Raw genomic sequence first — 288,358 nt, 5'->3', positions numbered from 1 at the left:
TAATGAGGTTTGTAGAAGAATTATGCTGGGACCACACAAGGATGCTCTTTTAGATGAGATCATAAGACACTGTGCCACAGTGGGACCAAATGCTTTTTATATCCAGGTTATGATGCAGAACATGGGAAGGCAGGTTCCTTCGTGGCAAGGGACTTCCAGAGAGACTCCCAATGCTTTCAATGTGGAAAAGTAGGGCATCTGAAAGCTCAATGCTGGCATAGAGATAGAGTGAGAGGACAGGGTGGGAGAACGAGACCCAAAACTCTATGTCCAAAATGCAATAAAGGCTTCCATTGGACCTCAGAATGTAGATTAACCCAAGGAAGTGAGAGTTGGGGCCCAGCTCCAGGGTCCCAGGCAAAAAACAAGTGGGACATGATAGCAGCTGAGGTTACACCCAGAGAATCTTTAGAAGTTCAGGACTCTGATATGATCAATCAGCCAAAAAGCAATCTGATGCGAGAAAGGGATTACAATTAGAGAGAATACAAGCTTTTTTTTTTTTTTTTAATAACTTTTTATTGACAGAACCCATGCCAGAGTAATTTTTTACAGCATTATCCCTTGCATTCACTTCTGTTCCAATTTTTCCCCTCCCTCCCTCCATCTCCTCCCCCAGATGGTAAGCAGTCCTTTACATGTTAAATAGGTTACAGTATATCCTAGATACAATATATGTGTGCAGAACCGAACAGTTCTCTCGTTGCACAGGGAGAATTGTATTCAGAAGCTATAAATAACCTGGGAAGAAAAACAAAAATGCAAGCAGTTTATATTCATTTCTCTGTGTTCTTTCTTTAGGTGTAGCTGCTTCTGTCCATCCTTGATCAATTGAAACTGAATTAGCTCTCTTTATCGAAGAGATCCACTTCCATCAGAATACATCCTCAAACAGTATCGTTGTTGAGGTATATAATGATCTCCTGGTTCTGTTCATTTCACATAGCATCAGTTCATGTAAGTCTCGCCAGTCCTCTCTGGAATACAAGCTTTTAACAAGCCAACAGAATAGCAGTGTCCAATACAAGTAGCTCCAATGTAATTGCCAAGTGATGAGGAGAGATACAAAAAGTGGTGAATGGAAGGGACCAGATAGGTTAACTGCTTGGGGGAGAGGGTTTGTTGTATCTGTACAGATGGACAAGGAATCAGATGCATGTCAATGAGCCATATTTGCTTTGTCCATTGGAGAGAGACAGAAAAAGAAAAAAAAAACCCTCAAAATAAAGGAGAAGACCTAAGAAACATCTGACACTGAAGGAGCATGACTGATAATTAGACTGTTATAAAACTTCAAAATACACAAGAATCATTCGATTCCTTAAGATGAAAAGTTGTTGATAAGACTGTTGCAGAACTTCAAAACCAGCAGTAATCATATAATTGTTGCAGGACTTGAAAAGCATGAGGAATCATTGGATTCCCTAATAAATGATAAGATTGTTGCCAGACTTGGATTCCCTGACACATGATGAGACTATTACAGGACTTCAAAACTTTTAGGACTCATTGGATCCCCTGACACATGAAGTAATGGACAATGGATTGTTTTTGGACTATTTCTAGGACTTAAGGGCATGTATAATTCCTTGTGTTGATTCATGTTGTTTGTTACATCAGTACTAGCCTGTGCTATATTACTATGTGCTTGTGTAATACCTCCCATGTTGATGGATTTATGTATACCTGTTTTAAGTGAGACCCTTCAGAAACCCACTAATCTGGTTTGATTCCCCATTTCCCTTTGCCATTTTCATCTCCTTTCCTGAGACATCAGGGAAGGTGTGATCACCTCATTTTATGGTGTTTTCACCTCCCTTTTCTGAGAAGTCAGGGAGGATGTGATCACCTCCTTTTTGGGGATCTCACCTCCCTGAGAAATCAGGGAGGACTTGACCACCTATATTCTAAAAGAAAAGAAAGTGGGACATGTAGAGGGCTGAAACTCTGTATGATTGATTTAAACAAGGTGTTAACTCAATGAAATTGATAAGACAATGGTTATCTAGTTTAGCATGGTGATTAATAGTTCTCTAGTTCAGTATGATTGAATTAATCTTACAACACATGATGGTTTTCTAGTGATATAATGATTGGCTTATACTCAGTATGATGAATGGATTTAATTGTAATTAGTATTTAAGGGGCCAGGAGTCAGACCTAGAGAGAGACTGGAACAGATAGAGCAGATAGAGGACTGGAGGCTGGATCACAAGCTCTCGGACTATCATGGTGGTCCTCCTATCTCCCCCACAGAAACCAAGATACATTCCGGAGGACCTCCGAAAGCTAGCTCAGGCCACAGACAAGGAGACAAGACTGTGAAGGAGATAATGAAGATTTTTGGACTTTATTTCTGGCTATTCTCATGGTGATTACTGTACTGAAATGAAGGCTAGTTCAAAGACCTCCAGAAAATTAACCAGAACATTACATATCTTCAAACAACATTTTTGGATATTGATAAGCATATCTTTATACAGGTCTGGGAAGTGGTATGCTAGGTGCATTCAGTCCAGCTCCTGACCCCTCTCTTTTGAGCCCCTGCTTTAATTGCTCTGGTGTCCCTGAGAAATCTCATTTCCCCTATAAATTATCTGCTTATGATGAAGATTTTTGCAAAAATCCCTTTAGGACTAAGCCACTATGAAGTACTCTTGTTCCCTCCCTCATAGTGTTTACCCTTTAATGATTCCTTTTTCCTTATTCTGCTAAATTCATCTATGAATCTAACCTTTCAGTCAATGACATGCTTAGATCTCATAGCATAATCTTTAATGCATTCTTCCAGATTCCTTTCCCTTCTACCTCTGTGCCTCTCCTAACTTTACTTCATATTTACCACTAGTATATCCATTCTTTTTGTCTGTAACCTATCCCCCTAAATAAATCTTACCTTTTGTCAAAAAGAATGGTCATTGTGAATTTGTAATGTGTTTATTTTGAACTAGGTATTGCTATCTCAATCACATCAACTTCCATTTCTCATATATGCTTTTTTTTCCTTTTTTTATATATCTCTTGAATCTTGCCATTAACTATCAAATATTCTATCCAGCTCTGTTTTTTTAAATCAAAAATATTTTTTAAAATCAGAAGTTCTCTATTTTATTAAATATATTTTCCTGTTATTTCATTGTAATATTATCCTGAGTGTTGCTTGGCGAATTATACTTTGTTGTAGTCCTACTTCCTTTGCTTTCCAGAATATCGTATTCCAGGCTCTCTGCTCCTTTAACAAGGAAGCTGCTAAATGCATGATTTTGACTGTGGCTTCATAAGTAATTGAATTATTTCTTTCTGGCTGCTTTTACTATTTTCTCATTGACCTGGAGCTCTAGGTTTTTATTATAATATTCTTGGAAATTTTCATTTGGTGATTTCTTTAAAGGAAATGACCATTGGATCATTTCAATTTATACTTTGATTCAAGTATGGTGATTCAAGGATATCAGGGCAGTTAGAGGGTTTTTTTTTTTTTTTAATATAGTGCTTAAGCTTTTTTTTTTTTTTTCAATCATAGCTTCTAGGTACTCTGACAATTCTTAAATTATATCTCATCAATCTATTTTTCATGAGATAACATTGTCATATTTTTAAGTCATAACTTCCTTCATAGATGCTGATAATATCAATCTTTCTGTCTAAATCATGAACCCATTTTGACCTTATTATGGTATAGGGTATTAGGTATTGACCAATACATACTTTCCATCATGTCTAATTTTTATGGAGCCATTTTCTTCAGATTTTTTGTGGCTTTTACCAAGTTGTTAATTTTTTTCACAATATTCTTGCATAACTCTCATTTATTTTTCCTCTACTGTCCTTACTATTGAAATCATATTTTTTGCATTTTAAAAAAATCTCTTAATTTTTCTAGGACTTCTTGTTGGACTTGTGTGCAATCTGCATTTTTCTTTTAGGTTTTTCTGGCATCTTTTCAAATTCTTATGTTCTTCTCACTTTGTGTCTTATCTCTCCTGTCATCTTAGTATCTTTTAAAGGTGAAGTTCTTTTATTGTCATTTTTTACTTTAAATTTTATGTTAGAGCTGTACTCTGTTCACCTAGCAGGGTGGAGGTAGAAATTCACTGATGTGAAATTTTCTGTCTATTATATTCTTCTATTGCATTCACAAGTCAGTGAAAGTCTGTAAATTTTTAGTGTTGCCAAAGTCATTTGATTCGGGGAAAGGTCAGACCACTGCCCTTCTGGTCTGCACTTTGGTTCTTTCCTTGGTAGGACCTTTAGTTCCTCAAAACTACTTTTATTCTAAATGACAACTGGGTGATGGTAACAGTTTACTAAGAATATCTGTTTCTTCTCCTATTTCTATTAGAATGGTTTTCTGGAATATCTTTCTGATGACATGCTCAATCCCTTTATGATCCTTGGACTCTGGAAGTCTTCTAGCCATTGCTGCTTCCTCACCTTGGTGCTATTTTCATTGCTGCACTCTTAGCCAGCCAGCCACCCCAGTGTTTGCAGACCTCTCACTCCATCTTCTTAAGCTAAGCTGGGCTGAAAAAAAAATGGCTTTATATTACTTTTTCATGACATTTCCACTCAAAATTTGTTTAAATCCTTTACAATATAGTTGGTCTAAAGGGGCTGTGTTGAGCAAGTTTGGCAAAAATGCTGGCTTGATTTCACCATTTTGGCTCTGCTGATTCCATTTATATTCAATTCTGTTTTAAACATGATGGGATATAGATTGAAAGGAACCACAGATCATCAAGTTCAACATTTTTTTCAAATATGTAAGGAATTAGAATTTCAAGGAAGTGAAATAATTTCTCAAGATAACACAGATACTATAAAGAAGAGATAGAATTCAAGTGAAGTCAAGAAGCATTTATTAGTTACTTTTGAGGTGCAAGCATTAAAGAAGAGAAAGTAGTCTGAACTTTAAAGAACATTATCTCATTGAAACAAAAAGTGTATGATGTTGTACAAACAACATGTATATAAGGAAAAAATGAAGATAAGAAAGAGCAGGAAGACGCTGGAGTTTAAGGGAATTTAGAAAATCTTCTCTCAGAATTTTTAAGTGATAGTGAAATAGTGAGATATACCTTACTTTGGATCTCTGAGTACATTTGTGATCATAGACCAGAAAGGCAGCAAATTTTAAAAGTGCAATTATTTTTAGTAATTATTTTGAATTTGAATTTGAATTTGGTCAAGTTTTTTTTTCTTCTTTTCCCCTCACCTCAAACCTCACCACAATTTCAAATCCTTCTTTCTTTCCATATATGCACACTGTATGATTCTTTCTATCTTTTAGAACTTAGATTTGATTTTTATTATGATTAATCACTAGCTATATTTTTCCTTCTTACTTAACCTTTTCCATCCTCTCTGTTTCTGTTTTTCTATCTAGTTGAATGTATTTCTACACTAAATTATAAATTGTGCTCAAAATTATGTAAGATAGCTCTCTTAATCCTAATCTTTTCTTCCCTATGAAATATTTTCCCCTTTCCTTCCTTTTCTCTTCCTTCCTCTTCAAGATTCAAGATATTATCACCTATTTGACCATTCTCTCTGACTGTTTACATTATGTTTATCTTTTGATCCCCCCCTCCCCCAGATCATTTTTAAAATAAAAGTATCCAATATTTTCTTATTTCTTCAATCTTTTGATTTTATTTTAATATATCTTTCTATCACATGGAGTCACTTACTTCTACTTAATCCATTATAATCAGAGGGATTAAAATTATCCTATCTACAATAAAAGAGACTGAGGCAGTGCACTAAGCCAATCACACTTTAATAAAGGGTCCATGGTCCCCACTAATAAAATGGACCTCAGATCTTGCTAATGACCTGAAATGTCTCTATCTTTCAGTGTCCTATTTTTGTAGGGCTGGATATTAAGTCATTCAAGAACAGCTATACCAAATACAGAATAATTCCATTGATATCTATCCATTGATGTCTATCAATGGAAAATCATGTGACACATAAGCTAAAATAATCTTCTTTTTTTTTTTTTAATTTTTATTTAATAATTACTTTATATTGACACTCGTTTCTGTTCTGATTTTTTTTTCCCTCCCTCCCTCCACCCCCTCCCCTAGATGGCAAGCAGTCCTTTATATGTTGGATATGTTGCAGTATATCCTAGATACAATATATGTTTGCAGAACTGAACAGTTCTCTTGTTGCATAGGGAGAATTGGATTCAGAAGGTATAAATAGCCCGGGAAGAAAAACAAAAATGCAGATAGTTCACATTCGTTTCCCAGTGTTCTTTCTTTGGGTGTAGCTGCTTTTGTCCGTCATTTATCAATTGAAATTCAGGTCTCTTTGTCAAAGAAATCCACTTCCATCAAAATATGTCCTCATACAATATCGTTGTCGAAATGTATAATGATCTCCTGTTTCTTCTCCAAACAAAGTATACATATGAAGAGCAGTCACTTTTAGCAATCCTTTCTGATATGAGAAACAAATCTGTGACATTTAGATTTTAACTCCTTATTACTATTGTCTTTTCTTTTACTTTGATTATATACAAATTCAGCAGTCAAAAGGAAGCAGGGCTGTTTGTAGTGTTATATTCTGGTGTTTTATCCATGTTTCATTAAATCATGCTGTTAAAGAACATAACTGAGATAAAAGAAAAACCTAGTTGAGGTGAGAAAGTCTTGTTTCTGTCATTCATAATCTTCATGGCCTTGGTCAAGTCACTTACCACTCTAAGTCCCTGATTCTACATCTATAATTTAATTAATGACCAAAAACCTCCAAGGACTCTATATGTAATAAACTGAGTTTAATCCTTGGGACTTCATAGTAATTGATTTCTCTACCTTCAGTTGCACCTATCTTGATTAATCTAAAAGTACCCAAAATGAAACTGAATTATAAATTATGTCCAGAGTGTCCCAAATGTTCATATTTTGTCCTCAAATATGTCACTGTTGCTTAAAGTACAGGATAACTATTGAATATGGGACAGCCTTTATTTCACACAACAGAAAATGTATAAGACACTAAACATCAGGGACTCATTAGTGCCCAGTAACAGACATAGAAACATCAAGTGCTAAAATATTACATCAGTTCTCTTACTCCCTTCTCCAAAGGAACTCAACTTGGACTCGGAGTTGCTGTAGGGGTGAGAGTATTATTTTACTGAGCCCCTCTTTCCCATAAAGTCTTTCTTATATAGTTTCCTTAAGATTTGTAGTGTCAGCTTGTAGATTAAACTCAAGCAAAAAGTAAACACATTTTGGAACTTGCTGAACAATCAGAACAAGGAAACATACTCCAAACTTTTATGATCAGACTCATAATGTTATGAAAAACTCACTGCCTTTATTCTACAAGTAGAAAATTCCATAGGTACCACATCAAGTCTTCCTTTCTTTCTCTAAGGAACATCCTGTGTCAGGAAGTTGGTTTTTTTTTTTTTCTCCTTTATTTGATATTCAACACTTGATATCAAGAATTCCTAAATTCATGAACTTGGCGTTATTTCCGAAGCACCTGTCAAAGCTAGTAGGAAATTTCTCTTCTCTGTTAAAAAGGTTTTATTATAGGTCTTTCCTACCAAAGCAATTAAAAATAGATTTATGATCTAGTGTCCTTGACCTTCTCTCTCTCATGTTCTGTACAAATACATTCCTTTGATGGTTAGAAGTTTCTTTGCCAAGCCATTTTATTGTCTCTGGTAGGGAATGGAGAGAGTCATTCTTCTCACTTTTAGTACCCACTGAAAATTGGAAGAAGGAATAAAGGAAAGGGTAAAGAAGAAATATCAGGGAACCAATGACTCTAAAGGCTTGGCATTCTATCCCCTGGATCACTGACCTACACACAACCCCTTCAGTATTTATCATTTTTTTCTTCCCCCCTTCAGTTTACCAATCTGATGTATTTAAAGTAATTCCTCTGATGAATTTTTTTAAAGCCTAATAAATAATAAAATATATAGATAAATAAATAAACATGTATATGAATTGAATAAACAAATGAATGAATAATTGAATGTATAAATGAATAAATTTGATAAAGTTTCAGCACAATAGTGCTGTAGGTATCTCAGAGCAAACCATTTTATGTGACAACTGACCTGTGCTCCCAGCAAAGTTAGGTTTTCTGAGAATCTTTCAGTAAAAGGGAAAGAAACCTGGACATTGAGAATCACCTGTGAAAGGGGCATGGAACCAGGAAATGAAATTTCCTATAAAGAGAATGCTAGCAGGAGAATTTAATTGATCTGGAGAGTACAAACAAAAATTGAAATAAGAGTGGAATTGTATTATAGAGCCATATTGTGAAAAATTGTATTTGCCAAGTTGGAATTTGTGTGTTTTATCCTTGAGACAATAAGGAAACAATCAATAAACATGAGGTACCTTTTATGTGCCAAGCAATGTGCTAAGCACTAAGGATGTTGTTCATTCTTTATTATCAAAGAGAGCCAATAAAAGGGGATTTAAGTGAGGCACAGTTGCAAAGCTTTTAGTTTCATTCTTTCAGAGTCATCAAGGTCCAATAGCAAAACAAAAATCAAGACAACTGGAGACAGCCTGAGATGCAGTGGATGACCTTGGCAGCTTAAATATCTCCTAATTCAGCCATCTCCATATGCATTTGAGTAAATTATTTTCATCAGCGCATTCTACCAGGGTAAGTTTGCACATGCCTGGGTTAGAAATTCCCCTAACTCACCAATTGATATGAGACCTGCTGCTTATCTTCATCCTGGTTTAGTTCATCTACTGAAACAGTTTTATTGGGGTGTGACCACTGCACATGTGACAACATTTTGGAGTCACAGGTGAAAGCTGACTGATAGGAAGACACTAAAAGTGTATGAGTACCCCAAAAAAGGCTTGACAAACCCATACACTAGATATTCTAATCCTTCTTGAATACCCCATTTACTCCAGAGTGTGGGATGCAAAAAGAGACAAAAGATAGTTACTGCACTTAAAGAGTTTGCAATCTACATCTGATAATGGAATGTTTTACTTTTACAATTTGTACAACAGGTGTTGAGACATTAAACAATTATACTCATGTGACTTTTTACATATATGTTTATCATAAATACTCCAATACTATATGAACAACTGTTTCATGAAATGATATTTCATTTTTGCCTTTAGACATAAAATCAACTTTGCCAATGCTTTTATTTGTCCTTCTGAGGAGAACATTTGTAGCTTTTTTTCCATTAAATCATAACTTAACTTTTGTCCTCTAATTTCATTTTATACCAAGGATGTGAAGATTTACACATCTCAGTTCCCATAGTTATGCTATTCATTGACTATTGACAAAGACTTAATAAGTAGAATACCAAAAGCCAAAAAATGTGTATAAAAAGTTATTCTAACAGCCATGGAATTACAACATACAAAATAATAACTACAATTTATTAAGTACTTTAAAATTTGCAAATTGTTTTACAAGTATTATCTTATTTTATACTTACTTCAACCCTAAGAGGTAGTAATTAATGTGATCCCCATTTTATAAATGAGGAAACTGAAGCAGATAGAGATTAAATGATTTGCTAAGTTTCACGTAGTCAGTAACCGAGGTTGTATTTGAACTCAAGTCCATCAAATAAACATCTACAACAACTAACTACCACAAACTTACCTTCCTTAAACTCTCCAACCTACCCTTCTTTCCTTGATTCTTTGATATTAAAAATAAGAAAAAGAAAAATATAGAGCTGTCCAGGACTTAGAAGACATTTTTCTTTGTTTTTTAGGCTGAGTTGCTTAAGAATTCATCAAGTAATTTGCCTCCTAGTGATAAGGTTCTCTAAATTTAGCTAAGCTGAACCTCATAAAACTGATATGAGGGTGTGCACTGGACTAAGAAATGGGAAGCTCTGGGTTAAAGTCTGGGGGAGTCTGGGAAATGCTTAACAATTGGATATCTGGGAGGAGGGCAATATATGCATGATCCAATTTGAAGTTTAATCAGCAATAATCTGCAAAAATTTTTTAACATTTAAAACAAATTACAATCAAGAAAATAATAAATCATGCCTGATTTGTAACCTTGCTAAAATTTAACTTGTAAAATTTCACATTAAAAAGTAATTATCATCTCTTAGCTAGTTCAGCTGGCTTGTCATTAGAAACTGCCTGATTCAGATTTGCCTGTTACTTAGTTCTAAAGGCAAATCACTTCACCTCCCTCGGTTTCCTCATCTATAATTTGAGATAATTATGCCTGATGCCTTTTTATGTCCTATGGCCTATGACATAATATGCTTCCATAACTATCCTTAATGCTTTTTCATTTTGGCAGAATTGGAAAAATTTGTACTATAGTAGAATAGCATTCAAGAACTTGGGATCATCTGCTAGACGAGAAAAGATATCAGTTTATGACTCCAAATGAATTTGGATAGATGGCAGTAGAAAACAATTTTACAAGAAATTATATTAGTAAATCTATAAAGATCTGAAACTACGATTCATCTCAGATTATTTTTTAAGTGACAAGCAAAAAGGAGCATTTTTAGTATGAACATTATAATGAATGTAAAAAAATGAAAAAAATGGAATAAGCTTCCATGGTCACCTGACTTTTTTAGCACATAAATTGTTCTTAAACTCTGAAAACAAAATGAAAATATTGGTAATACCAATGAATATGTAAGAGTTCTCTAATCTTTACACTGCTCAGCAGGTAGTATATTTTGCATATATCACCAATTTATATTGCTAGAATAATGTTGCTCTGAAGAGATCCCTTACTTGGAGACTATTATCTTGTCAAAACAAAATTCTTTAATGTCTCCTGTGAATAATTCAGGTAGAAATTCTTTTGTTGGCATTAAATAAAATATTCCTGTTGAAGTTTTTTTGACCAAGGAATTGCTTTTTGTTTTCTTTTTTTTCCTTCCCCCACTATACTTCCTCTTATTCCTCTATCTCATCTACTTATTCTTTTTCTGCTTCTTCCATCATGATCCTCTTTATGGAGATAGCCCCAAATTAATTGTTTGCCTTAGGTGACAGCCTATTCCTAAGTCCAATCCATTTATTCTTACCAACGTCTCCTGAATCCTTCCACTTTTTTCTTTTTAAAAATATTTTATTTTTTCCTCAATTACATGCAAAACATTTTTTACATTTATTTTTAAAAATTTGATTTCCAGATCCTCTACTTATCTTCTCACCCCACATCCCCATCAAAAAGACATGTGTAAAGTTATGTAAATCATTTCTATAAAAAATCATATTTCAAAAGAAAACACAAATCTCCCCCCACCAAGGCATAAACCCTCAAGAAAAATAAATTTTAAAAAGAATATGCTTGTCTATAATCACACATAATCAATACTTTCTCTGCATATGAATAGCTTTTTTTTCCCCCATCATAAGTCATTCAAAGAATAGCAAAGACATTCACAGTTGCACATTTCACTTTGGATAAACTCATGGAGGGCTTTCCAGATTTTTTTTAGAGCTTCCTACTCATAATTTCTTATGGAACAATAGAATTCCATCATAATCGCACAGATCAATTTATTCAGCTATTCCTCAATTGATGGACATCCCTTCAATTTTCAAGTTTTTGCCATGAGAAAAGATATATTATAAATATTGTTTTACTTAGAGATCTTTTCTTATTTTAATATCTTTTCTTATTCATGCCTAATAATAATATTGTTAGGTCAAAGGTGATACATGATTTCAAGCCTTTGGGCATGGTTCCAAATTGCTCTACAGAATGGGTGTATTAGTTCACAATTCTACTAACAATACATTAATGTCTCATTTTCTCACATTCTCTCCAACATTAGCCATTTTATTTTTTTCAGGCCCATTAGCCAATCTAGCAGGTAAGAGGTAATATCTCAGCATTATTTAAATTTGCACTTATTCAATCAGTAGTAAATTAAAATATTTTTTTTCATGTGGCTACAGCTTGATTAGTTCATTGGAAACTGTTCATATCTTTTGATTATTTATCAAGTAAGAAATGTCTCTCTTTTTTTTTTCTTCTAAATCAGACCCAGTTCCCTATACATTTAAGAAATGAAGGCTTCAGAAAAACTTAATTCAAAATTCTTTTCATAATCACTGTTGCTAAGTATATTCCCAATTGTTTATTCTAGTTTCTTTCCTTTCACCCTGTCCCTTCTCAAAATCTTTTGTTTCAATGAGGATTCAAATCAGTTTCAATTTATCAGTAATGAACAGAATCAGCTACACCCAGAGAAAGAACACTGGGAAGGAACACTGAGAAATGACATTCTTTCTGTTACTGTTGACTTGCATTTTTGTTTTTCTTCCCAGGTTATTTTTTTACATTCTTTTGAAATCCGGTTTTTCTTGTGTAGCAAGCAAACTGTATAAAAATGTGTACATATATTCTATTTAACATATACTTTAACATATTTAACATGTATGGGACTACCTACCATCTAGGGGAGGGGGGGAGGAGGGGAAAAGTTGGAACAGAAGTTTTTTGCAAGGATCAATGTTGAAAAATTACTCATGCATATATTTTGTCAATAAAAAGCTATAATAAAATATATTTATTTCTAATCACCTTCTCCTACAATATTCCCTCCCTTTTATGACCTCCCTCCCTTCTTGTAGACAATTTTCCTATTTTCCTGCATGGTGAGCTAAATTTCTATAGCCATATTAAGTGTGTATGTTATTTCCTATTTGAACAAATTCTGATGAGAATATAATTCACTCACTTCACCTTTCTTCTCATGTTCCACTACAGTATAAAAGTTTTTTCTTTGCTCTTTATGCCAGATAATTTATGCCATTCCACTTCTCCCTTTCCCTTTCTCCCTTCTCTCTCACTCTTGAATTTTATATTTCTAGATATCCATTTATATTCAATTCACATCTGTGTACTCTGTCTATACTGCCCTATTAAAGAGAAAGTTCTTATGAGTTTCAAATATGATTCTCCCATGTATAATTACTTTATGCTGTAAATTGTAAACAGATTAAACTTATTATATCCCTTATAATATCTCTTTCCTGATTGCCCTCCTATGCTTCTCCTGAGTCCTGGATTTGAAAGTCAAATTTTCTTATCACCTCTGGTCTTTTCATCACAAATTCTTGAAAGTCCTTTATTTCACTGAAAATTAACTCCCCCTACCCCCAACTGATTACAATTAGTTTTAATGGGTTGGTAATTTTTCCTATAATACTTCTTTATTCTCTAAAATATCATATTCCAAGCCCTCTGATCTTTTAATGAAGAAGCTGTTAAATCTTGTGTCATCCTGACTGTGGCTCCACTATACTTGGACTATTTCTTTCTCCATGATAGCAATATTTTCCAGAACAATGGGAGTTCTGGAATTTGACTATAATATTTCTGGGGGTTTCATCTTGAGATCTCTTTCAGAGAAGCTGGCTGGTGGATTATTTCAATTTCAATTTTACCTATAGTTCTAGAATATCAGAATAGTTTTCCTTGATAATTTCTTGAAAGATGATATCTAACCTTCTTTTTGATCATCCTTTCAGATTGACCAATAATTTTAAATTATTATTTATTTCAATTATCCTGGACCCATTTTTAAATTTTTTTTTCTGGTGAGGTATTTCACATCGCATTCTGTTTATTCTTTTGGTTTTGTTTTATTTTTCTTGATTTTTCCTAAAATCATTAATTTCATTTGCTCAACTCTAATTTTTAAGGAATCATTTTCCTCAATGAATTTTTGTGCCTTCTTTCTCATTTGGTCAATTTTGCTTTTTAAAACATTCTTTTCCTCATTAGCTTTTTGTACTTCTTTGCATTGCTCATTTCTATTCCCATTTTTCCTTTTACTTCTCTTGCTTAATTTGCAAAATCCCTTTTGAACTCTTTCTGGCCTGAGATCAATTGTTATTTTTCTTGGAGGTTTGTATGCAGGAACTTTGACTTTGTTAACTTCTGAGTGTGTGTGTGTTTTGCTCATTCTTGTCACCATAGCAACTTTATGTACTCAGAATCTTTTTCTTTCTTTTCTTTTTCTTTTTTTTTAACCAGCCCATTATTTATTTTTTAATTCTTTGTTAGAGTAGGGCTTTGTATCCAGGGTGGAAGGTACAAGGCCAAGGTTAAGGGGTTTTGTGCAGCTGTTTTCAGAGATATTTTTAGGGACTTGAAAATTTTCAGTATTTCCAAAGGGTATGATCAACAGAGAAGAGTATTCACTGTTCTCCCAGCCTATGATCTCGTCTGTGAATGACCAAAAGCTCTCTTCTGCCATGGAACTGTGAGGAAGGTTTCTGATCCATCCCAACTATAATTTTAGTATTTTTGTTCTCCCCTTTGCTTTGGGGCAGTAAACCAGCACAAAAAAGAAGCAAGGAAAGAAAAAGAGAGAGAGAGAGAGAAAGAGAGAGAGAGAGAAGAAGAAGAAGAAGAAGAAGAAGAAGAAGAAGAAGAAGAAGAAGAAGAAGGAGAAGGAGAAGGAGAAGGAGAAGGAGAAGGAGAAGGAGAAGGAGAAGGAGAAGGAGAAGGAGAAGGAGAAGGAGAAGGAGAAGGAGAAGGAGAAGGAGAAGGAGAAGGAGAAGGAGAAGGAGAAGAAGAAGAAGAAAGAGAAGAAGGAGAAGAAAGAGAAGAAGGAGAAGAAGGAGAAGAAGGAGAAGAAGAAGAAGGAGGAACAGAAGAAGGAGGAGAAGGAGGAGGAGGAGGAGGAGGAGGAGGAGGAGGAGGAGGAAGAGGAGGAGGAGGAGGAAGAGGAGGAGAAAAAAAGAAGGAGGAGGAGGAGAAGGAAGGAAGGACGGAAGAAGGAAAGTAGTAAAGAAAGAAATAAAGAGAGAGAGAAAGAGAGAAAGAAAAAAGAAAGAAAGAGTAAGAAAAAAGAAAGAAAGAAAGAGAAAGGAAAGAAAGAGAGAGAAAGGAAAGAAAGAAAGGAAGGGAGGGAGGGAAGAAGGAAGGAAGGAAGGAAAGAAGGGAGGGAGGGAGGAAGAGAGGAAGGAAGGAAGAGGAATGGAGGGAAAGAAGGAGGAAGTGAGAGAGGATGAATTCTAAAAGCAAATTTGTGGCATAGCTAGCATCCTGTTGGGTGTTGCATTGGTATTAATCAACCTATCATTTTAAAACGTTCCCAGTGCATTTGTTGAATATTTTCATTATTTGTCATTATATCTCAAGTGTTGTGTTTCACAATTATGTCCTCAAAGTGTAGTGCAAATCCTTTGGGATTTAAGTTCAAAGTCAGTGACATGACTTAGTGAGAAAAATGAAAGTATTTGGTAAACTTTGTGACAAAATATGTACAGCCCCTCTCTGCCATGAGTTTGGTAAATGAATCAACAATTCACTGTATTCATAAAAAGGAGATGAGTATTTATAGTACTGTAGATTTCATGTGAATTATGTTATGATCCACATTTAGTCTCTTTCTGGATACAGATGGCTTGCTCTCTCTGTCACAAGTCTATTGGAAATGGCCTGAATCACCTCATTGTTGAAAAGAGCCATTTACATCCAGAGACAGAACTATGGAGAATTAATGTGGATAGTATTTCCAAATCCAAAGGTTCTGTCCTTCAGCCTCTGCCTCTGCTCTGCCTCCAACCAAGACAGAGATGGAAGGTCTCTCTTATCTCCTTCTGGGGAGCCCAGCCACCAACTTGCCGCGCAGAGAGGGCTTCTGGCGTAGCTCCACTGAAGTCCGTCAAAAGTGTTCTCTGCAGCAGAGTCGTTCCTTTCGAGTCCAGCGCTATCAGCCAGCCAAGAGGAAAAAATGTATTCTGGAATGGCTGTCTCGCCTTATATGTGAACCTTCTGAAAGAATGGGATTATGGGTTTTCTCCCATAGTGCTCTCTGGCCCAAAGAGCTTTAAGGTGTGGACTCTCTTGAAGTTAGAAAGTGTACTTTGTGAAGCTAGCATACTTATGGACTCCAATGAGTAAAGGTGGTGTGGTGAGCTTTTTCTTCTCAAAACGCAGCCAGGTGATAAAAGTTCAGATCTTTTATTATTTCCAATATAGCCCGGTTAGCTTAGAGGCCTATCTCTCTGCTTGGTTCCAAGAGCTCTTGCCACTTTGTCCTTTGCTTCTGCCTCTGCTTTCTTCAGCCTCCAGCCAGCTCCAAATCTTCATGTCATTCCGGTGAAATCTCGACTTGTAGCGTCTTCACTCTCCCGAGCACTCTCCGACTGGCCCATTGGCCTATTTATGCTCCTTCCAGAGAGAGGGATTATGGGTAGTTCTACTTAGTACCTTGTTTCTGGTTCTGCCCAAAACATCTTCTTGTAAGATTAGATCAACTCTAATTACTTAGCAGTTAGTAAGGATTCCAAAATCTCCCCCTTTCTTTTGCTTTAAAACATAGGGGGTTTCTGAGGGGGTACACATAAATCCATCAATATGGGCCAGAACTTTGTAACAGATATACATCGTATACATAAATCCATCAATATGGGAGGCATTATACATAATTTACATAAGTACATAGCAATATAACACAGGCTAGTAGTAATGTAACAACATGAATCAACCTAAAAATTTACACATGTCCATAAGTCCTAGAAACAGTCCAATAGGATTCCATTGTCCATTAGTTCATGTGCCAGGAATCCAATAGTTCCTGTAAGCCCTGAAGTACTGCAAAAGTCTCATCAACAATTTTTCATCTCAGGGAACCCAATGATTCTTGCTGGTTTTTCAAGAAGTAAAACAGTTTCATCTTGTGTTAGGAAATCCAATGATTCCTGAAGCTTTTAAAAGTCTTTTTAACAGTTTCATAGTCGGCCATCTGATTCTTTCTCCATCTGTGGAAATATAAGCAGATCCTCTTCCCCAAGCAGTTAATCTAATTCCCTTCTATTTGCCAAATTTGGGATTTCTCCTCATCATCTGGTAATTACATTGGAGTCGTTTGCATTGGATATTGTCTTGTTGTCTTAAAAGGCCTGTATTCTTCCCAACTGTAATCCTGATTGCTTTTCTGTTGGTTGATGACATCAGAGTTCTGAATTTCTAAAGTCTCTCTGGGTGTAACCTCAGCTGCTATCATGCCCCACCTGTCCTTTGATTGATACTTTAGAGCTGGGCCCTGCCTCTCATTCCTCTGGGTCAATATACATTTAGAGGCCCAATGAAAGCCTCGGTTACATTTTGGACATGGGGTTTTGGGTTTTCTCTCACCCTGTCTTCTCACTCTATCTCCATATCTACAATGAGCTCTCAAATGTCCAATTTTTCCGCATTGAAAACATCGACAAGTTTCTCTATAATTCCTTTGCCAAGAAGGACCTTGTCTTTCCATGTTCATCATAGTCTGGGCATAATAAGCATTTGTGCCCACTGTGGCACAGCGTCTAATGATCTCCTCCAAAGGAGCATCTTTGTCTAGCCCCCATATAATTCTTTTGCAAACCTCATTGGCATTTTCCTTAGCCAAATGTTTAGTCATTATTTCTGTGGCACCATTATCTCCAATGGTTCTTATTACAGCTGTTTGTACACGTCCCACAAAATCTGCAAAAGGTTCATTGGGACCTTGCTCTATTTTTGTGAAAACATTATTTCCATCTTTCTGTCCAGGGAGAGAATTCCAAGCTTTTATTGCAGCCTTAGAAATTTGCTCATACACTGTTATGGGATAATAAATCTGTTCTGAACTCTCTGCATACTGACCTTCTCCAGTTAGTTGGTCAAAAGCAACTTGTACAATAGCTCCTGTTTGCCTATTGTGTTGGGCTTGAATCCTACATAATTCATGAAACTCTGAAAGCCACAATAAATTTTGTCCTGGTTCAAGACATGTTTTAGTGATGGATTTCCAGTCATTCGGGGTTAAGATTTCATAAGACAAATTATCCAGTAACATCTTCACATAAGATGATGTAGCCCCATAAAGAGTGCAACCCTTTTTCAAATCTTTAATTTTTCCCAAATTAAAAGGAGTGTATTTTCTCTCTTTTTGACCTGAGGAGTTGAGCTCTTCAATCACAGGATATGCATTTATAAAATCAGATATATCTTCTCCTTCATTTTTTGCTTTCTGCTTTACAGGAGAAGCTGACTGTGTTTCTGTCTCTCTCCCTCCCCCTTGTTCCACCCATGAAGGGTTCATTGTGGGGGGAGGGTCATGAGATGTGGAATCACCTAATTCCTCCTGCTGTGAAGTATCATACTCAGAATTGTAATTAACTCCATTCTCTTCTGATTCGTCCTCCTTTTCACCTAGTAAAGTTGGCACTTCCTCCTGTACTTTCCTTTTCATCATTCTATCACTTAAATAACTTCTTATAGCCAATTGTATTACATTATATGTATTAATTATTGAGTTAGGCCCATTTTTATCATAGAATTGACAAAGATCCTCTCCAACCAATTTCCATTCATTTAGATCTAATTCCTTATCAAGAGAGAAACAAGGGCATATGTCCTTTACAGTTTGTAAAAGTTCAGTGATTTGCTGTAAACTTATAATTAAACCTTGGCTTTCCATAATTTTGACAATGCTCTCTAAACATTTTCCTTGAACAGAAACAGGCTGTTTTCTAAATATCTGTCCCATCTTAGATGAAATTCTACTTTAACTCTTCTAATAAAATTTCTTTGTTGCACTCACCCTAATTTCTGGGTTGAAGTTTTTTCCACTGGATCAGGATCAGAGGCTTTTCCACTTGAATCAGGATCGGAGCTTTTCCACTGAAATCCACTGAGGGGTCTGTTTGTCCCACGTTCAGGGCGCCAAAATGTGGTGAGCTTTTTCTTCTCAAAACGCAGCCAGGTGATAAAAGTTCAGATCTTTTATTATTTCCAATATAGCCCGGTTAGCTTAGAGGCCTATCTCTCTGCTTGGTTCCAAGAGCTCTTGCCGCTTTGTCCTTTGCTTCTGCCTCTGCTTTCTTCAGCCTCCAGCCAGCTCCAAATCTTCATGTCATTCCGGTGAAATCTCGACTTGTAGCGTCTTCACTCTCCCGAGCACTCTCCGACTGGCCCATTGGCCTATTTATGCTCCTTCCAGAGAGAGGGATTATGGGTAGTTCTACTTAGTACCTTGTTTCTGGTTCTGCCCAAAACATCTTCTTGTAAGATTAGATCAACTCTAATTACTTAGCAGTTAGTAAGGATTCCAACACATGTGTTGCGAAATATGAATATTATCCAAAATCATTCACAGGTTTTGGTAGTTTTCCTCTATTTTCCATAGGTTCCATTCATCATCATTCAAGTTTTTGACTTTCACAGCATTTTCCAGGAATGCTACTTTCATTATAATTGATGATTGACTATATTCTATTAGGAAATTTATGGAAGAAAAGAAAAAAATATTATCAGGAAAACATGTTAACTATGGGAAGAAGGAAAAAGATAGAAGAACAAGTGAATATGGCTGATTTTTCTTTTCCCTCAGCATAACAAGAAAGCAGAAAGAAAGGAACTCATTAGGAACTATGATTATCTTCTTAAATGGAAAACTCATGTTTTCCTTTTATTGTATTTTGTGTTTTGGTTTTGCTCAGTTTATTCCAAAATTCCATTGCCCTCTCACTTTTTAACTTTGGAAAACTCTTTTTTAATATTAAGTGGGATGAACTTATCAAACTCTTCAAAATGTCATTCAAAAATAGTGTAACTTTGTATTTGAGGATGAATGTAATCTTTAAGCTCACTAGCTATGATAGGTCTCTGTGTTCAAAAAAGTGGATTTAGTCGGACTATATTTGTTGTTGTTGCTATTGTCCAGTTGTTTTTGACACATGTGATACTTTCTGACTTCATTTGAGATTTTCATGCCAAAGATGCTGAAATACTTTGCCATTCCTTCTTTACTGAATCCATTGCATCAATTTTGTCAGGCATCACAGGTTAAGTGACTTGCCCAGTATCAAACAGTTAGGTAGTGTCTGAAGATTTATTTAAACTCAGCTCTTTCTAATCCAGGCCTAGTGCTCTATAAACACTATCAGCTATCACTAGGAACAATCCAAATATTTAGAATTTGGAATTTTGAGATTTCTACCTTTTTATTATCTTCATTAAGATTTTGGTATTGTTCAGCTATTTTCAGTCCTGCCCAACTCATTGTGAACCCCTTTGGGATTTTCTTGGCAAAAATAATAGTTTATTTCCTTCTCTAGAGCATTTTACCAATGAGGAAACTGAGGCTGATAAGATTAAGTTACTTGGCCTGGATCACAGAGATGGTGACTATCTGAGGTCAGGTTTGAAGTTAGAAAGATGAATCTTCCTAACTCTAGTTTAGCACTCTATATACCAGACTACCTAGCTGCTGTTCCTATGGGCTATATTAAATAAACTAAATAAATGTACTAAATAAACTGCTTGGGACTTGCTATTAGACATTTTCTTGTCCAATGCAGTTCTACATGTATTTTGTTGAGACTTTTTTAGAACAAAATTATAGGGACATCACTTGAAATGATGATTCTGGAATCTTCCAAATTACCCAGAGAATTTTTTTTTCTTGAAATGAAGAGATGGACACTAGTTGCCTCCTTTGCTCTGTTTTTCTTTTGTAGTAGATTATATAGGCATCCCTTTAAAAGGATGGGAGTTTCCAGCATTAGATCATTATATAGAATTTGAGAGGTGAGGATTTCCGGTAGCTCTTAATTAGTGCCAGATGCACTATGGAAGTTAATCCCCTTAAAGTGCTTCAGAATTTCTAGGAGGAAAAGATGATCTCCCCAAAGAAAAGGAGTCCATTTCCTTCTTCAGCGTGCCTATAGATATGAAGAGTAAGAGACAGTGGAAGTACGAGGTTAACATGAAATGTTTATTCAGCAGTCCAACAAAATGCTTCATGTTTTGAGGTTTACATCAAAATCTCTGATGTAGAAGTTGTTGCTGATTCATATTTGAGGCTGCTCAATATTCACTTGTGATTCATGTTTGAAGAATGATTTTCTGTTCATAATTGAGAAAATAAATAATAGTAATACATTTGATATATGTTTCATGTTAAATACTATTCTATTTCTTGTTTTGGAGCTTAAAACATACTAATTGACTGATAAACTGGATGAAGCTCTAGATATAAGCCAATCAATGGGAATACTTATAATACATACCTTATATGTTTGTGGTGAGGATCTAATGAATTAACATTTGTAAAGTGCTTAGCACAGGGCCTGGCACACAGTGGGCGCTATATAGATGCTTACATACTTATCCTCTTCCCCTTTCTTCAGATGACTTGTTAGTGAGGAGGGAGAAGGTAAGGGTTCCTTACAAATAGTAGTTACATGTCATTACTACCTGATGATAATCTTTGTAAAAAGGAGAGAGAAACATGAACCAAATTGAGTTATAGACCATCCTCTTCCTATTTGTAGATATTTTAGTACATGTATCTCTAGATTTGATTCTAGACTTGATCACTACATTTTAAATATTTTGAAAATCTTCCAAAAAAATCCATGAGGATGCTGTTGGATTCATGATTGTATTTAACATAAGAAAGTATATAATCTTATAGAAGATAATGTAACATAACAGAGCAAAATTTATTTTAACATAACACATGCTACATGACAAGAGCATGGCATGCTATGGTCTGACATGACAATTTGACATGGCATAACATGACATGATATAACCTTAGCAGAGGAGAATATGCCTTGAGTCAGCTTTTGAAGCCCATTGCTCAATATTATCTCAATTATCTAATACCGATAAGGAAAGAAGCAAAATATATATGACATAGAATTTACATATAATAAATACATAGTAGTTCATAGCCATATTACAGTTCCTAGGATATATTTGGGTCGATCATCTCTTTTAAAGCACTGCTAATGAATCTCAATTCCCTTAAATCTTCTCTGACTAGTTAGAAATTAATCATGTGACATTATTGTAATACAAAGAACCAATTACAAAAATGTAATGGGATGCAAGGAATTAAAATAAGCAACAAACACTTTATCTTCTATTTCTACATTTTTCTTCTTCCTGACATACTATCTTTTTAAAACCAATATTTTTTGTTTTAATTCATTATTATTTAATTTTTTTTATTGAAGCTTTTTAAAATTTTCTAAACATATGCAAGGATGATTTTTCAACATTGACCTTCGAAAAACCTTGTGTGCCAATCTTCCCCCCACCTCTTCCCCTAGATGGCATATAATCCAATATATGTTAAACATGGTAAAAAATATATGTTAAATCCAATATCTATACAATTATCTTGCTGTACAAGAAAAAATCAGATCAAAAAGTAAAAAAAAAAAAAAAAAAAAAAAAAAAGAGAGAAAGAAAATGAAATTCAAGCAGACCACAACAAAAAGAGAGAAAGTGCTGTGTTGTGATCCACACTCAGTTCCCATAGTCCTCTCTCTGGGTGTGAATGGTTCTCTTCATCACAAGATTATTGAAACTTGTCTGAATCAACTCATTGTTGAAGAGAGACACATCCATCAGAATTGATCATCATGTAATCCTGTTGCCGGGTATAATGATCTCCTGGTTCTGCTCATTTCACTTAGCATCAGTTCATGTAAGTCTCTCTAGGCCTTTCTGAAATCATCCTGCTGATCATTTCTTATAGAACAATAATATTCTATAACATCAATATATCATAACTTACTCAACCATTCTCTAACTGATGGGCATCCACTCAGTAAAACTACTATTTAAAAACCACAAAAACCATTGTTTATAATTTTAGTTCTTTTGAGATAATTTTGCTTAATGATTCTTTTTTTCAATATGTAAAACTTAAATCAGTTATTTATTATATTCGTTGGACAAGAAAAAATAGTCTAGTTGCAAACAAGATTAAGTAAAATTCAATTAAATTTGATTAATATTGATTAATTATTTATATGTGTATAGGGCACTCAATTAAAATCTTAGGAAGCATTTAGAAAATTTAAGCATTTCTTGTCATGAAGATACTTATACATTTTTAGGAGGGAGGACTCTGATATAAATAAATGTATGGATAAACTCATATAAATATAAGTAATATGAGTAAACAAAGAAATAAATTGTTATAGTGAATGAGAATATTTTCTTGGTAGAGGTAAGAGATGGCTAATGATTGAAAAGTGATATCACTATCCTTTATGTATAGGAGACTTTGTATAGGAGGTAGGATTTAATTTAATCCAAAAAAAGGCATAAACATGCTAAAGACACAGATGTAAGAAAAGAACATTCTAGATATGAGTGATAAACTATGAAAAGTCAGAGAACTTTTAGAGAAAATAAATATTTTTTATTGGGAATGTATGGGTCCATTTTGATTGGAATATGGAGTAACAGCTGGAATATAAAAGACAATATTGTGAAATCAGTTTGAAAAGATAAGTCCCAATTGTAAGGGACTTTAAATTTAGGAATTCTAACATATCTTTCAACTTCACTTTTTCCACAGTGATGCCTTATTTTAGTAGTGGCTCTCGTTGCTAAATGCTCATCATAGTTTTCTGACCTTGCCATTGGAGTGACAAATAAGGTAAAAGAAAACACTTTTACCCTGAACTCATTCCTTGTTTGTTTTCTGTCAAATAGGAACCAGCAGAAAAAGAAATAGAAACTGACAATTAAGTTTCCCAAATCACTATGTTGACATGCCAGCCAGAGTATGTAAGAAATTATTTAAGCTAAAGAGAAATAGATTTTCTATACAGATGAATAGTGAGAAATTTATTTGATAAACAGGATAATAGCAATAGTATCCCTTGTTTTTATGGGTTACTGTTCTATTGGCTCATAAATCTGCTTGTTAAAAATATTAAGAGAAATTACTAAAACTCAAGTATACCACAAAAAAAATAATAACCCCCCACCTTTTTTTATGTCCTTACCTTTGAAACTTTCTGACCCTAGCCTCAGTCTCCACCATCCATCTCTTGGGAAACAATTCTATGCTACAGGAAGAAGAAAGGAGCATGAATTTATTAAGCACATACTATGAATCAGGTACTGCAATAACTATTTCACAAATAATATCTCATTAGATACATATAACAACCATAGAAGATTAGTTATTTTCATTTTGCAATTGAAGAAAAGTGAGGAAGACACACAGTTAGTAAGTCTCTGAGGTCAGAAGTACTCCATAAAGGGTAAAACAGTTATTTTCATTTTGCAATTGAAAAAAAGTGAGGAAGACACACAGTTAGTAAGTCTCTGAGGTCAGAAGTACTCCATAAAGGGAAGACAGTGTTTTCTTGAGGTTTTTGAAATATTTAATCAGATATATAACATAATAAAAAGAGTCCTGAATTTGGAATCTGATCAGCTTTGGTGAAATCTCAGCTCTGCAACTTTCTACTTGTATGACAATGCACATGTAACCACATTTCTGACTCTGTTTCCTGATCTCTGATGACTATCTCTCTAATTTCTTTTATCTAGAAATCCATGATGGTATGTATGAATAGATCATTCCGATTTACCAAGATTTTGGTTCTGTGAAGATATTTGAAGTAACTTACCTAAATTCTCAAACTTAATAATGGACTTTGAGACATAATCATTTCGATGTCATTTCCTTTGGCTGTTGCTATTTCTTTGAATTAATACTTTCAGAAACACCAGTCAAATTCAATATATTTTACTTAAATTTATTAAATGTTTTTTGAATAGCACCTTAGATACAACACTTATATGTGCATAAACAGTTGTTCCCACCAGCACACAATGATCATTAAAAAAAAATACAATGTATCTGCAATATTCTTGCCTTTCCTTTTTTTCTGTCCAAATTTTGCCTCAAAAGAAAAGAAAATTCTTTTGACCACTTCAGCCCTCACTGATTTTCCTTTTTTTCCGACTAGATTTAAGATTCATGACAATATATATTATAGTTTGAACTTCAGGGATCAAACATATTCAAAGAGCATTTAATAGACATATGTCTACCTCATGGGAGACACTGTTAAAAAAAAAAAGACAAAAAAGAGCAGCTGTTGCCACAAGATTTTATTCAGGGTGTGTGTGTGTGTGTGTGTGTGTGAATTACAACATATGCAGAAATAATAAATGCAAGTTATAGGAAATCATCCAAAGTAAATAAAAAGTAATTTCAAGAGGGAGAAAAAGAAAATTAAGACAAGTCTCTTCTGTGGCATTATTGGTCCTAATATGTGGCATTCTTTAGGGTTTGTTTGTTTGTTTTCATGTAATGAAGTAAGCTTTAAGTTATTTCCATATTAGAACCCATTTGGAAAGGATGTGAGGAAAAGAATCTATGTTGTAAGTCTTAGTGACTTATTATTATATGTATTTCTTTTGTTCCACTTTCTGAATATCTGTGATTCCCTTCCCCACTCCCCCCCCAGGATATATGAGAAATGTTGCAGTTTGTGGGATCAGCTATATTAGAATTATTTTGGAATCTATAAAAGCAAACTCTTTGTCATAATTCTCAGTTCTCATGATAAACAAAATACTGGAATAATTGATTTTGTTCAGAAAGACCATGAAAAGTTATTTCTTCTGCATTCTTATTTTATACATATAGATTTTTAAATAGAGATAGAGATAGATTAAGAGGCTGAGGAATAAAGAGGCTACATGGCTTTCCCAAGATAGCATGGATAAGTGGCAAATAGTTGAGCTAACAAAGTCAAATAGAAGAATATAAAATTTTTCTTTATCACTCACAAATATTTATCGAAAAGTCCATATTTCACTTTTCTTTTCTTTTTCTTTTTTTTGAAAAGGCTGGCCTTTATTATATTATATGGCTATTTAGAAATAGTTGAGAGTATGAATACTATACAATTAGAAATACAACAAACATTTAGAAATAAGAAAATTCTTTAATCAAGTATATGCTTAGGTATATTATTAGATATTATCAATATTCTTTCAATAGCTATTTGCAAAATATATTTCAATTATAGCTAATAAGTGATATAATTAATTCCATTTTAAATATTAAAAAGCAAGCAAACAAACAAATCAAAAATTGGATGCCCATAGAATGAAAGGACTTTCATGGCATCACATAGGAAGTAAACTTCTGAGGTGAGATTTGAACTCATCTAGAACTCTATGATTTGCACCACCTAGTTTCTAAGTAAAATTTAAAAAAAAAATCAATTTAAATATTGAATTTCTCACTAGATGTTTTATAAATACTTAGCTATTAACGGATTCTCATAGTAGAATATAAACTTTTTGAGATTGCAGATTTTTTTCCTTTTTACTACTTTTAAATTTTGTGACTCTTTCATCTACAGTTATTTCTTCAAACATAGTAAACATTTATTGCTTAAAGTAAAAATTGAGTTGAATACTATGAACTTTTAAGGTACATTGATGCTATTTCATAATAGCTACCTACATTTTGTTAATAAATGAAACAAACCAACCTGGTAAAAGATGATGAAATGGCAGTAAAATATTTTATCACTGATAGAAGAAATTGAATTGATATATTAATTTCAAAAAACACCCAAATGCAATCTGTTTATAACTGTACAATTGATGATATTTTTAACCTAGCAATTCAATGGTGAATTATAGGAAAGCAATTTCATGGATGTCAAAGATATTAATGAGCACTATTAATACCTGTGAGACATAGTTTATTGTATAGATTAATACAATGGTTGTAGAAAAACAGAAACCAATGAAAATGTCATTTTAGTCACTAAATTGTGTTACTATATTTGCTATACTATTCAATGATATTCAGCATAATTATTGTGCCTTAGATGATTAGAATTTGTTATTTCATTTATGTGGTAGTCATAGAAGTTGGTAGAGTTGGTAATCATTTCATTATGAGCTGATTGGGTTTGAGATTTTTAGAGTGAAAATATGCATATATATCATAAAATTATATACTAAGCTCAAACCACCTTGGGGATCAATTAGATCCCCAATTCATTTTGCAGATAAAGAAACTGAGGCCTCTTCTCTGATTGGTACATGGTCAGAGGATATGAACAGACAATTTTCAGATGATACAATAAAAGCCATCTGTAGTTATATGAAAAATGCTCTAAATCACTGTTGATTAAAGAAATGCAAATTAAAGCAACTTTGAGGTACCACCTCACACTTCTCACATTGGCTAAGATAATAGCAAAAAATACTGATAATTGTTGGAGGGATGTGAAAAACCTGGGACATTAATGCATTGTTAGTGAAGTTGTGAAATCGTCCAAACATTCTGTAGATAACTATGCCCAAAGGACCATAAAATTGTACATGACCTTTGACTCAATACTGGGTGTGTATCCCAAGTGTTGGAATCCTTACTAACTGCTAAGTAATTAGAGTTGATCTAATCTTACAAGAAGTTGTTTTGGCCAGAACCTGAAACAAGGTACTAAGTAGAACTAATCAAGACAAGGCTTGTGTTCCCACCTTTACTCATTGGACTCCACAAGTATGCTAGCTTCACAAAGTACACTTTCTAACTTCAAGAGAGTTCACACCTCCCTTAAAGTCATTGGCCAGAGAGCACTATGGGAGAAAACCCATAATCCCATTCTCTCAGAAGAGGCAGATAAAAAGCCAGCGATGAAGGATCTATGGCAGAATACATTTTTTCCTCTTGGCTGGCTGATCGCGCTAGACTCGAGAGAAACGACTCTGCTGCAGAGAACACTTTTGACGGACTTCAGTGGAGCTACGCCAGAAGCCCTTTCTCCGCGGCAAATTGGTGCCTGGGCCCCCCAGAAGGAGATAAGAGAGATCTTCCATCTCTGTTGGAGGCAGAAGAAGGCAGAGGCAGAGGCTGAAGGACAGAACCTTTGGATTTGGAGACATCCGAAGGGTTCTAAGCCTCTAAACCGGCTGTCCTCTGAGAACAAACTCCAACATTTGAACTCTAACATTTGGCGCCCAACGTGGGGCCCAAGGACCCTACTTTCACAAGAAGTCTCCAGTGACCAGGAACTGAGTGAGTACAACCTTTTTTGGCTGAAATGGGACAGATCCTAGGTAAAGATTCTCCTCTCCCCCAGGTGCCCCACGAACATGCGCTGCGCTCCGGGTGAGAGGCGGCCCCCCTTCGCGGCCGCTCTCCGGCCCCCGGCGCGAACGGCCCTCCGCACCGGGCCCCGACCCCCGAGACCCCCCCGCCGGAGCGAGGGGAGGGGGCGCGGAGGCCCACCTCCCCCCCAGTATCCAGCACCTCCTCCCCAGCATCCAGCACCTCCCCCCCGGCATCCAGCACCTCCCCCCCAGCATCCAGCTGCTCCTTGACTAGATTGCAAAAGGGACTAATTAAGGCCAGAGAAGAAGGGAAAAATGTAGCAGAATTTCAACACCACATTTTTCCTGTAATTCAACAGTTTAATTCTTCAGGTCAAGAAAGTAGAAGATACTCACCTTTTGATATAGAAATCCTCAAAGACCTGAAAAAAGCTTGCACTCTTTATGGGGCTACATCAGCTTATGTTAAGATGCTATTGCAAAATTTGTCTTTTGAAATCTTGACCCCTAATGACTGGAAATCGATAGCAAAAATATGCCTAGAACCTGGACAGAACTACTTGTGGCTTTCTGAATATAGTGAACTCTGTAGGATACAAGCCCAACAAAATATTCAAAGTGGAGTTCATACTGCAATCACCTGTGACCTACTAACAGGTACAGGTCCTTATGCAGATGTCACAGCACAAATTAGTTATTCTGTAGCAGCATATCAGCAAATTGCTGATAATGCTATCAAAGCGTGGGCTTCCTCCACAATAAAGACGACAAAGGGGGGGCCTTCACAAAAATAACACCAGGGCCAAATGAACCCTTCGCTGACTTTGTGGGACGCTTACAGACAGCTATCATAAGAACAAATGGAGAAAATGCAATAACAGACATTTTGATAAGGCAACTTGCTAAGGAAAATGCTAATGAGGTTTGCAGAAGAATTATACTAGGACTGCGCAAGGATGCTCCTTTAGAGGAACTCATAAGACGCTGTGCCACAGTGGGCACAGGTGCCTTTTATAGCCAGGCTATGATGCAGACTTCCCAAAATCCAAACATGAGAAGACAGAGTCCCTCTTGGCAAGGACTTCCAGAGAGACTCGTAGATGCTTTCAGTGTGGAAAAGTAGGACATCTGAAAGCTCAATGTTGGTATAGAGATAGAATGGGAAGACAAGGTGGGAGAACAAGACCCCAAACCCCATGTCCAAAATGCAACAGAGGCTTCCATTGGGCCTCAGAATGCAGACAGATTCAGGGAAACGGGATGAGGGGCCCAGCCCCAGGGCCCAAGGCAAAAAACACTTGGGGCATGATGGCAGCCAATGGTGCACCCAGAGAGTGCCTAGAAGTCCAGTACCCAGACATGACCAGAAAGCCATATGATGGGAGAAGGGGATTACACAGTCAACCAGCCAGGAAGCAACCTGATGGCAGAAGGGAATTACAATTGGGGAGAATAGAGCTGTATGCAGCTGGGACAACTGAGATACCCCCTGGAGAGGTGAAATCTGTTCCTCTCCAGCCTATGGATCCCTTACCTCCAGGCACAGTAGGCTTGACCATTTCACCTTCTTGTATGTACAAAACAGTGTCCATCCACACACTGATGTGGGAAACTGGGGAATGTGTAGATAATATCCCAGTCACTAATACAGGTAGTCAATGTGTGACTTATCACCCAGGAGACGTAGTAGCATCAGGGTTACTCATACAGAATCCTAATAAGCAGCCTCGTGATAGTCACCCAGGTTCTGACTCCAGACCACAAAAAACCAGAAATATACTGGACAGCAGCAGTAACGGCTGACCGACCTATGCTCACTATCTATATAAATGGCCTACCATTGGAAGGATTGGTAGACACAGGTGCGGATCGTACAGTTATTAGAGGTGCCAGTTGGCCCAGTCACTGGCCAAAGATTAAAGCAGATACCTATATGTCTGGAGTAGGAGGATCAATAGCAGCTGAAGTTAGTGCTGCCCCTATGAGATGGACTTTTGAAGGCAAAACAGGAGTTTTTACTCCTTTTATAGTTGAAAAAATCCCCATCAATCTGTGGGGAAGAGACGTTTTACAACAATTGGGGTTAAAAATGAGTACCTCGGTTTTTTAAGCAGGGCTGCTGTTGAAGGCCTGCCAACACTTTCCCCTATTCCTATCCAATGGAAAACTGATACACCAGTGTGGATAGAACAGTGGCCCTTAAGTAGCGATAAAATTCAGGCCTTATTAGATATAGTACAGGAGCAGCTTGAACAAGGGCATTTACAACCTTCTCTAAGTCCTTGGAATTCCCCAGTGTTCGTTGTAAAAAAGAAATCGGGAAAATGGAGGATGCTCACTGATTTAAGAAAAGTGAACGAACAGATGGAAACTATGGGAACTCTTCAGCCTGGACTTCCATCTCCTACTCAGCTTCCTAGAGAATGGCCTCTTTGGGTTATAGACATCAAGGATTGTTTCTATTCCATTCCTCTGGATAAGGAGGATATGAAGAGATTTGCCTTTTCGGTGCCCAGTGTCAATTTAGCTGAGCCTTATAAAAGATATGAATGGACGGTTTTGCCACAGGGTATGAAGAACAGCCCCACTATGTGTCAAATGTATGTTGCTGCTGCTCTTGCTCCAATAAGAAAAGCATTTCCAAAAGTTATGCTATTACATTATATGGATGATATATTGGGTTGTGCACCTGAGGAACAAATTCTAGAAGCATGTCTACAAAAAACCATAGAAACACTAAGATACTACAAACTTCATATCGCTACAGAAAAAATTCAAAGGCATGCTCCTTTTCAATATTTAGGATATGAAATATATCCTAAGGCACTTACACTACAAAAACTGTCTTTAAGAACAGAGAGGTTGAACACCTTAAATGATTTCCAAAAATTAATAGGAGATATCCAATGGATGCGTCCAGTATTAGGTTTAACTACCAATCAATTGCAACCCCTATATGACATTTTAAGGGGAGACACTGCTTTAAATTCACCACGCCGGCTTACAAAAGAAGCTCAAGAGACCTTGAGAGAAGTTGAACTGGCTTTATCCAATGTAGTTGAGAGAGTAACTCAAAAACCCTTGGAAATATCAGTTTTTGCTACGAAAGAAGCACCCACAGCAGTCCTTCATCAAGGAGACAGTGTGATAGAGTGGGTGAACCTCCCAGCACAACCAGAACAAAGCCTTACGCCTTACCCAGTGCTTGTGGCTAGAATTCTATTAAAGGCCATTAAGCGAGCAGTACAATTATCTGGGACAAGACCTGACAAGATATATACCTTCTATACAAATGCACAAATTAATGTATGCTGTGAAACCATCCCAGAGTGGCAGATTTTATTGGCCATGGCTCCAAATTTTGCACATGGATCTCCATTAAAGATAACCAGACTACTGCATAATTGGCAATGGATTTTTGAGGAGAAGGTTTCTAAGGTTCCTCTTGAAGGACCAACCATTTTTACAGACGCAGCCAAACAAAATATTTGTGCTGTATACTCTCATGATCTAACTGTAAAAAGAGTAGTCAGAACTCCTTTTCAGTCCACTCAGCAGAACGAATTATATGCGATCATGCTAGCTCTCACTTATTACCCAGGCGACATAAATATAATATCTGATTCAGCCTATTCAGTAGGTGTGGTACAAAGAATTGCTACAGCCCAAATAAAATTTGCAGCTTCTAATATATATCAGCTCTTTAAGGAACTTCAAGAGCAAGTGAGAAAGCATCCAGAAAGATTTATATCCTGCATGTCCATTCACATAGTGGACTTCCAGGTCCTATTTTTGATGGAAATTCAAAGGCAGATAGCCTTTTAACTATGTTGGCCAGTACGCCTTTATTTCAGGAGGCCCAGGAATCCCATTCTAAATACCATCAGGCTGCTCGAGCTTTGCGTTTACAGTTTGGGATTACAAAAGAAGAAGCTAGGAGCATAGTGAAAAGCTGTACAGCTTGCCTTCCCTTCCAAGCTCCTACACTGCCTCCAGGGAAGAATCCTCGTGGTTTGAGACCCAATGAAATCTGGCAAATGGATGTGACTCATTATAAATCTTTTGGTCGTCTGTCTTTTATCCACGTTGTGGTAGACACCTTTTCAGGATTCACTTTTGCCATACCAGCAGCAAAAGAGACAGCCCGAGTGGTCACTGAATTCCTCATTCAAGCATTCGCAATTATGGGTGTGCCACAAGAAATAAAAACAGATAATGGACCGGCATATACCTCCAAACATTTTGAACACTTTTGTGCACAATATAAGATTCTACACACTACTGGCATACCCTTCAATCCTCAAGGTCAAGCAATAGTAGAAAGAAGAAACAGAGACATTAAGACACTCCTCCAAAAACAAAAGAAAGGAGGAGCCACGGGTAACCCTAGAGAACTTCTAAATTTAGTTCTCTATACCATTAATTTTTTAATCTTTGATAAAGATGCACTGGCTCCAGCAGACAGGTTTTATAACCCACCAGAAGAGCAGTGTCCAGTGCGAGCAGCTCCACTATCTTTAGATAATCGCCAGGTGATGTGGAGAGACCCAGAAAGTGGTGAATGGAAGGGACCAGATAGACTAACTGCTTGGGGGAGAGGATTTGCTTGCATCTCTACAGGTGGAGAAGGAATCAGATGGGTGCCTACGAGCCGCATTCGCCTTGTCCATCGCAGAAAGATGGAGCAGACCCTTGAAACAAAGGAGAAGACCCAAGAAATATCGGGTGGTTCTGTTGCTGATTGTGCTCATAAGAATTATTAGATTCCTGGCACATGAACTAATGGACAATGGAATCCTATTGGACTGTTTCTAGGACTTATGGACATGTGTAAATTTTCAGATTGATTCTTGTTATTTGTTACATTACTACTAGCCTGTGTTATATTGCTATGTGCTCATGTAAATTATGTATAATGCCTCCCATATTGATGGATTTATGTATACCATGTATATCTGTTACAAAGTTCTGGCCCATATTGATGGATTTATGTGTACCCCCTCAGAAACCCCCTATGTTTTAAAACAAAAGAAAGGGGGAGATGTTGGAATCCTTACTAACTGCTAAGTAATTAGAGTTGATCTAATCTTACAAGAAGTTGTTTTGGCCAGAACCTGAAACAAGGTACTAAGTAGAACTAATCAAGACAAGGCTTGTGTTCCCACCTTTACTCATTGGACTCCACAAGTATGCTAGCTTCACAAAGTACACTTTCTAACTTCAAGAGAGTTCACACCTCCCTTAAAGTCATTGGGCCAGAGAGCACTATGGGAGAAAACCCATAATCCCATTCTCTCAGAAGAGGCAGATAAAAAGCCAGCGATGAAGGATCTATGGCAGAATACATTTTTTCCTCTTGGCTGGCTGATCGCGCTAGACTCGAGAGAAACGACTCTGCTGCAGAGAACACTTTTGACGGACTTCAGTGGAGCTACGCCAGAAGCCCTTTCTCCGCGGCAAATTGGTGCCTGGGCCCCCCAGAAGGAGATAAGAGAGATCTTCCATCTCTGTTGGAGGCAGAAGAAGGCAGAGGCAGAGGCTGAAGGACAGAACCTTTGGATTTGGAGACATCCGAAGGGTTCTAAGCCTCTAAACCGGCTGTCCTCTGAGAACAAACTCCAACATTTGAACTCTAACACCCAAGGAAATTTTAATGGAGGGAAAAGGACCCACATGTGCAAACATGTCTGGAGTAGTTCTTTTTGTAGTATCAAAGAATTGGAAAATGAGTAGATGCCCATCAATTAGGAAATGGCTGAATAATTGAATAAGCTGCTGCATATGATGATAATGGAATTCTATTGTTCTATAAAAATGATAAACAAGCTAATTTTGGAAAAACTTGGAAAAATTTATAAAAACAGATACTGAGTGAAACAAGCAGAAACAGAAATACAGGGTACACATTAAAAGCAAGATTGTGTAATGATCAACTATTTCATAGTTGGTTCTTGATTCTTAGTGATTCAGTAATTGAAGGAAATTCCAATAAACTTTGGATAGAAAATGCCATCTGGACTTCTGGGAGTGAAGCTAAAATAGGAAAATAAAGCTAGGAAACTGCTCAAGCTCTCCCAGTTTTCCTCAAAAACCACATGAAATCAAGCTTCTGACTAAAGTCTAATGGAATGAAACTATTCTCTAACTCAAGTTGAGTGGAAAAACTTTAAGAAAGATCAGGCTTACTGGGGTGAAAAGAATGTTCAGCCCAGCTCAGACAGACTCTTGAAAAACTGATGAGCAAGTCTTAATCACAGCAAATCAACAACTGAGACCCTAACTACTGGCTCAATAGAAGAGCAAATCAATGGGGCAGTCAGCTCAGAAAGCAAACTGTGGGAAACAAGGGTATTTTCTGAAAAAAAGAGGCAAAGCAAAACCCTATAAATACAAGGAGGTCCTGTGCTTAAAAGCAAGGCTCAAAGCTGTACAGGAAGCTTGGGGCAGCACTTCCTTTAGTGAAAGAGCAGAGCTTAATCATTAATAAATAAATAAATAAATAGAAGAGAAGAATACTGAAAGAAAAGGAAAGAAAATTAACAAGATGACAGAGAAGACCAATATACCAACTCAGACAAAACCAAAATATACACAGAAGAAATCACAGAGTGATATGAATTGCTATCAAGCCAAAGAGGGCTTCTTAGAAGTTCTCATACAAGACTTTACCAGGCAAACAATAGAGGAAGAAGAAAAAAAAATGAGAAAGGAAAAGAGATATATAAAGAGATATATGAAAGAGTTAACAGCTTGGGAAAGAAAGAAAAAAAATTACTGAAGAAAACAACTCCTTAAACAGTAGAATTAATCAAATTGGGAAAAAAAAGAGGGAAAAAAGCTAATTTAAAAAATCACAAATTAAAAACTAAAATGGATCAAATGGAAACTAATGAGTCTGTGAGATAGCAAGAATCACTCAAGCAAACTAAAAAGAATGAAAAAATGAAAGGAAATTTGACGTACCTCATTGGAAAAACAGCCATCTCGGAAAATAGATCCAGAAGAGACAATTTAAAAATTATTGGATTACCTGAAGACCATGACCAAAAAAGAGCCTGGATAGCATTTTTCAAGAGATCATGTTCTAGAAACAGAGGCAAAAATATTCATTAAAAGAATCTATCACCTTTGGAAAGAGATCCCATAAGGAAAACCTAAGGAACACTGTTATGAAACACCAGTGCTACAATATCAATACAATATTAAAGAAAAAGTACTGCAAGCTGCTAGACAAAAACAATTGACATATTAACAGTAAGGATTATTCAAGATCTAGCAGCTTCTACAATAAAAGATTGTAAAACCTATAATACCATATTTGAAAGGCAAAGGACCTAGGATTGCAACCAAGAATTAACTATCCATTAAGACGCAGCACCATCTTTTAGAGGAGGCAATTGATCTTCAGTGAAGAATCTTTCAATCATTTCTATTAGAAAAAAAAAACCAACTAAAAAGAAAATGTAATATACAACTAAGGACTCAAGAAAAGCATAAAAAAGTAAACAGGAGAAATATTATATATATAAATTGAATTGTTTACATCCCTAGATGGGAAAACAATAACTGTAACTCTTGAAAACTGTATTTGTCCCTGGTGCTGAGCCAGAAACAATCACATGGACTGAGGTTGTGGTTGTGAATGGACTGTAATATGATGATATCAAAGAAAAACACATTAAGGGGTGGGAAAAGGTATGTACTTTAATAAGAATAAAGGAGAGGTATAAAGGGACAATTAGATCACTTGAAGAGATGCAAAATAACTATTATAATCTAAGGAAAGAAGGGCAGAAGATGAGCATTGTCTGTAGCTTGATCTCATCAGATTTAGCTCTAAGAGGACATAACTTAAACATTCAGTTGGATGTATAAATTTTTCTAACCTTATAATCTAGGAGACGAAAGAAGAAAGAAAAGAGAGGGGCAAGATAGAAGGGAAGGCAAAAACACTAGGAAAAAAAGGTAACAGAAGGGGGGAAGGATTGTTAGAAGATAAGGCAATGGGTTGGGTGAGTTAAAAAATATTACTAAGAAAAGGAGGAGTGATGATAGGATATAAGAATATTAATTGATATCAAGTCAAAAGGAGCTTCTTAGAAGTTCTCATAAAAGAATTTAAAAGGCAAATAATAGAGGAAGAAGAAAAAAAAATGAGAAAAGAAAAAAGATGTAGGATGGGGCTGATAATAAACACACCATTAAGAACAGGGGAGGAGGGGGAGGCAGAACAAAAGTATATACAGGCAAGAAAATAGGATAGAGGGAAATACAAAGCTGGCAATCATAACTGTGAATGTGAATGGAATGAAGGCTCTCATAAAAGAAAATAAATAGCAGAGTAGATTAAAAAGCAGAATCCCATAAAATGTTGTTTACAAGAAACACAGTTGACACAGAGAGACATATACAGAGTAAAGGTAAAAGGCTGGAACAGAATTTATTATGCTTCAGCTGAAATAAAGGAAGCAGGAGTAGCAATCCTGATCTCAGATAAAGGAAAAGTAAAAATAGATTTTATTAAAAGAGATAAGAACGGAAAGTATATCTTGATAAAGGTACTGTGAACAATGAAGTAGTAACAATAGTAAATGTCTATCAACCAAATGGTAGAGCAGTCAAATTTTTAGAGAAAGCTTTAACTCCATTATAGGAAGAAATTATCAGCAAGACTGTATTAATGGGAGACCTCAACCTTGCCTTCTCAGAATCAGAGGAATCTAACCAGAAAATAAATGAGCAAAAAATTAGGGAGGTTAATAGAATCCTAGGAAAATTAGATATTATAGATTTTTGGAGAAAAATTGAATAGGGACAAAAAGGAGTTTACCTTTTTTTTTTTTCCCCAACAATCCATGGCACTACACAAAAATTCACTATTTTAAAAGGGCATGGAAAACATCACAATCAAATGTTGAAAGGTATAAATAAATGTTTCCTTTTCAACCACAATCCAATAAAATTATATTTAATAAATGTGGCGGGAAAGGTAGATTAAAAACCAATAGGAAATTAAACAATTTAATACTAAAAAAAGAGTGGATCTCACAACAAATCACAGAAACTATCCATAATTTCATGCAAAAGAATTATAATAGGACAATATACCAGATCTATAGGATACAGCTAAAGCAGTTCTTAGGGGAAATTTTATAATCCTAAATAGCTACATGAAAAAAAAATAGAGAAAAGTAGATCAAGAATCAAGCATGCATCTAAAAATGGTATGAAAAGAACAAAATTTAAAAACTCAATTAAATACCCAACTTCAAATTCTGAACCTCAAAGGAGAGATTAATAAAATTGAAACTAAGGAAATTCTTGAAATTAATAAATCGAACTAAGAGTTGCTTTTTAATAGAAAAACCCACAAAATAGTTAATTTGTTTAGAAAAAGGAAAGAAAAAAAAATCACCATCAGAAATGAAAAAGGTATACTTACCACCAATGAAAAAGAAATGAAAGCAATAATTAGGAGCTATTTTACCCATTTGTATGGCAGCAAGTCTGATAATGTAACAGAAATGGATAACTATTTACAAAAAATATAAATTGCCCAGATTAACAGAAGAGGACATATGTTATAAATAGCACAGTTTTAGAAAAAGAAATTGATCAAGTCATTGATGAACTCCCTAAGGAAAAAATATCTAGGGTCAGATGGATTTACAAGGGAATTCTACTATATTTTTAAAGAAGAATTAATTCTATATGTAAACTATTAGAAAAATAGGTAAGTAATGAGTATTGCAAATTTCCTTCGAAGATGCAAATATGGTGTTAATACCTAAACTGGGAAGAGCCAAAACAGAGAAAGAAAATTACAGACCAATTTCCCTAAATAAATATTGATATAAAAATTTTTAAATACTAGCAAAGAAATTATAGCAAATTATCAGCAAGATAATACACTATGACCAAGTGCAATTTATACTAGGAATACAGGGCTGGTTCAATATCAAGAAAACTATTATTATAATCAACCATTTTGAAAACAAAGCAACAGGAATCATGTATTAATCTCAATTGATACAGAAAAAGCTTTTAACAAAATACAGAACTGATTCCTATTGAAAACCCTAGAGATCATCAGCATTAAAGGAGCTTTCTTTAAAATAATAAACAGTATCTATCCAAAACCAATAGCAAGCATTTTTTTTTAATAATGGAGAGGAGTTGGAAACATTCTCAGACAAGGATGCCCATTATCACCACTATTATTCAACATTGTACTAGATATGTTGGTTTTAGCAATAAGAAGAGAAAAAATAAAGGAATTGCAACAGGCAATGAGGAAATAAAATTATTACTCTTTGCAGATGATATTCTATATTTAGTGTATCCTACAAAATAATCTAAAAACCTACTCTACACAATTAACAACTTTAGCAGAGTTGCATGATATAAAATAAAAACACACAAATTGTCAGTATTTCTATATATTATTGACAAAGCCCATCAGCAAGAGATAGAAAGAAAAATTCCATTTAAAATTTCAGTGGGCAAAATAAAATATTTGAGGATCTACATGCAAAGATAAATCCAGGGATTATATGAACACAGTTGCAAAATATTTCTCACACAAGGTTAGATTCAAAGAATTGGAAAAAATATCAAGTGCTCATGAGTTTAACTAATAAAAAATGATAATTCTGCCTAAATTGGTCTACTTGTTCAGTGCTATACCAATGAAATTACCAAAAAATATGTTATAGAACTAGGAAAAAATAAGAAGGAAATTCATCTGGAAGAACAAAAGATCAAGAATATCAAGGAAATTGAAAAAAATACAAAGAACTTAGCAGTACTAAACCTCAAACTATATCATAAAGCAGCCTTCATTAAAACTATTTGATATTGGCTAAGAAATAGAGTGGAGAATCAGTGGAATAGAATAGATGTACATGACACAATTCTCAAGACTTATAATAATCTAGTATTTGATAAACTCTCAGACTCTGGTTTCAGGAAATAGAACTCAGAATTAAAAAAAATCCTTGGAAAACTTAAAAATAATAAGTTTGAAACTTAGCATAGACTTACATCTCACACCTCATACTAAAATAAATTCAAAATGCTTACATGATTTGGGTATGAAGAGGGATATCATAAACAAATTAAGAAAGTAAAGGATTGGATCTTTGGAGTATGGAGAAATTCATGACCAAAGAAGAACTATAGAACATTCATTATAAAAGGACAAATGGATAACTTTGGCTATATTAAATTAAAAAGCTTTTTGCACAAACAAAACCAACATAAAGAAGATTAAAATTAAAATACAAAGCTGGGGGAAAATTATACAACCGGTAGTATTTCTGATAAAAGTTTCATTTCTAAAATATATAAATAACTGTTTCAAATTTATAATAATACAAGTAATTCACCAGTTGATAAATGATCAAAGGATATGAATAGATAATATTCAGATGATGAAAATATTCATATGAAAAAATGCTCTAAATTAGCATTGATTAGAGAAATGAAAATCCAAATATCTCTAAGAAACCATCTTACATCTCTCAGAGTGTCTAAGATGACAGAAAATGTAATGATAAAGATTGGAGTGGGTGTGGGAAAAGTGGTACACTGATGGACTGTTGGTGTAGTTGTGAAAAGATTCAATCATTCTGGAAAGCAGTTAGGAACTATGCCCAAAGGGCTATAAAACCGGGCATGCCCTTTGACTCAGCAGTGACATTATTGGGTCTGTATGCCAAGGAAATCATAAAGCAGGGAAGAGGACCCAAAAGTCCAAAAGTGTTATAGCAGCTCTTTTTTGTAGTAAAAAAGAATGGGGAAATGAGTAGATGCACATCAATTGAAGAATGGCTGAACAAGATGTGGTATATGAAGGTAATGATGAGCTAATTGATTTTTTTAAAAATCCTGAAAAGATGTACGTAAACTGATGCTAAGAAAAACAATCAGAACTATGAATACATTGTAAAAAATGCATGATGATTATCTATGATAGACTTAGTGTTTCAGTGATCCAAAGAAATCACAAAAGACTTTGAACAGAAAATGCTTCCTGAATCCAGAAAAAGAATTAAGGAGATGGAATGTAAATTAGCACATAGTAGTTTCACTTCTTTTTTTCTTTTTTTCATTTTTTTATCTCTTCCATTGTTTTTACTTTTTGCTCTGATTTTTCCCTCCCAACATAATTCAGAAAGCAGTGTATATTAAAATTTTTGTTAAAAAAGGAAAAAAAAATCACCATTTGCATCCAGAAAGAAAATGAGGGACACTAAATACAAATTAACACATTCTATGTTCACTTTTTTCTATTTTTTTCCTCTCCTATTTTTCCTTTTTATTCTGTTTTTGCTCTCTCAACATGATTCATAAAAATGTGTATTAAAACATTTATATACAGTATAACCAGAAAAAAATAAATAAGAAAAAAAAAACTGAGGTCTAGAAAAAAGTAACTTGCCCATGACTTTTTTTCCACTGCATCATAATGCCTCCCATAAAATACATGCTTATATTTGGTGAACATGTCTCATATTTAACTCAAAAGTTGGAAGAAACTTCAGAAGCCATATCATTCTACCCATTCCTGAAAAAGAATCATTACCATTACTCAATAAGTAGTTATAAAGTCTTTCCTTGAAGATTTCCAATGAGAGAAAACTTACTTTTTTACAAAGTGGCTCATTTTTTTTCTCCTCACTTTTGAGGAGATATAATTGATTAAAAAAAAATTAACATTAACCTATTTTGCAAATTTTAACCATGACAGCTTGTTCTATGCTCTGATAAAAGCAGAAAAGCAACAATTCCTCTTGTATATATAGTCTTTCAAGTATTTTAATAGTTATTTATTTAATATCTATTATAATATTTCCTTTATCTTTGTTTTTCTTCTTCTGTGTAAACATTTACCTTTCCTTTAATTGTTTCTCATACAGCATAAACTCAAAGTCCTTCACTACACTTGTCTCTCCTTTAGACTATCAATATCCTAAATGTAGTCCCCAGAACTCAATATAATACTATCAAAGTTGTTTAACAAGGACTGGATATAGTGAAATTATCACCTTTCAAAAATAGTTCTAGAATTTTTGGCTTTATTAATGTAGCCTAAAGATTGCATTTGTAAAATGAAAATATATTAATATTATTACTTTTGATATTGTTTACTGAAGGAAAATATATTAGCATTAATAATCTGTGGTCAAGGAGAATTATAATCCCATTTTCAAACATTTTCTGCTCTCTAGTAACGAGTTCTGTTAAGAAGTAACCATATACAGAAATCAATGAATATGAAATTATAAAGCAAATAAAACATAACTACAAAGTAATTTCAAGAACAACAATATTTATTTGTGATAGAGATGAAGTTTCACACACTTTGCAAGCACCTGAAATACACTATTTCTGAAAAAGAAAATCTAAATTGCAATAATTACTTAAACACTAACCTCACACCATAAACGTAACAAACTGTTCATTCAACTGAAAGGTCCACTTAAGTCTATACAATCTTAAAACAGCAAATTGATGTCAGCAACATTCAATATTTGATTGATGAATCTTCCCATTGTTTTTCTGGAGCTAGTAAACATTCAGAAAAATCTTCATAAATAATTAAATATATTATCAGTAAATCAGATGTTATAAATGTACTTAGTCACTGAATACAATTTAAGCTCAGCTTTGCCTGTCATTTTTCTTCCCAATGATCAATATTATCATCATGGCTGAATCCATTGTGAAGAATTTACATCAATTTTTGTAATATAAAAAAAAGGTCTGAATCTTCGGGAGCATAATATGGTCATTTAATATTCATAGCAATGACCTTTAAAATCAATATTATTAATTCCTTACAAATGTACTATATAACCATCCATAAATAAATCCATCTTAAAATCTGAACTATGCCTTAGTATCTCTTTTCTTTTGTAGACTAATAAGAAAAATAACTCATTTTAATTAAAATCTCCCTCTCTCGGTCTTCCTTTTTATTTAAAATGTTAAATATGAACGAATATAATGAATTTCTTTTTGTTTCTCTGATGTGTCACAATGTCATATCCTAAGTTTACTTTAAATGAATCTGAATTATTGAAATCCAGTTGCAAATCTTCCTTCCTCTTTTCCTTCCTTCCTTCTTTCCTTCCTTCCTTTCTTCCATTCTCTTATCTTCCTTTCTCTTCTTTTCTCCTCCCTTTGTTGCTGTAAAAATGTAATCATTCTTTTGGGTAGAGACTGACTGGTAATATGTACAACATTTAGCTTTGTAATTAGTAATTTGAAAAGGTTGTTACTATTGTTCTCCAAGAAGCTCTCCAAATCATGACTAAGATGTAAGGCAAGTCATTTTTGTAACCTGGATGATAGATCAACTTATTTTCTATAATCTGCATAAGCATGAATTTGGTAAAATGCTACCCTTCCAAAAAGAACTACAATCAATAAATAATGTGTGAATTAAATAATGATGTCACCTTAAAATTTAGTAATGTGCACATAAATTTTATTTAGCTTTCTTAGTTTCTTAGTTATAAGGTCACAATGTTCTGATATGTAAAGAATACCAGATTTTCAATCATAGGATAAAGATTTAAATCTGAATCCTTTCAGATATCACATGTGTGATCATGGATAAGTCTCTGTACCCATTTAAAGTCAGTTTCCTTATTCTTAAACTAAAGGTTGGAAAAGAAGTTTCTTATAGCTCTATCTATGATTCCTATTATTTTGAGTCAGGGTTTCATTTGCCAAATCCTCTACAAAAGCTATATCAAAACAATAAATACAAGATTCTTAAATTATAGAAAATGCTGTTATTTTATTTGAATTTGACCATTACCTTTATTGTTAGCAAGCTTTTTTTCTGCAAGGAACCATTAAAAAGGAAGGTGAGAATATCAGACAGTACATAGAAAGAAAAGTTTTTGTTTTGTTTTTTTTTTTTTTTTGGTAATAGTATCAAGAAACAAATATTCTAGAAGTTTAGACTTCTTCCTACTTATAATAAAAGTTTTTAGATATGAAATAAAACATGGTTAAGGGACAAAATGTTTTATAACAAAATATTCAAGTTTTAAAGACCAGTAAAAAAAAAATCAGAGGCTTTAAATGACTTGCAAATTTAATGCAAGAACTGCTATCCACAGGCCAGTTCTGAACAGAGGTAAATAAGGATTGAAAAAAAGATTTTTTCTATATTTAAAAAAAATCTGTCTAGGTTCTCTCCATTAAAAAAAAAATTCCCTACTGTGTTGTAAATTTATATTCTCTTAAAAAGATATATATATATATTATTATTATTAGTAGTAGTAGTAGTAGTAGTATACAGTACAGCTTTTCACGTTACTAGATTGTTCCAAAGTACTTAAAAGTGTTTTCCAAATTTTCTTTTACAGCTGATGGTAATTCTCTGCTATATTTCACATAGTAAATTTTCAAAGTGAACACCCCCAATAAATCCTTGGTAGTTTAGACACAGGGAAAACACACTTGGAGGGCCAGAAGACAAAGTATTAGTCAGAAAAGGCCAAGAGGCTAACTCTGTTCATAATAGAAATAGTGCTACTGGCCAATCATCATACCATAATTAAAGAAAATAAAGCATGTCACCATGCCAGGAAGTAGAAAGAGCTGGAAACCAATCATAGTTGGCATTAATAGCTCCAATGTTCCTTTGTGATATAAATCTTGAAAACTGGAAATAAAAGCTGTAGTTAAAGTAACTAAACATTCAGGTATTATCATGGGGTTGTTCTTTGCCCTTGTTCAAGTACTTATTTTCACAAACTAAGCAGAATTTCCAAAGTCTTAATGGGAATACCAGTATTTTATGTTTTAAAATAATATTAATAATTTTAAATTACAGAAAAATAATTTCATTATGATGAAATTTAAATATGTTTAGAACTTCCCAACATGCCCCCTAACCTTTTTACATGTTGGATGTCCTGTTCAGTTGGTCATCAAAGAGAAAATCTTAGAAAAAAGAATTCTCATATCTAGATATATCATTCTGGTATATACCCTACCACAGTGTCTAAGTATCGATCCTGAAAGTTGGGAGCAATATAGGTTGTTGAATAGTCATTGGTCTTTAATATTAAGGTTTGATACATCTAATAACTTCATGAGAAAGGACTTAGAAAATAAGCTTTAGAGACAAGAAACATTGAATTCATATCCTACATCTTGACACATACTGATTGTGTAAGGCTAGCCAAGACATTTAAACTCCCAGTTACTGATTTAAAACTAATAGTGGCAACATATGCAATTATTTGCACCAGGAGAGGAAGATCATTTTCTTCCTAAGATTTCCCTAAAGCAACAAAATCAAAAGTTTAATCTAAATTTGTATGTTTTATTCATGTGTTAGTCTCATTATTGGGAACGAAATTCTACCTTTTTAAGTTGAAAAATTGATATTTGTATTTTTTCTAATTGAAATAATGTATGAAGACATAATTTATATTTCCAGGATATGAGAGAAAAATATAATTTTATTGCTTTACTTATGAAACAATTCTTAAATTATTCTGTCTCCACATAATGCATGTCTATATATTTATATGTATGTATGTGTGTATATATATATATATATATATACACACATACATAAACACAAATGCATACAAATCCATCCATATGTATATGTATATGTGTGTCCATTGATGTGTGTATATGATTCACATTCACATACACATATGCATTCATATATATTTGTACATATGTGTGCATATGTATAATCACATACACAAGGACATATATATGCCTATACATAGTAGTTTTTAGACTATGGGCTCCTTGAGAGTAGTATCTTTCTAAAAATGTAGTTTAATTTAAAAATACTTATTGACTCAATTTGAGTCAGAATGTATTAAGCCCATAGTATTTACCAGATACAAAGTTAGACTCTGCACAAATAAAGATGAAAATAAAATAGTTCCTGCTTTCTTGCAAATTTGTGTGTAGTGACAACAGGTACACATTTGAATCCTTGAATAAGCTTTATAAGTCTAATTCTAGTCATTGTAGAGATTTGAAAGCAAATTGCTATGAACAAGCCAGCATTTCTTTACAAATATAATATAATCCAAACATGACAGTCATTCAGATTAGCCTTCCCCTCATTTAGTCTTTCCAATTAGTGAGATTTTCCTGGAATTAAAATTTGATTAGTAATCTTGAATTTATAACTTTGCTCCATAATTAGCTATACTACCAGACATTTTATTTTCCATGAATGAAAATTAACTTTGTATTTGAAAATGTTCCTTTTCAAATGGGTGATGATGTTAATATTCATGGTCGTAATAGGTTCATTTAGTAATTGGGGCAGAACAACTCATGAAGATAAGAAAATAGTATAAATATGTACTTTGCTAAGTCCTAAGCTGGTTTTGTTAAAACTGACAATTATTTTAAATTATTTTTTCTCCAATAATTAGTCACATATGCTTCACAGTAATCAGTAAGTATAAATTTGGCCTTGGAGCAGGGAAGTTATAGTTTTAAATCTTGAATTTAACTCTGAGAAGCTGGAAACCTATAACTGGGATAAATAGAATGAAAAACCAGTTTCGTAAAATGTAGTCAAGTGATTCTCTTGACTTGACACTAAGTTATTATCAATAGTAAGCTTTCAACCATATGTACTCAATTCTTAGTCTATAAATATGGGTAATCTATTGTGTTGCCTCTCATTCTAAAGGAAGAAATGAGGAACAATGTAAAATAAAGATAGAGTAATTTCAGTAGATTTGAAAAGAATAAATATTGCTTTAATAAAGTGGAAACCAGGACAAGGAATATCTCCTAACATCAGCAAGAGAAAAGCCTTTAGCTCAAAGACAAAACCTAAATTATAGACAATGTCATAAATAAACTTCTGTTATTATTTCCCTCTTAAATATTCTTTTCTGTTTACATTACAATAAGTTAAAGTCTGCAAAACAGAATTATGAAAATTATTACTAGAAATTAAGGTCTACTAGTAATTGATTATTTTACCTTTATTAGTAAAGAATATTATATTATAATTTTAATATCCTAAAAATCTTTAATGACTATAACCACAGTTTGTTAGCAATGGCAATTTAGATTACCTTCAAAGAAATTATATAAAACTATGTTTTTTCACTTATTAGTCTTTCTTTTTTATTAAAATTTTAAATGAAAAAAGTTTGAGTTTAGTGACTTGGTATTCTTAAAATTGTAAAAAAGCCACTATATGTACAAAATATATATTTATGTTAGGTAATCAAATTTATTGAAATTGATCTCAAATGGCAATTTAGTTTGTGCCACAGAAATGGCATTTCCCCCCAAACTCAATCATGTTAAAAGCGTACTACATTGAAGGAAAACTGTTTTCATTAATGCAGAGACATACCCTTTCAGATCCTGAATTCTAGAGAAAGTCCTGTAATAACAAAATTAATTAGTAAAGTATTATTCAATGGAAAGAGTTTTGAATCTTAAGTTAAAAATCCTAAGTCCAAACTCTGAGTCCTCCACATAGCAGCAGTTTCAACTTGGAAAAGTTACATTATATCTTTGAATTAAATGATTTTTAAACCTTTCCTCAAGCATTACATCTATGAAACTATTATATACTTCCATATATACTAAGAGTCAAGTTTGCTTTGTCATGCCAAGCCAATAATGGGGATTGGCTCTTTTCCCCAATATCCTCAATGCCTCAATTATTTTTAAAAGCTTATATTGTATGCATCTAATTTTAAATTTGCTATGCCATATTACAGGAATCATTGCTAGTGAATTTCATTTTTAAAATATTCATAGGAACATATGATCATAGATGAAGGATAGAAAGGGTCTTCAAATATCATATAAACTATTTCCTTCATTTTCAAAAGAAACTGAGATCTAGTGAGATTAAGCAAGTTGTCCAAGATCACAGCATTATTAAGTGGCAGATCCAGAGCTTTATTTCAGGTCTTATGATTTCAAAGGCAAGGTTAGTTTCATGGAGAAAAGTATATAGCTGTTCCATATACAGTTGTCTGTCTATTAAAAATGTGCATGAATTTGCCTTTTATAATAATTGATATCTTTTACCATTATCCTTTTTCATGATTTGAGTGGTAGGATTTTCACAACTGAGCATAAAATAGATTTAAAAGAAGAGATATTGTAATTAGCAAATAGCTCTAATTCTAGTGAACTGTGTTATACAAAATGCTTAGAATTCCAGTGTTCTGATAAAGAAGAGTTAGAGTCTAAAACATGGTATATAATAAATATTTTTGGTTGGTTTACAAATATTAACAAGAAAAATCATGTCAAATCAAATCTTTATTGATTCATCATAATATGGAAACACAACATAACAAGCACTCCATGCCAGAGAAATGTAAAGTCTGCAAGTCTTACCAAGTTTGAAAGGCTTTAAGCATTGGCTCATAATTTACTATATATCTGACATCCATGACTGTGACCAACTAACACATGTTCCTAGAAGATCATCAGCAAGTTTGATGTTAGGTGATTAATTTATTAGTCATTACAGTCAAGGATCATCTATTTAGGTGGTAAGTTATTCAGCTTATCCCCAATGATGATATAATAGATCCTGAAAGGATTGAAGAAGTCAGAATGGCTAAAGTCAGTCAGTCAATAAACATTAATTAAACCTGGTAGGTGCCAGACACTGTGATAAATGTTGAAAATACAAAGAGTCAAAAGTTAGTCTCTATCCTCAAGGGGCTCACAATTTAATAGAGACAGAATGCAAGCAAATATATATATATATATATATATATATATATATATATATATATATATATATATATATATATATATATATATATATATATATATAAAGATGTTTATGAAATACATAAGAAATGGAGAGCAGTTACTAAAATTAAGAAACTTTGGAAAGACCAGATAAAAATGAGGTTTTAATAAGGACTTAAAAGAAGTCAGAAAAGGCAGTAGGAAAAAATGAGGAAACATGGCATTACAGACATAGAAGGAAGCCAAACAAAATGTCCAGGACAGAGAAATGGTTTCTTTTATTGGTGGAACTGCACGGAAGTCAGTGTCAGTGTATTGATGAATACGGGATGAGAGTCAAGTGTAAAAATAGTGTGCAAATAGGAGTGTACTAGATTATGAAGGACTTTGAATTCCAAACAAGATTTTTTTATTTGATTATCATGAATATAAAGAGCTATTGGATTTTATTTAACAAGGATTGGCAGGGTTGGAACTACACTTTAGTGGGGGAAATGTTTGGATGCTGAATAGAGGAAGGATTTGAGTAGAGTGAGATTTGGGACAGGCAACTCAAAAGTTCACGCTTGAGATTATGATGGCATATATCAGACTGGTGACTGTGTCATAAGACAGAAAGGGGCATATTTGGAAGTTATTGATGAGGTATATTTGACAGATCTTGGCAACTGATTGAATAAGGTAAGAAAGAGATCATGTTGAGTAAATGATGATTCCTGGATTATGAGGGATTGGAAAGGTATTGTTAATTCCCTAAAATAATAGATAAGATATAAGGTGCAAAATGTTTAGGGGAAGAGATAAGGAATTCGGGTTCTAAATGTTTAATTCAAGATAGACAAAAACGTGTAGAGTATCTGAAAGACAGTTGGAAATTTAAGATTGGAAGTCAGCAGAGAAATTAAGGCAGGATAAGTAGAATTCAGAAATATAAGAATAGAGTTAGTAATTATCAGTTCCACTTTATTTTTTTCATATCATTCTGAAGTGTTGTGTTCATCTGAAGTCAATCTTTTTTAGGAAATATATTGCTAATTTGATTTTTGTATAGATGAGAGAAATGGTCATAGGGAGGGAAATGGAAATCATGTATGTGAACACTGAAGGAAAGGAATAGGGATATTTTATCTGGATAAGAGATTACTTGGGGGAAAGAGAAGAGAGAAAAAGATGAAATATTTATAAAGTAACTATCACATTATGTTAAACTCATTTGAGTTTAGGGATAGACTCAAATTTGAGTCTCAAAACAACCCAGTGAGAAATGTGCTGCTATTAATGCAATTTTATACCTGAGGAAACCAAAGCAAACAAAGGATAAGTGACTTGATCAGGATCACACAGTTAGCATGTATGTGAGACTAGATTTGAATTCAGGTCTTTATGACTCTTTATCCTGCACCCTAAGCCTGGGCCACTTAGTAGGAAGTAAGAGTAGAATAAGAGGATCATAGATTTAGAGCTGAAAGGGATAGGAGGTTAGCTGTTAAATTTATATTCACTTACTTAAATAAATAAAGCAAGTAAATGAATGAATAGATGAATGAGCAAATAAATAAATAGAATGATGAGTGAATGGATAAATGAAGAGGTTATCTAGTAAAATTTTGATTTAGATAATTCAGTTAATTTAACAAATATAATCTGACTAGATAATCTCATTTCATAACTGAGGAAATTGAGACTCAAGAAAATTAAATGACTTGCCTCTAGTAAGCATAGAATGTGTGATTTTAACCTAGGTCTTCTGACACAAGAATCAGCATTCTTTTCATTAAACTATGACTATTCTCAGGTATTAGTTGTAGTGGCTTGTGGGAAAAATATCATATTTATTCTCTTTAGTTCAAGATAGAACTAAGAAAGAAGGGCAAGAATTTCTGAGAAAGCAATTTTGATTCTGATATATTAAAAAAAAAAAAAAAACATTACCAGATTAGTTCTGCCCTAATAAAATTAACCTGCCTTTTGAAGTAGTGAGTTGCTTGTCAATGAAGATCATCAAATAGAACATGAGAAAACATTTGTTGGGATATTAAGACAGTGTGGCACCATGAAAGTGAATTGATTGTAGTTTCAGGGACGGTAGGTTACAATTCTGCTTCTGATGCTGAATAGATGGGTAACTCCAGGCAAGCTCTTTCTCTTGGAAGAACTTTAGTGTTCTCAAATATAAAATAAAGTGGTTGGGTTATATGAATGCTAGATGTCCCCTCTAGCTCTTGATAATAATAATAATTTCCAGCATTAATGCAATGCTTTAAGGTCTACATAGTGTTTCACAAATACTGATCCTCATGACAAGTTTATAAGATAGACAATATTATTTCTATTTTTTTCAGATAAGAGAACTGAGATAGAGACAAGCCATGTGGCTTTCCCAGAATTATTAACACATCAAGCTTCTATGAGAGAATTGGATTTAATATCAAATAAAAATTAGACATTTTTTGCTTTCAAAAGCATTCTGGATTCTTTGGCAGAGTGGATAGAGCATCAGAACCAGGAAACCCTGAGTTCAAATCTTACCTCTAACATTTATTAGCTATATATTTATGTAAACAAGTCACAACCTCTCTCACCCTCAGATTCCACATTTGCATAATGGGAAAAAGAATACCTTACTTCATTGAGCAGGCTTCAAATGAGATTGGTTAGCACATAAACATTTATTAACTTCTTACTAGCCTCTGCTCTGGGAATACAAGTGCAAGCAAAAGATAGCCTCACTCTCAAGAAGCTTAAATGTTAGTGAGGGAAAACAGATTTTAAAAGTGGATTTAAAAGGAAGGATTAAAAATGGGAAGGGGAAAGGCCTAGTGTGAATTTCATTGTAAGAATTCCATCATTCTATCATGAGCTTCCATAATAAATGGATTTCTAGGGGCATGGATCACAAAGGTCAGAATACATCCTGGAGAAGAATGAAGATACTAGGAGAAAAAAGCATTGCAAAGTCTAAGTTCACCATATAAATATCAATAGCTGTTGTTATAGCTAGTACTTGGATTAATCATTATGAACCCTCTTAATCACTATTTAATGAAAGTATGTATTTGACAAATTAACTAGTAACTCTAGTAGATAGAATCCCTGATGTCAAAGAATTCATTAAATTTGTTAACATGAGAGTATGAGAGTTTACAAAGAAGTGTCATTTCATTCGATGGACTTGTATAGTGGCAGTTTTCTTGAACCTCAGCATTGAAGATATTAAGTCTTGCTAATGTCACCTATCTTTATTCAGACATTTCCATTTCACAAAAAAAAAAAAAAAAAATCAAGTCAATGAGGATCTCACTACCTCTTCTGCTATGATACATTGTACTCTTAAACATTATGACTGACTGATTTTTCTCAACAGAAAACTGTTGCAAAATTATCTCATCTGCTGCACAATACAGAAAGTATTTACTGCTATTTCTTTGCTGAGTCTAATTTAACGTTTACCATCATTTAGGGAAAGGCAGTTTCTTGAGAGACAGCATAATTGCATGCTAAGGAAATTTGTTTCATAAGAACTAGAAGAAATGTCTTCCACTCCAATAAGAAGAATGCAAATGTTAATTGTCATAACACTTGTCAAGAAAATGGATACTGACTCAAAAGTGTCATTGGGGAAGACCAAGGTTGTCTCTATATTGCTACTGAATTGACCATTTTTCATTCAAATAATTTCCCTCCAGATATCTTAATGACCCATTTCAGCATTATCAATTCAATTGCCTGTGTAATTGATCTGATTTAATCATTAAGTCAGCTGAAAATACTAGATGTTGTTGCTTTTGATGCAATTTTTTATGTCATTCAGTCATAGCACCCATGGTCAAATGATGCTCAAGTTCCTGATGGGGATTTAAATCCTAAACCATGGGATGCCTGATTCTCTTAAGCCTCACTATCCTGCCTACCACAATATTCCTTCTCATATATACTTTATATATATACACACACATATATATATACAGATTTCATGGAGTCAATACTTTTTTTTTGTTTGTTTTGTTATGCTTTAAGAAATTTCTCTAATTTGATTTAAAAAAAAAAAAAAAAAAAAAAAAAAAAACTATGTACAAAGCCGCAAAGCTCTATATAATGTCAGACATTATTATGCTTTCATGTTTTTCTTATACTTCAGCACTTTGCATAGAGAAGATGGGCATTAGTTTAATGCATTTTGATCATAGAAATGTTTATTTTTTAACCTACTATATGCAAATTATGGTGATTACCCGAAAAACAAAGATAACAATGCAATGCAATAGTTCCAACTTCTAGGCAACTTAGATTGTTTTGGTTGTGAATGATAAAGCAAAACACAAGCACAAAAATAAAAACAAGATAAAAAAAAAGTACATATGTGACCCATGATATAACATCCCAGGTTTTGGGCTTGTATAGCCAAATTCAAATGCAAGGACAACTGCACAAAACGGTCTCTTTAATTGATTTGACCGCTACTTAGATGTCTTCTTTCTTCTTCTTCTTCTCCTTTCTTCTTTTTCTTTTCCTTTCTTCTTCTTCTTGTTCTTCCTTTTCTTTCTTCTTCTTTTTCCTCCTTCTCCTTCTTCTCCCTCCTTTTCCCTTATAGAAACTAAAAAAAAAAAAAAACTTGAATATTTCTATATTTTAACAAGGGATGATTACATATAAATAGTTCAGGATATGCACTCTGCTCTTCTCATTCAGTTCTTCAGTCATGTCCCACTCTTTGTAATCCTATTTGGATTATTTTTGTCAAGGGTATTGCAGTGGTTAACCAGTTCCCTTTCCAGGTCATTTTATAGATGAAGAAACTCACACAAACAGGAGTAAATGACTTGCTTAGGATCAAACAGCTGGTAAATGTCTGAGATTGGATTGGATATTAAGTCTTCCTGATTTTAGGCTTGGGACTCTATTCCCTATATCACCTAACTATCATTGGTGTATTCAAAGATATGTAAAATGGATATAAAGAAAGTTTAGGGATTAGGAACTTGTATCTGGGGGAAAGGAAAGATCAAGAAAATTTTCATGTGGAAGATTGAGTTTGAGAAATGTCTTGAAAGAAGACAAGAATTTAAAAGGCAGAACTCAGGAGTGAAAGAATTCCAGAAATCAGGGATAATGTGGACTAAATCATGGAGAACGGAAGTTCATATATAAGAAATTTTAGAAAAATCAATTTAACTATGTTATAATTAAAGGATAGTAACATAGGCCAAGAATATTAAAAAAGTAATCAGAATAAAGTGGTAGTTTGGATATAGGTTGTAAAGAAATTTAAATGAGACAGGATTTCTGGTTTGATTTTTTAAATAATAGGAATCCATTGCCTTTCAGAAGTATGTGGGCTACTTATTTGTGGACTACACAAACCCATCATAGTGTTTCAGATTATAGCCATATTTCCACTGACTGGGAAGATGAATGCTAAATATGACAAAATCTCCTTTTTAGACCATTCCAGCTACTGAACACATATTCAGTGAGCATCTTCTTTATTGGAAATAAGAGACTAAGCATTCTAGTGAATACAAAATGTATGATAAACTACCTGCCCCAAAGAGGCTTGTAGTTAAGACAGTTAATAGTTTTAAGTCATACATAATAATAATAAGAAAAAAGAAGTTAATAAATTTAATACTATCAATTTTGATCAGGGCAACTTCCCACCTCTTTAAGTGGTAACAAAGTATAATATATTCTTTACATTAACAGCCTACTTCTATTGCATCCCCTTTAACTTTAATGATTTTGTCAAGCAAGCTAGGGAAAAATCAATTGATGAGAGCCTCCTGGATAGTTCCCCTCCTCTATACAATGACACCACTAAACATTCTAATTATTAGTCCTGAAAGTATTTCACTAACTCAATTTTAGATAGATTATACCATTTAAGAGTGACATCGATTAATTTACTCAATCCCACCATTTTAAGCTAGTGGTAAGATGTACAAGAAATAAATATTACTCTTTGATCTCAGATCATGTATGAAAAAAGTCTTTGTTACACATTTAGTGAAATGAAATAAAGCATAGTTAGCCAGGAACTCTGTTCCCATTGACTGAGGAACTTTATGATGCCATTAAAATCCTGTATAAAAGCATTAAGTTAGCAGAATTCCAGGAGATTTAGAAAAGAGTTATTCATTCTAGAAATTACAGAAGTATTACTATATTCCCTTGATGAGGAATTGGATAATCAGTAATGTTAAAAAGGAAGAACATACAGAAAGATTTTTTTTTTAATCTAGTAAAGTCTTCTTTTTCCCCTTCCCCAGCTTTGGTCAATGAAGTATCTTATGATCTTCCAAGGTCTAGAGGATTTCAGACTATTCATTTTCTCATTAGAATACCCCAGGTCAGCAGGTTGTGGACACATGAACTAAGCAAGTTTCAACAGGCATAAGGAGATTTCTTGATCCTCCTTTCCCCTAGAATTTATATTTGTATCAAAGATTTTTTGGAGTTATGTTTTGGTAGTATCAACTGTTTTCATTCTATCACCTTAAGGAAGTATCCTTTTTAAAACTAGCTGACTAAATAATTCCCAACTAGGTTTTATGAAAAAACAGCAACAACAACAACAACAACAACAAAACAGATAAACCTTTATTTAATTTGATTAGAAAAAGGAAAGAAGAAAATAAAATTCTTAGTCTTAAAGAGGAAAAGGGAGAACTTTCCACCAATGAAGAAGAAATTAGAGCCATAATTAGAAGTTATTTTTCTCAACTATATGCAAATAAGTTTAATAATCTAAGTGAAATGGAGTAATACCTACAAAAATATAGATTGCTCAGGTTAATAAAAGAGGAAATAAATTACTTAAATAGTCTCATTTTAGAAAAAGAAAAAGAACAAGCTATTAATCAACTCTGTAAGAAAAAATCTCCAGGGCCAGATGGATTTACATGTGAATTCTACCAAACATTTAAAGAAGAATTAATTACAATACTATGCAAACTATTTGAAAAAATAGGGAAAGAAGGAGTTCTACCAAATTCCTTTTATGAAATGGATAAGGTGCTGATACTTAAATCAGGTAAGGTGAAAACAGAAAAAGAAAAATATAGATCAATTTCCTTAATGAACTTTGAAGAAAAATGTTCAATACAATATTAGCAAAGAAATTATAGACATTCATCCCCAGAATAATACACAATGACAAAGTAAGATATATACCAGGAATGCAGGGCTGGTTAAATATTAGTAAAACTGTTAGCACAATTGACTATATCAATAACCAAACTAAAAAAAATCATATGGTTATCTCAATAGGTACAGAAAAAGCATTTTATAAAATCCAAGACACATTCCTATTAAAAACACTAGAGAGTATAGGAATGAATGGACTTCTTTAAAATGATCAGCAGCATCTGTTTAAAATCACCAGCAATTGTGACCAAAGATGAACTAGAGACCATTACTGATCACAAAATAGAAAATTTTGACTACATCAAATTAAAAAGCCTTTGTACAAACAAAACTAATGCAAACAAGATTAGAAGGGAAGCAACAAACTGGGAAAACATCTTCACAGTTAAAGGTTCTGATAAAGGCCTCATTTCCAAAACATATAGAGAACTGACTCAAATTTATAAGAAATCAAGCCATTCTCCAATTGATAAATGGTCAAAGGATATGAACACACAATTTTCAGAGGATGAAATTGAAACTATTACCACTCATATGAAAGTGTTCCAAATCATTATTGATCAGAGAAATGCAAATTAAGACAACTCTGAGATACCACTACACACCTGTCAGATTGGCTAAGATGACAGGAAAAAATAATGATGAATGTTGGAGGGGATGTGGGAAAACCGGGACACTAATGCATTGTTGGTGGAGTTGTGAACGAATCCAACCATTCTGGAGAGCAATCTGGAATTATGCCCAAAAAATTATCAAATTGTGCATACCCTTTGATCCAGCAGTGTTTCTATTGGGCTTATATCCCAAAGAAATACTAAAGAAGGGAAAGGGACCTGTATGTGCCAAAATGTTTGTAGCAGTCCTATTTGTAGTGGCTAGAAACTGGAAAATGAATGGATGCCCATCAATTGGAGAATGGCTGAGTAAATTGTGGTATATGAATGTTATGGAATATTATTGTTCTGTAAGAAATGACCAGCAGGATGAATACAAAGAGGACTGGCGAGACTTACATGAACTGATGCTAAGTGAAATGAGCAGAACCAGGAGATCATTATACACTTCGACAACGATATTGTATGAGGACATATTTTGATGGAAGTGGATTTCTTTGACAAAGAGACCTAACTGAGTTTCAATTGATAAATGATGGACAAAAGCAGCTACACCCAAAGAAAGAACACTGGGAAACGAATGTGAACTATCTGCATTTTTGTTTTTCTTCCGGGTTATTTATACCTTCTGAATCCAATTCTCCCTATGCAATGAGAGAACTGTTCGGTTCTGCAAACATATATTGTATCTAGGATATACTGCAACATATCCAACATATAAAGGACTGCTTGCCATCTAGGGGAGGGGGTGGAGGGAGGGAGGGGAAAAAAATTGGAACAGAAACGAGTGCAAAGGATAATGTTGTAAAAAAAAAAAATTACCCTGGCATGGATTCTGTCAATATAAATTAATTATTAAATAAAAATAAAAAAAAAATAAAAAAATATAATCACCAGCAAGCATTATATGTAATGGGGACAAACTAGAACCATTCCCATTAAGATCAGGAGTGAAACAAGTTTGCCCACTATCACCATTACTATTCAATATTGTATTAGAAATGTTAGCTTTGGCTATAAGATAAGAAAAAGGGATTAAAGGAATTAGAGTAGGCAATGAAGAAACCAAATTATCATTCTTTACAGATGATATCATGCTATTGTTAGAGAACCCTTGAGAATCAAATAAAAAAGGACTAGAAACAATTCAAACTTTAGCAAAGTTGCAGGATACAAAATAAATCCACCTAAATCATCATATTTATATATTACCAACAAAGTCCAGCAGCAAGTAATACAAAGAGAAATTCCATTCAAAATAACTGTCAATAATACAAACTGTTTAGGAATCTGTCTGTCAAGGGACACCCAGGAACTATAATAACACAACTACAAAACACTTTCCACACAAATAAAGTCAGATCTAATAAGTTGGAAAAAATATCAAGTGCTCATGAGTAAGCCAAGCAAATATAATACAAACTACAATACTGTTTAAATTAATCTACTTATTTGGTGCTATGCCAAACAAATTCCCAATAAATTATTTCATAGATATAGAAAAAAATAATAACAAAGTTCATCTGGAAGAACAAAGGGACAAGGATTTGAAGGGAATTAATGAATAAAAAATGCCAATGAAAGTGGCCTTGCTGTGCCAGATCAAAAACTATATTATAAAGCAGTAGTCATCAAAACCATTTAGTACTGGCTAAGAAATAGTTAATCAGAAGAACAGGTTAGATTCACAGCATAAAATAATCAATAAATACAGCAATCTAGTGTCTGACAAACCCAAAGACCCCAGGTTTGGGGATAAGAACTCACTATTTGATAAAAACTGCTGGGAAAATTGGAAACTAGTATGGCAGAAACTAGACATTAACCCACACCTAACACCGTATACCAAGATAAGGTCAAAATGGGTTCATGATTTAGACATAAAGAGTGACATTATAAGCAGATTAGAAGAACATAGGATAATTTACCTCTCAGATCTGTGGCGAAGGAAGGAATTTGTGACCAAAGAAAAATTGGAACTTATAACTGAACACCAAATAGATAACTTTGATCATATTAAGCTAAAAAGTTTTTGTACAAGCAAAACTAATGCAGACAAGATAAAAGGGAAGCAATAAATTGGGAAAACATTTTTATGTTTATGGGTTCTTATAAAGGCCTCATTTCTTAAATATATAAATAATTGACTCAAATTTATGAGAATTCAAGACATTCTCCAAATAATAACTGGTCAAAGGACATGAACAGACAATTTTCAGATGAAGAAATTAAATCCATTTCTAGTCATATGAAAAAGTGACATAAATCACTATTGAACAGAGAAATCCAAATTAAGACAACTTTGAGATACCACTTCACACTCTCAGATTGGCTAAGATGACAAGAGAAGATGATGAATGTTGGAGGAGATGTGGGAAAATTGGGACAGTAATACATTGCTGGTGGAGTTGTGAAATGATCCAGCCATTCTGGAGAGCAATTTGGAACGGCTCAAAAAATTATCAAATTGTGTATACCATTTGATACAACAGTGTTACTACTGGGCTTATTTCCCAGAGAGATCTTAAAGGAGGGAAAGGGACCCACATGTGCAAAAAAGCCCTTTTTGTAGTGACAAGAAACTGGAAACTGAGTGAATGCCCATCCATTGGAGAATGACTGAATAAGTTATGGTATATGAATTTTTTTAAATTTAATTTTATTTAATAATAACTTTGTATTGACAGAATCCATGCCAGGATAATTTTTACACAGCATTATCCCTTGCAATCACTTATGTTTCGTTTTTTCCCCTCCCTCCCTCCTCCCCCCCCCCCAAGATGGCAAGCAGTCCTATATATGTTAAATATGTTGCAGTATATCCTAGATACAATACATATTTGCAGAACCGAACAGTTCTCCCGCTGCACAGGGAGAATTGGATTCAGAAGGTAAAAATAACTCGGGAAGAAAATCAAAAATCAAATAGTTCACATTCATTTCCCAGTATTCCTTCTTTGGGTGTAGCTGTTTCTATCCATCATTTATCCAATGAAACTCAGTTAAGTCTCTTTGTCAGAGAAATCCACTTCCATCAGAATACATCCTCATACAATATCGTTGTCGAAGTGTATAATGATCTCCTGGTTCTGCTCATCTCACTTAGCATCAGTCCATGTAGGTCTCTCCAAGCCTCTCTGTATTCATCCTGCTGGTCATTCCTTACAGAGCAATAATATTCCATAACATTCATAATGGTATATGAATGTTACAAAATATTATTGTTCTATAAGAATCTATCAGCAGGATGATTTCAGAGAGTCCTGGAGACTTACATGAACTGATGTTAAGTGAAATAAGCAGAACCAGGAGATGATTGTATAGAAAAAACAATATTATATAACGATCAATTCTGATAGACATGACTCTTTCCAATAATGAGATGATTGAGGCCAGTTTCAAAGATCTCATGATGAGGAGAGCCTTCTACACCCAGAAAGAAGACTGCAGAAACTAAGTGTGGATCATAATATAACATTTTCACTCTTTTTGTTGTTGCACCCTTGCATTTTGTTTTCTTTTTAATTTTCTTTCCTTTTTGATCTGATCGTTCTTGGGTTACAAAATAATTGTACAAATATGTTTACATATATTGAATTTAACATATATTTTTAACATGTATAACATATTGGATTATTTGCCATCTAGAAGAGGGGGAAGGGGAAGGAGGGGAAAATTTGGAACACAAGGCTATGCAAGGATCAATGATGAAAAATTTCCCATGCATATGTCTTGAAAATGAAAACTTTAATAAGAATAAAAAGAGTATTAAAATAATAATTCTCAAGTAATAAATTTGAGGGAAACATATTTGTTAGTGGTTGAGTCAATAACACTAGAAAAACACTCCTAACCTCTCAGAGAATCTACAACCCTTAGGAAAATATGCAATCAAGTTATGATTACCTAGTTCATTATTGAGGGATTTTGAAATAAGGACTGTCTGTGCTTACATAGGTTATATTTTTATATTATACAAATTTTTTGCTCAATTAAAATCAAAAGACATGATCTCTGAGTCAGGATGTTCTGGATTCAATGCTGGACTTGGACATATATTAGCTTTGTTATCTTAGTGAATCACTTCTAATCACATTGATTCAAGCACCATTCTAAGAGTATAAAAGAGGAAGGCAGCATTTATATTGGTAGAAAGAGTTTATCAGTGTTATTTATATTAAATTGTCAAACTTGTTTCTACTTGCAAGATTTTCAAATGTGGTTAAAATCAGATTAAAAAAATAATTAGGAAATATTTTTTAAAAATAAATGAAAAATACAGTTCACCATAGATAATGATTATTTGTGGTTTCCTAGGTCAATATGTGGTTTTGAGGGATCCATTTCTTTTTGAATTTGACACAACTGTGGTATACCAATAAAATCACAATTATCTTCAAAATGAAAACAAATTTAACCTTGATATAATATCCTCATTTGTAACTAACAGTGCTATGACTTCACTTCATCTCATTTCTATGATATATATAGCACAGTATTGCAAGTCACTTTAAAGAACTAATCAATAATATTTCTAAAAAAGCAACATATTTTCATTATTTCTGGGGTTTTTTGGTCTTCTAGTAGGCCATTTTCACAAAATAATAGTCTTGAAGAACATTGTTTCTTTTCAATAAAAATAAAATAAATCACTGAACATTGTTCATTTCTATTTCTTTTTTCTTTTTTTTTTTTTGTCTTATCTGAACAACTACTGCAGCACCTTCAAAGTCATTAAGAATCGAGAATCCTATCTATACTTGAATATCCTTCATGTTAAGCACACTCTAGAGGAAGAAATTAATGGTTATATTACCAAACCTGATGTTCTCAACATCTCAGGAAAACTAGTTTGAAGGTCGCTCTACAAGGAATCACTATCATCAGAGATTCTGATTTCTGCATAAGTATTTGATTAGCCTCTTATTAGGATAATCAGAAGGAAGGATCTGATTGTTATGCTTATGTTTTCACAGACATGTTTCTCTATCATTTTATTCTGAATTTAGTACAAATTAAAATTTCTAAATTGAGAATATAGTATGCCAAATGGATAAAGCAATGAATCAGGGAACTGGGTTTCTAATCTCAGCTAAACCACAGAGTTAGTTTTTTTAAATGCTAGCATACTAACAACTCAGTTTATACATTAATAAAATAGACCTTGTGGCAACAACATAAGCATTATAAGCCTCTGAATTTTTATCTAAGAAAGGTATCAGAATAGAATGAATAGAGTATTGCCTTGGAGTCAAAAAATCTAGGTTTATATGGTGGCTCAATAACTGACATAAATAGTAAATCCTTTCATATTTGTGGCATTTTTATTTTTTAAACTCATACTATCACAAAGATTGTGCAGGTCTTCATCTCCTATGCATGCATTATTGCAATAAATAATTTTGTGCAGGGTATCTCTGGCTCAAGTCTCATCTCCTTCTAAGCTCATTCTTTATTCAGTATCAACAGTGATCTTTCCAATGCTGAAGTCACATAACAATGTCACTTCCCTACTCAGTAAATATCACTGGATCTGTTATCTTTTGGAAAAAATATACAAACCTTTTTTATGGCTTGTCTGGCCCCTCACAACCCCTTCCTTTCCTCTGCATTTCTGTGAAATGTGTTGCTTCTCCTCTAGCATGATACTCCAACTCTTGAATCCATGCTCTTCCATTAGCTATTTCCCATATCTGGAATAAAATCTCTTTTCATCTCAGCCTCCTGGTTTTTTTGGTCTTCCTAAAGACTCAGCTCAAATATTGTTTTTTTCCCCCTATCTCATCACTTGCTAATAGTGCCTTTCTTTGTTTACACTGTTCATAATTTAAATAGGTATATTTATCTGAATCCCCGATTTAAATGAAAACTTCTTGAGACCAGAAATTACATTTGTTTTCTTATTTTTCTAGTGATTGGCCTATATATTGTAAATACTTAATAAATGCTATTTGTTGAGAATGTATATTAGTGTATTTATATGTGTATACTCAACACACATATTTGTATACCCTTATAAATAAATATATTTATAGCTACATAACCATATAACTATACACACACACACATGCACACACACACTCACACATAGAGTGTTTGTATGTAGTATAGGTAAAATAAGTTTCCCTAAAGCATAGAAACATATATATGTGTAGGTTGTAAAATATGGCAGAAAATAGCCTGTAGAAGAGCAATAACAGCAGAAAGTCTCAGCTATAATTTAAATAGTTTATTATATTCATCTATTTATAAAGTTAGATCTTGAAACATTCTTAGAAATTGACTTTTATTTTATAATATTATTATCTCATATTTATAACTATATATTATACATGCACATATATATATATATATATATATATATATATATATATATATCTCCATGTCCATGTGTGCATATGTACTCATGGATATGTAAATTAATGTGCACACATGCATGAACATATAAGAACATACCTGTGTAGCTTTCATATGCAAGGTGTGTCTAGGAGTTCACTTGGAGTAATATACATGTCAATGCAGATGATCATTATGGAAGTCATTTGTGACATCTAATTGGAAAGAATTGACAAGTTATTGTAAATGAGGCAGAAGAAAGAGTTGCTACAACTTTCTGATTGTTTTTTATAATGAAGCTTTCTAGGTCTTATCAGAAATTTATTAGTTCTCATGACTTAGCCTATTCATGCCCTTAAGTATCTAACTGTTCAAGTCATGATTAATTCAACTCATGAGTTTCTTAAGACCATATGAGATGAAAAGTAAGGGAACAAAGATTAAACACAAGAGGTTTGCTAGATATATTTTACCAATATCTCATTTCATAATAAGCTTATTCATGTTTGTATTAATGAGAGAAAAGTTCTACTGGAGCAGAAATCAGGAAAAATGAATGTTAGTTTCAGCTCTACTTTAACTAAATCATACTGGGTAAGTCCCTTAACGTATTTGGGATGTAGTTCCTTAATTATTAAGTTAGACTACTGACTATTTTCTACTAGAAATTTGAGTATCCCTACACAATAAATATTGAACATGCTTATGTCAAGTTATTAGGAGATACTGTTTTCTAGAGCTAAAGTTCAGCAAGCAGATTAGGCCCTGAGCTCTACATAGCAATACTTCTTTGCACTAAACCTCTGGATGATCTCAACCACACAAAATCCCATAATGGTTTCACACCATCAATAGACAAGCACCTGTAGTATTTGTGTTCCCATCATTATGCCTTAATGTAAGTCAAACCTGTCTCATTGCTGCTGTTACTCTTCATTGTCAGAGCCACAGTTCACCGAGTTGTCATAGCTATAAGTATTGATATCTTCCCATACAGCTTTGGGTTCCTCCCATTTAGGATTATGTTCTGGCTCATGTATCCTTGCCTGCAAGCCATTTTCCTCACTTTGAAATTAAACTTCAGTTTATGGCCTGATCCTCCAGTTCCTAGTCTGTTAAGTTCCAGCCACCTAAAGGTTAGAAACTAATTTCAGTCTGGTTGACACTTGTATACAATAGCCTCTGGACACATGTGAATCTGTTTTCTGCTTTACCCTCAGGTCATCTATGGAGATTTCTTTCACTACTTAAATTCCAGCCCTAAAAATTTTAGTAAAACACTCAGAATTGTTCATAATAAAGTATATAAATGTTGAATCAGGTGAGTTAGGGAGGTAATACTGTTTTCTTCTCACTTAATCAGAGATGATTGCACTATGATCCTGTTTCAAAGGGGAAAGACTAAGGTCAGTATCTGTAATACATTACCAAAGAGACCACTACTCATTTGATTCTTTCTCCTACTCTTCCTATTTTTTTGTACAGTTGTGAAAAAGATGAATCAATCATGGACTGATCGATTTAGCCAAGTCAATAGACAGTAAGAAAGCCCTCTGAGGTTCTTTCTGAATCCATATTTCTGCTCTCAAAACTGGGATAGCATTTCCTTCTGGGGAAAAGAAAACAAACAAACAAAAAAAAAAAAGACGCGTTAAATCCTAATTGCACTTTGGGGTTCTGGAAAAACCTTAACAAAAATTAGAGATATTAATGAAGAATTATCAATCTGATTTTGAATTTAAAATATATATACTTGTTAATGTTATAAAATCATGAAACTATTCTCCTTGTCTCTTTTTTGATACTTACATGCAGGAAAGGGTTTATTTTTCAGTACAAACCCTAAGACAATGATATTAGTTTTCTCTAGAGGCCAGTTCATCAAAAGGATTTTTTTTTTCTTTTTTAGGTGAACTGTCTGGCATTCACAGCATGCAGAAGGAATGATTGTTTTGGAAGAAAGTCAGTAATGCAATATAGATCTTTTTATAACCTCATAAAAAATCTTGTGGAAAATAACTTTGAGAAGAAAAACTCTCTAAATAATTGAAATGTACAATAGAGCAGGGAGGGTTTTTTGACCATCTTCCCCTTGACAGAGTTGCTTTTATTCTGTTCATGAAGTGACCTTCAAGAGCCAGCATCATCTTGCTGTGATTAATTGACTTGTACTAGACCAGGTAAGAGAGGGAGCTTCATTCATAACCAGAGGGGCTCTCTATATGATGATCTGCTGTGTTCATGACAATCAACTATATGAACTTGCCAGTTCTCCTGCAAACTACCTTTTAGTATACAGAGTTAAGATTCAAACTAGGTTCTGTTTCACTATCAGAGCAAACTTGAGGAAAGATTTTAGGCTTTGAGATCAGAGGTCATTGGTTCAAATCTTTATTAAACTATTTATGAGAGGGAAGGGGAGAAAGACAGAAGGAAGGAAAGGGGAAGGGAATGAAGGTAGATACTACTAGTATCTCCTTTTTTTTTTTTTTTTTTTTTTTTTTTTTACAATGGAGGAAAGGTCAAAAATTAGGTTTGAGCTAAATATTTAAGGGAACCAGGATAGGAAAATTATAAGAGAGTACATGGAAGACCTAATAAGGACTCACTGATGTTTACTGAACAGAGGAATTACATGATCTGACTCGCAGATTAAGGAAGGCATTTTGGCAGATGGGTAGAGAATGGATTGGAGTGGGGGGTACTTCAGGCAAGGAAATTCATCAGTTCCAATTTGTAAATTATCTAGTTGTAAGGTGATGCAGACCTTGTGCTTACAGGGTCAGAGGAGAGAAATAAATATAGATAAGAAATGTTTTGAAGGTAGAACTCAGGTGAAATAAGAGAATTAAACTATATAATCTCTAATATTTCCTTAAATTCTGAAATTATAATCCTATGCATTGATCATCAGAACTAATTTACTTCATAATCCAAACTGGGGATTACAGAAAATAAGAGCTCAGCACCCTTACGTCACATTGTATCTTCAGAAATTCAAAGTTTTCAGGCAGCATTCTAGCAGAAAATGAAAGTCTTAGCACAAGTATTATCAAAAATCCTTCCCCTTCTTTCTTGGAAAATCTGAGAAGAAGAATTAAATCAACACTATTTCATCCCTCTATTTCTACTATGACATTTAATTGTCCTTTGTGTCCATTCACCATATCTCTAATTTTCTACCCCATATTTATACCTTTCTTGCTTGACTACCACCCCCCTTTTTATGTTGTCATATGCCCTTCCTTATAATGAAAACTATTTAACTAAAAGAAGTATTTATTTATTTATGTGTTTGTTTATTTTGGCATTTCTGGTGCCTAAAACATGGTAGATACTTAATAATCCCTGTTTCACACCCAAGAGAAGAAAAAAGCCTAATTCCTAGAGAAGAATATTGTATGAACATACCCCAGTAATATTTCATTCTTTTTCTAGTTTTCCTTCTTCCATTTACTTACTATTTCTTAGTGATTACCAAAAAATATTAAGGAAGTCAGTCATACTTATCTTCTTCTCTGTGGCCTTGGGCACTTGTCAAAAGTCTTCAAAGTATTTCAGGATATTTCTTTCATCTTGGTAGAATATTATATTACATCTGTGGGTTAAGCCTAATGTGTATCAAAGACAAAAGAAATATTAAAATTAAAAAAAAATCTTAACATCTCTAAAGCATTCATTGGACAAACATTCCTTGGTACAGGGAATTTTTAGTCAGATAAAGGTTGCACTAGAGGACCTCTGAAACCTTTTTAATCTCTGAGAACATGTGATTCAAAATTCCTCTCAGGAGATCACAAAAAAACTCTTAGAGGTCAATATCTAGTTGCAATGACTTGGAATAACAAACAGCTTTTGAGATTGTTTCCATTTGTGCTTTTTTTCACTTTCCTAAGAGGAAAGCTAGGTTCAAGGACTAATGGAGAGAGTGTGTGTGTGTGTGTGTGTGTGCATGTGTTGGAGTGGGGAATTGCAGTATTCTTTTTTTGGTTTGTGTTAAATCAGAAGTTTTTACTCTCAAACCTACTTTGGTAGTACCCAAGAAGCTAACCCTGAAGTCCTACTGAAGACTAATACCTTCTGATTAAACAAAACAATGTATAACAACACATTTATTGAGCATTTGTTATGAGCCAATAACTTTGCTAAATGTTGGGGATGCAGATATGCAAGAAAAGCTCTGCAGGGAACTTATATTTAATACAGGAAGACAACAAACTTGGGTTTTGGTAGCCAGGGGAAAGACAGTTACTCTGGAAAGTGATAGAGACACTGTTTGCATTATTGAGAGAGTAGAGCCCTTTCAAGGACAATGGCAGAATTGGTATGATTATATTTCAAGAAAGAGGAGAGGATGGTCATTATGGAAGAAATGGCCAGATGTTGTTGTCATTGTTGCTTAACTAGAAAGTTCAATTAGTAAGTGATGAGTTCTACTTTCAAGTTGAACAGGGTATTATAATAATAGGACAAAAATGTAAATTATTAAGTTCAAAGATTGAAATACAAATAGCTAGTCACTATTTGCTACTTTTTTTTCATAAAGCCATGATTCATAGTGATTTTTATAACTCTTTTTTTCTCACACTTTTGACAAGATAAATCTTTAACAATTATTATTTTCATTGATATGAAAAGATTCTACGGCCTTGACTTTCTCATTCCTTGCTCCAGAATGATTATATTCATTATTATCTCTCTCTTTCTCTCTCTGTCTCTATCTATCTGTCTCTCTTTCTCTCTCTTTCTCTCTCTCTCTCTCTGTATGTGGGTGTATCTGTCTCTCTCTTTCTCTCTATCTGTCTCTTTCTCTGTCTCTGACTCTCTGTCTCTGTCTCTCTGTCTTTCTCTCTTTGTCTTTGTGTCTCTCTTTCTTCCCTCTCCCTTCTCTTTTTTCTTCAGATATCTATCTCTCTATTTTCCATCATAAACTTATTATTTTCTCTTATAAATTAGCAGGTTCCCAAATTTTTATTCCACTGATTTATTACCTTCTTCTTAATTTCCATCTATATTATTCTCCCTTTCTTCTCTTAAATGCTTGTCCTAGGTAATCCCATTGACTACCAGGGTTTAACTTGCCTTATCAGTCTGTTTGTCCCTCTGAGTATGACGAAGAAAACCAACAACATCATGGGAGTGATGCCTTGATTTATTTGTGAGTTGTATTTAAATGAATCAGAGCTGCACAAAGTCATGAAGCTCTCTGTTTTATAAAGTCATTGAAGTCAAGTAAAATGACAAAAGTCAAGATGAGTGGTGACACTTTGGGATGCAATGAATAATTTTAGAGGTCTGGCCTGTAGTGCTTGCTTCAGTGGCTTTCATGGCAATTGCAACAAATTGCTCTTAGATGGTTTTACCAGGGTGTGGTCGTTGGGGTTACAAGTTGATGGAATCACGGATGAGAATTTAGTCACAAATGTACACCAGAAGTATGCGAGCATCTCAGAAAAGGGCTCTCTGCAAGCCCTCTCACCTCCCTAAACAACCCATGTACATCCACATCAGTGTAGTTGCTTTTGAAATCATCATCTCTAATTCTAACACTTTTTTTTCCCTCAATAGTTACTAGCTATATTCAAGGTATCTCCATTTGGATATCTCACTGGGCTTTATAACTCAGTATTCAGCAAGCTCATTTTCTTCATCATCCAATATGTTCCTCCTTTAGCACTGAATCTTTTTTGTTTGTTTGTTTTCTTGGCACTGACATATATTCAATTTTTCTTTTCATATAATTTTATTTTTATTATTTTGTCATTGTTATTGATTCTTTCCCTTCTTATTTATATTTTTAGTTTCCTTTATTATTATCAATATTATATTTATTGATTCTTTATTTTTGATTCGTTTCTTTATCTCTCATCTCTATTTTCAAAATTCAAATATTATTGGTTTCACTTCTATAACGTACTTCACTTTACTTTTTGGATTGCTAATGCCCTACTGGGGTCTGACAATACTACCTACATAAACTATTTTTCCTCCATGAATCCCTCTCTCTTCCAATCCATTCTTCATTCATTACCAGAATAAAGTCTAATATACAGAACAAGCAAACACACACACACATACCTTAGTGAGATTCCTTTGCACAAAAATGTTCAGAAGTTTTCTATTGCTTTTAGAACAAGGTTTAAAGCTTTTATCACACCTTCAAATTCCTTCACAAGCTAGTATCATCTTACTTTTCTAAATTTCTCTAGTAACTCCACTCAGTGAATTCTTCACTGATTGACTTGCAATCTTCTGAACATATGCATTTTGTCATCCCCATATCTTCTTTTCTTATTGTTCCTCATGTCTGGAATGTTCTCCTTGCTTTTTGTCTACTGCATTTTTATCAGTTTTCTAAGTTTCAATTCAAACATTGCTTCCATCACTAAAACTTCTCTGCCTTTCTTAATAGATAACAGCTTTTATCCTCTCTGACATAAAACTTTGTCATGTAACACTTAATTAATTCATAATAAAATGTTTACTTATTTCATCTATCTATAACACTTTTCAACTTTAGACCATTATGAGAGTAAAAAATATTTTCTCCCTAAACTTTATCTATCCCCTTGAACCTAGTACAGTGTTCCACATAGCTAATATTTATAAATAATTGTTTCTTTGATTTTTTACAAATAAACAATTAAGTTTTCTTTCTAATTTTAGTTGTTTGTCATCTCATCCTTAAATCTGACTGATTACTAAGTAATTTGTGAGAAATTGTTCACTCCTATCTCTTAACTCCTATCTTTTTATCAGTCATGAATCTTGGAAAAATGATAAAAAGAAAGATACCCTCTAATTGTCATTATTTTTTCCAAATCAGATAAGAATAATTTTCCTCTCTCAATGGATAGAACTTCCTTCTTCTCCCCAGGCATTCCCTCCACACCACAGTTTATATTCTATCCTCATTTTTTGTCCATTAAATATTGAACTAGAGCAACCTTTCAACTTTAATGATCTGTTGCTGACTATTTCCCTTTAAGGGAATTACCTTTTTCTTTTTTATTACTACAAAAGCCAGACTTTCTAAAATATAATTTTTTAAAATAATATATCTGCACATAGCAAAAAAAATGTTAAGTCAGATTTATATAATGGTTTCTTCACAGTGTTCAGAAAGTCTAGAGTGTAAAATAATAAAATATTTGATTATATCAGTACAATTTGAATAGAAACATGTCTAAAAATATCTAGATTCTTCTGATTTAAGTATCCCTAAGTACTAAAGTATATAGAGTTCTGAACCTGAATTCAGGAAGGCTCATTTTTCTGAATTCACATCTGACCTTAGATACTGATTAGCTATGTCATTTAATTTTATTGTGTCAGTTTCCTCATCTGTAAAATGAGCTGGAGAAGGAAATGACATGTTGTTCCAGCTCTTTGCCAAGAAAACTCCAAGTGGAATCACAAAGAGTTTAACATTCTTAAAAGAAAAACAAAACCTAAAATGCTTTGAGGCAATGTTGCATAGTGAATAGAAGACCTCAGTTCAAATCTTTCTTCTTATAAATACTGATTTTCTGATTCTAAGCAAGACAATTAACAAGCTATAGGTAACTCTAAGAATAAAAGACAAAGAATTTGCCAAACCAAATTGATAGTTTTCTCTCTTAGAGATTTCCAATATCAATGAATTTATATGTCTAATTTCAGTTCCTACTTTGGGGATATAACTTGTCAGTTTCTTAGGCAAAAAAAAAAAAAAAAAATTACAGATTTTGGATTGGGAGAGATCTCATAGGTAATCTAATCCAGAACCTCTTATTTTTTTTTCCACTCATGACTCCTTTTCTTTGAGAATTTTTTACACAAGCAATTTTTTATACAATAAATAAATAAAGTCAAACATTTATAGATAATAAATCAAATTTCACAAGCCCATAACAAAATTCTTATAAGGGATTGATTAAAGATTCTTATCCAGTCCTACACAAACAAATTTGATAAGGTTCTCAATAAATTTAATGGTATTCCAGGGCACTTACCTTTGTTTAGAGGCATCTGAGAACCTACATGGAGAGTCTGGACATGTCTCCACTGAGAAGGCAGATAGAACTCCTGAATAATTTTCAATGGCTAGCTTTATATTCCAGATAGTTTACTAGTTGGGATTCAATGGATTTTTATCAATAGAGTCACCCCCATTTCTGTCTTGACCCCTTTTTTATTTACTTAACTTTGTGTTTTGATTTATTTATTTATATTACGTATTTTCTGAGGAAAGAGAGATCTGGGTCTGCTCATAGTATCTCTTCCCAGGAACTGGCAATGCTTCAAAGAGGGAATGACATAAATACTCAATTGGTTAGAAAACTCTATCTTACCCTGCAGGAAATTAGAAGGGCAAAGGGATGCAAGAAGAAGGAGAATGATAGCAATGATAGCAGGGAAGACATATCAAAAGAGGGAATACTCAAAAGCAAAATAATTTTGAGGAGATCCAAGGAGATAGAGAATAGAATAAATGGGGGGTACATTTAGCAATAGTACTTGTGAAAACATTTTTGAAGCAAGTCTCTATAATAATGGTCTCATTTCTAAAACATATAGGGAAGTAAGTCAAATTTATAAAAAATAGAAAGATAGCGCAGTGGATAGAGCACCAGCCCTGAAGTCAGGAGGACCTGAGTTCAAATCTGGTCTCAGACACTGTCTAGCTGTGTGACCCTGGGCAAGTCACTTAACCCCAATTGCCTTAAAAAAAAATAGAAAGATATTCTTCAATTGACAAATGACTAAATATATGAATTTTTTCAATGAAATAAGCTAATTATAATCATGTTGGAGAAATAAAGATTAAAACAATTTTTAGGTCTTATGCCTATTAGATTGGATAATAAGGTAGATTAGGAAAATTGGAGGACATGTGGGGAAAATGAGACATTAATGCATTATTGATATAATTGTAAACTGATTCACTCTGTAGAGTAATTTCAAAGTATGTTCAAAGAGCTATGAACAATACTATTACGAGGTATATATCCCTAAATAGATAATTTTTTAATGAAAAGGCCATATATGTATAAAATATTTATAGCAGCTCTTTTGTAAAGGCAAAGAATTGGAAACTGAGGAGATGCTCATCAATTTGAGAATAGCTGAACAAATTATGATATGTTTTTATGTTTCCATTTATAATTAATTTCTATTGTGTTATAAGAAATGAGAGCAGTGCCTTTTGGTTTGATTTTTCTTGTACAAAATTACAAATATGGAAATATGTTTAAAAAGATTGCATATATCTAACTTATATCAGATCACTTGCTAACTTGGTGAAGGGAGAGGTAAGGAAGGAAGGGAGAAAATTTTAGAATAAAAATTTTACAAATTGTATGTTAAAAACTATCTTTACATGTATTTGAAATACTAGTAAGTACTATGAAACACAATATTAAAATAACAACCAAAAAAAAGATGAGTAATATACTTTCAGAAAAACCTGGAAAGACTTTAGTGAACCGATGCAAAGTAAAATGTACTGTGTACAAAGTAACAGCAGTGATTTAAGATGATCAGCTTTAAATGATTGGTATTCTCAGCAATACAATAATCCAAGACAGCTTTGAAGGACTTGTGATAAACAATGCTATCCATACCTAGAGAACAAACTGATTATTTTCGAATACAGATTGAAGCATGTTTTTGTTTTGTTTTATTTTTCTTGAGGTTTTATTTTTTAGGGGGTGAAATCTATGCTTTCTTTCACAACATGACTTTTATGAAAATCTTTTTCAAGACCTCACAAATACCTTTTCAATTGGGGATAGAGGGAAGATATGAAGAGGGAAGAAGGGAGAGAATGTGGATCTCAAACTTTAAAAAACAAATGTTAAAAAAAATTACATGTAACTGCAAAAAATATTAAATTAAATTAACTGTGGAGGCATGGAGTGAGTGTTTAATAAACTTTTGCTTACTTATAGACTGGTAAGTAGAAAGTCACACTATCAGAGGCTTTTAGCTAGGAGTGGAAGGAAAAGAAGTTTCTTTTACCAGAATAGAGAACTTGCAATTGCAATACTGTAGGATTCAGGGGGTAAAAAAAAAGAAACAGAAAGAGTTGTACTAGTTTGTTGGAATCCTTACAAACTGCTAACTAATTAGAGTTGATCTAATCTTACAAGAAGATGTTTTGGGCAGAACCTGAAACAAGGTACTAAGTAGAACTAATTAATACAAGGCTTGTATTCACACCTCCCTTAAAGCTCTTAGGGCCAGAGAGCACTATGGGAGAAAACCCATAATCCCTCTCTCTCGTATCCCACAATTCCTCCCTCTTGTATAAAAGAAACAGACACAGAGCACTTTGAGAGATTTCACTGGAATGACATGAAGAGTGGAGCTGGCTGGAGGCTGAAGAAAGCAGAGGCAGAGGCTGAAGGACAAAACCTTTGGATTTGGCGACATTCGGAGAGAGCTCTTGGAACCAAGCAGAGAGATAGGCCTCTAAGCTAACTGGTCTATATTGGAGATAATAAAAGATCTGAACTTTTATCACCTGGCTGCATTTGGGAAGAAGATCACCACATTTTGGCGCCCGAACAGGGACCGATTCAGATCCATCTGAACTAGATCACAACACTAGTTGACAGTAAAAATGAATCAAATTTTTTTTTTCAAAGAAGAAATATAATAAGTGGTACTATTTGATTGTTTGTGAAGGGTGAAGAGTGAAAGACCGAACAATTATTTTAATGATAAGGTAATAGATTTAGAGCTAGAAAAGACTTGAGTGTCTTTCACCTTAAATTCTTATTTTACAAATTAATAAATTGAGACCCACAAGATCAAGTAACCTGATGCAGATGGCACAACTAGAAAAACAAGATTTTAACACAGATCTTTTGATTTCAAGTCTGTTACTCTTTTTACTCTGCCATGCCACATAAAATAATTTCATGTTATATGATGATAATATTAGGACCAACTACAAAAATGAAATGCAATGTAGTGCAATATTTTTTTTTGGAATCATAGGATTTAAGCTATAATCCTCCTATCTTCTTAGGTGTATGATTTTATATTAATCTCTTTTCTTTACCTGTATTCCAAAACAAAGGGGCAAGATTACTTACTTGATCTCTTTCCTAGCTATTTTTTTTAAACTTCAGAGATAAACTGAAACCTCTTCATAATGCAGTCCACAGGGATCATGCTGCATACAGAATTGAAGAGTAAGTAAAATTATTATTTCCACTCCCTTCCCTTTTTGATTCATCTTTTATGATGTTACCAAAATAAATTTCCTAATGCATTGGATGGATCACAAAACTACTTTGTTCCAAAATCTCCAGTAGTTCCTTATTGCCAAAAAGATAAAATATATACTCCTTAGATTGACATTGAAAAAACTCTATGTCTCTTTTCAAACTACATCACCATAATTTTAACTTAAAAATAAATAAACTAACCTGATATATATATATATATATATATATATATATATATCAATGTTTATTTTCAAACAATGAAAATTCTTCTTTTCCTTTTCCTTCCATCTTCTTCCTCAGTTCCATCTCTACCCTATCCATGAAAAAAAGAATAAAAAACAATATCTTTCTACCCTCCATAACAAACATATTTAATCAAAAAAAATTTTTTTTTCTCTTATTGGTCATGTCACAAACAAGAAAATATTTCTCAGTCTATACTCTGAGTCTTTAACTTCCTTTTCAGATAAGTAATATATTTCATCATGAGTCTTCTAGAATAATGGGTAATTATTCTATTGATCAAATGTCATTTGAAGGAGTTTGTGAAATAATGGTATTCTTGTATACCTTACTTTCCTGATTCTACACACTTTAGTTTGTATCAGTTCATGCACATCTTTCCAGCTTTTTCTGAAACCTTTGGTTTTGTATTTTCTTGCAGCAAAATCACATTCCCTTGTATTTATTCAGCCATTACTTAATTGATGGATTATCTCTGAGTTTCCAATTCTTTGCTATCACAAAAAGAGCTGTTATAAATATTTTGTGCATAAGTACATTTTGTCATTGCTTAAACATTTTTAGACCTAGATCTAGTATTGCATCTTTGAACCAAAGGATATGAACACTTCAATAATTTTTGAGCATTATTCTAAATTGCTTTTTAAAATGGCTGAATTAGTTCATATTTCTTTACCAGTACATTAATATAGCTTTTTTCTCCTCCAGCATTTGTCATTTCTTAAAATTGTCAAACTGAAGGTAATGAGATGAAATTTCCATACGGTGGAATTTATGGAGTTTTTGTTTGTTTCACTAATGATACTTTTTACCAAGTCTTATTTCACTCCTCTCTTTCCTGTCCTCTATTTTCTAATAAAAGTATTTTCAGAACACATACCCTCTAGTATCTCTGTGCATTTTGGGAGATCATTCCCATGCTTACTATGTCCTTCCAACTAAAACTATTATCTATTTGTATGAAAGTATATTTTCCCTAACAATTCGCAATTGAAGCAGTTCAATATTATCTGTGTTTTTGTTATCCTCATCTAAATTTCATTATGACAGGGATTATGTACTATCAATTTTTAATTCTTCTCCAGAACCTGGTATAGAATTCTGTAAATAAAAAACGTTTAATAAATATTTGTCAAATCACTCAATTATATTGGGCACTCTTATCTTGTAAGGTTCTGGCACTTTTCACAGAATCTCAAAATTCATAAGATCATCAATTTAAAGTTAGAAGAGAACTTCTAAGTATGAGACAAGATCCAAAAGCATGCAATGGTGTGGGATGCTTCAGTAGGAAAATGAAGTTTATTGATGAAAAAAGATAGGGGAGGAATAAAAGGAGCTTCAAAGAATTTTTATGGCATAATGAATGTCTACTTGAGATTGAATAGCATAAATTTGTAATAGGCAAAACCAGCATAATTTTCAGTTCCAGTTAAGAACAGAACAAAATAAAGGTACCAGATGATGGGACTAATTTATCCATTTTTCTGCTTATGGTTGGAATTAGCTTTCGAGAACTTTTAGAAAATTACATTGCTCTACCAACAATGCATTAGTATGCTCATCTTCCTTCTGCCCCTAAAACATTTTTTTTCATTTTTCTCTTGTCATCTTTGTCGATTTAATTGGTATAAGATCTAAATTGAGTTATTTAATTTTGAATTTATATCATTATTAATGATTTAAAACTTTTATATAATTGCTAATAATTTAGAATTCCAGTAATAACTTCTTGTTTTTTGTTCTTTGAGCATTTCTATATTAAGCAATATTGTTATTAAGCAATCATAAAATTGACCCATTTCCTTATATATCTTGAATATGAAATCTGTATTATCAAGATTAATTGAAATTATTCCATGTTATTTGTGTCTTTTTAAATTTTAATTATATTAGATTTGCCCATAGTAACACTTCAATTCTATATAATTTTCTTCATTTTTATCTTTCTGTATTTTATCACTTTATTTAGTCATTAGTCTATTAGTACCAGATCTCAAAGTTTATACATCTATTGGGAATTTATGTTGCTAAACATTTTGAGATGTTAGACTATACCCAGTTTATGTCAAGATGTTCTCAAGTTTTTTCCAGAAGTTTTGTTAAATAATGCTTTCCATCCCCAATTGGGTTCTTGATTTCTTGATTTCTTAAATACTGTTACTATGTTTGCTTGCTTCTATAAATGGTGTACCAAGTTTCATTGATTGATTTAATTATTTTTAACCATGATTAAAGACAGCTAAGTGGTATGATGGATAGAGTACTAGCCCTGGAATCAGAAAGACTAAGTCCAAATTGAACTTCAGGTATTTACTAGCTAAATGACCTGGGGGAAGTAATTTAATCATATTTGCTTCAGTTTCCTCATCTACAAAAATACAAAAATATGGCAAATCTTTTCAGTACATTTCCAAGAAAATTTTAAATGGAGTTATAGAATTGGACACAAATAAAATGACTTAACAACAACTGGGATCAAATTTCATTCTTTGGCTTTAAATAATTAAATCAATTTTGGTAGTAATATCATTTGCTGATCATTTACTGATTCTATGTACTCATGAGCAATTGATACTTTCCCAGTATTTCCAGTAAATGTTGATAGATCCCTTCATTAATATTTTTATCCACCCTAGCTATTTTGAATGAAATTGATCTTTCAAAGTATTTTTGCTTTACAGTATTAGTAATATTATTGCTAATACAGTATTGGTAATATAATTGGTAATATATAAGGATGATGATAATAGTGATATGTTAATTTATTTTATATTTTTCAAAGATGCTAAAAGCATGCTGTTGTTATTTTTAATAACACAATAGTATTCTAAGTTTTCACAACAGTTTTTTCAAATAATGACTTCTTACTCAAAGCCTTAGAATTTTACACTTTGACAAATACTAGATTACTGTTACCATTTATTACTGTAGAGTGTGTGATTAACCAATTCAATTGATCCATCACTCTTTTTGTGGGCCAGTAGCAGATTAATGATTACTACTTTGTAATATAGGTTACGATTTGGTTCTTTTAGGTCATTTTTTTGAACTGTTCCACTCAATTTTTTTTCATTAATTTTCTTGATATTCTTGATTTTTTTTGTTTTTAATGAATTTTGTTATTATTTTTCCTTGTTATATTGACTATTATTTTGCAGTTTAATTGATATGTTACTGAATAAGTAATTTAGATAGAATTGTCATTTTTATTATATATCATAATGTTACATATAATAATATATATTATAATATACATTACTATTAATCTATAATGTAATATATTATCATATACCTACTCATCAGCAATTAATATTTTCCTATTATTTAGAGCTATCTTTTTGTATGAAAAGGTATTTTATAATTGTATTAATATAGTTCCTGAGTTTGTCTTGGCAATTAGACTCCAAAATATTTTATACTGTTTATTGTTATTTGAAATGGAATTTTTTTTCTATCTCCTGGTAATATATCAAGATGCTGATGATTTATTTATGTCAATTGATTTTATATCCTGTAACTTTGCTGAAGTTATTAATTAATTTAACTAGTTTTTAAGTCAATTATGTAGGATTCTCCAAGTTTGCCATCATGTCATCTACAAAGAATCATAATTTTGTTTCCTCACTGCTTGCTTTAACTCATCCAATTTTTTTCTTCTTTAATTGCTATAGGTAGAATCTCTAGTATAACAATGAATCATAGCAGTGATAGTAGGAATCCTTACTTCACCCTAGTTTTCTTGGAAAGCCTTTTAATTTATTCCCATAACACATAATGCATGCTGGTGTATCTGAATAGATATTACTTATCACTTTAAAGAAAAAAATCTAACAATTCCTGTACTTTTTAGTGGTTTTAGTAGGAATGAATGTTGAATTTTGTCAGAAATCCCCATCCACATCTTTTGATATAATCAGATGATTTTTGATACTTTATTATTGATAATTGTTTTCTTAATATTGAACCAACACTGCATTTCTGGTATAAGCCTAACCTAATCATGGTATATGATATTTTTGATATATTGCTGTCATCTTCTGTATAATATTTTATTTTAAAAAATGTATTTGCATTAGGGAAGATGGTCCATAGTTTCCTTTTTCTGTTTTTATCCTTGCTGGCTTAGGTATTAGCAACATATTCCTGTCATTAAAAATAAAAATAAAAAATAAAAAAGGGACAATCTTTCCTATACCCTAGGAGCTGAGTTCAATCTACAAAAATTATCCAAATAGCAAAAAAATCCCTGTCCACGAAACACTACTATGGTGACAGGGCAGATCAGAATACAAACCCAGAACTGTAATTGCAAAATGCCTACATGTAAAGTCTCAAAGAAGGATATGAACTGGTCTTAAGCTCAAAAGATTCTCTTGGAAGAACTCAAAAAGGACCTTAAATGAGATAGAGAAGAAAATGGTGAAAAGAATTGAGAGTTATGCTGGAAAATTATGGAAATTTATTTGGAATTATGGAAAATTATTTGAAAAAAGAATGAAGTAGGGGTAATACTTAAATATGTAGGTAGAGACCCTCACTGCTTTATCTGGTTACCTTTATACCTTTATGTTCCCTTTGTATTTATCTTATTAAGAAGAGATGAGTCAGTCATAGTTGATTATCATGTAGTATTGCTAATATTTTATACATTTTCCCCCTTTTTCTACTTATTCATCTTATATTAGTTTATATAAAGTTTTTCAGTTTTTTTTCCCTGAAATTTGCCTGTGTAGCATTTCTGATTGCACAATATTATTTCATTGGATTCATATATCACTGCTTGTTCACCCTTTCACCAACTGATGTGCCTCCCTTCAGTTTCCAGTATTTTGGCATTTTGAAAAGAGGACACTTTTGAAGTCACTAACTAGTATAAATTCTTTGCCTATTTCTATCAGTAACTTACTTAACTTCTAATTTAAGAATATGGATAGTCTACCACTTGGGATATACATATTTAGTATTCATATTGCTTCATTGTCTATGGTACCTTTTAACAAGATTCTGTTTCCTTCCTTATCTCTTTTAATTAGGTTAATTATTTTTTTTAAAATTTTACTGACATCAGGATTGTTACACTTTCATTTTTTTTAGCTTCAGCTAAAGCATAATAAATTCAGCTCCAGCCTATCACATTTACTCTGTGGGTATTTTTCTGCTTTAAGTTTGTTTCTTGTAAACAACATATTGTAGGAGTCTGTTTTTGATTCACTTTGCTATCTTCTTCCCTTTTGTAGGATATTTTATCCCATACACATTCATAATTATGAATATTACCTGTGTATTTCTTTCCATCCTATTCTTCCTCCTTTTTATTCTCTCTTTCCTTTCACCCTTTTTCTCAAGAGTTTTCCTTCTATCTATCACCTCCCCATAGCTACCCTGCTTTCTGTCAATTCCTCCCCACCTCCAATTAATTAATCTCTTTCCCTTCTACTTCCCCATAGATAAGATTGATTGTGTATCTTAATCCCTCTTTAATTCAATATTGATGAGAGAAAGGTTCAAGCTAAGCTTATCACCTACCTTTCCATCTTCCCTTACATTCTTCACCCAGTGTACTCATCTTTTTCATCCTAGTGCTGCTCTGATTTTGTCCTGAAGGCCACAGGGAACTCGTGTGTTTGGTGTTTTACTGAGGGGTTGGTTGAGGTATGACTGCAGAGGTCTGGCAACTTAACTAGTGGTAACCTGGTATCCTTGTTGTTACTAATGAGAACTGAGGCCTGTTGGGAGCTTTCTCTGTTTCCTCAGTGATACATCAAAATACATGATAGCTTCTAGAGTTGAAACCTATGTTGCCATTTGAGTTCCCATTATTAAGTTGTTCTTGGTGGTTTGGCCGTCTCTTTACATGCTGTCCTCTGTCTTTCCTTCAGAATATTTTGTTGTTTTGAGCAGAGTAGTTTGTCTTTCATAAGTTCTAAAATGTCACCACCCCTTGTCATTTTCCTCCCTTGCCAATTCATCTTGTTTACTTCATTTCATTTCTTCCAAGAAACTTGTGGCTAGAATTTTTTGAAGTTTAATTGAAAATGTGACATCATTCTCTTACTCAGGGTTTGCCCTCCTGGATATCTGAAAGTTCAAGCTAATTATTGGTAATATATATTGTTTTCCTTGTTCTTATCAATCTTGGTCTCTAGATTTGGGGCAGGCTTTGCTCCCACATTCCTAAATGTAGTAATTGCATCTATTCTCAACCTGTGTGTGGTAGCCTGGACTAAAATCATCTTTCAAAGGATTACTGGGCTGCTCTAGGGCTGAATTCAGCGTTCCCTCTTTTCACAGAGCTACTGAAATGCTCCCTGAAATATGTTTCACTTTAGGTATTTTCCTCCTTGTTTCTGGTGTCTGGACTGTTGTCACAGTTTCACTCTGGGATCTCAAGGGCTTCATGATGTCTCTACCATGGTGCTTTATAGAGCTTTTCTCTTGACGTAGACTGGTGTTATTCCTTCTTGTTCTGGGCTCATTATATATGGTTTTTACTAGGTTTGAAAAGTTTCCCTGGAGTGGCTTGTCACTTTGAGATTTCTGTCGGAATCTGGAAGACCATCTATGTATCCCTAGGCTGAATGGAGGAGTCCATGTGTGCTTTTGCTTGCTTTCTTTCTTTCTTTCTTTCTTTCTTTCTTTCTTTCTTTCTTTCTTTCTTTCTTTCTTTCTTTCTTTCTTTTTTCATTAGTTATGTATTTCTAGATTTTGTTGGGATGTTTTGGGGGGAATTTTACTGCATCACTCCCTATTCTACAATTTTTCTTTCACTAAAATTAATATAGCAGTAGAATATAACCATTTGGAAGGTAGGAGTTATTTCATTTTTGTTTTTAATCCCAATCTCTAACACTGTTTTGTTAGATGGGGATTTAATAAATGTTGAATTGGATGAAATAGACTGAAATGTGTTAGTTATTCCTAAATATACCTCATATATTTGTTCAATCCAGGTAGATAGATAGTTAGATAGATGGATAGGTATATAGGTAGGTATATAGATAGAATAATATCTACTAAATACTGTTTTTCAATTCATTTGATCATAGCCTTTATCCCTCATATGTGAAAGAATGCACCTTTTATCCATAGTAATAGGATGGTCTCCAATCATGCATACAGATTCTCAACCTACACAATCTAGTAAATTCATATCATGAACAGGTTTTAAAATTTCTTTACCTCTGAGGATGCTAGTGACACAAATTTATGCTGATTTTGTTCTTAAAATAGATATAGTTCAGAATTCCTTGTCTTGTCCTGTCACTATGATAAGTGGCAACACTCAGGTCATTTCAGTAGAAGAAAATAATAACCTAACAGTAACTGTCAATCTTGTTATTGCAGGTGTCTTAGCTGAATGGGATCACTGCACAGTCATGACAGCTAATGACCATGTAACAGATTTTGAAAAAAAAATACTGTGACCAATTTATTCATATCATCTAGATATGACCTAAGTAGTCAGTGGTGTGTCTAATTAATATAGAATATCCACAAACATCTATTTAAACACAGTCATTCCATCCCAAATTTAACAACTCTTATCCCAGGCTTATACTAAAATATCAAGACACTACCCCTCTGCTCCTTTCTATTTCTTGAGTTTTTCAGCTAGACAGTAGGACAGTGGTTATAAGAAATGTCTCAGTTACCAAAGAAATCATAAAAAATGGAAAAGGACTGACACATGCAAAAATATTTATAGCAGATCTTTAGTGGAGGCAAAAAAGTGAAAATTGAGGAAATGCCCATCAATCAAGGAATAACTGAATAAGTTGTGGTATATAAATGTAATAAAATGCTACTGTTCTATAAGAAATGATGAGCAAGCATATTTCAGAAAAATCTGGAAAGAGTTGCATGAACTGATGCTGAGTGAAAGGAGCAGAAGCATAAGAATACACAGTAATAAAAACATAAAGAGATAAACAATTTCAATATACTTAGCTTTTCTCAATAATACAATGGCATAAGACAATTCCAAAAGATTCATGATGGAAAATGCTATCCATAACCAAAGAAAGAACTATGGACTCTCAATGCAGATAAAAGCAAAAAAAAAAAATCACTTTATTTTTTCTTTCTAATGGTTTTGCCCTTTTGTTCTGAGTCTTCTTTTCTCAACATAACTAATACTTTGATATGTTTAATATGATTGTACATGTATAAGCTAGATTAGATACTCGCTCTCTTGGATAGGGTGTAGGGAAGGAAGGAAAGTAGGAAAAAAACGGAACTAAAAGTCTAATAAAAGTGAATGTTAAAACTACATTTACACGTAATTGGAAAAATATTAAGAAAAAAAGAAATGTCTCATCTATAAAAGTTAGGTCAACTTGAGTATATGGAACTACTTGATGATTAAAGCCAAAAAAACTTCTTAAAATCTTACTTCACTTATGTTTATATAAGCATTAATTAATTCAGGAAATTAATTTTGCTTTCCCATGAAAAACAGTCTACTCCTGAAAGACATCAACTCTGAGAATTATCATTATTATTAATAAACATTTTTTCTTACCAGTTTATATGAAATAAATTATGAAAATAATGTCTCATTCCTGTTTTATTTTGATTTTAGACACAAAAGCTATTCATTCTCCAACTGAAACATAAGAAACTCAAGAAAATATAAGAAGAAAAGCCACTGACTTCTGTTAATAATGAAGAAATAGATTCATTAGATTTTAGTATAATAGAGCTGCCTTCTCTTCAGATTTTGTTATATGATATTGGAATATTACTATATTGCAACTAAAATGAAAAAGCAAAAGTGTAAGCATTTTTTACCTGAAGGATTCATGGCACAAAATCCATTTGTTACTTATGCTGACAAGAATAATTTAAGCTTTCAAAAAGTAGGACATTGTCCATTTATTATTGAAGCAGGCTATAATTTAGGCTTTAAAATTTGGCTATCTTAAAACAAATGGTGATAGATTTAAATAATTGATTATTCTGGTTTAAATATTCTCTTTCAATGTAAAATCATGTTTTACAGTAGATGAAATCTAGCTAAATCATCCTTTCTAAGACTACCCATCCTGTGCTTATTCTTTGTCCCCTTCTCTTGTTTGTGTCACCTTCAAAAAGCCAATCTAAAATGGTTTCATTAATAATATATGCATATTAATCTACCCTTTCTAAGAAAATAATTGAGCCATATACAGATTTTATAGTACTCCTTATGTAGGTGTTAGGGCAGTTTCTTAATATTATATATTTAGAACTAAAAGAGGTTCCAAAGGATATCTTTCCCAAACTCCTCATAGTAAAGTTGAAAAAAACTGAGTCCCAGAATATTTAAGTATATTGTGCAAGATGACACAGCTGGTAAAAAATAGAGTTAATTTTTAAAATCAGGTCCTGTGACTCCAAATCCAATCAGTTTTTAAAATAATATCTGCATAAGTTTTCTTAGACATTTAATATGCTTAGCAAATTGTTGAGTTCATTCTCAGTTCTTTGACTTAATCCAGAAAGCTTTATTAAGTTTTTCTTACTTAAATAGTGATTATATGAGGCCTATTAGGGCTAAGAGGAGAAATTATAAAGAATGAGAAAAGAAAAAATATAGAATTATGTTTCTCTCCGAGAATGAAAAGTACAAGGAGAAACTTCACAACTATCACATTGGTAGCTGCCTAAATGAAATTGTCAATGTGAAGGGACTGATGTTTATATAGTATAAAAAAATTTAGGAAGATAAAAGGAAGTAGATCATAGTTATAACTTTGAACTTCTTTATAAAAATCAGACTGAATATGCTCCTCTGTCTCTCTCTGTCTCTCATCTCTCTCAGCAATTTTATTCTTTATAAAAAATTATTATTATTATTGTTAGATTTCTTCCTTTTATATTATTATTATTTTTTTTTTTTACTTTTGCCAGCGGTATCTTCATTAATCATCATTATTATTTTTGGTAACAAAGCAATTGGGTCAATAAAAGTTTTACACTATTTTACATAGGCAGACTTGGTCAGTGCTGGAGAGACTAGATAAATCAAGTAGACTAATTGAAGAAGATTGTAGGCATCAGCCATTAGGGCAAATCTGGAGACTGTTATGCATATATGCATAAGACTTTCCATTCATCAGTGGAAAGATCAAGAGTGTTGAAATACTTAGAAACAAAGACTCTCAAAAAAAGAATATTATATTTGCATTAATAAATGAAAGGGCACATGTATTTTCTTCATCTTTGATCAAATAAATGAACATTTCTTTTTTATTATATTTTAATATTTTTATTTTCTTCAGTTCTTCACTTTTGCATTTGTTTTTAAACCTTTGAATTTCAGATTTTTTTTCCTTCCTCACTACCCTACATGAGAATGCACATGTAAAGTTATCTAAAACAATTCCACAAAAGCTATGTTATGATAAAAAAAACTCAAGAAAAAAGTTTCAAAATGATATTTTAGTCTTTATTCAGACAAAATCAGTATTTTCTCTGAGTATGGGTAGCATTTTTCATCATAAGTCCTCCAGAGTATTTTAGAACATTATATTGCTGATAATAGCAAAGTCATTCACATCTGATCATTCCACAACATTGTTTTTACTTGAAATACAGTACATTTCACTTTGTTAAGCTTGTGAAAGACTTTCCAGATTTTTCTGATGGCATCCTTCTTATCATTTCTTATAGAACAATAATATTCCATTATAATCACACCACAATTTATTTAGTCAATCCTCAATTACCCTGAGAAAAGACCTGCTATAAATATTTTGTTAACTATATGTTCTTTTCCTAAAAAAAGATAATACCATTAAAAGTTCCTATGTTTACCTTATAAAGTTCTTGTACAGATTAAACTCAATGTAATCATGGATACAAAGCTATTTGAGAAATTTTTTACCACTTAAATATAATTAATGTTATACCTTTTCTCAAAACCAGAATTGTTTACAATGACAAAATTTCATATAAATTTTAAAAATAAAAAAAAAAGATTCTGTGATGATAGCTATGACAGATTTCTCTCTTCTTAATAATACAGTGATCCAAGAGAATTCCAATAATCTTGGGATAGAAAATTCCATTCAAATCCAGAAAAAGAATTATGGAGAATGAATGTGGGCTAAGCATATTTTCACCTTTTTTTTGGTAGGGAGGGACAGTTGCTTTTTCTTTCTCATTACTTTTCCCTTTTTGATCTGTCTTTCTTTCATAACATGGCTAATATGGAAATATGTTTAAAATGGTACATATAATCTGTATCAGATTGCTTGCTGTCTTGTAGAGCAAAGGAAGGGAGGAAGAAAAAAAAACCCTCAAAATCTTCCAAAAGTAAATGTTGAAAATGACTTTACATGTAATTGGGAAAAAATAAAATATTATTAAATTTAAAATAATTTGAAATAGACATTATATGAAAGCCTCTTGTGGTGTCTCATCTTTTTATGAAGGTAACTCAGTCTTGAAAGCTATGCCAATGACATGTGAGCTTTCATTTTTGGAAAGGCTTCTATTGATAATCTCAGAAACTTTTTTTTTTTTTTTGTGGCAGTTAGGTACCGCAGTAGATAGTGCACCACCCTGAAGTCAAGAGGACCTGAGTTTAAATCTGGTCTCAGACATTTAATACTTCCTAGCTGTGTGACCCTGGGCAAGTCAAAAAGAAAAAAGAAAAAAAAAAAAACAAAAAGGAAAGAAAGAGGAAAAGAGGGAAGAAGAAAAAGGAGGGAAATGGGGAGTTTATTTTATTGATTCTCTTAACTTTGTTTTTTAAACATATCTCTTACTGCTCTTGAATGCAAAAAGCTATCCCCCAACAATATAAACAAAACAGAAAAGAAATGCTATTATGACAGCACTATGACTTACATTAACTGCATTTTCTACTTCATGTACTGTTTGACTGTCTTATCCCCCATCTTTTCAAAAAAAGATGTATATTTTAATTCATCATATAAGAAAATTTTGATATTATAAGAAGATAGAATTTTGTTTCCTTGTTCTTTTTTTTGTTTACATTATTATAGCAGTAATTATATGCCTCTATTTTTCTATCTATATTTATAGTGATATAGAACCTTATTCTGCTAAATTCTTACTTTTTCAGTTCAGATAAGATTTTCCATGCATTGGTAAATTTAAAAAGATTTGTCTTGTCTTATTTTACATTTATCCCCACTTCCATTTTTAAAGTCTCTTTTTATAATCTTTGACTTACTGGAACAATGATGCCAAGCAAATATCTATAGTAATTGATATCCTATATAGCTTGGTATAGAGGAATAAAAATATTAAATCAAAGATTTCATTTTACACTGTATTGGGCCCACTTAAGCATGTAATAGTGCCCTTTCCTTACATTTGTCTTGTAATATTTCAAAGATTTGTGAACACACTTTTCTAAGTGTAATCTATGTATAGTGCAATCTATGTCAAGGAGAATGTTTACTTTAATATATCATATAATCACAGAAAAAAAAAAAAAAGTAGATGCATGTTTAGCTTTACCTATTTAAGCAATATTACTGATTTGCCAAACCAGAAAAATACAACAATCTATGTAGTTTAGATGTGTGATATGTCATGTGTATAAAGATATTAAGAAAGAATGGTATATTTGGAGTCATGATAAATTTTGTAATAAATCTTTTCTTCTTTGTTACCATGGACAAGCCACTTAACTTCCCTAGGTCACAGTTTCTTCATCTGTAAAATTAAGAGGTTTTGTTTGTTTGTTTTATTGGATGACCCCTAAAACCATTTATCCCTTTACAGATGGAGGGGAAGGTTCTAATAATATAAATGGTCTTCTTTAGCATGTGGTCCTGTTTCTTCAACTTGCCAGATCTTAAAACACATTTATTTCTTTTCATGGTTACCTAAAGTAGAAAGAGTATTTGAAGAATTAAAATGCAACTGCATATTCCCCCAAACACACATATACTCACATTTCTATATTTTCACATACCAAGATTTGCATTCATCATGAAAGTTACTTCCTCAAACATATTAGTATGCTTCATAATTCCTCATTATGCTTTCTATATAACCTTCTCCTTCTGTGCCTATTTAATCAGAAAATTTGCTCCAACTGGACAAAACAATAATTTGAAAACTGTTATCAGAAAGACTACTTTCAGGGTCTGGTGCCATAAATTGTATATATCTATACATAGCTATTAATGGACAAGATTGAATATACCCCAACATTTGCCTGCACCTTACTTTTTTAATCAATCTCCTTATCTATATTAACATGGCTACCACCATTCCTCATGCCCTCATTATCCCTTTCCTGGACTTTTTGCAGTGGTTTCCTAATTGTCTCCTTGCCTCCATGTTGTAAAAATAACCAAAAGCTTACATGTCATCTTTCTGTTAAAAAAAAAAAAAATTAAAAAGTCAATGTCTCGCTATTGTCTGAAAGTTCAAATATAAGTTCTTCTATTTAATTTTAATGCTCTTTGATATGTGGATACAACTCTAGCCTTATAACTTACTCACTTTCTTGCATTTTTTAATCTATGCACACTCTAGAATCTTGTAGTTTCTCATATAGGACATTACATTTGTGCCCCTTACTTTGAATTCAATCCCACTTTATCTCTGCCTCTCCATTGCTTTCTTCAAAATTCTCTTCCAAACCCACTTTCATGATAAAGCTCTTCCTCATGTCCTTCATCTCCTTCTAAATTTGTTTACTTTGTGTTTATTTTACAAACTCATATTTGTCTAATTGTTGTCTCCCTTGACAGAATGTAAAATGTTTGAGCGGCAAGGCCTCTTCTATTTTTGTATCTGTATCTCCAAGGCCTGATACACTGCCTAAAAACTTATTGTTGAATTATTTGCTCATTATTCCCTCCAAAATATCTTTCAATTAGAACTTCAAAGACCATTACAAAAAGGAAACCACTTTCTCAAAGATAAAAATGGCGTATTGGTAATTAAATATAAAGATCATTTTCTCCTATATATCCTCTTTAATTTCTGAAGAACTGTATTTTGCCAATTACAGTGTGATATTGTAGGTAACATTATGAGTTTGAAATCCATAAAGCCTGGTTGAAAGCTTTACTTTAAAATCTGCCTTTATGAATCCTGGTACAAGTCAGCTAACTCTCTGAGTCTCAATATACTCATCTACAAAACGGGAATGCTAAAAGTTTCTTCTGAGGCATATATTTGTATTTACATAATGTGTGGATATGGATGTACACATACACACACACACACATACACACACACACATATATTTGCACACATATTTGTTAAATACTTTGAAAACTTTAAAATGTTGTGTAGAAGCCACATGGGCAACAAGGTGTCATAATGAATAAAACGCTGGTCTTGGAATCAGGAAGACTCATACTTATGAGTTCAAATTTGGCTTCAGACACTTACGTGATCTTGGATAAGTCATTTAATCCTGTTTGCCCCAATTCCTCATCTGCAAAATAAGCTGGAGAAGAAAATGGGAAACAATTCCACTACCTTTTCCAAAAGAACCTTATAAAAAGGTCATGAAGAACTGCCATAACTGAAATGACTGAACAACAAAAAGCCACGTACTATTATTTGTTACCAACTCTGATTGAATATTGTCAATAAACACTTCTTAAATTCCTACTTTTGCTAATCACTGCAAATGAGAAGCAGTACATAGGAAGAGATTAAAGATAAATTGTGCAGATGTAAGAAGACTAAAAGACATCACTCCTTTCAAAGAGCTCTCAATCTGGTCTAGGAGTCAACACAGAAACAACTATGTACAATTTTTTTTTTTAAAGTTATAGTTGAAAAAAAATCAGCATAATAAAGTCACTAGACCTAATATGGATAAAACAGCTTCCTGAAGAAGGAAAAAAAAAAAAAAGATAAGGCTTGAAGGAAGTTGGGGAAAAAAATTTCAGGCATAAAGGACAACCAATGAAAATTCCCAGAGTTAGGGATTTTCCCTGGACTTTCCAGGGTCAGGACCATCAAGAAGACAAGTATCTCTGGATTCCAGAATATAAGGGGAAATGTAAGATAAAAGAAGACTATAAAAGTTGCTGTAGGGGATAACTTATTAATGTATTTAAACAGCAAGCAGATAATGTTATATTTTATCCATAAGGTGATAAAGATACACTGGGATTTACTGTGTAGGGAGATAGCACAGTCAGACCTATGTTTAAGGAAGATTGCTTCAACATCTCAGTAGATGACTCAGAGTGAAGCGCAAATTACAGCAGTCATATCAAATAGCAGATTAGTAAAATAGTTCAGTCATGAGATCATGAATTTATTCTTGCCTTAAGCATTAGAGAAAAGACTGGGGCATATACAAAAGATGTTGGGAAAGTAAAATCACTAAAATTTGGCAACAAATTAGACATGGAAGATAAGAGAATGGGGGTTAAATATAAAGCCTATATTCTTGGCCTGGAGGATGATGTTATCTTCAATAGTGATAGAGTATTTTTGAAGGGAAGAAGCTTTGCTAGGAAATAAAATGTGTTCAGTTTGGGGCATGTTGATTAGCAGAATTTTATGAAATGTCTACTTTGACAGGTTCAATAAAAAAGTTGGAGATGAAAGACTAGCAGTCAATAGAGAGAACAAGGCTTTATTAGGAGATTTGAGAAACATAAGCATGGATAATTAAATCTCTGGGAGCTGGTGTGATCATAAAGTGAAGTGAAAGTTAAGAATGAGGGCACAAAATAGAATCCCATTACACTCACATGTAACTGGGATGAAAATCTAGCAAAAAAGATTGAGGAGTTGTCAAAATAGGTAGGAAGATATTCAGGAAAGAGTCCTGTGCTGAAAAATTAAGAAAAAGAGAATGTCAAAGAGGAGAGAATTCAAGAAGAATGAAAATTGGAAAAAAGGCCATTAAATTTGGCAATAAAGTGATTATAAATTTGGAGAGAGTAATTTCAGATAAGTGATTAAATCACAAACTAGAGTGCAAAAAGATGAGAAGACAGTAAGAGGAAAGGAAGTATAGGCATTGATTCTAGGTTCCTTATGACATTTAGCTATAAAATAGAGAAGAAATATGGGACAATACATAATGAATTTGGATAGATTAAATGAGGACCTTTTTGAGAATAAGACATGGTTATATTTATGTGCTACAGAGAAGCAGTAAATGGAGAGACTGAAGATAAGTAATAGTGGGAATGATAGAGTCAATAAAACTCTCTTGGGTTTTCTATCTTTCTCTTTATAGTCTTTTTCATTAACTAGTTCATTATCATCTTCCTGAGCCTTCCTTATATAAGGTCTGTCATTAACATAATTAGAACAAGAAAACAAAAACTGTCATTTGCCCTCTCCTTTTCTATAGTTATACTGTCCTTTGACATTCTCACTGGCATTCATTGCTTCCATTTCTACCTTTCTGTAGATGATATGTAAATGGTTATTTTTAGTCTTAACCTTTTTATGAACTCCAAATACACATTTACAACTTTTTTAAGGAATATTTATATAGATGTTCAATAATATCATAGTTAAAGCAACATAAAATGATCCCATTGTCTTTTTACCCAAATATACTCCTGTTTAGGACAGAACCATGCACATCATCTACCATGTTTGAAATATTAGGTATTGTCCCTATGATCTCCACTCTTCCTTATATAAATGTAGACATATCTTTCAATACCAATATCTATATCCACATATAAATTCTGTCTGTCTCATATGTCTTCTATATTTCTAAAATACATAGATTTTTTAGAAAGAATATGTGATCTTGAAAATTTTTGTGACTAAAGGGAAGAGCAAAGATAATTCAATTGGAGGTAATAGAAAGTAGTAATAATTAAAATACATAATTTTTGAAGGTATGAAAAACATTTTGTAAGCATTTTTATTTTAAATGAGCCTTAGAAAAATCATCTGAGATTAGTATTCCATAATTTTTTAGATGATGAGATCTCTTTTTGTAGATGAGGAGATGGATTTTCAGAGATATTAACTGATTTTACTGTGGGATTATGTAATTAAATTTAAGAAGCAAAATTGAGATTAGATCTTCTTGAATTTCTAAGTATGGCATGTATGCATTAAGCATGCTTTCTTTATTTTTTCCCCTTAATGGCATTTTATTTTTCTAATTATATGTAAAGATACTTTTTAACATTCATTTTTATAAGACTTTCTGAGTTCCAAATGTTTCTCTCTCCCTCTCTTCCTTTCTCCCTCTCAAAGACAGTGTGCACTTCAATATAGGTTAGTACAATAATGCTAAACATATTTCCACATTAGTCATGTTGTAAAAAAAGAATCAAAACAAAAAGGAAAATCACAAGATAGAAAAAAAAAAAAGTGAAAATAGTATCCTTTGACCTGCATTCAAATTCCGTAGTTCTTTCCTTGTATGTGGGCAACATTTTCTATCTTGAGTCTTTTGGAGTAGTCTTGTACCATTATATTGCTGAGCAGAGCTAAGTATTTCATAGTTGATCATTGCATAATATTGCTGTTACTGCGTACAATGTTCTCTTAATTCTGCATTCTTCAGATGGCATTAATTCATGTAAGACTTTTGAGGTTGTTCTGAAGTTTGCTCATCATTTCATATAGAGCAATAGTGTTCCAGTACATACATTCATATGCCACAATTTAAGTCAATCCCCATTGATAGACATCAGCTTGATTAAGAATTCTTTGTCACCATAAAAAGAGCTGCTACAAATATTGTATATGTGGATCCTCTAATCTTTTTTGTGATCTCTTTGAGATGCAGACATAGTAGGATATTACTGGAAAGAAAAGTGAATGCACAGTTTTATAACTTTTAGGCATAAGTGCTCTCCAGAATGAGATCCGTTCACAACTCCACTGACTTTTGCCTTAATCTTTTTATTTTTCAATCTTCCACATCACTTATTATTTTTCTGTTCTTTCTTTTTTCACAATTTTTTTCATTTATTTAACATTTTCCTTTTCTGTTACATATAAAATCAATTTTAACATTAATTTTTAAAACTTTGATTTCTAAATTCTCTTTTTCACTTTCCCTATCCCCTTATTAAGAAGGCAAGCAATTTTATAGAGATTTTAAGTGTATATCCAAACAAAAGATTTTATGTCATATTGTTAAAAAAAAAATCTCTTCCCAAACAAAAGACTTCAATAAATATAAAGGAGAAAGAGAGAGAGAGAGAGAGAGAGAGAGAGAGAGAGAGAGAGAGAGAGAGAGAGAGATGCTTCAATCTATATTTGGAAATCATCAGTTCTTTCTCTGAGGATGTATAACATTTTTCATTCAGGAGAGTTGGGGAGGAGGGGGGGAAGGAGAATCCAAGATGACAGAGTAAAGTCAGCAAGCTGTTCCAGCTCTCCCATTTTCCTCGAATACCATATGAACCCAAGCTTCTGAACAGTCTGATGGGATGAAAACACTCTCCAGCTCAAGAAAGATTAAAAAAAACTTCAAGAAAGGTCAATCTCACTGGAATGAAAAAAGGGTTCAGCCCTGCTCAGATGGACTCTGGAAAAGCCAGTGAAAGGGTCTTAATCACAGCAAATCAGTAACTAAGACCCTTAGTGCTGGCTCAGTAGAGACAAAAAATCCAGAAAAAAGAACTAAGGAGACAATGTAAATCAGCACATGCTATGCTCACTTCTTTTTTCTGTTTTTTTAATCCCTCTCATGGATTTTCCCTTTTGCTCTGATTTTTCTCTCCCAACATGATTCATAAAGCAATGTGTTTTAAAAATAAATAAACTTACTACCAAAAACAAACAAACAAACAAACAAAACTCAGAGCTGTCCTGAATCATTGTGTTGCTGAGAATGGCAATGCCATCCACAGCTAATTATCTTAAATATTTTTGTAAATATTGGTCCTTTTCCTTTTTCCCATGTCTTTCAGGATACAGATTGTAATGCCGGAGAAACTGAGCAACACAGAGATTAGTGACCAATTCAATAGTTAGTTAAATAGAGAGAGATCTTGGTCCCAGGGCTGGATGAGACTATCATCTCAAAGAATCCAGAAATTAAGTATCAGAGGGCAAGTTTTTATAGGATAACAAGAACAATGACATAATGGGGGAGGTACCTCGATGGGGATAACCTAATGGAGGGAGGCCCGTAGAATGACACAATGAGCTAGGTTACTGATATTCTAATTACATCTAAAATGGATAAACCTTTATTCTGTCAAACATTAAGAAGGAATGTCTATAACATAAAGATATAAAAGCTTTATCTCATCAGCCATTTAAGAGGGAATGATTATAGCCCCAGGGTTTTGGGGCAGAGCAACTGAGGTGGATCTTTATATAATCAAACATTAAGAGGGAAAGGTTATGACCTGAAGCAGAATAACTATATTGGACAATTGGAGAAACTGAGTCATGACATTAAAAGGGAACTTTGGCACAACAAGATCTAATAGTGATATTGCTAGGTCAAAAGGTATACCTGTTTTTATTGCCCTTTGAGCAATGTCTCAAATTGCTCTATAGAATGGTTGAATCAGTTCATAACTTCATCCAGAGTACATTATCCTCTCATTTCCCCCACCTTCCTTCTAACATTAAAAACAATTTAATCAGTATAAGGTAATACTTCAGAATTGTTTTAATTTGCATTTCTCCAATCAGTAGTGAATTGGAACATTTTTTTTTTCCCATACAGTTATAAAGAAATTTGATTTCTTCATCTGAAAATAGATTACAATTTTTGATCATTTATCAATTGGGAATGGCCCTTATTTTTATACATTTGACTCAGTTCTCTCTATATTTGAGAAATGAGGCCTTTATCAGAGAAACTTGCTTTATCCCCTCCCACAGTTACTACTGATAATTTTATTTATCCATATTTATTCTATTCACTTTCTTCTTTCACTCTATCTCTCTTTAAAAGTGTTTTGCTTCTGATTATCCTCACCTCAATCTGTCTTCCCTTCTATAATCCACTCCTTCACTTAGCTCCTTCCCCTTCTATTATTCTGTAGAGTAAGATTGATTTCTATATCCAATTACTATGTGTTACTTTCTCATAGAGCCAATTCTGATGACAGTAAGGTTCACTGACTCCCCTTATTTCTCTCTTCCCTCCCATTGTAAAAGACTTTATCCTCTGTCTTTTATGTGAGATAATGTATCCCATTCTAACCTTTATTCTAGCCCATTCCTCTTTTACACTTTAATTTTATTTTTATATATCATCCCTTAACATTCAAATTACACCTGTGCTCTCTATAAATAAACTCTCCAACTTCTTTGATAATGAGAAAGTTATTATGAGTTACAATTATCATCTTCCCATGCAGAATTGTAAACATGTCAACCTTATTAAGTCCCTTAAGATTGCCCTTTCCTGTTTACTTTTCCTTACTTTTCTTGAGTCGTGCATTTGGAAAGTCAAATTTTCTATTCAGCTGTGATCTTTTTCATCAAGTATGCCTGAAAGTCCTTTATTTAATTGGATATCCATTTCCCCTCCCCCCAACCCCTTACACCCTCAAGGACTATACTCAGTCTCTGAGTAAGTGATTCTTCATTACAATCCCAGCTCCCCTGATCTTTGAAGCATCCTATCCTTCAATATAGAAGCAGTTAAATGCTGTGATACCCTGACTGTGGATCTATCATAATTAAATTGCCTCTTTCTGGCTTCCTGCAATAGTCTCTTGCTGACCTGGTAGGCCTGGAATTTGGCTACAATATTCCTGGGGGCTGCAATTTTGAGATATCTTTTAGGATAATTCGTCAACTGCTTCAATTTCAATCTTACCCTCTTTATCAGGGTAACTTTCCCTGATAACTTTTTGAAAGAGGAGGTCCAGACTCTTTCTTGATCATGGCTTTCAGGAAATTCAGCAATTTTTAAATTATTTCTCCTGGATCTACCCTTCAAGTCAGTTGTTTTTCCTATGCGATATTTCATATTGTCTTCTATTTCTCATTCTTTTGGTTTTGTTTTATTGGTTTTTTTTTTTTTTTTCCAATTCTCATTAAAGTCAATAGCTTCCATGTGCTCAACTCTAATTTTTAAGGAACTGTTTTCTTCAGGAACTTCCATACTTCTCTTGTGACTTGTCCAGTTCTTCTTTTTAAGTAATTCTCCCCTTCACTGAATTGCTGTTCCTCTCTTTTCATTTGGTTATTTCTACTTTTCATGGCATTCTTCCTATCATTGGCTTTTTCTACTTCCTTTACCATTTGTCCTAGTCTGTTTTTTCGGTGTTATTTTCTTCAGTAATTTTTGTCCTTTCCCAAGCTATTGACTAGTTTTTCAAGATTTTCTTACATAACTCTCATTTTTCTTCTCAATTTATCAAAGGATATGAATAGACAATTTTCAGATGAAGAAATTAAAACCATTTCTAGTCATATGTAAAGGTGCTCTAAATCACTACTGATCAGTGAAATGCAAATTAAAACAACTGAGATATCACCTTACACCTTTCCAATTGGCTAAAATGACAGGAACAGATCATGATAAATTTTGGAGGGGATGTGGGAAAACTGGGACACAAATGCATTGATGGTGGAGTTGTAAAATGATCCAACCATTCTGGAGAACCACCTAGAATTTTTCCCAAAGGGCTATAAAACTGTGCATACTCTTTGAACCAGCAGTGCCATTGTTGGGTCTATATCCCAAGGAAATCATAGAGGGAAAACGACCTACATGTGCAAAAGTGTTTGTAGCATCTCTTTTTGTGGTAGCAAAGAACTGGAAAATGAAAAGATGACTATCAATTGATGAATAGGTGAACAACTTGTGGTATGTGAAGATAATGGAATATTATTGTTCTATTAAAAAAAATGATGAAGAAGCTGATTTTAGAAAGGCCTGGAAAGATTTACATGAACTGATGCTGAGCAAAAACTAGCAGAACAAGGAATACATTGTATAAAATAACAGCAAGAATGTGTGATTATCAAGTATGAAAGACTTGATTCTTATAAGTGGTTTAATGATTCAAGGCAATCCCAATGAACTTTGGAAGAAAATGCCATCAGCATCCAGAAAAATAGCTAAAGAGATGTAAATTAACACATGCTTTGTTCACTTCTTTTTTCTGTTTTTAATTTTTTATCTCTTCCATGGTTTTTCCCTTTTGCTTTGATTTTTCTTTCCCAACATGATTCAGAAAGCAATATGTGCTAAAAACAAATTAATCAATTAATTGCGGTATTTAAAAAAAACATAATTTATCCTGTTGATTCCTTCAAATTCATCTTTAAAATTAGTTCTTAGATATTAATTTTCAATTATGTTAGGGTTTGGTTAATAGAAAATACTGAAAACTGTAACTTCATTGAAGATCTGTTTTTTCTCATTCAAAATCAAAGAGAATTTTTCTGGTTATGGTATTTTGGCTGCAGACCTAGTTCTTCTGATTATTGGAAGATATGATTCCAGGTCTTTTATTTAGCTGCTGCTAAGTTACCTACAATTCTAATTGTAGCTCTAGGACATTTGAATTGCTTTTTTTGTTTTGTTTTGTTCTGTTTCTTGCAAAATTTTCTCTTTGATCTGGAGGTGTCAAAATTTGGTAATAATATTCATGTGTGTTTTTCACAAAGGGTCTCTTTGAAGTGGTAATCAATGGATTTTTTTTTCTATTTCTACTTTCCCTTCCTTTTATATCACTCCAGGATAATTTTATTGGATTATTTCCTGCATTATTGAGTCAAGGTTTTCTTTTTTGGTCAGAATTTTCTGGCATTTAAATTATTCTCATATTTTCTCTTCTTGATCTGTTCCTCAGATCTGTCATTTTTCTTAAAAGATGTTTCATATTCTGTTCTATTTTTTCATTTGTATAATATTTTGTTATTTTTTTGATCTCTCATAGCTTCACTGGCTTTTCCTTGCCCAATTCTAATTTTCAGAGAATTATTTTCATCTTTGGTTCTCTGCACCTCCATTTCCAGTTGGTTAACTTTTTTTTTTCAATAATCTTGTTTTTCTTGAATTTTATTTATTTATTTATTTAGTTTTTAGTTTTTCCTCATTGTCTCTCATTTGATTTTTAAATTCCTTTTTTGAGTTCTTCTATAAATTGTCTCCGGGCAGAGATCCATTTCCCACTACTCTTGGGGGTGAAAGTTTTTTGCTGTTGTCATTGTTTTCTATTAAAGTGTCCTCTGAAGATCAGCTTCAATCTTACCTGTTCCTGTAATTTTAATGGTGGGGATCTTTTTTCTTTGCTGGTTCATCTTTTTTAATAAGAGGTATTACTGTAAGCATCATTAATCTTAGTGTGGGAGATGGGGCCTCAAGGTTACCTTCAGCTCTGCACTCTGACCCAGAACCCCAAACCAAGAGGTCCACCTTTCTACAAGTGCCCACAGTCAGCAGTGACTCTGCCCTTTACTTCTGTAGTCACCTGATGTTGGCTTTTTCTTACTCTTGGCAGTAACTCAGCAGCATAGCTAGGCCTGGTGTTCTCAGTCAGCTTAAGTTCACTTTACTTTCCCAGACTCAAACCCCTATTTGACAAACAGTCCAGCAAGTGAAATTCTCTATGGTTCCAGCTGAGATTCCAGTGACACCCAGCTAGTCCAAGGGGTCTCCACTTTGATGTTTTTACAGAGCTAGTGCAGAGGTGTTTGCACTTCAGACAGGTTAATCCCCAGCTTCAGATATTCTTCCTGTTGTATCAGAAGGAACCCTGTTCTGACATTCACCAAATGTGTTCTATTTTGTGGGGTTAATTGGAAGAAGTTGAAATTTATCAACCTACTCTGAGTTATTGTCCCAGAATTTCCCTCCTTCCCCAGAAAATTCTATTTTAAAAAAGTCAAGTGGAAACTAATGATTCTATGAGACATGAAGAAATAATAAAATTAACAAAGGAAAAAAAAAAGGAAAAAAATGCAAACGATTTCATTGGCTTAAAAAAAGACTGATTTCAGGCAGCTAAGTGGTACAGTGGATAGAGCACTACCCCTGAGGTCAGGAAGACCCAAATTCAAATCTGGTCTCAGAAACTTAACACTTCCTAATTGCGTGACCCTGAGCAAGTCACTTAACCCCAATTGCCTCAGCAAATAAATAAATGAAAGACTGATCTAGTCAGATAGATAAAGAAGACATAATTTTAGAGTTACTAGTTTATCTGAAAGTTAGGATAAAAAAAAAATCCTGCACATTATCTTTCAAGAAATTATGAAGGAAAACTGATCTAATATTCTAGACTCAAAGGGTAAAATTAAAAATTCTAACCTTCTACTCATTACCTCTTAAAAGATATCCCCAAATGAAAACTCCTAGGAATATTATAGCCAGATTACAGAATTTTCAGGTCAAGAAACAATATTGCAAACAATCAAAAAGAAACAATTAAAAAATATGAGCTATAGTCAGAACAACACAAGCAGCTTCTACATAAAAGTATAATAAGGTTTGGAATGTAATATTCTGAAGATCAAGGGAGCTAGATTTACAATCTAGAATCATCCACCCAGCTAAACTGATTATAATTTTTCAGAGGAAAAGATGGAAGCTTGATTAGGGGACTTTCACACATTCCTAATGAAAATTCCAAAGCTGAATAGAAAATTTGACTTTCAGATATAAGATTCAGAAGAAAAACTAAAAAGAAGTAAATAGGAAAGAGAAACAATAAAAGATTCAAAATAATTAAACTGAATAGAGTCTGAAGTCTTTATTGTCTCTTACACAGTCTGCGTCTGTCATAGTCTGACCCAGTCTCCTTCAGCAGTCTGACAGTCAGTCAGTCTTCCTTCGGTCTGACTTTGTCCCCAGTTTAAATACCCTATTATAATTACCTCATTACAGTATACTGAATATGTGTGAACTGGAGAAACATCATCTCATCAATTCCATTGAGATAACAACGGGTTTCAAGTATACTTCTCCAGAGTTCCTGCCCTTTACACATATGCATGGGTAATTTTTCAACACTGACCCTTGCAAAACCTTCCCTTCCAAATTCTCCCCTCCTTCCCCCCACCCCGTCTCCTAAATGGCAGGTATTCTAATACATCATAAAATCTATATTAAATTCAATATATGTATCCATATTTATACAGTTATCTTGCTGCACACACACAAAAAAAATCATATCAAGGAGGAAGAAAAAAATACAAGCAAACAACAATAGAGAGAGTGAGAATGCTATGTCATGATCCACACTCAGTTCACAAGATCCATTCTCTGGGTGTAGATGGCTCTCTTCATCACTGAACAAGTGGAACTGGTTTGAATCATCTATGACATTATTTTCACAAGGATTTAATTAGCATGATAAAGTAGGAACAAAATTAAATAACTGTTGATGTCTCAAACATTTTCTATAATGTCATTTATGATTTTCCATATTCTTCCCTTAGCTTTCATATTTTGAAATTTTAAAGTTGAACTTCATTACTTTTGAAATTCTGTCACTTCCAATACAGATATTTGTAATGTATTCTCTTTTATTTATCTGCTCTTCTTGTTTTAATTTTCTTCTGTGTTCCTGAAACTCCTCATATTTAATTTGGTACTAAGTGCTTAGAGACTAAATATTGATTTAGAGTGGATATTTATATAAAATTCAACACAACATTCCCACACTTTTGTAGTTCAGTCACATTATTTCCAAATGACAGATTTTAATGACCATGTTAAATTAGGGATATGAATCAAAACAACAAATTATTTTTCAAAATGGAAAAAAAGGAACAATTATAATGGAAGTTTAGTTTTTGTTCATGGTATATACACACACACAGAACACATATATAGGCATCATTAAGACAGATACTGGAAAACCTGTCCGGGCAAAGAAATCAATCTTTATTAAGAAAAACAAAAATGAGATCTTGAGACTGCTCAGAACTGTTGGAGAACCTGAGATACAAAATTCACAGTTATTTACAGGTGAATTGATTTATATATGATGCAACAAAGTCCTTTAAAAGCTGATTCACAAAAAAAAAATGCATTTTGCAAATCATTATATCCTCACTTTATGTCCTATAGAAACTGTAGATTCCATTATGTTTCCATTAGCCCTTTGATGCCTCAGTCAATCCTTATATTATGACTTTCTTATTTTATAATTTTAATATAAAAATCTCAATCTAGTTATTATTTCTGTGGTTACATACCGAAAATAAACAGTTTATAATGATTTACCTATCCTTCTAAGGTTAGCTTACACGGGAATTTCCATTATATTTACATCATAATTTGGTTACACACAGATTTTTGTTTGTTTCTTTGTTTTACCCAGGATAATGATTTTAATCCAGTAGTTATTTGTTATTCTAATGAATACAGCTAAAAACAAATTAGTAATACAATACAGAATAAAGCATTTGAGGCATTGATTATTGATCTTTTTTCCTCTCAATTCCTGCCTTTTTTCAGTTTTTTTTTTCAATTTATTAAGAAGAAGATGGATAACAAGTGGAGTATAAAATATAACTCTATAGAGGGCAGTTCTCTAAAGGTTATGTAAAACCAGAGGAGGCAATCCTCTACAGAGGCAGACAACTACAAAGCATTTTCTTTTTCTTTACCAATGCATAGGTGGTTTATACCTCAGGGTGTTCTGCATAAGTTGAGGGATGAAAAGGTAGAAGGTACTGGAACATGAAGATTAGTAGGAGAAAAGGGCTGTTACCAGAATATACATAAGATTATTTGAAAACTAAAAGGAATCAATTTTGACCCTTGGGGTCATTCAATTAAAAGATTAAAAATAATCTCAGGTGAGACAATAGTAAAATTAAATTGTTTAAGAGAAAAAAATAAAGAAACTTATTGTTATGCTCAAGTGTGCAACAAATAATAGAAGACTATCAAGATTAAATGTAGATGTTTCACATGGCAAATTATTGTAGTCATTAAAGGAAAAGCTAACTGGAAAAAAAACACAAAAAACCTAATTATTTTAAAAATAATTGTCAATAACTTCAATTTATTTTTGAGACAAATCTAGGAAACATGATACAAAGTAATGAATGGAGTGGAGCAACAGAAATACTTGAAAGCTAAGAATTAAATAAAAATAATAAGAAGAAAATAGATGAACATTTGTAGTATGAAACCAACCCAACAAAACAAAATTTTTTTCTGTTAATACATACATATGCACAACCATATCCACCCACGTATATGAAAAAGAAGATGATGTCATGTAGCTAAACATAATTTAATAATCTCAAAATAAGTACAAAAGTAGAATATTTAAAGTCATAAAAAGAAAAGTTGGAAAGCAAAGTAAAAATGCAATAATGAAACAAAGAACAGTTTTGAATGATACATCTTGGTTGTGTTACACTGGCAATTTATTTAACTTTTTCTAGTATTAAGAAAAGCAACATTTAGTTGTTGCCAGCAGTCGATGAAAAATTGATTGGATTGAGAATTTTGAAGCTCCTTTGCAATTGCTTGGGGTTTTGAGACTAAAAAAACATATCAAAGATAATAATATGAATTCTTTAAAATAAAACTTAAAAATATGCTACTATGTGAAATCTTTCTTTTCTTTATTATTATTATATCTTTTTATTTACAAAACATATTCATGGGTAATTTTTCAACACTGACCCTTCCAAAACTTTCTGTTCCAAATTTTCCCCTCTTTCCCCCTCCCCCTCCCTTAGATGGCAGGTATTCCAATACATGTTAAAATATGTTAAATCCAATATATGTATAAATTTCCAAACAGTTATCTTGCTGTGCAAGAAAAATCAGATCTATAAAGAAAAAATTAAAAAAAAAATAAATGCCTGAGAAGAAAAACAAAATGCAAGCAAACAACTACAGAAAGTATGAAGATGCTATGCTGTGATCACACACTCAGTTCCCACAATCCTCAATCTGGATGTGAATGGCTCTCTTCATTACTGAACAGTTGGAACTGATCTGAATCAATTCATTGTTGAAGAAAGCCACATCCATCAGAACTGATCATAGTATAGTCTTCTTGTTGCCATATACAATGATCTCCTGGTTCTGCTTGTTTCACTTAGCATCAGTTCATGTAAGTCTCCAGGTCTCTCTGATATCATCCTGTTGATACTTTCTTACAGAATAATAATATTCCATATCATAATATACCATAATTTATCCAGCTATTCTTCAATTGATGGACATCCACTTGGTTTCCAATTTCTTGCCACTATGAAAAGGGCTGCTATAAACATTTTTGAACATGTGGGTCTCTTTTCCTTCTTTAATATCTCTTTGGGATATAAGCCCAGTAATTACACTTCTGGGTGAAAGAGTATGCACAATGTGATAACTTTTTGAGCATAGTTCCAAATTGCTCTCCAGAATGGTTGGATTTGTTCACAGTTCCACCAACAGTATCCCAGTTTTCCCACATCCATGCCATAATTAGTCATTATCTTTTCCTGTCATCCTAGCCAATCTGAGAGATATGTAGTGGTATCTCAGAGTTGTCTTAATTTGCATTTCTCTGATCAAAAGTGATTTCAAATACTTTTTGATATGACTAGAAATAGTTTCAATTTCTTCATTTGAAAATTGTCTGTCCATATCCTTTGACCATTTACCAATTGAAGAGTAGCTTGAACTATTATAAAGTTGAGTCAGTTCTCTATATATTTTAGAAATGAGTACTTTATCAGAATCTTTGAATGTAAAAATGTTTCCCCAGTTTATTGCCTTCCTTCTAATCTTGTCTGCATTAGTTTTGTTTGTACAAACACTTTTTAACTTAATATATTCAGAATCATCCATTTTGTGATCAATAATGATCTCTAGTTCTTCTTTGGTCAAAAATTCCTTCCCCTTCCACAAATCTGAGAAGTAAACTATATTATGTTCTTCTAATTTATTTATAATATCATTCTTTATGCCTAGATCATGAACCTTATCTTGGTATATGATGTTAAGTGTAGGACAATGCCTAGTTTCTGCCATCCTAGTTTCCAATTTTCCCAGCAGTTTTTGTCAGGAACCTAGCCTGTTCCACTGATCAACAAGTTTATTTCTTAGCCAATAGTAAATAATTTTGAAAACTGCTGCTCTATAATATAGTTTTAGATCTGGTACAGGTAGGCCATCTTCATTTGATTTTTTTCCCCCAATAATTCCCTTGAAATTCTTGACCTTTTGTTCTTCCAAATGAATTTTGTTGTTATTTTTTCTAGGTCAGTAAAATAGTTTATTGAGAGTTTGATTGGTATAGCATTAAATAAATGGCTAAGGTAGTATTGTCATCTTTATTATATTCGTTCAACCTATTCAAGAATATTTGATATTTTTCCAATTGTTTAAATCTGACTTTATTTTTGTCAGAAGTATTTTTTTGGTTTGCTCATATAATTTCTGGCTTTCCCTTTGCAGCTAGATTCCCAAATATTTTATACTATTGATGGTTATTTTAAATGGAATTTCTTTTTATATTTCTTGCTGTTAGATTTTATTAATGATGTATAAAAATACTGATGATTTATGTGAATTTATTTTGTATCCTGCAACTTTGCTAAAGTTGTACATTATTTCTAATAGCTTTTTAGTTGATTCTCTGGGGTTCTCTAAGTATACCATCATATCATTTGCAAAGAGTGATATTTTGGTTTCCTCATTACATACTTTAATTCCTTTAATCTCTTTTTCATCTTCTATTGCCAAAGCTAGCATTTCTAATACAATATTGAATAGTAATGGTGATAGTGGATAACCTTGTTTCAGCCCTGATCTTATTGGGAAAGGTTCCAGTTTATTCCCATTACATATGATGCTTACTGATGGTTTTAAATAGATGCTGCTGATCATTTTAAGGAAAAGTCCATTTATTCCTATACTCTCTATTGTTTTTAATATGAAATGGGTGTTGGATTTTATCAAATGCTTTTTCTGCATGTATTGAGATAACCAATTTTTTTGGTAAATTTTATTATTGATATAATCAATTATGCCAATAGTTTTCCTAATATCAAACCACCCCCTGGGGATGACTTTCTTTAATCTCTTTGCTAATATTTTATTTAAGATTTTTGCATCAATATTCATTAGGGAAATTTGTCTATAACTTTCTTTCTCTGTTTTCACCCTATGGGGTTTAGCTACCAGCACCATATCTGTGTCATTAAAGGAATTTGGTAGGAGTCTTTTTTTCCTATTTTTTTTTCAAATAGTTTACATAATATTATAATTAATTTTTCTTTAAAATTCACATGTAAATCCCTCTGGCCCTGGAGATTTTTTCTTAGGGATTTAATTAATAGCTATTCTTTTTCTTTTTTCTAAAATGGGACTATTTAAGTAATTTGCATTTTCTTCTGTTTATCTGGGCAATCTATATTTTTGTAGGCATTCCTCCATTTCACTTAGGTTATCAGTTTATTGACATATAGTCGCACAAAATAACTCCTAATTATTGCTCTAATTTCTTCTTCATTCATGGAAAGTTCTCCTTTTTCATTTTTGAGACTAACAATTTAATTTTATTCTTTCTCTTTTCTAATCAAAATAACAAAGTTTATTCTTTTTTTTTCATCAAACCAGTCTTAGTTTTATTTATTCAATAGTTTTCTTACTTTTAATTTTTTTAATCTCCCCTTTTTATTTTCAGAATTTCAAATTTGGTATTTAATTGGGAGTTTTTAATTGGTTCTTTTTCTAGCTTTTTAGTTGCAAGCCCAATTCATTGATCTTCTCTTTTTCTATTTTATGAAAATAATCATATGAGATATAAAATTTCCCCTAATAATCACTTCTGCTGCATCCCACAAATTTTGCTATGTTTTCTCATTCTTGTCATTCTCTTGGATGAAATTATTGATTGTGTCTATGACTTGTTGTTTCATCCCCTCATTATCTAGTTTCCAATTAATGTTTGGTCAATTTTCCCCTGGCCTTTTGTTACTTTTAATTTTTATTGCATCATAATCTGAGAAAATTGCATTTACTATTTCTGCCTTTCTATGTTTGATTTTGAGGGTTTTATGCCCTGATACTTGCTCATTTTTGTATAGGTTTCATGTACTGCTGACAAAAAGGTGCATGCCTTTCTGTCTCCATTCAATTATCTCCAAAGTCTTCCGAATTTTTCTATAATTCTAGTTATAGATAACTTAGCTTCTTTCTTATTCATTTTGTGGTTTAAATTTATCTAATTCTGATAGGGAGCAATGTTGAGATTGCTCTCAGGTATAGTTCTGCTGTGTAATTCTTCTTGCAGCTGTCTTAACTTCTCTCAGAATTCAGATGCTCTATCACTTGTATATATATTTAGCATTGATACTATTTTGATACGTATGGATCCTTTAAATAGGATATAGTTTCTTTCCTTATCTCTTTTATTTAGGCCTATTTTTGCTTTTGCTTTATCTGAGATCAGGATTAATAAGCCTGCTTTTTTGTTTGTTTGTTTGTTTTTGTTTTTTATCTTAGCTGAAGCATCGGCTCCAGTCTTTCACCTTTACTCTGAATGTATCACTCTGCTTTAAATGAGTTTCTTGTAAAGAGCAAATTGTAGAATTCTGGCTTTAAATTCAGTCTGCTCTAAGCTTCTGTTTTATGGGAGAGTTCATCCCATTCACATTCACAGATAAAATTAGTAACTCTTTATTGCCTGCCATCTTGTTGACCCTAGTTATAGTTTTCTCTTCCTTTTCCTCCTTTTCCTTCTCACCAGTATTTTGTCACTGATCACCCCCTTCCTCATACAGTTTTCTCCTTTTATGTCCTTTCCCCTTTTCTTATACTTTTCCCCTTTTACATCTGTTCTACCTTCTATTAAGCCTTCTCCATTTGTTTCCCTTCCAGCCTACTTCCCTATAGAGTGAAACATCCTTCTCTGTGAAGCTAAATGTGTCTGATATTCTCTCTTTGTGCCAAATCTGATGAGAGTAAGATTTGCTCAGTGCTCTTCCCCTACCTTCTTCCCTCTGACTTCTTCCCCTCATTTGCAATAGGTCTTTTTTGCCTCCTCATGAAATGTAATTTACCCATTTTAACTCCATTTTCCTTTTTCCAGTAGAAACACCATTCCTCCCCTAATTTCTTATCAATAAAATCAAATTATACCTGCACCTTCTAAGTATACCAATAACAGAGATACCGATCTCAAAAGTTAAACATATGATCCCCCCACATAGAGATATGTTTTCTAAGTTTTAAAAGAAAGTTATTTTTTCTTCTTATCTTTTTATGCTTCTCTTGAGTTCTGTATTTGAAGTTTTAAAATTTTCTATTCAGCTATGACCTTTTATCAGAAATAGATGAAATTCCCCTGTTTCATTGAATGCCCATCTTTCCCCCTGAAAGATGATGCTCAATTTTTCTCGATAATTGATTCATGGCTGCAATCTAAGTTCCTTTGCAGTTCTGATATCAGATTCCATGTTCTTCAATTGTTTAAAGTGGAAACTGCTAGGTCTGCAGTAATCATGATTGTGACTACTTTAAATTTGAATTGTTTCCTGCTAGCTGCTTATAATATTGTTTCCTTGATTTGATTTCTGAAGTTTAATTATGATGTTCCTTGGAGTTTTCATTTGGGGTCTCTTTTAGGGGTGATTGATGGATTCTTTCAATGCCTATTTCTAGGACATCAGAGCAGATTTCCTTAACAATTTCCTGAAAGAAGATGTCTAGTCTCTGTCATCATGGTTTTCAGGAAGTTCAATAATTCTTAGATTTTCTTTCCTAGATCTCTTTTCCAGATCAGTTGTTCTTCCATGAGGTATTTTATATTTTCTCCTATTTTTCATTATTTTTTGGTTTTGTTTGACTGATTTTTGAAGTCTCATTGAGTCATTCACTTCTATTTGTTCAGTTCTAATTTTTAGTGAATTATTTTCTTCAGGTTGATTTTTTAATCTCTTTTGCATTTGGCCAATTGAACTTTTATATGAAATGGTTTGTTTATTGATATTTTTTCCTATTTCACAGATTTTGCTTTTCATTGAATTAGTTTCTTTTTATATCTATTTTGTAAGAAGTTATATGCTTTTTCCATTTCATCAAGACTTTAAAAAAAATTAATAGCTATTTATTTACAAGTTATATGCATGAATTAAAAAAATTAATAGCTATATATTTGCAAGTTTTACAGCATTGACAATTACCAAACCTTTTGTTCCAATTTTTCCCCTCCTTCCGCCCACCCCCTTTCCTAGATGGCAGGATGACCAATACATGTTAAATATGTTAAAGTATAAATTAAATACAAAATAAGTATACATGACCAAACCATTATTTTGCTGTACAAAAAGAATCAGACTCTGAAATATTGTACAATTAGCCTGTGAAGGAAATAAAAAATACAGGTGGGCAAAAGTATAGGGATTGGGAATTCTATGTAATGGTTCTTAGTCATCTCCCAGAGTTCTTTTTCTGAGTGTAGCTGGTTCAGTTCATTACTGCTCCATTGGAACTGATTTGGTCCACCTCATTGCTGAAGATGGCCAGGTCAATCAGAATTAATCATCATATAGTATTGTTGTTGAAGTAGATAATGATCTCCTGGTCCTGCTCATTTCACTCAGCATCAGTTCATGTAAGTCTCTCCAGGCCTTTCTGAAATAATCCGTTTGTCATTTCTTACTGAAAAATAATATTCCATAATATTCATATACCACAATTTATTTAGCCATTCTCCAATTGATGAGCATCTATTCATTTTCCAGTTTCTGGCCACTCATCAAGACTATTTTTTAAGGAGTTTTCTTCAGATAATTTCTGGTTTTCCTTTTCCATACACTCTTGTAAAAATCTTATTTCCTTTCCCAATTTTTCTTCTAACTCTCTTTTAAGATCCTTTTTGAATTCTTCCAAGAGAGCCTTGTGAAATGGGGACCAACTCATAACTCCCATTGGAGCTTCATTTGAAGTTGATCTGCCTTTAGGATCCTCAGGGTTTTGACATCTGTTCTTCTCTTTCTCCATAAAATCTGTCTATGGTCAGAGTTCTTTTTGATATTTTTTGCTCATTTTTTTAAGGTTTGAGGTCTGCTCTTAAGGCAAAGGGGTGACAGCTGTTTTAGTTTGCCCTGAGGTGGTTCTGTTGACTTTTCATGCTGGGTAAGCACAGATGGGTTCCATGTTCTTCTGGGTCTCAGTGGCTCACATTTTGCCTTTTGTATTTGCTTTTGAGTGTCTTACAGCAAATCTGCTGAAGCACTGTCTTGAAACCAGGATGGAATAGCCTAAAAGCCTTGCAGTAGATTCCTCCATGCATGGAGTCTGTAACACATTGGCTCCCACCCTTTAGCTCCCTGCTTTGAGCTCCCTGGGCTGCAGTCTGGGCTTGGCAGCCTGTCCCTCTGCCTGATTGAAACAGTCTTTTTCTGAAGTTCTTTCAAATCTTCTTTGGGCAATCTGTTGTACTCCAATATTTGTGGGTTCTGTCATTCTCAAACCACTTCAGAGACATAATCTGCTGTTGATTTGAAAAAAAAAAAAAACTTGGAGGAGGTCACATAGACATGTATCTGCTGTCCACCATCTTGGCTTTGCCCCCAGGAAAAACTCAAGCTCTCTAATGAGTTAATCTACAATCCTGACTTGAGCATGTTAATATAAGTCAATTTGGAGAAGTTCACATATGATACAGGCCAGATGATACCCTCCAAAAGCAACTTACAAACTTATCCAAAAGCATATAGCTTATAAAACTGACATTTGTGACAAGAAACAGATACTGATTTGCCATGGAGATATGTGCGTCACCCATCTTCAGTTGGTTGAGTCCATCATTCCCAAAAGGATTCAGAGACCCTTCTGTTCAAAGGAAAGAGGAAATAATAGTTTATTATTATCTGGAAGGTTCAGAACTGGTGACAAGAAGAGAGAATTTTTAAGCTGTTACAGGATGTTCAGACAGCAGAGGCAAAAGTTCTTGGATGGAGTCTTTAGTCAGAGCAGTTAATCATTTGATAGTCTCATCAAAGGACAGAATATGTGCTTTGTCCCTAAGTATAAACAAAGGCCTTTCTGGGGCCCATTATACTTGCAGAGTTCACCAAAGAGTCCTGGGAGCCAGAGTTCAATTCACCATTTTTTTTTTTGTTTGTTTTTTTGTTTTTTTGTTTTGTCTTGTTCTGTTTTTTTATCCTATCTAAAAGTGACAATCAAGTGAAAAAGAAACTGGGAAACTTCTCTACACAAAGAAACCAAACTTTATTAAGAAAAGTAAAGGTAGGATCTACAGTCAACCCAGAATGATCTGAGATTCCCAAGATATACAATACACAGTTTTAGAAGCTGATTCATGCAAGATTGCATTTTGCAGGTCACCATGTCCTCCCTTTTTATTTTCTATGGTGTCTCAATTAGCCCTTAGATATCTTACCCAGGTCTTTGCAATACTTTCTTACTTTGTCATTTTAATATAGAGATTAATTATAGGTATGATTTATATGTTCACATATTTAAATATATATACTTTGTAATGATTTAACTGTACTTCTAAAGTTAGCTAACATAGGAATTTCCCTACGATAGCATCATAGTTTGGTTACACACAGGTGTTTTGTTGTTGTTACTGTTTTGTTTTTTAACCTGGATCTATGTCTTTATTATAAATTACACAGTTATTTCTTTTCTTAATAATTATAATTGATTAAAAGATTAACAAGACAATATAAAGTAAAGAATTCAAGACATTATTGATCTTTTTTCAACATATATATAATACTATGTTAATTAGCAAATAAACATATCTTTATTGAGCTAAATATTTACATGTATACATTGTACTAATGTAGCATAATATATAAAGAAATTTATTGGAGTAGCTAGATGGTACAGTAGATAGAGCAGAGACCATGAAGTCAGGAAGACCTGAGTTTAAATCAGATTCATATACTTTACAAATATTAGCTCCATGATGTTACCTCAGCCTAATTGCCTTACCCTATTCCCCCCAAAAAAGGGAGAAGAAGAAAAAAACAAAAGAACTTTGTGGCAGAATGACTTTAAGAAGTCCCCTATGTAGTTTGTAAGGTACACACATAAGAAAAGTAAGTTGAATAATGAATTAATTCATCTATTGCCATAATAATGTTGGCCCTCAAAGGTTCTACTATACTGGACTGATTCTGAATTTATTTCCGGTGACAAATTTAATACTTCATTAACTTACAAAGTGGGTCTACCAAAGACATTTATATTTGTAATTACAGAACATTGAAAAAATGTAGTTCACAAATCCCTACCAATCTGTTAAGCTCATAACTAGAGAATACAATTAGATTAAAACCAAAGATTTAATGAAATAGCATAGTAAGAAAATTAAAAATTAAACATTTCCCACATAAACAAGGTCCTATTCCTGAACAAATAAAATAATGTACAAGAATTTACATATGTAAATATATAAGGAACATTTATGTCCAGATCATGCAATTACTGTTGCTGGCAACTACCAAGTGTGCCTCTAATATATTTCTGAAGCATCTTTCTTTTTGAAACTTCTGTAATCAACTACATTTGTTATTTCTCTATTTTGGTATTTCTATTCCTTATGGGAATAATTAGCTTTTTCATATTCTTTTCATTTAACCCTATGGGAATGTATTTTTCTATTATTGCTTTGAGAATCAGAATTCATTAACAAATCATAAATTTTTAGAGTAGAAATGGTCCTTCTAATGGAAGAGATAAACCATCTTCTTTGTCTTTTAAAGCTTTAACTAATTTAGGCTTTCCAGATTCAGGGAAAAAAATGCCTTAGGTGCCAAGGTGTACAGAATTCTAGAAAAGAACCTATCTGATATTTAGAAGTCTATCTAATACAAGTGAGTTACTATCTAAAATCTACTCATAACTTTCATTTTTTTTTCTATTATATCACATAAACCTTCTCACTCTAGAAGTTCACTCAATCCCTGGACTTCTTACACTGGAGATACACTTTGTCCTTGTGATGTCTTCCTTTGACAGACTGATCCTTCCAGAACGTCCACTATAAGTCAACTCTCCTAGATATACATGACTTTGTTGTTTTATATTCTGGAATTTCCCTGTCATCTCATATATACATGCATCTTCCTTTTCAGCCTTCTTTTTTTCTCTTTTTTTTCTTATTTTTTGTTTTTTAATATAGTCTATCTAATTAGAATACAAACTTCTTAAGGGCTGTCTTTTTCTGCTTTTATTTGTATTACTATGATATTATGACTCTGATTGATTCTGACTACAAATGCAAAGCTTTTTCTCTCCTTTGAACAGCTCACTATAACCCAGAGAAGACATTTCTTATGTCGACATGATTAATTTCTGATGGTTAGGGTATTCTTAATCTGCATCCCTTTCAGAAGTCACTCATTTATTGATAGTCCTTCAGTTTCTCAATTCACAATTCTTCTTATTCTTCCTTTCAGATCAGTAGCTTAAGAAAAGGTACAGAAACAAAGTTATAAGTGGGATAAAGGTCATTTATCTTCCTGTCTAAACACATAAACATATGTACCAGAAAAGTCTTTGGGAGCTTTGAGCTTATTTTAAGCCTATTTAAACTAATGTTTTACTACCACTATAAATGAATTTTACATAGATTCTAATTATCTAATTTGGCAGTAGCTTTTCCTTCTTTATAAACATTTGTTTTTTTTTTTTTTTTTTATGCCAGTCATAATATATAAGAAATACATTCATTATTTTGGGAAAAGTATGCCTCATTTCTGGACTTTGGAGTGGCATGAAATAGTTTTGATTTTGAGAACTGACAAAAAATGGTATTTTTTTTTTTTTTACTTTGATTCATTGGTTCATTCCATGTATTTTTATGGATTTTCTATAAGAACATCTCCTAGAATAGAAACTAAGAAAGCAGAAAGAAACCAGGAACTAAGTTCTTCCCAATTCCCATCAGAAATAATGTTAAATAAAGCCTATAAATGGATTCTGGAGTAACAGAACCTACAAAAAGAAGAGTGAGACAACTTTCCAATTTAAGATAGTTTGGAAAGACTTCAGAAAAGATTTGTCTCACTTGGATAAAAGGAAAGAGAAACAAAGCCCTCAGGGTGATGGGGTAAGCCACTGGGAGACTCTTAGTCACAGAACACATCAGCAAAAAAGGTCTTGAATCCTGACTCAGCAGATAAGTAGAATAGCAGACCATCTGTGAGGCCTACAATGCCATCACAAAACACAAATTAAGAGCACCAGAACCCCAGTATAACAAGGTTGGATAGACTGTCTCACCCCAGTACAGTAAGATACAAACACTTGAAGCCCTAACATAGAAAACCAGGAATCAGGCCTCTGATCCCAGCATAAGAAGCTTCGGGTAATGTCCCCTATGTCCCAAGAAATGAACCCAAGAAATGTCATTAAATATGCTAAAAATTATGAAGAAACAGAAAACAAGAACAACAAACTAAAACCTTGATCATAAAAAGCTGCTTTGGCAATAGGAAAGATTAAAATAAAAACTCAGAAGAGAGCAGCATTGTTCAAATGCCTACATATGAAGCTTCAAAGAGGAATATGACTTAATCTGAAGTTCAAAGTCTTGGAAGAGCTCAAAAACAATTTTAAGAGAAAGATAAGTGGAAGAAACATTAGAAAAAAGAAATTAGAGATATTCGGAAGAATTATTAAAAAAAAAAAGTCAACAATTTGGAACAGGAAACAAAAAATTGACCAGAGAAAACGATTTCTTAAAAAATAAAATTCTTTAAATTAAAAAATAAAACAAAACAAAATAAAATGGGGGGAGGGGGAAACTATGGTAGTTCATGCATGCTTTTTCTTCTAAAAGTGGATCCCACAGACTTATATTAAGGCATTAATAGGCAAATTATTTCATTGAACAAAAATTGTCAAAGAAACAAATGACTCAGACAATGAATGAAGACATTTTATGGTGGATTGAGAGTTGGACTTGGAATCAAGAAGACCTGAGTCCAAATCTCATCTCAAATGTAAGCTTGGAGTTACCTCTTTGCCATATAAGCTCAAAAACTTGTTTGAACTTCCCCCTGAACTTTGTACATACTTGTCTCATAATGATTTTAACATTTAGAAGAATAATTTGTGCCAAATTGTCTTTCTGTATTATCTTAGTAAAATTTCTTTCTAAAAGCTATGAAGTGAGAACTTTGTAGATAATAACTTTGGAGAAAAATGCAACTATGGGGCCTGAAAGCAATTATATTACAGAATTTTACAAAATCCCTCAGGTATGCCACAAGAAATCAGAGATGTTCATGTAGCTAAACTCTTGAGTATTTATTTAGTTAGTGGGAAGGGGAGTTTGGATAAGTATCCTCAGAGTTTAAATAGGCAAGACATTAATGAAAATTCTGTTCCATTCTAAAGAATAGAAACTAGGAAATACTGGATTATTACAAGAAAACTATAGGGAAATCAATGCCCCATCCCCCCACAAAAACCCTCTATCTAAAACATAGAAAACATCCTTCTGATAAATATTTTCAACCACTACTCACTACTAATTTTAAACTTCCTCAAAATACTTTATAATTTTCATTCATAACTGTGAATCATTATATATCAATAAGAAGTAATAATGTTAAAGTTAAGTCCAGAGTTATTATTATAGTGTCTTGATATTTCAAGCAACATTTTTACTAAATGATAATCCTATTATTTTATTAATGGACTATCTTTTTAGTGAACTATTTAAACTTAGTCTGCATTTGTATTAAAACAAAATGAAAGAAAGTAAAATAAATTAAAGCAAAACACATGTGAGCAGATTTTTTTTTCTTCAAAACCTACCACTAACTTTTTTTGAGTAAATTCCTTTTTGGCTTTAAATAAAACAATTTTTATTTAACTACACTTTATCTTATTGAAATCACAAATACACTTCCTCATGCCCAACTTAAAGTCATTTAAAAAAAATTTAATCACCCTAACAAGTCACAATACTGTAATGTATAGTCTATATACAAATTAAACTTTCTATAAGATATTTAATAATCCAAAAGCATTCAAATTTTTAAAATTAATGGGTAGAGAAAATGTCATCTAAACTTCATGGTCAATATAAATGATCAATATGACATGGATTCCCCCCAAAAATGAATTTTAAGCTGCATTCAGACGCAAGAAAAAAAAAGCAATAATAAATGTTGGAGAAGATGTGGGAAAATTTTTGAAAACTTACACAGAGTTGATAGAGTTGTGAACTGAATTCAGCCATTCTTGAGAGTAATTTGGAATTATTCCTCAAATGTTATAAAATGTTATCAAACTTTATACCCTTTGGTCCAGTAATAGCACTGCTAGATAAATATGTTCCTAAATACCACTATATATATATATAATGTGTGTGTGTGTGTGTAATATTTATGACAGCTATTTTTGTCATGGAAATAAATTGGAAATTGAGGGCATGCCCATTAATTGGGGAATGGTTGAACAAGTTGTGGTGAATGAATATAATGCAATGCTATTTTTCTATAAGAAATGATGGGCAGGTAAAATTAAGAAAAATCTGAAAAAAAAATTGAAAACAACTAAAGTGAAAGAACAACAAATGAAAGAAGAATAAAACATTCTTACACCTTTAATGTTAAGGATTGTCTTTTTCTGTCAACTCAAACAAGGACAAAGTGTCAAATCTCAGAATGATATGAATTGGTCTCAAGCCCCAAAAGACTTCTTGGAAGTGCTCATAAAAGACTTTTAAAAGAACATAAAAAAAGTAAAAAATAAAAATGAAAAAAAAAAAAAAAGAAATGTGAGGTATAAAAGAGAGAGTCAACAGCTTGGAAAAGGAAGGCAGTTCCTTAAAAAGTATAATTCTCCAAATGCAAAAAAAAAAAAAAAAAAAAGAAAAGAAAAAAAAAATCCTTTGAAGAAAACTGCACCTTTAGGACAGCTAGGTGTCTCAATGGATATAGCACCAGCCCTGAAGGCTGGAGGACCTGAATTCAAATCTGACCTGAGATACTTAACACTTCCTAGCTATGTGACTCTAGGCAAGTCACTTATCCCCAGTTGTTTCAGAAAAGAAGAAGAAGAAGAAGAAGAAGAAGAAGCAGAAGGAGGAGGAGGAGGAAGAGGAGAAGGAGGAGAAGAAGGAGGAGGAGGAGGAGGAGGAGAAGGAGGAGGAGGAGGAGGAGGAGGAGAAGGAGGAGGAGGAGAAGGAGGAGGAAAAAGAGGAAGAGGAGGAGGAGGAGGAGAGGAGGAGGAGAAGAACAAGAAGAAGAAAACAACACCTTCAAAAGTAGAATTGACCAAATGGAAAAAGGATTGTCCCCTTCTCTTGATACCAGAAGAGGTATTTATGCAAGGATTGATAGTCAAGTATGCTGTAAACAGGTCCTCTCTTTTAAGTAGGAATTTCATCTCATGAAAATTAATAATGATAATTAAAGTAACTAACATTTATATAGTGCTGACTATATTCCAGGCACTGTGCAAAGAAATTCACAATAATGTAATTTTACCCCTACAAAAACCCTGTTGTGGGGGAGGGGGGCGCTAAGGGCTATTTTTTCAACTTTACAGATGAAAAAAGTGACAGAGGTTTAATGACTTACCTAGAGTCACACAATGAACATATATTTGAAGATGCATTTAAATTCAGGTTTTCATGACTCTAGACCCAGTATTTATCCACTGTGTCACTTATATAAAGAAATGAGTGAGGGAACAACAAAGTTAAGAAAGTCCTTCATGTGCAGAGTGAGAAATTAACATTGCAGTCCAACATATGGAATAGAAAATTCTCTTATTTCTGGTCTTAATTTTTTCTCTGTAAAACAGAGATAGTGCAAAATTATACTATCTTAAAGCAACCAGGAGTTACTGCAAGCAGCTAGTGAATACTGTCCTAGAATCACTAAAACCTGAGTTTAAATTGTGCCCTAGGCATTAACTAACTAAATTATCTTGTACAAGTCAATTAACTTTTGTTTTAGCTTCCTCAACTGGTACATGAAGATAATAATGATATCTACCTCCCAAGGTTGTGGTGAGGATCAAGTGAATAATATTTCTAAAACATCATTAGCATGATGTCTGGCAAACAATAGATATTATATACATGTAAGCTATTATTATTTTTTTGCTATTGTTACTATTATTATTATTACTTAGTATTGACTTATTGGAAAGATCATTAAAAGTAATACATGCAAAATCATCCATTGCTGTGAAGCACTATTTATACGAGCACATCTGCTATTAATGAATTGTGTATTGTATTGAAATTAGGAATCACCGTTGCAAATGTAGAGAATACATGCTACAACTGTACTAGCTTTTATGTTGGTTAATATCTGTGAATTTCTGAATGACATCTTTTAAAACTATATCATACTGTTTTGGACTCATTGAAGGTTAATCTTAACAGGTAGCCTACACTTTTGCAAATACTAAAGAATCATGTGCATGAAACTCAAACTATTATTTATGTGGGTATTTGGATATTTAATTTTTATTTAGTTCAGTATATTCTGACAGAATAAAGTCTTTTATTTTTTTTTATTATTATATTCAGTGGTGTGCTGATAAATATAATTATATTTATCATGCATATTATATTTCCTTGGTTTCTCTACTTTGTCCCTAGTAAACTAATCACTGGGAAACCTTATCATTTTGTAGGATCCAGTCAGGCTTATTATTTACACCTCATCAGCATACTTTATTCCTCTGATGAGAAGGTGGAGTTGTAAATTCAACCATTTAAAAAGAAAGGCCAAAACAGACAACTCATTTCCCATTTAAATGTTCTCTTTTTGGACTTTATAAGCTTCTCCAGATATACTCATTTTCTCACTATAAATCCATCAAGTCCATTCTGCCCTGTCTACTTTTCTCTCACTTTCTGACTTCCATTTCCATGTTCTTTTTCATGAGATAGTATGCGTCTTGAGAACATAAGTTGTGTTTCTTTTTAATATTTTTATTCCCAGCACTTATCATAATGCACAGAGCAGTTGCTTAATGAACATTTATTGGGTATTAACTAAAAGCTTAACTACTGACTCTCTTCAATACTTTTCAGGTCTTATTGTATGATTCTCTCCTTCACACAAATATGTCTGTTACCTAGTTAGTAAATGTCTAACTAACCTTTGATTTTAAAATCATTAATAACTCCAAAATTGGCAAATGTTACAAATCAGGGTTGGAATTTTTCTTTTGTTGATTGTCTGGTGCTAGAAACATGTTGAATAAAATGTTAATAATGAAAATTATACTTAAAAATATTTCATCTATTCATTTTTTTTCTGGAGAGCTGGTTATTAAACATTTACCAGAACACTCTTGTCCTCAATACATATTTTATGAATGAATGAATGCATGGATGAATAGAGACAAAAATTAAAAAGTAAAGTGTGACCTGAATGAAAGCTCTATCTGCTGGAGGAAAAAGAGTCCAATCTGAGTTTCTATATAGATCACAAGAATAATATTTTTAATTATTAAACTTCCTGCAATAGTATCAAGTTTCAATAGTATCAATATTGAAAGATTTCTGTTTTTATTATCCATCATTGTAGAAATCACTTGTATCAAGACAGTTTGCAAGCTATCACTAAATAAGCATATTCAATCCTAAGGAGTTGCACAAAGTACATAAAGATTATGATTTAATAGGATTCTCCACCTTGTACCAACGGAGGAAGAGACTGGATTCAAATCTTATTGATTCCAAATCTAGAATTCTACATATAGTGAACTTCATCTCCTTTTTAACCATATGGCTATTAAAAGTACGTAATGTAAAGTTCAAGTGGAGTGCAAATTCAGAAATAAATTCAGAAATAAATTGGGGTTAATTTTAAAACCATTCTCACTATTTTTCTGCCCTGATATCTTAGAAATATCTAATTACATTTTAATGAAAATGGATCACACTCCAAAATGCAATTTGGGATTTCAAAGACATATTGCATATAACAATTACCAAGGACAGAATTTAGCAAATGGATAATGTATGTGCTGGACTCCGTGTGTGTGTGTGTGTGTGTGTGTGTGTGTGTGTGTGTGTGTGTATTCCACTAATCAAGATGTAGAATTATAAGAATGAGTGAGCTCATGTTCTTTTATGTTTCATTTATTTGAATTTTATTCATTCTGATCAACAAGGAATGACCATTAGAAATAGGAATTGTCTTCTGTTTTTTGAAGAGACAATTTAAATTATCAAAAAATTTTGTGGTAGGAATGTGTTCATTATCCTCTTAAGTAGTCAAATAGGGTAACTTCAAAAATATGTGTAGGTTTAAAACATTCTCTCATTTAAAACATTATATAGGGCTTTAAACAAAACATGCATCAAGAGAAATGTACCAGTAATTGTAGCACAACTTCATCATTTCATCAAAAAGTGAAGACATTCAAACAAAACAATAACAACAAGCACTGATGGCTAATTACATGATATGGAAAGACCTAATTATTTATCCAAGTTTTCTCTTTGATTCTAGCTTATACCTAATTGTTAAATGATTCTTATCAATTGATAATATGGGTGGTTATGTAATTCAGTGATATGTGTCCTTTTATTTCAGTTATCTTTATCACATAATCAAAAAGCAAAAGTGTATTGATCATACTGTCATCATGGAAACTGCCTATCATAGTACTGTATGAGAAATGAGAAAAAAGGCTGCTTTTGAACAGACAATATGCAGAAAAGTGTTTTTATGCAAATTATATTAATTGTGTTATCCATATGATAAAAGGAAAATCATCATTTAAGGTTATTATCTGACAAACTTAGTCAGCCAATAGGAAACAAGATAATACATACAGATATAAGATATAATTGGTTAGAAACTGACCTTGACAGAACTTACATGGATCATTGTTTCTATTATCTGCTTTACACATAGAAACTTGTATTTTGTGAGACCTTGTGAGTAAAAAACACAGCAAAACGCACAATTATTTAATAAGTGCCACTGACAAAAAATAAATCAGGAGCTATACACAAAGAAGAAAAAATAAAATTTAGCATAAGAAAGGAAGGGTGGTGTCATGCAAAATGCACTGGAATATAGGCAAGGGACCTGGATATCTAAATCTGCTATAATGCTTACTACTTATGTGATTATACACAAAGCATTCAACTTTCTAGAGTCTCAGTTATCCCATCTGTAAAATGATAATAGCAATATTCTAAAAAGCTGTTCACTAGTGCAAAATCAGAAATAGTATTTTAAAAAGAACGAGGTCCATTATCCACTTGACTTCCCATGCATTCACTCCTGTCTTAAAAGGACATATGCATTTTACTATTAATAAACACAATGACTCTTGTAAAATGTGATATATGTATACCTTTGTTATATGTGTTTTATTGGATAGATAATTATATATAATGGCAGAAAAACTGTATCCTAATCCTACCTCTGCTATAAAATGTATGACAATAGGCAATTCATTAAATATCTCTGGGTTCTTGTTTTCTCATCTATAATTATTATAAGAGTTTTTCTATTTTATTACAGAGTTTTCTTCCACTTATAGCTATAATCTAACTCTGTCAATTACATTTTTATTCCTACTTTTTTTGAGAAGAGTAATAAAGATTAAACTTGGAAAATTCAAGAAAAGTAGCATAAACTTTAATTGATACCATAAATAAAGCTAAGTTATTATGGTCATCTAAGCAAGGCAACAAGATTTGAAAGGCATGATAAAAACAATAAGGAAAGGGAAAAGAAAGAAAAAAAAATGATTAGGAAAGCATTGAATTCATGCAGTTAGTAAAATGCCATTACTACATAGATACATAAAATAGGTGAAAATCTGAAGTAAAAGTCCAATACAAATTGTCCCAAAAGGACTGAAAAAGCAACCATGGACTTTGTTATGGAAATTCTAATAAAAATTTGAAAGTTAGCCAAGAAAGCCCTACCAATATAAAGGTTCCTCCCAGCCCTAAAATGCCAACATTTTCCTGTGAAATTCTTGTTCTTAACTAAGCCATGCATAATTTTTTAAATCAAATAATGAAATATGGAAAATTTTAGGTGAATTAATATTATTCAAAAAACCATTTTATATATGTGTGTGTGTGCATGTGTGTGTGTGATGTGTATAAATATGGAGGCACATGCATGTATGCATATATACACCCATTTATATATAATACACATACATGTATGTGTGTACATACACAACTATTCAACTAGTACTCTGTTCATATATTTAGAAGGAAGAAGAAGAGGAAGAAGAAGAGGAAGAGGAAGAAGAAGAAGAGGAAGAGGAAGAAGAAGAAGAGGAAGAGGAAGAAGAAGAGGAAGAGGAAGAGGAAGAAGAAGAGGAAGAGGAAGAAGAGAAAGAAGAAGAAGAAGAAGAGGAGGAGGAGGAGGAGAAGAAGAAGGTTAAATGGATTTCTCTACAGCTGGAAGATCCACTTGCCCCCTTGGGAAATTGGGTTGGGAGAGTTACACTGCAGACTGGAGATGTATTCCTAAAATAAAAATTTATTTGGAGATTTTACCACTTCTTGTGCCTTTTGGAATTAATTAATGATCTCATTTGTACCTTATAACAGCCCAGTTATAAGAGTATAAATCTTATACCCCAATATCTAATAGATATAAATCTAATAAATCAATGCCCATGTGATTATCAAATATTGTTATGTACTGGTTGAATAATGTTATGTTATTTTCCTGTAGGAGAATTTTTTTTTTTAAATAAGGAGGATTGGAAGTAACAAAAACTAAATTTATGAAAACCTCTTAGGATGGCAGCAAATTTTTTAAATAAAAATTTCTTTAGTTTTTGAAAAAAATAACAAAATATAGCTAGAGTTTTAAAATAATAATCTTGGTGACCAAAGTGACTATACCCTAAAGCTTTTGGAAAATAAAAGAGAAAATATGAGGCCTATTATGATTATACTGAAAATTTTTTAAATTTCATAGATCATATATATGCATTTATATGCTTACACTTGTCCTGAATGGATTTTAGAATTATAAAAATCAAACAGGGAAAAAAATAATTTTCTTGTTCATAATAATCTATTTCTTAATTTCTTAAACTGTGTATTGTGACCTATATGGGTCATACTAAATGTGGGATCATGAAATATTTACTTATTAATAAATTTTTGATTTGTATACCTATTTTATAAATTTACATACTTGGGATCATGTATAAATTTCTCAGGCAAAAAGGGGCCATAAGTGGAAAGAATTTTTTTAAAAAGCCCAGATCTACAAGACATCAGGGCTATCTAATCCAAACATAATTGGGAAAATGCACATGATTTCATTCAGAGCATCAAGTCATCCATCTTTTGTTAAGGACTTCTAATAGTAAGGATACACTATTTTCTAAAATGGCTCTGTTTTCTGACAACTCTAATTATTAAGACTTTTTTCCCCCTAAAATAAGATCTGAGTTTGTTTCTTGGAAACTTCTACCATTATTCTGAGGTCCATCATCTTAAACCATGTAGAGCAAATCAGTTTTCAAAGTATCAGCTTTATAAAGATTTGAAAATAATTATCATGCTCCCTACAATCTTTCACAATCCTTTTCTTCTCCAGGTTAAACATCCCTAGCTCTCACAACCATTTGTTCAATAATAAATAGTTATTTAAGCACTTATTTTTTGTTATGTACTGTGTTGGATACTGGGGATAAATTGTTTTTTAAAAATTAATTAATTCTTATTCTCTTAGAGGTTATATTTTATTAGACAAAATTTTGTATAAATACATATAGTTAGAGAGTATATATATATATATATATATATATACATATATATATATATATATATACACTTACACATGCACATACAAATTATATGCACACACATATACATATGTGGATGTGTATGTATATATATATATATATATATATATACACATATATATATACACTTACACATGCACATACAAATTATATGCACACACACATATACATATGTGTATGTGTATGTATATATATATATATATATATATATATATATATATATATATATACATACATACATATATATATCACACATATAACTACATAACAAACAAGCCAGATAAAATGCAATCCCGAATGATTAGGGATGGATTGCATATAGGGTATGAAGTTGAGGCTTTTCTCCATTAGTTTCATCCTTTGTTTTTTTCTTAATTAACTCAAGTATATCAGTTGTTTCTCTTAAAAAAATGTGGTGTTCAGAAATAAACAAATCTGTTCTAATGTGTTCTGTTCAGAGAAAATACAGTTGGACTGTGCTCCTCACTGTGATGCAAGAGTAATTGAACTTGAATTCCTGAAGGCCATGCTAAAAGACAATAATTTCTGTCATGTCCTAAGTTGGAAAGGCTTCATTACATAGTCCTGATTGAACAGGATGCCTATGGTCAGAGGAACAGGTTCACTATGTTTGAAGTATGTCATCACTAGCTGACCTCACCAAGATGCTTTTTTTTTAATTTCAGGGATAGCAAATCTCAAAAATGGTTCCAATTGGAATTGATAAAGTAATAAGATTGCAATCAGAAATAGCTCAAGCATTAATGTACTGAAGTAACATTGATATATTTCCCCTTAATTTATTTTAGAGGGCTGGTTCAAAACAAGATTATGTTTGTATTTTTGTGTATGTGAGTATGTGTGTTTTCAGTTTTAAATGATCAACATTTCAAATGGAGGCACACAGTACACAGTATAAAAATAATAGAATTGAGAAAGAATTTAATTGGAACATTAAGTGAAATGATTAACTATTTTATTTCTATATAATTTGGAAATTGGGACTACCCAAATTGAGAGGCAATTACATTTAGGAACATTAAAATGAAATGCCAAGTGATGCAACATTTACCCAACCACTGAAATTCAGTTCTGCAAACCATAATATAGACAAATACATGGCTGGATCCAAGATGCTTTGCTAATAGCATGATGAGAGAAACCAAATTTTGGATTTATGTAAATTAGATGTTGTCTTCACCTTTCTAATTAAAAAAATAATGTAAGCTCACTGTTACTGAGTTCATGATAAAAGGTCATACTACTCATGTGCTAGGCTACTTAATGTTTATTAGACCACAGCAATCTCTATATTCATTTATTTTAATTTGCCTTGCAGAGCAATAAACTTTGGACAAATGACCAATTATTCTGAACAGATGCAGCTATTTTATTTTGCAGGTGCTTCAAAACAGCCTTTAGAAATGTACTGGCTGCTACTCAATGTCTTTATTATGCTGAGCCAGATTTGAACTCCTGACCTATATTTAAGGAGCACTTTGGATCTGCTATAAATCCCTTTAGCTTTACAGGGATCTAAGAAAACAATTTCTTTTTACAGTGTTAACCAAAAAAAAAAAAAAAAAAAAGTCTCTTGAATGTGTGTTCAACAGAATGAATTGGAGGAGGGATTGGGAAGGAGGATGACAGTGGATATAATTGAAACATACACAATTGAAGCTTGAGAAAATCACCAGTAAAAGCTTTTTATCACTTCAATGAAGTGGGAGATAACTTTGATTTCTTCCTATAATTTTTGTACAGGAACTATTGCTATTCCCCTTTTTTGTAAGGAATATTTGTGATGTCAGAATTACAACCCAGGGTCACAATGTACTGACATAGTGGAACTCTTCAAGGTCCGCAAGGTGCAGTAGTGACATTTATCAGAAGCTGTTCCTTTCCTGAGCTTCTATGCCTTAATCATAAACACCATAGGAATCTGCAAAGTGTGACATCCTGGAATAAAAACAGTTTATCTTAAGTGCTAGCTTCAGGGATTCAAAGATGTGTCTAAGTTCCTCAATGTAAAGTGATTCTAACAGATGATTTTCTGGTCAAACAAGCAACAGAGTAACTGATAAAGGGGACTTTTCACATATATGTCTAGAGCTCAGAAAATCAATTTGCAGGTTGCAATCACTTTACTGTATTTTTGTGGAATGCTGCAATCTTTCAATAGATCATTTTGAAAAAAAATTTTTTTTTTTTGTTTGTTTGTTTGTTTTCTGTAGCTGAACTTCACTGGGGAACTGCAAAGCACAGAATTGCATTGCTTTTTATTGTAATTTGTTAACTGTCTCAACCAGGATTATTGACTGAGAAATATTCTTAGGACAGAATTTCTGAAGTTTTGATTTACTTCTTAATGACAAGGGAAAACCTCAATATATTTTTAAATTATTAAGGTTTGTTACAGAGCTCTCAAAAGAATTAGGATGTCAATGTATTGGGAATATACCAATATAAAGGTAATCCAACTTGAGAGAGAATGTTCATTAAAAATCAAGGGACTTAAGGAAAATTATAGCACAAAAAGCATTAGAATGACCCTTTAATGATTCTGTAATCCTTCTAAAATCTAACAGAATTATCTGTTAAAACATTAATTTAATAATGTAAAATTATATACTATTATATTATCATCTAAGGAGGTACAGGACTTTTATACATATCATTAAATTGGCTTAATTTTTTTAAAAAAAGTAAATCAAAAGGGGTTAAGATTTCCTCTGGATGCCATGCTTTCAAAGTAGTAAAGTAGTATTATCAATGTGACTTACAGCATAACTATCATCCCCTTAATCTTGAATTCTATGCCTCTTTTAATAATGGTCCACAATCACAATTACTTTTTTGGTGACTATAATATACTGTCAACATATATTCACTTTGCAATCTAATAAACACTGTAAACCTTTTTTTTTTAATTTTTTTTTATTTTTTTTTTATTTAATAATTACATTATATTGACACTCGTTTCTGTTCCGATTTTTTCCCCCTCCCTCCCTCCACCCCCTCCCCTAGATGGCAAGCAGTCCTTTATATGTTGGATATGTTGCAGTATATCCTAGATACAATATATGTTTGCAGAACCGAACAGTTCTCTTGTTGCGTAGGGAGAATTGGATTCAGAAGGTATAAATAATCCGGGAAGAAAAACAAAAATGCAGATAGTTTACATTCGTTTCCCAGTGTTCTTTCTTTGGGTGTAGCTGCTTTTGTCCGTCATTTATCAATTGAAACTCAGGTCTCTTTGTCAAAGAAATCCACTTCCATCAAAATATGTCCTCATACAATATCGTTGTCGAAGTGTATAATGATCTCCTGGTTCTGCTCATTTCACTTAGCATCAGTTCATGTAAGTCTCGCCAGTCCTCTCTGTATTCATCCTGCTGGTCATTTCTTACAGAACAATAATATTCCATAACATTCATATACCACAATTTACCCAGCCATTCTCCAATTGATGGGCATCCATTCATTTTCCAGTTTTTAGCCACTACAAACAGGGCTGCTACAAACATTTTGGCACATACAGGTCCCTTTCCCTTCTTTAGTATTTCTTTGGGATATAAGCCCAATAGAAACACTGCTGGATCAAAGGGTATGCACAATTTGATAATTTTTTGGGCATAATTCCAGATTGCTCTCCAGAATGGTTGGATTCGTTCACAACTCCACCAACAATGCATTAGTGTCCCCGTTTTCCCGCATCCCCTCCAACATTCATCATTATTTTTTCCTGTCATCTTAGCCAATCTGACAGGTGTGTAGTGGTATCTCAGAGTTGTCTTAATTTGCATTTCTCTGATCAATAATGATTTGGAACACTCTTTCATATGAGTGGTAATAGTTTCAATCTCATCCTCTGAAAATTGTCTGTTCATATCCTTTGACCATTTATCAATTGGAGAATGGCTTGATTTCTTATAAATTTGAGTCAGTTCTCTATATATTTTGGAAATGAGGCCTTTATCAGAACCTTTAACTGTGAAAATGTTTTCCCAGTTTGTTGCTTCCCTTCTAATCTTGTTTGCATTAGTTTTATTTGTACACAGGCTTTTTAATTTGATGTAATCGATATTCACTTTGCAATCTAATAAACACTGTAAACCTTTTTTTTTTAATTTTTTTTTATTTTTTTTTTATTTAATAATTACATTATATTGACACTCGTTTCTGTTCCGATTTTTTCCCCCTCCCTCCCTCCACCCCCTCCCCTAGATGGCAAGCAGTCCTTTATATGTTGGATATGTTGCAGTATATCCTAGATACAATATATGTTTGCAGAACCGAACAGTTCTCTTGTTGCGTAGGGAGAATTGGATTCAGAAGGTATAAATAATCCGGGAAGAAAAACAAAAATGCAGATAGTTTACATTCGTTTCCCAGTGTTCTTTCTTTGGGTGTAGCTGCTTTTGTCCGTCATTTATCAATTGAAACTCAGGTCTCTTTGTCAAAGAAATCCACTTCCATCAAAATATGTCCTCATACAATATCGTTGTCGAAGTGTATAATGATCTCCTGGTTCTGCTCATTTCACTTAGCATCAGTTCATGTAAGTCTCGCCAGTCCTCTCTGTATTCATCCTGCTGGTCATTTCTTACAGAACAATAATATTCCATAACATTCATATACCACAATTTACCCAGCCATTCTCCAATTGATGGGCATCCATTCATTTTCCAGTTTTTAGCCACTACAAACAGGGCTGCTACAAACATTTTGGCACATACAGGTCCCTTTCCCTTCTTTAGTATTTCTTTGGGATATAAGCCCAATAGAAACACTGCTGGATCAAAGGGTATGCACAATTTGATAATTTTTTGGGCATAATTCCAGATTGCTCTCCAGAATGGTTGGATTCGTTCACAACTCCACCAACAATGCATTAGTGTCCCCGTTTTCCCGCATCCCCTCCAACATTCATCATTATTTTTTCCTGTCATCTTAGCCAATCTGACAGGTGTGTAGTGGTATCTCAGAGTTGTCTTAATTTGCATTTCTCTGATCAATAATGATTTGGAACACTCTTTCATATGAGTGGTAATAGTTTCAATCTCATCCTCTGAAAATTGTCTGTTCATATCCTTTGACCATTTATCAATTGGAGAATGGCTTGATTTCTTATAAATTTGAGTCAGTTCTCTATATATTTTGGAAATGAGGCCTTTATCAGAACCTTTAACTGTGAAAATGTTTTCCCAGTTTGTTGCTTCCCTTCTAATCTTGTTTGCATTAGTTTTATTTGTACACAGGCTTTTTAATTTGATGTAATCGAAATTTTCTATTCTGTGATCAGTAATGGTCTCTAGTTCATCTTTGGTCACAAATTTCTTTCTCCTCCACAAGTCTGAGAGATAAACTATTCTATGTTCCTCTAATTTATTTATAGTCTCGTTCTTTATGCCTAGGTCATAGACCCATTTTGATCTTATCTTGGTATGTAGTGTTAAGTGTGGGTCCATGCCTAATTTCTGCCATACTAATTTCCAATTATCCCAGCAGTTTTTATCAAATAATGAATTCTTTTCCCAGAAGTTAGGGGCTTTGGGTTTGTCAAACACTAGATTGCTATAATTGACTATTCTGTCTTGGGAGCCTAGCCTTTTCCACTGATCCACTAATCTATTTCTTAGCCAATACCAAATGGTTTTGGTGACTGCTGCTTTATAATATAATTTTAGATCAGGTACAGCTAGGCCACCTTCATTTGATTTTTTTTTTCATTAATTCCCTTGAGATTCTCGACTTTTTATTGTTCCATATGAATTTTGTTGTTATTTTTTCTAGATCAATAAAATATTTTCTTGGAAGTCTGATTGGTATAGCACTAAATAAATAGATTAGTTTAGGGAGTATTGTCATCTTTATTATGTTCGCTCGGCCGATCCAAGAGCACTTAATATTTTTCCAATTATTTAAGTCTGACTTTTTTGTGTGGAGACTTTTTTATAATTTTGCTCATATAATTCCTGACTTTCCTTTGGTAGATAGATTCCCAAATATTTTATGCTATCAACAGTTATTCTCAATGGAATTTCTCTTTGTATCTCTTGCTGTTGGGTTTTGTTGGTGATGTATAAAAATGCTGAGGATTTATGGGGATTTATTTTGTAGCCAGCTACTTTGCTAAAATTATGAATTATTTCCAATAGCTTTTTGTAGAATCTCTGGGGTTCTCTAGGTATACCATCATATCATCTGCAAAGAGTGATAGTTTGGTTTCCTCATTGCCTACTCTAATTCCTTTTATATCTTTCTCGACTCTTATTGCCGAGGCTAGTGTTTCTAATACGATATTAAATAATAATGGTGATAGTGGGCAACCTTGCTTCACTCCAGATCTTACTGGGAAAGGTTCCAGTTTTTCCCCATTGCATATGATGCTTACTGATGGTTTTAAATATATGCTCCTGACTATTTTAAGGAAAAGTCCATTTATTCCTATGCTCTTAAGTGTTTTTATTAGGAATGGATGTTGGATTTTATCAAATGCTTTTTCTGCATTTATTGAGATGATCATGTGGTTTTTGTTTGTTTGGTTATTGATATAGTCAATTATGCTAATAGTTTTCCTAATATTGAACCAGCCCTGCATTCCTGGTATAAATCCTACTTGGTCATAGTGTATTATCCTGGTGACAATTTTCTGTAATCTTTTTGCTAATATTTTATTTAAGATTTTAGCATCAATATCCATTAGGGAGATTGGTCTATAATTTTCTTTCTCTGTTTTCAGCCTACCTGGTTTAGGTATCAGTACCATATCTGTGTCATAAAAGGAGTTTGGTAGAACTCCTTCAATCCCTATTTTTTCAAATAGTTTATATAACATTGGAGTTAATTGTTCTTTAAATGTTTGGTAGAATTCACATGTAAATCCATCTGGTCCTGGGGATTTTTTCTTAGGGAGTTGATTGATAGTTTGTTCTATTTCTTTTTCTGAGATGGGACTGTTTAGGATATTTACTTCTTTCTCTGTTAGTTTGGGCAAGCTGTATTTTTGGAGGTATTTTTCTATTTCATTTAAGTTGTCGAATTTATTGGCATAAAGTTGGTCAAAGTAACTCCTAATTATTGCTCTAATTTCCTCTTCGTTAGTGGTGAGTTCTCCCTTTTCATTTTTAAGACTATCAATTTGATTTTCCTCTTTCCTTTTTTTAATCAGATTTACTAAGGGTTTGTCTATTTTGTTGGTTTTTTCATAGAACCAACTCTTAGTTTTATTAATCAATTCAATAGTTTTTTTACTTTCAATTTTATTGATCTCACCTTTTACTTTTAGAATTTCAAGTTTAGTGTTTGACTGGGGGTTTTTAATTTGTTCCTTTTCTAGCATTTTTAATTGCAAACCCAATTCATTGACCTTCTCTTTCTCTATTTTATACAAATAGGCCTCTAGAGATATGAGATTTCCCCTTATTACCGCTTTGGCTGCATCCCATACATTTTGGTATGATGTCTCATTATTATCGTTTTCTTGGGTGAAGTTATTAATTATGTCTATGATTTGCTGTTTCACCCAATCATTCTTTAGTATGAGATTATTTAGTTTCCAATTATTTTTTGGTCTACTTCCCCCTGCTTTTTTGTTGAATGTAATTTTCATTGCATCGTGGTCTGAAAAGGATGCATTTACTATTTCTGCCTTACTACATTTGAGTTTGAGGTTTTTATGTCCTAATATATGGTCAATTTTTGTATAGGTTCCATGAACTGCTGAAAAGAAAGTGTATTCCTTTCTGTCTCCATTACATTTTCTCCAGAGATCTATCATATCTAACTTTTCTAGTATTCTATTTAGCTCTTTGACTTCTTTCTCATTTATTTTGTGGTTTAATTTATCTAATTCTGAGAGTGCAAGGTTAAGATCTCCCACTATTATAGTTTTACTGTCTATTTCTTCTTGCAGCTCTCTTAGTTTCTCTTTTAAGAATTTAGATGCTACCCCACTTGGTGCATATATGTTTAATATAGATAGTGCTTCATTATCCATGCTACCCTTTAGCAAGATATAGTGTCCTTCCTTATCTCTTTTAATTAGGTCAATTTTTGCTTTAGCTTGATCTGAGATCAGGATGGCTACCCCTGCTTTTTTGACTTCACCTGAAGCATAGTAGATTTTGCTCCAACCTTTTACCTTTGACCTGCATGTATCTCCCCGCTTCAGGTGTGTTTCCTGTAAACAACATATTGTAGGATTCTGGCTTTTAATCCATTCTGCTAACCGCTTCCTCTTTATGGGGGAGTTTACCCCGTTCACGTTTATGGTTAGAATGACCAATTCTGTATTACTTGCCATCTTGTTAACCCCGGTTTATGCTTTCCTCCCTTCTTTGCCCTTTCCCCCCCTTCCAAGTATTAAGCTTGTGAGCACCCCTTGCTTCTCACAGCCCTCCCTTTTTAGTGTCCCTCCCCCCGCCTTTGAGTTCCTCCCCCTATCTTACCCCTTTCCCTCCCAGTTCCCGTATTCCCTTCCGCTTAGCTTATTCCTTCCCTTTCCACTTTTCCCTTCTCACTTTTCAATGAGATGGGAGAAGTTTCACCATAGATTGAATATGTCTTAAGATTTTTCACTTAAAGCCAATTCTGAAGGCAGTAAGATACCCACTATATTCATCCCCCTCCATTCTTTCTCTCAGATATAATAGGTTTCCTATGCCTCTTCATGAGATGTACTACCCCCACTTTACCCTTTTTCTGGCACAATGTCCTTTCCACATCAATTTCTAGAACAAGGTATACATGTATTCTTTATATATCTATATAGTCAAAATATAGTTCCCAAGATTAATCTTTACCTTTTTAGATTTCTCTTGAGTTCTATATTTGTAGATCAAACTTTTTGTTAAGTTCTGGTTTTTTCATCAGAAATAGATGAAATTCGCTTACTTCGTTGAATGTCCATCTTCTTCCCTGGAAAAAGATGCTCATTCTCGCTGGGTAAGTTATTTTTGGTTGCATACCAAGTTCCTTAGCCTTTCGGAATATCATATTCCAGGCCCTTCGATCTTTTAATGTGGATGCTGCCAGATCCTGGGTGATCCTTATTGTGGCTCCTTGATACTTATTGGGTTTTTCTAGCCGCTTGCAATATTTTTTCTTTCATCTGAGGGTTCTGGCATTTGGCCACTATATTCCTTGGTGTTTTGATTTTAGGATCCCTTTCAGTGGGTGATCGATGAATCCTTTCAATGTTTATTTTTTCCTCTGTTCCTATGACTTCTGGGCAGTTCTCTTTGATAATTTCCTGGAAGACAGTGTCCAGGCTTTTTTTTTCATCATGTTTTTCTGGGAGTCCAATGATTCTCAGATTGTCTCTCCTGGATCTGTTTTCCAGGTCTGTTGTCTTCCCCAGAAGGTATTTCACATTTTTCTCCATTGTTTGATTTTTTTGGATTTGCTTGACTGATTCTTCTTGTCTCCTCGAGTCATTCAATTCCACTTGTTCAATTCTGATTTTCAGTGAAGTATTCTCTTCACTCACTTTTTTAAAATCTTTCTCTAATTGTCCAATTGAGTTCTTTTGTTCTGTGGAATTTTTTTCCATTTCGCCAATTTTGTTTTTTAGAGAGCTGTTTTCTGTTTCCAGTTCACTAATCCTATTTTTCAAGGATTTTACTTCTTTATCCACTCTCTCTTTAACTTTCTCCAGGCTCTTTTGCCAAGCCTCCCTCTCCTTTTCCCATTTTTCTTCTAGCTCCCTTGTGAGAGCCTTTTTAATTACTTCTATGAGGTTCATCTGTGCTGAGGAACAGATGATCTCCTCCTTTGGGGATTCACCTGGGGACTGCCTGTTTTTAGTCTCCTCAGGATTTAGAGTCTGCTCTCTATCTGTGTAGAAGCTGTCAAGGGTTAAAGTCCTCTTCAGCTTCTTGCTCATTCTGTCTATTAATCAGAGACAAACTACCAAAGAAAAACAGAAAAAACTGGAGTCTTTCTTTGGGGGGGGGCTGGGTGTGTTATCGAGCTTCCTCTACAGACTGCAGGTGGCAGCAGTGAGGCACTAGCAGGACTGTGCTGCGCCTGCGCTCTGAGATCCCAGAGCGTGCTGAGTCACTGAGGGGGGGGAAGGGGGGGGCGGCCAGGTCCTGAGAGACTCCAGCTGTTTGGGGTTGTATTCTTCAGCCCCGGTGTTTTTAGCTTCTCTGCTGGGCTGCTGATTTGCTGCAGGTTCCAAACCTGTAGCGAAGCTCTCCCCGCAGAAACGGCTACGATCACTCTCCACCCCCTCTCAGCTCTGCTCCCGTGCTCTCACTGCCGCTGCCCGCCGCCTGCGCCCGATCTAAAACTGCCCCATCCCTCCAGTAAAGACAGACCTTTCGTGGCGGATCTCAAGGATGGCTTCTCTTGGTAACTATTTGTGGGGTTTTTTTTCAGTCAAGCATTGATTCAGAGGCTTGTAATGAAATGGATAGTGAGAGAAAGCGTGGAGCTTATGCAGCTGTGAGCCTCCTCTCCGCCATCTTAACCGGAAGTCCCTTTTTAATTTTTTAGATGAATTTCTATTGACCAATACATGCAAAATCTACTTCTGAAACTTATTTTTAAGTCTAATTGCATAATTATATATATATATGTATATATATATTTACTAAATTCCATCCTTTATGATTGAGTCCAATTTTCTAGAAAGACAGTCATTCAGAATCCTAATTCTGTCTTTCACAATGCTGATTCTGTCTTTCACAATGCTGATTCTGTCTTTCAGTGCCATTGTAATAGCTATTCCTCCCATTTCTGTCTCATGTGAAAAATAAATTAATGCTATCTACACTTTTATTCAAATAATTGATAAGGATTTTATATGACACAAAATCAATCATAGATGCCAGCACTAGCCCAATAGAAAGATTTCTTTCAAATTTGGCATTAAACAATAAATTATAGATCTTTGGGTCTACCTACTTAATCACACATGCAATCCAATAATTAGATCTTTGCACTTATATGTTATCTTTTAATATTTTCACCAAAGTACTATGATATAATTTGTTAGATACTTTGCTAAAATTATAAAAACTTGATTCAACATATGCCTCTGCTTTGTCAGTAAGGGAACATTGTCAATGAAGAAAAAAATGTCAGGTTGGAATACTCTGGATCATTACCTGCTCTCTTTGTGGATTCACCTTTTCTCTTTTCTAAATCCTCACTATTTATGCCTTTATTTAATGCATTCTAGACTTTTGCCATAAATTAATCAAAGCTTACTGGGTGGACCATATATTATAATATACATAATATGTAATTTAATAAATTAAATATATGTGATAATTTCATATTATTTATATGATAGAAATATATTTAATTATATTTGTTTATTTTATATATTTATTAGTATTTAAATAATTTGTTTATTTAATAATTTTTTTAGTTGGGAAATCATTATGTTTGCCATCCTGTCTTGCAGCAGCCCTCTCATACTCTGTGATTATTTAAAGATTCCTGAGAGTGTCTCAGTAATCACAACTGACATTATCCACAGAAACAGTTTATTTGGGCAAGGTGACTATAATACACCAAGAATAGTAAGATGTTACTTTGATATTTCTTAACTTATAGTAGACATTTTTTAGACATAATACATATTTGTACCAAGTTTTCTAGCCTAATGATAATGATTCTTGCAAGTAAAAATAAGAGGAAAATAATAATTAAATACAATTTCTGTTAATTGTCAGTTATCATCACCAGATTTTCTTGAAGGAATGAATATGTCCATTATTTGATGGTTTAACCTCATTCCAGAGCTGATTCAGCATATTGCACCATAATTTTTTTTAATTGCAAGTCACTTCTTAAACTAAACACTATCATCAAAAACTCCTTATGACATTACAACTGTTTGATAGAAAATAGCAGGACTATCTACTCATTTATGGTTTACTACCTAAGGCTAAGTGATTCCCTATTCTAGCCGTTGAGATATCACTGAATTTGAAAAGTAGTGGTCATTGTTTATCATGTTCAAAGAGGACCAAAATGACATCAATATGAGTCCAGAAGGCTGTATTATAGGTTGAGTAGAAAACATTCGAAGTAAATCATTTGCAAATTTACAAATCTCAAGATTTTTGAGCTACTATGCTTCTGATTTCCAGACTTTTTCTTTTTTTTTTTTTCCCCTTGAGGCAATTGGAGTTAAGTGACTTGACCAGGGTCACACAGCTAGGAAGTGTTAAGTGTCTGAGGCCAGATTTGAACTCAGATCCTTCTGACTTCAGGGCTGGTGCTCTATCTACTACACCACCTGGCGGCCCCAAACACAGACTTTTTTAATGCAGACATGTCATGCCAGGTAATCCTGTGCTGCTGTTTTCCAGTTTTATAACTGATTCCAAAATTTTTGAGAATGTCGGATGGCTTTTTCTAACCCCTGTGTGAATATTGTTTTGTATGAGCTCTCCACAAAATAGTTTTTAGGTAAATATACATTTGGCATTCCAACAAAATGGCCAGCTCATTGGAATTATGCTCTTAGTTCAGCTTAAGAAAAAAAAGCTGCATCTGATTTCTTATCTTGTCAGGTGATCTTCACAAACTTCCTAATGAAAGTGATTCAGTTTTCTGCCATGACACTGATAGGCTGTGCAGGTTTCAGAGGGGCACAACAATGATATTAGTACAATTGCTCTTTAGTCCTTCAATTTGGTTGGCAGTCTGATACTTCTTATCTTCTTCCCTTGTCTTCAAAACCTCCCAAAAACTGAGCTAGCTCAGGCAATGTATATGTCAGTCTTATCATCTTATCATTTATTTGTTCTATCCCTGGAAGGTGTACTGCCAAGGTAAGTGAACTTATCTGCAACATGCAAAATTTTGCCATTTATTGTAACCAAGTATAAATGATGTGGTGCTAGATGGTGGACAACCTCTGTTTTCTTAGGGTTAAATGTTAAGTCCAAATTAGCAGTAATGACAGTTACATCTCAGGCCCAGAGATTATATTGTGTTTATCTGTAAACAAGAAATCATGCACCAACTCTCCCTCTACATTAGTCTTGTAGCCTTTTCAAGTAAAGTATTTACCTTCAGTGCAATAGTTGATCTTGTTGTTGTTTTTTTTTTTTTTTTGTTCTTATTGAAGGAGTCTGACATTATTGAAACATTATTGACATATTTGAATTATTGACATTATTGAAAATTATTGACATTATTGAAAAAAAATACTAAAAAGCATGGAAGAAAGCACATAACATTTGCTCCATTGTTGAATGGAAACTACAAGAGCCTTGTCCATTATCTAGAACCTGTACAAACATGTCATCACGAAATTGATGTACAATACCGATAAACTTCGGACATGCAAATTTTGCTGTGGTTTTCCATAAGTCTTCATGATTAATGGTATCAAAGACCTTGGTCAGATTTATGAATTTTTTATACATATCTCTATGCTGTTCCTGGAATTTCTTTTTCTTGGAGTTGAGACAACCATATTACCAACCATTCCTCAGGTTTTCTAAAGCCACACTGGCTCTCAAGTACATGATTGTTATCAAGGTAAAGAGTAAGTACTCTGGTAAGAATCTTGCCAGCAGTGACTAAGAGAAAGACTACCCCCACCTTTGATTATCACATGGCAACTTGTGTCCTTTTCCTTTATAGAGATCGACTCTTGGGGAATAACCTCTCTTTGCCATGAAAAAGACATTTTAGTCATTATAAAATTTTTCATTCACCTCCTCAGATTTCATCATGTGGGAGCAAACACCCTGATAATGATAGCATAAGAGTTTTGGGCAAATGGCAATTGCATTTTCATAATTCTGTCATACAATCTTTTGGGAGGCATACAATTTGTTGACATTAGTTTTAATTACAAAACCTACACCAGGTTAACAAAGATCGTCATCAGTACTGTAGCTCCAAAAAGTCACATCTATTTAGCTCCAACTTTGGTAAGTTGACCTTCATTTGCTAACATTTTTTCACTCATAGCTTCTATTTATTTGCAATATGTGCTGAATTCTCTTGCAACAAGAACTATGTATTTGTCTTTCAGGTCTACCAAATTTCTTGTTGTCCCTAAATGTGTACATTATAATCGTTTTATCAAAAGTTTTTATTGCAATGTATGTATGTGTGTGTATTTCCATCACAGAATAAGATCTATGCCTGTCAAAGTAAGCAAAGTTTTGGGTTTGGTGAACATGTTTTAGTGCATCTCTTCCAATCCTTTTCTCAAGCCAAATGGCAAATTGGCCTAGGGAAAAAAAAAAAAAAAAAAAACTTGAAAAAGGCTGCTTAGACACCTAGGGGGCTGCTGAATTCCACTGCTGCTTCAGTCCAAACAAAAGACTGTGTACAGTGTTGTAACCACAGCTCTTAAATTATTCACACCTATTCCTTTGACACTTCTCTGTGACTACAGAACATTGAGATAGGTAAAAATAATGATATCTTTTATCTCAGACACAAATTGGATTAAATAAGGCAGAGTTGCAAGAAGTCAAATACCTCATTCTCTTTTCCAAAGTCATAGGACTCCAGTAATAAGGTAAATGTAAAGATATCTGACTATGGCTCAGGATGCACTGAATGTCCTTGATTGACATCTTTGATGTCTAATCGAGCTCTAAGCATTCCATACCATTAGCTTCCCTTACCTTCATGACGCATTGGAATAAATTATTCATATCTGTCCATTCTACCAGGAGATGTATTCTCAATGCAAAGATAAACACTCTCCTTTATTCATTATGGATTTCAGACCCTTCAGTTACTCTCAAACTGCTTTAACTCATCTTCCAAAATAGTTCTGCAAGTGTGACCACTTTGTATGTTATAGCTTCTTGGAACCAATGATAAGAGTTGAGTAGCAGGTGGACAAAAAACGTAGAAAGCAACCCTGAAGTGGGATCAGCAACCCTCATATAGAAGTATAAAATTTACCTCTTCACTGATGCACATACACCCCTTAGAGGTAGAAGGATGCTTAGTTACTGCCAAGTGCAACCTACAAAATCTAATAGGTTCAATAAGTGATTATCCAAAAAATTCTTTGAGGACCCACTGTCTCTATAGGAAGCCCAATTTAAAATCCAATTCCCAGGCCCCCTCCTTTTACCTTCCCATTTCATGCAACAGTAACAGTTAGAAAACTGTTTATTTTTCATAATATCAAGAATAATATACTCCTTTTAAAAGGTGTGTGTGTGTGTGTGTGTGTGTGTGTGATTGTGTGTGTGTTTGTGTTTGTATGTGCTTAACTGTAGTCTTCTTGGGGGAGCTGGCGAGAATGAAGGGGTAAAAAGAATAAAGTAAATAAAGGGTGCAGGAGAGAACAAAAATACAACCTATAAGGAAGAAAAGAATTAATGGGCACTCATATATAAAATTTCTTCCATTATTATATTGCTTTCTTTAAATGGAAATTTACTGTTGTATATTTTGAATCTTTCCTGATGATCTACTGAGCACAAGACAATCTTCTGGTATTTTTTAACATTTTCTGCTTTTGTTTCTTCTATTCTTATTTTGTATTTAGTACACAAAAATAAAAAAAAGAAAATTGAAATTAAAAAAGGAAGGTTGTTATTTGTTTTTCATGATATCTAGGATAATGTACTCCTTTAAAACTCCTATGTTTTATTTCTGATTGTGTTTCCTAAGATAAAAGACAACTCTAATCATTCCTCTTCATGACCACCCATTCATTTATTTATACTCAGATAGCATGTCCCCCATGATATTTCTTCTCTTCTGAATAAATATGCAAAGATTAATTGATTCATCCTTATATGTCTTTTTCAATATATTCTTTAGAAGGCTAATGATTATATTAAAATGTGGTGCTCAGAATTGAAGAGAATATTTGATATAACATCTGATGACAATAATATATAGAAAAACTGTAACTTCCTTCTTTCTTGTATCTATATCCCATTTTTATACTGTTGGGAATTTGCTAGAATTATATTGGGTGGCCATATCATATCACTTAGTCATATTGAACTTGCAGTCCCCCAGATTTTAAATTTTATTTATTTATTTAATTATTTTTTATTTCCTCAGACCACATATTATGTAGATATAATTCTCTCATCTTTATGAAGTTTCTATAAAAGTACAAGATTTTATATTTTCCCCATTTGATTTCATCTTGTATTCTGTTTAATATTCTTGCTTGCTAAGATCATTCTGGATACTTACTCTATTATACACTCTGATATATAGTTACTAGAAAATATCTTCATTCAATAAGGAGTCATTTTCTATTAGACAGTCAATAAACACACATTTATTAAATGTTCATTATGTCATACTCTGAATTAACTGGAGAAAATGTAAATATATGTAAGGAGAAAAGTTGTCTTTGTCCTCAAAAAGTTTATATACTAATGAAGGAAGATAGTATAGAAAAAGAAGTTTTAGAGCAGGAGTGAGATCATATATCTATCTATCTATTGCTATATCTATGGAGAGAGACAAACAGAAAGACAGACAGAGCCAGAGCCAGAGAGAGATGTTCAGAGACAGAGACAGAGACTCAATGAAAGAGACAGTGAAAGAGACAAAGATCGAGAGTAGAGGGAGAGAATGATATTCAGTCAAGGACTTATTTTTAAAAAAAGTCTAGAATGTAGCCTGGAGAGGAGGAGACATGGCTGCCCTGAGTACCCTGCTTAAATGAAAGTATTATGATGAATTAGGTGCCACATTGAATGTATTGCTGTGATGATAATAGAGATGATACTATTCCAACTGAGGATAGTTGAAGGAACTGGAGATGTTTAACTTAGAGGAGAGGAAACTCAAGAGACTCGTTACAGCTGTCTTCTATTATTTCCAAGTTTGCCTTGTAGAAGATATATTACATTTAATCAGCTGATCTCACAGTACAGAACTAGTAACAATGAATAGCATTTTCAAAAAGCACTACTTAGTTTCATTGTAAGGAAATAAATTTCTAATGATTAGCACCTTCTCAAAATTGAAAGAAATTCATTGGAAAGTGGTAAATTTCTAAGCACTGAAGTAATTACTGAAAAAATTGAAGTGCCTTTTATTGTATTTGTTCTAGAGAATAATAGGGCTAAACTTCAGTATTATTCTTTCAATCTGGGTTGGAGCAGATGTTTTCTCTGGTCCATTTCAGTTATGTAATTCTGTAATTCTATGGAAACAGCTGGCATTTATGAAACATGTTAAAATTTACAAAGATACACACACACATGCAACATTCTATTCTGATTATGATTCTCACTAAAGGAAAAAAAATAGATATTGGGAATGAAGGGAATTTCTTGGTGAAGTATCCTCATCATTGTCAAATTTGTGATAGAGGAGAGAATTTCAGAGCCTCATCTGATAGCCAAGGAAGATTCATTTAGGAAATAGCTCTTGAAAGGTTCAGAATAAAAAATAAATAGCATCTTATAGGTTTAAATTCTTAAGAATATTAGTCCAAGAAATACTTAAGAATGAAATTCTGAAGGAACAATTCTAATTAGAAGGGAAAAAAATGAAATTTGATGAGAACAACATGTATCCAGACAGTACAAAACAACCAATTTAGATTAAAAATAAATTTATAGAAAATGAAAGTGTATAAAATGGTAAAATTTAGAATGATATGAAAGTAGTCAAATTCTTTATTTCATAAAAAGTTATCTCTGATGTTTCAAAATGGCATCTGGAATAGATAAATGTAAAGTTCTCAGTGAACCCCAAGGGGGAATAAAGGTACTAGAAGTGTTAAATTTGAACATACAAGTACAATTGAACATGTGAAAGCTATTTTAATTTTTTTCTCCAGATAATACACATCGAAAATTATCAATTTATCAAGCAGAATGTTTTACCTGTGTATGTTAAGAGATTTCCTAGCATCCTGAAGTCATTTTGGAAAAAAAAAAAAAAAAAGAATGATCCCCAGATCTTCTCATTATTTGTATGGTTTTGCTTTTTAGATGTACTTTTTGTAAGGAATAGATTGTGAGGTTTTACTTTTACATGCAATCTCTTAGTCTCTTGTGTTTTATTGTATTGTTTAGCCCATTCACAGTAAAATTTATGAACTGAGTTTCTCTAATATTACTTTTTTCTGATTTAGACTTTTTATTTATTTTCCTTTCTCTTTAAAGATAATCATTCCCCTTTTTAGTTATTTTTACTTAATATATTTTAGGGAACTCCTGTTGCAAAAGCTTTTTTTCCTTTCATGCTCAAGTGTTTCTCATTTCTAAAACAAAATCATAGTTTTTTTTTTTTTTTTTACTTAAATTATTTCCTTTTTTTCTTTACTTTACCTAGTTACTTAATTCTTGTTTGCTTTTTTCTTGGGAATGAAGGTTTGGGAATTATGGAAATGGAAATGGAAATTATGAGAAAAAATGAAAATGGGACTTAAAATTCACACACACCCCACCATTCAATTTCTTTGTTTTATTGTTTGGCTTTTATTTTCTGCCCTTTTCTCTAAGACAAGATTTTATTGTGTCACTATCTTCACTAATTTTCATTCTTTTTATTTATTCTAATTATTTTTCTTGTGATTCATCATTTTTTGTTCCCTTTCTAAAAAATCTGTTTCTCATGGAATTAAGGCTTCTGAAAACTTTTGAGTTCCTTCTATGAAATAATTTCTACATTATGTTTTGTGGAACTATGTCGATCCCCAACCCCTTTTTTTTCTATTTTGCTTTATTCTTAAAAATATCAATTACTGTTGAAGATATGTGAAACAGAAAAAAATGCCCATGGTTGAAATGTCACTCTTTTCATGATTTTTCAGTTCAGGTCTACTTTCTGTCCAACATATTTCCCAAGATCAGTCTTTTCAATTTTCCATTAAATCTCCCCTTTAAGTGCCTGCCCTCCCAACCTTTTTAATACTGATTTCCCTTTGGAGCTCTCCCCTTCTCCTTAAGCAAAATGCTATTAATAGAGGCATAAAACTCTTGGAATGTTTTTTTTTTTTTTTTTGAGCACAAAATACCTACTCATGGTACTTATTGAACTATCTCTTTTTTTTCCTCATAAGATATTCCTTGGTCAAGGAAGTATTTGGCATATGAACTCTTCTAACAAATTCATATATATATATATATATATATATATATATATATATATATAATTTTTTTCTCATATTTTACTGTTCTCTTTGCTTCACACACTCTGTTATTCCTCTTCTTGGGAAAAAACAGGAATTATTTTTCCATTATATTTTGCCATTTGCTTGCATAGGATGTAACATATATTTGCTTCTCTCTCTGCTCTATTTATTCACTATCTCATTTTGTAATACTACAAACAAAACAAAACAACAAAGAAAAAGACAAAACAAAAACAAAAGCATAGAAGAAGTCTTGCATTACCAAAAAGATTAAAAAACATTAGCAAAAAGATTACAGAAAATTATCCCCAGGATAATACACTATGACCAAGTAGGATTTATACCAGGAATGCAGGGGTTCAATATTAGGAAAACTATTAACATAATTGACTATATCAATAACCAACCAAACAAAAACCATATGATCATCTCAATAGATGCAGAAAAAGCATTTGATAAAATCCAACAGCCATTCCTAATAAAAACACTTGAAAGCATAGGAATAAAAGGACTTTTCCTTAAAATAGTCAGGAGCATATATTTAAAACCTTCAGTAAGCATCATATGCAATGGGGAAAAACTGGAACCTTTCCCAGTAAGATCTGGAGTGAAGCAAGGTTTCCCACTATCACCATTATTATTCAATATTGTATTAGAAACACTAGTCTCTGCAATAAGAGTCAAGAAAGAGATTAAAGGAATTAGAGTAGGCAATGAGGAAATCAAACTATCACTCTTTGCAGATGATATGATGGTATACCTAGAGAACCCCAGAGATTCTACTAAAAAGCTATTAGAAATAATTCATAATTTTAGCAAAGTAGCAGGATACAAAATAAATCCCCATAAATCCTCAGCATTTTTATACACCACCAACAAAATCCAAGAGCAAGAGATACAAAGAGAAATTCCATTCAAAATAACTGTTGATAGCATAAAATATTTGGGAATCTATCTACCAAAGGAAAGTCAGGAATTATTTGAGCAAAATTACAAAAAAATTTACACACAAATAAAGTCAGACTTAAATAATTGGAAAAATATTAAGTGCTCTTGGATAGGCCGAGCGAATATAATAAAGATGACAATACTCCCTAAACTAATCTATTTATTTAGTGCTATACCAATCAGACTTCCAAGAAAATATTTTATTGATCTAGAAAAAATAACAACAAAATTCATATGGAACAATAAAAAGTCGAGAATCTCAAGGGAATTAATGAAAAAAAAAATCAAATGAAGGTGGCCTAGCTGTACCTGATCTAAAATTATATTATAAAGCAGCAGTCACCAAAACCATTTGGTATTGGCTAAGAAATAGATTAGTTGATCAGTGGAAAAGGTTAGGTTCACAAGACAGAATAATCAACTATAGCAATCTAGTGTTTGACAAATCCAAACCCAAAGATTCTAACTTTTGGGATAAGATTTCATTATTTGATAAAAACTGCTGGGATAACTGGAAATTAGTATGGCAGAAATTAGGCAAGGACCCACACTTAACACCATATACCAAGATAAGATCAAAATGGGTCCATGATCTAGGCATAAAGAATGAGATTATAAATAAATTAGAGGAACATAGGATAGTTTATCTCTCAGACTTGTGGAGGAGAAAGAAATTTGTGACCAAAGATGAACTAGAGACCATTTGTAACCAAAGCAGAGCAGCCAAGGTATGGTAGAGTTCTTCCTGCAAAATCTCCCGTGGAGATTGCCCCCTGCCTCTGTGTTCTGCCTCCTTACCTATGCTGGTCTTCTCCTGCCTGATCAACACAGACCTTTTCTGGTGATCTTAAAGTTATCTTCAGCTGGTAAATTGTTGTACTCCCAGTATTTGTGGATTTTACCATTCAAGTATTATTTCTGAGACGGAATTAGGTAATTAGTAAGTGAGGGTAAAAGGGAGTTCAGAATGAAGTGTGTGTCCTCTCCACCATCTTAGTTCCACTCCCCTCTTTTTTTATTCTTATTGTGAAAGCTAAGATTGAATAGTAATGGTGATAGTGGACAACTTTGTTTCATCTCTGATCTCATTAAGAATTGCTTTAGTTTATCTCCATTATATATGATGCTTGCTGGTGGTTTTAGATATTAATGACCATTTAAGGAAAAATCCATTTATTTCCATACTCTCATATTTTTAATAGGAATGGTGTTGGATTTTGTCAAATTCTTTTTCTGCATCTATTAATATAATCATATGATTTTGTTTAGTTTTGTATTTGATATAGCCAGTTATGCTAATAGTTCTCCTAATATTCAAACAGCCCTGCATTCCTATTATAAATTCTATTTGGTCATGGTGTATTATCCTGGGATTAACATACTGTAATCTTTGCTAATATTTTATTTAAGATTTTTGCATTAATATTCTTTAGAGAAATTTATCTATAATTTTCGTTTCTGTTTTGACCTTACTTGGTTTGAGTATTAGCCCCATATTATTGTCATAAAAAGAATTTCGTAGGACTACTTTCCCTATTTTTCCAAATAGTTTGCACAGTATTGAATTAATTGTTCTTTAAATGTTTGGTAGAATTCTCATGTAAATCCATCCCCTCTGCAGACTTTTTCTTAGAGAGTTGATTATTAATTTATTCAATTTATTTTTCTCAAATGTGACTATTTAAATTTTTTTTCTCTTCTATTAATCTGGCCCATCTATATTTTTGTAAGTTTTCCACCATTTCCACTTAGAGTATCAGATTTATTAACATTTAGTAGGGAAAAATACTACTAATTATTGTTCTAATTATCTCTTCTTTTGTGGAAATTTTTTCCTTTTCATTTTTGATACTAACAATTTGATTTTCTTTTTTTTTTCTAATCAAATTAACTAAATATTTTATTGTTTTATTCATAAAACCAATTCTTAGTTTTATTTATTAATTCAATACTTTTTCACTTTCAATTTTATTAATCTCTCCTTTTGTTTTTAGAATTTCAAATTTAATATTTAATTTGTTCTTTTTCTAGCTTTTTTAGTTCTATGCCCAATCCATTAATTTTTGCTTTCTCTGTTTTATGCAAGTAACTATCTAGAGAGATAAAACTGTCCTTAAAAATTTCTTTGGCTGCATCCAATAAATTTTGGTATGTGGTCTCCATATTGTAATTTTCTTGGATTAAATTATCAATTGTGTTTATGATTTCTTGCTTCACTCACTCATTCTTTATGATTAGATTATTTAGTTTCCAATTAATTTTTGGTCTATTTTGATTTAGTATTTTATTGTATTTTTTGTTGTTGTTGCATCATCTGAAAAAATGTATTTACTATTTCTGCCTTTCTGCATTTGATTTTGAAGTTTTTATGCCTTAATATATGATTAATTTTTGTATAGGTTCTATGTACTGCCAAGGAAAAAAAAAAGTATATTCCTTTTTGTCTCTATTCAATTTTGTCCAGTCTATCATACCTAACTTTTCCAGATTTCTATTTACTTCCTTAATTTTTTTTTATTTATCTTGTGGTTGGATTTATCTAGTTTTGAGAGAGCACGGTTGAAATACCCCACTAGTATAATCTTCCTATCTAATTCTTCTTACAGCCCTTAACTTCTCCTACAGGAATTTGGGTGCTATACCAGTGGCTGCATATATATTTAGTATTGATATTACTTCATTATCTATGGTATCCTTTAGCAAGATGTAGTTTCCTTCCTTATCACATTTAATTAGATATATTTTTGCTTTTGCTTGTTCTGAAATCATGATCATTACACCTTGCTTTTTTTAAAATTTCAGCTGAAGCATAATCAATTTTTCTGCAGTCTTTTACCTTTACTCTGAATATAAAACTCTGCTTTAAATGATTTTTTTGTGAACAACAAATTGTAAAATTCTGGTTTTTGATCCATTCTGCTATCTGCTTTTGTTTTATGGGAGAGTGCATTCCATTTGCATTAACAGTTAAAATTACTCTGTATTTCTCACCATCTTATTTTCCCCTAGTTATACTTTTCTTTTTCCTTTCCCTTTTTCCCTCCTCCACTGTAATTTGTCCCCTTTTCAACCCTTCTCTCTTTCTTGTACCTTTTCCTTTCTACTTCTATTTTCCCTTCTATTAACCTCCCCTTTTCCTTTTCCCTTTCCCCTCTTACTTCTACATAGGGTGAGACAAATTTCTCTGTGAGATGTCTGATATTCTCCATTTGAGACAAATCTGATATAAGTAAGAATCACACAATGCTCATCTCTCCCTTCTTTCCCTCCATTGCAGTAGGTCTTTTTTTTTTTTTTAACCTATCCATGAGATGTAATTTAACCCATTTTAACTCCATTTTCTTCTTTCTTCCTCTGGTTTATTTTTTAATATCATCACAATAAAATCAATTTATAACTGCACTCTCTAAATATACCCATAACAGAGATACACATATCAAGAGTCAAACATTTCACCTTCCCATAAAGGGATGTTACCTTCTTAACTTTTAAAAGAAAGTTATTTTTTTCCTTTTCCTTTTTCCCTTTTTATGTTTCTCTTGAGTCCTACATTTGAAGATCAAATTTTCTGTTCTGCTCTGGTCTTTTCATCAGAAATGAATGAAATTCACCTTTTTTTTTTTTAAGTCCATCTTTTTTCTTGAAAGATAATGCTTAATTTTGCTGGATAGTTGATTCTTAGCTGCAATCCAAGTTCCTTTCTCTTTCTGAATATATAATTCCAAGCCCTTCAAACCTTAAAAGTGGAAGCTGCTAGGTCCTTGGCAATCCTGAATATGGCTCCTTGATATTTGAATTGGTTCTTTCTTGCACTTGCAATATTATCTCCTTGATCTGATCATTCTGAAATTTAGCTACAACAGTCCAGTGAGTTTCCATTTTGGGGTCTCTTTCATCAGGTTATCAGTGAATTCTTTCAATGGCTCTTTTTACCCTATGGCATCAGGACAGTTTTCCTTGATGATTTTCTGAAAGATGCCCTCTAGACTCTTTTTTTTTTTAATCATGGTTTTTAAGAAGTCCAATAATTCTCAGTTTGTCTCTCCTAAATTTATTTTCCAGATCAGTTGTTTTTCCAAAGAGTTATTTTACATTTTCTTCTATTTTTTTTTCATTTTCAAGGTTTTGTTTGATTGATTTCTTGATCACTGAGTGATTCATTTCCATTTTTTCAATTCTAATTTTTAATGAATTATTTTCTTTAGTGAACTTTTTTATCTCCTGCTGTACTTTGTCTAAGAGTTTCCTTGGAGATTCCCCGGCACATAGATGTCACATTACCCTAGATCCCTGTGCTATACCTGAATTTGACTGCTTCCTCTCCTCTCCTTCCTCTACCACTCTCTTCCCCCACCCTCCAGGCTGATTGAAAGAGATTTGTCACACTCAAAATATTTGTGGGTTTTGTCATTCTAAAACCAGTGCAAAACCTTGATCTGGTGTTGATCTGAGGAAAAGCAGGGAGAGCTCAGATAAAGATGTATTTACTCTCCTCCATCCTCTCTCTGTCTTCAGTTTTAAAGATTTATAGAAAATAATTCTTTGAAACTCAGAATTTGGTAGGGGGAAGCCAGTGAAATTTATAGGAGACTAAGAATAACAAAAACAAGATATAAAAAATGAAACAATAGAATACAATGTGAAACATCTTAAAATGAAAAAATAATGCATCTGGAAAACAGATCAAGATGAAAATAATTGGACTACCTAAAAGATGTGAACAAAAAAAAAAAAAGAACCTGGACACAATAATTCAAGGAAAAAAAAAACAAAAAATTATCCTGGAGTGATTTCTTGAAAATAAGAAGAAAGTAGAAGTAGGAAAAAAAAATCCCTTGTGACACCTCAAAGAGATCCTATATGAAAAACACAGGGATATTATTGCTAAATTTCAAAAACCCCATATCAAAGAGAAAATTCTACAAGAAACAAAACAAAAATAAAAATAAAAAAAAAAAAACAATTCAGTTATGCTGGAGCTACATTTAGAACTGTGCAAGATTCATCAGCAGCTACAATGAAACCCCGCAGGTCCTGGAATGCAATATATTGACAATCAAAAGAATTAGGCCTACAGCCAAAAACATGATTTTTAGCAAATTTAGCTATGATATTGAATGAAAAAAATGGATATTCAACAAATTTTCATATTTTATCTTTTATGGTCTTAATTTTTTGATACACATTTCTTCTTGAATCTTGTTGGGAGGGAAAAACAAAAACAGAAAAAAAAAGTGAACATGGCATGTGTTAATTTACATTCAATCTCCTTATTTGTTTTTCAGGATGCAGATAGCATTTTCTATTCAAAATTTATTAGGATCACCTTGAATGACTGAACCATTGAGATGCACCAAGTCTTTCATAGTTTACCATGGTACATTATTGTTTTTATTGTATACAGTTTATTACTGGTTCTGCTTGTTTCACTCAGAATCAGTTCTTGTAAATCTTTCTAGACTTTTCTAAAAACAGCTAATCATTTTTTATAGAAAAATAATATTCTATTACTTTCATATGCCACAACTTATTTGGCCATTGCACAATTCATGGGCATCTATTCATTTTCCAATTCATTGTTACCATGAAAAAGCTGCTACAAACATTTTTGCACATGTGAGTTCTTTTCCCTCTTTTATGATTTCCTTGGGATTCAGACATAGTATTGCTGCTGTTGAACCGAATAGTATGCACAGTTTTATAGCCTTTTGGGCACAGTAGCACAATTGTTGGATCATTTCATATCCACCAACAATCCATTACTGTTCCCATATTCCTTCGAACACTTAACCATTTTCTTTTTCTGTTCTCTTAGCCAATCTGAAAGGTATATCATGGTACCTTGGAATTGTTTTAATTTACATTTCTCTAATAAATAGTGATGTAGAGCATTTTTTCATTTGACTATAGATGGCTTTTTTTCTGCCATCTTAAAATTTTATGTTATCCTTTGACCATTTATTAATTGTATTATTTTAAATTTGACACCATTTCTTATATGTTTTAGAAATGAGACTTTTATCAGAAACGTTGGCTGCAAAATATTTTCCTAGCTTTATACATGCTTTTTAATCTTGTTTTTGTTGGTTTTATTTGTTCAAAAACTTTTTGATTTAATGTAATTAAAATTTGAATCTCTAAGTTTGACTCTGTCTAAGATCAATGATTACTAGACTTACTTTTTGTTAAGAATTATACTTCTGATTGTTGTTATATTATTTATTTATGTCTTTTATCCTATCCTTGCTAACTCTTCTACTATAATTCTATTCCTTATCTTGCCTTTCTATTATTTAACTTTCCCCCACCCATGAATCCCTCCCTCATCTTCTTCCCCTACCTTTTCCTTCCCATTCCCATTAATTTACAGATTTTATTCCACTCCAGTTAATCTAACTACCTTTCAGTGTCCCTACTTACACTATGCCACCCTTTACCTCTCTCTTGATCCTTTTCCCATTATTCTGCATACCTTGTCTTAAGTGCCATACATTTACCCACCCTTCTATATCCCACTTATCCAACCTCCCTTATTTCTTTATAGATTTTAGAAAGTATTTTACCCATTGCAGTGTATTTGTATGGATAGAAATACATACACACACACCCACCCACACACACACACACACACACACACACACACGTACACAAAGTATTGTTCCCTATTTAACCCATTTTCAATGTGAATAGGTTTTCAGTACTGATTCCTTCTCCCCCATCTAATTCCTCTGTGTCTATCCTTTCTCTGCATCTCATTTTGTATAGAATAATTGTTTTTTTTTTTTTTACCTTTTCCTAGACAGCTTTGCTTTAGAAACAAATCATATTCAACTCATTCAAATCTTTCTTTTGAGCTATCCAATTCCTAATGTCAATCTTAAATATAGAGTATCCATTTCCATGTAAATAGCATAAATCATCTGTCCTTGTTGAGTTCCTTGAAATCAATCTTTGATGTTGGTTCATGTGTCAAAGTTTCTGAGTTCAGATTTGGTTGAGATAAAGTCATGAAAATATGTAAGTTTATAGTAATCCTGTATTTGATAAAACCCCAAACACCAAGTTCTGTGATAAGGACTTACTATTTCACAAAAATTCCTGGAAAAACTGGAAAATAATATATCAGAAACTTAGTATAGACTTATATCTCACACCCCATACTAAAACAAGGTCAAAATGGATACATGATTTGAGCATAAAGGATGATACCATAAGCAAATTAGGAGAGAAGGGATAATTTACCTGTCAGATATTTGAAGAAGCAGGAAATTTATGACCAGAGAAAGACTAGAGAACACTATGAAATGCAAAATGGGCAATTTTAATTACAAATTAAATCAAAAGAACAATGAAATTACAAAACAACAACAAAAAAGAAAAACAGAAAGGGAAAATTTAAAAAAATGTTTTTTACGCAACAGAACATCAGGGAGGATTCAAAATATGTAACAATAAATGTCCATTTCAAGAAAGCACAGATAATAATAGAAAATATTATATATTCGCATATATTCAAGCCCATATACATACACGTGCACACACACACACACACACACATACACACACACACCTTCCCTAATTTTATGCTGGGAACAAATCAGTGTTTTGCTTTTGTTTTATTTTTGTTTTTTCTTTTCTATCTTTCTTTTTCTACTTGTCCCCCCTCCCCCCTTATTTTGCATTTAATTTTTTTTTATATTATAACTTTTAATTGATAGAACCCATGCCAGGGTAATTTTTTACAGCATTATTCCTTGTATTCACTTCTCTTCCGATTTTTCCCTCCCTCCATCCCCTCCCCCAGATGGCAAGCAGTCCTTTACATATTGAATAGGTTACAGTATATCCTAGACACAATATATGTGTGCAGAACCGAACAGTTTTCTTGTTGCACAGGGAGAATTGAATTCAGAAGGTATAAATAACCCGGGAAGAAAAACAAAAATGCAAGCAGTTTATATTCATTTCCCAGTGTTCTTTCTCTGGGTGTAGCTGCTTCTGTCCATCTTTGATCAATTAAAGCTCTCTTTCTCGAAGAAATCCACTTCCATCAGAATACATCCTCAAACAGTATCATTATTGAGGTATATAAGGATCTCCTGGTTCTGCTCGTTTCACTTAGCATCAGTTCATGTAAGTCTCACCAGTCCTCTCTGTATTCATCCTGCTGGTCATTCCTTACAGAACAATAATATTCCATAACATTCATATACCACAATTTAGTCACCCATTCTCCAATTGATGGGCATCCTTTCATTTTCCAGCTTCTAGCCACTACAAATAGGGCTGCTACAAACATTTTGGCACATACAGGTCCCTTTCCTTTCTTTAGTATCTCTTTGGGGTATAAGCCCAGTAGAAACACTGCTGGATCAAAGGGTATGCACAGTTTGATAACTTTTTGAGCATAGTTCCAAATTGCTTTCCAGAAAGGCTAGATGTGTTCACAATTCCACCAACAATGTATCAGTGTCCCTGTTTTCCCACATCCCCTCCAACATTCCCCATTACTTTCCCTGTCATTCTAGCCAATCTGACAGGTGTGTAGTGGTATCTCAGAGTTGTCTTAATTTGCATTTCTCTGATTAATAATAATTTGGAGCATATTTCCATATGTCTATAAATAGTTTCAACTTCTTCATCTGAGAATTGTCTGTTCATATCCTTTGACCATTTATCAACTGGAGAATGGTTTGATTTCTTATAGATTAGAGTCAATTCTCTATATATTTTGGAAATGAGGCCTTTATCAGAACCTTTGATTGTAAAAATGTTTTCCCAGTTTATTGTTTCCCTTCTAATCTTGTCTGCATTTGTTTTGTTTGTACAAAAACTTTTCAATTTGATATAATCAAAATTTTCTATTTTGTGGTCAATAGTGATCTCTAGTTCTTCTTTGGTAATAAATTCCTCCCTCTTCCACAGATCTGAGAGGTAAACTATCCTATGCTCTTCCAATTTATTTATAATCTCATTCTTTATGCCTAGGTCATGAACCCATTTTGACCTTATCTTGGTGTACGGTGTTAAGTGTGGGTCAATGCCTAGTTTCTGCCATACTAATTTCCAATTTTCCCAGCAATTTTTGTCAAATAATGCATTCTTATCCCAGAAACTGGTGTCTTTGGGGTTGTCAAACACTATATTATTAAAGTTATTGGCTGTTTTGTCCTTTGAACCTAACCTATTCCATTGATCAACTAGTCTATTTCTTAGCCAATACCAGACGGTTTTAGTAACTGCTGCTTTATAATATAATTTTAGATCTGGTACAGCTAAGCCACCTTCATTTGATTTTTTTTTCATTAATTCCCTTGAAATTCTTGACCTTTTGTTTTTCCATATGAACTTTGTTGTTATTTTTTCTAGTTCATCAAAGTAGATTTTTGGGAGTCTGTTTGGTATAGCGCTAAATAAATAGATTAATTTAGGTAGTATTGTCATCTTTATTATATTTGCTCGCCCAATCCAAGAGCATTTAATATTTTTCCAGTTGGTTAGATCAGACTTAATTTGTGTGGAAAGTGTTTTGTAGTTTTGCTCATAAAGTTTCTGATTTTCCCTTGGCAGATAGATTCCTAAATATTTTATACAATCAGTAGTTACTTTAAATGGAATTTCTGTTTGTAACTCTAACTGTTGGGTTTTGTTAGTGATATATAAGAATGCTGATGACTTATGTGGGTTTATTTTATATCCTACAACTTTGCTGAAGGTGTGGGTTGTTTCTAATAACTTTTTGGTAGAGTCTCTGGGGTTCTCTAAGCATACCATCATATCATCAGCAAAGAGTGATAATTTGGTTGCATTTAATTTTAAATAAAAACAAAATAAAAAAAATTCTCATTCATTCTTTCCTCAAATAAGGATAACATTCATGGGAGGAGTAAACCTAAGCTTAGAAAATAATAATAGAGAAGAGTGTTATAAATTGCATTTTTGGTAACTCTTTTCTATATCATTGAAGAAAACACTCACATCACTATATTTACCAGTTTTCAGGTGCTGAAAGATTTGTCATGTGAGGAAGATATTGAACTTTTTTTTTCTTTTCATTTCATTCCAAAATACAGAAGCCAAAATGATGGTTGAACTGAAAATAGTATTTTTCTCTTGATGTAAAAATTATGTTAATAATCTATGTTTTTCCTTTCAATATAGTGGGCTTCATTCTTCAGAAAAATTGAATCAGAGAATGTATAAATATTTTTAAATTATATTGTAGACTGTTATTTTATAAGATATGTTAGACTTGATGATCACTAAGTAACCTTACAATTAAAAGAAATGAATGATTTTTTTAAAATGCTCATTCAACACCTTCTCTTTGCAGGTCAGTATACTAAGCAATAGGGTTAGAATAAAAAGAAATATAAGGTTCAAATTCTCCAGATGCTTATCTTGATAATCTAGTGAATTCATTCTTGATCCAGTAATGAAATATTTTGAAAAGACTTAGCCCAAGATGCTGTTAAAATGAAAAAAAAAAAGTCAATTAATTTTTTTCTCATGTTGAGGCAATCAAAACAATAAATTATATTAATTGTTCTATTCCTATATTTTAAATCAAAATCTAAAAGCTTATCTAAGCACAGGTGATAAAGTGAAATAGCCTCACTTTTTATCTTTTAGTATATGTGCTACTGATTTCATCTTTTAAAGGAAAGCTAATGGTCCATCCCCTGAAATATAAAATTGGGAGAGACTAGGATATAAGGAAACAAAGGAAGCCCTTCCAGGGACCAACCTTGCATGGACCAAGCATATGTGCAGGGACCTCCAGAAAAATTTATTGGAACAAATGGAACACTTGCTTAGTTGTGCTTTGTGGGAAAATTAACTACTTAAGAGAAGTGATAATAAACAGCAAAGCCGAGGCTGCATCTTAAAACTGGAAGCTTTTGCTTTAAGAGAGCAATGAATAGTTTTGAAAATCAAATCTGTGGGGAAAAAAACAACAGTAATCTTTTTAATGTCTTTGAACTCTTCCTTTAGGCATCAGCACCAAAGATAAAGAGATGCAATCCAAATGACTTGTATTTCAAAGTAGAAGGAGAAATTTGTGGGGGAAAAAAATCAAAGTACAAGAAAACCCAAGACATCATTTGTTTCTGTTATTTTTCTTGTTTCTTCATGCCGAAAGCTAAAGTAGGGGGCTGCAACTAGAATCAAGCACATTTTTAAACTACATTTATCATAGTTTGTTAATGTCTCTTTTATAACCTACCATATCTTCTAATACGGTTTCTCTTTAACATCCCTGTGAAAGTATAAAAGAGTATCAATTATTATCTCCATTTTATAAATAGGTGAACTGAGGCTTAGAGATATGAAATGTACTATATTTATTATAATTATAATTTGTAAGAAAAGTCTCTGGAATTTACATAGATATCTATTTTGTTTTTTGATATATCACATTGCCTTTCTACAAATCGTAAGATTCTACAAATACATTGTAAAATATATTATACATTACATTGCTATGTCATATTATGTTTCTTTTAAAGTTTCCTACATATGCATCTGCAACTTCTTTGGTTTGGGAAAATACCTCCAACAGTAAAAATCATAAGTCATTCATGTTTGCCCACCCTGAGCAATTCTAGCTCCTCTCCTAAAAGTACACAAAAGAAATATAACTAAAGTTTTAGAGGCTTGTCTGTTTCTCAGTGTCACAAGATATTAATGAAGCATCTGGCTCTGTCTGTGTATGTGTGTGTGCGTGTGTGTGTGTGTGTGTGTGTGTGTGTGTTTATCAATGTCTTCACAATAATTTTATCTGTAGCTTACATCTCATCTATCTATTTATGTATATCCATTCATCAATCTATCTATCATATGTCTAAGTTGGTTGTTTTCCTAAGTTTTACTATCTTTAGAGTCATTTCAATGTTTCCTTTAAGCATACCTGAGACAATGAATTTAGTACATAGCTAGGTTTCCCATTTTGTGAAGACTTAATCATTATGCTTTTATTAATGTTGTTAACATTTTTCTGTTTGCTCTCCTCATTGCTCACATTTTTTTTATTAAATACGTATGAATTACTTGCTTGATTTAAAATTTGCACAAATTTCTTTTTAAAAATATTTTATTTTCCCCAGTTACATGTAAAACAATTGTTTTTAATATTTATTTGAATTCTTTGAATTCTAGAATCTTTCCCTTCCTCCCCATTCCTTCACACTGAAGTTATATAAGACGTTTCCATAAAAGTCATGTTTCAAAAGAAAACATAAGTGCACCATAAAAACTCTCAAGAAAAATAAAATAAAAAATAAAAAAGGATACTTTTATCTGTACTCGAACAAAACCAGTTCTTTCTCTGAGTATTGAGAGTTTCAGAGTAGTCTTGGATAACTTTACAGCTGAGAACAGCAAAGTCATTCACAGCTGATGATTCCACAACATTGCTATTATTTTGTAGACAGTACATTTCACTTCACATGAGTTCCTGAAGGACTCTTGAAGGTTTTCTTTTTTTTTTTCTAGTCTAGATTTTTTTTTTAATTTTTATTTAATAATTACTTTATATTGACACTCGTTTCTGTTCCTATTTTTTTTTCCCTCCCTCCCTCCACCCCCTCTCCTAGATGGCAAGCAGTCCTTTATATGTTGGATATGTTGTAGTATATCCTAGATACAATATATGTTTGCAGAACCGAACAGTTCTCTTGTTGCATAGGGAGAATTGGATTCAGAAGGTATAAATAACCCGGGAAGAAAAACAAAAATGCAGATAGTTCACATTCATTTCCCAGTGTTCTTTCTTTGGGTGTAGCTGCTTTTGTCCGTCATTTATCAATTGAAACTCAGGTCTCTTTGTCAAAGAAATCCACTTCCATCAAAATATGTCCTCATACAATTTCGTTGTCGAAGTGTATAATGATCTCCTGGTTCTGCTCATTTCACTTAGCATCAGTTCATATAAGTCTCGCCAGTCCTCTCTGTATTCATCCTGCTGGTCATTTCTTACAGAACAATAATATTCCATAACATTCATATACCACAATTTACCCAGCCATTCTCCAGTTGATGGGCATCCATTCATTTTCCAGTTTCTAGCCACTACAAACAGGGCTGCTACAAACATTTTGGCACATACAGGTCCCTTTCCCTTCTTTAGTATTTCTTTGGGATATAAGCCCAATAGAAACACTGCTGGATCAAAGGGTATGCACAATTTGATAATTTTTTGGGCATAATTCCAGATTGCTCTCCAGAATGGTTGGATTCGTTCACAACTCCACCAACAATGCATTAGTGTCCCAGTTTTCCCGCATCCCCTCCAACATTCATCATTATTTTTTCCTGTCATCTTAGCCAATCTGACAGGTGTATAGTGGTATCTCAGAGTTGTCTGAATTTGCATTTCTCTGATCAATAATGATTTGGAACACTCTTTCATATGAGTGGTAATAGTTTCAATTTCATCCTCTGAAAATTGTCTGTTCATATCCTTTGACCATTTATCAATTGGAGAATGGCTTGATTTTTTATAAATTTGAGTCAGTTCTCTATATATTTTGGAAATGAGGCCTTTATCAGAACCTTTAACTGTGAAAATGTTTTCCCAGTTTGTTGCTTCCCTTCTAATCTTGTTTGCATTAGTTTTATTTGTACAAAGGCTTTTTAATTTGATGTAATCAAAATTTTCTATTTTATGATCAGTAATGGTCTCTAGTTCATCTTTGGTCACAAATTTCTTTCTCCTCCACAAGTCTGAGAGATAAACTATTCTATGTTCCTCTAATTTATTTATAATCTCGTTCTTTATGCCTAGGTCATAGACCCATTTTGATCTTATCTTGGTATATGGTGTTAAGTGTGGGTCCATGCCTAATTTCTGCCATACTAATTTCCAATTATCCCAGCAGTTTTTATCAAATAATGAATTCTTTTCCCAGAAGTTAGGGGCTTTGGGTTTGTCAAACACTAGATTGCTATAGTTGACTATTCTGTCTTGTGAACCTAGCCTTTTCCACTGATCCACTAATCTATTTCTTAGCCAATACCAAATGGTTTTGGTGACTGCTGCTTTATAATATAATTTTAGATCAGGTACAGCTAGGCCACCTTCATTTGATTTTTTTTTCATTAATTCCCTTGAGATTCTCGACTTTTTATTGTTCCATATGAATTTTGTTGTTATTTTTTCTAGATCAATAAAATATTTTCTTGGAAGTCTGATTGGTATAGCACTAAATAAATAGATTAGTTTAGGGAGTATTGTCATCTTTATTATGTTCGCTCGGCCGATCCAAGAGCACTTAATATTTTTCCAATTATTTAAGTCTGACTTTATTTGTGTGGAGACTTTTTTATAATTTTGCTCATATAATTCCTGACTTTCCTTTGGTAGATAGATTCCCAAATATTTTATGGTATCAACAGTTATTCTGAATGGAATTTCTCTTTGTATCTCTTGCTGTTGGGTTTTGTTGGTGGTGTATAAAAATGCTGAGGATTTATGGGGATTTATTTTGTAGCCAGCTACTTTGCTAAAATTATGAATTATTTCCAATAGCTTTTTAGTAGAATTTCTGGGGTTCTCTAGGTATACCATCATATCATCTGCAAAGAGTGATAGTTTGGTTTCCTCCTTGCCTACTCTAATTCCTTTAATATCTTTCTCGACTCTTATTGCCGAGGCTAGTGTTTCTAATACGATATTAAATAATAATGGTGATAGTGGGCAACCTTGCTTCACTCCAGATCTTACTGGGAAAGGTTCCAGTTTTTCCCCATTGCATATGATGCTTACTGATGGTTTTAAATATATGCTCCTGACTATTTTAAGGAAAAGTCCATTTATTCCTATGCTCTCAAGTATTTTTATTAGGAATAGATGTTGGATTTTATCAAATGCTTTTTCTGCATCTATTGAGATGATCATATGATTTTTGTTTGTTTGATTATTGATATAGTCAATTATGCTAATAGTTTTCCTAATATTGAACCAGCCTGCATTCCTGGTATAAATCCTACTTGGTCATAGTGTATTATCCTAGTGATGATTTTCTGTAATCTTTTTGCTAATATTTTATTTAAGATTTTAGCATCAATATTCATTAGGGAGATTGGTCTATAATTTTCTTTCTCTGTTTTCAGCCTACCTGGTTTAGGTATCAGTACCATTTCTGTGTCATAAAAGGAGTTTGGTAGGACTCCTTCCATCCCTATTTTTTCAAATAGTTTATATAACATTGGAGTTAATTGTTCTTTAAATGTTTGGTAGAATTCACATGTAAATCCATCTGGTCCTGGGGATTTTTTCTTAGGGAGTTGATTGATAGTTTGTTCTATTTCTTTTTCTGAGATGGGACTGTTTAGGATATTTACTTCTTCCTCTGTTAGTTTGGGCAAGCTATATTTTTGGAGGTATTTTTCTATTTCATTTAAGTTGTCGAATTTATTGGCATAAAGTTGGGCAAAGTAACTCCTAATTATTGCTCTAATTTCCTCTTCGTTAGTGGTGAGTTCTCCCTTTTCATTTTTAAGACTAACAATTTGATTTTCCTCTTTCCTTTTATTAATCAGATTTACTAAGGGTTTGTCTATTTTGTTGGTTTTTTCATAGAACCAACTCTTAGTTTTATTAATCAATTCAATAGTTTTTTTTTTTTTACTTTCAATTTTATTGATCTCACCTTTTATTTTTAGAATTTCAAGTTTAGTGTTTGACTGAGGGTTTTTAATTTGTTCCTTTTCTAGCATTTTTAGTTGCAAACCGAATTCATTGATCTTCTCTTTCTCTATTTTATACAAATAGGCCTCTAGAGATATGAGATTTCCCCTTATTACCGCTTTGGCTGCATCCCATACATTTTGGTATGATGTCTCATTATTATCGTTTTCTTGGGTGAAGTTATTAATTATGTCTATGATTTGCTGTTTCACCCAATCATTCTTTAGTATGAGATTATTTAGTTTCCAATTATTTTTTGGTCTACTTCCCTCTGGTTTTTTGTTGAATGTAATTTTCATTGCATCGTGGTCTGAAAAGGGTGCATTTACTATTTCTGCCTTACTGCATTTGAGTTTGAGGTTTTTATGTCCTAATAGATGGTCAATTTTTGTATAGGTTCCATGAACTGCTGAAAAGAAAGTGTATTCCTTTCTGTCTCCATTACATTTTCTCCAGAGATCTATCATATCTAACTTTTCTAGTATTCTATTTATCTCTTTGACTTCTTTCTTATTTATTTTGTGGTTTGATTTATCTAATTCTGAGAGTGCAAGGTTAAGATCTCCCACTATTATAGTTTTACTGTCTATTTCTTCTTGCAGCTCTCTTAGTTTCTCTTTTAAGAATTTAGATGCTGCCCCACTTGGTGCATATATGTTTAATATAGATAGTGCTTCATTATCCATGCTACCCTTTAGCAAGATATAGTGCCCTTCCTTATCTCTTTTAATTAGATCAATTTTTGCTTTAGCTTGATCTGAGATCAGGATGGCTACCCCTGCTTTTTTGACTTCACCTGAAGCATAGTAGATTTTGCTCCAACCTTTTACCTTTAACCTGCATGTATCTCCCCGCTTCAGGTGTGTTTCCTGTAAACAACATATTGTAGGATTCTGGCTTTTAATCCATTCTGCTAACCGCTTCCTCTTTATGGGGGAGTTTACCCCACTCACGTTTATGGTTAGAATGACCAATTCTGTATTACTTGCCATCTTGTTAACCCCGGTTTATGCTTTTCTCCCTTCTTTCCCCTTTCCCCCCCTTCCAGTATTAAGCTTGCTTCTCACAGCCCTCCCTTTTTAGTATCCCTCCCCCCGCCTTAGAGTTCCTCCCCCTCTCTTACCCCTTTCCCTCCCAGTTTCTGTATTCTCTTCCGCTTAGCTTATTCCTTCCCTTTTCACTTTTCCCTTCTCACTTTTCAATGAGGTGGGAGAAGTTTCACCATAGATTGAATATGTCTTAAGATTTTTCACTTAAAGCCAATTCTGAAGGCAGTAAGATACCCACTATATTCATCCCCCTCCATTCTTTCTCTCAGATATAATAGGTTTCCTATGCCTCTTCATGAGATGTACTACCCCCACTTTACCCTTTTTCTGATACAATGTCCTTTCCACATCAATTTCTAGAACAAGGTATACATGTATTCTTTATACATCTATATAGTCAAAATATAGTTCCCAAGATTAATCTTTACCTTTTTAGATTTCTCTTGAGTTCTATATTTGTAGATCAAACTTTTTGTTAAGTTCTGGTTTTTTCATCAGAAATAGATGAAATTCGCTTACTTCGTTGAATGTCCATCTTCTTCCCTGGAAAAAGATGCTCATTCTCGCTGGGTAAGTTATTTTTGGTTGCATACCAAGTTCCTTAGCCTTTCAGAATATCATATTCTAGGCCCTTCGATCCTTTAATGTGGATGCTGCCAGATCCTGGGTGATCCTTATTGTGGCTCCTTGATACTTGAATTGGGTTTTTCTAGCCGCTTGCAATATTTTTTCCTTCGTCTGAAGGTTCTGGCATTTGGCCACTATATTCCTTGGTGTTTTGATTTTAGGATCCCTTTCAGTGGGTGATCGATGAATCCTTTCAATGTTTATTTTTTCCTCTGTTCCTATGAATTCTGGGCAGTTCTCTTTGATAATTTCCTGGAAAATAGTGTCCAGGCTCTTTTTTTCATCATGTTTTTCTGGAAGTCCAATGATTCTCAGATTGTCTCTCCTGGATCTGTTTTCCAGGTCTGTTGTCTTCCCCAGAAGGTATTTCACATTTTTCTCCATTGTTTGATTATTTTGGATTTGCTTGACTGATTCTTCTTGTCTCCTCGAGTCATTCAATTCCACTTGTTCAATTCTGATTTTCAGTGAAATATTTTCTTCACTCACTTTTTTAAAATCTTTTTCTAATTGTCCAATTGAGTTCTTTTGTTCTGTGGAATTTTTTTCCATTTCGCCAATTTTGTTTTTTAGAGAGCTGTTTTCTGTTTCCAGTTCACTAATCCTATTTTTCAAGGATTTTACTTCTTTATCCACTCTCTCTTTAACTTTCTCCAGGCTCTTTTGCCAAGCCTCCCTCTCCTCTTGCCAAGCTTCCCTCTCCTTTTGCCAAGCCTCACTCTGCTTTCCCCATTTTTCTTCTAGCTCCCTTGTGAGAGCCTTTTTAATTACTTCTATGAGGTTCATCTGTGCTGAGGAACAGATGATCTCCTCCTTTGGGGATTCACCTGGGGACTGCCTGTTTTTAGTCTCCTCAGGATTTAGAGTCTGCTCTCTATCTGTGTAGAAGCTGTCAAGGGTTAAAGTCCTCTTCAGCTTCTTGCTCATTCTGTCTAATAATCAAAGACAAATTACCAAAGAAAAACAGAAAAAACTGGAGTCTTTCTTTGGGGGAGGGGCTGGGTATGTTATCGAGCTTCCTCTACAGACTGCAGGGGGCAGCAGTGAGGCACTAGCAGGACTGTATGCGCGTGGGCTCTGAGATCCCAGAGCGTGCTGAGTCACTGTGGGGGGGGGGGGAGGTGGGGGGAGGCCAGGTCCTGAGAGACTCCAGCTGTTTGGGGTTGTATTCTTCAGCCCCGGTGTTTTTAGCTTCTCTGCTGGGCTGCTGACTTGCTGCCGGAGCAAAGTATCCAAACCTGTAGCGATGCTCTCTCTCCGCAGAGATGGCTGCGATCGCTCCCCACCCCCTCTCCAGTCTGCTCCCGGGCTCTCACTGCCGCTGCCCTCAGCCTGTGCCCGATCTAAAACCATCCCAGCCCTCCAGTAAAGACAGACCTTTCTTGGCGAATCTCAAGGATGGCTTCTCTTGGTAACTATTTGTGGGTTTTTTTCAGTCAAGCATTGATTCAGAGGCTTGTAATGAAATGGATAGTGAGAGAAAGCGTGGAGCTTATGCAGCTGTGTGCCTCCTCTCCGCCATCTTAACCGGAAGTCTTGAAGGTTTTCTGAGAGCATCCTCCTCATCATTTATCATAAAATAGTATCCCATCACAAGGACATACCATTACTTTTTCAATCATTCCCCAAGTGATGGGTATTTCCTCAATTTCCAAATATTTGCTCTGAGAAATGAATTGCTATAAATATATTTCTATATACACACATCTCTTTTCCTTTAAAAAAAATCTTTTTTTGGATTACATGTCTAGCAACTGACTTGCTAGATCAAAAGGCATTCTTGATTTTATAGTTTTTATGCATAGTTCCATACTGAAAAATAGAATGGTTGAATTAGTTCACAATTCCACCAAAAATGCATCAATATCTCATTTTTCCCACATTCCCTGGTATTTGTTATTCTTCCTTTCTGGCCCCTCAGCCAATCTAATGGGTATCATCAAGTAGTAACACAAAATTTTCTAAATTTATATCTCTCCAATCAGTAGTAAATTATCAATAGCTTGATTAGTTCATCTGAAAACTAATAATATATTTTAATTATTTATCAATTGAAAAATGCCTTTTTAAAAAAATTAATTTGACTCAGTTTGCTATACACTTGAGAAATGAGGCCTTTATCAGAGAAACTTGCTTCAAAATTCTTTTCACAATTACTATTATTAACCGTATTTCCACTGTTTATTCTATTCTCTACTTTCACTATGTCTTTCCTCAAGTGTTTGACTCGTTCTCTTTTAATATGCCTTCCCTTCTATCACCCACCCCCCATGTCTCCTCTTACTTTCCTGCAGGGTAAGATAGATTTCTATACTCATATTGAGTGTGTATGTTATTACCTCTTTGAGTCAATTTTGATAATAGGTTAACTGGTTCCCCTCTCCTCTAATATAAAAGTTTTTCTACCTGCTTTTATGGCTGAAAATTTATTCCACACTTGTACCTTTCCCTTTCTCCTCTTAACCATCCTAATTTTTAAAAAAAGATACTATCCCTCACTTCCAGGGGTGGAATAAAGAAGATAGTAAATTAAGGAAGTTGCTCCAGCTCTCCCACTTTCCCTCAAAAACCACATGAAAGTAAGTATCTGAACAGAGTCTGATGGAGCAAAACCACTTTCCAGCTCAAAAAAGACTGGAAAAACTTCAAGAAAGGTCAGTCTCACTGGGTGAAAAGGGTGTTTAGCCAAGCTCAAATAGACTCTGAGAAAGCCTGAGAGAGTGTCTTAATCAGAGCAAATGAGAAGTTAAAACCCTCAGTCCTGGCTCAGTAGATGAGCAAATCAGGGAGGCAGCTTTCAGTCCCAAATCAAAAGGATAACTCTGGGAAATCAGGCTATTTTCTGAAAAGAACAGATAAAACTACATCCTGCAAACACAAGGGGCTCCCCTGTTCAAAATTAAGGCTGAAAGATGCAAAGAAAGCTTGAGACAGCATCCTCTTTACTCCAAGAGAAGAACTCAACCATAACAGTAAAAAAAAAAAAAAAAAAAAATGGAAATATTAAAATTAAAGGAAAGAAAATGAGCAAGAAACAGAAAAGAACCTTGACAATAAAAAGCTATGATGATGACAAGGTAGACCAAAAATGCAAACTGAAATTAGGATAAAATGTACACAGAACAAATCTCAAAGAGTGATATGAATTGTTCTCAAACCCAAAGAGTCTTCTTTGGAAGTGCTCATAAAAAACTTTAAAAGACAAGTAAGACAGATAGAATCAAAAATAAGAAAGGAAATAAGAATTATTCATGAGAAAGTCAATAGCTTGGAAAAGGGAAGGAAAAAAAAATGCCTGAAGAAAACAACTCCTTAAATAGTAGAATTAACCAAATGGAAAAAGATAGACAGAAGTTAACCTTAAGAAAATCACACATTGAAAAGTAGAACAGAGCAAATGGAAGCTAATGACCTTGTGAGATACCAAGAATGATTCAAACAAACTAAAAAAAGTATGAAAAGTGGAAGAAAATGTGAAATACCTCATTGGAAAAACAGCTGACCTGGAAAATAGATCCAGAAGAGACAATTTAAAATTTTTTCTTCTACTGGAAGGCTTTGTCCAAAAAACAGAGCTTGAGCAGCATTCTCCAAGAGACCATTAATGAAAATTGCCCCAGTATTCTAGAAACTGAAAGGGAAAAATTCAATCACCTTCAGAAGGAGATCTCACAATGAAAATCCCAAGAAACATAATTACAAAACTCCAAAATTACAATCTCAGAAGGGAGAAGAATGAATACTGTCTGAAGCTTATCACATCAGTGTTAGCGCTAAGAGAGAATAATTTAATCATTCAGTTGGGTATAGAAACACTAGGAAAAAAGCTAAGCAAAAGTGGGGAGAGATGATAGAAGAAAAAGCAGTGGTTTAAAAAAACACTACTAAGAGAAGGTAAGAGATGTAGAAGGAAATAAAATAGTGAGTGATGTGGATTAAAAAAAAAAAAAAACCTCAGGACTAAGGAGAGGCTACAAGAGAATAAAAAATATGTAACAGGGAAAAATAGAATGAGGGAAATACAGAGATAGTAATCATAACAGTAAACATAACAGTATGTGAATGGAAGCAAATTCCAGAGTGGATTAAAAAGCAGAATCCTACAATATGTTGTTTACAAGAAACACATTTGATACAGAGATACAGAGTAAAGGTAAAAGCTTGGGACAATCTGTTATGTTTCAGATGAAATAAAACAAGCAGAAGTAGAAATTCTGATCTCAGATAAAACAAAAGTAAAAATACATCCTATTAAAAGAGATAAGGAAAAAGTACATCTTGATAAAGGTACCATAAACAATGAAGTAGTAATGATACTAAATGTTTATGCATCAAGTGGTAGAATAGTCAGATTCGTAGAGAAGATTTGAAGCCAGAAGAAATAAGTAGCAAAAGTATACTTGTGGGCTCCCTCAACCTTCCCCTCTAAGAATCAGAAAAATCTAACCACAAAATAAACAAGAAAGAAACTAGGGAAGTTAATAGGATACTAGTAAAGTTAGATATAAAAAACACCTGCAGAAAATTGAATAGGGACAGAAAGGAATACACTGTTTTCTCAGCAATATATAGCACTTTCACAAAAACTGACCACGTATTAGAGCACAAGAACCTTGCAATCAATTCAGAAAGACAAAAATAAGAAAATGCTTTCTTTTCAGATCACAATGCAATAAAATTTATGTTCAATAAATGGGCAGGGAAAGATAGAGTAAAAACCAATTGGAAATTAAATCTTTTTTTTTAATTAAAGCTTTTTCTTTTCTTTTCTTTTTTGCTGAGGTAATTGGGGTTAAGTGATTTGCCCAGGGTTACACAGCTGGAAAGTATTAAGTATCTGAGGCCAGATTTGAAGTCCTCCTGACTTCAGGGCTGGTGCTCTATCCACTGTATCACCTAACTACCCCCAAAAGCTTTATATTTTCAAAGCATATGCATGGATAATTCTTCAACATTAATCCTTGCAAAAACTTGTTTTTTAATCCCTTCTTTCCACCCGCTCTCTTAGATGGCAAGTAGTCCAATATATGTTAAACATGGTAGAAATATATGTTAAATCCAATATATTCATACATATTTATACAATTATTTTGCTACACAAGAAAAATCAAGTCAAAAAGGAAAAAAAAAAGAGAAAGAAAACAAAATGCAAGCAAATAACTTGTGAAAATGCTATGTTGTGATTCACACAGCTCCCACAATCCTCTCTCTGGGTGTCGATGACTCTCTTCATAACAAGTTAATTGAAATTGGCCTGAATCATCTCATTGTTGAAAAGAGTCCCATCCATCAGAATTGAACATCATATAATCTTGTTGTTGTCATATACAATAATCTCCTGGTTCTGCTCATTTCACTCAGCATCAGTCCATGTAAATGTTTCCAGGCCTCTCTGAAATCATCCTGCTGATCATTTCTTACAGAAATAATTATATTCTATAACATTCATATTCCACAATTTATTCAGCTATTCTCCAACTGATGGGTTTCCATTCAGTTTCCAGTTCCTTGCCACTACAAAAAGGGCTGCTGCTTTAAAATCTCTTTGGTCTATAAGCCCAGGAGAGACATTGCTGGATCAAAGGGTATGCGTAGTTTGATAACTCTTTGGGCATTGTTCCAAATTGTTCTCCAGAATGGTTGGATCCATTCACAATTCCACCAACAATGTATTAGTGTCCTCGTTTTCCCATATTCCCTCCATCTGTTATCATTATCTTTTCCTGTCATCTTAGTCAATTAGAGAAATGTCTAGTGGTATCTCAGAGTTGTTTTAATTTGCATATCTCTGATCAATAATGATTTAGAGCACTTTTTCATATGACTAGACATGGTTTCAATTTCTTCATCTGAAAATTATCTGTTTACATCCTTTAATCATTTATCAATTGGAGAATGGCTTGGATTCTTATAAATTTGACTCAAATTTTAGAAATGAGGCCTTTATCAGAATCTTTGAATATAAAAATGTTTTCCCAGATTACTGCTTCCCTTCTGTTTTTGTCTGCATTAGTTTTATTTGTTCAAAAAACTTTTTAACTTAATATATAAATCATCTAATTCTAAAAAATGAATGGATCAAATAATAAATCACAAAAACAATCCATAATTTCATCCAAGAGAATGACATGAGACAATATACCAAAATGTATAAGATGCTGCCAAAGCAGTTCTTAGGAAAATTTTTATAACATTAAACAGTTATATGAATAGAATAGAAAAAGAAGATATTGATAAATTTGTCATGCAAGTAAAGAAACTGGAGAAAGAAGTAATTAAAAATCCCTGATTAAATACCAAATTAGAAATTTTGAAACTCAAAGGAGAGTTTAATTTAAACTAAAAAACTATTGAACTAATAAATAAAACTAAGGTTTGGTTTTTATGAAAAAAACAAACAACAAAATAGACAAAGTTTTGCTTAATTTGATTAGAGGAAAGAACGAAAAGAACAAATAACTAGCATCAAAAATGAAAAAGTTAACTTACCATGACAAAAAAATTAAAGCAATATTTAGGAGCTATTTTGCCCAACTGTATGGCACAATTCTCAAAATCTAATACAAATGGATGAATATGTGCAAGAGTATAAATTGCCCAGATTAACAGAAGAGGAAATATATCATTTAAATAATCCCATTTTAGAGAAAGAAATTGATTGATCAATTAATGAATTCCCTAAGAAATAATCTTGAGGCCAAGATTGATTCACAAGTGAATTCTACCAAACATTTAATGAACAATTAATTCCCATTCTTTAGATTATTTGGAAAAATAGGTAAAGAACTCCTTCTATGATACAAATGTGGTACTGATACCCAAAACCAGGAAAAGCCAAAGCAAAGAAAGAAAATCACAGACAAATTATCTTATAAATATTGATGCAAAAATTTTAAATAAAATATTAACAAAAAGATTACAGAAATTTATCAGCAGAATGATAAAAGTATGATCAAGTGGGATTTAAGCCAGGAATACAGTGCTGGTTCTAAATCAGAAAAACTATTATCATAATTGATCATATCAATAAGGAAGCCAATAGAAATCATACAATAATCTTAATAGATGCAGAAAAAATTTTTTGACAAAACATAGCACCCTTTTCTGTTAAAAACACTAGAGAGCATAAGTATAAAGGGGTATTTCTTTAGAATAATAAGCAGTATCTACCTAAAACCTACAGCAAGCATTATTTGTAATAATGCTTACAAATTACAAAGTGTTAACTCATTAGAGTTGATAGAGACAATAATTATCTAATTTAGCATGGTTCAGTATGATTGATGTGATCTTACAAGGAGATGTTATGGGGCAGAAGAAACAAGGTATTAAGTGAAATTGATAGAAACAATGCTTGTTCTCATACCTTTGGAGAGCTCATATAAGGAAGAAGCTCTTAGGGCCCGAGAGCACTCTTGGAGGAAATCCATAATCACACTCTAGGATCCCACAATCCCACTATCTGAGGAGGAGTCAACCTTTGAGATAGCATAAAAACAGCTGAGTTTAGTCAGCAGAGTTCAGTTGAAAAGATTAAGAGGAGAGCCTTGGTCAGTTTAGGAGAAGCCCTCTCTCGGAGGCGCGACCAGATTCAGTCATCCCACCATGGTGGCTGGCCTCCTGCACTTCCCCCACTGAGACAAAGGCTGGTCTGAAAGGCTCTCCAGAAAGCTGCCCAGCCCCCAGCAAGGAGACAAGACTTGGAAAGAGCACTCTGGGAGATTGAGAGCAGAAGCCCTCTCTCGGAGGCAAGAGAGATTAATTCCATTTTCTACCTTTGTGCTGGCTGGAGGCTGAAGGACAAACCTTTGGATTTGGTGACATTCGGAGGGAGCTCTTGGAAGCAAGCAGAGAGATAGGCCTCTAAGAAAGCTACCCAGGCCCAAGGAAGGAGAAAATAAATATTTGCATTTTATCAGCTGGCTGCGTTTGGAGTAATTATTACTTTCAACTGAAACTAAGGCTGCCTCCAGAAAACCTCCCCAAGAAACCTGTTCACATAGAATCATTATATTTTAAACAAGAGAACACCATAGCAAAGCCCATCAGTAATAGATCAAGAAATTCCATTTAAATAATTGTAGACAAAATAAAATACTTCAGGGTCTACCTGCCAATACAAATTCAAGAACTATGTGAATATACTTACAAAACACTCCTCATACACATAAAGATCTAAACAACTGGAAAAATATAGTTGTTCATGGCTAGGCTGAGCTATTATAATAAAAAAATGACAATTCTGTCTAAATTGGTTTACTTGTTCAGTGTCATATCAATCAAACTGCCAATAGAACTAAATAGAACAGGAAAAAATAACAAAAGATCAAAATATCAAGGGAATTATTGAAAAAATACAAAGAATGTTAGCTTACCAGTATGAAACCTAAAACAATATTATAAAGCAGCAGTCATCCAACTCATTTGGTAGTGGCTAAGAAATAGAGTGATGGATCAGTGGAATAGATTAGACACACATGACACAATAATCAAGCCCTACAGCAATCTTGTATTTGATAAGCTGCCAAGTTCCAGCTGCTGGAATAAGAATTCACTATTTGATAAAAATTGCTGAGAAAACTGGAAAATAATATGTCATAAACTTAGTATAGACATACATATCCCATGTCATACCAAAATAAGGTTAAAATGGGTGCATGATTTGGGAATAAAGCATGATAACCTAAACAAATTAAGAGTGAAAGGGATAATTCACTTATAGATGTTTGGAGAAGGGAGGAATTTATTACCAAAGAAAAATTAAAGAATATTATGAAGCACAAAACAGACAGCTTAGATTGCATTAAATTACCAAGTTTTTGAACAAACAAAACAAACAATCAAGATTAAAAGGGAAGTGCAAAGCTGAGAAAAAAAAAATCATTACAACCAGTGTTTCTGACAAAGGTCTCATTTCTAAAATATTTAAAGAACTGTATCAAATTTATAAGAATACACATCATTTCCCAATTGATAAATGGTCAAAGATATGAGCAGACAATTTTTAAGTCACAAAATTAAAACCTCCTATATTCACATAAAAATGCTCTTCATCACTATTGATTAGAGAAATGCAAATTAAAACACCTCTCATGTATCACCTCATACCTCTCAGATTGGCAAAGGTGAAAGGAAAAGATAATATAAGGTGAAGGGAATATGAGAAAATTGGGAAACTAATGCATTGTTTTTGAAGTTGTGAAATGATCCAAACATTGTGGATAGCAATTTGGAACTATGCCCACGGGCTATAAAACTGTGCAATTTTTGACCCAGCAGTAGAATTACTGGGTCTGAATCCCAAGGAAATCTTACAAGAGGGAAAAGGATATATATGTGCAAAAATGTTTGTAGCAACTGTTTTTGTGGAGGCAAAGAATTGCAAAATGAGCAGATGCTCATTAATTAGGGAATGACTGAATAATATGGTATGTGAAGAAAGTGGAATATTATTGTTTTATAAAAAAAGACTAATTAGCTGATTTTAAATAGGCCTGTAATGATTTACATGAATTGATGCTGAGCAAAACAAACAGAACCAGGAATACATTGTATACAGAAACAGCAAAAATGTGCAATGATCTGCTATGAAAGTCTTGGTTCCTCTCAATGGTTCAGTGATTGAAGGCAATCCCATGTAATGGGCTGAAGCTTGAGTTGATGTACTGAGGTCCCAAGCATATGAGGCTAAATAGTAATTGGACCATACTCTATTAATATATAAGCTTGGAGAAAGAATGGCCCCCACCCACTCTTTGTGTAAGTCCTGATGTGTTGTATAGGAAATGACGATTTTGGTGGGTGGAGGCAGGGGAGTGGAAAAGGAAGGGGAGGAGAGACTTTTGGGATTGCCATTGCCACGGTTGGCTCAGCTTGCGTCTCTCTCTGTTAGCTGGCTTCCTGTCGCAACTGCCTATATTTGCTATCGCAATCTTTCTTGCCTATATTTGCTATCGCAATCCTTATTCACCTCTTCACTTCAATAAATATTGAAGATTTTTCCCTTAACCTGAATTCCTGACTCCGGCTGATTTTAAATACGCGGTCATTACAATCCCACAATAACTTTTGGAGGAAAAAAATGTCATTTGCATTCAGAAAAAAAGAACTTAGGAGACTAAATATAAATCAACATATATCATGAAAATAGTGAGTCCCTGAACATAAACATAATAAGCGGGATTTGGCCATGCCCACCCAGCAAGGGAAAGAAGCCCTAGGGCAGGGTGAAGCCTCTGTCATTTTTGACAGGAAGCTGGGATAGTCTTCTCTTGCCCTGAGAGTTGACATCAACCTTTAAAAACACAAAAAAAAGGGGGAGAAAGAGAGAGAAAGAGAGAAAGAGAGAGAGAGAGAGAGAAAGAGAGAGAGAGAGAGCTCTGATTATTATAGAGACAGGGAAAAACAGACCTCAAATCCTGAAGACACTAAAGGCAAAACATCTTTTGAAGTCTCAAAAGGTGATATGAGTTGGTTTCCTACTCAAAAGTCTCTCTTGAAAGAATTTTAAAAGGATACGAAAAGCGAATTAGAAGAAAAATGTGGGAAGGAAATGATTGTCCAGGAAAAGAAACACAGAAATTATCTGAAGAAAACCACTCTTTAAAAAAAATTGATTTGATCAAATGAAAAAAGAAAACAATTCATTGAAAAATAGAATTGGTGAAATGGGAATAGAGAACAATTCTCTAAAAATTAAAATTGGTAAAATGGGAAGAAAACCCAATGAACAATACAACTCATGTAAAAGTGCAATTGGCCAAATTCAGAAGGAGATAAAAAAGCTAATTGAAGAAAATAATTCCCTAAAACTTAGAATTGAACAAATGGAAATGAATTTATAAATGAGATATTAAGAATGAGTCAAACAAAACCAAAATGAATGAAAAAAATTATAAAAAAATGTAAAATGCCTCATTGGAAAAACAACTGATCTGGAAAATAGATCCAGAAGAAATGATCTAAAAATTATTGGACTACCTGAAAACCATGATGAAAGAAAAGAAAAAGAACAACAACTCTACTTCTTTATTCTCAGCAACCAAATTTTATACAAGATCTATAGTCTTCATTGTATTGTTGTTGTTATGCAAGACAAGTAATATTAAGTGACTTACCCAAGTTACCACAGCTTGTAAGTGTCAAGTTTCTCTGGCTCTTCTGATTCTACTACACCATCTTACTGTCACTGTGATGTTATTTTTGCAAATTGTCATCATTACTATTGTAATTCATGATATCCAATGATCCATGAAATATGTCCACTTGAAATACCATAAAACTCAATTCATTTTTTTTCTTTGCTTTTGTAAAGACTCCTATGAGCTTTCTTTCCATTTCACTATAATGCCCTTTTTATTAGTTTTGTTTATAGTAATAATGTTAAAATTGATATGAATTAGATTCTCTAGCAACATCTCAACTTGTTGGTCACATAACAAAATTTCATAATACACCAGTATTTAAATTAAGATTTATAATTGCTTTATATACTGTGAGATTTGAACATCTTTCTACTTGCTCAAATTCTGCCTTTATCAATACAGAAGGGTAGGATTCTCCCTCTCCTTAACTGTATTTTATTTTAGTCTGTAAAATAGATAACACAACTATTATTAACACCATTTTTAAAATAAGAACTTTTATGGTCAGATATCATTTCATTTCTGTATTTGCCTCTGCCAAAACTTATTGGATTTGGATTTGGATCACTGTATTGTTGGGAAGAACTAAGTCTGTTATAGTTGATCATCATGTGATCTTGTTTTTAATGTATACAATGTTCTCTTGGTTCTGTTCACTTCTCTCAGCATCAGTTGCTGTAAATCTTTCTAGTCTTTTCTGAAATCTGCTTGCTCAGCATTTTTTATAGACAATAATATTATATCACATTCATATATCATAACTTATTCAGACATTTCACAACTGCTGGGCATCCACTCAATGTCTAATTCCTTGCCACAAAACAAAAAAAGAGCTTCACTCTCTATGTATTGTTCCACTGACATTCTCAAAATAAAAAAAATAAAAATTAATTAAAAAAATTTAAATGGGTTATCTCAACTCAAAGAAGACAGTCACTTGTCTCAGCAAAATCAAAAATTTCTGATGTCTTAGGAAGCATTATAAAATTTAGAAAACTGGCTTTTGCCTACATGTCTGCCTTCAAAATAGTTTATCCCTCCATATGTCTTTTCAAAAGAGTCAATCTTTATATTGAAGTGCATAATGTATAATGCAGTATATAAAACATATTGATATAGAGAACTGACTCAAATTTATAAGAAATCAAGCCATTCTCCAATTGATAAATGGTCAAAGGATATGAACAGACAATTTTCAGAGAATGAGATTGAAACTATTACCACTCATATGAAAGAGTGTTCCAAATCATTATTGATCAGAGAAATGCAAATTAAGACAACTCTGAGATACCACTACACACCTGTCAGATTGGCTAAGATGACAGGAAAAAATATTGATGAATGTTGGAGGGGATGCGGGAAAATGGGGACACTGATGCATTGTTGGTGGAGTTGTGAACGAATCCAACCATTCTGGAGAGCAATCTGGAATTATGCCCAAAAAATTATCAAATTGTTCATACCCTTTGATCCAGCAGTGTTTCTATTGGGCTTATATCCCAAAGAAATACTAAAGAAGGGAAAGGGACCTGTATGTGCCAAAATGTTTGTAGCAGCCCTGTTTGTAGTGGCTAGAAACTGGAAAATGAATGGATGCCCATCAATTGGAGAATGTCTGGGTAAATTGTGGTATATGAATGTTATGGAATATTATTGTTCTGTAAGAAATGACCAACAGGATGAATACAGAGAGGACTGGCGAGACTTACATGAACTGATGCTAAGTGAAATGAGCAGAACCAGGAGATCATTATACACTTCGACAACGATATTGTATGAGGACATATTTTGATGGAAGTGGATTTCTTTGACAAAGAGACCTGAGTTTCAATTGATAAATGACGGACAAAAGCAGCTACACCCAAAGAAAGAACACTGGGAAACGAATGTGAACTATCTGCATTTTTGTTTTTCTTCCCGGGTTATTTATACCTTCTGAATCCAATTCTCCCTAAGCAACAAGAGAACTGTTCGGTTCTGCAAACATATATTGTATCTAGGATATACTGCAACATATCCAACGCATAAAGGACTGCTTGCCATCTAGGGGAGGGGGTGGAGGGAGGGAGGGGAAAAAAAAATCGGAACAGAAACGAGTGTCAATATAAAGTAATTATTAAATAAAAAATTAAAAAAAAACATATTGAAATGAAAAGTGTATAGCAAAAAGAATAGAAGGTGGAGATAAAAGAAAAAAAATCATAAATTCCTTATAAATACTTGTTGATTCATTGTTGAAGAATTATGACTCAGTCTTGTATATTTCCATGAGGGGAAAAATTGGCATAAGACCATTGGAGAGAAGAGGTGTTTTTTTTTTTGTTGTTGTTGTTGTTGTTGTTTGTTTTTTGTTTTTGTTTTTTGTTTTGTTTTAATGCTGGCTTTAGGAAAACTATGCATGGTTCCATACTCTTTTAAATGAAAATGTCTCTTATGTGCCAGACATTTTGCTAAGTGATTCACAGATATTATTTCATCTGATCCAACCCTGGGAGTAGGTGAGTTTATGATGTCCATTTTATAGATTAAGGAACTGAGGCAGATATAGCTTAAATGATTTACCCAGGACCACGTAGTTATTAAGTGTCTGAAGCTATATTTGATCTCAGATCTTCCTGACTCCAAGTCCTGACTTCAACCCATTGTACCATCTAACTGCTTTGAGGAGATAGTGATCATAAAAGTTACTTGAACCTTAAAATAAATCATTTATTTTTGCCAACTAATAATGTTCATAGAGACATAGAGAAAGAGATATACACAGAGGAAAAGACAGAGACATCTAGATCTAGATAGATTTATATAAATATTTAGATCTATCTATAGATGGATTGATTAATCTATATCTCTTTCTATATATATGTGTGTGTATACATATATACATGTGTATATATACATATATAATATAAATGTTATTTCATCTAGTCAATTCTATTTCTATATTCCTATTATATATTTGTTTCTATTCTATTTTATATTCCATTTATATTACATTCTCTATTTATATATTTAATACACTTTCCTCCAATAGAAAAACAGTGTAGCTAGCTAATTTTTTTTCCTGCTTTCTTCAAGGCAGGAATCAAAGTGTCCTTTAACAATGGATAGATGAGAATAGTTATTCATGCATCCTAAGGACATGCTGACAGACAGGTTAAGTGGACATACATGTAAATTTTGTGGGTAACACACATATCATACATTGAATATAAAATAAAATAAAACTTTCTGGCATAGAATATTCAAAGAAGCATGCACTATTTGAATGTTTGAGTTAATATATTTCCTTTCAGAGCTGAATTCAATATTGGTTCTTTGGTTACTGCAGTTGCAGTGAAAATAGTTTAACCCACAGTGACAATTCAGGGCAGCAACTTAATCAATTCAGATTATGAAACTGAAAATGTCAGCACATATTAAATATTATCTGTTCCAGGCTGTAATGTTTTTTTTTTCCAATTCCAATTATTAGGTTTCATTGATTAAATAATCCAATTACCTTAGCTTTCTAGTCACTTCTGTTTGCTAACCATTTAAAAATATTAAAATATTCTGCATTAACTATTATTAATGAATTGAGGTCTGGGGATGAAAAAGGAGAAAAACATGAATATTAATTGTTCTATTTTAATCTATAGTTCAGCATATATTTATAGCTAAAAGCTCTGGTGTGCTTGTTGTACTCAGTTGAACACTAAGTACTCTGGATAGGTATGTTCAAGTCCCAGGAATGCTACCTTGGTTGAGTGTCAAAAGCATTAGGAAAGCAAGTTTTCAAGTCTTGACATGGCAGATAGGGAAAGGTGACCTTTGAAGCAGTTTTCTAAAGCTATAAAGGATACCCATTGTCCTTGCAGTCCGTATTTAGCTTGCATACCAATTCCCTGGGTAACCATAAGCATTCTAGTGTTTCAATGCAATAATCCCAGAATGTCAGTGGTTGCCACTACTAATATAGACAAAGGCTTTCTTAGTGTCTACCTGCATTACATCCCATTCTCTACCCTCATTTTTTTTGCAAAAGAAATCAACAAAACAAATCAGAACACTTCAAAGGCAAAGCACACAGATCCTCATGGAACCATTAGAAAAGTTATCTCCTGTAGAGTCAGCAATAAATCTAGGGTTAGGTGATCATAAACAGGTAACCAGAAGTTAGCAACAGATGTTGCACTTGCAGCAATGCATGCAAGAATAGATAGTGCTGTTGAAAGTAATAGTAAACTGTCTTTTATAGTTGTAAGACATCACAACTCCTATTTAACTGGGCACAAGTATACTATGCAATAAGTTCACATGTCATGTAATGTGGAAGCCAGAATACATCTGGTTTGGGAACTGTAAATAAAGATTGGTTGACTAGCAATATTTGAATGGACAGCCTTTTCCCCCATTCTGTCATGATCATAGGTCAATTAGTCTTGCTACTCAAATTTCAAATATCAATAAAGTATCTAGTCTTCATGCCAGGTTCAGAAAAACTTACTAGGCTCATGCCTCTAAACTCACATCTGTCAATGTCTTGAAGCCTATGAGAATGAAGAAGGGCAGTGACTATTAGATAGAAATGATTTAGGCAAAGTTTGTCTCTCACATTACATTTCATTGGTTCTGTTAAATGTTGTCTTAATATCATTAGTTTCCTAAGGTCTCATCTGTATCTGCTCTCTTCCAGAGGAAGTGAATTAAGCCTTCCTTCTTATGGACAAAATTTATCAATTAAGTATTTTTCTAAGCTACAAATCTGATAGGAAGATAGAAAGCAGTGTAAGAGCACTGGATTTGGAGTCAGGAAAATCTGAGTGCAAATCTGAACTCACAGTGCCAATCACTAAGTTGCAGTGTGATCCTGGGCAAGTCACTTAACTTCTAAGTACTTAAGTCACTCTATAAAACTCAAAATTATAAGCTATCATTGAAGAGGGCTTTTCCTAATCCAGAAGTTCCTTATACTAAATAATGACAGTTCCATCTCCTATTTTTGTTTATCCTCAAAGATTTAGAACTAGAAATAATATCAGGCAGTTCATCTATCTCTTTTTGTAATGAACCTGATGACAATTAAATGGTTTGTTCAAGGTAATATACCATGTGGCAATATTGTATTTTGAACTCTGTGATTTAAACCTATCATTTTCTTTACATAGAAATGACATGGGCTAAGAAGGCAATGGATTCCTCCTGCTTTTATTGGATGGCTTCAAGCAAAGGAATATGTCACTCATAATGTAGGAAGGATTCTTGTTCAGGTTTGAACTAAATGATTAACAAGATCCTTTATAAAACTGAAGCTCTGTGGTTTTATGATACTAAAAACCAGATAAATACTTTTGATTGATTTTTTACATGAATGGCTCAAATTGATGAATTGTTTCAGTATAGCATAAATGCAGTTAGAATACTTATCTATATAAGTGAAAAGCATCAGACCATGATTCACTGCACAGTCATTCTACTTAGTTGCCACACAATTGATCCTGAAGTCAAAAGGGGAAATAAGGTGTAGAATGGGATGTTAAATGAAGATAATGAAATTTATGATCCTTATAATAATTCCTACTTCCATCACGATGTCTCCCGTGAACTACTGTACCTGGATGGTCTCATTCTTTTACTTCTACTATTCCCTGAAGACTCTCTTTCTGTGTCTCCATGTCTCTGTCTCTGTGTTATGTATCTCTCTCACTATCTCTCTCTCTTTCACTTTGTCTCTCTCTGTCTCTGTCTCTTTCTGTATCTCTGTTACTCTCTTTGTCTTTCTCTATCTCTCTCTGCCTCTGTTTCTCTCTGTCTCTCTGGCTCTGTCTCTCTTTCCCTTCCCCAATTATATTAATTTGATTATATTTCTCCTTTTTTTATAATCAATTAGTAACCATATATTAACTGCTTACTATGTGCCATTCATTTAGCTAAGCACTCGGGATACAAAAAGAAAAAAAAAAGTCCCTTCCTTAAGGAGGAGGCAACATGCAAATAAATGCTATAAAGCAAGTTATATCCAACATAAATATGAAATAATTAATGAAGACAGGATATTAAAATATAGAAGAGATGAATATTTAGGTTTTTGTTCTTATTTCATTTCTCCCTACTTTTCCACTCTAGGATCACTAAAAATGAAATTCCTGAGTAGTATGTAGTTTACCTAGAAATGAATACCTCTGGCAGACTTTTTCTACTTATGGCACTACATAGAGGCATGACCCATGTGCCTATCATACTTCACTGGCCCTTAGCATAATAAAATTTGTTCCTGGAAGGGGTAAGTGAATAGGATTATTGGAAATTGGGAAAAGAGAGGTACAGTTCAATGCCACCCAAACTCTTTCAGTCAGATTGTCTCTAACAGAGCTTGCCTGTTTCAATCTTTCTCCCAAATCCTCTAGATATAAAATAAAATTTTTGGAGTATGGTTGAATTTGGTTCACTCCAATTTAATTGAGCCCAGATGCTAAGTTACTACCTCCTGTAAAGGACATTTTTTTGGGTTTTATTTTGTAAGAAATATAGTTCATTTCTAGAAAATCTATTGTAATGGTAAGAGCCATCAGGTTAAGAGTGAGATGACATGTTTTCAAATTTTGCCTCTGTCAATTACTTCCTCAAAGACTTTGGAACCTTCATTTAACTTTAATCTGTCAATTTTAAAAAAAATGAGGAAACTGGACATAATGATTCCTGATGTCCTTTCCTCTTCTAAACCTACAAACCACAAAGTGTTAAATGTTATGTAAATGTGAGCTATTATTATATCTGCTATTTCTTTTGCATCTCTACCCATCATCCAGCTCACTTCACAAAGCAGGCACTCAATAAAATCTGCTGACAAGCAGACTTTGGAATGACTCATATCATGAATCTTATTCATTTAGATTTAATTCTAATTTTTACTTTTTTTCATTTTCTCCACAAATAGATTCATAAAGGTGAATAATATCTGCTTTTCTAGGCAATATATTCAGTTTTTGCTACACTTAGGTCAATAGCATGAAGAAATATATCACTTAGAATCATTTTAATTAAGCTTCAAGATGTTGATTTAGGTAAGAAAGTGAGGATTTTACTTAAGAGTATGATATAAATTTACCAGATAACTTGCCTACTAATCTCCATTGTCAATTTTTCCTCTAGTTATTTAAGTGGTGAAGGAAATTCTAATACAAAACAATAAAATCTTTTAAAATAATCCTTGCAAATGAGACTTATTGAGTCTCTTGGTATCCAGAAAACCCATTTTTAATACATTTCCTTAATTAGGTCAAAAAGATAAAATTCATGAAGATATTGGAAAAAAGGAAGTGAATTAAAATGTATTGCTTGAAGACTCAAGCCTCATGCGTATAAAACGTTAAATACTGGTGCATTTGCTGAGAAGCCTAAAACATGGGTGCTAGATAAAGTGTTAGCTGGATATTGAGCTCAAAAATTCAACCTTTCAGACTTTTCTGGGTCCAAGGCAGTCAGTACTCTTCTTTCATAGAACATTCAGTTTCCACTGGTAACCAAAATTTTGGACAATAAAAGTGATGTACTTAAAGAAGACAATGAATTTGAATGCTTAAAAAAATAACTGGAAGTATATAAGATATTTTCAAATGAAATTAAATATTTGAAACTCATAGAAAATTCCTAATTAGTAATAAGAATTAGTCCTTGACATTTGTAAAAGTATCTCTTCACACTTTCCCCCAGTAGCAAAAATAATTTAAAGACTATGATTAAAATTCACTATACATAAATTGTATTTCTGCATCTCATTACTTCATATTTTCCCTGGCTGTCTTGTCTTATTAAATCAATGCTTATATAGCAACAAAATCATTTATGTTTTGATTAAATATATGTGATTCAGTATATATTGAATTAGGAAACATATATTGATTAGATTGTTTTTATTAAAACTAGAATAGAATTATTAGGAAGGGAGCTAAAGGAAGTTCACTTGAAAAGCATAATCATAGTTTAGAAGGAAATTTCCTAAATAAATGAAAACAGTACAGTGGTAAATACCTCCTTTGCAAGTAGGACTAATAATATTCTACAATATTTTTTTTCCACTTTAATTGATGTTAACAAATAATAGTTCACTTTAGAAAGACATATTTCTTTTTAAGTGATCTGTTATGATCCAAATATCTTCAAGTATACATTAAAAATATACAATAGTTTTTGGATTTCAATATTAAATAAAAATCAATTAAAAACTATAAAATGTTAAAACACTAATAGGCAAAACACTGCAGTAGGTTCTAGGATACAAAAAATTGGAAAATTTCATAATTCTTTCCTTTAAAGGGATTAACATTCAAATAAGAATGAGTAAAAGTGGAATTTCTGTTTTTGTAAAGGGGATGCTGATAGTATAAACTCACCAATGCAATTATTTCTGACCTCTGCTAATCCAATGTATAGAATTTCAGAAGCTGGTTTCATTCATGATAGTTTAGAAATATATGGCTACAAAAAGCTTTTTAATTGCTTTGAATTGGGAAGAATTTATAACTCATGAGAGGCAGACCTAAAGTTAAATGTATACGCAAAAAAATTAGCTAGTCAATTTGTCATTTTTTCCCCTAGAAGCTTCTGAATAGATTGATTTGCACTACCAACATGGGGAAGGAGGGAAAGAAAGGAAGAAAACAAGTATTTAGTATAAAGAACCTATTATGCTAAACTCTTAAATATGATCTCACTTGATCTCCACAACAATCATGAAGTGATTAGTCAATTTTTATTATTGACTATTAGTCTGAGACAAACAGATGTTAGTGATGTGCTCATGATCACAGATTTAGTAAATGTCTGAGAGTAGATTTGAACTCATATCTTTCTGACTTGAGGCCCAAAGTCTATTTGGCTAAATGCAGCAAACACTTACATCTACTAGCTATGCACTTCCTTCTCCCACTCTACCTAATGGTTTTCTTCCTTCTTTGTTTTTTTACTTTCTTTCCTTCTTTCCTTCCATTCTTCCTTTATTCTTTTCTCCCTTCCTTCCTTATTTTCTTTCTTTTCTTCCTTCCTTCCTTTTTTCCTCCCTCCCTGTCTCCTATCGTCTGTGTCTGCCACACTCCCTCTCTTCTTTCCTTCCTTCCTTTCTCCCTACCTCCCTTCCTTCATTCCTCCTTCCTTCTTTTCTTTCTTTCTTTCTTTCTTCCTTCCTCCCTCCTTTCCTTCCTTCCTTCCATCTCCCTCTCCTTTTCCCTTCCTCCCTTCCTTCCTTCCTCTCTTCCTCCTTCCATCCCTCTGTCCTTCCCTTCTTCCCTCCTTCTTGCCTTTCATTATTTCTTTCAAAAGTTACCATGTTTCAGTATCATTTCTAGAACACACTAATGCTAAAAATAGTAATACATCCTGTAGAAAACTAGCTTAACAATGCTATTGCTAGTTGGAGGAATGAGACAAATTGGGGGAGGGCACTATATATATATATATATATATATATATAGAGAGAGAGAGAGAGAGAGAGAGAGAGAGAGAGAGAGAGAGTACACAGGTCAGACCAGGGTGGTATATGCTGTTTGAAGAAAAATAGGGCAGGCTGTCAAAAGAGAGTAACATGTGATCTGAAACTTGAAGAAAGGAAATTATTTCAATAAGTACAAATGCAAAGAATGTATATTTTGAGCATGGTGGCTAGTCTATTTTGGCTTTTATGTATATCTTTTTAAAGGAACAATGTCAAATGAGGAGTGGAAAAATAAATACTTTTCAAAAATTTTTGTAAAAATTTTCTTCAAGTTCAGAAATAATGAAAGTTTGGTCAAATAATAGTCTTTCTCTTCAGAAATAAAAAAAAATGTTGATGCTATATATAGTACAACTGGACTCTGCTAAATATTGGTCATAATACAAAAAGATATAGCATCTACTCCTTGAAATCAAGAGTTTAAAGTCATATGAGGGTTTCAATGAGATAAATAAAAAATCTAATATTACATATGCTTAATGTTTAAAAACACTTTGAAGACCTTACTACATCTGAGACTTAGAGGAATTTTGTAAGTTAAGAATGAAAGTGACTTAATACATAACTAGCAATTATCTGAAACAAGATTCAAATATAGAGTGTTTTAACTTCAGCATTCTAATTATTGGGGTATACTTTTTCATGATGCATTCCAAATACTTGTAAAATCATAAATATAAAAATATGAACAATTATTATTGCTTCTGACACAGTCACAGAAATGGAGAGTTGCAATGAATCACAGTAACCAAAGTAATTCCCAATATAAAATACTTTAAAATGATAATTTTAATGATTATTTTTTGTTATTATTGTTATAATTAATAAGTAATGGAGTGGTGGTTTAAAAAGGTTTAAGGTATAAATCCCTAAAATGGACTAAACTACCAAGGGCTACCATGATTATTGACAGCAGTAAGGTTATTTGGCTTTGTTTTGTGGATACAAAGAGTATATCATAAAGGACATACATTATTCCTCATCTATCTATCCCTCCTGAAAAATGTGTGTGTGTATATGTGTGTGCATGTAGGTATACACATTTTAAATGAGGGGAAGTCTGGGGATTATCACAAATAAGTTCTTTATTATTATAGGGGTTAGAGGAAAGGAAAAGGAGCATGATTGGAAAAGGGAGATCAGCATTTGGAAAGATTAGGAAAGAAAACAATATTAAATATCAAACATGGGATTCTAACCATGTTCTCTTCCAGCTTAAGTTTCAGTGGTCTTTCTATTATACCATTATTTTCTGAGTTCAAACCTAACATATAGCAAGGAATGTAAAAAGTTTTGTTTCAGAATATGTATAAATATGCAGTTCAGTTGAAGGAATTGGGGACATTTCGTCTGAAGAATAGAAGACATAGGCTAATTTTTCTTAAATATTTGAAAATCTAATGGTAAAAGAGAAGAGTGTAAAAGTTGGCTTGAAGCTTAATATCAAAAAAGAAAAGGAAAACAACATTATCTAGACAATGGGTCCTATCATTTACTGACAAAAAGTAGAAGAAATGGAAGTAGTGTCAGATTTTATATTCTTGTATTCAAAGATCACTGCAGATGGTGACTGCAGCCATGAAATTAAAAGATGCTTGCTTCTTGAAAAGAAAAATATAGCCAATATGAACAGCAAACTAAAAAGTGGAGACATCATTTTGTCAACAAATGTTCAATTAAAGCTATGGCCTTTTTTTTTTTTTTTTTAAATTTGTTTGCCTTTTTTTTTTTTTTCGGTAGCAATGTATAGCTTAGAAAATTGGACAGGAGAAAAGCTGACTGATACAGAATCAGTGCTTTCAAATTATGGTGCTGGGGAAAATATGTGACAATATGTTGGACATCAAGGAAGTCAAATTAGTCAATACTTAAAGAAATTAATTTAAGCTATTCATTAGAAGGTCAAATACTCAAATTGAAGCTTAAATACTTTGGCCACATAAAGCAAAGACAAGATTTGTTGGAAAAGACCCTGATGCTTGGAAAGATTGAAGGCAAAAGGAAAAGGAGATGACAGAGGATGAGATTGATAGGTGGTATCACTGAAATAATTAAGATGAACTATGACAGACTTCAAGAAAGAGTGGAGGATAGAAGGCCCTGACATACTATTTTCCATGGAGTACCAAAGAATCAGACACCTAAATGAGAATACCAACAACAAAACCTGGAACAGGAAATGAATTCAGTCTGTTTCAATCCAGAAAACAGAAATTGTTTAGATTGTTTAGAAGTGGCATTTAATTATATTTAAGCTTGATTTAGGAGTAAAACATTCCAAATACTCAACAGAGGATTGGATTAATTCAGAATATAGTGGAGATCGATGGCTGGAATCCAGAATTGACAAGGTAACCATTGGAGACTTTTAGAAAAGAGACACTTTTGTTTTTTTTACATACAGGTTAAACAATATGATTTTTGAGGTTTTTTATGACTCTACAAAGTTTTATATTTCTGTTATTCTATAACTCAGTCTCAACTATTTTGTACTTTCTCCTCTTCGAACTTGTTCTTGTTTTGCTGTGCATTACATTTTGTCTCATTAGATTTCTTTCCTTGAATTTCTATTTTTAAGTCAGAGGATTCCTTGTCACACCACCCACAAAACTGTATTCCTTCCTTAAGTCCTAATTTCTCTTTGGCTCTGCCTCTGTCTTATATCCCACTTACTCAATGACTGTGATTTGATTCCTGTTTTTATGTCAGTACTTTTATATTTAGATCCCCAATATGTACTGCAGTAGCACTTACATAGATCTCCTATTGATTATCTGCCACACATATCTATGTCATCTTTACACAGACACTGGACCTTTGATATTTAAGTAATGGTACTTACCTCGTGTTTGTGTTTTCTACAGTTTTATTTCTCATCTACACTTAAATTCAAATCTCGACATTCCTTGACCTTGTTTTATGCTTCAGTTCTTCTGTTTCAACTTTTCCTCATATATTTACTTTCTCAGATTTGCTTATTCCAACTCCATGTGATTTCTGACTTTGGAAAAAATGAGAATCATGCAGAGAATGAGTAATATCTAAGAAACTCAAACATTAAACTAATATCTTGCTTTTATTTTCTAATACTTTCCAAGCAGTACAAAAGAGAACCTTTGTAAAGAAGCTTTCTTAGATTTTTTTCACAAAGGACTCTCTCATGGTTTTATTTTAATTCTCACAACTGATTGGGTGATTCAATAAGCTATGTTTTAAGATATCATTATAAAATACAAAATGGATAATTTTTATTGCATCTAATAAATAGATTATTTATTAATAATTAAAAAGTTTTTGCATAAACAAACCAATGGAACCAAGAAAACTGGGAAACATTTTATTGACAGTATTTCTGATAAAGGATTCATTTCTAAAATATATACAAAATTGATAAAAGTTTATAAGAATAAAAGTCATTCTTCTTTGATAAATGGTTAAAGATATGAATAAGTAATTTCCTAATGTAGACGTTAAATCTATAGGCATATGAATAAATGCTCTAAATTACTACTGAACAGACAAATGAAAATTATAATAATTCTGAGGTAATACCTCAAATCTAACAGATTTGTATATGTGACTAAAAAGGAAAATGATAAATTAGAGAAGATGTGGCATGATATGAGTTCAAATGTTGGAGTTCTTGTTCTTCTCAAGGCAAAGCCGGTTTAGAGGCTTGGAGCCCTTCGGATGTCTCCAAATCCAAAGGTTCTGTCCTTCAGCCTCTGCCTCTGCTTTCTTCTGCCTCCAACCAAGACAGAGATGGAAGGTCTCTCTTATCTCCTTCTGGGGAGCCCAGCCACCAACTTGCCGCAGAGAGAGGGCTTCTGGCGTAGCTCCACTGAAATCCGTCAAAGTGTTCTCTGCACCAGAGTCACTCCTCTCGAGTCCAGCTCGATCAGCCAGCCAAGAGGAAAAAATGTATTCTGCCATAGATCCCTCATTGCTGGCCTTTTATCTGACTCTTCTGAGAGAATGGGATTATGGGTTTTCTCCCATAGTGCTCTCTGGCCCAATGAGCTTTAAGGGAGGTGTGGACTCCCTTGAAGTTAGAAAGTGTACTTTGTGAAGCTAGCATACTTGTGGACTCCAATGAGTAAAGGGGGGAACACAAGCCTTGTCTTAATTAGTTCTACTTAGTACCTTGTTTCAGGTTCTGGCCAAAACATCTTCTTGTAAGATTAGATCAACTCTAATTAGTTAGCAGTTAGTAAGGATTCCAACAGAGGCACTTTAAAAAAAAACTAATGTATTATTGCTGGAGTTGTAATCTGATCCAACTATTCTGGAGAGCAATTCACAACTATGCTCAAAAAGTTATAACCTTCCCTTTAATCCAACAACATCACTACTAAGTCTCTGTCCCAGAGTGTTCATATCAAAAAAAAAAAAAAAAAAAGAAAAGAAAAGAAAAGAAAAAAAGAAAAAGGACCCATATGCACAAAAAGAAATATTCATAGATGCTCTGGTTTTTGTTGGTGGTGGTGGTGTTTTTGTGTGTGTGTGTGTGTCTGGTAACAGAGAATTGAACATTGAGAGGATACTCATCAATTGGGGAATTGTAGTGGTAAATTAATGTAATGGAATATTATGTTTCTATAAGAAATGATGAAGAGGAAAGACTTATATGAATTAATGCTGAGTGAAGTGAGCAGCACCAGGACAAAACTGTAAAATATGACAACAAAATTTTGCAATGATCATGTATGGTAAACCTAGCTCTTTTCATCAATACAATGATCCAAGACAAGAACTATGCACTTCCAAAGAAAGAAGTTTGGAGACTTAATAGAAATCCTAGCATACTATTTTCACTTTTTTGATTTTGTTTTTTCTTTCTTATGTTTTTTTTTCCTAATTCTTCTTCCTAATATGACTAATATGGAAATATGTTTAACATGATTATTCATCTATAATCTATGTCAAATTATTTGTTTTCTTGGGCATGGGGAAGGGAGGAAGAGATGGAGAAAAATTTGAAGCTAAATGTATTACAAAAATGATTCTTGAAAACTGTAGTGTTCTCTTTTCTCAAATATAATTGTTCTCTGGTAGCAGATTTCTTGGGGAGCTTCTGGAGGCAGCCTTAGTTTCAGTTCAGAATAATAATCACCTCAAGTGCAGCCAGGAGTTAAAATCCATTCCTTTTATTGCCTCTTCCAAAATAGCCCAGTAAGCTTTCCTTGGTTACGAAAGCTCTTGCCACTATTCCTTTGTCTCTTCCGGCTTCAACTTCCACCTCCAGCTCCCTCTGAATCCTGGCTCTGAATCTCCCAAACTGACTCCTGGCTAAGGTTCCAAGAGCTTCTTATATATAATCTCTTAAAAGTGTGAACTCAAAGGTTGACTCCTCCTCTGAGAGTGGGATTATGGGAGCTGTGACTTGTGAATCTCCTCCACTGAACTTGTGAATCTCATACTGAATCCTGATTGTGAATCTCAAACGCTAATGTGTGAATTAATGTGTGAACTCTTAAAAGTGTGAAAGATGTGAACTCTGAACTAGAGAACTGCTAAGCACAATGCTAAAATTAGACAATTGACTTATCACTTTGTAAGAATCCTAACAGAAAACTATCCTTACATATAATTTGTAAAGATATTACTAAATAGAAAAAAGGTGGATTTTTGTTTTTGTTTTATTTCTTTTTCCCCCATCATTCAATTGTATATGGCAGAGATAAAAGAAATGAAAAGGATTAAAATTAAAGAGTTTGTTAAAGGAATCCTTTATGCAATCTGTTTTAACACCAGGGAAAATGACCATTTCTGCAGTAATCTAAGTGTCTTGTTTATTATAAAGACAATTTATTTCTTGGATATTATAATGCTTCCAGGGTGACTAAAATAGCTAGATCTTTGTGCCTATGATTTGTGATACTTCCTGATGCATACTGTAATTGATGAGATATCTTCCTTCTACAATGTATGATTTAAATCTAAATTAAGCATTAGATAGATATTTATTTAGAAGATTTATTATAATAAAGTCCAATTGTGCACTCTCTCTGTAAAGGGTTTTTAAACTACATCTCTAGGAAGAGGAAAAAAAAAAACAAGCAACTAAGTTTAGAATGGACTTTCACTTTTGAAAGTTGAGTTCATTAGTAGAGGGCAAGCTTTTGTCATTTCAAAATCATTCTATCAAAATGCCTCTGCTGTCACACATGCAAACTTATAGGCTAAGATCTGGGTCTCAAAAAAATCTAGAAATGCACTTTTCATTTCATTCTTTTTTTATTTTATTTTATGTATTCATTATGCATATATAAATGTAACAAACATTATACATATTTCATTATTTTGACACCATCTCTGAGAAGATTGGAATTTACCAGCCACAAAAGAAATGGTCATGGAGAATGTTATAAATGAATATAGCCTCTTTGGATTACAACAATTTAAGAATCTCTACAACACATGACTCATTGGTAAAAGTTATTTCACTGACTTTGGGTACTAAGGCAAGAGCAGGGTACAGAGAAAACTGATGGGTATTAACATGTAAACATATTATTGACTATTATAAGTAACCTCTAGGATAAACATTTTTTTTCCTGAATAGATTGAGCTGCTACTAATAAATAACAGTGTCATCATTTCAGTTTTTTTTAAATGTCAGAAACATAATAATGGGAAGGCCATATCAGTTTTTTGTTTTTTTTTTTTTTTTGGTTTTTTTGGATGATAAGACCAGGAACAGCACTAGAAACAATTCTAATGTCACTTAAATTTAGCTTTGTCATTTTGTCATCTTTTCTGTTCTGTTCCCTTTAATTAGACCTTCTACCCCAATTCCTAGTAACCAATATTATCTTTCTATTCTTTGAGAGGCCCAAGAAGAGAAAATCTCTGATTTCCCAATGAAATTGCTTAAAACATTCAACCCATAATCACAGACTACTTTCTCAAGTTATAACTTTCTTCTGACCTCCTTTTAATCTACTATCTCAATAATTTACTGTTTACCATATGATTTCTTCTTTTTTCTAGAAATACATTTTTTTGGTTCTATCAGTCAGTTGTGCCTTACTTTTCCTGACCCTATATGGTGTTTTCTTGGGAAATATACTGAAATAATTTGACATTTTCTCTTCCAAGAAGTAGACAGAATTATGGAATTATAGATTTTGAAGTTATTTTAGAGGTTATTTCATCCAACTCCTCTCTCCAATAGGAATACTTCCAGTAATGTCATTAATACAACTTCATTCAACTTTTTACTGTACAGTTTTGATGAAAGGTACTGGTTACTTTGTTGCATCATGTGTTCCACTGCTGAACAGCTATAATAGGCAAGATACTGAATTTATTTTTTAAGTTGAATTGAATCTATTTGTCTTTAATTTAGGCTCATACTATTCTAGAGTTGGAAGGAGCCTTAATCAAATACTCACATGCAATATTGAAGTAAAGCTAAAATTTGTAATCTAATTGATTCATATGTACCCTCCAACAATGCAGATGGCAAAACCTCCCCTCCTGGCTACCTTGTATAATGTGTTTGTGCCCTAACAATATATTTGACTCAGAATATTAACCTACTATGTTAAAGGATTTCTTCTCTCTTGCCTTTGCAAATATAAGTCACCACTATTTGCCTCTTAGCTTTACTCTTGTCATGTGATCATTTCAGCATTTGCACTCATTTTTTCCCCTAATTACTTATTGTACTCCAGTTTGTCTTTGAAGTTTCTTATTTATTATATGTTAAAACCTGCTCACATTAGAATGTAAGCCCAGTCTTCCCTCAACAATGGAATTGGAGAGTCGAGAAAGATATAAAAGGAATTAGAGTAGGCAATGAGGAAACCAAACTATCACTCTTTGCAGATGATATGATGGTATACCTAGAGAACCCCAGAGATTCTACCAAAAAGCTATTGGAAATAATTCATAATTTTAGCAAAGTAGCTGGCTACAAAATAAATCCCCATAAATCCTCAGCATTTTTATACATCACCAACAAAACCCAACAGCAAGAGATACAAAGAGAAATTCCATTCAGAATAACTGTTGATACCATAAAATATTTGGGAATCTATCTACCAAAGGAAAGTCAGGAATTATATGAGCAAAATTATAAAAAAGTCTCCACACAAATAAAGTCAGACTTAAATAATTGGAAAAATATTAAGTGCTCTTGGATCGGCCGAGCGAACATAATAAAGATGACAATACTCCCTAAACTAATCTATTTATTTAGTGCTATACCAATCAGACTTCCAAGAAAATATTTTATTGATCTAGAAAAAATAACAACAAAATTCATATGGAACAATAAAAAGTCGAGAATCTCAAGGGAATTAATGAAAAAAAAATCAAATGAAGGTGGCCTAGCTGTACCTGATCTAAAATTATATTATAAAGCAGCAGTCACCAAAACCATTTGGTATTGGCTAAGAAATAGATTAGTGGATCAGTGGAAAAGGCTAGGCTCACAAGACAGAATAGTCAATTATAGCAATCTAGTGTTTGACAAACCCAAAGCCCCTAACTTCTGGGAAAAGAATTCATTATTTGATAAAAACTGCTGGGATAATTGGAAATTAGTATGGCAGAAATTAGGCATGGACCCACACTTAACACCATATACCAAGATAAGATCAAAATGGGTCTATGACCTAGGCATAAAGAACGAGACTATAAATAAATTAGAGGAACATAGAATAGTTTATCTCTCAGACTTGTGGAGGAGAAAGAAATTTGTGACCAAAGATGAACTAGAGACCATTACTGATCACAGAATAGAAAATTTCGATTACATCAAATTAAAAAGCCTGTGTACAAATAAAACTAATGCAAACAAGATTAGAAGGGAAGCAACAAACTGGGAAAACATTTTCACAGTTAAAGGTTCTGATAAAGGCCTCATTTCCAAAATATATAGAGAACTGACTCAAATTTATAAGAAATCAAGCCATTCTCCAATTGATAAATGGTCAAAGGATATGAACAGACAATTTTCAGAGGATGAGATTGAAACTATTACCACTCATATGAAAGAGTGTTCCAAATCATTATTGATCAGAGAAATGCAAATTAAGACAACTCTGAGATACCACTACACACCTGTCAGATTGGCTAAGATGACAGGAAAAAATAATGATGAATGTTGGAGGGGATGCGGGAAAACGGGGACACTAATGCATTGTTGGTGGAGTTGTGAACGAATCCAACCATTCTGGAGAGCAATCTGGAATTATGCCCAAAAAATTATCAAATTGTGCATACCCTTTGATCCAGCAGTGTTTCTATTGGGCTTATATCCCAAAGAAATACTAAAGAAGGGAAAGGGACCTGTATGTGCCAAAATGTTTGTAGCAGCCCTGTTTGTAGTGGCTAAAAACTGGAAAATGAATGGATGCCCATCAATTGGAGAATGGCTGGGTAAATTGTGGTATATGAATGTTATGGAATATTATTGTTCTGTAAGAAATGACCAGCAGGATGAATACAGAGAGGACTGGCGAGACTTACATGAACTGATGCTAAGTGAAATGAGCAGAACCAGGAGATCATTATACACTTCGACAACGAAATTGTATGAGGACATATTTTGATGGAAGTGGATTTCTTTGACAAAGAGACCTGAGTTTCAATTGATAAATGACGGACAAAAGCAGCTACACCCAAAGAAAGAACACTGGGAAACGAATGTAAACTATCTGCATTTTTGTTTTTCTTCCCGGATTATTTATACCTTCTGAATCCAATTCTCCCTACGCAACAAGAGAACTGTTCGGTTCTGCAAACATATATTGTATCTAGGATATACTGCAACATATCCAACATATAAAGGACTGCTTGCCATCTAGGGGAGGGGGTGGAGGGAGGGAGGGGGAAAAAATCGGAACAGAAACGAGTGTCAATATAATGTAATTATTAAATAAAAAATTAAAAAAAAAAAAAAACAATGGATTTGGGACTGGAAAAATGAAGGCAGTTAGGGTCTATAAAAGGCTCCCATTTCCTTTTGAATGGCAAGAACTGGTGAGAAAGGGAGTGACTCTATAAAGAGGATTCCCTTCTGCTAAGCAACTGATGAACCATTTCAATAATGGGAAAACCCTAGGCATTGAAGTCCAAAAGGATTATCCTATTTTCCTTTGATAAGATCAGGTAAGTCCTCCATTAAAAGAGGATAAGACACTGAATTTTAGGAAAGGAAAGTAGCTGGCTCTAAACCTATGCTATTCTGGAAAGATATTTCTTTAGGAAGAATTAGAATGAAGTACCAAAATGTATAGAGATTAAGTACTTTTGTTTTGTTTGGGCAGGTGCCTGTTCATTCTGAGAAACTGTCCATCCCCTGAGATTTGGGTATATATACAAAGGAGTCTTCAATACTGGCTGGCTGGCTCTGAAAACTATGTCCCCACTAATCTATAAAATGATCACTCTGAAATTGTGTCCCTTTCGATTCGGGGTCTCCTAGATTCCAGAGAGTCTAGAAAAAGTCGTATTTTCCAGATCGGTCCTTTTCTAAGACAAATCATCCCCACTCCCCACCCCCACCCCCATTGATCTTTTGGGAAGCCAGATCTCCATTCAGGGAGCCTTCAAAATGAATTTCTTTCAATTGCAGAGCTCAGCTTAATATTGAGTGGCTGAAACTTTAAGATAAGTATCTAGGCCTGAAGGCATTGGCTCTCTTTTCAACTGGGAACCTTAGCCTCAGACTTTTATAAAGGACAATTCTAAATTCCATATATTTGCAAAAGTTCGAAGTAGGAATTATGCTTCTGACAAGGGATCTCTCTCTCTTCTTGGCACAGTTCCTACCAGGACTCTTGTCCACTGTAAAGACATTCTCTTCTCAGTGCTAAACTTTACTTCCCTAAAAGGACTTTGCCATTCAGAAGTCTTCCTAAGCAAATCTGATCTCTCAGTGCCAATAAACTTCCCTTTTTGCCATTCAGACTTTTTGGGTTCATGAATTCTTTTCATGTTGGATCTGAGCCTCCGACCAAAGAAGGGGATTCCCACAACTCTCTGCCACTAGAACAGCATCAGCTTCTGAGGCTTCTGCTCCAGAACTCCCCTCCTTGCTTCCACTCCAAGTTGGGGCCAAGAACAGGAGCTAGATTGATTTAGAAAAGCATTTTGTGTTTGTATGTGTGTGTGAGCCTATGTTTGTATTCTATGTTTCTTTCAGTCAGCTGAAGTACAAAGGAAAAGATCTGGCTGTTTGGAATTCAAAAAGTGCTTGTTTTATATTTAATTGAACTTATGCAAATAGCTTTTAGCTAGAGAGAGCTAGGACTAATTCTGAAATAATAAAAGATTTTAGCTGCTGCACCAAAAAAAAAAAAAAAAAAAAACAAAACAAAAACAAAAACAAAAACAAAACAAATACCACCACCACCACCACCACCAACAACACCAACAACAAAAAACCACACTGCCATTTCTGTGAACCTAGACCTGGCCAATTTAGGTCTGCAGAAAATAATTAGTTAAAGTTACAGAACTGTTAATATTTTTTTTTTTAGCAGATTCTGCGGGTTTTGAGATTAAGTTTTAAATTTCTTGGCACTATCAGCTAAATTGAGTTGGTCTGTTGTATTTTAATTAGGCCTAATTTACATGATTAAAAGCCTTCTGAGGGCCAGAACTTTAAAAAAAAATTAACTTCAGAAGGAAAAAAAATCACCTCTCTGGGATTTTCCAAGCTTTTTAGATTTGTGGAATGTCCCCCAAACCCTGGTATTTCTGGCATAAAGGGTGGTTTAGTCACTAGGCCACAGAACTGTAGCCAGACATCTGTGTCCAAATTTCTTCAGCCCTATTCCCTCTGGATAGTAACCAATTTCTTAAAGCCTTGGGGACAGACTTGAAAAGGCAGTTTTCTTCCATTTTAAATTTTGGTACTCTGTGTTTAAATTGGAATTCTGATTCTGAAATTGTATGAAATAATTACTATTAACTAGTGGTCTAAAATTATGAACTTGTGAATCGTGAAATAAAATTTTAGAAGTATGTGTGCATTGATATTTAAGTATTATTATTAGAAATTTAAATCCGTATTTGATTTAATTTTAAGTTAAAAATTTGGTTCTCTGATAACTAACCTAAAGAGGTCACATGTTTGTATCTTCTAATTAGATGAAATATATTTAAGCTACTATGTTGCTCATTAAATTATATATTGGGTAATTTGTAAAATTGCATGAGCTGTGCTTTAACATTTTATCTGCCCAACTTGATATATGGTATAAATTTTATGAAAATTTAGTCCAAAGCTATTTAGAATATCAATCTTAAAGGTTTGTTTTGCTTTCTCCCTTTAACAAAGAAGTAAAAATAAGAAAATTTGGCACAGGTGATGTGTGTAATCACACATTAAAGAGTATATAATATGTCTAGAGATAGATGAAAGGTATTAAGGAGATGTCCCTTCAGAAGGAACAAATCTAGCTGTAGCACATTTAGATTAGATTTTGGTGAAATGACTCCAGTGGGGAAACTAAGATATAAGGGATGGTTGGAAGAGAAGTCCCATCCTTTCAGACAAAGGATAAGTTTTTAAGGAATTATATACTAGCAGTATCCTCATCCCTTTCAGCCCCTAGGAAGCAAGGGTTATTGACCCAGACAATATCTTGGAAGTTATGAGTTCCAGGAGTCCTAGAAGAAGCAGAGTAGAAGGACCTTATCAGACATTACAGATGAATGAGATTGCCATCTGGAGGCTGAGAACACCAGGCTTAAAGGACCTGTGGAGGAATTCAAGAATGGATTGTTAAGGCCAATTGATAATCTTTAAAATTGACTTTGAAATTAGAAATGTTTTGGTGGGATGTAGGAATGTTTGAGTTTAGAGGAATTTTAACAATACTGACTTTGTACCTGTTATTTATATTTTATAGAGACTCCTCCATTGGAGGAAGTTGATTAACATTTTTAGGATTTAAAAATTACTGCTATTTCTGATAGATTCTTTAATGTGAAGTTAGGATATTCTATATTCTGAGGTTTAATTGGTGGTATTGAGTCATTTTAAGACTGTTTTTAGTGGTTAGCGAGATTCTGAGACTATCTTAAAGTAAAATGATTTGTGTAATGCTGAATTGAAAACTCATCCACTTAGAGATGAAAATAAGCTGTGAACTTCCTAGGATGAATCTTTTACCGTTATCAGTTTAAGTAGGAATACTTATTTAGGATATGTGATCCTTGAGAATTAAATTCACATGAAGCCTTTGATTAATGAGACTTAATGTTTGAAATAAAATTTCTTGGGACTATACCTGATATTATTTGGAGCTTTGAATTCAGATATGATTATCTGATGGATCATCAGGACAGTAATCCACCATCTGAAAGTAATATGTCACAGGTTACTCAAAGGAATGTGATCTTGAATTGTTAAAGGCGGAGGTTAATATTTGGGCAAGAGTTGGAAGGACAACCTTGACCTCTGCTTAAGGTGAAATCCTTCTGACTCAGCTTCTTAGTGGTATAAGAATCCTGATTATTCCTGAGTCTGGCTATAAAGTGAAATTATTAAGCTGAATTAAGTATGCTTTATTCTGTCATGTATTTGCTCTCAGGCTGAGGTCTGAAAGAGCAATTTTTAATTATAATCATATCCTTTCTTTTTCCTGTTATAGCAAATTTCTATAATCAGAGCAAGTATTCAGTAGATATAAGACTTTACAGTTTCCTATCTGAAAATACGTGGTCATTAAGTAAGTGAGTATTTAGCCTAGTCATCTGTATGTTGCTAGGTGTATATATCTGTCTGTTTCTTTTGGTATTTTGTTTTTGCTGATGAGCATTTTTATTTGTGAAAGATTACTCTTCTTATTATTGGGGACACAAATGATTAGGGTGATTGATGGCCCCCAGATTGGAACTGGGGATAGAGAATTTGTATGCTGAATAGGTTCATTAGAGTCCAGGTCCTGGACAAAATAATTAAATTAATAACCAGATGACAAAGTCACTGTATTTGTTCTAGATTTGAGAGAGCATATAATTAGCAAGGAACTTTAAAAAGTTCCTTGGTGGAACTCACAATTTTCCAGTAGAAAGGCAGTACCCCTATGAGATTGGAGCATGCTCTTAGCTAGAAAGCTAAATCCTGAAAGAGACTTAGCATCCTAAAGGAGTTAATTGACTGTAGGAAGGAAAAGTAGCGTCAGAAAACATTGTGGAGTTAGGAGAGATACCATGTAGTATGGGGGAAGAGAAATACTACAAACTAGGATGTTGTGATGTGCTAACTCACAGGAGAGTGACAGTCATGGGATGGTCTATAGTAGGTTTTATAGGGAACATTTAACCTCAGGGACATGACTGGATGTAAAGGGCTGAAACTCTTGAGTTCATGCACTGAGGTTCAGACAAGAAAGCACTTAAGGCTAATTACCAATTGGACAATAGTCTATTAGAATTTGCTTGGAAAATGGCCTGCCCCACCATTCTGTGCTGGCTCAATAGGTTGATATATAGGGGGATTGGGAGGAGGGATAAAAGGGTGGAATAGGACAAGCGAGGGAACTCCCGGTGATAGAAGAAAGAGGAGATTCCTATGTCCACGCTCTTGCCTCTTGCTTCGACAAAGAATAAAGATTAAGGACTTTTGCTTATCCTGATATCCAGGTCCAAAAGGATTGGAAATGAGAGCAAGATGGTTGAGGAAATGTATCAAGAATGGTTTAAGAAGTCTTAAAAGCTTAATAAATAAAAGAAAAAGAATTACATGGAATTAATTGAATGAAGACACTCTCATGGGAATATAGCCTTAAACAATACTTTACTTATAATTTGAGATTTTATATAACCGTATATGGCTATAGCTTAAAAAAAATGCAAGTGTTTGTCCTCTCCTGTTTCTTAACACCTCTTTATTAGCATTTAAGTACATCTTTAAAGGCAATTAATTCTTTTATTTCTGGGTTAGATATCTGCAATTAAAATGTAAACCCAGACTCCATTGAACAATGGGAGAAAAGGCCAGGTAGGAGTAAGGGCTTCTGTGTTCAGGGTATTTGATCTTGTATTTAGTAATTTTTACTTTGCACTTTTTTACTGGCAGACATCATGTCAGATGAGAGTTGCCCTATCTTGCAAAATCATAATATATCTTTTTTTGCTTTTTCTTACTCTGAGAGGCTCTGATTATTTTTTTTTTTCTTTCTGGATGATACTGTCCCATACAGTATCATACTCTAAATTACAAAGGATCTTAAAAGCATTTTTCCTCTTTTGCACCTCTGAACCCTCCCAACACATCTTGGGATTTTATTGACTAGATTTCTTTCTTAAAACCAGGTCTAAAACCAAAACCATTCTGATTCTAATTGAACACCAAGAGATCCTATGCCAAGCCTCATTTCATCACTATTTGGAGGTCCTCATTAACACAGAGTGCACAAATAAGTAAATTCACTCTGTGCATATATGTGTGTGTGTGTGTGTGTGTGTGTGTGTGTGTGTGTGTGTGTGAGAGAGAGAGAGAGAGAGAAAGAGAGAGAGAGAGAGAGAAGCAATTTTATTTCTATTAGAAATATGGTTACAGATGTCATTTTTTAATGCTTCTCACATATCTCATATAAATCTACATACTTTTGATTATATGTTGTCATTCTTTTATTATTTATTTCTAGGATTTTCATTCTAAAGCAAGTATAAACAAAGAAAATATTACACTCTCCCCACACATTAATTATTAGAACTTTTAGTGTTCTGAACTGAATTTTTAACCTTATACTATTATTCCTTTGGCTCATTTTTCTTAAGTTGATTAGTGTGTATCTCACTGAAAACCAATAGATTGCTAGAACAGTATGAATCTATATCACACAAGCAAAGATAATTGGAAATCTATGTCCTTAAATGTATGCTGCATTGTACTTTAAAATTCCTAACTAAATGGAATTACAAATTTATAATGTTAGAGCTGTTATGCTACTTTGAACTTATATGTTGAATATTGCTTTGATTAGTAGCCTTGGAGATTTTTGAATAAAACAGCACTTTACCCTCGAGAAATGTAAAGAGGGAAGTTAACAAAAGTCTTTAGAAAGATAACAATTCCAGGATTTAATAAGGGAGCCACTTGAAATATCAAGTGTATGAAGACATGAATCTGGTTAGAAATGGGTTGTTGCTTTTTTATTTTTAATACAATACTATGCTCTTATTTTTGTCAATCAAATAGTTAACTATTTTAATGTCAGATTTTATAAATCAGTTACAAATAACATTTTCACAATTCAGTATAAGATAGTTTTAACATAGGATAAATATGCCCCAATCATGGACAATCATAATAAATATTTCAATGTGATATAAAATTTAATACAGAAATTGGTGGAGGAGAGAATACAAATTTTGTGAGGAGAATTAGTTCAGGGAGATCTCTAATCAATTTTATTATACTTATCTGTCACAAACTGAATTATTTTAGGGGAATTAATAATGTAATAAGAGGTAGAGATAGAAGCAAAAAAGAAAGGCAAAAATTAAAGAGCTTCAAGGAGTACATAAGAGAAAAAAAAGAACTTCAAGAGGAGACAAAAACAGGATGCTGCCTTTAAAATGCTAGTCTAAAAAAGGTAAATTAAAAAATCCCAAAATAAAAACTATAGAAGAGAAATTGTTTCATAAACATTTTTAAAACATCTCTTTATATAACAAAGTTAAATTTTGTTGATGTTTCTTTAGTTCATAATAAGAAGAAAGAAAATTACAATTGTGCTAGACTGACAGTGGAGTTCAGAATAGAACTTGTTTCTATTTTCTTTGTCCTATTGATATGATCTTTTAGAGAACTATTTCTTTTACATCTTATTCTTGATGGCACTAGAGGGCTTGAAGAAGTGAAAAGGCTAGAAGCTAGAAGCAAAGAAGAAATTTTGACTTACTAATAGGACAAACTTCAAAAGCATTAGAGCTCTCAGAGTGCTAAGGCCTAACCCAAGTAGTGGTGCATTCCCTCTCCTTGAAGGTCACTAAGTTAAGTAACAACTTTATTAAAATGACTCCTTTTGCAAATGTCCTGGACTATGGGGAAACTGAAGTTATTTATAAATACCAAATAATTTATACTCCATGGATGTACTCAAAGTAGTGCATGGCTGTGTTTTTTAAAGGGATGTGAAAAGGTAGATATATTGTAATTCAATTCAATAATTTTTTACAAAGTAAATATTATGTGTCCAGCATTTTACATATAAAAACAAAAGCAAAACTATGTCTTCCTAGAAAGATCATATATTATATAGATAGAGAATGGGCCTATGATTTCAGTAGTATAAATAAATATCAAATGAGAAAACTGCCTTTATCAATGTTTCTGTACTTTCTTTCCAACTTATGGTTAGAAAATTATCCATAACAGGGCATCTTAAGTTTTTTTTTCCCATGTGTGACCTCTTTTCAGGAAAGAAATTGCTATGTGACCCTAAGAATATAGGTATACAAAATAGTTATACAAATCAAACTTTCATTGATAATAAATTATAATTTTGTGACTCTCACCTCCAGTTATGTGACCCCTTATGGGGTCACAACCTAAAGTTTTAGAAGCTTTGACTTAAAACAATGAACGATGAAAAACTTGCCCAGGGTCTAAAAGCCAAATATTTGTTAGAAATGAGCATTTTTCTGATCAATAGAAAGTTAAAGTGATTTTTAAAATATATGTGGGTGGGCAAGTTACTTAACCACAATTGCCTCCAAAAAGCAAGCATATAACAATAACAATGAAGCATAGTCTCATTGTCATCCTTAAAATAATAAATAAATAATATTCAATGAAAGCAAAAAAGAAATGAGTTTGTAGTCAGTTAAAATATTAAATTACTTTTTATTTCATCTTTATCTTATTTTAGATGTTCTTATTTTTAAAGATCACAATATATAATTTAAATAGAGCTGCATATGTTTTATAAATTAACAGTCTTATGACTTGAATATCACCAGCTTCCTATAGAGAGGAAACTTCCACACAAGGAATCCATAGCTGCAGGAGCAACACAGGAACATGATAATGGAACTTGATTTTGTCTTTTGCTACTACCACTGATTATTAAGACTTTAAAGATGAAAAAGAATCTTTCTTTATAGTCATCTTTTAGAGAAAGTCCAAATACTTAAAATACTACTTCAACTAGAGATGGATATGTCTCTCAAGTGTTATAATGACATTCAAAAGAATGTTCAAATCTTTTAATTCCTCATTTAGATCCTTTCCAGGGGGAATCCAAAATGCTCATAAACACTATGATTCTGGCTTATAGGAACTGAGAGGAAAATTCATGGAGAGGGGGAAATAATTATTGTCACCATGTGTCTTTTCTATATCTTCTGTGAAAGAAAATAAAGACTTCCTTTTACTTAAGTACATTATTATCTTGAATATTATAGTAGAGTTATATTCTGAAATTTCCCAAAGACATATCAAGTGAGGATAACATAATCTAAAGAAACAGTAATTTTTTGGAGCTACCAATAAAATTTATTTGAATATGTCAAGCTAAGGCTTTCATTTTTATTATGGAGACTACATAATAAGATGGCAGATTATAAAGTGATCTAAATTATAAAATATGGTTAATGGGACAGAAGGCTAACAAAAGAACAAAATAAGTGATTTCTTTTCCCTTTGTACAATAGACACTGTTCTTTTAATTCTGTTGAATTACCAATTATAAAATATTCCTATGAAATTTAGATACATTATCAAATCTGACATCAATATGTAGTATAAATGATATTTAAAACAGTTTCAAGAAAAACATGGAAGACATTATCAAGGTAATAGTAGGATCCGAAGTACTGGACTCATCCTATCTCCCCAAAATATAATCTCTCATTCCATTTAAACAATTACAATATTTTATTTTTACCCAATATTGGGACAACTAGGGAAAAGTAATGAAACTATGAAATCAAAGTAAAGATTAATTATGCAAATGATTCCATGACTATTCCAGCATAACTATGGTATTTAAATACAAGGTAAAACATTTATTTATGCTCTGAGTATATGATTAGTCATATCATGTAACACTTGATGGCATTTGCTTAGGAGTAGATCAAGAAAGTTTCTTAACTAACTCAATGAAAAGGCAGGACAGATAACAGCTTCAGTTATGGGAAAACCAGATAGTCAATGAACATTTATCAAATGCTTACTATACTCTAGCCTCTGTTCTAAGTCCTAGGGAGAAAATTAAAAAAAAAATTAAAAAAAAATATATATATATATATGAAAGCTAGTCAAAGCCCTTAAAAACTTAAAATTTAATAATGGACATAGATAAGAGGAAATTTAAATATGAATAGGATACTAGAGACAGGAACATGGTGAAATTAGAGAAATTCAAAAGATCTGAGCCAGATGCAAAATTAGGAAGTGTCTAGTTCTTCTTCTTCCTTAGATGAAGAGTTTGGGAGTTCATGACTGCTTATAATCAGAGGGGCAGAAAAAAAGGTAATGATCATGTGTGAATATCAAAGTTGATTTGATCTTGCAGGATGATGAGATTTCTCAATGATGAGTTTTCTGATATGGATTTCCATTTGGAAATATTTTGGATACTCTTTTAATACTCTGATTTACTAGAAGGCAACAGGGGTAAAACAACTGTGATGCATCTTTCTCTTCTTCCTTTGTGTACTTATTCCCCCCCCCCCCAAAAAAAAAAACAACACACACATACACACATCACCTTATATCCCCCCCCCCAAAAAAAAATAATCAATTCATCCTTTAGGTAACATCACACAGAGAGATCATGGTATTTTGTTGGATAAAGAGGAGATGTCAGAAACAGATAGGGTTTCAAATCCAGTCTCTGACACACAATTTATCTTAGTATCCAAATTACAAAGCAATTGATAATCCACATTTACATTCAGAAGGAGGTACCTCATAGGTAGTTCCTCTTTCTGGCAAAATCACAATTCTGGGTTGATAATGATGATAATCATGATGATGGATCATCATTAATAAAAATGAATTCTTACATATTTCCCCCACAATATATTTATTCTATGCCTACAAATTATGGGATGTACTCTGTAGAATTCAAAAACAATTGTCCTTATTAAATATTTTTGCTTTGTTTTGTTTCTTTGGTTTTTGTTGTTGTTTGTTTGTTTGTTTGTTTTTTAAATCCCATGATGAATTAGACTTGTCAGGGAAAAGAAATTCAACTTTGACAAAAAACAAAATTTCTTACATCTCTTCAATGGGCAGAAATACAAATATAATTCTGATTCTAACTTTAGTGAGAAAAATATTAAAAAACCAAAATACAACAATAGCTTATAGTTATATAGTTTTAAATTTTCTAAAGAATGTAACATATTATCTCATTTTATCATGACTATACCGTAAGGTAGGCCATATTATTATACTCATTTTATGAATGAGAAATATTTAGTAACTTGCCTATGGTCACACAGTTAATAAATTATCTCCTGTAGGATTCGAATTTAGGTACTCTTGATTCCAAAACCTGGGAAATATGCATTATGCCATCTTACTGCTACCACTTCTCATCTTGACAAGAAGACTACCAATCTAAGGATATATATAAGGGTATATGATTCCTAAGGATATATATAAGGGTATATGATTCTGGCTTGTAGGAACTGAGAGGAAAATTCATGGAGAGAGGGAAATAATTATTGTCACCATGTGTCTTTTCTATATCTTCTGTGAAAGAAAATAAAGACTTCCTTTTACTGAAGTACATTATTATCTTGAATATTATAGTAGAGGTATATTCTGAAATTTCCCAAAGACATATCAAATGAGGGTAACATAATCTAAAGAAACAATAATTTTTTGGAGCTACCAAAAAAGATCTTGGTATAAAAATATGTTTTATATGATACACATGTATAAACAATATCAAACTGTCTACCATCTTTGGAAAAGAGGAGGGGAAGGAAAGAGAGAGAAAAAAATTTCCAACTCAGAATCGTGTAAAAATGTTCTTGGCATGTATGTGAAGAAAAAATAAAATACCATTTATAAAGAAAAAAAAAGAATGTAGACAAGCTCCTAAGCATGAAAAAGTATTGGAAGCATCTTGGGCTTTAAAGCTATACCTAAGCACTTGGAGAATCCTTAATTAACCAACCAGGATTTATGTATATGATCAAAGATATATGTGGATGACATTACTTCATCAATTTCTAAAAACTAAATCAACATTTATTTTTATCACTGTCATTTAAAGGGAAACAATAAATCAATTTAATTTTATGAGGAAATTTTTTTAAAAAGTGAAAAATATGTTGAATTTATTTTAGTGGTTTAGTTTACTGATAATAATATAAGGTGTTTGAGAGTAGGGTGCAATAGTGCTTTGGTTTGCTGATAATAATATAAGAGGTTTGGGAGTACGGTGCAATGGTGCCAATACATACTGCAGAAATTTGCCTACAAAAAAAAAAAAAAAGCCAGTATGCTAATCATTACATTGGCAATTATCTGTTCAAGAACTGTTTCAACTTAATGGAATCATAATGGTCAGGAAGGCAATTCATCAGTGGGTTTCTAGAGATAAAGCTTGCACAATAACTTTTGACGTGACAGTCACAAAATAGTCAAAGCTATTCTTTCTTTAGATCTCCCTGTACTTAGTTAATTGTGCAATCTCTCTTTTCATATGTGTGTTATTGCCAGTTCTAAAATAATAATAAAAAAAAGCTATGTATTAGCTGGGATGGGGAGAAAATATGGGTTTGTTAGAAGAATTATTTGTCTCTGTTTCCCACAAGTATCATTTATAAAAAAGCAACTCAAAAAGTTGTTGAAGGTAAAAGATGAAATGTTTTAGAAAATTAAAGTTCCGTCTTATGAGTTTACTGATTTATTAAACAATGTATGCAATTTGTTTAACAAACTGGGAACAGGTTTTCTCAGCCTTGGCAAAGTACCCCAAACAGAAGGGCAAATTGATTTTTATATGGAAAATACATCAAATAAGCAATTAATTAAAACCATATAATTAACTAGTATACAAAATTAAGTAATCTGATTTCTAAGTGAAAAAATAAATAGGGACATTCCAAGTTAGGAAGGAGACAGTAAATAGGTCCCATTTCCTGGTATCAGAAAAAAAGGTATTTGGGGTTAATTTTCAGATAAGACAGTTCCTGGTCAGCATAAACTAGATCCTTAATTAAGGGTCTCTAAATAGCAAATAGAGGTAGTCTAGCTTTCTAACCAAACATGTCAAAATTCAAATATTTTCTTACAATTTTCACAAAAAAGAAATTGGACTAGACCCATAATTTAATAGAAAGGCTACTAGGCTAGATGCAGAATTGAGTCACAAGATGGAGTCAGTATTAAATTTACAACAATTTAAACCATGAAGATGATTTTGGTTTACTATGAAGATGTTTGATAGAAAGGCTCCATGAGAAATGAAAAGTGCTGAGATTCTAATTTGAAAATTTTGTTTCTCTTGGGCTAATGGGCACTACAGTTAATTTCAACTGTTGGCAGTAAACAACTCCAATGTGAGGGCTATTAAGAGGCAATCATTTTAAGTGAGTCTCATGGGTGACAGAGCTGGTGCTGCCTGGGACGGGTGAAAGGAACTGAAGAGCCACAAATATTGAGAAAATGCAACTCAGCCCCATGGATTAATGAGACACACAAATATACTGCAAACTAGCCAAACTTAATGGTCTGTTTTACCTGTATGTGGTTTTATTAAGTACATGTGGTTAAATTTGAAAGCAAGCTGTTAGATACAATTGGTTCTGTTATTTGGACATGTCATAAATTTAAGAACTATGTGTGCAAATTCACAAAATATTTTCATTTGAAAATAATTTTCCCTAGACATTCCCATGACTGTTTTTTTAAGGTTATAATATTCAAGGTATTCCTAATCTTTGTGCAGGTGTAAGCTTTAATCACTTACAAATAGCCATATAATTTATTACATATAAGCTTTAATGATTTATTTACGTACATATATACAAGTTTTTTTCCCTTTCAAAATCATAATACAGATTCAGGATGTGTAAATGTATGAACAGCAATTGCAATCCAAATTTTTGTTTTAATAGAAAGTTTATATTGGTTCAGATATGTAATGTAGCAATTTAAAACTTCTTATATTTTGTGTATTTAGAATATGGAGTCAAACACTTTTTAGGTGGGGAGTGCTGTATGTATATGTGTGTGTTTGTGTGTGGACACAGATATTTTTCTCTCTTATTCCCACAGTGATTCTTTAAATTGTTTTGTAGTTTCTAACGAGAGCAGTATTGTGGATGCTTCATGCCATTGCCTAAGGCTGCAAATGCTCTGAGTTCTCAAAAGTTATTCTTCAAAACATTTCAAACTCTCTTCTTGCTTTGTTTAGTATCCTCTACTGATTCTCACTTTTGGATTCAAACACATAAATGGTTCACAATAATTAGCAATCCCTCAATTTTAAAATAAAATCTTGTATGTGATGTGTATAGTGTACATTTTGGATTAAATGCAGGCAACTTTCTCCCAGGGTTGGAATGATTTGATATCTAGAAACCTGATATTTGATTTACTTTTTTTAAAATTGTATTTTATTTTGTTTTTAATATGGCAATAATTTAAATTAATTTAATTTATCAAAAGAAAAACAGTGAAGATGTTAGTTATTACATTCTAATCTTAATATTTAAATACACCCATTTGAGAAGCTAAAGGTCATGTCTACATAGTTGGTTTCTAAGCATTTTAGAGATATTTATTCAGCTATAATCCTTCTCTTTAGAGCAATACTGAAAACCCTGAGATATTTTCAGTTGCTGATAACACCTTATAATTGATAGAACCCATCATTCAACCCCAAGAGACAGTGGGAAATATGCTGTAATCTGCCATCATGAATATATACACTAACATGCTATTTATGGTAGTATATACATCTTCTAGAATCTTGCACCTATATCTATATGTTATCAAACTGTCTACATAGCTTTTGCTGGCAATATTTCAAACTTTCAGTTCACAGTTCTTGATTATCATCTTGAAATCTCTCCCATCCTTTAGTGCCAGTCATGAAAGTTGACTTAAGGAAGTCATTTTATTTAAATGAGGAAGGTGCTTTCTATTATGACTATTGTAGAACTATCTTGAAGTAAAATAGACCTATTAAAATTTTCAACAAAAAGAAACATTGAACTTCAGCTATGAGAGCTTTTAATTCAAGATATATCATATCCAATTTTGTTAAGGTAATAAGGCTTAAAAGTTTCAGTAAATACCCAATTCTCTACTACAAATTGGATAAGACTTTCTTCTTAGTAAATATTATCACAGTGTTATTTTTCTGATTGTCATTCAAAGTATCTCCATAAAACATAAGTGGATTGTCATAGGACCAAATCAGACAACAGAATTATTAGGAGAAAGTAGATAGAGTATGCAAATCACTTTCCTTACTCTCAAAGTACCCACTGGAACCCAGATAAATACACTATTCTTTTCTTGTGTAGCCCAGCTTTTACTGATATTGATTTGAACAAATATGACTAGTCTTTATTATTTGGTATTAATAAGTCAATTGTTCTTGTTCTTTATTATCATTTTTTTTTGGTCAGAAATATGTTTATATCCAAAGAGTAAGCCAAGAAGCCAAACTTTACTTTGGAAGGTACTGCTATGCTCCAGGTCTAGAGAGACAGAGAAAGACAGGAGAGACAAAGCAATTAAAAAAAAAAAAAGCTGATTGGATCAGTAGTCAATCCATTACTGAAATCTTGTGGAAATGAATCCGCAAGATACTGTGACAAATGAGACTGGGGGGATATGGAGCATGTGGCATTTGTGTTTTAGAAATCTGAGTAATTCATTCATACTTATAAGACAACTATGAAATAAAATATATGACTCAAATTCGGAGTGAGAAAATGAAGATTTCATTGAAAGTAACCAGATAGGGTTCTGATAAAGGCTTCATTTCTAAAATATGTAAAGAATTGACTCAAATTTATAAGAATTCAAGCCATTCTCCAATTGATAAATGGTCAAAGGATATGAGCAGGCAATTTTCAGATGAAGAAATTAAAACCATTTCTAGTCATATGAAAAGGTAAATCATTAAAGATCAGAGAAATGCAAATTAAGACAAATCTGAGGTACTACTATATATCTCTCAGATTGGTTAAAATTAGAGGAAAAGATAATGGCAAATATTGGAGGGGATGTGAAAAACCTGGGACAGTAATACATTTTTGGTTGAGTTGTGAACTGGTTCAACTATTCTGGAGAGCAATTTAGAACTATACCCAAAGAACTATCAAACTGTGCATGCCCTTTGGTCCAGCAGTGTTTCTACTGGGATTGTATCCTAAAAAGATCATAAAGAAGGAAAGAGACCCACATGAGCAAAAATGTTTGTGACAGCCTTTTTTAATGGTGGCAAGAAACTGGAAATTGAGTGAATATCCATCAATTGGAGAATGGCTGTTCAAGTTAAGGTATATGAATGTTATGGAATATTATTGCTCTATAAGAAATGATCAGCAGGATGATTTTAGAGAGACCTGGAGAGACTTACATGAACTGATGCTAAGTGAAATGAGCAGAACCAGAAGATCATTACATAAGGCAACAGCAAGATTATGCAAAGATCAGTTCTGATGGACATAGCTCTCCTCAACAGTGAGGGAATTCAAACCATTTCTGATGATCTTGTGACGAAGAAAGCCATCTGCACCCAGAGAGAGGACAGTGAGAAGTGAATGTGGGCTACAACATAGTATTTTCACTCTTTTTGTTGTTGATTGCTTGCATTTTGTTTTCTTTCTCATTTTTTTTCCTTTTGGATCTGGTTTTTCTCGTGCAGCATGATATATGTGGAAATATGTACAAAGGAATTGCACATGTTTAACATATACTGGATCACTTGCTGACTGGGGAAGAGGGAGGAAGGGAAGGAAAAACATAGACCACAGAGTTTTGTAGGAGTGAATGTCAAAATTATCCATGTACATATTTTGAAAATAAAAAGCTATAATTAAAAAAAGAAATTAAAAAGATAACCAACAATGAAAATCAACTTGTTCCATAAGAAGATATTTTAATTACCATAAGAATCTTTGTAGAAGAGAAAGACAGAACTATATTTGTTGTAGATAGATCATCTGCCTCACAGCAATGTAGCAACTGTGAAGTAAGGTACTAGGCAGGATTACTTAAAACACCAAAACACTCATGCACATTAATTGAAGCAAAAATTTTTACTTAATTTTTTATTCTACTTACTCTTAATGATTAAAAATATGCTTTATCAATTAAAGTAATATAATGCTGAGATATTCTTAAATTCCCATCTATCTAGTGAGTCAATCATTCTTATTTCCCATGTTTTCCCTCCCTCACATTATATTCCTTTCTCTACCTAACCCTTTATGAGCCATCATGTGCATAAAATATGGGATTATTGAACAGTGTTTAAATGCACACACTATATGAGCATGAGTGGCAAGTCTCAGCTTTACCTTCTGATTGGGATTTATAACCATAAGATAGTGCCAGCATCTTGCAGAGCTGGGAAATAAATTTCTTTTTCACAGACATTCATTTGGAGCAGCAATGATGCTTTTAGCTTTTACTAATCTCAAGCTTTCAGGTATGATTAAATGCTTTAGCACCAGGACCAAATGAAAAACTGAATGACTTTACTTACTTGAATTTAATAACTTCTTAATTTAAAGATAGATATTTATTTTCCCATAACACATAAAAATCTTTTGAATTAAATATATATTTTGCTTTTTTTTAAATGCTGGGGTCTGGGTATGGAGGACAACTTGGCAATGTTTTTTACATTATGATACCCAATCAAGAGGCAAGGACAAGTTTCAAGTGAAATTAAGGATATTATTAAGGATGTAAGTTATTCTTATTTCAAATCCATCTCTATGAACTAGGTCATACTGTTTCATTACATATATATATATATATATATATATATATATATATATATATATATATATATATATATATATGAATTTGTTTTATGCTAAAAGACAAAGGACATAGTTTTAGATGATGGTAAAAGGAGAGAAGAGAAATAAAGGAAAATAGAACAAAGAGAACTTTGAGTTCTTTTAAGGAAGGGTCTAGAGATATGCAACAGGATTGCATTTTACTTTAGATATTGCCTTTCAAGTATTAATGATTATCTTCTAATGTCGTGTAAAAATTATCCTGGCATGGATTCTGTCAATACAAAGTTATTATTAAATAAAATAAAATTAAAAAAAAATGATTATCTTCAAATATTTGGAAGGTGAGATGTGAAGGATAGAAAACATTTTTTGGTCCTTAATAGTGAAACTCTGGTTTTTGCTATTTACTTTTTGCATGGCACTGGGTAACTTACTTAAGACTTGCCTTTGGATTCCCACTATTACATTGAATGAATTAAACAAACAAGCAAAAAATATGAATTACTTATTGTGAGTTGTGCTAAAGACTAGGGTTACAAATACAAACAGATAATCTTTAGCTTCAATTTGTTTACAGTTCTGTTTTAATTTTTTTTTAATTAAAAACAAAAATAAAGAGATCATATCACATATAAAAAAGTGGTGGTCAAGGAAAGATAAAGTTACAGAGATGGTGAAAAGAGACTGAGGAAAACTGATTGTCACATCCCTTTTCAAAGCAATAATAGTGATATTCTATCTAATCAGTATTTTCCAATAAAGTTAGGCATATCATGTTGTAAACTTTCATCAATCAGCAAGTCCTAAAGGAAGGAAACAAAATTGACAAAAAAATTTGAACAAGTCTTATGGAGGAATAAGACCAGTTTTCCTATTACACATTGTACATTTTAATAGTTTCTCCCGAAATTACTGTTCCCATCTGCGGAAGTAAAGAATTGGCTTCCATGATAATTTTGAAAATTAATATTGCATTTTGTTCCAAAATAATAGTTTCAAGATTGTGGAACTTTATAAAACTAAAAAATAAATAGTCATCACTGGAGGGAAGGGAGATGAAAGTCTTAAGTATATATCACTGTGTTTTCCCTAAGGATGTGTTTTTGCATTTTAAAAGCACTAAATAATCTTGCTCTTTGACACTGTTGGTACTATTAATTCATTAGTGGGCCATATCTCGGTTTACTGGGAATTTGTTCACCCATTTAGTTTCTCTTGGTGACAGCATTAAGTCAACATGGATATGTCCTGGCATATGAGTTGCTCCTCTGAGAAAGGAGACACATCCAATTGTAAAGGACAATGGATTCATTTGGAACACTCTTCATTTATTATTTAAATGCTCCATGGAACAATCCATATATCCCTTGATTTCATAAAATATTAGCTTAAAAATAGCCCTGGAGATTTTTCCCTTTCCTTTCCCCTTGGATGTTTAATTGGAGGGAAAGAAATATTGTCAGAGATTTTAACAATGAATCTAAATAAGTGTGTCTTAAAGAGTTCCAGGAGAAATTTAAGTGACAAAATAAGTTTGAACCCAAATACTGTCTCCTAAGCAGAAATCACTAATGCCTGACTTACCCTTCACCCATTGCTAGTGAGAAATGCCCTATTATAGTGTTGGTAAAGTTTTAGGGGTTGTGTGTGTGTGGGAATGTGGATGTGTGAGAAAGAGACACAGACACAGAGAGACGGAAAGACAGAGATAGAAACAGAGAGATGGAGAGAGAGAGACAGAGAGACAGAGAGACAGAGAGAGACAGAGAAGGAGAAAGAGAGAAGGAGAGAGGGAGAGGGAGAGAAAGAGAAGGAGATGGAGGGAGAAAAAGGAAGGAGAGAGAGAGAGAACATTTTATCTTTTTTGGAATTTTTGTTTTGATTTTCAGTCCAATTGCAGGACATTAGAATTTTACTCTGGAGCACCTAAATGTTGCAGAGGATAGAGTGCTGGCCCTGAAGTTAGGGGAACCTCAATTCAAATTTAGCCTATGACATTTGTTAGCTGTCACTTAACCCTGTTTGCTTCAGTTGCCTCATCTGTAAAATGAACTGGGGAAGGAAATGGCAAACCCTCAGTTTTATGAAGAAAATCTCAAATAAGATCACAAAGAGTAGTATACAAATGAAATACTCATAATAAAAGAACAAGTGGACAATATTAGTTGAGTCATTAAAAATGATTTGAATAAACTGCATTGTAAAACCTTTATGAGTAATAACTTGCATCCAAAAGAAGGGAGGTAATGAGGACAAGGATGGTGGTGGCAATGGGAATGATGGTAATATATCTTATATTTATATTATTCTTTATAAATTTCTTCCACAACTCTTGATGATGACAGCTATAAGGGGCTGAAACTCTGAGTTGATGCATTGAGGTTGGACAACCGAGCACTTAAGACTAATTACTGATTGGACAATACTCTATTAATATATGTATGGAAAATGGCCCTTCCCCCTATTCTGTGCTGCTTCAATCTTTTGGTATATACAGAGAATTGTGGGAAGGATTAAAGGGTGGAGGAAGACAAGCCAGAGTCACTTTGGTGGTGGAGGTGGAAGGTCGAGGAGATCCTGTGTCCATTCCCTTCACTGCTACCCCTAAAGACCAAGAATAAAGACCAAGGACTTTTGCTTAACCTGACTCCAGCTGATTCTAAGGTATCCAGGGTGCTCAGTCTTCACAGACAGCCACAAAATAAATTCACTTGTATACTGTCCAGCTCATATTTTCCTGTGAATATATACTAACTCCCTGATATAATGTAAAATGAATGGTAATTCAAAAAGATATTGCCTCACATTTCCTTTTCTGTCTTCAGTCCTTCACCCAATTCCTAAATCTAGAAGGTGCTTTATAAAGCTTGTTGAGTTGGCTCAAATTGGACAAAAACAATGGATGAAGTGTGAAAATTTTCAGGGACAATATACATCTATATATCCATTTCTCTAACTAGAATATAGGAGATTCAGGAACATTGTTCAATAATTCTTCTCTGAAAACATGATTGAAAACAAATGAATTTCCCATAAATTTCTTCAGTGTCCACCATATTTTCACTTATTATCATCTTTTTTAAAATTTATTTTATTGCACACTGCTTTATAAATCATTTTGGGCGAGAAAAATTAGAAAAGAGGGGAAAAAAACAATGGAAAGGAAAAAAAAGACAGAAAACAAGAATTGGATTTAACTTGAGGTGATTTACATTCAATCTCAATTGATTTACATACAATCAATACATACAATAATTGTATATTCTCCATATACAATCTCCATAGTACTTTTGTTCTGGAAGTAGATGGAATTTTCTGTCCAGAGTCTATTGGGATTGCTTTGTATCACTGAACCACTAAGAAGAACAAAGTCTTTCATCGCTGATCATCACACATTATTGCTGTTATTATGTACAATTGGTTCTGCTTATTTCATGTAAAATTAGTTCATGTAAAATCTTTCCAGCCTTTCTAAAATCAGCTTGTACATTATTTTTATAGAACAATAATATTCTGTTACCTTCCTATACTGAAACTTATTCAGCAGTTCCCCAATTCCTGGGCATCTACTTGTTTTCCAATTATTTGCTACCTCAAAAAAGAGCTACTATAAACATTTTTTGTGTATGTGAGTCCTTTTCACTTCTGTGTCCTTGGGATACAGATCCAGTAGTGGCAGTGCTGTGTCAAAGGATATGCACAGTTTGATAGACGTTTGTACATAGTTCCAAATTGCTTTGTAGAATGGTTGGACCATTTCACAACTCTGCCAAAAATGCATTAGCGTCCCAGTTTTCCCACATATCCTTCAATATTTATCATTATCTTCTCCTGTCATTTTAGCCAATAGAAGAATTGTGAGGTGGTAGTTCATTGTTGTTTTAATGTATATTTCTCTGAAGAATAGTGATTTGGAACATTTTTTCATATGACTATATATGGCTTTAATTTCATTATCTAAAAATTGCATGTTCATATCCTTTGATCATTTATTAATTGGTATTGGATCCTTATACTTTTATAAATTTGAAATTGTTCTTTATATATTTTATAAATGAGACCTTTATCAGAAACACTGGCTATAATTTTCCCCCCAGCTTTATGCTTTCCTTTTTATTCGTGTTTCTGTTGGTTTTGTTTGTGCAAAATCTTTTTTAATTTCTTATTTATTTTTATTTATTATTATGTTTTTTAATTTTATGTAATCAAAGTTGTATATTTTGTATTAAATAAAGTTCTCTAGTTTTTTTGGTCATAAATTCCTCCCTTCTCCAAAGATTTTATAGGATAAATTATCTTTTTATATCCTAATTTGTTTATGGTATCACTCTATGACCAAATCATGTACCCATTTTGATCTTATTTAGTGATATATAGGTTTATGCTGCTTCTGATTTATTATTTTCCATTTTTCCCAGTAATTTTTATGAAATAGTGAGTTCTTATCCCAGAAACTGAAGTTTAAGGGTTTATCAAATATAAGATTACTATAGGCCGTGATTGTGTCATGTGTGTCTACTCTGGTACACTGATTCGCCACTCTATTTCTTAGCTAGTACCAATTAGTTTTGATGATTGCTGCTTTATAATATAGTTTCAGGTTGGTAAACCATCATCATTTGTTGTAATCCCAATAGATTCTGGACAGAAAATGCCATTTGCATCCAGAAAAAGAAATATGGAGATTGAATGTAAATCAATACATGCTATGTTCACTTTTTTTTTCTATTTTTTCCCCTCCCACGTTTTTCTCCTTTTGTTTTGATTTTTCTCTTCCAACATGATTCATAAAGCAATATGTATTAAAAATAAATAAATTTTAGAAAAAGAAAAAGTTTGACTCTGTACTGATAATTGAAAGTCACTCTTTGGAGAATTACCTAGCTAAGAGAAGCTACTTAAAGGAAAAATAAACTATAAATGAACTTTTTTACCAAATATTTTCATCTAGAAGTTACTGAAAGTATCAGCTGTTCACTCTGCTATTGCAAAGAATGATAGAGGAAGGAATACCACTTAAAAGTATCAGTAACCATAGTATTACCAAAGTAAGTCAGAAATGAAGAGATTTCATAACCTTATCTGAAAAATGTTAGCTGTTTTTATCATGTCTATCAAGATCTATAATCCTTAAAGATTCTTTCATTCTCTCTTATTCCATAAGCAGTTATCCCGCTATAATTTAAATAGTAATTAATTTTGTATATGTCTTATGTGCCTGTTAAACTTTATATTATTTGAAGGCATAAATCATACCATTTTACAGGTAGATCCTGTATCTAGAATGATATGAATCATACATGAAACATTTGCTACATAATTTTTAATCATGATTGAATTAGTTAAGAGAAAATGTCATAAGAATACTTTTGTTTTAATATTTAAAAAGTGAACAACTGATTTAGGCCATTTGTAAACTTTAGTTCATGTCTTTTTGTTTGTTTCTTTTTTTTTTTCAATCTAGAAAAGAAGTCAAACATTAGCACAACTTTCTTAATATATTGGTTTCAAATAAAATCAACCTACCCTCCATTAAATGTATTTTCAAATGACTGGCTTGCAAACCATTTTCCTTCCTATCATCATTTCTCTTGGCACAGAAGAGCTGATTGATCTTACCTACCAACCAATGCACAGCTTGCTACCTCTCTATCTTTCTTTAGTTTTCAAAGAAACCCCTGCTATTCTCCGAAGGAAAGGAAATGGGAAACAGACTTTTTGAAAACCTTTGTCAAGTTGTATGCTCGTCACAAACCAGTTGGTGCTTAAAATTAATTGCAAATAGTTTCCTGGGTAATAGAAAGCCATACCTAGAAGTTTCAGTATTGTTTACCTTTGCAAGTTTGCACAGCAATCTCCATCAGGTGGGTAGGAATTGGGAACCCCAGTTCAGAGGAGAAAGCAATTTAAAACTACCCCTTTCATATAATCAACACCCTTTTCAGTCTGCCTTTCACAAGTGCCCTTGTTTCTTATGTCAAGCTGTTCTAAAAGATCTGAACTTTGTCTATCTACCTTAGAAAAGATATTCATCAAATTCATGCTGTTCTAATCATAGATTCTTAGGCCACTGCTAAGTCAGTGTGGATAAAGTATTAAAAGCAAAGGAAAGGAGCAGGTAGGGGAAATTCATTTGTTACCATTTGTAAACATAAATGAAAACCCTAAGTAATAGGCCTCAATTCTAATTGGTTTTCCTATACTTGCAGAGGCTTCTTCCTATACTTGAAGAGAACTGGAAAGTCCCAGGTTCAAATCCAATCTCTGATACTTATGAGTTGTTGATTCCCAAGAAAACAAATTCTATAAGCCTCAGTTTCCTCCAAGAGTTTACAACCTATTGGAACTTTCCAATAATATAGTAAAATAAATCATACAGGTATTATTATTCCCATTTTCTTTTCCTTATAGTGTTGTTGAAAAACTCAAATGAGATAAGAATAAGAAACATTTTGCAAAATTTACATTACTATCTATGTATCAATTAATATAGTTGTTGAAGTTGAGAATTTGAGGGATTGTCATAACCAAATAATCAATCAATTGGCCAGTCTACTACTGATGCAGTTTTTTTTTTTTTTAATTTACTCTCATCTCTGAAACAGATGAGGGGCGTTACACTAAGTTATTAGAACATTGGTAAAATATTGGAGAACTAAGGACTCTCTCCATGAAACAATGAAACATTTATTAGGATTTAAGGACAAGTTTTATATAAGACAGTCAGACATCATGGTGGGGTCTATATGATTAGATTATATGTATCATTCTAGAGATTGGATATCTATTTAATAACAATTAATGGATTAATTACTAATTAGGTTTTAAGTACTCATGGGAGAGATACAAGAAAAGCACATTACAGCAATTTCCCATTGCAAGTGGACCTATTTCAGGGATCATAGAGTGAAGAGAGTAACAAGTATCAAATGATTAGGAAAATAGGAGGAGGATGGAATATATGATATATAATTAAATGCCAAACAGAAAAATTTCTGTTTGATCCTGAAGTTAATGGGAATTATTGAGTGGGTAATATGGACAAATCTATGCTTTAGAAAAATCACCTTGGCAGATGAATGAAAGATAGACTGTAGTGGGGAAAAAGTGATGAGAATGCTACTGAAATAGTTCAAGGTAGTGGTGATGAAGGCTGTAGTTATAGTTATTGATTGTCCTGTGTATTAATGGGTGAACTGATTAAAATAACCAATTAATGTACTAAATTCAAGCTTTATGCTAACAAATTTAGCTCATCTACTGGCAGTTTCCATATCTGTACACAAAATTTAGGAAGAAATAGTCCTTACCAAACCAAACTTACTAAGGGTCAGTAAATTCCACAATGTTTGAAAAATACTTAAAACTCAGAATTGCCTCATTTTTTCAGTGCCCCAAAGATACACACATACATATATATCTCTTTTTATGTACACACACGCACATGCACACACACACACACACACACACACACACACATATATATATATATATATATATATATATAGAGAGAGAGAGAGAGAGAGAGAGAGAGAATTAATATACTAAGTTCAAGCTTTATGCTAACGAACTTAGCTCATCAATGGCAGCTTCCACAATTGCACATAAAATTTAGGAAGAAATAGTTCTTATAAACCAAATTTACTAAGGGTCAGTAAATTGCATAGTATTTGAAAAATACTTAAAACTCAGAATTGGCTCATTTTTTTCCACAGTACCCCAAAGGTATATGCATACATACATATATATCTCTATATATGTATATATAGAGACAGAGACGGAAAGACAGAGAAATAGAGAAACAAGGAAACAGAGAAAAGAAACATAGACAAATTAGTAATGTGTAACAAACTTATAACTTTAGTGAGAGAGACTTCTATTTGTTCAGTCTGGATCCCTTGGACCTTTCTTCATGCACACTGTCCAAATCAGTATATTATACTTCAAACACTGGCCCAATCATTGATATTACCACTATTGCCAATTGCATTTTCCCAGAAATACTGCTCCTGACTTTTCCTAAGTGGCATTTTTCATCCTTCCAACATTCTTCCCACTTCTTCACTTCTCAAGGGTTAGCTTGTATTTTGTATTTTGTATAATGGTCTTTCCCCCTGTTCTTGCCATATCTTTTCCAGTACTCTCATTGTGACCTTATGTTGGGTTTATTTGACATCATTACCACTGATAAAAATAAGCATCATCTCTACCAACTGCTTTCAATATAATAAAAAAGCCATCTTTGTCTTTTTTCCTAGAGAAAAAATTTCCCATTGGCAAAAATGCTAATAGTTTTTGATCACTCTTTAATTTGTCCGTTACCTTCCTTTTATTCAATTCTACATCTACATAGGAAAAATCTTTATGACATTTCTTTAGGCCTCATCATGTTTTAACTTATAAAAAACTTTTGTTCAACAATTCTTTCCTTGAAAAAGTAACTTGGGCCAAGAACTGTGCTACATATTGATGTAGAATCAAGGAAAAAATGTATTTTCTTAATGATATCAGAAAAATACATATTACCAGGATCCCTAATATGTCATGTTATCTCTGTGCCTTTTTACTTGATTTCTTTCAAGAGAGGAAAGTTTCCATATTTGGTTGCACTTAGAATTACTGACTTTTCTTTAAACTCTACTCACTTCTAGAGGAGGTGTCCCTCTTTTCTAGAGGTTTCTTCTAAAAATGCCTTTTATTTACTCTGTATTTTGTGCATTATTACATATTCCCCAATATGATAATGTAAGTGTCTTAAAGGCACATCCTTTTTGCTTTTCCTAATATCCCCCCAATTTATCACAGTGCCAGAGATATAGTAAATGCTATATCAATGCTTATTAATTGATTGATTAACAGAAAACTTCTATAACATGTGAGTTCCAGAGACATGGTGGGTATTTCTTTCTTAAAATGGTTTTCTTGATGTTCTTCTTCTTGTTATCACCATTTACATAATAAGCATAGGAGTTATTATGTCATAGGTGAGAAGTGAGAGGAATTGGAAGTCATGATGTGGATGTGAATTGGCTTATTTCTTTTTAAATAAAAGATTAAAAGAAAGATGGAAAGTCAACAATTATGGTAAGATAGAGGGGTTTAAGAATTTTTGAATATAGCGATGTGTGTTTCTGGGTAATATCAAGATCATCCAAATGACAATCTTTTTTTTGTGTGGCTGAGGTAAGTTGGGGGATTAGTTCATTGGAAGAAAGTAGGTAAAGGGACCTAATGGTCATTATATTTGAGGGATAATCAATTATCATTCTGATGTCCTTCAGAGTGAGGAAAGGAATTGGGGAAGGGGAAAAAAAAATGTGAGTCAAGTACTAAACTTGGTGAAGAAAAATGTTTGATGATTGACATGAGCCTCAAATGAAGAGGTTACAAAATGATAAAGCTAGGGGAAAAATCCCAGAAAGGGCAAGATGATCAAGGAATAATTTAATTCCCCTAACACAATGAGTGGGTGGAAGAAAATGAGTGAAATTGCAGCTAGTTTTAGAAAAGGTGATCAGAGAGCCTATATATGAGCAGATCTGTCTTTTAGTGACTGATAGGATATAGAAAGAATGAGAGAAGAAGAAAAAATTAGGATGAAGGGAAGCGTGTTGCCTGGAAACAGGCATTTAAGAGGGCATGATGGAAAGATTTGGTGATGTTGGTTGAGATTCTGGGGAGTGAGGGATGAGGAGAATGCAAATAAGGAAATGGATGATGGTAGAGAGTGAATGAAGTCTGAATGATGGATAGAATAATAGTTCTGAATTACTGGCAGTTATAAGGTAAGATCAGGTATGAACATGTCCATCATTGAGTAGAAAACTCCCATCCTTTTCCAAGTGGAGGTTATAAATCATGCAGAGACAAGTGAAGTATGAAAAGGTAGACAACAATTAGATGGTCAGTTGAAAGCACTCCCCCTTTTTGTTCCTTCTGAAAGCTGTAGATAAGATAGGAAACTGTAGTAGGAGATGGAAGTTGAAGTTACAAAGCTGGAGATAAGATAGATGATTCATTCCCTCCCAGTTTTCCTTTTTCTCTTCCCTCAGGGAATAGTCATAGTGGGAGATGAAAAGACCTAGTACAGAGGGAAGAACATTAATCTCAATGGGGTGTGGGCAGACTGACTCATCAATGAGACTTGGCACTACTCAATTTCTGCATAAGATTATCCACAAGAACGTCCAATCTCAGGCTCTAAGAAACTAGACAGATGAAACTACTATCAGAGTGCCAGAACTCACATGAAGATGGAGCGGAATAATTTTCTAGCTGAAAACACCTTTGAAGGTTAGCAGGAATAGTTTGAGCACCAAGGTGAGCATAGGTCATGACAGCACAATTGCAGTCCTGGCCCCAATCCTGGCCAGGCACCAAAAAAGGATTGTTAGAATCCTTACAAGCTGTTAAGTCATTAGAATTGATAGAGACAATAATTATCTAATTTAGCATGGTTCAGTATGATTGATCTGATCTTACAAGGAGCTGTTATGGGCCAGAACTTGAAACAAGGTACTAAGTGGAACTGATAGAAACAATGCTTATGTTTACACCTTTAGAGAGCTCATTAAGCAAGAAGCTCTCAGGGCCAGAGAGCACTCTGGGACAGACACAGAGGTACTCTGGGACAGACACAGAGGCACTCTGGGACAGACACAGAGGCACTCTGGGACAGATACAGGAGGACTCTGGGAGACACAGAAGCCCACTGTTGGAGGTGGAGTCAGATTCATTCTAACTTTCACCTTGATGCTGGCTGGAGACATTTGGAGTTGAGCTAGAGGCAAAAGACTAGCAATGAGAGCTCTCAGAACCAAGGGAAGCTGAGGCTTCTAAGAAAGCTACCTGGGCCCAAGGAAGAATTTTATCACCTGGCTGCATTTGGAGTGATTATTGCTTTCAACTGAAACTAAGGCTGTCTCCAGAAAACCTCCCCAAGAAACCTGTTCCCAGAGAGAACCATTATATTTTAAAAGAAGAGAACACCACAGAGGCCTCTAAATCAGGAGGCTTCTAGACCTCTCTGCCCAGAGACATCAAAGATAATTTGGAAAGTCAACAGGAAAGGTTTGTCAGTAGGATAAGAGGGCCATGGGGAGCTAACAAATCAGGATTGGGCATGGACAGCAGTGGAAATTGAACCTTCCAGAAGGAATCTAGGGGTATCAAGAATTAGAAAAGAAGGGATACATTCTAGATGGAAGATAACCAGTGTAGAATCCAGAGCAAACTTCTAGCTTTTGTATATGTGTCACTATAAATCACAAGTTCCCCTAAACACAAGGACTTTTCCCCCTCTACTCAATACTAGCTATGTTTCCATAGAAAGATGCTGAAAGTACAAAGGATAAGAATCTAAGTAACAAAAAGCTACTAAAGATTAAAATTCTTGTTAGTTGTTTTTATTTTATTTTATTTTATTTTTTTCTGAGAGGCACTAGGACACAGCAATCCTACTGGTTTTGGAGTCAAGACATCTGAGTTCAAGTCATGATTCTGAGCCTTACTAATTGTATGACCATGGTCAAGCTACTTCATATCTTTAAGCCTTCATTTTTGCATCTAGTTTTTGCACTTTCTACATGATAGAATTATTGTTAGAAAAGTTCTTTGAAAAATTTAATGTAGTATGTCATAAGAACATATAAATATATAAGGGAATTGAGCAACTTAGAAAAGAAGCTAAATTTCAGACACTTTCCAATAGTGATCCCATTGCAATTCTATTGGGTGTTCCTTCAGGTCATTTAAGCCTGATTTGTGACAGAGCTTTCTGTACTGATATTGATCTGATCAGTTATATAGCTGAAAACCTTGACCCCAACATAATGATGTCATTTTGGCCCTTTTTGAATATGAAGGACAATAAGTGCTTAAGGAATAATTACATTTACCTAATGTGGACTATCTAATAGTTAAAATTTTGTTGGGATTGGTTATTTCTGTAGTTATTGCCTGTGAAGTCACTTTGCTAATTCTTCCTTTTTTCTTTATGTTGTATTTGTATATTCATTTCAACAGCCACCCAGAATTTTCTCTTAAGATACTACCAAACTCTTCTTTTGTGTGACTGCCTCTACCTCCCCTACATATTTATAGAAGAGGAGGGAAAGTTTAGCTATATATCATGAGAACCAGTAGCTACAGAGTCCTCAGATTTATTATTCATTGCCAAACCTAGTGAAGTCTAGACAGACCCATTGCAGATATGACTTACTTGACCTCCAGAAAGACTAAACAGAATGGAATTTAATTACTCGTTTAATATTCATGCACTAAAAAAGATTCTCTGAGGTATAGTCCATAGAGAGGCCTGCAAGAACACAACTATGTTAGGTGAAAAGTAAAATCTTCATTTCATTTATGAAGCTAGGACTAAAATGAAACAGGAAAAGTAAAAAGGGTGAATTAAATCAGGTTCTACAAAAATCAATATCAGTTAAAAAAAGTATTAGAATTTTATGAACTTAAGTGTGAGGTAGAGCTAACTTGTACCTATCACTTGTCAACAAGGAATAATGCTTTCTAGATCAAAATGTTGATTTATTACAAAGTCCCCAAATGCCATAATATAATTTAAAAAACTTAGCATGTCACACACACACACACACACACACACACACACACACACACAATAATAGGATTCATATCAAATTGATAGTATCTTAGAAATAGAAACCCTTCCACTTTTCAGATGAGGAGACTAAAACAGAAAAGTAGAGGATCATGACCACTGTCACAAAAATAAGTGCAAGAATTGGTATATTTCAAAGTGTCATGTAATCTAATTAACAGTGATTTGTTCCCAAGAGATTTCATGAGAAATTATTGTTTTGAATAAAAAAAGATATTATATATATATATATATATATATAATTTTTTTTCTTCTGCAAGATGCTCACATGGAAACAGCATCTATTTCAAAGGACCCTGCTACATACTATTATCCTCTTTATTATCCTCTTTGGTTGACCAGTTCTTTACCTGTAGTCTTTGAATTAAAAAAAAAAAAAACTGGTAACTGCATTTCAATAAAATATATGTTCTTTATAAATCTATTTAGATGAAGTAAGAAGTAGTAGTTGATAGTCTTAAATATATTGTCAAAGGGATCCATCACACACATACATATACACCCACGTGCATGAACACACACACACACACACACACACACATACACACTCACACACATATGCTAAAGAACTCTTCCATTGTATCTTCTTCTGCTTTCTATTATTCATACTAACTTTACATTGCTTTTGCTTTTCTGGTTAAAAACTCTTTCCTCAAAACAGAATATGTTTCTGGAGGATAGGTCTTTGTTTTTGTCTTTTTATTCCTATCGTCTTGAATAGTCCCTTGAAGATATAAAACATCAAATTGCTTTCAGTTGACACTAAAGTGGGTTTGCCATTTCAATTCCTAAAACTTTTTTTTAAAATATATGTTCAGGATTGGGCTAGAAAATGGAGGAGAGAAATCATTTTTATGGTCCTTTATTTTGAGATACTGATTCTCTTGTTGACAAAAAACTTTAGAGATGTGAAATAGCCACACAGGACAATTCATAATTAAATATTAAACTGTATATAATCAATTCCCCCCACTCCAAATTTAATGTGAAAATGAATAACATGAAGTTGATTAATGTAGTATCACATAAAACTACCCATCATAGAAAGTTAGTCTCTTATCTTGGTGGCTTCTCTCTCTGTCCCTTGTTTCCCCAACTTAAACTATCAAATTTGTAATGAACAATCATAATAGTTTTATTTTATTTATAACATAATTATATTGTTATATATCACAAAATGAAATTAGCTTTTTAAATAAATATATAAATATCTGTATATTTATATAGATATCATTATCTATATACCTACATATAGATATAGATATATAGAGAGAGATTAAGCTATCTGAAGTTCAAGATTTCAGAGGGGAAGAAACACTTTAACAAATAATATGCCTGGGGGGATGGAGCCAAGATGACAAAGATGAAACATGTCTTTTTCTGAACTCTCCCCATAACCCTCAAACAAAAAGCAAATCCAGCCTCTGAACTGTTTTAGAAGTGATAGAACCCTCAAATACTGGGAATGTAACAATTTTCCAGCAGAAGATAATTTTGAAGATCTCTAGAAAAGGCCTGTTTCAATTGGGCATGGAGAGAGGTGGGCCAAGCACAGGCCTGCTGAGCATGATGAGAACATAGGCAGCTCAAAGTCCCAGAGTGGTGTGGGCTCCACCAGCCAGAGAATCTACCAGGAGGAATCTACATCAGGATTGGCTACTCTGTCCTGGTTGCAAACTAGTAGATCAGCAGACTAGTTATAACAGCCAATGCAAATATAAAAGGCAAATAGTGATCACATATATGCTAGGATTTTACAGGACCTGGCCATGCCCACCCAACACTGGAAGTTAGTCAGCACTGATTCACCACAGCCACTGTCACTTGTAGAAGAAACTTGGACAATCTCCCCTTTGCCCTAAAAGCAGACTTCAACCTAAAAAAAAAATGAGCATAAAAGTGGAAAGAACTCTGACCATTGATAGTTTTTATGAAGAAAAAGAAGAAACTCTGAGGACATTAAAAGCAGATTGTCTCCAGATGAAACCATAAAGTGATATAAATTGGTCCCCATCTCACAAGTCTCTCTTTGAAGAATTCAAAAAAAAAAAAATAGACAGCAAAACCACAAGAGTGGGAGATCTTGGAAGAATTCAAAAAGAATTTAAAAAGAGAGCTAGAAGAAAAATGGGAAAAAGAAATTAGAACTTTGCAGCAGGGTTTGGAAAAAGGAAACAGAAATTATCTGAAGAAAACTTCTTACAAAATGGATTTAGTGAAATGGAAAAAAAAAACATATAACTCCTTACAAAATAGATATAATGAAACAGAAAAAGAAAACAACACAATGGAAAACATAATTTGTAAAATGTAAAAAAAAAAATCTACAGAACAAAGCAACTAATTTAAAATTAAATTGGCTCAATACAAAAAGAATTCAAAAAGGTAAATGAAGATTTACCTAGTGAAAATGATTCATTAAAATCATAACTTAACAGATAGGAATGAATGACTCAATGAGATATCAAGAATCAGTCAAGCAAAAAAAAAAAGAAAGAAAGAAAGAAAAAATAGAAGAAAATGTAAAATACCTCCTTGGTAAAAACAACTTACCTGGAAAATTGATCTAGGAGATACAATCTAAGGATTAGTGGACTTCCTGAAAACTATGATAAAAAAAGGGTCTAGATATTATCTTTCAGGAAATCATCAAGGAAAATTGCCCTGATATCCTAGCATCAGAAGGTAAAATAGCAGTTGAAAGAATTCACAGATCACCTCCTAAAAGAGGCAACAAAATTAAAACTCTAATGAATTCCTTGGCTAAATTTCGGAACTATTGGATCAATGAAAAGATACTGCAAGCAGCTAGAAAGAAACAATTCAAATACTAAGGAGCCAAAATAAGAATTACTTAGTAGCTTAGTAGGGACTTAGTAGTTTCCACCTTAAAGGATTGCAGGGTCTATAATATGATATTTTAAAAGCCAGAAGAACTTGGAGTGCAGTGAAGAATAAACTATCCAGCTAAATTGAGCATTATTTTTCAGGGAAGAAAATATAGATGTATTCAATGATACAGATGATTTTAATTTATATTTGATAAAAAGACCCGAGCTGAACAATAAGTTTGACCTCCATATATAGAACTCAAGAAAAGCAGAAAAAGATAAAAAGGAAAGAAATCAAGAACTATACCTGTGTAATGGGTATAAATTGCAGGTACAATTTAATTTTACTGTGATGATATGAAAAAGAAACTAGAGGTAGAAAGGGGATAATACTGGAAAAAGAGGAAAGTGGAGATAAATTGAGGGAAATGACATCTCATGAAAAGGCAAAGAAGACTATTATAATTGAGGGATAGAGGGGAAGGAAATAAACATTGTGTGATTCTTACTGTCATCAGATTTGGCTCAAAGAGAAAATATTAGACATATTTGGTTTCACAGAGCAACTTGTCTCATCTTATGAGGAAGTGGGAGAGGAAAGGAAAAAGGAAAGGGGTAGGCTAGTAGAAGGAAAAACAGAAGTAGTAGGGGAAAGGTGTAAGAAACGGGGAGGGGATATAGAGGGGGAGGACTGCTTGAGAGGAGTGGTGCTCAGAAGCAAAATACTAGGGTGGAGGGAAAGGGGAAAAGAAAAGAGAAAAACATAACTTGGAGTAAATAAGATGACAGGAAATATAAAATTAGTCATTTTAAGTATGAATGTGAATGGAATGAACTCTCCCATAAAACGAGTGGATAGAAGACTGGAAAAAAGCCAGAATCCTACAATATGTTGTTTTTCAAGAAAAACATATGAAGCAGAGTGATACATACATAGTAGCAGATGAAGTTTAAAAAAAAAAAAGGCCGAGGTAGCAATCCTAATCTCAGACTAAGCAATAGCAAAAACAGATATAATGAAAATAGATAAGGAAGAAAGCCATATCTTGCTAAAGGGTACCATAGATAATGAAGAAATACCAATACCAAACATTTATGTATCAAATGGTATAAAATCTAAATTCCTAAGGGAGAAGTTGAGAAAGCTGCAAAAAGAAATAGAAAGCAAAACTATAATAGTGGGAGATCTCAAACTTGTTCTCTCAGAATTAGACAAATAGAAGCATAAAATAAATAAGAATGGAGTTTAAAAAGCATATGGAATTTTAGACAAGTTAGGTATAATAGATATTTGGAGAAAATTGACTGGAGACAAAATGGAGTATACTTTTTTCTTGGTGGCTCATGGAACCTATACAAAAATTGACCATACATTATGGCATAAAGGTCTCAAAATCAAATGCAGAAAGGCATAAATAGTAAATGCATTTTTTCAGATCATGATGCAATAAAAATTATGTTAAATAAAAGGCCATGGGAAAATAGATAAAAAATTAATTGGAAACTAAATAACCTAATTCTAAAGAATGAATGGGTGAAACAGCAAATCATAGAAACAATCAATAATTTCATCGAAGAGAATGACAATAATGAGACAACATACCAAAGTCTGTGGGAAGAAGCCAACACAGTAATTAGGGGAAATTTTATATCTTTTGATGCTTACTTGCATAAAATAGAGAAAGAGAAGGTCAATGATGCTATTTAAAGAACAAATTACCCCTACCAACCAATTACCAAATTTGAAATTCTAAAAATAAAAAGGGAGATTAATAAAATTGAAAGTAAGAAAACTATTGAATGAATTGAATTAATAAATAAAATGATTTGGTTTTTTACCAAAAAACAACAACAACAACAACAACAAAATGAGCTTTTAGTTAATTTGATTCATAAAAAGAAAGAGGGAAATAAAATTCTTAGTCTCTAAAATGAAAAGGGAGAACTTTAGCCACCAAAGAGGAATTTAGAACAATAATTAGGAATTATTTTGCCCAAGTATGTGTCAATAAATTTGATAATCTTAGTGAAATGGAGGAATATCTACAGAAATATAGATTGCCCAGATTAAAAGAAGAGGAAATAAATTATTAATCAGTCCCATTTTTTTAAAAAAAGAAAAAGAACCAGCTATTAATCAATTCCCTAAGAAAAAATCTCCAGGGCTAGATGGATTTACATGTGAATTCTACCAAATATTTAAAGAACAATTAACTCCAATACCAAGCAAACTATTTGAAAAAAATAGAGAAAGAAGGACTTTACCAAGTTCCTCTTATGACAGACATGGTACTGATACCTAAACCAGAGAGGATAAAAACAGAGAAAGACAATTATAGCCCAATTTCCCTAATGAATATTAATGCAAAAATCTTAAAGAAAATATTAGCAAAGTGATTACAAAAAGTCATGCCCAGGATAAAACACCATGATTAAGTAGGATTTATACTAGGAATGCAAGGTTGATTCAATACTAGGAAAACTATTAGTATATTTGAATATATCAACATCCAACCAAACAAAAACCATATTATCTCAATAGATGCAGAAAAAGCATTTAATAAAATTCAACACCCATTCCTATAAAAACTCTAAAGAATATAGGGATAAATGGAGTTTTCTTTAAAATGATCAGTACCATCTATTTAAAACCATGAGGAAGTATCATATGTAATGAGGGCAAATTAGAACCATTCCCAATAAAATCAGGGACAAAACAAGTCTGTATATTATCACTATTACTATTCAATATTGTATTAGAAATCTATCCTTGGCAATAAGAGAAGAAAAAGAGAATAAAGGAATTAGAGTAGGTAATGAGGAAACCAAATTATAATTTTTGCAGATATGATGGTATACTTAGAGAATCCTAAAGAATCAACTAAAAAACTATTAGAAATAATCTACAACTTGAAGAAAGTTGTAGAATATAAAATAAATCCACAGAAATCATCAGCATTTTTATGTATCACCAACAAAGTACATCAGTAAGAGATACAAAAGAGGAATTCCATTTAAAATAACTGTTGAAAATAAAAAATATTTGGAAGTCTACCTGCTGAGGCAAAGTTAGGAACTATGTCAACACAACTATAAAAACTCTTTCTACACAAATAAAGTCAGAGCTAAACAATTGGAACAATACCAAGTATTCTTGGGTAGGTGGAACTAATATAATAAAAATGACAATACTATCCAAGTTAATCTACTTGTTTAGTGCCCTACCAAACAAACTCCCAAGAAATTAGTTTAAAGATTTAGAAAAAAATAACAGTTTATTCTGGAAAAATAAAAGGTGAAAAATTTCAAAGGAAATAATGAAAAGAAATGCAAATGAAGATGATCTAGCTGTGCCAGATATAAAACTATATAACAAAGTAGCAATCATCAAAACAATTTAATACTGTCTAAGAAATGGAGTAGATGATCAGTGGAATAGTTTAGGCTCACAGAACAAAATAATCCACGACTATAGCAATCTAATATTTGAAAAACCCCAAGACCCCAGCTTTTGGGATAAGAACTCATTATTTGACAAAAACTACTGGGAATATTGGAAACTAGTATGGCAGATATGAGGCAGATATTGAGGCACCTAGCACTATATACCAAGATAAGGTAGAAATGTGTTCATGATTTAGACAGAAAGAGTGATATTATAAGCAAATTAGAAGAACATAGGATAGTTTTTGTCTCAGATCTAGGAGGAGGAAGGAATATATGACCAAAGGAAAACTGGAAATCATTATTAATCACAAAATAATTTTGATATATTAAGCTAAAAAGTTTTTGTATAAACAAAATGAATGCAGACAAGATTAGAAGGGAAGCAATGGACTTGGAAAATATTTTTACATTCAGGGGTCCTGATAAAGGCCTCATTTCTAAAATATATAGAGAATTAACTCAAATTTATTAGAATTCAAGCCATTCTCCAGTTGATGAATTGTCAAAAGATATGAACATATAGTTTTCAGATGAAGAAATTGTAAAAATTTCTAGTAATATAAAAAGATGTTCTAAATCATTTTTGATTGGGGAAATGCAAATTAAGACAACTCTGAGATACCCAGTACACACCTCTCAAATTGGCTAATATGACAGGAAAGGATAATGATGACTGTTGGAGTGGATGTGGGAAAGTTGGGACACTAAAACATTGTTGGTGTAATTGTGAACAGATCCAATCATTATGGAACAACTGGAAACTATGCCCAAAGAGTTACTAAACTGTGCATACCTTTTTTGATCCAGCAGTGTTTCTACTAAGCTTATAGACCAAAGAGATCTTAAAGGAGGGAAATGGACCCACATGTGCAAAAATATTCATGACAGTCATTTTTGTAGTGGCAAAAAATTGGAAACTGAATTAATGCTCATCAGTTGGAGAATGGCTGAATAAGTTATGATAAATTAATGTTCTAGAATATTATTATTCTATAAGAAAAACTCAGCAGGATGATTTCAGAGAAGTCTGGAGAAAGTAATATGAACTGTGGCTAAATGAAATAAACAGAAGCAGGAAATTAGTATACACAGCAACAACAAGCTTATATGGAGACCAATTCTGATGGACATGGCTATCTTCAATAGTGTGATGATTCAGACCATTGCCAGTGATCTTGTGATGGAGAGAGACATTTTCATCCAGAGAGAGGACTGTGGGAACTGAGTGTAGTTCCCAAAATAGCATTTTCACTCTTTTTGTTGTTTGCTTGCACTTTATTTTTTTTCTCATTTTTTCCTGTTTGATTTGATTTTCTTGTACGAGATAATTAAATAAATATGTATGCATATATTGGATTTAACATATTTTTCTACCATGTTTACATATATATTGGACTACTTGCCATCTAGGGGAGAAGGTAGAGGAAGGGGAAAAATTAAAACATAAGGTTTTGCAAGAGTAAATATTGAAATATTATCCATGCATATGTTTTGAAAATAAAAAGTTTAAATTAAATAAAAAATAATATGCCTTCTCTGGCATGCTGTGAAGGATCAGTAAGTAGAAAACGATCACTCCATTTCTAGCTATAATTTATTTTTTTTCTGAATAAACATATTATACAGTTTAGTATATAGCAATCAATACTTTATTCATATTTCTTTTTCTAGAACATGCATATGAACATCTCAAAAACTACGAACTTGGTAATTGATTTTTTCATTATTAAATAAAAAAGGAATATATTGTTTTGATAGTAGCCTGTTCCTATTCTAAAGTCCCTTACTATAGAGGCATTTATGGACCCTATCTGCTGTTAAATGTCCTAGAGAGCCATTACATATATTTGTGTGTATAAACACACACACACGGATATATAGTTTTATGCATATATATGTATCTCATAATATATCCTAAGCAATTGCATAACCTTTTTCATAGTATTGCCTTGAAGAAAGGAAAAGAAGGAGAAAGGTACTTCTTTCAAGCTGGGAGTCATCTGCTTTTCCAAACTGATATCATTTTGGTTTCTTCTAATTTTAAATATGAAAAAAAAATGAATGTCATTTTCCATTTTGAAACTAATTCTCACTGTTAATTTTACTTAATAGAGAAAAAAAAAACTCCATTCACTTTTTAAGCTGATCTCATACATACAAGACTATGTTGCCCATTATTTTAAAATGGGAAAATTTCCTTTTTTGGTTACTCCATTTAACATTTTAAAAAGCAAATATATATATATATATATATATATTTTTCTGTAACATGCAGGTAATTTTATAGTCTATTACAATGCAAAGACAAGAACAGGTCTGTCTACATTTTCAACAGCCACCCTCAGGTCCTTGTTGAAATTTATGGACTGAAGTCATTTTTAAAAGATATATGATAACCCTAAAATTCATTATTCTAATTAAATTGACTAAGAATTTTAAAATGTAATTCTATGATCTAAAAATGAATAACAAAATTTACACATTTAGTATTGGTTATTTACACATTTTGAGATAAAGGGGATAGAAGATGAGAATTCTGAAAGTAATTGCTTCCCATGCATTTACTTACCTCAAACTGCTAGCCCCTGCAGGATAGCTTTCTCTCTGTAAAATTACTTGAGATTTTTTTTTCTCTCTCAGGGGTAAAATACAATAAGAGACCACATGGAACATCAATTTTCCTTGGCTCTCTAATGTTTACAACTTCTTTGGTGTATTTATCAAGAAATACACAACACCCTATAGTTAGGACCATGCTGGCAAACAGTAGGACCTCTAAATGTTGATGGAGCTATTGATCATACAAACATTAAAATTATGTCTCCTGGAGTAAATGCCAATAAAAGAGTGGTGCATTAATCAGGAAATCAATATCCATGTCAATAGAAAAGCAAGGTTTGACAATGCAATGTTATAGGCAGACCCAGTGGCCATTGGACTAGCAAATGAGTTACCTGAATAGTGACCTATTTGTTTGACTCCAGGCTGTGCTGGAAGTTCTTTATATATAAAAATAAATAATAATGAAAAGAGAAACAAAAAGCTGAGGAATTAGTCATTTAATTTATTCTGCAAGAATAAAAATAGTATTATTACTTCAGTGACTCTTTTGTTGTAAAATTTCCCAAACTCCTACCTTATGCTACACATTAAAAACTATTTAGTTACACCAAACTCCCAGATTGTTGGTTTAAAAAAAAAGTAAAAATTATCTGCATATAATTCAAATGCTGTTAATTAGGGTAGTAATATTTTTTAACTTAATTTTATAGGAAACTATGTATGAGTGAGTAGAAGAGGTAAATATAGTAAATTGATAAAATGTAAGGATTCAAGACATCTAAATAAATAATTCTTATATATTCTAAATAATTCAAAAAATAGTTTCTAAACTTTGTTGTATTTACCAAAATTTTATATAAGAACTTGTCTTATTGTCATACATATAATGGTAGAAAAATGTAAACTACTTGGTGTTAAAGATTAGTTTTCTTATTGTTTCTCCCTAAGCCCCCATCACCTAATTTATCACATTATATTGCTGAGAGGGGGTGCTTAATAAATGATTATTAAATCGAATTGATTTTTTTGCTATGAGATCCATAGAGGTTATCAAGAATGTTGTGTATAAAATAAAAAATGTCTTCGACAATTTTTTCCCATTTTGTGCATTACGATTTTGAATCATTTTTTCCAGTCCCAATATTTAATTAACATCATGACAACAAGTGTCCTAGGATCACACTTAGTATTGAGCCCATTGATGCTCATTTTGGAAATGTCTACCCAATATCACTGTCCAAAAAAGTGAATTGAATGTCTATGCCACTAAAATATTAGACATACTAACACCTATTACTTTATTCAGTATGAATGAACAAAGGAAAACATACAAACTACCAAATCAGAGAAGCAATAAATCATTAATGATTTAAATTTACATGGAAACTTTCTTTGATGAAATTACAAAGCTAATTGAATCATGCTATTAAAATATTTATCAAAATAAGTTTAATGCATTATGATTGTGGTTCATTTAAGGAAATTATGAAACTTATGAAATACATGACATGTATTTCATGTATGAAATACATGAAGTCTTTTTATATTGACTTCATTTCTGATGATTATGGAATCATCCCTTTGGTCATATTGTGATTTTATTACTTGTATTAATATAATATTGAATATGAGAATAAAATTTTATTATGAATCTGAGGCAATGGACTCTATAACCTACTGTTAACTTACATGCAGAAATTCTCATAGATATTTTCTAAAATGAATTGTATGTTTTGATTTTAAGGTTTAAAACAAAATAACTACAACTATTTTATGTTCATGTTACAGGCTGGCTTTATCTCAGCTGAACCTTCCTAAATGTATGACAGGAATTTATCATGGATACTCAAATAAAATGGAAATGTCAATGTGTTGAAAGGTATACTTGAGAAAAGCTCAGTAAGCAAACAAGTAACCTCACCAGGTTCTACTTTTGAAGTATTTGAATTAGATAATTTGAATTAGATGTGTAAAAACAGAGAAAAGAATTAGTTCCCAATTAGTCAAAGGATTATTTGCCTTTATAATTGGAAATCAAGATTTAAGTGGTTTTGTTTATAAGGTAAGACATTTGTGCAATCTAGATAGAGTTTGAAAATTGTATTCTGCTGCATTTGAAATCTGTACTCTTTGTGAATACAAAAGGATGCTCTGAAACTTCACTATATCTGGCAGCTTTACTTATCACAAAACATATATTATGTTCAATTGGGAACAGATTTTCTAACATTGAAAATATATTTTTTAATTTTTGACAGGTAATATTTTAAGTGTCATTTCTTGTGTCTCCCTATGCACTAAGCACTATGCAGTCACATGGCCCTACTACAGGTTCAGATTCTACCAATCCATCATTTTGCAGATTGCTGGGGCAAATGATAAATTGTACTGTGAAGTACTGTGAATGAATATGTCAGGATAATCAAGGTTGCCTGTTTTTTTTTTTTTTTTGTATTTCAAGTATTCTGGTTTGTTTTAGAATAATGGGCATTGATCACATATATTGTATTCTCACTGCTAATTATGGAATCATCTGTGTTAGAAAATATGGTTGACCATTAAGGACACTTGATTCTATCAGTTTTACTACATAAAGATCTATTTCACTTGGGTATAAAGGAAGGAATCTATCTTATTTGGATTCTGTTTCTAGAAGGCAGTTACACACTATCTGTTAGTGGACTTCTTCACCTAAGGCACAGTTTACAGGCAAAACCCTAGAGGAACAGAAAACAAATAAAACCGTTACTCAAGTTAAAAACAACTGCAACTTTTTTTTTGCCTCTTGAGTGACAATTAATATTGTAAATGAATATGCTGTTGGACAATATATAAAATAAACTTCCTTTTGTTGTGAAAGAGAATTAAACACTCCTACAGTAATGGGACTAAACCATTGTCTCAGAGTCAAAAAGATCAAAATACTTTTTAGGGATCCCAAAGATATTTTGGTCTAATATTTTAATAATTGTATTTATAATTGTTACTGTTACTTTTATTGTTTTGTTATTGATGATAAGATGATGAAAATTTGTGGGGGAAAACTTGGTTATGATTTTAGTTTTATTTAATTTTAATCATTTTATTGATCTTTTTTGTTTTCATATTACCTAAATTCTCTCCTCCTTCAATGAAGAAAGATATTATTCAAGAATGTAGTAAAATAAAGGAAATTAATAAAAGAACCCTTATAAAATATATTTATTTCATCATTATAGAATAGCACATATTTATGGCCTTTGCAGAACTTCAAATAATTAATAGAAGATATCATATATCTTTGTGTTATGTAAGGTCATGCTTATTCTTTATAATTTGGTGATATTCAGTTTTAATGTGATTATTGCTCTTTCCACTTGCATTATTTTCTTTTATCTTTTCCCCTTTTTTACATGATCTAAAATTTAAAGTTAATATTTTGTATTCCTGAACTCCTTTCTTGAAACACTCACTATAATAACTTTCTAAGTTTATGTCTATATTTATATCATATATCTATTCCTGTCTTTATATAAAGAATAAAAAGCAAAAAAAGTAAAAAAAAATTGTACTTTAAAAATCATCTAACAACAAATGTTATACTTCTGTTTTCCCACTTCTAAAAAGGCATATGTGTGATGGGAAAAGATATTTTCTTCCTACATATGTTATTCTGGGTCATCTTTACTCTTTGTAACCATTTTTAAAAAATTATAATTCTTTAATGGTTGTTTTTTCATTTATATTTTTCTGTGTTGCCAACATGATTCAAGCCTTAATCATTAAATGGGTGCATCATCAGTCAAATTGAAATCTGTTGAAGACCTACTTTAATCTCCCATTTCATCCAAGGCCATCTCCAATCGTCTTGATCTCTATCTTTCCCTTGGACACAGATGGCTCTGGAGGGGAATGTGAGATAGGAGACCTGGCAGAGTTTCCCTTACTTAAATCCAATTCACTTGCATGTCACGGCATCACCTCCCTGAGGTCATGGTCCTCTTCAAGAATTAAAGACAAACAACAACATTTATGTAGTCTATGTTTTTTTCTCAACTCCTTTTAATTACTTTGCATCAGTTTATATGAGAATGCTTTCTATGCTTTTTTGTATCATCATATTTAGCATTTTCAATAATACAATAGTACAGTTGAGACCAGTTGAGACAAGGTTATTAATGTTTCAGTAATGCTATCTTTGGATTTAGACCTGGTAGAACTAAAACAATAATATTCCTTGACTTGCACATATCACTGTAATTTATCCATTCTCCAACTGATGGAAATCTTTTTCCTTCCCAATACTTTGTCAGAAAAAAAAAAAGACTAAAATGATTTCACTTATGGACTCTTTTTTTTTATTTTGGTCAATAATCTTCTTGAGACATATTCCTAGCAGTGAAATTTCTTGAGATTTTTGTTCTAATGGGCATGAATCTTCTCAGGTTTATTTATGTTTAATATAAATCCCTAATTAAATTAGGAAAATATAAAACTCATAAATATATTAGACCTACTTGATGGATCCTTCCAACAACAGCAAATTAAGTAAGCTACAGAGTTTTGTCCAAAATTAAATTTGCTACTGCTTTACAAGTAATCATGAAGAGATTTGCACTTATATTTAAATTAGCTAAAATAACTGGATTAACAATTATGTACTACATTTCATTTTCTATACATTTATATAATCACAATTAAATGGATTATATGTCTACCAAATGTTTTATTGATATAAGGGTTTCTCTTCATAGTACCACCATGTTCCCAGAATTGTAAAAGCTTAGAGAGAATCATGTTTGTTAGAGTCTCTCAACTATATTATCTACAAGGCTTTATATGGAATATCTACTGTTGTGTCTACCAAGGTCAATCTCTTATTAATTGGTTATGCTTTCACAACATCAACTTTAATAACAAGAACTCGATTGAAAATTTAAAAATATTCAGATCACAGAATGTCAATTTGTCCTCTAAATTTCTGGATTAGAACAGCTAAACATGATAAATATACATCAATTAGAAATTCATATCTATACTTGGTTACATAATATAAATGTAAATCTATCCTTTCAATGATTTGCAAGGAAATTCTTTTACCCAACTGTTCAATACCATAGCCTGCAGAGTCCTTTCCTTTCTGGTAGTCTTAAATATTACATGATCTAGTTGGGTGGTAGTTATGCCTAGAGCTTTTATTCATAAATGTAAATGAAAGTTTGGTACAACTGGAAAGGATTTCCCTCAAGAATCTTAAACACACATTATTATATATGCCTATAAACAAGAAAAGCATTTAAAAAAAAAATCCTATGTCTAAATGTATACCATGTCTAAATGAATATTCTAAACTATTTTATTGAATTTTGAAAATCTAAAAATAAATGTATATGTAAATAGAATTCTCAGAAGAAATAAAGAGTAGAACTGAATCATTAAAGAAGCTCCAAAACACTGCTTTAAAGATAGTTAAAAATGTAAATAATAGTAAAGTGATATTTTCCATAGTTAATTATAATATTCACGAAGTGGTAAATTTTAATTAGATTAAAATCAATACATGATAGTAAAAAAGGGCACTAAAATGAAAAAAAAATCATGGTTCACATACAGTCTTTGGTACATATGTTCTATTTGCTTATGGGCTCTGGAAGCCTCAATTTCCACATTTAAAAATGGAAACACATTTGAACAACTTTCATCACAAGATAGTTTTAAAGAAATGCAAACTGTCGAGAAGAGAATAGATGTAATTTTCTATTGCATTTAACATTAATAAGGAAACCTTCTTTATTTTTCTAACTTTGTTAGGAAGGTCTTCTGGTATTTTGGGTTGAAGTATTTTGTAGAAAAATTATGATAGGATATGGTTGAGACTTCTGCAGGACGAAATGTTTGAATGAGATAGGATTTACACTGTTAAATGAATCTCCCACATTGATGAAGTCACAGTCATGAGAAAGATTTTTTTTTTAATTTTGAAAATGTAAATTATCTTCTTTTGGCAACTGATCCCATCATTTCCAAGAAAATAGAAGGAGAGGAATTGAAAGCAGAGTTAGGTTTGATATTCTTGTGTTCAACAATCACTATAAACACCTACTCAGCTACAATAGCCTTGAAATTAAGAGACTTCCTCCTTCAAAGGAAAACTAAGGCAAATCTGGACAGCATACTAAAAAGCAGAGATATCAACTTACCAAGAAAGGTCAGTTGTAATGGGCTGAGGCTCGAGTTGATACACTGAGGTCCCAAGCACGTGAGACTAAATTGTAATTGGACCATACTCTATTAATATATATGCTTGGAGAAAGAATGCCTCCTCCCCCTCCCTCCCCCCGCCCCACTCTTTGTGCAAGTCCTGATGTGTTGTATAGGAAATGAAGATTTTGGTGGGTGGAGGCAAGGGGGCAGAAAAGGGAAGTGGAAAAAGAGGCTGCTGGCTGGCATATTTTTGCAGATACACACATTGCTGTCATGACCCCCCTTCAAGTCTGAAGCCCCTTCAACTCCAATTCCCCTTCACCTTCTATCCTTCTTCACCTCAAAAAGAGTGAAGATTGAAGATTTTTCCCTTAACCTGAATTCCTGACTCCAGCTGATTTTAAATACACAATCATCACATTTGGCACCCACGTGTGGGAACCAAGGATCCTATTTTCACTGAAGAAGTCTCCAGTGGTCAGGAACTTAGGTGAGTATAATAGACAAACAGGGAACTTATTTTCTTAAAGACTAAACTAGTAACCTTTTTTGGCTGAAATGGGACAAATGCTAGCTAAAGATTCTCCATTCCCCACCCCAACCCTCCCACCCCCACCCAGGAATGGTGCTATAGAAAGCATGCTTAAGCTGATAGAAGATCAAGGGCTGCTTATAACTTGGGAACAGATAGCTAGACTTCTGGGTACATTAAAACACACCTCCCCTTGATTCTTAGAGGAAAAGCAAATCTCTCCAGATAATTGGACATTAATTGGGCAACAGCTCTCCACATATTACAATGAAAACGGTCCTTATTCAGTTTCCATCGAGGTATTCTATTTATACAATATAATACAGTTGGCCTTAAGAAATCGTATAAGTTATAGAAGAAAGAATAGGAATAGCCAAATGAGGAAGCCTGAGATAAAGGAGGAAGACAAAGAACAGATTAATGACCATATCCCCACAGGGCATGGAGACTTAAGTGAGGCTCAAGGATGTGGTGAATCTGAGGCAGCTTCAGCCCCACCTAAGGAGCAGGTAACTGTCTCCCCTCCATCAACTCCACCCTCTGGTATGAAGGGAGGAGGAATAGTGGGGAGGGAGGGGGACACAGTGACAGCACCAGAACTTCCTCCCCAGCATCCAGCCACTCCTATGACTAGATTGCAAAAGGGACTGATTAAGGCCAAAGCAGAAGGGAAAAATGTATTGGAATTTCAACACCACATTTTTCCTGTATTTCAACAATTTAATTCTTCAGGTCAAGAAAGTAGAAGATACTCTCCTTTTGATATAGAAATCCTCAAAGACCTGAAAAAGGCTTGCACTCTTTATGAAGCTACATCAGCTTATGTTAAGCTGTTATTACAGAATTTGGCTTTTGAAATCTTGATCCCTAATGACTGGAAATCTATAGCAAGAGTATGCCTAGAACTTGGACAAAACTATTTGTGGCATTCTGAATATAGTGAGCTCTGTAGGATACAAGCCCAACAAAATAGTCAAAGTGGAGTTCATGCTGCAATCACCTATAACCTATTAACAGGTGTAGGGTTCTATGCAGATGTCGCAGTACAGATTAATTATTCCATAGTAGCATATGAACAAATTGCTGCTAATGCTATCAAAGCGTGGGCTTCTCTCCACAATAAAGACGACAAGGGTGAGGCCTTCACAAAAATAACACAAGAGCCAAATGAACTCTTTGCTGACTTTGTGGGATGTTTGCAGACAGCTATCACAAGAACTAATGGGGTAAATGCAGTAACAGACATTTTGATAAGGCAACTTGCTAAGGAAAATGCTAATGAGGTTTGCAGAACAATTATACTAGGACTGCACAAGGATGTTCCTTTAGAGGAGATCATAAGACGCTGTGCCACAGTGGGCATAAATGCTTATTATACCCAAACTATGTTGAATATGGAAAGACAGGGTCCTTCTTGGCAAAGGAATTCTAGAGAAACTCGTAGATGTCCAAAGTTGGACATTTGAGAGTACATTGTAGATATAGAGATAGAATGAGAAGACAGGGTGAGAGAATAAAACCCAAAACCCCATGTCCAAAATGTAACCGAGGCTTTCACTGAGCCTCTGAGTGTAGATTGACCCAGAGAAATGAGAGGCAAGGCCCAGCTCCAAGGTATCAATCAAAAGATAGGTGGGGCATGATAGTGATTGAGGTTACACCCAGAGAGTCTTTAGAAATTCAGTACTCTGATGTCATCAACCAACAGAAAAGCAATCAGGATTAAAGTTGGGGAGGTTACAGGCCTTTTAGCACAACAGGGTAGTGTCCAGTGCAAACAGCTCCATTATCTTTAGATAATTGCCAGGTGATGTGGAGAGATCCAGAAAGTGGCAAATAGAAGGGAATTAAATAGGTTAACTGCTTGGGGAAGAGAGTTTGCTTGTATCTCTACAGGTGGAGAAGGAATCAGATGGGTGCCAACAAGCCGTATTTGCTTTGTCCATTGCAGAGAGACAGAGCAGACCCTTGAAATGAAGGAGAAGACCCAAGAAATATTGGGTGGTTCTGTTGCTGATTGTGCTCACCATTGAAAGAGTGTGGCAGTTATGGCTTTTGACTCATGGACATAGAAAATTGTTGGACTTGAAAACCCTCAGAAATCATTGGATTCTCTGAGACATGGTAAGATTTTTGTAGGACTTGAAAACCCTCAGGAATCATTGAATTCTTTGAGACATAAGACTTGAAAGCCCTCAGGAATCATTGGATTCTCTGAGATATAATACTCAAAAGCCCTCAGGAATCATTGGATTTTCTGAGAAATGATAAGACTCTTATAGGACTTCAAAATCTGCTGGAATCATTGGATTCCTTAACACATAAAAAGACTTTTGCAGGACTTCAAAAACTGGGGGGGGGGGGGTCATTGGATTCCCTGACAGATGAAACAATGGACAATAGATTGGTTTTGGACTATCTCTTGGCTGCTGAAGAAGGCGTATGTGTGTCTGCTGTTTACATACTCTCCTTCTAGGACGTCTGGCAATCTTTTACAATACCATGTTGATTTATATTGTTTGTTATACCGTTACTTGCATGTACAATTCATGTTTGTTACACCACATCAAGCCTGCACTGACTGTGGGGAGAGTCATTACTAATAGCCTCTGCATTATTGCTATGTGCTTATGTAATACCTACCATGCTGATGAGTTTGTGCATACCTGTTTCTAATAAGACTCTTCAGCCCAGAGACCCACTAGCAATCCCCACTTCCCTTTGGTGCTTTTCATCTCCCTTCCTGAGTTGTCAGGAAGAGTGTGATTATCTCCTTTTTAGTGCTTTTACCTCCTTTCCTGAGAAGTTAGGGAGGGGGTGATCACCTCCCTTTGGGGGCTCTGACCTCCCTGAGGAGTCAGGGATGGCATGACCACCTGTGTTCTAAAACAAAAGAAAGTAGGAGATGTAATGGGCTGAGGCTTGAGTTGATGCACTGAGATACCAAGCACGTGATGCTAAATAGTAATTGGACCTTATTCTATTAATATATAAGCTTGGAGAAAGAATGGCCCCCGCCCACTCTTTGTGCAAGTCCTGATGTGTTGTATAGGAAATGACGATTTTGGTGGGTGGAGGCAGTGGGGTGGAGAGGGAAGAGGAAAGAGAGACTGCTGGCTGGTGTCTTACCACAGCTGCTTGTATTACTATCGCGACCGTCCTTCACCTCCAATAACCCTCTGCTAGCTGGCTTCCTGTTTGCCCATGTTGCTATCGCAATCCCCCCTCACCTCTACTGAGAATAAAGATTGAAGATTTTCCCCTTAACCTGAATTCCTGACTCTGGCTGATTTTAAGTACATGGTCATCACAATAGTTCCCAAGATTTTTTTTTACCTTTTTAGGTTTCTCTTGAGTTCTGTATTTGTAGATAAAACTTTTTGTTGAGTTCTGTTTTTTTTCATCAAAAATAGGTGAAATTCGCTTATCTGATTGAACGTCCATCTTCTTCCCTGGAAAAAGATGCTCATTCTGGCTTGTTAAGTTATTTTTGGTTGCGTACCAAGTTCCTTAGCCTTTCAGAATATCATATTCCAGGCCCTTAGATCTTTTAATGTGGACACTGCTAGATCTTGGGTAATCATTATTGTGGCTCCTCTATATTTGAATTTTTTTTTTCTAGCCACTTGCAGTATTTTTTCCTTTGTCTGATAGTTCTGGCATTTGGCCACTATATTTCTTGGTGTTTTGATTTTAGGATCCCTTTCAGTAGATGATCGATGAATTCTTTCAATGTCTATTTTACCCTCTGTTTCTATGACTTCTGGGCAGTTTTCTTTGATGATTTCCTGGAAAATAGTGTCCAGGCTCTTTTTATCATCATATTTTTCTGGGAGTCCAATAATTCTCAGATTGTCTCTCCTAGATCTATTTTCCAGATCTGTTGTTTTCCCAAGAAGGTATTTGACATTTTTTTCCCCATTGTTTCATTTTTTGGTTTTGCTTGACTGATTCTTGTTGGCTCCTCAAGTCATTCAATTCCATTTGTTCGATCCTGATTTTCAATGAAGTATTTTCATCACTCACTTTTTAAAAATATCTTTTTTCTAATTGTCCAATTGAGTTTTTAAGTGAGTTGTTTTGTTCAATGGAATTTTTTTTTTCCATTTCACCAATTTTATTTTTTAGAGAGCTATTTTCTGTTTTCAGTTCACTAATTCTATTTTTCAATGATTTGATTTCTTTATCCACTCTGTCTTTAAATGAATATAATGACTTCTCCAGACTCTCTTGCCAAGCCTTTCCTTTTCCCATTTTTCTTCTAGCTTTCTTGTGAGAGCCTTTTAAATTTCTTCTATGAGATTCTTCTGTGCTGAGGACCAGAAGATATCCTCCTTTGGAGATTCACCTGGAGACAATCTGTTTTTAGTCTCCTCAGGGTTTAGAGTCTGCTCTCTACTTGTATAGAAGCTATCAATGGTTAAGATACATTTAAATTTTTTGCTCATTTTGATAGAGAAGAATCAAAGACAAATTCGCAAAGAAAAAAAGAGAAAAACCCCAAATGGAATCTGCTTTTTTTTTGGGGGGGGGGTGGAGGCTGGATAGTGTTACTGAGTATCCTCTACAGACTGTGGGTGTGGGGAGTGGGGAGGAGTGGGGAATGGGGGGCAACTATGAGGCGCTAGCAGGACAGCAATGGCTGTGCTGTGCCTGCACTCTGAGACTCCAAGAGTGTGTTGAGACACTATGGGGGAAGAATGACAAAGTCCCAAGAGACCCTATTTTGGAGTTGTATTCTTCATCTCCTGTGTTTTTAGCTTCTCTGCATGTCTGCTGGCTTGTTGCCAGAGTAAAGTATCCAATCCTGTAGCAAAGCTTTCCCGGCAGAGAAGGCTGAGCTCACATCACACCCCACTCTGGTCTACTCAGCTGTGAGCTGTCTGCCACATTCTCGCTGCCTCTGCCTGCCCTCACCCTGCACTCGATCTAAAACCGTCTCTGCCCTTGAGCAAAAACAGACCTTTCCTGGTAAATTTCAAGGATGTCTTCTCTTGGTAACTATTTGTGTTTTTTTTTTTCAGTCAAGCATTAATTCAGAGGCTTATTATAAAATGAATTCTGAGAGAAAATGTGGAGCTTACACAGCTGTGAGCCTCCTCTCCACCATCTTTTCAGAAGTTTCTCTCTTGAAATTGAAACCAGAATTGCTAGTTCCTTGTGAGTGACCACAAGTGCTTTTTCTTCACCATGGAAGTATGACCTGAGTCCCTGTTAATTTTTCTCACAAATGGCATAATTCCTTTTGGAAATGGAACTGTGACCTTAGAGTATTCTCTCCAAAATTATGTAACCCTCATCCTTACATCTTTAGTTTGTTAGTTAAAAACTCCAAAGTTGTTACAGTCAGTGGAGTCATCCTCAAAATGTAGCACTGTTTATACTGCCTCCAAGAGCCTGCCAATAACTAAAGAAACTAACTTTTCCTAGAAACCTACTAAATTTCTTAAATTGGATATTGTTAAACACAACCTTATGTTGATTCTGCAGCTCCATAATTTGATTTTACATATTTATTAGAAATGTTTGGAGGAGAATTTTGGAGAATTCAGCTGAGATGCTTTTCTATTCTGTCATCTTAATATCAGTTATTATTATTAATCTCTTCTTTTTTGTTGTTGATACTGTTATCTACAAAAAGTTAATTGACTTGTCCCTGGTTCGTTAGCTGGAAAACTTCTAAAGTAAGATTTGAAACAGAGTAGATGAGAGAGAAAAAAATGATACTATTGACTGAAATAAAGATATGTATATGAGCAAAGCATTCTAGCGATAAAATGAATTGTTTTAAGTCAGTAGAACTCAGTTACCTAATACATGAAATTATAAATTTGGAATAGATCATCTCAAAAAGTTCACTTTCATCTTATGAATTGTCAGAATATTTATTTATTTCAATCATTTCAAATTATTGAAAACAAAATATCAGAAATAAGATTGTTTATTTTTAAATCACTTCAATTTATTTAAAACAAAACAAAACAATTATTATCAGATAATTGCTTTAAAATGCTAATATGGATAATTTCCACCATTTACATTTGCACAATAGCTGAATGATCAAGTATAATCAAATGAAATAAGAATATTTAAATAATAAAATATTCCTAACAAAACACAATCCTTGAAAATCTCATGAGAAAGAAGAGGTTTCTAACTCAAGATCTACTGTCTAATCTAATTTATACAACAAAGCAATCTAAATAAATGAGCTTTGTATTGTAAGGATGTTCATCAGATTTGTCTTAACTAAATATAATCGTACTACAACTGGGACCCTGAAAAGGAATTAAACCTATAATTGCACATGCTTTGCCTCTGCCTTTCCTATCCAGTTAAACTAGAAAAAAGATAATCTCATGACATGGAAAAACTAAAAATGAAATGCTTCTCTACAAAAGTTTTGAAATGACACTTTTTATAAAGCTCTTTATTTTATTATTTTTGAGGCAGATCAACTTTTCAGGTTGGTATCCATTGCTATCCTCAGTGCATGATATTTTGAATTATCATGAAAGGGAAACAAAGATTTGTTAAATTTTCATTACCTAGTGAGGTACTATTTACAATTTTGACAATTAGTAATTTTTTTCATATTGATCTAAAGCAACACTAATTTTAGTAAACATTCCTAATCATACTGTCAAAAAAGCAGTTTGAGTTAGCATCTCTCCTTTCCCTTGTAGTTTGACTGGGAAGCATTATTCGGCAGTCTTTTCAACTATGTAGACTAAAAAAAAAAAAAGCTAAGCATTCTGAAAAAAAAAATCTTCCTGATTATTAGAATTCTCTGAATTCTTTGGCTTACGTATCCACACAAATATCTCAAAAGAAGAAAATAAAGACAAACAACTGTCTTGAAACTTGATTTTACTTCTTTCTTTTTATTATGCAAACATCTCATTATCTTTTTTCCTTTATCAAATATAAATTAAGCTCAGGGAGATGATGCATTATATGGTAATGACAACAAAGCTCTATTAGAACTTAATATGCCTGATCTTGGCCAAGACCCTTAAAATATCTGCTCATTGATTTCCCGGCAAATATGAAATAAAGGGCTTGAGATAGATCTTATAAAAAGTTTTTTTTTTTAATTTATAGTCTACAATCCTATAACATTGTTTGTAAGACTCCATTCATCATTAACATTTAATTCCTCATGTCTTTTTTTTTTAATATAGTGCTTACAGACACACTCATTTCACGTTTTCTCCAGTTTGTATTTTTTAAATTTGTTTTCTAGTTCTTGAAAAGAAAGTACTTATACTCAAGAACTACAAATAATATCAATGACTCCCACTTTATGGTCAAGTATGGTTCTTGCCTTTTAATTACATAAGTGACATATTTGAATTGTCCCCAGCATCTGTGAGTGACACAGATATTAAATTAGTAACACCAGAAAAGATTCAGCTTCTGATGCTCTCTTCCCAATCATTCTATAACTACATTTAAAAGGGCAATTGCTTTACAGCTGTTAACTCATAGATATTAAGCTAACACCACAGTTGTGCAGTTAAAATGTTGCAAAAGTGGTACCTGTATCTATAAAGCTTTTATTTAAACAACTATTTAAAACAATTATTCATTGTTGTTAGCTTTGTACTCTATTACCTTTCTTTTAACAGGATTATAAAGATAGTAAAGGCTCAAAAATCCTACGTTTTGAAAAATAATTGTGGAAGATGAAGTAAGTGGCTGAATATATCATATAGAAAGATTCAAAATGTTTGTATTTGACTTCAGGGATGAAGCCAAGATGGTGAAGATAAGCCATGAACTTGCTCAAGCCCTGCCATTGTTTCTCAAAAAACATATGAAACCAAGCCTCTGAACAGAGTCTGATGGGAAGAAGTCATTGTCCAGCTCAAGATAGAATGGAAAAATTTCAAGAAAGGTCAGTTTCACTGAGATGAAAAAAGTGTTCAGCTCAGCTCAGACAAACTCTGGAAAAGCCAATGAGAGGGTCTTAATCACAGCAAATCAGTAAGCAAGACCCTCAGTCCTGGCTTGTAGAAGAGCAAATCAGTGGGGAAACTTTCATTTCAGCTTAGAAGAAAAACTCTAGGAAATCAGAATTTTTTCTGAAAAGAACAGGCAAAACTATCCCCTGCAACAACAACAACAACAACAACAACAACAACAACAAAAAAAAAAAAGCCCTGTGCTCAAATCCAAGGCTTAGAGTTGCAACCAGGAAGCTTGGAATACACCCCATTTATCACAGAAGTAGATCTCAACCATAAAAATAAAAAAAAAAAAAGAAAAAAGAAAAGAAAAAAAAAAGAAATTCCAAAATACAAGCAAAGAAAACAAGCAAAAAACTGAAGAGAACCTTGACCATACAAAGCTACTGGGTCAGAGCATGCTAAAACACAGACTCAAATGAGGACAAAATGTGGTTGTGAATGGACTCTGATGGGTTGACATTAAAGAAAATATATATTAAGAGATAGAAAAAGTCTGTACTGGAAAAAGAGGAATGAGGAGGCATAATGGGACAATTAGTTCACATGAAGAGACTCAAAAGACCTAGTATAATCAAGTGAAATGTGAAAATGTGAAAAGTGAAAAGGGGATGAATATTATCTAGATCTTAATGTCATCAGCTTTGGCTCTAAGAGAGAATAATTTAATTATGCAGTTGAGTGTATAAATTTATCTAACCCTGTAAAAAAAAGTAGGAGGAAAACAAAAGAAAGAAACAAAAGGTACAGGATTGAAGAGAAGGCAGAAACACTGGGCAGGGGGAAGTAAGAGAAAGATGTAAGAGTTGATAGAAGATAAGATATTAGGTGAAATGGATTAAAAAACACTACTAAGAGAATGGAGAGGGGTAATGGGAAACATTATTAACAACAGGATGGAAAGAGAGAATACTAGTATATACAGGGAGAGAACAGGACAGAAGGAAATACAGAACTGTTCATCATAACTGTTAATGTGAATCGGATGAACTCTCTCATAAAATGGGAACACATAGAAGATTGAATTAAAAAACAGAATCCTATGATATGTTGTTTACAAGAAACATATTTGATATAGAAAGACTCACACAGAGTAATTGTAATAGGCTAGAACAGAATTCATTATGTGTCAGCTTAGGCAAAAGAAGCAGGGGTAGCAATTCTGATTTCAGATAAAGAAAAAGTAAAAATATTTCTTTTTAAAAGAGATAAAGAAGGAAATTACATCTTGATAAAGAATATTATAAACAATGAAGTAATAATGATTCTAAATATTTATGCATAAAGTGCATGTGCAGACAAATTTCTAGACAAGATTTTAAACCAATTGCAGGAAGAAATAGACAGCAAAACTATTATAGTGGGGGACATCAACCTTCCTTTCTCAGAATCAGACAAATCTCACCATAAAATAAACAAGAAACTAGGAAGGTTAATAGAATACAAAAAAAAAATCTAAATAAGATAGAGGACAGGAGAAAATTGAAGAAGGACAGAAAGGAATATACCTTTTTCTTAGCAGTACACACCACCTACACAAAAATTTACCACATATTAGGGCATAAAAACATCACAATCAAATGCTGAAAGGCAGAAATAGTACAGGTTTCCTTTTCAGAACACAATGGAATAAAAATTAAATTCAAACAAAGGACCAGGAAAGATAGAATAAAAAACAATTGGAAATTAAATAATTGTATTCTAAAAAAATAAGTGGATCAAACAGCAAATCACAGAAATAATCCCTACTTTCATCCAAGAGAATGATAATAAGGAAACAACATGCCAAAATTTATGGGATACATCCAACTTCCAAAAAGTTCTTAAGGGAAATTTTATATATCTAAATAGCTACAAGAATAAAATAGAGAAAGAAATCAATGAATCAGGCAGGCAACTAAAAATGCTTTAAAAAGAACAAATTTAGAAATTCCAATTGAATGTCAAATTAAAAATTCTGAAACTCAAAGGACAGATTAATAAAACTGAGGCTAAGTAAACTATTGAACTAATAAATAAAACTAAGAACTGATTTTATAAAAAAAAACAAAAAAACAAAAAAAAATAAACTTTTGATTAATTTGGTTGGAAAAAAAAATCATTGTTAAACATCTAGAATACAAAAAGCCTGGTGTCATCCTTTATCACTTTATGACTAAACTATAGAAATAGTTTATTAATTGGTCTGCCTCCCATAAATTGCCTCATTTCCAGTTCATTGATCATTTAGCCAAGAGTGATTTTGATAAATTGCTGGCCAAATCACATCACCCCTATGCCACTACTCAATAAACTCAAATTTCTTCCTATCTCCAAGATTAATTTTTTTTTTGAAAATCAAAGCCTTTCATAACTTAACCCTTTCACTTTCCCAGTTTTTTTACACCTTACTTACTTCTTGATACATATACTTATATAAAATTACACTGGTTCTGTCTGTTCCATGAATGAGATAGTCTATCTCTAAGCTCAGGGCATTTTCTCTGGCTTTCCCTCATAGTTAAAATGTTTCTCTTTCTTAATTTTTTTTCATGCCTTCCTTGGCTTTCTTCCAATGACAACAAAACCCCCACCTTTTACAGATCTTTCTTAATCAGTTTTAATTCTAGTGTTTCCTTTTTTGATAATTATTTCTTTTTATCATATATATATATATATATATATATATATATATATATATATATATATATATATATATATATATACAAACATATATATATATGGAGAGAGAGAGGGAGAGAGAGATTGTTTATTCATAGTTATATAAAAGTTCCTCAAAGGCAATAATTTTTTTTAATTATAGCTTTTTATTTACAAGTTATATGCATTGGTAATTTTACAGCATTGACAATTGCCAAACCTTTTGTTCCAATTTTTCCTCTCCTTCTGCCAACCCCCTCCACCAGATAGCAGGTTGACCAATACATGTTAAATATGTTAAAGTATAAGTTAAATACAATATATGCATACATGTCCAAACAGTTAATAAAAAGAGTCTGACTTTGAAATAGTGTACAATTACTGTACACTGCCTGTGAAGGAAATAAAAAATGCAGGCAGGCAAAAATAGAGGGATTGGGAATTCTATGTAGTGGTTCATAGTCATCTCCCAGAGTTCTTTCACTGGGTGCAGTTGGTTCAGTTCATTACTGTTCTATTGGAACTGATTTGGTTCTTCTTCATTGCTGAAGAGGGCCACATCCATCAGAATTAATCATCATATAGTATTGTTATTGAAGTACATAATGATCTTCTGGTCTTGCTCATTTCACTCAGCTTCAGTTCATGTAAGTCTCTCCAGGCCTTTCTGAAATCATCCCATTGGTCATTTCTTACAGAACAATAATATTCTATAATATTCATATACCACAATTTATTCAGCCATTCTCCAATTGATGGGCATCTACTCAGTTTCCAGTTTCTGGCCACTACAAAGAAGGCTGCCACAAACATTCTTGCACATACAGGCCCCTTTCCCTTCTTTAAAATCTCTTTGGGATATAAACCCAGTATTAACATTGCTGGATCAAAGGGTATGCACAGTTTGATAGCTTTTTGAGCATAGTTCCAAATTGCTCTCTAGAATGGCTGGATGTATTCACAATTCCACCAATAATATATCAGTGTCCCAGTTTCCCCACATCCCCTCCAGCATTCCGCATTATCTTTCCCTGTCATTCTAGACAATCTGACAGGTGTGTAGTGGTATCTCAGAATTGTCTTAATTTCCATTTCTCTGGCAATAATTATCTTATAACAAAATTTTGTAACCCCAGTATATAATACAATTAAAAGAGCTTAACAAGATGCTTTTTGACTGATTTAAAAAGGAAAATACTTATCATGAAAAAATGAAAAAAAGACTAACTCTGAAATTGATGAATTGAGATTTTAAATACCCCTGCCATTTAAAACTTGTATGATCATGAGTAAATAACTTAACCTTGCTAGTTCTCATTTTTCTCATGTGTAGAAGAAAGAGCTAGAATAAAAGTTGAGGTTCCTTTTGAATCCCTGTTAATGATGCCTCAGGGAAATTATATTTGACTCTTATTTCACTATTTTACTTTAATTATCAAGGGAGAAGTGTGTGGAAATTTTTTTAATACTTCAAGTTAGAATGCTTAAATTAAAAGAAAACCAAAAAAGACAATGTTTTAGTTGGTCTACCATATGCATGCCTGTAGAGGGCTGAAAATATTGAGTTGATGCTTTGAGGTCAGGACTGCCAAGCACTTGAGGCTAACTACCAATTGGACAATACTCTATGGGCATATGCTTGGAAAATGGTCCTTCCCACTATCCTGTGCTGACTCAATGATTGGTGTATACAGAGGATTGTAGGAGGGACTAGGGGGTGGAGTAAGATGAGCCAGGGTCACTCTTGGGTGGTAGATGAGGGAGAAGGCAGTTGCAGAGATTCTACTTCCATCCTGTTCTATTCTGCGTCTAAAGACCAAGAATAAAGACTAAGGACTTTTGCTTATATTGTCTCTGGCTGATTCTGATGTATCCTGGGTGTTAGCGCAGTCACCACACATGTCCTTTTAAAAAAATCCTCCTTTAGACCATTTTCTAGGATAATTTTAGTGGGTATAGCTACTACTCATGATACAGATTCTTGAACCACAGGTGAGAGTTGGATGGCAGGTGGGCATCAAAGATACATAAGCAGACCTGAAAAGAACTCAGTGAGTTCCCACACCAGAGGTGCTAGGCTTCCCTAAACACCAAGTTGAAAGTAACCTCAATTCTTTCAGTGAAGAAGAATGTTGATTCCAAGTATGTGAAGATTTCGCTCTAGGAGAGTAGGCAGATGAATTTTTTTTTTCAGTGACTATGAAAGCAGATGAAGCAGGAACTGTGTAGAATTTAGGTCTTGGTCAAACACCAAAGACACCAAAGTCATTCACTGCATCCTAGACCATTGCTGATCATGATTTTTGCCTTGCCACTGAACTTTGATGATTGAAGGAAAGAGCGAAACTGAGGAATCTGTGCATCTCTGCCTCACTTAAATCAAACTCACATGCAAGTCAAGACATCATAATACAACTTTATTGGTTCTCTTCAAAAACAAAGCATGAACAACAACTTAAAATATATAAAATGAAAAAAAATTCTTTTCTTAACAAAGAAAATCATCATTTCACAATCATATGGTTTGTATCAATGTGTATCTTTAATGCTTTAAGTATAAATTCTCATATAAAATAGTCTGAAACTTTTTCTTCTGAATATGATTGTTCAGTCTCCTTAATTAATTTGCTTCAATTGATTACTAGTTTGTTATTAAGAACATCTAACTTTGGAAAAATTTTCTAGTCTTGCCAACATATTTCAAGTATAATTTCTTAATTAATTAATTATTCAATAAATTAATTTTCAATACACATAGCTTTATAAATAATGTTGAAAGAGAAAAATCAGAACAACAGGCAAAACCCATGGGAGAGAAAGAAAGAAAAAAGTAGTGAATAACATGTGTCCATTTACATTCAAACTCCACAATTCTTTTTCTGGATGCAGATGGCATTTTCTATCCAAAGTCTATAGAGGCTGTAATATTGAGAAGAACAATATTTTTCATAGTTGATCACCACACATTCTTGCTGTTATTGTGCACAATGTATTCCTGGTTCTCCTTGTTTTTCTCAGCATCAGTTTCTAATGCTTTTTCTGGCATTTTTAAAATCATCATGTTCATCATTTTTACAGAACAATAATATTCGATAACCTTTATATAACACAGCTTATTCAGCCATAATCCAATTGATGTGCATCTCCCCATTTTCTATTCTTTGCTAAAACAAAAAAGAGCTCCTGCAAACATTTTGGCACATGTGGGTCCTTTTTCTCTTTTATGATTTCCTTGGGATACAAATCAAGTAATGATACTAGTGGATCAAAGGGTATGCAGTTTTATAACCTCTTCAGCATAATTTTGAATTGCTGTCCAGAATAGATGGATCATTCCACAGCTTCACTAACAATACATTAGTGTTTCAATTTTCCCACATCACCTCCAATCTTTATCATTATTTTCCCTGTCATCTTAGCCAATCTGAGAAGTATGTGGTAGTACTCAGTTATTTAAATTTGCATTTTTCCAATCAATAATGATTTAGAGCATTTTTTCATATGATTATAGCTGGTTTTAATTTCGTCATCTGAAAATTATCTGTTCATATCTTGGACCATTTATCAACTGGGCAATGATTTCTAGTCTTATAAATTTGACAGAGTTCTTTATATATTTTAGAAATGAGACATTCACAAGAAAGATTGGTTAGAGATTTTCCCCAGCTTTGTACTTACCTCTTAATCTTTCTGCTAACTTTGTGCCAAATCTTAATTTAATGCAATCACAGTTGCCCATTTTGCCTTTCATAAAGTTCCCTAGTTTTTTCCTTTTTCACAAATTCCTCTCTTCTCCAAAGTTCTGATAGGTAAATAATTCCTTGCTCTCCTAATTTGCTAATGGTATCTCCCTTTATGCCCAAATCACGTACCCATTTTGACCTTATGTTGGTATGTTGCTATATATAAATGTTCCAAAGTTGGAAATTATTGAATTTTATATTATTATTGAATTATTCCAATTGAATTATTGAATATTATATGAATCTAAATATCATATTGAATATTATATGGATTTTAAAACATTTGTATGAAGTAATTATATTAGTCTTTCCTCTTTAATGATAATAGTACTTAAATTTCAATAATAAATTCAATAAACATAATGCTAATTATTATCCCAAAGTATATATGATGAATACGGATAGAGGGGATTCCTCAATTTTTGCTTTTGTATTTTTATTACTATATTTCTTCTTTTCATTGAACTAGTGTCAGCTGTTGCATATTTTGTTTTTAAACAGTGGAAGGAAATTTTAATACTGTAGCATTTGTGATATAGATCTGCTATAGACTTTAAATTCAAAATTGTTCTAAATTCAAGCATTATTTTACTTGGAATGAAATGTCTAAGCTGTTAGTATCAACAAAGACTCTCAATTATATAACATAAACATTTTGATGTAACATTAATAGGAATCTTAAGGAAAATGCAATATAAAAAAACATGGATTAATAGTACATTCCATTTAATGTATTTTTTTTTTATCTTTTTACAATTCCTTTAGAGAATTACCTTCCTAAAGTAATGTATCCCTCTTTGAAGATTTTTTTCTTCTAGTGCTCTTCAGAAGTAATTACATAGAAATAATCTCTCTAATCAATAATTTTATTCATTTAGTATTAGGGGAGAATATACTACCCTCTAATGCTTTCAGGAGAAGGGATAAGGCAATCATTTTAAGTAGAACAAAAAATACTATTTATTCCACATTTGATTCTCACTCTTAGTTTCATTGGTCTTAGTTTTCTGTTTCATACTTTTATACATTGTCTTTAAAAGAAAGCCAATACGTCTTAGAGGAGATTTCGATGGAAGGCATTGTTTCTTCAGAAATTTTAGTATATACTGATAAATATCCTATAGGTAAGAATTTTAAACCAGAAAATATTTATTACTCAGCATTATAAGTGAAAGGTTTTCCTTTAATATTTCCTCATAAATTGGGCACTTATCTATGACAAAGAGTTATTTTATTTTTAGAAAAATAAGAAAATTTAAAAATTAATGTATTTATAAAGAAGTTGTAATAAAAATTATACTATATGATCACTGATTCAATCATCCATTCAGAATATCTTTTTTCCCCACCTCCCATCCCAGACATAGTATGATTCACACTTTGGACAATCCTAACAGTACTTTGTTTACAGCTGAAATATTTATGGCTGTTAATTGGTCTGACGTTGGTAGCTTTGCCCTTAGGTGTTAGCATAGGATCCTGAGAACTGGACTCAACAAGAATAACCTTTAACCACTGCTACATCAAGATAAGTAAATTAGGCTAAAACTTCTGAAAGTTCTAGTCATCTAATAAAGTTGTAGACACGTAATTATCATCAGTTATTGAAAACAGTGAGATAGAGTTTTTTATAATGGATTTCTTATTATTTAAAATTTTAGCAGATAATATAGAATTAGAGAGAAATACTTCAGCAGTAAATCCACTAAACATTAGTTTACATATTTTCCCAAACTGATTCTGCTTTATTGTGATGAATATAAAAGGGAAAATATAAGGGTTGTTTTTGCTTGTAAATATGTTGGATTAAATAATGATGGAAAGAAACAATTATATTTTGATCCATTAGTAGTTCCTTAGGAAAATCATTATTCTACTTTTTTTTTTTGTTTTTACTGTAAGCCTAACCTTACTAATAACTCATTTGTCCAAATAGTACTATTCAATTTTCTTGATTAACTAAATATGTAAATTGGGCTGTGTAACTTACAACCCATGAAATTGAACTTGGTGACTATGTATATTCATATTACATATGCCAAGATCAAATGTTATTAAAACATTTATAATATAATATGTATAAACATAGTTTTATATTTTAAATATTTGCAAAGTCACTCTAATCTTGTTATTATTATTTTTTTTTTTGCTACCACTAAGGTACATTTTATGCCTCTAGAGTAAAAAAGTTAATTCCACTGTAAAATAGTCAGTGTTGTAAATTTGACTTTTACTGCATTCTAATTCTCAGCACCAATTAGCACATTTTATGACTCCATTTGGATATTCTCCAAGTTTTATATCCCTACCCCTACACTTCATAATTACTTTATTTAAAGAGGCTGTCTCTGACCCTTACTACTTGGAGGTGGTCTGCGATCAACTTCTGGAATTACTACATACATTAAGCAGATGTCAACACTACATTTTTAAAATTATCTTCACAGTATGTGTAACATTTACTCATAATTCTAAGTCCTATAGTCATTTGGTGCCAGACCTTCATGCCACCTTTCAAATTAGATGGAAATATGACAAGGGAAAGAAGCACTGAAAACCACACTTAAGTACCCCCAAACACACTATTAATGTAATATCCTGATTATCAGACAGATTAAATCAGAAGTGACAAAGTATTTTGATGTGAGGAAGTATATTCTCACTTCCTTTTCAGTAAAAGCCAACTTGGAGTATATCCCTGTTCACTTTCATGAGGCTTTTTGCAATATTCACTCTTACTTATTACTAGCTGTGGTAGTGAATTTCTTCTAGCTTTTAGGTAATGGAAAACAGTTTTCAGAGGGAGGTATTGCATTAAAAGAGGCATGAAGTTACCATTATAAAATAGTTCAAAGGAACCTAGGATATATTATATCTATAGTTTAAAAGATAAAGATTGTGGAATATAAAATTTAGATTTAGGAGCTTTAATGCAAACTGAATTATGATGATATGTTTAAGTAGAGAAGGTTCTCATGAAAAAAAAAAATATGAACATGAAATCCAGTCATAAGGATCTCATGTAGGAAAAAAAAAATCAAATCAAAGTTTTCAACATCCAATTTATAATTGATATTTCTATTCAGAGACAATCTAGAAATTTAGACAGAACTCTTGAAGTATACAACTCACCTCATATATTAATATAATGTATGCACATCTATATGGATATAAATATGCATAGATATAGCTTTATCTGTAAAGATACACACACCTATATATGGGTATATTATATATACACATATATGTATATACATACACATACAGATGCATATATATATATATATATATATATAAATAAACATGACTGGTAGCATGTTACATGCATGTATAAGTAGATGTATATACATGTACTTATACATGAATAGGCATATGCATTTGTCTATATGTAGTTAAGCAACAGGTATTTATTAAATTCTCTTCACTTTGTAGCAACTGGTCTTCTTGTTTTGACTCCATCATTACCATTCCTTACCACTTTCTTTGTGTTTTTCAGCTTCATGTTATGTTGTCATTATCCACAAGATTATAAATCCTTGAGAACAAGACTGTCTTTCTTTTTCTTATTGGTGTTCTCAGCACAGTGTCATTTTATATAGTGTACACCGTAGGAACTTAATAAATGTGCATTGTATTATAGTATACCATGTAGCTTACTATGCCATAAGCAGCACACTTGGAAAAAGATATAAAGTGTATGGCAATGATTATGATGACTGCATATTTAAAATCAGCCAGAGTCAGGAATTCAGGTTAAGGGAAAACTCTTCAATCTTTATTGAAGTGAAGAGGTGAAGAAGGATTGCCATAGCAATATGGGCAGACAAGAAGCCAGCTAGCAGAGGGGGATTGGAGGTGAAGGGTGGTTGCAATAGCAATGCAAGCAGCTGTGTCAAGAGGTCAGCCAGCAGTCTCTCTTTCGACTTCCCTCTCCACCCCCCTGCCTCCACCCACCAAAAATGTCATTTCTTATACAACACATCAGGACTTGCACAAAGAGTGAGTGGGGGGCCATTCTTTCTCCAAGCATATATATTAGTAGAGTATGGTCCAATTACTATTTAGCCTCACATGCTTGGGATCTCAATGCATCAAGTTATTTAAAAAAAAAAAAAAAGAACCATGGGGACATGCATTCTAATGTACCCAAGAGCCTAGTGATCTGCTCCCAACTTACAATCAAGCCTTGTTCCTTGATCAACTTAAGTATGCATTCTATAGTGCCCTCTCAGGAGTGGGGGGCCTGGGGTGTGGATGGGGGAGAATTTTTTCCTAATATCTATCCCATTTCAGCTAGAAAAGGTTACTACTTTAGCCTTTAACAAAGTAAGTTCCTTGCTTGTCCATTAAAATACTCACCCTATTTCCTGGTCACTGGGGACTTCTTCAGTGAAATTAAGGTTCTTTGTCCACATGTTGGGCACTAAATATGAGATCCCAGTTACCACCTTGGATGCCTTAGAATTAGCCAGAATCAGGATAAGCAAAAGTCCTTGGTCTTTCATTTTGGTCTTTAGGGGTAGAAATGAAGGGAATGGACACAGAATCTCCACGACCTTCCTTCTCCTTATCTACTGCCAAAATGACTCTGATTTGTCTTACTCTACCCCTAATCCCTCCCATGATTCTCTGTATACACCAAAAGATCAAACTAGCACAAATAGTGGGAAGGGCCATTTTCCAAAGCATATGCTAATAGAGTATTGTCCAATTGGTAATTAGTCTTAAGTGCTCAGTTATCCAACCCCAGTGCATCAACTCAGAGTTTCATTCCTTTACATGATATAATCTTAATTTGTATTTATTTATCATAATGAGTCATTGAATTAAATTAACAAATAATAGAAGGGAGGATAGAGTCTACCAATAAAATATTAGAGAAGAACACATCCATTTAATATATGGGAGAAAGAGAATAAGATAATAACTGTCCATCATTGGATGCTGGGTATTATAAAACAGTAGCATGCTACCTGATCCAAGTAATTTCCTCAATATTTTAAATAGCTTTCCATTTACAAATAATCAGAAATGTTGCATATATATTCATACTCAGTGTCATGACATTCTATTACTAAATACATGTTTATAGTTTCATTTTTCCATTTCTCTTCTAGACTTCCTCTGATATAGGAATCAATAAACTAAAGCTTGAGTGCCAACTGAGTGCCAAGTCAGCTTGGTTTTATATATCTAAGCTTTAAAATAAAACTTTTTTCACATTTAAAATAAAGTTTGGTTATATTTAGACATGTAAGAAAAGTCATAGTTCATAGACCATATAAAACCAGGAAATGAGAGTTTGCTAATTCCTGATCAAGGTCAACTTTATTTTAAAATTAAAAAAATAAAAACATGAGGTCCAAGAAGGGTTAACAACTTGCCTACATTGAAAAAAGTAGCAAATATAAGGGTAAGATTTTATCTCATCTCCTCTCACTAGAGAGTTCTTTCCATATTTTTAAAATGTTTAATTTAATGTAAGGTAAATAATATTTTTTTTATTCCCCAGTAAACAGTATCCCTTATACCTGTACACATACACACAGAACAACAAAAAGAAATTATTGTTTACTTGTTTATTTGATATAAACTTATTTATTTTCATATTTCTATTGGATGCTAAGTTTATTGAAGTTATAGATTTTCCTTATTTGTATTCCCAGGATTTAACATAGTATCTGGCACATAATAGCCAATTAATAAATATTTATTTGAATATCTCCCCTGGTTGAATAAAAATTTATTGAATTCAGGGACCATTTCATTCCTACATTTTGATCCTCATTGTCTAGCACAATCCCTAACAAATATCAGGGCTTTAATCAATATGTTTCTAGTAATTGAATGATTGATTTACAATTGGATAGGACCTTACATACTGTCATATAAGGTTTCTTTTTTTTTTTCTGTTTGTTTCTTTTAACACTATACACACATACACATAATGTGTTATATACATACACACACACACACACAGTGAGAATGAGATTTTAGTGGGGAATGAAGAGGAATACCTCTTTATTAAATTATTGACATTTTAAAATTATTGTCATAAGCACATCTCAATCTCAAATGTAACATATTATTTCTTTATAAATACTGATTGGTGATAATCTGAATTGCTAGGGTAAGTGAGATCAATTTGTATACACATGTCACATTTTATACACAAATAAAATATTTTTAAGAACTATATTCAAACTTCTTACTTTTGTAAGCAATACTATAAGGCAAAAGGCTACTTACTTACCCAATGAAAAATATTATTCCCAAGGAGATAATGTTTTATGTTCCCTAAGAACAGAAGAAAGTCAGAAAAAGACTATCTCAATCTCTGAAATAGTAATTAATGACAAAATATTTTGTCAAAATGTTAACTGATGAAAGCATTGAAGTCCTGAAGAACTCACAAAAGGTATACATAAAAACATAAAATTGAAGTATATCACTTTCTTTTTAAAGTTTTAACATTATGTTGTTTTAATTGTGGAGCTATTTTTCCTTCAAGATATTTGAGAACATTTAAATATTAGTTTCTATTAAAACTAATAATCCTTTGCTGCCAACTTTATATCAGAAAATAGGTTCCAAAAACATATCAGTATTATAATGTATATTGTAACCATTTTTTTTTATATTCATCTCAACAATAGTTGTCCATTTCATGTGGTTCTTCGCCAGATCATTTCAAAATTTCATTACAGGAGTTATGCCCACTTAGTAGAGTCCCTTGCTCACTTTCCCTCAATGTTATGAGGATATCAGCTGAACATATATTTTCTGGTAGATACCCTTTACTTTTGTGATAAATCTGATTGTGTTTTAAAATTATACAATTTTTCATGTTTACATTCTTTCTTTTTTTAAATCTTAGATCTTTATTTCTCATATTTTGTATCTTATGGGTATCCACTATGTACCTCCTCACTATCCTTTGAGTAGAAGTGTTTTTGAATACAAATTATAATGTTCTATGATTCCAAACTCTCCAACATCATGTCTGTTAAAAATAATAATAGAAATCTTTTTGGAAGAAATTTGGGCTAATTAAATGATATTTTTAATTTCAGTTTCAATTCAATTTCAATTTCATTTTCATCTCCAGCTTCATTCTGACTTCAATATCTTCATTTCCAATGTTTACCTAAAATTAATCAAGAGTCAATAACCAATAAAAATCTTTTAAGAATCTACTCTATGTTGAGTGTAATTACACAGAATTAGTTATTGTGCTAATATGCTAGTCATAGTAATATGAAAAGAGAAAATCCCTGCCTTAAAGGTGCTTACAATCTCATAGTAAAAAACAATAGACAAATAAAAACAGGATAAGACATGGTGACAAAGTTAATATAGTACAAAATTAATGCAACTAGAAAAGTAACACAAGTCCAAAAAGAGTATATCACGATGGGAAGGACTCCTTTTTCCCTTTTCCAATCAGAGGGGCAAAAGATACAAATTAAATGAGAATACAAAGATTTGTTGGATCTTGCAAGGTAATGGAATTCCCCAATTATGAATTTACTGGAGGCATGATGAAGACAGAAACAAATATCACGGAAGCCAAGTAGGAAATGAAAAGGTATTTTCTCTATGTCTCTCTTCATCTATCTTTATATCTCTATATGTAATAGGTACATGTCTAAGAACAGAGATACTCATGACATCTCCCCAAAAGGAGCTTTGGGAGCTTTTTAATAATGTGTCATGGAAATGAGAGAGAGAGAGAGAGAGAGAGAGAGAGAGAGAGAGAGATAGACATAGACAGAGAAACAGACAGAGACAGAGAGACACACAGAGAGAGACAGAGAGAGAAAGAGAGAGAGAGACAAGAGAGAGACAGAGAGAGACAGAGATAGAGAGACAGAGAGTTTTGCAATTGATTGTACTTCATTAACCATGTGGCTAGGAAAAACTTTGGTTGGTCTTATGTTCAGAAATGTGAAGTGATTTAATAAGCCACAAGTAACCAGAAGACCTACTTCAAAGTCCTTTGTTCCTTTCTTGTAACTTGATTCTCTATTTGACACTATTAATTAAAAGACAATTCTGTAAGGGTAGAGTGTTTCAATTTTTTCTTTATTAAGGTTGACATGCGATTGTCATTCCTAATGCATTTTCTGTATCACATAAGGCTCATCAGGCTAATGTTATCCTGTGGCATGACTGCTAGATACATCTCTCAGTTACCATTGATTTGGGTACCAAAACTCACTATTTAAGTTCTTGTTACTTGGTATTTCAGGGATAACTACAAAAGTATAATGTTGAGACTCAAGATGCTAAAGTAATGCTGAGGTACCAGGACACTGGAAAAGTCACAAGAACGAAGAGATACTGAGACCAAGGATCAGGACCTGTTTATCCACTGGGGTCAGATGTTAGAATCAGAAGTATGCAAGTCCAAAAAATATTCTCACATAGTGTTTCTCAGTAGATTCTTCCTGTTGATTATGCATATTTGATATAATAAATAGGTCTTTCTTTTTTTCCCAATGGGGTAGAATATGAGGAAAAGAAGATAGAAGAAAAGAAGATATGTATCTGTTCTTTAAAAAAAAATTAGAGATATGTGATGAGTGTTATAAAAATGGAAGTTTGGATTTCTGATTCACTCTATTGGAATTTGTTAGCAAGAACCCTTTAGTAGAGTGAGAGAAATATGGACATGTTTATAATTTTTTAAAAAAATATGAATATATGGATATAAAAAAGATGTTGAGCTATTAGGCATCAATATTTATGCAAGAGATATGTTATCATATAAAAGCCATAAAATTATATATTTTAAATTCCCATTTTATTTTTCTTAAAAAAGCACAAGAGCACAATTGAAACTTTTTATTGTCGCATTGCTCTCTTTTGTCCATTTTAAAAAAGAATTGCCAACTTTAACCATTACATTAGAGAGCTTGTCTGACATAATTTGAAATAATTTGTGTTTTGATTGTTCTCTTCAATATATCACCTCTGAAAAGCAAGCAAATGTAGGTCATTTGGTCCCACAATGAAGAATTTAATCACATATGATGTTCTATAAAGTGAAAATTTCATTATCTTTGTATTCCTAAAGTAAGCACAATGCACTAACCAATTTATACAAAATCCTCTATTCCATTGGTTGCTAAGCCCATCATTTCTTCCTTAAGCTATGGATGTCAAACAACCTATCACTGTGACAAATGAATGATTTCTTACCCATCACCTAGCATTTTACAATCTAGCTTCTGAGGTGAAGAGAGATCCTTCTTAAGCAGCATACAGATATTAATTAAGTTTCAGCACAACTCAAGGTTAAGAGGGGGAAGGACAGGGATCACTTTATTATTTTGATATCTGCTCAGTTTATTTTTGGAATAAAATTGATAAACAATTCTCTATTTTTTTGTGGGACAAGAGGTAATTTGTAATCCTGAGGAAGAAGAAAAGTATTTCATACCTTTGATTAGTAAAAATTATACATTTTTCTTATGTCAAAATAATTTGATGTTAATTATATCCTTGTATGGTGAATTAATCACCACCAAGATGCCAAGTAACAGAAGGGGACAAAAGCAACTAGGACAATCTAAATAAATAGATAAGAAGATTATATGTTTGTGATATTTTAAACACCATTTTTATGTGACATTGTATGATTCCTCTACTATACCTAGTATTCCATAACAACAACATTTTCTTTCAAAATTATCAAATTGGAGGACAGAGCCAAGATAGCAGAGAAAAGGCGTGGACTCATCTGAGCTCTCCCCTAAGACTTTCCAAACAGCTTTAAATAATGCCTCAAAACAAACTCTGAAGTGTTAGAATTCACAAAAGGAAATGATGAAACAATTTCCCAATGCAAGATAATTTAGAAGGTTGGCAAGAAAGCCCTGGGCTGACAATGGAGTATAGTAGTGTAGGCCACATACTAGGAAAGCAAGAGTAGGCATTAGGATTTACTGAAACAGTGGCTACATAGGCTATTGCTGAAATTCTCAGGCCACAGATCATAAGATGGTTAGACAACTGGTCAAAAGTAGATTACAGGAGTTCATTTACTGGAGATGGGGTACAGAAATCTGTTGCATTACCAGTAGTTGGATCTGGATCACAATCCTAATCTTGGCTCAGACTGAAAATCAGGAATAGTACTCTAGACTTTGTGGCAACAGCAGAGTGGGGACTCATACCACATTTTCAAGATAGAATTGAGTGTTTGTGATTGATTAAAGACCATAGGATAGAAGAATAATATAGAAACTACACTCAACAACTTGGAAGAATGAAAAAGTTACAGGTTCCCAGAATTGTTTCTGAAAACAGCCGTGCCAAAACAAAACAAAACAAAGCAAACAAATAATCACTGAGTATTAGGACGGTGATCTCATTAACACTGGTGCAGAGCTACACTTTAGTATACAGTTAAAAGTCAAGAAATAAGGTGGAGCCAAGATAGCAGAGAAAGCACAAGTGACTTTCTAAGCTCCTCTCATATCCTCATGACCAATGATTAAATTCAGGCTCAAAAATAGTGCTTGACTGGTAAAACCCATGCAATTTAGAAGCACAACAACTTACCAGCCAAGATAATCTGGAAGATCACCAGGAAAGGTTTATTCTGAGGGGCCAGGACCAGACCAGTGAAGGCAAGATGAGACTAGTGTCTGGAGCAGACCAGGGGTGGAAGTGACCTCTGTGGCTAGAAAAGTTATAGAGATGACTCTGCCATAGGCTGACTGCTCTGTTTTGATTACAAAGCAGTAAACTGGCAGAGAAATTAAAGCCAGGTCAGAAGGTACTTTAAAAATGCCAGAACCTAACAAGATCTGGCTATACCCACCCAAAATCAGAAGTGAGGGACTCAGCACAGACCATAACATAGCTCTGCAGCCACATTCCGCAGTATAGGACTTTTACTCGGGGCAATTACAAATCTGTATGGCAGGTGGGCACAGCCCAGAGCAGCCTAAAATCTGCACAATGGGGCAATAGAACATCCTCAGCACAACAGTGCTTCCCGGGGCAGACACTTCTGGTCTGTGCTGGGCTATTTGCTTGTCAGCTGCTAATATCCACAGCCCCATGGTGGGCTTTACCCTGGGATAGTGACACTTTCACTGGTCAGCCTCTAGCCTCAGGGTAATCACGAATCTACACAGCAGGGTTCTTCACTGGGCACTTCCAGGCTCAACCAGGCCTGAATCACTTCCAATGGAGGTGGGGGAAGAACTTTTCCCCAGAGCATTCCTGTACCTCACTGCTCTTTGCAGCCTGTCTATACCTATTTCTGCTTTGCAGAGGAAGCTGGTAAACCCCTTGCCCTGAAGGCAGAACCTACAGGCTTTAAAAAAAAAATGAGTAAAAAAATAAAAAGGACCATCAATAGCTTTTATCCAGAAAGGGAGCAGATTTGCAACCCCAAGGAGACTAATTGTCTCCAGACAATATCCCAAAGGGGAATGTTAGTGGACCCCATCACATAATACTCTCCTAGGAGAAACCTTTAAAAATCTTAAAAGAGAGCTAGAAGAAAAATGGGGAAAGGAAAGAGAAGCTATGCAAGAAAGTAACAACTTAATAAATGTGAATTGGACAAGGTAAAGAATTCCCGGGATGTGCAGAGAAACCGAATTTGGGAATTAGAAAAGGTAAAAAAGTCCCAGGAAAGTAGGATTTGTGAATTGGAAAAAAAAATAAAAAATTCTCAAGAAAGTAAGATTTGTGAATTGGGAAAATAAAATAACTCATTAAAAAAATTAGTGAAATGGGAAAAAAAAAATCCATACAGCAAAGCAACTCATTTAAAAACTCAATTGGACATATACAAAATGAAGTAAAAAAAAAGCTAATGAAGAAAATAACTCATTAAAAATCTAAATGAACAAATAGAAATCAATGATTCATTGAGACATCAAGAATCAATCAAGCAAAACCAAAAAAATGAAAACTTAGGGAAAAACATAAAATATATACTTGGAAAATTGACAGACCTGGAGAACAGATCTAGGAGAGATAATTGGAGGATTATTGGACTTCCCAAAAATTATGATAAAAAAAGAGCCTAGATACTATTTTACAGGAAATCATCAAAGAGAACTACTGAGATGTAATAGAATCAAAAGGTAAAATAGACATTGAAAGAATTCATCGAACATCTTATGAAAAAAATCCTAAAATAAAAACTCCAAGGAATATTATAGCCAAATTTCAGAACTATCAGACTAAGGAAAAAATAATACAAGCAGCCAGAAAAACAAATCAAATAATGAGGTACCACAATAAGGATCACCCAAGATCTGGCTGCCTCCATATTAAAGGAACAAAGGGCCTGAAATCTGATATTCCAAAAGGCAAAAGAACTTGGAATGCAGCCAAGAATAAACTACCCAGCTAAGATGAGCATTTTCTTCCAGGAAAGAAGATGGACATTTAATGAAACAGAAGAATTCCAATTGTTTCTAAGGAAAAAAACAAATCTAAACAAAAATTTTGATCTCCAACCATGAGACTCAAAAGAAGCAGAAAAAGGTAAAAAAAAAAAATCTTGAGAACTGTATTTCTGTTGGGGATATACATAAATGCTATATGTATAATTTGATTTTTAATGATATAACATAAAAAAGGGAAGTAGAAATGAAAAGGGGATAGTGTCAGAAAAAGGGAAAAGGGGGGATAAAAAGAAGGAAGCTACATCCCACAAAGAGGCAAAGGAAACCTATCACATCTGAGAGAATTTAGAGAGGGGGAGGAATACTGTGTGAATCTTACTCTCATCAGAGTTGGCTCAAAGAGAAAATAATTGATATATTTGATTTACAGAGATACTTCTCTCACTTCATTAAAAAGGGGGAAAGGAAAAGGGAAAAGGAAAAGAGTAGTAAGGGAAGGTTATAAGAAAGGGGCAAAGATTAAAAGGGGGGAGGGAGAGATCCTAAAGAGGGTGAGCAGTGGGACACAAGTGGGGCCCATAAGTTTAAAACTGGGAAAGAAGGTTAGGAGGGGCAAGAAAAAGAAAAACATAATCTGGGGGTAACAAGATGGCAGGAAATACAAAATTAGTAATTTTAACCATAAATGTGAATGGAATGAACTCTCCCATAAAGTGGATGCAGATAGCAGACTGGATCAAAAGTCAGAACCCTACAATATGTTGTTTACAGGAAACATATTTAACACACAAAGATAAATACAGAGTAAAAGTAAAAGGCTGGAGCAGAATCTATTATGCTTCAGGTAAAGTCAAAAAAGCAGAGTTAGCCGTCCTTATCTCAGATCAAGCAAAAGCAAAAATTGATCTAATTAAAAGAGATAAGAAAGGAAACTATATCTTGCTAAAGGGTAGCATTGACAATGAAGCATTATCAATGCTAAACATATATGTACCAAGTGGTATAGCATCTAACATCCTAAAGAAGAAGTTAAGAAAGTTGCAAGAAGAAATAGACAGTAAAACTATAATAGTGGGAGATCTCAACCTTGCACTCTAAGAATTAGATAAACCAAAGCACAAAACAAATAAGAAAGAAATTAAAGAGGTAAATAGAATATTAGAAAAATTAGGTATGATAGATCTTTGGAGAAAACTGAATGGTGACAGAAAGAAGTACACTTTCTTCTCAGCAGTTCATGGAACCTATACAAAAATTGACCAGAAATTAGGACATCAAGACCTCAAAATTAAATGCTGGAAGGTAGAAATTGTAAATGCTTTCTTTTCAGATCACAATGCAATAAAAACTACATTCAAAAAAAAGTTAGGGGTAAATAGACCAAAAAGTCATTGGAAACTAAATAATCTCATTTTAAAGAATGATTGGGTGAAACAGAAAATTATAGACACAATTAATAATTTCACTCAAGATAATGACAGCAATGAGACATCATACCAAAATTTGTGGGATGCAGCCAAAGCAGTAATAAGGGGAAATTTTATATCCTTAAAGGCTTACTTGAATAAAATAGAGTAAGAGAGATCAATGAATTGGGCTTGCAACTTGAAAAGCTAGAAAAAGACCAAATTAAAACCCCCCAATCAAATACTAAATGTGAAATTCTAAAATTAAAAGGAGAAATTAATAATATTGAAAGTAAAAAAAAAAAAAAACTATTGAACTAATAAATAAAACTAAAATTTGGTTTTATGAAAAACAAATGAATAAAATAGATAAACCTTTGGTAAATCTAATAAGAAAAAGGAGAGAGGAAAACCAAATTATTAGTCTTAAAAATCGAAAGGGAGAACTTTCCACCAATGAAGAGGAAATTAGAAAGATAATAAGGAATTACTTTGTCCAACTTTATGCCAATAAATTTGATAACCTAAGTGAAATGGATGACTACCTCCAAAAATATAGGCTTCTCAGATTAACAGAGGAGGAAGTAAATTGCTTAAATAGTCCCATTTCAGAAAGAGAAATAGAACAAGCTATTAATCAACTCCTCCCCCCCCACAAAAAAAAAAACAAAAAAAAAACAAAAAAAAAACAAAAAAAACAGGACCAGATGGATTTACATGTGAATTCTACCAAACATTTAAAGAATAATTTGCCACAATGCTGTATAAAGTATTTGAAGAAATAGAAAATGAAGAAGTGCTGCCAAATTTCTTTTATGACATAGATATGGTAGTGATACCTAAACCAGGTAGGTTAAAAACAGAGAAAGAAAATTATAGACCAATCTCCCTAATGGATATTGATGCTAAAATCATAAATAAGATATTAGCAAAAAGACTACAGAAAATCATCCCCAGGATAATATACCATGATCAAGTAGGATTTATACCAGGAATGCAGGGCTGGTTCTATATTAGGAAAACTATCAGTATAATTAGCCATATTAATAACCAAACTAACAAAAACCATATGATCATCTCAATAGATGCAGAGAAAGCGTTTGATAAAATCCAACATCCATTCCTATTAAAAACACTTGAGAGTATAGGAGTAAATGGTCTTTTCTTTAAAATAATCAGTAGTATCTATTTAAAACTATCAGTAAGCATCATATGTAATGGGGATAAACTGCAACCATTGCCAATGAGATCAGGAGTGAAACAAGGTTGCCCATTATGACCATTACTCTTCAATATTGTATTAGAAACACTAGCTTTGGCAATAAGAATTGGGAAAGTGATTTAAGGAATTAGAGTAGGTAGTGAGGAAACCAAATTATCACAATTTGCTGATGATATGATGGTATACTTAGAGAACTCCAGAGATTCTACTGAAAAGCCATTAGAAATAATCCCCACCTTTAGCGAAGTTGCAGGATACAAAATAAACCCTTATAAATCACCAGCATTCTTATATGTCACTAACAAAATCCAACAGTTGGAGTTACAAAGAGACATTTCATTTAAAGTAACTACCAATAGCATAAAATATTTAGGAATCTCTCTGCCAAGGGAAAATCAGAAACTTTATGAGCAAAACTATAAAACACTTTCCATGCAAATTAAGTCTGTTCTAACCAATTGGAAAAATATTAAATGCTCTTGGATAGGGTGAGAAAATATAATAAAAATGACAATATTACCTAAACTAATCTATTCATTTCGCATTATACCAATTAGACTCCCAAAAAACTATTTTGATGACCTAGAAAAAATAACAACAAAGTTCATATGGAAAAACAAATGGTCAAGAATTTCAAGGGAATTAATGAAAAAAAAATCAAATGAAGGTGGCCTAGCTGTACCAGATCTAAAATTATATTATAAAGCAGCGGTTACCAAAACCATTTGTTATTGGCTAAGACATAGACTAGTTGACCAGTGGAATAGCTTAGGTTCCAAGGACAAAACAGTCAATGACTTTAGTAATCTAGTGTTTGGCAAATCCAAAGACTCCGACTTTTGGGATAAGAATTCACAGTCTGACGAAACTTGCTGGGAAAATTGGAAACTAGTATTGCAGAAACTAGGCATTGACCCACACTTAACACTATGATAAGATTAAAATGGGTTCATGATCTAGACATAAAGAATGAGCTTATAAATAAATTAGAGTAACATAGGATAGTTTACCTCTCAGACCTGTGGAAGAGGAAGGCATTTATCACCAAAGAAGAACTAGAGATTATTATTGATCACAAAATAGAACATTTTGATTATATGAAATTGAAAATTTTTTGTACAAACAAAACTAATGCAGACAAGATTAGAAGGGAAGCAATAAACTGGGAAAATATTTTTTACAGTCAAAGGCTCTGATAAAGGCCCCATTTCTAAAATATATAGAGAATTGACTGTAATTTATAAGAAATCAAGCCATCCTCCAATTGATAAATGGTCAAAGGATATGAACAGACAATTCTCAGATGAAGAAATTGGAACTATTTCTAGCCATATGAAAAGATGCTCCAAGTCATTATTAATCAGAGAATTGCAAATTAAGACAACTCTGAGATACCACTACATACCTGTCAGATTGCTTAGAACGACAGGGAAAGATAATGAGGAATGTTGGAGGGGATGTGGAAAAACTGGGACACTAAATACATTATTGGTGGAATTGTGAATATATTCTGGAGAGGAATTTGGAACTATGCTCAAAAAGTTATCAAACTGTACATACCCTTTGATCTAGCAGTGTTATTACTGGGCTTATATCCCAAAGAGATCATAAAGAAGGGAAAGGGGCCTCTATGTGCAAGAATGTTTGTGGCAGCCCTCTTTGTAGTGGCCAGAAACTGGAAACTGAGTTGATGTCCATCAATTGGAGAATGGCTGAATAAATTGTGGTATATGGATATTATGGAATATTATTTTTCGGTAAGAAATGACTAACAGGATGATTTCAGAAAGGCCTGGAGACTTACACAAACTGATGCTGAGTGAAATGAGCAGAGCCAGGAGACCATTATATACTTCAACAACAATACTATATGATGATCAATTCTGATGAACCTGGCCATCTTCAGCAATGGGATGAACCAAATCAGTTCCAATGGGGCAGTAATAAACTGAACCAGCTACGCCCAGCGAAAGAACTTTGGGAGATGACTAAGAGCCATTACATTGAATTCCCAATCCCTATATTTTTGTCTGTCTGCATTTTGGATTTCCTTCACAGGTTAATTGTATAATATTTCAGAGTCTGATTCTTTTTGTACAACAAAACAACAGTTTGGTTATGTATACTTATTTTGTATTTACTTTATACTTTAATAAATTTGACATCTACTGGTCATCCTGCCATCTAGGGGAGGGGGTGGGGGAAAGGAGGGGAAAAATTGGAACAAAAGGTTTGGCAATTATCTGTGCTGTAAAATTACCCATACATATAACTTGTAAATAAAAAAAAAACTATTAAAAATTTAAAAAAAATTAAAAATAAAAAAAAATGCATTGAAGGGAAAGAAGTCCTTAAAAATTATCATCATAAATTGGAAACCAATGACTTTACAAGACATCTACAAACAATAATAGAAAATCAAAAGAAAGAAACACAAATGAAAATGGGAAATATTTCTTTGGGAAAACAACAAACCCAGAAAATAGATCCATGAGAAATAATTTAGAATTATTGGATTACCAGAAAGCCAGAAACAGAAAAGACATGAACTTTCAAGAAAGAATTATGGGATGCACAAAAATATTTGTAGCAGTCTTTTTGTAGTGGCAAAGGAATTGGAAATAGTGAATAACCCTCAGTTGGCCATGGCTGAATAATTTATGGTATATGAATGTAATACAATATGATTTTTCTGTAAGAAATGATTAGCAAGAAGATTTCAAAAAGACCTGGAGGGATTTACATGAACTGATGTTAAGTGAAGTGAGTTCAACCAAGAGAACACATTACACAGCAATAAGATTATGTGATGATCCATTGTGATAGATTATATTCTTTTCAACAACTAGGTGATTCAGGCTAATTTCAATAGATTTGTGATGAAGAGACCTATCTGCATAAGATGGAGAATTATGGAGACTAAGTGTGAATCACAGCATCATATTTTCATTCTTTGTTTTTGTTTGCTTATTTTTGCTTTCTCATTTTTCCCTTTTTGATCTGATTTTTGTTGTGCAGCATAATACATGTGAAAATGTGTTTAGAAAATTGCTCACATTTAACTTATATTGCATTATTTGTTGTCTAGGAAAGGGTGGAAGTGGGAAGCAGAATGTTGGAAATTATCTTTGCATGTGTTCTGAAAAAAAAAACTATATATATTATTTTTTTTAAAAGAAAAGAAATCATTGTAGAAAACTGTCTTGATATTCTGGAATCAGAGAGTAAAAGAGAAATCAAAAGGATTCACTGAACATAAAAAATTAGGAGAACCTATATTTACCTATCAGATCTTTGGAGAAAGAAGAAATTTATGACCAAAGAAGAACTAGAGAACATTATTAAAGGTAAAATGAACAATTTTGATTACATTAAATTAAAAAAAAATTGGACAAACAAAAACAACAGAAACAAGATTAATAGGGAAGTACAAAGCTGAGAACAAATCTTTAGAGCCAGTATTTCTGAAAAAAAGATTGCATTTCTAAAATATATAAAGAACTGTGTCAAATTTATAAGAATACAAGTCATTTCCTAATTTATAAATGATCAAAAGATATGAACAATTTTCTTTTTTTTGTAAAGCATTTTATTTTAAAAATACATCCATGGATAATTTTCAACACTCACCTTTGCAAAATCTTGTGTTCCAATTTTTTTTTCTCCCCTTTCCCCCAGCCTCTTACATAGATAGCAAGTAATCCAATCTATGTTAAATATGCAATTATTTTATACACATTTTTTCAAATATCATGCTGCAGAAGAAAAATCAAATCAAAAAAGAAAAAAAATGAGAAAGAAAACAAAATGCAAACAAACAACAACATTCAGTTGTGACCCATAATCAATTTACACAGTCCTCTGGATGCAGATTTCTCTCTTCATCACAAGATCATTAGAACTATCCTGAATCACCTCATTGTTGAAGAGAGCCACATCCATCTTAATTGATCAATGTATAATCTTTCTGTTGACATGCATCATAATCTCCTAGTTCTGCTCATTTCACTTAGCATCATTCATGTAAGTCTCTAAGGACTCTCTGAAATCATCCATAAAGAATAATAACATTCCATAACTTTCATGTACTATAACTTATTCAGCCATTCTTCAACTGTTGGACATCCACTCGGTTTCTACATTCTTAACTCTACAAAAAGGGCTGCCACAAAATTTTGCACATGTGGGTCCCTTTCCCTTCTTAATGACCTCTATTATATAAGGCCAGTAGAAACACTGCTGAATCAAAGAATATACACTGTTTGGTAACCCTTCAGGCATAGTATCAAATTGCTTTCTAGAATAGTTGAGTGTATTAGTGCCCCAGTTTTCCCATGTCCTCTCCAACATTTGTCATCATCTTTTCTTATCATTTTATCACTGAGAGGTGCATAGTGGTACCTCAGAGTTGTCTTCATTTGCATTTTTCTGATCAATAGTGATTTAGAGCACCTATTCAAATACTAGAAATGGTTTTAATTTCTTCATCTGAAAATTGTCTGTATTCTTTGACCATTTATCAATTGGAAAATGGCTTCAATTTTTGTAAATTTGAGTAAATTCTCTATATATTTTAGAAATGAGGCTTGAATTTAGAATTTTTTTCTCAATTTATTGCTTCCCTTCTGATGTTGTCTGCATTGGTTTGGTTTCTATAAACATTTTTTAACTTAATATAATCAAATCGTCTATTTTTATTCAATAATATAATCCAGTTCTTCTTTGGCCACAAATTCCTTCCTTCTCCACAGATCTGAGAGGTAAACTGTCCTATGTTCTTTTAATTTGCTTATAATATCACTCTTTATTTCTAAATAATTAACCCATTTTGAACTTATCATATATCTATCTATATAGATAATTGATAGATAGATAGATATAGATAGATAGATAATTGATAGATAGATAGATAGATAGATAGATAGATAGATAGATAGATAGATAGATAAAACACCCTAATATGGGGTGTTAGGTATGAATTAATGCCTAGTTTCTACCATACTATTTTCCAATTTTTCCAGCAGGTTTTGTCAGAGAGTGAGTTCTGATCTCAAAAGCTGGAATCTGGATTTGTCAACACTGGATAACTAGAGTCATTGACTATTTTGTACAAATATTTTTTTCAGAAGAAATTAATGTCATTTATAGTTATATCAAAAATGCTCCAAACAACTTTGGTTAGAGAAATGCAAATTAAAACAACTCTGAGGCACCACCTCACAATTCTAAGATTGCCTATGATGACAGGAAAAGATAATGATAAATGTTGGAGGTGATGTGGAAACACTAGGACACTAATGCATTCTTGCTGGAGTTGTGAAATGATCCAGCTATTCTGGAGAACAATCTGGAAATATGCTCATATCTGTATCCCAAGGAAATCATAAAGGAGGTAAAAGGACTCACATGTGCAAAAATTTTTGTAGCAGATGTTTTTGTAGTAGCAAAAAATTGGAAAATGAATAGATGCTCATCAATAAAAGAATGACTGAACAACTTATGGTATTTGAATGTAATGGAATACTGTTGTTAAAAAATAATGAACAACCTTGCTTTAGAACAAGCTGGAAATATTTACATGAATTGATGATGAGAGAAACAAGCAGACTCAGGAATACATTTTACACACTAACAACAATAATGTGCAATGATCAACATGAAAACCTTGTCTCTTCTCAGTGGTTCACTGATCCAAAGTAATCCCAATAGCCTTTGGACAGAAAATATAATCTGCATTCAGAAAAAGAAGTAAGAAGATAATGTAAATCAACACGTTTTCTTCATTCCCCCCCCCCATTTTTATCTCTCCCTTGTTTCTTCTGTTTTGTGTTGATATTTCTCTCCAACATGATTCATAAAGCAATGTGTGTCAAAAATAAATGAATTAATGTGTAAAAAAGAAAAATAAACAATCAATTGCTCACTTCCTGAAAGAGATCAAAAAGTGAAAACTGCAAACAGTCAAAAAGAAACAATTCAAATATCATCAGTCACAGTCAGGATGAGAAGGATTTAGCAATTTCTAACTTAAATAATTAAAGGTTTTTGATTATAATATTCCAGAAAGCAAAACAACTAGGATTACGATCTTGTCACCTAAAAAAAAAAAAAAAAAAAAAAAAAAGCTGGGTGTAATTCTTGAAAGTAATATTATATTCAATATAACAAATGATTTTCAATGTTCTTTATGAAAACAACATAAGTGAATAAAAAGTGTCCTGTAGGATAAAATAGATGCATATCCGTCATTAAGTATGTATGTTATTCCCTCTTTTAGTCAATTCTTCTGAAAGTAAGGTTTACTGCCTCCATCTTCCTTTCCCCCTTTTCCCATTCCACTGTAAAAGCTTTTTCTTGTCTCTTTTATATGAGATAATTTACCCCATTCCACTTCTTCCTTTCTCCTTTTCCCAGTGCATTCCTTTCTCACCCCTCAATTTTTTCTTTAAGATACCATCCTTTTACATTCAACTAACAATTGTATTCTCTCTCTCTCTGTGTATATATATATGTGTGTCTCTCTGTGTGTATGTTTATATATATATATATATATATATGTATGTATATATACATATATACATATATATATATATATATATTTAATTATTAATGAGAAAGTTTTCATGGCTTTCAAGTATCATCTTCTCATTTATAGATATAAACAATTTAGCCTTATGATTTCTTTCTTGCACTATCAGTGACCATACCTGATGAAAACTCAGCATTCTATTAATACTACCATCTGTATTCTTCTTCTCTTCAATTAAAAACTGCTGAATATAATTGAAGAAAGTCATCAAACTATGTGACTGTGTCTACCACAAAATTGTTACACAATTACAAGTAGTCCTCATTACAACAAGGACATTATTTTATATGACTCTATTGAATTCACTCTTCAAATTACCACAACATATATGTTAAATAATTTTCATCCTTGACTTTTTAAACCACATTTTCACAAGTATTCCTCAAAAAATCCACATTAAATTTGAGGCAATTATGAGTTGAAAACTACATTGACTCCTGGGAGAAAAGAAAAAAGTCATGCATACAACAACTCTTTATAAGATATGATTGACACCATTTGTGATAATTAATTCTAATAAACAAACTTTAATACACGATCTTATGATTATCCTATCTCTAGGTTGCACTCTTAACTTCATCTACCATATCTGAGCTCTTCATTCTGAAGCACCATTATATGTCTTGAGACTAAATTAATTCTGTAACATTTTTATTATCATTTTTATAATTAATTGATTTTGCTTTGTAACTGCGTAAATTGTGATTTGTTGTCTCTGAACTTAGAGCAGAAATTCAGTTAAACTATAATGAGTTAAGTTTCAAAATCCAGTTCTACTGCTAATTACTGTCTTATTCTTACCTCAAGGAAATTTTTATCTTTGAGGGATATATGTGGACAAGAGGAAAACAAGAGGAAAAAACAAGGTATAGTTTCTTTATACAACTAAGCTATCTTGCAAGGATGTCTCAATGTAGTGAGTAGATCAATGAATAGAAAGAGTGAAATAATCTTTACTCAAATTGCTTATATTCTAACAAGGGACATACATATTGATGTTTATGCTTATGTATATATGTGTGTATTAATGCATACATACTATGTATATGAATGATAAATATCAAGTGAATGAATACAAAGAACTTCAATACAAGTTAGTTTGGGAAGAAAAAGAACAGCAATGAAGAGAGGCAGGAAAGGTTTTGGCTTTTAGAAGAAGAGAGATTTTGAATATCATGTCTTCAAAGAATTGATAATTAAACTTAACACCTTTTTCCAGAGAGCTGGTAGATTATAGAATGAAATAGTCATTTATATATGATGAATGGGGTGATCTGTTCCTTGGCAAATAATTGGTATAGAGCACAGAACCCAAGACTTGGAGTCAGGGATATCTGAGTCCAAATCCTGTCAGGCACTATTTGAGAGACCTAGAAAAGTCCTGTAAATGCTCTCTGCCTCACTTTCCCCATTTGTAAAATGGAAATAAAAATAATACTTATCTCTGTATTACTATAAAGGTCAAATGAGTAAATATATGTAAAGTAAGTTGTAAATCATAAACTTATATAAATGCTAACTATTATTATTATTATAGTTATTTTAGTTTAGTTTGCTTATTTGCTACAAGGAGAGGCTCCCATTTGGGAGATAGAGGATGAATTAGTGGATAACAATAGAGATTTTCTTTAAAAATAAGAAACAAACTGCGAACTGTAAAACATCATTTTAAATACACAGAATAAAGGCAAAAGATATATTGAGAATACAACATAAATAATTTAATTACATGAAACTGAAAATATACTTTCAAATAACTTTGTACATAGTACACAGTTATAATTTTATATATGATCTTTCTTTTTTTCAGGGAATACTGAGATTTTTCTCTTAAAATTATAGCTAATATGACTTTATAGTGGGTATTATGTTTTTTAATTGCCCTGGTAATGACAAAATAGCACAATGCAAATGATACAAAATTGGAACTGGCATCAATCTTCTCATTTTTGGAAAAAGTCATATGCATCAGAATAAATCATCTTATAATATTGATGATGTGTGCAATGATAGTTCCCCAACTCATAAATGGTCAAAGGATATAAACAATTTTCTTTTTTTTGTAAAGCTTTTTTTATTTTAAAAATACATCCATAGATAATTTTCAACAATCACTTTTGAAAAATGTTGTGTTCTCATCCAGCCCTTCTGGAGAGCAATTTGGAACTATGCTCAAAAAGTTATCAAACTGTGCATACCCTTTGATCCAGCAGTGTTTCTACTGGCTTATACCCCAAAGAGATACTAAAGAAGGGAAAGGGACCTGTGGGGGCCAAAATGTTTGTAGCAGCCCTGTTTGTAGTGTCTAGAAGCTGGAAAATGAATGGATGCCCATCAATTGGAGAATGGTTGAGTAAATTGTGGTATATGAACGTTATGGAATATTATTGTTCTGTAAGGAGTGACCAGCAGGATGAATACAGAGAGGACTGGCTAGACTTACATGAACTGATGCTAAGTGAAATGAGCAGAACCAGGAGATCATTATATACCTCAACAACAATACTGTTTGAGGATGTATTCTGATGGAAGTGGATCTCTTCGATAAAGAGAGCTAATTCAGTTTCAATTTATCAAGAATAGACAGAAGCAGCTACACCCAAAGAAAGAACACTGGGAAATGAATATAAACTGCTTGCATTTTTATTTTTCTTCCTGGGTTATTTATACCTTCTGAATCCTGAATCCAATTCTCCCTGTGCAACAAGAAAACTGTTTGGTTCTGCACACATATATTGTATCTAGGATATACTGTAACCTATTCAACATGTAAAGGACTGCTTGCCATCTGGGGGAGGGGGTGGAGGGAGGGAGGGGAAAAATCGGAACAGAACTGAGTGCAAGGGATAATGCTGTAAAAAATTACCCTGGCATGGGTTCTATCAATAAAAAGTTATTTTAAAAAAAAGAAAAAAAAAGAAAAATGTTGTGTTCTAATTTTTTCTCTCCCTTCCCCTCAAATCCTTCCTTAGATAGCAAGTAATTCAATATATGTTAAATATGTGATTCTCTATACATATTTCCACAAATATCATACTGCACAAGAAAAATCAGATCACAAAGGAAAAAAAATCAGAAAGAAAACAAAGTGCAAGCAAACAACAACACTCAGTTGTTATCAAAAATGCCTCCATTGCTCATTTCTAAAAAAAAAAAAAAAAAAGAAAAAGGAAAGGAAAAGATTGTCATATGACAATCATGGAGAGTTCTCTTTCTTAGTCATTGCTGGCAAGATTCTTGCCAGAATTCTCCTCAATAGGCTCATGCTTCATCTGGAAGATGGCCATTTACCTGAGAGGCAATGCTGCTTCAGAAAGGACCAAGATTTGGTGATATGGTGTTTGCTGTCTAACAACTTCAGCAGACATGTCAAGAGGATAACAGAGGTCTCTACACCAATATTCTTCAGTCTGACCAAGGCCTTTGATATTATCAATCACAAAGGCTTATGGGAAATTATGGCAAAAGTTGTGTTTACTGAGTTCATCAACATAATACATTAGTTTCTAGACATCATGTTTGCATGGGATCTAGATAATGCTGATGTTCTCAGTCACCAATGGATTGAAGCATGTTTTGAGTACTGTGGATATATTCACTTACCTTGGCAATACATTTTCTGGTGATGTACACATTATTAACTATGTTGACACATACATTGCTAAAGATAGTACATTGTTCAGGAGGCTCCAACAGAAAGTATTGTAGAGAATATATCTTACACTGTCTACTCCATTGAAGGTCTACAAAGACACTGTGCTGACTTTATTGTTATATGCCTGTGAATACTGAACAGTATACCAGTGCCATGCCAGAAAACTGAATTACTTCCATTTGAATTGTCTAAGAAAAAGTTATATTAAAGATACTCTCAAATTGTTTCTGAAGAACTTTGGAATCTATTGTTTGACATGGAAGAAACTGGCACAAGGTTTCTCAGAATGACATGTCTTGCCTGAATCAAAAAAAAAAAAAAAGTGCTTGGTGCTATTTATGAAGCAAAATTGCAGTATCTTCAAAAACAAAAATGAGATGCACAAATGTTGAGACATCTCCACTCCAAATGTCCATATAAATGAAATCTTTCTTCCTAAGCTGTAGTAGTGAGATATTGTCTGATCAGCTACACTTGGACACTTCATCCTGACTCCATGTCATTTTAATCCCCTTCAAGAATTTCAGAAAACAACCAACAACCCACAATGTACCAGGTATTTTACTAAGTTTTATCGAGTTTTTTTAAGTTGTAACTTCACAAACTATATGCATTAGATGCTACTCATCCTCATTTTGTAATCAAGGAAAAAGTTTAATTGATATAAATGACTCATTTAATATCACAACTGCTAAGTGTCTAAAGCTCTGTATGGCATTAGGGATACTTGATTTCAAGTCCAGGAAAAATCCTAGTCTCTACTAAAAAAAAAAAAAAAAAAATACTAGATTTGATCTGAGCCCCAGATCTGTGCCTATTTAGGCAAATTGCTTCATCTAAATCACATTGCTCTATGATCCATTTTTTTCTTATTTGAAAGAGGGTGAGATGGTTCCAAATACTATTTCACATCCCTCAGGCTGTACCAGTCAATGGTATTATCATATTATTTGTTGAATATAACAATTTATGTCTCCATTTCTAACCTCTCTTATCAATTTCATTTTCATTTTGGATTTATGCCTAAAACAATGGATTGCATTTAAAAATGTGATTCCTAAATCATCCAAAAATATTAAAAAATTTTGACCAATCAGTACAAGAAAACACCATTTGGTTCTCATGTAATTATAAAAAGTATTTTCTTTAGTGTTTTACTATTGAATGATTTTAGCTTTGTCCATTAATTGAGCACACAATGATATGATATGATATTACATGATATATGATATGATATGATATGATATGATGTGATTTTATCTTAGGAGAGAATTTCCTATACATGTTTGTTACCATAAACACAAACATTTTGCACACTTGTGTGTACAGTATCAGATTTTGCACACCAATGGCATATCTTTTAATCCTCAAGCACAGGCAATAGTAGAGAAGAGAAACAGAGACATCAAGACACTCCTCTAAAAACAAAGGGGAAGCCACAGGTAACTCTAGAGAATTTTTAAATTTAGCTCTTTGCACTAGTGATTTTTTGATTTTTGAGAAAGATGCACTAGCTCCAGCAGACAGCTTTTGTAACTCACTGGAAGGGCAGTGTCCAATGTGATAGACTATATTTAGATAATTGCCAAGTGATGTAGAGAGGTTTAGAAAGTTGTGAATGGAAGGGACCAGATAGGTTAACTGCTTGGTGGAGAGGATTTGCTTGTATCTCTAAAGATGGTGAAGGAATCAGATGGGTGTCAGTGAGCCATATTCACCTTGTCTATTAGACAGAGATGGAGAAGACCCTTGAAACGAAGGAGAACACTCAAGAAATATCTGGTGGTTCCATCTCTGACAACATATACCACTAAAGAGCCTAACAGTTAACCCTATGTATATGACAAATTGACTTGTGAACATAAAAATTGTTGATGAGACTGCTGCAAGACTTCAAAACCAACAGAAATCATTCGATTCTCTGAGACATGATGAAAGTGTTGTAGGATTTCAAAACATGCAGGAATCGTTGGATTCCCAGAGACATGATAAGATTGTTGTAGGACTTCAAAATCTGCAGGAATCATTGGATTCCCTGACAAGTGAAGTAATGCACAATAGTTTGGTTTTGGACTATCTTTTGACTGCTGAAAGAGGTGTATTTGTGATTGTTATTTATATAATCTCCTTGTAGGACTTATGGATATGTATAATTCCTCATATTGATTCATATTGTTTGTTATGTCAATACAAACCTATGTTACATTACTATGTGTTTGTGTAATACCTTCTATACTGATGGATTTATGTATAACTGTTTCAAGTAAGAGCCTTCAACCCAGAGGAAATCTGCTAACAATATCTGGTTTGACTCCCCATGTCCCTTTGGTGCCCACCTCCCTTCCTGAGAAGTCAGAGATAAACAAACATAAATCTATAAGATTGAAATTTCTGAAAATGCATGAAGTCAGGGCAAGAAATATGTTTTCCAACAAGCAGATTCTATGATATTTTTCAGATTCATGAGGTACAAATGAAATGGTGAAACTCAAAATGGCAAATATTTTCCCAAAAAACATTTTCACATAGATATTTGGTATTTTGTACATCATACTCCTATGAAGAAGTTTAACTGATTTTTACTTCTTGATGTCCTGTAATTCTGGCTTCAAGAAATAAATGAAAAACTAATATTAATTTAGTCTATACATAAATGCAGAATACTAAACTAAAATATTTTTGGTAAACAACCTTTAGAATATGATTGTAATGTCTAAATTTAAAAGTTCTCTAGGGTTACCTGTGGCTACCCCTTTCTTTTGTTTTTGGAGGAGTGTCTCGATGTCTGTTTCTCCTCTCTACTATTGCCTGTCCTTGAGAATTAAAAAATATGCCTTTGGCGTATAAAATCTAATACTGTGCACACAAGTGTGCAAAATGTTTAGAAGTAGGTGCAGGTCTATTATCTGTTTTTATTGCTTGTGGCACTCCCATAATTGCAAAAGAAGAATTCAGTGACCACTTGGGCTGTCTCTTTTCCTGCTGGTATTGCAAAAGTAAATTCTGAAAAGGTTCTACTACAACATGGATAAAAGACAGACGACCAAAACAAAAAAAATTATAATGGGTCACATCCCTTTACCAAATTTCATTGGGTCTCAAACTACGAGGGTTTTTTTTTCCCCCTGGAGGGAACATAGGAGCATAGATCTTTGTCAAAAATCAAGAAGTTAATAGTATAAAGGGCTAGATTTAGAAGTTCTCATTTACTATGCTCCTAGCTTTCTCTTTTGTTATCCCAAATTGCAAAATAAAGCCTGAGCAACCTATTTAGAGTGAGATTCTTGGGTTGCCTGAAATGAAAAAGTATTGGCTAACATGGTTAGAAGACTATATGCCTTTGAATTTCCATAAAAATTAGGACCTGGAAGTCCACTATAAGAGGAAACATGCAAGATACAAACCTTACCTTGATGCTTTCTCCCTTGCTCTTGAAGTTTCTTAAAGAGTATATATATATGAAGGAGTTCTGACTACTCAGTCATACTACTTAAGTGAGAGTATACAGCACAAATGTTATGTTTGGATGCATCTGTAAAGATAGTTGGTCCTTTAAGAAGAACCTTAGAAAACTTTCCCTCAAAAATCCATTGTCAATTATGTAATAGTAGGGTTTATCTTTAATGGAGACACAAGTGTAAAATTTGGAGATGTGACCAATAAAATTTGCTACTCTGTGATGGTTTCCTGTTAGAGTTCAAATGTTGGAGTTTGTTCTTCTCAGGGCACAGCCGGTTTAGAGGCTTAGAGCCCTTCGGATGTCTCCAAATCCAAAGGTTCTGTCCTTCAGCCTCTGCCTCTGCTTTCTTCTGCCTCCAACAGAGATGGAAGATCTCTCTTATCTCCTTCTGGGGAGCCCAGCCAGCAACTTGCCGCGGAGAGAGGGCTTCTGGCGTAGCTCCACTGAAATCCGTTAAAGTGTTCTCTGCACAAGAGTCGTTCGTCTCGAGTCCAGCGCGATCAGCCAGCCAAGAGGAAAAAAGATGTATTCTGGAATGGCTGTCTCGCCTTATATGTGAACCTTCTGAAAGAATGGGATTATGGGTTTTCTCCCATAGTGCTCTCTGGCCCAAAGAGCTTTAAGGTGTGGACTCTCTTGAAGTTAGAAAGTGTACTTTGTGAAGCTAGCATACTTATGGACTCCAATGAGTAAAGGTGGGAACACAAGCCTTGTCTTGATTAGTTCTACTTAGTACCTTGTTTCAGGTTCTGGCCAAAACAACTTCTTGTAAGATTAGATCAACTCTAATTACTTAGCAGTTAGTAAGGATTCCAACAGTTTCCCAGCATACATTAATTTGTGCATTAGTAAAAAAAAGATGTATATCTTGTCAGGTCTTATCCCAGATAATTGTACTATAGACTTAATGGTATTTAATAAAATTCTACCCACAAGCACTGGATAAGGAGTAAGACTTTGGTCTGTTTGGGCTGGGAGGTTTACATACTCTATCACACTGTGTCCTTGATGAGGGACTGCTATGGATGCCTTTTTTGTAGCAAAAACTTATATTTCCAAGGGTTTTTGAGTAATTCTTTCAACCACATTGGATAAAGCCAATTCAACTTCCCATTTCCCTGAGTCAATCTACATTCTGATGCCCAATGGAATCCTCTGTTGCATTTTGGATTTGTTCTCCTACCCTGTTTTTTATGCCAACATTGAGTTTTTAGATGCTCCACTTTACTACATTGAAAGCATTGACAAATTCCTCTGGAAGTCCCTTGCCAAGAGAGACCCTGTCTTCCCATGTTCTCCATCATAGCCTGAGTATAAAAGGCATTTGTGCCTACTGTGGCACAGCTTCTTATGATCTCCTCTAAAGGAGCATCCTTGTGTAGGCCTAGTATAATTCTTCTACAAACCTCATTAGCATTTTATTTAACATGTTGTCTTATCATAATTTATGTTACTGAATTTTCACCAATAGTTTGTGTAACAGCTGTCTGCAGACATGCCACAAAATTAGCAAAGAGTTCATTTCAACCTTGCATTATTTTTGTGAAGGCTTTCCCTCTATCTTGTCTTCCTAGGAGGGTACCACAGGCTTTGATAGCAACAGAAGCAATTTGCTCATATGCTGCTATAAGGTAATTGATCTGCTTTAAAGTGTCTGCATGAGGACCTAAACCTTCTAATTGTTCAAAGGTGACTGGTATATTAACTCCAGGGTGCCTATTTCATTGGGTTTATATGGTACAAAGTTCATTGTACAGAGAAAGCCACAAGTTTTGTCCACGTTCTAAACATGTCCTTGTTATAGATTTACAATCATGAGAGGTTAAAACTTCAAAAGCCAAATTCTCTAATAACATCTTAATATAAGGTGATGGAGCCCCATAAAGAGTGCAAGCCCTTTTCAGATCTTTGATAATTTCTAGATTAAAAGGAGTGTATCTTCTTTTTTCTTGACCTGAAAAGTCAAACTCTTCAATCACAGGGCATGCTTCTATTCTCAAATCAGATGTATCCTCTCCTTCCTCTTAAACTTTAATTAGTGCCTTTTGTAATGGAGTCATAAAGGGTGTACAAAGCTCCTGCATGGGTGGTGCTGATGATGTCAGTGCTCCTTCCACTTCTCCTCCTCCTTCTTCCCACTGAGGTGAAATTGGGGGAGGGGTGGAGGGAAGGGTCAGGAGATGGGGAATGCCCTGAGGGCACCGACTTCTCACTGTGAAAGTGAGCTTATTATTAAGCTTATCAGCATGGTATTTAAGACACTTAACTTGGTCTAACTGGCTATACCCTCCAGCTGCATTGTTAGTACTATCTCCTTCCTGCTATTTCTCTTCACATTTCCTTGTCTGATTGTCTACCACAAAACTTTTTTTTTTTTTTAAAAGAACTTGTGGGATTCTTTAAAGTCAATTGTATTTTGTTGTAAGTAAGGAAGGTTTCCTCAGGAATTGAATCAGGACCCATAGCTTCCACATATTAAATTAGTTGCTTTCCCTCTATTTCCCACATATCTGGCTCTATTTTTTTCTTCCTTAGATAGGCAAGGAGAAATGCACTCTAATATATTTAAAAGTCCAGTGATCTGTTTTCAAATTACCAACAAACATTGCTTCTTTATTAACCTAATTATATATTCTACACACTTCTCTTGGGGTGGGGGAGGTTCTTTTCTTAGTATTTGCCCCATTTCAGCTGAAAACCAATGAAAGTTAGTAGTTTTGCTCTTACCAAAATTCCCTGTTTATCTATTTTTATATTCATCCCATTTCCAGGTCACAGGGACTTGTTCACTGAGCTTAGGTTTATGTTAGTGGAACTGATTTGTGCCCTGCTTTGCAAGGCCTTTCATTTTTGGGGCCCCACATTTGGACACCAAAATATAATGTCTGGACTAGCTCTCTGGAGGATCTCAGGATCAGCTCGAGTCCTTGGTCTTAGTGGAGGAGTGAAGAAGACAGGAGAGACATGAGGATGGATGGTCAAAGATGAAGTCCGAAGTCTTATTTGTGTCTGTGGCTGAGAGAGACTCTTTCTGTATCTGAGACACAGATATAGATCTGTATATATACACACAGTTTTTATATGCTTACATGTCTACATATTTGCATACCTTCTTATCCTATAAATACAGATAAATTTACATATACATTCATGCATGGCTATATCATAAGAAGGAGTTTCCAAATGAGTTCCTGAAAATAATAAAATCATAAATACAGATTATACACTATACTCTATTATATTGTATTATATGGAACTATGATGTAGTCTATTCTATTATGTAGTATTATCTATTATATCATCTCATAGGGAAGATGTATGTGGCATTGTGGGTAGAGTGGTAGGCCTGGAGTCAAGAAGACCTAAATTCAAATCAAACTTCAGACATTTAATAATAATATAATTGTAGGCGAGTAACTTAGCCCTGTTTGTCTGTATCTGTAAAATGATATGGATAAGAAAATGTAAAACTACTTTAGTAGCTTTACCAAGAAAATTTCAAATGAGTTCATGAAAAGGCATACATGATTAAAACAATAGAACAAGAAAATCATATCATGTCATGTATCATATCGACTATACTGCACATTACATTACATTGTATATTATATGTTATCATTCTGTACCATAATATTATATAGTATATTAAACTGCTATACTGCATTATATAGTTTTTATTGTGTTATATTCTATTGTTCCTATTATGTTATATTATTCTACATGATATGATATGATGTGATTTCATCTTGGGAGAAAATTTTCTATACAAGTTTGTTTCCATAAATACAAACATAAAATCATCTTTAATGTACAACTCAATACTTTCTTAATGTCATGATTACAATCCATGGTCTCAGTAATTGCCTCAAATATATAGATAATAAATTATATTATAAACATTATATCTTTGAAAAAAAACTTTAAATGGTCATTATTATTTACCTATAGGACTTAAAGAAAGGCAACATGACAAGTTTTTTATATTTAAAAAAAATTTCTTTTCAAATGTACTGTCACAGCTTTGTTATGTTTGTTATGTATGTTAAATACCTATACCACAACTAGAACTAGAGTACTTATGCCACAATGTTCAATTATATGTGTGATCATGTATGTATATGTCTATATGAGTATGTATGAATCTTTGTTTTCATTAAGACACACAGTAAAAGAAAAAAAAAAGAAAAGAAAACTAGAAATAAAGATCTTCACTATCCCTAGCAAGTTTCATTTTTGAGTTATATTTTGTAAAAAAAAAAAAAAAAAAAAAAAAAAAGATATAGCTAGAAATATAAATCCAAAGCAAGTCTTATAAGTAGAAAGAATATTTTCTTCTGGGTCCTATTAAGCACCTGGACCTGTATTGGCAGATCTCTGTCAGAAAATGACTATTAACCTGTCCTTTCCAAGGATAATATGGTAAAATAGATTGATTCTCCAATCTCTCTTTCTCCTTCCCTCCTTTTTCTCTTTTTCTCTCTGTCTCTCTTGGTCTCTCTATCTCTGTGTCTCTGTGTTTCTCTCTGTCTCTGTCTCTCTCTCACTTCTCTCTCTCTTGCTCTCTCTGTCTCTGCCTCTCCTCTACTGATCTATATTATTACATCTATCTCTCTGTGTATAGTAAATTGCCTTTATATACAAAACACAGGAACAAACAAACATTATCAGGAACACTGATCTAATTAATTCCCTTATTCCCTTTACAAATGTATACTGACACCAGTTGAACATCTCAAGATTTCAGAAAATTACCTGGTGTAATGACAGGTTGAATGACTCTTTGTCAGGATCTTGCAGCCAATATATTTCAGAAGGAAGATTAGAAACAATATTTTGACTGTGCCTCAACCTCTCTATCCAGTATTCTAGACTGCCTCTCAGAACTCATTTCTTTAAATTCTATGGGAAAAATTCCTATATGCAACTTTCAAAGGCTTAGATAACTATAACTATATTAAATGTCTTTCTACATAAAGGATTTAAGGACAAAATCCCAAAACTCGGGAGAAGAAAATGCCTTTTAAAAAGAAAAAAAAAATCCATTTGAAAAGCTATACTATTTCTACAAAGAAGCCTCCTACAACTTTTTGAGAAGACAAAAGGGGCTTTTAAGTACTACATTTTTACTCTTTTCAACCTGCAGCTAAATTTTTGGTTTTACAGTGGTTTCCCACATGGAAGGCTTTATTTTATTAGATATTGGGAATCTGCTCTTAGTATCCCAGATAAGCATTGCCATTATAAGTCCTTCTGCTAAATGAGGACAGGAAAAGAAGATTAGTCCTCTCTCCAATCTTGAGAAGTACAGTCATTATATTTAAAAATATGTCCACAAATATCACTTATTCAAAGAAATCATTGCTTCCGTATATTAAACAGAATATGTTCTTGTATCATTTCACATGCTCTCCTTCAATGTAACATCAAAATATTTCTGAAGTTCATCCTTCCATGTGGTTCAAGAACTAGGTGCTATGCAAAAAGAAAGCCCCTCTTTTTGGACCAAAAGATTTATTTTTTTTAAATAGCTTTTTATTTACAAGTTATATGCATGGGTAATTTTACAGCATTGACAATTGCCAAACCTTTGGTTCCAATTTTTCCCCTCCTTCCCCTCTCTCCCTCCCCTAAATGGCAGGATGACTAGTAGATATCAAATATATTAAATTATAAATTAAATACAAAATAAGTATACATGACCAAACCATTAGTTTGCTGTACAAAAAGAATTGGACTCTGAAATATTGTACAATTAGCCTGTGAAAGATATCCAAAATGCAGGCAGGCAAAAATATAGAGATTTGGAATTCAATGTAATGGTTCTTAGTCATCTCCCAGAGTTCTTTCACTGGGTGTAGCTAGTTCAGTTCATTACTGCTCCATTGAAACTGATTTGGTTCATCTCATTGCTGAAGATGGCCAGGTCCATCAGAATTGATCATCATATAGTATTGTTGTTGAAGTATATAATGATCTCCTGACCCTGCTCATTTCATTCAGCATCAGTTCATGTAAGTCTCTCCAGGCCTTTCTGAAATCATCCTGTTGGCCATTTCTTACCCAACAATAATATTCCATAATATTCATATGCCACATTTTATTCAGCCATTCTCCAATTGATGGGCATCTACTCAGTTTCCAGTTTCTGGCCACTACAAAGAGGGCTGCCATAAGCATTCATGCACATACAGGTCCCTTTCCCTTCTTTAAGATCTCTTTGGGATAGAAGCCCAGTATTAACACTGCTGGATCAAAGGATATGCACAGTTTGATAACTTTTTGAGCATAGTTCCAAATTCCTCTCCAGAATGTATTCACAATTCCACCAACAATGTATTTAGTGTCCCAGTTTTTCCACATCCCCTCCAACATTTCTCATTATATTTCCCTGTCATGCTAGGCAATCTGACAGGTGTGTAGTGGTATCTCAGAGTTGTCTTAATTTGCAATTCTCTGATTAATAATGACTTGGAGCATCTTTTCATATGGCTAGAAATAGTTTCAATTTCTTCATCTGAGAATTGTCCGTTCATATTCTTTGACCATTTATCAATTGGAGAATGGCTTGATTTCTTGCAAATTAGAGTCAATTTTCTATATATTTTGGAAATGAGTCCTTTATTAGAACCTGTTGAGGTCTAGATTTGGGGTACGTAAATGAAATTAAGGTTAAGGTCTAGTGGCAGGTTTGGGGTACAGATTCGGAGCAAAGGGGTCTAGTAGTGGCACGAGTTTCCAATAAAAGCATTTATTGGCCCAGAGAGCTAGATTGATAAAAGAGTTTTATTATTGGGTTTGGAAGTAAGGAGATAGGTGAAGATAGAGATAAGGAGGGCACTGGACAAAGGGTCCAGTGGACAGAGGGTCCTCACATGGTAGCCATGTTTGGAATCTCTGCAAAGAGGGGTTCCCAGCGTGGCCTTTTTATAATAGGAGACTTAGCTTGAGGAGCTTTTGGGTAAAGCCCCAAAGTTGGCTCAGATCCAGGTGGGGCTGGGAACAGGTCAGATCTTCTATTAGAATTCAAAGGGACCAGGATTTGTGAGTTAAAGGGCAATTTACATTATTAACTAGGAGAGGATGGGAATCCAGAAAGGAATCTTTCCCACATCAGAATCTTTGACTGTAAAAATATTTTCCCAGTTTATTGCTTCCCTTCTAATCTTGTCTGCATTAGTTTTGTTTATACAAAAACTTTTCAATTTGATATAATCAAAATTTTCTATTTTGTGATCAGTAATGATCTCTAGTTCTTCTTTGGTCATAAATTAATTCCTCTTCCACAGGTCTGAGAGGTAAACTATCCTGTGTTCCTCTAATTTATTTGGAACAACAGATTTAAATGTGAATGTACATATCAGCAAATATCTGGATTAATAACATAAATATATCAGATAATTACAAATATTTAATATTGTAGATACAATATATAAACATGTAGATCTTGTTTCTTTCTCCCATTTTTAATAAAGGTAATATCACACATCCATAATATACATCTAAATCAAACCTATGAAGTCAAGGTTACTGACTGAGAGTAAAGTTTAAAACTTCTGTTTTAAAAATAGTACTGGAGAAAATGTGACAAATACAATGAAGTACAAATACATAAAGTTTAGTATTCTATCCTCCAATCTTCTAATGAAAAAGGGAAAAAGAGGCTGAGGGAGGTTGTGTCCAAAGTTGAATTACAAACTTTGGGATGAGATGGAGAGAGCCAGCGAGATAACTGAATCAACGTATAGAACAGTTGGCCTTCCTAGGATTCCCAAGAACTTGATATTTTTCAGTTTTTTTTTTTTGTTTTTTGTTTTGTTGTTGTTGTTGTTGTTGTTGTTTGTTTGTATATTTATTTTTGTTTTGTACATTATGGAAAATTTGTACAATATGCCATTTCTTTCTTTAGCTCATATTACAGGTAAGAAACTTAGGCAAATAGAGTTAAGTGACTTGGCCAGAATCAAACAGTTACTAAGTATCTGAGGCTACATTTCAGAAAGAATCATCTTCCTTTCTCGAGGCCTAGTATTCTATTTACTATGCCATCTACCTGCTTTAGGATGCAGGAAAACTTGAGTGCATATCTTTCCTCAGACTTTTACCAGCTGTGTGGCCCTGGGCAAGTTTGCCTTAAAACACAGAAGAAGGAAATAACAAAGCACTTCAGTATTGTTGTCAAGAAAACACAATAAAGTATATTGGAGTACTATGGTTCATGAATGCAATATTGAATACTAATGAGATTAGAAATAATGAACTTATCTTGGGAGAGGAATCTTATTCTCTGAAGTTGAAACTAGGCAAAATAGTTATAATTGTACTGCTTTGCCTATGGTCAGCAATGAGTCTTCCATGACTTTAACATGAAATAGTGATATGGATCATGAAATTGTTTAAAGTATTTAATATTAAAAATAGTTCATAAATCAAAGCCCTTTAAACTTTTTATTCTATGGAGAATATGTATATGAAGTAAAGATTTGACTTACAATTTGATGTAGGGAATTAACAATCAAATATTTTGGATTAAGAAAATCATATTAACTTTAAATACATGTCTAAATATTGAATCAATAACACATTCTTTAATATTGGTTAAAATAAATTTAGGACTTTGGAAAAAATATATATTTTTAATAATGATATCATAAAAGACAAGTCATCTTTCATACTCTTAATTATTATAAATACATATTTATTTTATATGATTTCACTTTTTGCTAACTGAGCTTCAGGAATAATTATGAGGGACATGGAAATGAAATGAAATTATAGTGGAAGGTACATACAGAAGCATCTCCAAGTGAATCTATGCCCCCAAATGACTTAGCATTTTGACTCTACTTTCAAACATATACTTAGAGTAATAGCTAAATTAGCTTTTATTCACTAATTAAAGTAAACTATTCAGAAAAGTTGATAAATAAAGAATGATCAAGGACTTTAAAAATCATTCTTTGAAAAAAGATAGCATTTTAATTTGCCATTAGGAAGATTATATGCATATGCCCATATGATTTTACACAAAGAAAATTTTTTGTGTACCAGTTTTGTAACAAACTATCTCTCATAAAACTGAGTGTTTTGTGCATGCCTAACTTTCCACATGTACTCCTACTATTTCTTTGGGGAAATGATTTTTTAAAATAATAATTGTATAAGAAAGAGCAGAAAAAAACAGGATATAAAAATTAATCATTAGATAAATTATGTCTGATAATACAGAAGACTTCTTGATTCACAGCACAATTGTAATCAAAATAGGTTATAAGGACAGTGAAAAACATGTTTTGAATATGTCAGCTCATAACTCCTCATCATGAAAGTCTATCAGTTCTATTTCTTTTTGCCGAGTCATCCTAAAGTTCCCTTGGCTGCAATGTCTTAGCTTGATAAGTAGTTGCTCACCTAAGCCCAAAACTTATTTCTCTTTTCACTTATTCTCTTAATTGTTAGGATTAATTTGTTGAAGATGATTCCACCCACACATCAGTATCTATTTCTACATATGTCTATCTGGAGTTTGTGACTGCTCTCCTCTGGGTATAGTCTCTTCTACTGGGTCAGTGACTTATTCAAAGCTTTTTTTTTAAATGATTTTTTTTATTATTAAAGCTTTTTTATTTACAAAACATATGCATGGGTAATTTTTTCAACACTGACCCTTCCAAAAACTTTTTTTTTTCCAAAATTTCTCCTCCTTGCCCCCACCCCCTTCTCAAGCTGGCAGGTAGTGAACTAAATGTTACATGTTACATTGAAATACATGTTACATATGTTAAAATACATGTTAAATCCTATGTGTGTGTGTATGTATGTATCTATATATACACATACATTTATACAGTTATCTTGCTGCACTAGAAAAATCAAATCAAGAAGGAAGAAAAAGAAAAACTAAGAAAGAAAACAAAATGCAAAGAAATTACAACAGAGAGAGTTAGAATGTTATCTTGTGTTCCATACTCTGTTCCCACGATTCTCTCTCTGGGTGTAGATCACTCTCTTCATCACTGAACAAGTGGAACTGGTTTGAATCATCTCATTATTGAAGAGAGCCATGTCCATCAGAATTGATCATCATGTAGTCTTGCTGTTGCTGTGTATAATGATAGCCTAGTTCTGCTCATTTCACTTAGCATAAGTTCATGTATGTCTCACCAAGCCTCTCTGAAATCATCCTGCTGGTCATTTCTTATAGAATTTCTTCATCTGAAAATTGTCTGTTCATATCCTTTGACCATTTATCAACTGGAGAATGGTGTGCACTATTGTAAACTATTATAATTATTATATATTATATAATAACTATTATATATTATAACTATTGTAAATATGCTTTAGAAATAAGGCCTTTATTAGATCCTTTGGATGTAAAAATGTTTTCCCAATTTATTGCTTCCCTTCTAATCTTGTCTGCATTAGTTTTGTTTGTACAAAACCTTTTTAACTTAATATAATTAAAATTATCTACTTTGTGATGAATAATGATCTCTAGTTCTTCTTTGGTCACAAATTCCTTCCTCCTCCACAAATCTGAAAGACAAATTATCTTATGTTCTTCTAATTTATTTATATCATTCTTTATACTTAGATGATGAACCCATTTTGACCTTATCTTGGTATACAGTATTAGATGTGGTCTATGCCTATTTTTTGCCATGTTCATTTCCAAATTTCCCATCAGTTTTTGTCAAATAGTGATTTCTTATCCCCAAAGCTGGGGTCTTTGGATTTGTCAAATACTAGATTACTATAATCAGTAGTAATTTTATTCTGTGAACCAAACCTATTCTACTCATCAACTTCTCTATTTCTTAGCCAGTATCAAATGGTTTTGATGACCGTTGCTTTATAATATAGTTTTAGATCTGGTACAACTAGACCATCTTCATTTACTTTGCTATTTATTAATTCCTTTGAAATTCTTGATCTTTTGTTCTTCCAGATGAACATTGTTATTGTTTTTTCTAGGTCAGTAAAATAGTTTTAAGGCATCTGATTAGTATAGCACTAAATAAATAGATTAGTTTAGGTAGTATTGTCATCTTCATTATATTTTCTTGACCTATCCAAGAGCACTTGATATTTTTCCAATTGCTTAGATCTGCCTTTATTTTTGTGAAAAGTGTTTTATAGTTTTTCTCATATAATTCCTGACTTTCCCTTAGTAAATAGACTTCCAAATAATTTATGCTTTAGAAAGTTATTTTAAAGGTACTTTCTCTTTGTATCTTTTGCTATTGGATTTTGTTAATGACGTATAAGAATGCTAATGATTTATATGGATTTATTCTGTATCCAGAACCGTTGCTAAAGTTGTGGATTGCTTGTAATAGTTTTTTTACTTGATTCTCTAGGGTTCACTAAGTATACCATCATATTATATATATATTATATATACAT

This window comes from Antechinus flavipes, chromosome 4, assembly GCF_016432865.1.
Source record: "Antechinus flavipes isolate AdamAnt ecotype Samford, QLD, Australia chromosome 4, AdamAnt_v2, whole genome shotgun sequence".
NCBI classification, from domain to species: Eukaryota; Metazoa; Chordata; class Mammalia; order Dasyuromorphia; family Dasyuridae; genus Antechinus; species Antechinus flavipes.
Note: the sequence above shows the minus strand (reverse complement) of the source record.